Here is a 207899-nt window from a genome sequence, read left to right as displayed (position 1 = left end):
ACCAGAGCGATTACAGAGCTCTAGCCAATGGGAGGCTTTGGAGCTTTAATGACATCACACTCCTGCTACAAACCCAGTGGTGGTCGGGCGTGTGTCTTAAATGAAGTGTGTAGGGATGGAACGTGCATGTGTGTGTACGTGTAATTATGCATGTATATGTGTGTGTGTGTGTGTGTGTGTGCAGGTGCATGTCATAAGTGTTTGTATGTGTGTGTGGAGGAGGTTGGGTGGGGGTAGATGATGGGTTGATTCTTCAAACAGCTGTAGAATAGTACTACCAGATGGTGCATGATAGCTTGCTTAGAAGAGGCCATCATTAGATTCCTGCTGTAACACACTGACAAGGCGCCATTCTGATGCTGCGCTCACTGAAACCACATATGTTGAAAATGCAAGAATGCCAGCTTTGAAAAATATGCTGCATCCAATTTACCAGAAGTCGTTCTTTGTTTATCCCCACATTTGTGTCTTGAAAGGAGTCAAAACAGGAATGATGATGATGGATGAACACGGACGTGGAAATCAATTGAATTGAAGTCACTTGATGGCTTTACAGTCTGACGGGCAAACCTGAGAGGGGTGAGAGGAGACGTGTCATGCTGCAACATGTCCTTCCACTTTTTCACATCACATTCATTTGTCACTGCAAAATAAAATAAAATAAAATAAAATAAAATAAAATAAAATAAAATAAAATAAAATAAAATAAAATAAAATAAAATAAAATAAAATAAAAATAAAATAAATAGGTATGATGCTTTGTTTGACATTTTATTTGTCTACAGCATTTACTTTTACTTTCAATACTTCATTCCATTTATTATCAAATAAATACTATAGATACTTAAATAACATTGACACAGGATACATGTACACAAATTGGACCTGTTGATTGTTGTTAATTGTGATTTTTTCCATTGAGATTGGTGTCTAAAGAACGTAAATATGGAACTCCCAAATTAGAATTAATCAGTTAAAAAAATTCTGTGCTAATGTATTAGCGAAATATTCAGGTTAGTTATTTGAGAGTCAACCTGCGCTAAAGAGCCCCTAGTGGACAGCTATGTGCATTACATCAACACAGACAAACTGCACATTGTCTATTCCAGATTAAAAAAAAGGAAAAAAAAGTTTATTTCCACTGCTGGTGTGCTGATGTAAGTCGGGGGCAGGAGTGCTGTAAAAACCTGAACTAACTGCAATTATGACTCATCTGCGGTTACGACACAGTTCAGTCAGCTCAATCCAATGAGGCCAAAAAATCCTGAAGGAACCAGCAAGTCTAACAGAAAGAGCTTCTGTCTGCACCAACACAACACATTAGTACCATAATGTTTCCCTTCTATATACTCCTTAGACCCTGCGTCCTCATATGTGGACATTACATGTTTCCATCGTTACACCTTATACATCATTGAACCTAACATAAACCTGTCGTCCTCATATCTGGACATATTTAGCTGCCTCCTAGTTGTATAAATTCCACTTTGGGTCACTAGAAAACATAGCAGACAAGAAGAAATGTGTTATAGTCTTTGTGTTCATATGATCACTCTCTTAAAGTTAAAAATGGATTCAAAATAAATGTCCAGGTCTCAGGAGGATATGTGAACAGCTCAGACCTGAGAGCTTCTTTGAAATCCGAAAATTTCTTTGGCAGCGTGAACTCAACAATTCAAAACGTGAATGTCAAATTTTTTCCTCGCCCACTAGTCAAACTTTGAGAGTTCAGAAGAAAGAGACAGCAAGAAGCAGCCAGCTGGTAAAGTTGTCCATTGTCTGGCAGACTGAGAGGAGGAACGTGACTAGAAGGCTAATCTCGTTAGACACTTAACACCATAATGCCAGAAAGTAATGATATAATGATAATGATGAACCTTTTCGCAAGTAATTATCTGTGTTTATCAACATGCGTTAGGCCGTTTACTATAATTGAGTGAGTGATAGCCACCAATCTCTCCGCTGCCATTTGTAATTTCCTCGGTTTGCTAAGTGTTTAAAAGCTTAAGACGCTGCGGTTGGTGTCATGTGATGAAACATAAGATATCTTGGCGACGCAGTTTGCGCAAACCGATGATGTGTGAGGAGTTCTGTTTAGTCCCGTTTCTTTGGACACAAGAGAAAGTGGTAAAATGAGTAAGACTTGGTTAAAGACGTTAAATCCTGTTGAAGGTGGCTTTGTTTGGTTTCTTCTTAGCGCCTTTGTCGCGCGACTTTTCATTTGGTTGTGAGGACTTAAGCAGGGGAGCTTCGCTAAAGTTGCTGTTTGCTCAAGAGTTTAGTGGGGTTTTATGTGACAAATTGTAAAAGGTCTTAGATGGGAGAGAAGGAGAAGAAGGAGAATGTGAATGTGAACCATATAAATCAGGTTTAGAAGTTTAGAGGTTTCTGTACTATTAATAGGATCATGTGTAGAAAAAGTTAAGAAATGTAATTTGGCCCTAAAAAAATCTGGACTGGAAAATTGTTGAAATTAAAGAAAAATACAAACAAGTGTATTTATTTATTTATTGATCTTTGTGGGGTTTCTTTTTTTATTTATTTTGTAAAATGTGTTGTTTTCCAAATGATAAAAAAACTGAATACAATTTCGTACTTTTATTTTGAAACACATACATTTATATTTTTGACTAATAAATGATTTGATTGATTATTTCCAGTGTTAAGCACCTGTTGTTGTTTTATTGTTATTTTTACAATTAGTGTGATTATTAGTCAAGTGATTTATTATTCTAATTACCTCACTTCTACAATTGGAGAGAGTGTGTGTGTGTGTGTGTGTGTGTGTGTGTACAATAAGCACCAGATGTATTTCATATCATTTACAGTTTTACTCTTTTTGTATTTACATGTCACAATATTTAATGACATCATAAGCTGCCATTGGAGGTAACATGCCACATATGACAGCAGACATGTGGGTTTTATCTGTATCTGCATGTTAAACCCTCTTCTTCCCCATCCTCTTCCCCATGACATACACACCACAGGTTTCCCTATCAGCCGACGCGTTGATGCTCGAGTCTTGCCACTGTCAGTTGCTCGGCTGTTTAAGTGTCCATTTAAAAACCTGCTCTCCGTCCCAGAGGGCTTGTCTTTTACCCGTCAGCCCTGTCGAAAGCTCTAATCACCGCACAAAGCTGAGTGAGCTCGCCATGCGCTTGTTAGCCCTCGTCCCAATCTTCTGCCACGTCCCCCTTTGACATCCACACGGGCACTTAATTCCCCTCTATTATGTTCTTATGTTTCTATAGCCTCCTAATGAGATAAGAAAGGGGAGTATCAGGTTGTGTCCATTGATGCGGAGGGCCCGGCGTGTGTTGAATGCGTGTGAATGCATGTGTGAATGCACTGAGCCATCTGCCCATCACAGGAACATGGCATGTAATAACAGAATCATGACCGTGGAGATCAGGGCCCCAGCAGGGAGCCTTGTATTCATGGGGCTTTAAAGGCAGTCATCCAATACCGAACAGACACTCCCAACTCATCCAGCCCGCCCCCCCAACCTCACCGCTACCTCGCGTGCCCCCCCAAACCCCCAAACACCCCCCCTGTATCCATCCTCCCGGACTCTATGCTGCCATGGGTGATGTGGCCAAAAGGGGGTCAGAGGTGCTTGTTGGAGGTGAGGTTCAGACACTGGGCCCATCTGATAGGACCATCTGGATGAGTGACCTGACATAATTAGTTATTAATTCTTCTCCAGAGGGGGACGGAGGGTGTGGGGGGGTAAAGGAGCGGAGGTGGTCACACATAGCTAACACACTGCTGCTGTTTTTTGCACCAGAACCATGCGTGTAACTTCTGTCGTAACAGGAGAAGGAGAAGGACCGAAAGCGTGAAGAGTAAGAGTGAGAGAATATAAGGAGACGAAAGGAAAACCCATAAACCTGCTCCTAATGCCGCGGTAAACACAAATGTGCCATCTGTCAACATGTTTGTTTACATTAGGGCTTACAGGGGGAAAATCCATCTCAGCCTAGAGGTGATTCCGCTCACATTTGCAGCTCAGTTTGGTTTGTTTGAGAGTGATTTTTACTGCAGAAGATTACTGTGATCGCCACCAAACATCAGGATTTAAAAATTTGACTCGTTGGCATATTTCAGTTGTACCTTGAGAATGTCATAGAGAGAAGAAAAATAGACTTTTATAACACAGAACACATATTAAAATGTCCCTTACAATCCCATAAAGGCAATAAATCAATTAATATTAAAGACACAATAGCTGTAAATCAGTGTAACATGTATCCTAATCTGCCACCTTTCCTCATGGCTATTTAACAAACAACCTGATCCTCTTAACTCCGTCCATTTATACATCTTAATCCACATTTTAGCCTTAATCACTGTACGGAGGACAATTGTAGAACATGTAAATCATCATTACAATGTAATGATCCCACATGGCGGGCCCGTTTGAAGTGTGTGTGTGTGAGCCACTTTGAAATGATCAAGCACATGAATAGAGATAGATAAGAAAAGTGGAAGCGTAGTACTACATAGCAGAATTGAATCCACAGAATTGGCCTTTAATCGGAAGCCATGGCGATGAGAAGCAGCATCACATATTGAGACGTGGGTTGTATAACTGATTCACTGTCTTTCATAATTCCCTCTGTTTTAGATCCAGTATTCATGTTTTTGGTCTTTGTGAGGGCTTGAGTGTGTCACAGGAGTATGAAGGAGTGGTGGCACAGTGTCAGCTCTGCCCCGCACCTCCACTCCCCCCCCCCCCCTCCTCCTCCTCCTCCTCCTCCCGCTGCTCCGCTCCACTACAGCAGGGGAATCTCCTCATTGGCATGCAGGCGGTGACTTAGAGCTGTGGAGCACCAGCACCCTCTCTCCAGGGACTCTGTCCTCGCTCCTTCCTCTCTCTTTCTTTCTCCTTGTCCGTCTCCTGCGTTCTCCCTCTTGTCCCACTCGTGCAGCTGTCGCAATATCTGCTCATGTGAGTGCTGCAGGGATCGCAGGAATAGAAGAGCCTTATAGAAACAGAACCTTTTCCAAACAGAACTCAAAGGCCTCTCTGGAGAGGCGTTGACTCTGAGTCTTAAGATTTGTGAATGATTTTATTGTTGTCGGTGTGTGAGGGGATTCTTTTTACACCTCTTATCACTTCACTTAAACATGATATGCTATGTGACATTTCCTTCTGTGCAGAATCTCCTGAAGAAAACTGACCGGGAAAAAAAATAAATCAAGTGCGATGTGCGGTGATGTCATCGGAAGCTGCCGTGAGCAGATCTTGGCAAATTGATGAGGTGTTTACAGTAAGAGGGGCTGAAACGCAAACAAACACAACTTGGTGGCATGTGTTGGACAGCTTATTGAAGAGATGCTGAAACAAATAATGGCACGGAGGGAAGAGAGAGAGAGAGAGAGAGAGAGAGAGAGAGAGAGAGAGAGAGAGAGAGAGAGACGGGCATCCAGCATGGCTGTGTGGATTTGGCAGGAGTGAAAGCAGCGAGAGGAGCGTAGAAACCAGCCAGACTCATGCTGTGTGCAAATCAGCCATGAAATCAGGAACAAAGGGATTCACAGGATTGGAGGGCATTAGATTCACACTGTCTGAGCCTCGGTTGGCGTGTGTGTGTGTGTGTGTGTGTGTGTGTGTGTGTGCGTTTGTGTCCCTGACAGGGGATCAGGATATTGTTCTTGTAGTCTTTTTTAATAGCCTTGTTGCTGATGGATTATAAATGAAGGTGGTTTTGCTAAATGCTTTTGCTTTGATTAAGTTTAACTGTAAATACTGTATATATACTATAATATATATATATACCCAAAGAAGTGACACCCCAGTTACACCTACAAATAAATACAATCCAAAATCCCTAGAATTCACTCTGTGAAGAATTGTGTATTCAAAATATCATTATATAAACAGTATATTAAATGTGCAGATAGTATAGTATTGTATAGTATAGTATTGATATTATAGTATAGCAGTAATTTGTGATCGAGTATAATACTAATACTACTACTACTACTACTACTAATACATTTACAAATTCATGATAGTAAATGGATTTGATAGAGTCTCAATTTTAATTTGGAAAATAAACTGCATTTATTTTAAATTCTACAACAAAAACACCTTTTAATTTGTCTGTAAGCACAACACTGGATTACACATTACACTTTAAAGTGGCTGTAATGAGCAAAACTTTTTTTTTTTTTTTAAAGTCAATCTTCCCATTTGACTAATAGAAACACTATTTCCCCTCCGGTTTTACAGTCTGACCTCAGGCTCCTAGGCTCAGCCAATCAGATCGACCAGGTGACCTCAATATCCCGGTCCACCCAATCAGAACATCTAAATGTGTTCCGGTACAGTGAGACCTCGAAGAGGTGTCGCTAAAAGTCCCGCTTGAACGATTTTCCCAAGTCCTGTTCCACTTTGCCTCCAGGTGACTCATCAGAAAATATGTTTAGGCTTAATTGCGGCGCTTGTTGAACTTACACACACTTTACTGATGTGTTGCCACAAATTGTGTGCGAAATGCAGAATTGAGAGTACATTTAAACACACAATTAGTTTGATTTGCAATATAAATATTACGCTGAGAAGAACTGCATGAATAGTAGTTTTGTAATAACCTCATAGGTCATAAGGTACACACACCCACAAGTACTAAAACATGTTGAAGCGTTTTCCTCCGTGCTGCTCTGAAGCTGCTTCATGAAGACGTGCTACACACACACACACACACACACACACACACACACACACTACTCTTCAGCAGGCGTCGTGGCTGAACGGTGGAGGCCACTGTGGAGGAAGACTTAAATTGATGTATGAATATGCAATTGTGCCTCAATCCTGCGGCTGAAATCAATCAAGTAGACGTGCGGGCGTTATTCTGAGCCGCACCACCTGCACCCCTCCACTTCTGCTTGTTTGTGAGGTTAGGATCTATTTCATCCTCGCTGCAGTTGGATCGCTTTTCCTGCGGTTCTATAGTTCACTTCCACACGGCCAAGAGGCATGACAGCAAAACATTTATCTCTTTTATGTGTTAAAGGAGTCTGGCGGGTGTGTGTTTCTTGAAATTTACAGCATAATGGTAATTGAAATACGTTATACTTTGTAGCACTGTAATTCATTATGTTGCGATGAAATCACGCATCTGTGTTCACATCATAACATCCTTGCTTTATTCGCTCACCAGGGAGGTTTTTTGTGCACCATTGGCTCTCTGTTTGTTTGTTTGTTTTGCTTTTTTAAAGCAGGATTACTCAAAAAGGTGATGAACAGATTTGTACTCAATTGGTGTAATGGTGAGACACGGCATGGAGAAGTTAACCCTTACATTTTTTGGGGCTGATCCGGATCCAGGGGCGGATGTAAGAATTCGTCAGATGATCTGTTAGCATTGTGAGACGGCGTTTGTTAATTGTGGCATATTATTATAATACACAAACTGTATGTATTCCATGATAGTGCAGTTTGGTCCGGATCTTAATGAACTAAGATATCCGCAGGTAGGCCTCATTAATGGATTATCGGGTAAATTGTAGCTTGACATATGCTGCTTCATTATTAGTTTTGTATTGTCAATAATTACACAGACGGATCCAGAAAAATATTAGGTTACCTTAAATATATCACTATTACTTGAATTACACTAATTTTGTCTGGGCTTGCTCTGCCTTGGTGGATGTATGTGCTCTTCTGAGTGCCCCTCTGGTCTCTTGATTGATTTGATTCTCTTCTATACCCCAGTGGTTGTTGTTGTTGTTAAGGTCTGTCCTGCTTTTCTACATTTGAACACATGAACCGCCTCTTTTTCTTTGGCAACTCAATTATCTGAGAGCAAACTGCCTTCCTCTTGGCACAAACCATCCGGCTTCTCTGACTCAAAAACTATAATCACATGTTTCTCCGTGTAGAGCCGAGGTGGGGCAGAGACGATCTGGGGCTATGATGGAATGGGGGGGTGGGTGGGAGGGTAATTAGGGGTGGGGTAGGTGTGAGTGCATAGGTTTGGGCACAAGGCCCAGTTTTTTGGGCCGCGTCTGTACTCGACTCTACATATGAAAGCTCTTAGGGCACATCGGCCAAAACCTGCATTAAGAAAAAAAACCAATAAGCCTCTTAGTATTGAAGTATCTCAGCTATAAACACTTTTCTCACTTATATTCATCCACACACACTTCCTTCCTAAAAGCTTCGGTGATGTCGACAACAGAACAGTGTACTGGTTGTTCCCCCCTGGAGTGACAGCAGTGTGATATCTGGCAGAGCATCAGTTAAGCGTGTCAGCGGTGACTGATGGGAGCCCTGCGTCCGGGCCCAGACCGGCCCAGACCGGCTCCGAGGTTCCTCCGTCCACATACGAGGACGCCAGGTCTTCAGAGTCCATTTGAATAATTTACATACTGTATATTGATGCACGAGTCCAACTGTCTGAACAGGAGGAACAACTCTCCAAGTCCTGATACTTATTTTGTGTTGTGCATCAGTCAATCAAAGTTATTTCTTGTGTTTTAGTATTTTAACATCATTTTGCTCAATAATTCTATGAATCCACAATAAACAATGCTGTCATTCTGCGTGTTCTAGCTTGTTTTTTTTAATAATTAATATCTTTAATACACCTACATTCACGTTGAATCCTTGTGTACCTGAAATATTTGGAATTTTCTTATAAATAAATAAAATAATTGCCGATTACAGACAAAAAAAAAAATATCCGACACAGCAGTTATTTGTTTGTAAGTGTATTTAGACTTAAAAGACTTAAAACCAATTAATAAATAATCTGTGACATCCCGTCCAAAGGTTCATTTGCATGATGATATCTACATCATAAATTAAATCAACTGAAGACATTCAACATAGTTCTTTAGATATGTCGGCACAATTCATTTTAAAAACCTTTATATCGTCATGTGGAAGAAAAAGAAAACTTGGGGATTTGAAGCAAACTGAGGCCAAAGAGTTTGAATCTTTATCTCTCTTTGACCGATTTGTTTAGTTTGTTGTTGTTGTTGTTGTTGTTGTGAAGTTGGTTGTCAAGACGTCGGTGTAATCCAAGCACCAAAAAACTAATTCATGACACCAGTGAGTAAGTTTCTACACGGACAGAAAAACAAAATGACACGTACAGAAAAAACAGCAAATTTCGACAAAGTAGCCCACTGACAAATAAATATCAGGAAACATTGACATCTCACAATAGTGAACTTTGAGCTCCCCCCCCCCCCCCCCCCGTGTTTCACTCCGTGTGTCAAACATTATGCAGTAAAAGGAACAACACACACACACTTCCCTACTCGCCGCCTCTGGAAAAACTGTGTCCCGGACAGATTAACTCAGAGCGGCCCAATGGTGCGTGAGACGTTTCGGGGGGACAGAAACATTGGCTTGATGTTTAACCAGGCTCAGAAACTTGCTTTACACCCTTTGCAGGGGGGGGGGGGGGAGGAGGAGGAGGAGGAGGAGGAGGAGGAGGGAATTCAAACACACCGGCATCAAAATAACACTATATCCCCTATGGAAAGAAGCGACGTCTCGTAACAGGTTGGCATATCAAACAATCGGGTTTCGCGTTGATCGCTACTACAGAGTCGAGTAAAAATGTCCTCCAAAAGTGAAAGGTGACAACACGAGGCCCGGCAAAGACCCCGTTGTGCTAAAATGACAACGCCGAGCGCGGAGCCGGCGCTTATTCGTCTTCCGTCTCGTCGTCTCTCTCTCTTTATCGAGCGTTTCCCCCGTCAGTGTTTAGTTCTGTGTGTACGTCGTCACCTGGGGTGTTACGGATCCGTGCGGTCAGCTCCCGTTGGTTATGATCACTGAGGTGGCCTTGTGTCCCTGCATCTGGTCGGCCTGCATCCTCACGTGCGCCGCCATGTCGTACTGGACGCCGCCGCAGGCCAGGCCCGAGTAACTCCGCAGGTTCTCCGGGTCGTACAGGTGCTCTAAGGAGTACCCAGTCAAAGCGTAGGCCGCCTGCCGGTCCAACGCCGGCCTCTCCTGGGCCGGGTAGAGCAGCGGGCTGACTTGGGGCTGGGGGGCGTGGGGGGACAGGTCCGTCTGCATGTAGTCTTTGGTGAGGGAGAGGCCAGAGCGGGAGATCCCGTCGGAGCTGGGGCTGCTCAGACGAGAGAGAGACGCCGGGCTGGTGGTGTTCTCGTCGGCGTCGTGCGGGCCCAGCGCTTTGACGGCGTCCCGGTGGTGGAGGCGTTCGGAGGTCAGGTCGATGCTGGGCGCCCCAGGGCCGCGGCAAACCACGCTGGGCATGCTGAGCTGCGAGTGGTGGGGCAGGGAGGCGCTGAAACACGGGCTGTGAGCCTTGGCCAGGCCGGAGACGTCCAGCGGGCCCTTGTGCTGCTGCAGGCGGCTCTCTTCCTCTTTGATCATCTGCTGCGTGGCGCGGATCAGGGTCTCCATCTTACTGGGCTCGCGGGGGCTGGCCCGGTAGTGGTCGCCGTGGTAACGCTCACCTGAATCGCTGGTGGAACCGCCTCCATCAGGTGAGCTCACAACGCTGTCTTCATCCCAGTGGCCTCGCCCTGAGTCAAAACAGTAAAAGACATTGATGAGTCCTCTCTTCTCCTCTCCTCTCCTCTCCTCCCCTCTCCTCTCCTCCTCCTCTCTATGTTCTCATTTATTTCAAATGACAGTTACTCAAAACTATTTCTGTGTTGTATTTGTGTGTGAGCTCGTCTTTGACGTGCATGTGGAGCCCTGGTGAAGTCTGCTTGGCAGCGGCACACAGAGGGGCTGCTTCAGTGTTTGAGGATGTTAAATGTGAAATAACTTGGCTTTAGATTGCAGGCAATTTTTGAACAACAGATGGTAGCAATCGGCATACTGGCAAGAGACGCCGTAAACAACTTAGCGTGTCCCATAATAACATTCGGGAAACAGCTACCAGGAGCAGCGAGTCCAGAGTTATTTCCAGAGACAGATGGTCGCGGTCTCAACCTTAACACCTCACCGTGGATGGCTGCGTGGTAGGATGTGATTTCGTAGCCCTCGCTGTTCTCCGCCGAGGATTTCGGCAGCGAGAGCACCGAGCGCGTGGCGTCCCACCACACCTCTCTCCCCGACTGGGGGGTGCCGAGGAAGTAGCGGCCGCTCTGGCACCGCACGCGATCGCAGCTGGTGGCGTGCGGGTGCGCTTGGGCGTGAGCGAGGTCCTCCTCTGATAAGCCCAGGCTGTAGCAGAGGGAGCCCGAGTCCGGGTACAGGCGGTAGGCGCAGGACGCCTCCGCCGCCTCGCCCGGGTCCAGCAGCTGGGGAGAGGCGGAGTCTGTCAGCGGGCTCCCTCCCCATTGGCTGTCTTGGTCTGACTCGGAGCGTTCGGGATTGAAAGCTGAGAACTGTTGGGGAGAGGAACAAGAGTCTCACAGTTGGAAAGGGTTTACGGCGCCGCTCTAAAAGCTCTCCATTTCTTGTTTTAGCGACGTAAAAATGCAACACGGGGCGTTTAGAGCAGGGGGGGGGGGCGTTTACCTGCGGGTAGGGCGACACTCGGGCTTTGGCCTTAGCCTGGGTCAGACGGGACTTGGAGCTCTTCCTGTCTTCGGCGTGTGTGTCTGCGTAGGGGAAGGCCGGCTTGCTGGGGCTCATTTGGTCCAAAGACAGCTGCATTCCCTTATACTCCGTGTCCCTGTTCACACACACACACACACACACACAAACACGCAGGTAGAAGTTAACTTAGCCTGAGTTGTCCACAGCCTTTTTGCAATTGAGTAGTTAAGCCACTCACTAAGGTTACTCGCACATTAAAAAGCGATAAATCCGGTTCTTCAAAAGTCAAAATCAAAGTTAGCTTAATCTGAGTAGCTGACCTGGATCATGCAATTGTCCTGCGGTTTACTAAGACATGTAAACGCCACCTCCTACTGCCATTACCTCTTCATCCCCCCCGTGTATACGTTTCACTCTACGCCACAGTTTCCAGAGTATCTCATTCCTTTCTTACGGGCCCTTGCTTGCTCAGTCTGGTCGCAGTAATGAGATTAATCTGCAGCAGACGTCTTGGCTAATATTGAGTATAGATATCGGGACAGGCATTTTCTTTGACGTACACACTTTTGTACGGTGACTGATGTGAGGACTATGAGAAGTCAAAACGATATTGGAGCGATAAGGTGAAGAAATGGACAAACCCTCCCACTTCTTGGCTTCGAGTGCAAAGAGTACACGGAGAGGAATAACACACACACACGCTGGAGAAAGTTAATCATTCTTTACAGCGGCGCAACTTTTTGCAGGGAACACAATGTGTGCGACTGTGTACACACACACACACACACCAACCAACTGCCTCTGAACTCCTGAACCTCTGCTCGCTTCCAGCCGACGCAGGAACGGGACTTTCTTTTTTTCAGGCGTTAAGATCGCCGTGACTTGTAAAATTTTGGGTCGCTGCATTACGGACTCATCTTTGACGACTTAACCTCCTGTCCCGTGACTGACCTCGATGAGGGGGGGGGGGGCGAGCGTCGCCGCGGAGAGGGAGTGAAAAGGCTCCTGTGTCAAGTGTTCAGCAAACACGAGGCCTATTCTTAACTTATCGCCTCGACACAGTGTGTAATAGCAGCTGCCGGCGTTTTCAAAACCGCCGGTGGCCCGTCGCTGACCCCCGGCAACAGACAGCCCTCTTTAATATTACTCCAAATATGACCCGTTCTTTATGTACGACGCCTTCGGGGGGCCGTGTTTGGACAGCGCCCGACGCAGTGCGAGAGCCTTATTTGCTCTTGCTAGGTATCGTTACGGCCGGCTGAGGGTTTTTTCTTTCTTTTTTTTTTTGTGCATCCTATCTGTGCCCTGGCTGACTTCTGTCTGAGCCAATAATGTTGGGCCTTTGTGCAAACTCAGCTGTGTTAGCGGAGTTCCACCTCGGGGGGTCAAAGTCAGAGCACCTTCGCTGGCTGAAATATGCCACCGCCAGCCTCCAAACATGATTTATTAAGGGTTACTTGTTGGTTTTAAAATGCCGCGGAGGCGCCGGGGACGGAGGACTTTGCCGGGGTCTGATTTTTTTGAGCTCTTGCACTCTGTGACATTTTGGATCCGCGGTATGTTTTGACTTAATGGCGCGTTTGGAAAATTCGCCGCCGCTTTAATTTAGTTACTTTGTTTTTGTCCTTAGCGAATTGGCGAAATCAATACTGGAGTGCGGCCCCGTATGCGCACACACACACCCCGCGTACGTGCGCGGAAGGCCGCGCACGTACGCGGGGGAAGAGAGGCGTGGATCAACCAAACCTAACAAGTCAAATCCAACATGTGCCACAGCTATGAGATAGCTATTGATTCTCAGTTCACCATTTCATCGATTTTTTTCCTTTCCCTCGCCTGCAGATCGATGGTGACAGTAGAGGTTTTTTTGATGGGGTTGAACCCTGATGTTTGTCTTACTGTCTCAAAGGGCCTTAGTGTGCTTTGTGCTCTCATAACACACAACTGCCTCGAGCTGGAGCCACAGTATTTGGTGGATTTGTACAGAGAGGCTGCGGAGGGATGAAGGAAAAAAAGGGATTTCTCCGAGAGATAAAGACCGGTCGCATCGTGGAGCCGGCTAAAGCGCGGGATCAAAACTCTACGGTACCAATTTATAACATCTGGATCGATCTTTGCCGCGCTTCCTTTGGCAACATCATCTGGATCTGGATCTGTTAGACCTGCATGGTGTAACTACGATCACATTCGTAACAATTAACCAATTCCACCAGCTGCCCTTCACAAAACACACTTTCCATCCAAAACTCACACAAACGTCTTCAGAAATCATTTGTCTTGGCGGCGCGAGACTCACGTGAGGACGTAGTTGACGCTGACTATGCAGTGGGGCCGGGAGGATCGGCTGTTGTGGACGATGGTGGCGTAGCTCTGGACCCAGACCCAGCCGCCGTGCTTGGCCAGGAAACGGTAATACTTAGTGGTGACTTGGCCCTTTACCAGCACTGGGGGGTGGAGGGAGATAAAAAAAGAATTAGACAAGAGGGAGAGATGCTGCTTAGGGAAGAAGTGGATAATGCATGAAGGAGCGCGTGTGTTTGTGTTTGTGTGTAACTGCGTGATTGTCTGCAGGTTTTTCCTGAGCGGGCGGGAGGGGGACGGGAGGGGGCTGGGGTCAGGCAGCCGACTCCAAATGCACAACAGAGGCGGCTTGTTGTAAACTCACAGAGGTGGTGCGCACAGCGGAGGTGGAAGATGTCACAGCTGTGGACGTGGTGGTACAGCGTCTTCTCTATCAGGTCCTGGGGCTCATAACCGGTCAGCTCTGCTACTCTGGTGGGAAAATATGTGAGACATATTCAAAATATGCAGCAGCAGCGAAGATTCTTTAAATTCCTTTGTATTGCAAAGAGGAGGAGGCGTCACGTCGAGGGAGGACCTTGCGCCCCCTTCCTTGGATGGAGATAAGGAACGATTGTTTCTCTAACGGCTCGTCACGTGGTCGGCTCACCTGGAGTCGAGGAAGATGAGCTTCATGTCCAGACTGGCTCGGAACATGAACATGTTGCTGTGCAGTTTGATCTCGGTGACGGCGCTGGGGGGCAGAGAGTGACCCACAGCCACCAGACCCACGTTCTGGTAGCAGCCCTCAAAAGGTGACATGTCCAAGCTGTACTGACGGATCTTCAGGTAGCCGCTGCAGTGGATCACCTGAAGGCGGAGCAGAGAGGATGAAGAGGCGAGGGAAAAACTGAAAGAGGAAAAACTAAACACGGTCTCGCCTGCTTTAATAAATGTGTGATTATTTTTATGTAAACACAATTAAAGATTTAATGTTCAAAGGGGTTAGCACTCTAATTCTTTGTTGTAACATTCTGGCAATTTTATATCAGACTCTGACCAGCAGCACAGGCCTCTGCTTTCAAATTTCACCTGAGCATTAAATGTGTTAAATTGGCTTCACCGAAACAAAATTACTAAGTCCGATAAAAAAAAGTTTGAGAATTCTAGACTTCTTAAATTACCTTGTATCCTCCACTGGTGAGGCCGGCGTTTCTTTTTGCAAGCACACACTTCATTCTCAGAAAGAAAGAGCGCTCCATTTCATATTCTGAAAGAGGACAAAATACAGAAATCAAGGGTTGATCACTAGAAACAAAAAAAACCATGAATGAATGAATAATAATTATAAAATTAGATCCCAACCATAATAATAATAATAATAATAATAATAATAATAAATAAATAAAAACATGTTTACATTTGTTTTATCTTTTTTTATATAATAATAAACTTTTTTTCCCGTATTGTTGTAATTATCACTGTTGTTATCATTACATAAAAACACAAAAAAATGTAACCAAAAAAATGCTCATTAATTATGAATTTATCAATTTATTTCCAAACGTCTGGAAACCAAATATGTATCAATAAATAAATAAATAAATAAATAACATGTTTTACTTGTTTGACCTGCTGAATAACACACCTACACACGCACACACACACACACACACATATATATATATATTTATATATATAGCGGACACAGTTAGCAGTCCTTTATGAGCCACATCAGGGCTACATGCATCAGAGTTCCATGCGAGTCCCACTGTGGCACATTCGCTGGATAAATGCGTTTTTCCATTCACAGTCAAGCTTCCATTAAAATGCAAAATAGCTCCGGCCTCGCGCGCGTGCGTCTGCGCGTGAGCAAAGGCGAGAGCTTTTTTTTTTGTGCCAGCGCGTGTGTTTATATCGTTACCTTGGACGAAGTGTGAGTGATAGGGCTGATGAGGCGTCAGCACGGCCGTCATCTCGTCATGGTCTGCGGGGTGGACGTACTCGTAAATACTGTTCCCGGTCAACTCTACCTGTTGAGAATAACGCAGGTAAGTAACAAGTTGCAGCTGAAAGTAAGCTTTAAAGATAGAAAAATAAATAAATAAACAATTGTTAAAGTCAATAAAGCGGACCTGAGACAGTCCTAAGTGGACCGATGCCGTCTCTGATATGTACATTATCTTCCCATCTGGGGCCACGACGAAGATAAATCCATCCAACGTCTGCAAGGGAGGAGGGAAAATGTCGCTGTCAGTGTGCACGGTGGTGCGGCTCATTACCAGTCAAAGGCGCTGATTATAATAAAGACATAATATATATATATATATATATATATATAAATATATATAAATACCTGCAGTAAATGAGCACCCAGCTCGCGCCCGATGTTGTCCAATGATCTGGTTCGACTCGCGTGACCCCACGCCTCTCCCAGACCTGCGGCACGAGCGGTGCAGAAAAAGAGGGACATTAATATTATGATGATGATTATGACTATTATTGTTCTTGTTTTTCCTCTTCATCTTATTATTAATATCTCACAGAGGCACACACACACACATACTGGTAATGTTCTTGATCAAATGACCGTCTACTGCATATTTAGCAGGGTGTTTATAATATAATAAAGCGCCAAATAAGCACAGAGGCGGCTGTGCTGTCTTCTTTATAATTTCTATAATTTTATTTTTTATTTAATTATCCTCACACAATAAGCAAGATGTGTCAAAAGTATTAATAAATTTGTTCCTCAAAGTATTCTAGCGTTAACTTTTCTTTTTGCCGTTTTATTTTCTTTTATTTTGAAAACCTTTCGACAAAATTGTACATGTGTGTTAATTGCTGTACCTTTGTATTCTAATATCGACAATTATTATTGTTATTATAGTAATATTATTGCCTTAGTGGAGATAATTTGTAGAAAATATTTAAATTTGTCTCACTAAAATTATGAAGAGTTCGTTAACTAAATAACACTAAAAATAGCTCATTTATTTTTTAAGTTTCAAGTGAACCATAAATGTGTATTTTATTTTATTTTTTGTCGCGTGCTGCTGTGTGTGTCCCGCTGTATGCAGCCGGTGTTTGGAGTGTAAACGGAACAAAGAAAATAGCTGTGCTGCTCATTGAAATTCATTCAGTTTCATCAGAAATCTGGCGGAGCTCGGGTACCATCAATAAATTAGTTTTCGTCTCCCCTGCTGGAAATGAAAATGAAAAAGGGCTCACCGCTGCTGGACATGCGCTCTAATATCAGAGAGAGCAGGGAGAGATGGATACACACACACACACACTACATGGAGTGTTTGCAAAAGCAGAAATTACAAAGGATCCATCTCTTGTTATATGTCAGATTTCTTCTTTTTCTGTGCTTTTTGCTTCATGTTGTTCCAAAATAAAAGCCCGTATAACGCAGTTTCTATGTATCCTGGCAGTAAAGGCTGAGCTGCTTTGATTTCATTGGAGATCCATTTGGAGCATTTTTCAGCGGCGCCTCCTGCTTTATGTGCTCGGAGCTCATTAGGAGCCTTTTTTGGGGGGGGCAGGAGGGGGGTCCTAATTGCTGCGTCTTGTTCCGAGTCACGCAGACAAAAGCAGCATGCAGAGACACATAAGCACATTAAAAAGAACCGAAATCGATTAATTAAGAGTCCCCTGTGGCTCAATGACAAAGAAATAAGTCTAATATTCCTGTTTATTCCTGAGTTAAAGTGTGTGTGAATGTGTGTGTCCTCGTTTTTATTAGAATTATTCTAACTGTATTATGTAGAAGTCCATCTATATAATAAAAGGGCAAGAATAAAGCCTTTAGTGTGACAGCCTGAGCTAGTTTATGATCAGATAATGAGTGTGTAGCCTATTGACACGTTGCTATAATTGTACTTTACTGCACTTTAATCTCAAAGCACGTCATCATTATTCTGCAGGTTAAACCTCACACACACTGCTCGGGTCAAATTTGAGCCGTTTTGTACAATTTAAACGAGGGAGAAAAACACACTGAATAAATGACTCAGTATATATGTCTCATTTTAGACATAATTTCTACCAAATGTAACAGTAATAAACAAAAATATACATTTAAAAATTCGATAATTTGAGCTAAACAATGTAAAATTGCTGAAAATGCACTCTTTTACACTGAAATTGCATTTAGTGATTATAATGAATATTGTCTTGACTTCCGGTAAACTTAGTTGAAAGCTTAATGGAGGTAAACACACTCTCACTCATAATTCATGACAAAATTCATCCATGACTGCTGGGATGTTTTCAATAAAAAAATACGTAATGGTTCTGTGTAAGTGTCTAAACTGAACAAGCAAAGTGTGTGGAGTTTTTTAAACGGACGTAACGCTGCAGATGAAGAGTATAATGTCTCACCCTGAGGGAAAACTATCCTCATCTTCAGGTAACTGGTGGTCAGTCTTATGATGGAGGCCTTGTCCAGCTGAGACGTGATGGCGGACGGCAGCGGCAACATTTTAGCTAGTTCATAAAATTCACTGTTCTCCTTTTCCCGTCTAGTCCTTGCGGCCGTTTTGGATTTCTCCTTCATCTTGCTGCCTTTCTCTTCCTCACTGTAGTCTTCCTCCCCTTCCTGCCTTCCTCTATCTGCGGAGTTATGGCGCTTCCACTGACTTCTCCCCGCTTTGCCTCCTTTTCATGGCAGGATTCTCACTCGAATATATTAAAGTTGGAGGTTTAACGTCCAAACATATACACGGATTCCTGAAAATGTGTGGATATTCCTGTCTCCTGGTGCGGTTTTGTGATGGTGTTTAACTCGTTATAACTCCACGGTGCAGCGGTTTGCCTTCACCCATGACCTGCAAAAACAAACGCAGGGACAAAATGACCCATTATTCACAAATCAAACAGGTGAAGGAAGCATAGGTGAAATTAGCAACGGCGCGAGGGCCTGCTGGTGTTTAGGCTCCACCGGATATGATGTCACTGTGCCGTATGTTATTTGGATGTATGGATGAAACAACCTTATTGATTAATTCACTCATCAGTCAAAACAACAAGTGTGAATCATATCCGAGTGGCTCAAGCAATAATAAACAAAAAAATAAAAGCACAACAACAAGCATGTCCGGTAACAAATAAAAGCACATTTTCCTGCACTCAGTTGGTATAATTTGTAGGAGGATTTGACAATATTAGAAACAGAAACATGCACGTTCTAACATATTGTTTTACTTAGAAAATTCTGGTCGACAACATGAAAATAACACCATAAAAAAATGCCTAAAAATACACAATAAAAGCTTTATTTTCGACAAAAACAAGTGAATTCCGTCATTGAGGTGAGACGATTGCGTCAGAAGGCGCTTCGCTCCAGCTCGGTGGAGGAAATGACACTTGAATCCCAACACCATTCCTCAAAACGTGTGCAAATGCGCGGAGGAAAAACAAACCGTGACATGATCTCACCTCGCGCCGGCGTTAATTCCACTCGTTTTAATGAATTAAAACGTTAAACTCCAGCATTAGCGAACGATTTTTTAAACGACAAGAGGTGTGATGGTGGCGGAGCGGACGTACGCTATATTTCCCTGCATCCGCGGATCGATCCCGTGGCCTCGCAACAAGCAGCCCGCTGGGAATTTCACCTGTCCTGAACCAGGTTCACCAGTCGTCCCAGTTAAGTTTGGATTCAGCTCCTCCTGGATTTCCACCTGGAAAGGCGAGCGGGGCCGTGCGGTGCATACACCTCTCCAAATTATAAGGACGCGCAACGAGTGGCATTCGTGCCCAACAAGCCTCTTCTCCTCAACCATCTCACGTCTCTCTCCGGAGCTGCACGGGACCCGCCCACTTTCTTTACACCTTGCGCCGATTGGACGAAAGCGACCGACTTCGCGCTCTGATTGGTTACTGGCAGTGGGCGTTAATTTGGTAAGGCGAGGAATGCCTGGCACTTGATGCCTTACGGCCGGAGTCAGCCGAGATTTGATCCTGTCGTGTCTTTGTCATTAGCGACCAGTGAGAGTGGAGATCATAGATAAAGCTGTAATAAATACACACATACGTGCGAAAGTACACACTAACACACACAATCACATCCGGATATCACAAGATTAATAACGGCCAAATTAACAACTATTGAGAGGAAATACATTAAGGAAAAGCACAAAAACACATGCAATTAAACCAATCAAACAGTATAATAATTTAAGGTGACACTTGATATCTGATTTCCGCGTATTAAGGTGGAATTGACGTTTCTACTCCTCAAACTCTCTTAATTTCGCCTCATTTCTCACACTGACAAACGCATTTTTAATTCCTCATCACTCTGTGTAAGTTTCTACCTTACGTGTAACGCGTTTAAATGGATTGAATAAAGTTTTCCAGGAATGTTAATAGCAAATACCGAGTTGTTGACATGTGCAGGAACACACACACAGACACAGACACACACAAACAAGAAGAAAAAAAACCCCCACACAATTCTGGCATGCAGAAAAAAAGGGTAAAATGAATGAAAGAGTGTTGTGTTGCGTTTTTTTGTTTTTTATCTGTTAGGATAAAAATATGGTGACGCGAAACTGATGCTGCTGAATAATAAATAGGCCTTAAAATCACGCGCCTCGCTCTCCATCCACCTTGCAATCATTTTAGCCAGCTAAAGTAATTAATTCGACATTTGTTTGGAAAATGGCACCGGCGGGACCAACATCTTCCCGTAATCACATCACAACATATCTGCTGCCTGTTCATATGCTCACACTTGTTTCCCTGATTGGTTCTGCACCTTTGTCGACGCAGCCGGGTTGGCCTTGAACACTATACGCCTCCATGCATGTTGTGTTTACATCTATTTCATGCACGATTTTGCGCTTTAGATGCATAAAACAAGAAAATATGGTGCTAAATTCTAATTTATCCTCATTAAGTTGAGCCCGTTTTGTGTTTCTGCGATTTCCAAGTGCTGCATGGGGTTTGTAATGCAGACGAACAGAAGCTGGATGTAGCAGAGCAGAGCAGAGCAGGAGCGGCTGTCCGGCCTCATGCAAGAGTTTGGGATCCGTCAAACACGTTTATCTGAGGATTAATTTCCATGGTGTGAATCAGACGAGAGCGCCGCGGTGCATGTAGTTTTTTAATTAGAAAACCGGGCGCCTTAGATGGAGAGCTGGGGGGTGGTGGTGGTGAGGGTGGTGGAGGGCAGAGCAGCGGGCGCGGTGACGGGGGCGCGGACGCATGACGGTGAGCTCATTACGCACATAATTAGGCCTTAAATTGGTGCTGCATCCTGCCATAATTGGAGATTCTCCTGCTGTCCGCAAAGCAGTTTTCGCTGTCCCCCCCCCCCTCCCCTGTTTGTGTGTGTGTGTGTGTGTATGAGAGAGAGAGAGACAGAATAGGCTGACAGAGGAGTAATAAACAATCCTTCTAGCTGCCTGTTATGAGATGTATACTGAATAATATATGGAATTGTGCTTTCAAATCGAAATGGATGTTTAAACAGCAGGCAATAGGAAACAGGTATGCTAATCAGGATTTTGACAGATATTTAGTGTCATTTAGCCACTGTTTTCCTTCTCTGTGTTTTGACAACATCAATGTAATGACAGGCTACATACAAATAAAGAATGTTGTTGTTGAAGACAGATGGAAATGGAGACATAAAGAGTGTGTAAAGGTTTGGACTAGACTCACAGATGAGTAGGACGTAGTTATGGAGACACTCACACTCGCTGCCGATGCTCACTACACTGATAAAAGTGATCGTGTTTATCACACACAGAATTTGACGAATAAGTCCAGCAGATCGATCCAAACATATAAAAGTTGCACCTTCATATTCAATCATAAACAATGTCAGATGCACCTTTTGCTTCCACTTTCCGGTCTAACTGAAGTACCTCCTGTCTGCGAGTGAAATCACTTATACATACTGAAATGACCTGTATGAATATGTATACGTACAGGATACATGCATATAACTCAAACACTAATATATACAGGAGGGCTTCTATAGTGAATGTAGGAGGGTTTCAGTGGTGAGAGTGAGAGTGTCTGGATATTGAAGTCCTACACGGCCCCTCATACTATTCAGCAATCATGGTAGTTTGTAACAGATAAAAAGACGAAATTGGCAATTAGAGTACAACAGCGATATTGGACATATTGGACATATGCTGTTAAGATCTGTCTGAAGTATCTGATCTTTCTGAAAGGACCACAGGCTCTCACAATGCAGATCCATCCGCAGGGTCAAAGGTTTCCATGGTGACCTCACTCTCCACCTACATGACTTCAGTTACATGGATGTTTTTGCTGCGTTTCCTTATCCCAATTTTATTTTGCCGTACACAACAAAAGAGCAGAGCAGAGCAAAAAATCTTCAGTAGAGATGGAATAAATGATGATGTGGACCTGCAGGTTTAACACACAGCTCCCACATCAGCCAGGACTGCCCCACACACACACACACACACTCCCCCACTGTGCTGACTGACAGCCTGTCAGCAATGGGAAGTTCTCCAAGGGTGTGAGCCCAGTGTGGCTGGTGGAAGATTTAGCCTGCCCGGACATCCTGTTAATGCCCCACCACAGGCTGTCACAGCAGGGGGGCTCGCTTTACTGTCTCCCCCCCAGCCCTCCAGCCCCCCAGCCCTCCCTCAGCCCCACCACCTTCACCCGTCTTTCCATTTTTATACTGCTTTTTTACAAATCACGCTTCTCCATGGGAAGGCAGGTCTCAAATCCTCCCCAGCGTGGAAAAAGCTAAGAGAGGGGGCGTGGGGGTGAAAGGTAGAAGGGAGGTGATGGTCTGTACTGTCCATAATGTACACTGCATCTTAAAAACATTTTGTTATAGTCACCTGTTTGTGGGTCAGTGGTGGAGTACAGTATGATTGTCACTTAACCATAACATACTCAAGGTGCCATTGAGCAAGGCATTCAAAGTTGTCTGAACTGGGAACTGACTGGTACATTTACATTCAAATTTAAATTTTACTCTGATTTGCTTAAATAAATTGAGAGATATTTACTGGTAAAACAACTACATTATATAAGGGTATATACAAAACACTGTCTTGCTTATTATATGGTTACATTTGCTACGTAATTTTACATAGTTTATGAATTTTAAACAAATTTATTACTAATTACAAGCTTTCACTCCCAAAAATAGCCCCATTAGCGCTACATTGTGCTAGCATAGCAATGAAAGTGCTACATAAACAATGGCAGCAGTATCAAAGCTACTAGCTAGCCTGTTTAAGGTTAACATTAAATTGCACATTTCCAGTAATTTCAAAATACAAAAGAGTAAATGGGATGTATTTTTTGTAAGTGGACGTTGGCGTCTTGCTTTTCGTTTTGAAAGCCTGGAAAATCTTCTTGTCCGGTATAAAGACAAGGAGGCAGTTTGTAGCTGGGAGCGCTTTGCTATGTGAAACAGCAGTAAACACTCTCTGTTGATTGGTCCATGATGAAATTCAGCTGTCTGTATTAATAAAGTAATTATGCTGCAATTGACATTAGATTTATTAAAGATTAATAAGGGATTGACATTAGATTTCTTGAGGTATGTACACATTATAATCAGACTCAGCCTCCTCCTCATGCACGTCCTCACCTGGCTGACTCCCACCATTCTCCAGTTACACAATGTAGAAGGGCAGCACACTATCAATTCTGACTGATTTGTTTCTTCATCACAGCACAGACAAATGACAATTTGTTAGTGTAGTTACTGACCACTGCATCACTGCATTTAGCTTCTCCATATTGGAATTGTTTGCTGTCTCTGTTTGTATTACGATGTGTTCTGGTCTGTGTGGTTCCAGACTCTCAAACTAACCGTCACAGCAATGGAACATGATATGCATCAATTGTTTGTAGTTAGCCTGAACCAACATGCAATAAACCATAAACCATAAAGTTGAACTTGTGTTGAGTAGTGACCCAAGAACTGAACGAACCATTATATGTTCCTTGATCTTCTGCCATGTTTAATTTATCTGCAGGCTGCTGCTGCCATGGAAATGAACCTTTCCAATCCCTCTTCCTGCCTTATTTCCTCTTCTGCACACTCTCTGATATCTTCATCAAGGAATAATACACAGAGAGGATGGATCCAAATTATTTGATTAGAGGTAACATCTGATAAATTGGGAGTGAGAATGATGGGAGGATTACAGTTTTCACGTGCAGGTGAAGAAACAGGGATAACTGCATCTGAAGGTTCAGGGGAAAACCGCAGGCCCAGGAAGGAAAAGAGAAGGAAAGATGGAAAAAAAAAAAACCCAACCAATTGTAAATCGTTAGTTAAAGATTGTACAGGAGGAGTGAAGGCAATGAGACTCAGGCACCATGTTGGGATGCACTCCATGCTCCAAGATTGAAACAGTTGGGCTCGTCTAAACATGCTGCATGTTTGACTAAGATTTGCCAGTCGTGTTTTCTGTAAGCTATTACGGACTCTTTGTGTTCTGTTTTCCCTAAAAGACTGAAATATTATTAAGTACTCCCTACCATCTTTTCAGAAAGCCATTTTATTTGGAAAAGGGATGGTTGGAAATGTTATATTGTGTGCTTTTTGCCAGCAACAGTGACTCTTTCCCATCATTTTTTGCTCTCTTCGTCTCTTTCTGCCAGGCCCTTCACTGAGCCCATCTGCTTCGTTCGAGCCTTAATTAACCACCCTGCCATTTCCTCTGTGTAGGCTGCGTTTGAAGGTGCTTAGAGTGCACCAGTCAGCCCCGCAAGTTCATCAAAATGCTAATTCAACCCAAATTAAAGTTGTGATTAACATTACACAGTTTCCTGTGCAGACAAATTGATCCTACAACTGGCCTCGGCAGCTCTCTCTCTCTGTCTTTCTGTCTCTCTCTCTTGTGCGGTGATGAGTGTTCTGGGAGAGTAAGTGTTCTCTCTCGGGTGTTCTTGTCATCACCACCAAAGTGGAAGAAAAACAGAAATAGACCAAAGACAAGGCTCAAGGTGTGGGAGTAAGCAGCATGTCTACATGCAAACAGTTTTTCCGATAAACAGATATTCCGTACCACTGAGAAATGTGTATTCCCATGATTTCTTAGTACTGCTCTTTAATACTTTATATGCATATCAATCCACAGTTGTTTATATTTGTGAGGTATCGTTTGCAGCCTCTGCATTGTCTAAGTGTGTAGACAAATGTGAGGAAGCAATAAGCTGCACTGCTGATGCTGTGACACAGTTCTGATTGTATTTACCCTGCTCTCCAGCTGCCTCTGTGCCTCCCATCTACTGACAACACCTTCTGATTTCCAGCTACATTTACAGCACCAGATACAAATGACCCAATTCAGATATTTTTTGCTCACATATGGCACATATTGGGAACATGCCAACTGTAAAAAAGGAAAAAATATATAAAATCACATCTTCTGAGATGCATTTTGCGTGACATCCACATGGATATAAATCTGATTACCTCCTTAGCAGGAGGTAATGAATAGTAATCCCTCATATAACAATGGGGGGTAAAAGCCGCAGTACGTTTAATCGGAAATTCCCTTCCCATAGGTCAAATTAGTGTGTGTGTGTATGTTTGTGGAGGGTTTCAAAGTGAAAGTGTGATCTGTTATTCTCATTTATATCCTAATTTATAATTGCATGGAAATTGCAAAAATACATAGAAGACATTCAGCCCCACAATAAACCCTCCCCTCTCCCCAAAGTGAAAGTGTGCACTGTTATCTCCATTTTTACAAAGATATACACACAGTATCACCCCCTTGACTCTTGCAGCACAGGTGCCCAGGAACCTCAGGGGCATTGCCCTCTGAGGGAATAACATCAAGCTCCAGCTGCCCCTGAAGTCCCTGGAGGAGGAGTTTAAGGTGACACTGGCTAGAGAGGTGATGCTTTATAGGGACTCCAGCGACCCCAAAGTGGAAACCGAGAGAAAGTGGCGAGCTGATGAAGCTGTGCTGCAAGCAGAGTCATGACTACACCACAGAGTCAGCAGGTGGGAGCAGCGACGAGGGGGAGAGCTGGTCTCAGAGCCTTCCTAACTCCCCTCTATAAGAAGGCCCAGGGGAAGGTGAGCCACAGGCTGGTCCAGGAGACAGCAAGGGCAGTGGTGGAGGAGCAGCTCACATTCTGAGCTGCTGCCCAAAGGGTCTCAGGCAGGGCTGGTACACCAAACACCACAACCAGGTTCTGAAACCCATTGCAGCAGCCATCAACATGGGTATCAGCAGCTGCAAGCCCGCCCCACCACCCAGAGGATCACCTTTGTGAAGGCTGGAGAGCAGCTGCCAAGGACCACTGGAGCCAGGAACTTGCCAGGAATCCCGGCAAGACTGGCAGCTCTCTGTGGAATTGGTAAAACAGCTGAAGTTCCCACAGCACATCATCACGACCTCCCTGAGGCCAGGCATCTTTCTGGTCTCAGAGGCTACAAATAACATCGTCCTCACAGTGCTGTGGGAGGACCGTCTTGAGGAGGCCCACGAAAGGTCTGTTGGAAGCAGGGCTGGAAGGGCGTGTATGCCCATCCAGGTTGATTGTAGAGATTTTGTGGTGCAATGACTCTACAAAGCCTTGAATGCACTGGGCATCAGCAGAAGGAGAAGGAGAAGAGCATCACAGGTGCAGCGGGAAAAGGTCTCCACGTGGCTCCAGATCAGGAGAGGAGATCCATGGCAATGCAATCTGAACACAAGTCTGGTCTGATCAACCATGGCTAGGTGTCTGATGTTGCGAGACCTGAAACGCCCTACATCACTGATGATGTGTTCAGGAGCATCCAAGAGATGTAGTGTACCAATCTATCTGACATTTTAGTTGAAAAGGAGGTAAGCAGAATCTTTAGGAAGCTTTAGGTTGTTTGTGTGGATATTTGAGTGTTTATTTATGGGTTTTATATTTCAAATGTCAGTCTAGATCACGTAACTTTAACTTTCAGGCCCTCTGTTTCAAAACAGGTCTTTGGCAGACAGACCATAATACTAGGAAGGTCACAACTTTTCATGCTAAATATGGTAGATAATTCTTTTCACACAGCAGACACACCAGTTGAGGGGAAATCCTTCACTCATTTTTCTCTGCGTCCGTCTGCCACCGGGGCACCAACACTGACATGTTGGAAACAGCATGTGATTGCACATCCACACGTCATTCATGAATTTACTATCCGGTTGCAGCTGGTCTTTACTGAGATGAACAAACATAGGCAGAGCTCATTTGCCTTCTGGCTTGGAAGCACTTGATGTAACGTCCAGGCTGAGGCAAATCCAACAGAACACAAAAAAAAGCTGCACACAAGGACAATGAAGACTGCAGATACTATGTCTTATTATTATTGATAATGAATAGAGCCAATACTCAAATCCTAAAATCAGCAGTGGGGATGAGCCCTAACAGTCTGTGTTATCAGTAACAATGATACACACTGCTAATGGGTTTGCAGGTTTAGCTGTTTTTTTTGGAGGAGAAATCAGCCAGGCCATATGCTCCTGATACAACAGAAGCTTTACCATATGTATTTTTGTTAAAACGACAGCTTGACATTCCCGATGGGTAAATGACAGCCGTATTTAGGGATGTACTGTAGTTATACACACACACGCACACACGCGCGCGCGGATAAACTTCTTGTGGTAATGAAAGCCCCTGGCGTTCATCACTCTGTCTTAAGCAGTGGTTATTGAGGCATTAAATATGTCTACACAGGGCTCAGTGAAAGGCTGCCAGATCAGTGTTCTCCTCTGAGGGGGCTCTGTTTGCATACAGACAGGTTGGGGGATTGGGAACGTGCGCTGAATGGAGCCTGGGAGTCGTAACTGGGTGCCCACCACTCTGGTGTTAGTGCCATTATGGGATGTCACTGTGGGAGAACCGCGGCTCTTCAGCGGGATTACTGAGATTCTTGCTGAAATTGAGCGGAATTGCAAATGTGGGCGCCAGATTCTCTCCTGAGTGAGGCGTGTACGACGCTGGCACAGACACACACACACACACAAAAGCACACACACGCACACACACGCACACACGCACACACGCAGGCACGCACACACACGCACACACGCACACACGCACACACACACTTAGATGTGTGTTCAAGCTGATGCAAATGCACAATTAGGACATTTTCTCACAACAGGAACATGGTGATGCTTGCTTAAAAATATGATATCTACAGACTAACGCAGAGCGACTCACAGCAGTGCAGAGTATCTCATCATGCTGCAACACGCTCACTGCTGGTTTGCATAGTATTAATGTAGTGGTTTGTTTTGTTATTTTAAACCCTGCTCACAATCCAAATTTCTTATTTTGGAACAGTATAAATTTGAATAGTATGAAAATGAAGTGAAATGAATCTTTATACTGGTAAACGATTTTACATCCACATCACATTTAAACCTAAGAGCCTATGTGAGGATGATGATGATGTAATGTTTGAAAACAATCCTACACACTGGATTTCTTGACTGGGATTGAATATGTTGTTAATGTCTCAGGTTTTGTTATTGAAAAGGAAGGGTTGCTCCTGTTTAAGGTTGTTATCTATTCTCTCCACTCTTTTAACTATATTTCCTTGTACACTCTCTCCCTTCACGTCCCAAAATTTGGACGTGGCCAAAACAGCAATGTGTTCCATATCTACGTCCTGGATTTGAGTGTTTCCAGTCTCCAGTTTCTATGGACTCAAATTGTTGTAATAGATTATCACCATGCTATCCATTCTCTGCTCTTTTTTTAAATCCACCTGTCACTTGTTATGATGATTGTTTTAGCCAATCAGTGTGCAGGTACACAAAGTGGGCCGGGCTTCACACACACTTGAACACATTTCAGCTTTGACTTCACGGCTGTGATTTAGGGAGGGAACGGACAGTTGGCTCTCTATGGCTTGATGATAACAATAACCTACGTCATATAACGATTTAGGAATGAACGACAGGAAACACAACCAGTCATAAAAGCAAATAGCTGACGTTGTAAAACAATAAAGCATATGGAGAGCATTTGAAATCAATTGCGAATGCGTTGAAAACACTTCAAAGTTCCATCAAGACTCAAGACTATTTATGAGTGAATTATTTTTGTTTTTTTCCTCCTGCTACACTACAGCACCATAGAGAAAAAATATAAAATGACTATAAATAAGCACCTCTCTGTATGTTGTATGCATTATGAACTTGTACGACTCGTAACAGAGGCCTTTACAACTCAGTAGCCTCGTTTCTAATGGGTGTGGGGGGGTCAATTTGCTGAGGCCGCACTCCCATCTGAGGTCCCTTCTCTTATGTCGTAAAGTAAACATGCTGAGTGTGACCCTGGTGAGGGTGAACATTAACACCCCAGTTGCTGGCCCAGGGGTCACCCAGGGGTCAGCAGCCTGCGGTGGAGGGATGGATGGAGAGCAATCTGGCACAGTGACAGGCACACCAATGTGGCCCCCGACTCCTCACATCACGTCGGATGTGGAAGGCAGTTACCCCCCCATTCTCTTGTCATGTGAAATCTGTCTTTAAAACAAATGCATCCATGACTCTTGGTTCAAATCCTAAAGTTGTTTACTTGTGTACTTAGACCAGGCAGTGCATTTAAGATTTACTTTATAAAAAAGCTGTGGACCCTGGTGGTTAAGTGAAGTATTTGGAGAAGTTTCTTGTCAAAAGATAAAATAAGCAAACTCCCACAAACAAACAGAACACTCACTACAGCACATCTAACTAAAACAAATATTTATATACTATTTTCGGGATCTTTCCCCCATAAGAAGGCAATGGTTCTTCCATATTAGTTACAGTAGTTCCATTCCTGTGCTCCCTGTCCAAGTATATACTACAGCATATTTTGTTTTGCCAGGAGTGTTTCACAAGTGAATTTATGGCATTTCTAAACATTTTCACCGTGATTGCGGCATAATATGTCCAAAATTCAGTAACCAGAAGAGGCAGAGCAGAATGGCGAGTATTTCCCCCAACGGTGACACCCTGGTGCATTATTCAGCTTGGCGTTCACCCTGACTGTGGGGAGCCACAGATGTCAGACACGGCTAAGCAGCTATTGTTGAGAGCAGACACGGCCAACACAGCACACAAGACTGGTCAGTCATGATAGGGTAACTACATATTCTGTATAAAGAGAGGATGAAAGTGACGCACAGACTGTGAATGATAGACTGGGGTGAAGAATATGCAAATCATTTTCGCAAAAAGATATTAAAAGGCTCTATTTTACTGTGTGGCAAACCCCACCTGTCTGAAAAAACAGGTAGAAAAACATTATTGGCAACAATTATCTGCGTTACAGTTTAGGAAAGCAAGAACAAAGTAAAGGATTTATAAGCAAATTAAGACACTAAGGTTTGTTATTTGTTATTTTAGCAGTGCTTATAAAACCTCCCCGTGCAACAATTAGGTGGGCATAGATCACAATCTTGTCTTTGCAGACATTAGATAACACCAGGAGGCTTTGGGACATCTCATTCGCATTGGGAACGGTCTGGAAGACGCTTTACTAGATGGATTTATATGTGGCCTGCACTGCTTTCCAGTGATTGAATGTCCGTGTGCATGTGTTGAGCCGACTCTGTGAGGATCCGTCAGGGGACTCATAAGGCAGGTTTGAATTAGGCGTGAGATAGGGAGAGGATGTTTGTGTGCGTGGGTGTGTGTGTGTGAGAGCGAGAGTATCCGTGTGTGCATGTGTGACTTTGAGTACTTTATGGGGGAAAAGCGTGTAAATAATGACCGGAGACAGATGTGGTCTCATCTCTGAAAGGATAAAAAGAAAAAATTGCTTAGCATCATTATGGAGACTTCAGGAAGAGGGTAAAGCTGGAAAAATGTTCAGGATCCCCCATAAAAAAAGGATAATCCATTAATAAAAACAAAGGAGGTATCCAATGTGGATGGGGCTTAAACACACACATGTACGCGCACACACACACACACACACACATACACACACACAGAGTCTTCATGTTGTGTTTGATGGCACCACTGTTTGGCCATATCCAGTTGCACAAAGTGAAATTGAATCTGTAATATGTTCCCAACATCCCACAACCTGTTTCATGTGTGCGGGCTGTGGCTTTACCTAAAAGGTTACCTAAAGCTCTAAACACCACAAGGACAATAAAACATGAGCTGGAGAGTTGTGAGAGACATAAAGCCGGCGCCTTTTAATGTTATATTGATTTACAAACAGAATGTTAAAACACCTCTCTGTCATGGGTCATTAATGTCAAACCCTAACGAATTGCAAAAGGGTCCTGAACTGGAGCCAGTGCACATGAGGCAAATGGAAGTTTTTTAGATCCACATGCACAGGTTTTAGGTGTCCTGGTGTCTAGACAGTAGCGGCCGGACAGCGTGAGCCCCCCATCTAAAGAAAGAGCTAGATTACAGCCCGATGAATACAGGAATGATGTCATAAGATAAGAGCCGAGGAAAAGGGGGGAAACTAGCTCATTTGTTAGCTCGCTAACGCTTATACTGCTGATGATATAGGCAAGTGTTTATATAAAAGGAGATGTTTGGGATTACACTCATCGTCAGCTGTAATTATTCAGTGTATCCACCTATGGCACCGAAGCTGTTTCACTCACTCATATTGATTAGTACAGGTAGAATGTTAACTTAATTACCGTCTGTTTTGTGACCTTTGCAACAACAAGGAAGACAATTATACTAATGAATGTATATCAGAGTCAGTCGACATGCAAAAGCATATGAGCAACACCGTTACGTGCTATGTGATAAGTGGTGATACTGACTGACTGACTACAAGTATACAAACTCTCTAAATATATTTATATAGTTATAACTCTTACTTGTGACATACGTCAAAGAATATGACGTGTTTTCTTCTTTGGGCGCGTATGAATGATGCTGAGGCGATTGTTGTCACATACGCACAAGATATCTAATTAGATTGTTGTCACCCTTTAAAGAAAGCAAAAGTGTGTTTATTTCTGTCTGTATTTGTGTCAATTGCTGCAGTGTGTGTGTGTGTGGGTCTCGAGAACTAAACGTCGCACACAATTGTTTCAGGTCTAACAGTTATGGGCCAAAGATGAAAAGAAAAAGAAACGAATGCAGCCACCAAGTGCAGTTGATTAGATTTTTCATAAATTATATTGCAATTTGTATGAAAATAAATAAACGCCAGGTAAGCCAGATCTGTTTCAAGAATTCCAGTTTCTGAGTTTCATGCATGTTGTTTTATTTTGTCCATACTTTTGTTATTTTTAGATTAGTACTATTGTTAATTCAACATGCATCCTTAAATCCATTTGAATTTTTCTAATCCATTCAGAATATGAAAAACAATATTACAGCATATGTTCACCTCTTAATTTCCAGTTGATCAATGAAATCACATTTAATTCTAGGAAATGTTGAGTTTTTTCCCCGCCTCTGAATTCTGGGTAATTCTTAAAATGTTTCAAAATGTATCACACAATGAATGAAAATAGTATTATATGTTTTGTAAACGCGTTTTATATGAACAAATTAGATTTATACAAATGTAGTGATCTAAAATGAAGAAATTACCTGAATCCAGATCGTGATTCTAGAAAAAGCTCTAAAAAGTAAAAAAAAAAAATTAACAGTTTTTTTGTTTTAGTTCTTAGTTCCTGAAGATTCTTCAACGATGACAAAGTTCTGATGATCCGTTTCGACTGGTTGTGAAAACCTTGCCCTGTCTAGTAAAGTTGTTTTGTTTTTCCTGTGCAGCTTTTTTGGAGGTCCAACTGAGGCAAATTCAGTCAAGTTTCACTACAAGAACCATTTAAGTCTCCAGAGAGTTAACATATAAAGACTCACAGATCGGTGTGTGTCTCCAGGCTCGCTGTGCGTCCAGCCTGTGCTTAACCATGCAACATGCAGCAGCAAATATGGCTTCCATTTACATCTTAATTAACCTTAGTGTAAACGTTTCCACATGAGAGCACAACTGGGTAAAGTTGTGACTTCAGAATCAACTGTGATCATTTGTTTAGAGGCTTACACAGTACATACACAGACAAACATGTTTGTCTTTCTTTTATTATTTATACACACTTGGCAGACAACAGCAATGGCAACTCTTACAGCCTTTCCCATATTTCATGCAAATGTTTGGCGTAATCCCTCTTCACGCTTTGTTTTCCTGCGGTATCATGGCATTTACATTTCATGAGCTCGCTAACCTTTTCTCTGTCCCCTAGCAGTGACTTGTCACAGCGCTGATTTACTGGTCTGGTCATTACCATGCAGACCAGCGGCTGAATGCTCTCCCTGCTGCAGATGAATATTTACATGGCAGTTAACAGGTGGCGAGTAGTTTAATGGTGGTAATTGCTCCATGGCACGTGCAGCAGGAGAGGAGGTGTAAAAACTTGCTGCTTCTTGGGACGGCCTCACTCCAGCGATGATGCCTCCCCCGGGGATATTGTGTTGTTATGTTTAAGGGTGACAAAGAAGATGTGAGATTTGGATTTGTCGCATAGATTCCATGTAAAGAGCAGCCTTGTACATGATGACACGAGCAGCTGAATTTATATATATCCAGATAAACATACCATACTGAAGCTTTATGAAAAAAGGGGAGATTTGTACAGTGTTAAGCCAACCATCAAATTCAGGTTTTGACAGAAATTGACCTGCTAGAATGCTGCAAGGAGGCAGGAAGCAAAACCTTCCATATTTAGAACATCAAAGGAAGCAGAGCATGTTCAACAGAAAGCATATACGGATGTATAGCACACAGAGAACGAGACACAACAACTGCTACAATGCAGATGTTATTTTTACCCTTGCTTGGGCAGATTTCTTTGAGCCGTATAAGCTGTTATGATCTATGATTGGGCGAACAAACGCATGTCTGTAATTTTCGATCAGCTCTCTTGCAGTTTGAAGTCTCATGAGCCAATTTCATGAAATCACCAAATATCTCCATCTTACTCGTGGATCTGCTGTCAAGAGGCCCTTCATCACTCTATCACGCTCTATTTGATGTTAGTTGATAAACAAATGTACCCGTTGTTGTTCAGTGTGAGCAGCATGGACGTGACACGCAGAGACATGCGGTGTGTGTAAAGCATTGCTATTGAAATCGCAGGCTTTGTTTGCTCAGAAAGGCCAATCCAACAATGTTACTTTTACTTTATAGTGCCTGAGTTTTCTCAAGACACTTTTGTAAGAGCTCTCTATCTAAGAGAGGATTGTACTTCATAGTTACCACATACATGTATATACATGCGCATGATGGGTACCAGGTGTATTCTGCATTCAAGTGCTTCATGTTCCTGCAAAATTCAGTACCAACTAAATTCACGTTGACAGTAAAGAGAGTATCTGCATACATATGGATCAGCACTCAATTACACCGATACATTTATCTGGAAGAGTAATTGCGTGGAATCGTATTTGAGTGTTACAGCAGGAGGAGGAAGTAGTTTTAAGGCTCTCCAGTGGCTACGAGAAGTGAGAAGAAGAAGAAGAAGCCCTCACTGTTCCCCCCTTGTGGACACAATCTTTAATCCTTTGCAGATTGCAGTACAGTTCCAGTATGTAGCAATAACATTTTTATGACATAATAACATTTCACAACCTTCTTATTCAAAATTTCCGATCCACCTTAAAAGCATGAAAGCTGAGGATACTTTTATTTCTTTGTATTTCCAGAAGTGCTACCACTAAAAACCCAGAATATGACAGTATGACAGATCATTTACTACAATTACATTTGGAAATGAAAATAAATTTTAATGTAACTCATATTTTAATCTGTCACCATTTTTGTATTATTGCTATGGTCCCTCCTATAAAATACTGTCAAATTCTGACACCTGCGTAGGATGATTATTATAAGAATCCCTATTAGATCAAAATCACTATTTTGAATTAAGAAGAAGTAAAATGTGCAGTTGCAAAACTTTCATTCCTTCTGTGGCTCTTGTATCTGAATTGGAGGACTATTTAAACTATTTCAGCTTGAAATCAGCCAAAGAATTACATGATGTCGTTATATTGATGTGTCTACAACTTGAAAATAAACCCATAAGACACATAAACAAAGACACACTTTAAGAGAATAGAGAGGTTTCTTTTCATGATTTGTTATTTAGCTTCAACTTCATTTTTTTCTGCTCAGAGGAGAGAAATTAGGCTTAAATATCCGTCTGACAGCCATGCAAATGTTAAAGCACTGGAATGTTCCACAAACCGGAGCAGATGGTCACCACAAGCACCTCCCCTTCCCTCTTAAGGAACATGACATCACCACATATGGTCGCTGTGATTGATCTGTTGTTAGAGAGTGATGGCTATAGCGAGGGGAGAGACTGGGAGGGATATGCACAGGGGCAGAGGCAAAGGATGGCTGTAATCTTTTCCATGGCAAAAAAAAACAAAAAACCCCATCGAGTCAAAAGGATGAATGCTTCCATGGAACAGGCTGTTTCTCAATTGATTGCCTGTTTGTGTGTTTGTCTGCACGTCTGGAGGGAAGGAGGAGAGACCAACATAGCCGGCCTACTTCTTTCTTCTTTTCTATTTGTCTTTCCCCCAGCATGCTTGTTTAGATTCTGCTTCCCCGGAATTTTTCAGATGCGGCACAAACCTTGCTGCTTTGGTGAAAGATAAAGGAAGACAACATAATGTTTTCTAACATAAAAGCAACCGTGAAGAGGAAAGTATTCAATTAAAGGGGCATGCAGGAACTCTAAGGTTATGCTCCTTCCTGTTTGTCTTGTAAGTATATCTGATGTGAACAGGCACAAACTTTAAACAGAGTAAAAAAAAAAAGGGTGGATAAAAGATAAGATTAAGAAAATAAATAAACCCATAAAGAACATTCTATTCACACAAAAGCCAGAAAATAAATATTACAAATACGTACTCAAATTGAAAAATACCAAATATAAAAAAATTATAAAATAAAGAAAATGAATAAAAAGGAAGGAAGGATAAAAAATGATTAAATTGAGTCATAAACTTAAATTAAAGAAATTAAATCAATGATTATTTAAAACAAATAAATAGAGAAAGAATGGAACAAGACAGAGAATAAAATGATAAATGAGGCCTAACACGTACCTGAGGTGAGCTTTTCCATAGAGAGAGAGAGAGAGAGAGAGAGAGAGAGAGAGAAAGAGAGAGAATAAGATGCATATCCTGTTGTCGACAGAAAGGACAAAATGTGGGAGCTTGTCTTGTCCTGCTGTGTAGCTGGTAGATTGCTATGGAAGCTGTCATTGCAGCCAGCAGGGTGTCCAGCCACTACACGGCGTGCAGCAGGGTGCTGAATAAATCACTGGAACACACACGGTACATCTTACAATTCCCCTACTATAGCCAAGACTGCCCTCTAGTCACACATTCAGCTGCACAACCAGGGCCGCAGCCAGGGTTTAGAAAACACCAAGGGGGTTAGATATTTTTTAAAAGCTACATTTTTTATTAAATTAAAGGTTATTTACGGCATGATTTAAAGATTATGTAAAGCCATTTGAAGAACACTGAAAATGACCTTAAATTAAACCAAAATTCCACCTCCAAACCCAACCGATGTACGTTTCTCTGAACAAATGTTTTATTCTACAACATAAATCTACAATATACAACTTTACAGTGCAGACAATAAATTCCACAACCCATTACCTATTATTGATTACACCCCATTATTCTGTATATGTGTGTGGACACATGAACCACGATCGATCGAATACTGAAATGACATAAAATAAGACAGATACAGACACACACAAGTTGTGATCATCACTTCATTCAAAAGCATCTGGTAGATCTTTTCTTTTTTACTAATTGCTAATCTTCCAAACATGCCTGACCTTTGCTTGGAGGGCTACCTGGGTCCTCCTGTGGTCAGACGCATCCCACCACCTGAGAACTCCTCTCCTTCCAGTGCACATGCATTAGCACCAATGCACCTGTGAACTTGTTTAAACTAATCTGATCCACTATTCACACAATTCATATACAAATGTTAAGATTTTTGTATTGTATAAGAACCACTGATCAACTATTTTTACTTGATTTTGTTTCAGTTTGATTGAAACTGTAACAATAACAACATTCTATAGCTTCATGTGAGGTGTTAAGATAAAATTCCACCCAAAATCTATTTGGTGTTGCATAACAACCAAATCTAACCTCATTACCTAACAGTAATGTGAACATTGTTGAGAAAAAACAAAAAACAAAGTGTTCAAGCATCACTTTAAAAGCTCTATGGAGCATTTCATGAGTGCATCCCAGCCACTGGCCTGTGAAACTGTTTGGTTCCAGCTCATAAAGAATAAACAGACCCACTGATCGAGTTTCCTTAACTTCTTTCAGGGTTAATGTATAGCTGATGTCATCACCACCAGGAGGGATGGACCACACAAAGATGTAATGATAAGAAATAACATTGAATGAAAGTGTCACTGACTTGAGTTTGCATGAAGCTGCCCAAGGTCACCAAACTCCAGTATGCAGTATAAAGAGAAATGAAAGGTCCACCTTCTTCTGCTTTAACAGTCGCAGGAAACAGTTTAGGGTAATGTCATGCACATTCAGTGCACACCCACACAGCTCTGAAAAGATGTCTAATCTGCCAGTATCAGTGGGCTGAAGACTGTGATTGTGTAGTTAAATTTTAACTTGATCTAATAAAAGTTATGCCAACGTTTCACAAGAACAGTTTGAAAAGAGAAATAGTTTTTATCATTCATAACAATTGTATTCATCAGTTTTATTTGTATTATTGCATTTGCCTCTGTGGACAATGTGCTGAAATCTTGCTCAGTCCTATGTTATTCTGGCTGTAGGAGCCCAAAGGTTGCTCCACAACCGGGCATGAGGAGCCAATGCATACCAAACAAGAAGTGACTCACACACCATTTCCACCATCCATTAACATTCAATCTGTATCCAGTCGTGTTTGCACAATGCATTGTGATCGGAATGAGATCTGATCAGCCTGGTCTGGCTCTCCCGTGTGATTGGACCTCTGTCACAGCCAGGTGTGAATGAAATGGGGACACATTCATGAGATGAAAGTCTCATACGAGTTGGTGAGTCACCCCCACCTTATTTTCATGGTTTCCAGAATCAGCAGTGACACAGCAGTGCAGCTTCTGTGCTGCATATGCAGGCAGAGTGATACAAGATGGATTCCTGCTCAGGATTTAAGTTTAAAGGTTGAAGTTAAAGGTTTAAATATGCACGCATCTATGTGTGATGGCTGCCATGTGTATTTTGTATTTGTTTGTTGGTTGAGCACATCTGCAAGAAACAACACTACATGTTTGTAAGACACAATGGGAGAGCAGACCCAGGGAATTGAACCAAGTAGGATTCATGTCCTCCCGCATGATCTTTGCATGTGCTGATGCTGCTGTCCATTGAAAATTGTTATACTCAACTACTTTTTCTTTAAACAACAGCAAAATTGTAAGGTTTGTCTAGATTTTCACAACATTTTTATTGTGTTTTTTTGTCGTGCAGCTTTTTGTGTGACAGCTATCATCATTTTAGCCTGCATCTCACACACAATACAAATGTACATCTGCAATAATAGCACGGTACATTTTGGGGGAAAGATCATCTTAAGCGTAGGGGGCTTGGGGTAACGTTGTTGCCTCAACTTTCCTTCGAGGGGAACAAGGAAAAGCACAAAAGCACAATTTTTCAGTCAGAAAATAATAGCCTGTGTTCCAGGAGAGAGCCGTTTGTCGGTTTGGATGGAGAAGAGGCTGTGATTAGGAAGGAGACAAGCACATATTTACATCAAACACCCACACAGTCCTCCATCATCAATCTTTCAATCTCTCAGGGTGCAGTCAGCCAAGAATCAGTATGAGTGGGATGGAAGTCATGGTAAACAACAGGAATCTTTGCCCAGAGTCTATTATAGACCTTTATTTATCCAAAGAAGCTTTTTTTTCCTTCTGAGAATGCATACTGTCTCCCAGCATACTGAACATCACAACATGCTAGACATTGAGAATGATGCTTGTGCGGCATCTTACTCACAGTCAGATGATGAGATCTCATCCTAATGTTTTTGAGACAGAGGCTTTTCTCAAACAGCCCCAAGAATGAACCCTATGAATCTCTCTGCTAACAACCTACAGCTCCCAATACATCAAAGTGGCAGCGTGGTTTGTTATCAACAGACCAAAGGCAGAAAGAACACGGCTTCTGTTAGAATGCTGAGTCACTGCACTCAGGTGTTGTTGGTCAGGAAAATGGCTCAAATGCAAAACTGCAAAACCACAATGCTCATTTTCCATTTCTGCTTGTGTTAAATACATGGAGATAAAAATGTGTGGAGTATTTGGCAGGCACCCTTGATGGAACTAGCTCACCATTTCCCCTGCTTCCACTCTTTATCCTGAACATGTCCCTGAAGTCAACATGTAGAGAGTAGGGCTCCTCATCTAAAATCCAAATTATACTCCCAGTGTCTCTGGAGCCCCGAGCATCCAGGGTGAGTGTGATGTAAGTGTTATTGGCTTGTGCTCAGCCTGTCAAACACTTTGTGAAATGTGAGATCATGATCATCTATCCTAACAGGTGTTATTCTATAAAATGTAAAATTGTATTTAATCCCTATTTGACTATGACTTTTTTCTCTCCTGCTATCATCACATCTGGTGCTAGGTTGTTTTCTTTGGTCACATTGAGTTGGAAGCATGATTGTTTCAGTCTAGCTGTCGTGTAGCACAGTGACTGAGTGAGCCTCCTGTGTATGTGCATAGATCACCGTGTCATCAGCATTCAATAAAATGTCACAGCAGAGCACACAGAAGGCAAATCATTTATGTACAAACTGAACAAAAGTGGCCCCACTATAGACCCTTGAGGTACACCAGTATGGCATTTGAGAGCACTAGATATACACACATACTATATAGTTGATTATTTAGATATGATCTATCCACTTGAAAGGGAAAAGTTTAATGTGGACTGTTAGGAAAAAGAACCTTGTGATGAAACTGTACGGAATGAGGAATACAGCGTCAGCAACACCTTCCTCCTCCATTAGTGAATTGATCTTCTCTACGAAGCAGTAGTTGGCAGTCAGTGTAGTGCAGTCAGCCAGATTGCATAAAATGCAGTGAAAAGCGTCCATTCTTTAAAAATGCATTTCTCAGCGTCCTTAAATAATACAAGCAGAGTACTAATCCTTATAGATTGCCTGAGGATCATCTGATTTAAAAATGACACAATGAGCTGATCGTGGGTGTTGGAGCCAATTACATTGTTGGAGTTACCGGAGTTTGTAATTCACTTTAAGAACACTGGACATTGCTGTATTGGTATCTACGGGTGACGTAGATATAGGTAGGAAATGTCATTGGTGTCGTTAGATGTTTAAACCCCAGAAAGCCAAAAAGGATTTTTCTCTTTTTGGCGCTGGCCGTTTGTTTGGCATGCTGTAAGTTTGTGTTTGGTATTTTGATGGAACAGGAAATGGACATTATTCACATTCATGCAGAACTAAGAGAATAAATCAGTGTTATTGTGCAACCACAGTAAAGCCTGCAGCTTCTTCAGCTACCAAACGTAACACACAGCAACGGTGTATAAACATAAGCGTGTCAGTCAGGTCACTCTTGGGTTTGACATCTCAGTTTTCCATATGTAAGGGATATACCTAATAAAGGTCAAGTCCCTGTTACCTGAGAGTGAAGACATGGAGGAGGGTGCAGACATGGGACACAGCGCACTGTCCCTGTCTAACATTGAGGCGAGGGAAGAAAGAGACCACAAAATGTTCAAAATGTTGGTTTCCATCTGTTCTCTGTATCACTTATTCTGTGTGGTATCTCCAGGGGCTGGAGTCCATCACAGAATTCATTGGGCAAGAGGCAGCACACCCAGACCCTCACAAGATTAACTAAAATACAAGACAGTTTAGTTAAATGCCTCAGCTCTGGCATTAGTCATGAAACATAAACACAGAGCCTCTCCTTCTGTTAAAATGTGCTATCAGTGCTAATTAAGAGTTAATGTGTACAAATATACACTTTTAAATGTAATAAAGCTCAGAGGGATCGCGTCTACACCTGTAATGGCAGCATTGATGATGCATTTTTTAAATTTTTGACACATTCAAGAATTCATGAAAGTCCAGGTCTTAATTCCACTGCGGGTTTTGCATGCCTTTGGAATCTCACAGATTGTGTTTCACATTGCAAGGGCCCCCGATAGTCCGGCTCCATATTCATGCTATGCACAACAGTTGGTGAAAGGGCATCAGAGAGAAGCTGCTGGTTTAGCACATGTTCTGCAGAACAATGGGTCAACCACGTAGGAGCTACTGACCACTATGGAGTCACGACTGGCAAAAAGCTAAAGTGCAAATCCAGGTTTTCCCCCTTTAATCACCTGCATCAACATTGTAAATATTTAAGTGCAGTGCAAATACTATAAATCTCTGCAGGCTCACAGACATTTTACCAATAGCTGGGTGCAGGATTTGCACAGCTTAATGCAGACAAGCTGCCACAACACTGTTGAAACAGCAAATGTAAGATGCTCAACCTGTCTATCTACATATAGCTACCTACTGTATCTGTCTGACGGTCCAACATTTGAGTGTGTCTGATGGTGTAGTCATTAAAATCCTGCCATGTAAACAGAAAGTATCTTAATGAAAGTGCCTGAAGCAAGTGTGCATAAACAAACGGAGCTTGTCCACTGCTGTACACTGATACAGGACCTAATATTTTGCGAAATGATCCTTTGTCAGTTGCTGGGTTTAGTCTTTGTGTCTCTTGATTCGGCTCCAGTTACCAAAATACAAAAACTGCTGACGAGTTTTGTTAAAGAACTGCAAATCAAAGCTGCAATCAATGAAGCGGTTGAGGGCTGTAAAATACAAACCTTCACCTCCATCTTTTCATCTTTAGAAAATGTTGAGCGACGGTATTGACATATTCTGTCATTTGATTTAACCCTCTGTGAATTGCCTGCATGAAAACATTATCCCACCCCATCTTGCAATCATCCAAGTACACAATGAGAGATATCTAAGAAAAGGTATTCCGTCTCATCTCTCTTCTCTATTTCTGTGACAGATGTGATGTAAACGCCTCTATAGATATCCCCTCCATTTGAAGGATGGGTTGACATGCTATTGTTATGAAAACCTTCATTAGTGAACTTATCAGAAAGAGGAGGCCTGAGACAGAGGGAGGATTAAAGGATGCAGCGAGTGTATGGACAAGTAGAGGCCAGTGGTCATTTAACATGACCAGTCATGAACACTTGAGGGTGAATGAGTTCTTTAGTGTAATTATCAGCGTGACTGTGAGCTTAGAGAGACCGGAACATGACGGGAAACACGAGCATCTGTGTGTAAAAAGACCAAGTGTTCCTCATGAGTGCCTGTTGCTCTGCCTTCTTCACATTATGTTGTTTTCTGTCATCGCCCTTCCTCATTTCCCTCCATCCTCCCTGGCTGTGTAGGGTTTTGCGCAAACAGCAATGCATCTGCTGGTGGATGCCAAGCAGATTTATGGCACATTGGCACAATTAGCAGAGCAGAGCTGTCAGTCTTGTACCTGTTGGCTAAATCCTTTCCTTCCCTCTCACAATACCAATAAATTAGAATATCCTGGAAAAGTTTATTTATCGCAGTAATTCAATTCAAAAAGTGAAATTCGTTTATATTATAGATTGAATACAAACAAAGGGAAATATTTCAAGCCTTTGTTTGTTTTAATTCTGATGATTATGGCTTCCAAGCTCAGGAAAACCTCAAATTCAGTATCTCAGAAAATAAGAATTCTGTGGAAAAAGTTCAATACTGTAGCCTCACGGTGTCTCACTCTAATCAGCTCATTAAATCAAATCACCTGCTGAGGTTTCCTGAGCCTTCAAATTGCCTCTCAGTTTGGTTCAGTCGGCGACACAATCATGGGGAAGACTATGATACTATAATTTAATGAGCTGCACCTGTATTAAGCCTACTGAATGTGTCTGCATCAACATGTCTAAAGTTACCATGTGGTTGCATGTACTCAATATTCTATTCTTCCTGACATTCTCCTGTTCAGCCAGTTGGAGGAAGAACGTCTTTACATAATGTGAGGAAATATGCAATTTTTAAATGGCTGAAGGTCATTCAATTTCAGCATTTATTGATTTGGTAAATAGCGCAAATGAAAAATGTATTTTGTCATTGCTGCATGTTACAGGCGTTTCTGCTCAATGAAGAGAGCTCATCTGCCTATTGTTGATAGTTTGGTTTATGTAAAACAGAACTGAACCAAGAGTCACGCCTCTGTTCCTGGATAATGAAAGATGAAAGACAAAACACAGAAAAACATACAACATAACCTTTGGTTGATATTACTTGGAATACAACATAAAAATATGGCGAAAAAATCATTTAGGTAGGAAAAAAAATTTTTTCTTTCCAATGAAGTTTTCATTTTCACTCTGCGGTTTTGCAGTTTTATGAACTTTGTACCCATGTCTCATTTACCTTGTGTACACAAGGAAATTATTAGTAATGCATTGCTTAAAACTCAACCTTTCTAGTGATTATATATCTATTATTTTATTCTTTATGTTTTTGTGGAACGGTTCACTGTGTTTACTTTGCTTTTACAGCTTTCATTTATCCTCCACATAAAAGGAAAATGTACACCAACCACCTTGGTCCTGGTACACAAGTACAGTGTGTTTAAGTGTGTTGTTGTTGTGTGACATATCCATGAAATTGTGAGAAATTCAAATGAAAACCAGACTTCAGTCAGTTCACCAAACACTTACTACGCACGTCTATTTCATGTTATTGCCACAAACATCAGCCCTCCTGTTCTGATTCCAGATGGAGCTCTGCCAGAAGAGGAAGGTGTTCGCTACATCCCCAGCTGTGTAAATTGTTAATTTTGAATCAGTAAACAAAAACCTGAGTCGTCCGCCGAGGCAAATATGATAATTGTTTGCGGATTATGGAGATCTGGCAGGCAACTTGGCAAAGGCTGAGTAAACGAGAAGAAAGCTCAGCTCAAACAAAAAGCAGTTACTCAGGCAATGGAGCAGTAAGGCTGATGGTACACTGGTGTGATCCAGGGGGAATATCCAGCCTGTGGGCCCCTGAGCGTCTCTGCTGGAGAGCCTGGTGCCATCACTAAAGATACATACGGACATCTATAAAAATGGATTATGCATCAGCCTTTGTAAGATAAGAACTCTTAAAAAGGAAAGATGTGGTAATAGAGCAAATATCCATCATAGTCCAGGATAGGCAATCTTTCCACAGATATTGATAGGAGCAATTCACCCTCTACCTGACCTTGCCCACTTACCCATGATTCATTGCGGAAGCTCAGTTTTGGTCTTCCGGTGTGATTGTTGACATTCATGTCATGATAATGTGGGTTACTGTCTAAAACCGGACTCGACTGTATTAACCTTACGAGCTCCATTGTCCTCCATTGTCCATTGGTCACTGCTGGACATTGTTACCCGGGTCTCAGCTGCAAAGAAAGCATATGTCCCTTGTTCATTGGAGTATACAGCCTCACCCTAACATATATGTTAGGGTGAGTATGTGGGCTTTTGATCTGTGAAATAGAACAAGCAAACGTATACTCTCTCTGGAGGATAAAGCTAAAACCCGTCCAATCAAGGCGGTCACGTGTTTCAGCAGCGGCCTTTGGCTTTTGAGGAAACCCGTAGTTAAAAGGTGGGCAGACACCGTGTCGGTTGGCGAAAGCTGCGATTGCCAAAATCATTTTCAACTGAACGACCAGGTGACAGCATGGACGTGTCAGAAAGTTTGGTCGGCTCTCTTGTAATTTGAGTCTTTTCTCAAGCCTATATGGAGGTTCGGTTGACTTTGAGCACCCGTGTCATGGTTCAAAATCACAGGCTTTGGCCATTCAGAAGGAACTATTTCAATGTCAAAACGTTTTAGTTAAAATGAAGATTTTTACAAGCATGTTTTGGAGATAATGACCCAAATCCTACATTCTGCATTTGAAGAAAACTATTATACATTTTATATGAAGTGGTAGAAAAAACAAAATTATGCATTTCAAGTATAAATCAAGTTGAGTTAAACCATTTTCCAAAAAAAAAGTAATAATAAGTAAGGTTTGACTGATATGACCCAGAACACAAAAATAAGACTTAATGGCATTTTGGCATTTACTTTAATAAGATGAGGTTTAGTTGATGATAGCAATGATAGTAACTATCTATGATGTCATCGTAAAAATGTTTGACCCCTGAGAAATGTGAATGACAGGGAGAAATCATCCAAACCCTGTGACTGCCAACAAAATGTAAAGTTCGCATCGGAATAGAACATCCCGGCCTTCTGCTAAACAAAGTGGTTCTCACGAGTAATCGTTATTTAAAGATGGAGTGGTTATCTGATCCTCGCCATCTTAAGAATGGCAATACATCTGGTCAGTGGTGAGACAATCGCTAATCCAGTAAACCACAAGATCAAAGCCTGCCAGGGACACGGCTGCACTGATCGCCTCTTCTATCACAAAAACAACATTTCCAAAGAGTGCGTGGACTTGGGAAAATTGAATGGAGAGCTCACTTTAATGTCTGGAACACTGTCATGTAGAGTCGGTTGACACTCTAGCCATTGATACACAGCCAGTGCTGTGTGTGAGGCAGTGGTCTTCAAGGATGGGTGGTCTGTCTCAGACTGAAATAGGACGTGTGTGCAGGGGTGTGTGAGCCGCCTTTGTGTTAGGGGAGAGGGGCCTTTGTTCTCTTAACCAGGGAGGTGGGAACAACAGATTAAGCCTTTAGAAGTGCAACCGACCACCAAGAGGGCATGCCACAAGGAAGAATGTATATGCGTGTAGAACAAGTGTGTTTATAAATCTGTGTGTGCGTGTATACACACTGGATATCGGGAGACGCGTATGGATTATGAGAAGTGAGAAAGTGGAGAAAAGGGGAGAAAATTAGCAGAAGACCTTGACAAAAAGAGATGAGTGAGAAAGTGAGAGGGTGCATTTGTAACAATTTGTATGCACATTAGCATGAGTTAGTGAGAATCTGATACAGGTCAGCAGGTCAATAGTTCTTATCCATCTGTCCTTCTGATGGCATGCCTCCCAGGTCAATTTGATTCCACTGTGAGGGAGCTAATCCCCCCCAGTGCTCAGTGAGCCCCTACAGCATCCTCTGATCTGCTCCTTAAACACCCCCCCTACTCCCACACACAACGCAATGAGCTCAGACACACATGGCACACACACACACACACGCACACACACACACACACACACACACACACACACACACACACACACGCACACGCACACGCACACGCACACGCACGCACACACACACACACACACACACACACACACACACACACACACACACACACACACACACACACACACACTGGCATATAGGTGCAAAGACATAAGCAGATGAACAAGAATGAGTCGTGTTCTCAAATGTTAGCAGGAGAAATCAGGGAAGCGAAACGTTTGCTTCAAGCCCAAATGAGAAAAATTACATCTTCAGTTTGGCACGTGGATTATTCCAACCAAAACTTCAAAATTATTCTTAATCTTTTCATACTTGGAGTGCCGAGAGGGCGAGTCTCGACACATAAGGACCATTTACAGTAGAAAAGGTTGCAAAAGTTGCGATTGAATCACTCTGAACCCACTTCTGAACAGTCTGCTGTCATTGTCTAGATTTTCGGGTGCACTTGTTTTCCTGCTTAATGTGCCTCGGCTGCTTGATTCACCAATATATGCAAATAATTATTTTTAAATACTGTTTGACCCACGTCTACAGAGAGAAAAGCTTCTGGGAATAGAACAAGCACACCATCTGTGATGTAGCCTTCCACCAAACACCCCAACCTCCTCCTGCTCACCAATTCTTGTTCTCGCTTTCTTTCCCCAGTTTTTCTCCGTCCCTATTTTCCTCCGTCTGTCATGGCGGCTGTCTGAACAAACAAACACACAAGGGTCTGTTAGCGAGCCAGACGGCGTGATGTGGAATTGTTTGCTTTGGTTGCTCCCGTGCGGGAGAAAGTTTTCTTAAGAGGCACACAGAGGTCTGGGGCTCAACGGAGAGACCACAAAACAAATATTTACCCTCCTGCCTCCAGCGCCTGGGCCCTTTCCTCTTTTTAGTGGATCAGGAGCGAGAGGATGGGCCCTTGGTTCTGTGGAGGAGAGATGGTGGTCGGCAGATAAAGGGAGGCTTTACTCTCTACTCACAGGACAGATGATGCGTGTGATTGATGTAATTGGGCTTCCATTTAATTTATTGATGCAGTGAATCCACGACAGTAGAATAATAAAGTACTTCTGAGCCAGGCACTGGATTAGTTGAGAGACTTGAACATTTTTGGACAATTTATGCTGATGTGAATGTGAAGAATTTTGAAAATACAAAGTCACTAGAGGTCAATCAAGCTTCTTCTTCTTCTTCAAGTGTTCAGGAGAAGACCGTATGTTCCACTCATCGGTGTACAATCCAAGATCGTCTGGCCTCTCTCATTGTTTTGCGTGCATATCAAGATTATAGTCAGATTGAGGCAATAAATCTTTACACTTCTTAAATCTCAAGTAAACAACATACAAACAATGTTCTCAAAAAGGAGTCTTATTTTACAGGGAAAGTTTTTACAACAATGTATATAAAGTTATACATTGTTGGACAATAAATCAATTCACAGAAATCCCCCCAAAATGGCCTAAGATTGTGAAACAACAATGTTTGCAGTAAATAAAACAATGTTTCTCACATGTTCCTTCTTTATTTTGTTCTATATTCTCACTTTGATACTGGTTTGTATGTAAACCGATGCAAAGTTTGAAGTAAAGGAAGGAGTTAATAAGTTACACTTTACCACAGTCTTTTTTCAGACATTGTTTAATTTTTGATTACTTACAAATTGAAGTATGTGCTTTATTTTGGATTTGTTTTCTTCTGAATATGTTCTTGAGCATTTTATTTTGAAATTGACTCATTACTTGACCAGTAACAGTTGCATCCTCACCTTCATCTATGTTGATAAAGCAACAAGTCACATGTGTTTGGCAAGTGATAGAACTTTATTAATTCCATCCATGTATATGTAATATTTATATTGTTTGTCTTAGTTGCAGCACAGTCAAAAATCTGAGTATAGAGTGTAAAATGTAATGACCATGAAGGAAAACTGGGCAAGCGTAAGGATCTGTGTGACTTTGACAAGAGCCAAATTACCACAATGCTAGATGATGCCAGATCTTGTGAGGTGTTCCCAGTCTTGTCAGTATCTAGACAAAGTGAACCAAGGAAGGATAAGCAGGTATACTGGTGACAGAGGAGTCATGGGTGCTCAAGGCTCCTTAATGTGTGTGGGCAGTGAAGGAAAAGACCGCCTGGCTGTGTCAGAGTGCCCATGTTGACCTTATGTCCAGCAATGGGCAGTGAGATGATCTGGACAAAGTTCTGCTCGGAAACCTTGAGTCCTGGCATTCATGAGGATGTTTCTTTGACACACACCATCAACCTAAACATTGTTGTAGACCAAGTTCTTCATGGCAGCGGTATTCCCTGATGGTAGCGGCCTCTTTCAGTCCTGCCACACAGCAACAAATGTTCAGGAATGATTTGAGGAAGATGACAAAGAGTTCAAGGTGTTTACACGGACCCAAAATCCCCCAGTTCTCAATCCAATCGAGCATCTATGGGATGTGCTGGAAAAACAAAGGCGATCCACGGAGGCGCCACCTCGCAACTTACAGGATGGAGAGGACCTGCTGCTCACGTCTTGGTGCCATATACCACAGGACCCCCTCAGAGGTCTTGTTGAGTCCATTATGGGTCAGAGCTGTTTTGGCGACACGAGGAGAGACAATATTACACATTACATGATTTTAATGCTGTGGCTGGCTGATCAATATTGCTGTATTGCATAACGCTTTTGTACTGAATATCTACTGCATGGATAACAAATATTCTGAACATTTGCAAATAAGACGTGCTGGCCTCCAGTTTTTCCGCCTAAGCAAGCTTATCAACACAACACAAAATGTGTGAAAAAGGCTTGAGTCTGTCAAGGACCATCCAGCACCTTGATGTGTTCTATGGTGATATTGCGGCAGGGCTTTCAGCAGCTATATGTGTGTGTTCTGAGTGCCCCGCTGAGCCGTCCTCACACAGCAGCCATTACATACATGACGTCTCCAATCTGAAGGCCAAATGTAGGTTTTCTGCATTATTTTATATCATTGTATACAAAATCCTCACCCGCTGTTCCTCCGGCAACCTTGCATGTCTTGCCATGCTCTTATTCTCCATATAATCTCAGCTCTCTCTTTGCCTTCCTAATACGATCAAACACAAATCAGCAGACATCTCTGTCCCTCCAATGCAGCCATTAGGCTCAGCTTCTATCTGAATTTAAAGTGTCTCTCCTTTCCCTCTCCTGCCTATAAATATGCACATGTTTGACTGTGAGGTCGCGGGTGAAGACAGGAACTGGGTAGAAATTCCTACTTCCTGGAGGAGACGGCGCAGTGGGGAGGCTCTACCAATCATGCGTCAGCACAGAGACATTCTTGGATGCACGCTGTCACACATCAGAGATGAACAATAAAACAGAGGTGAGTGAAAGGGCGATCGCAGGAAGTGGGTGAACTGGCAAGTGACGGACAGATATGCAGGTCTTCAGTATCCTACAGAAAGTATTTTCTTTGCAGAGCAGGACATTCCTCATACCGGACATAAGCTCCTTATGGTCTTTTACATTCTTTTTAAAGCACACCCTGAAGTGTTTCCTACAGAAATAGAGTACAGGTTTTTAATCACCAAAACACTTTTGTTTACATTCAACACCATAGACTATTTCAGGCTCAGGAAGAAAAATGGCCAGAGCACATCAATAGTAGAACAGCAGTGCCCTCTGGTGTTGCACAAATCACATTATTCTTCCCCAGTATTTCACCAATAGAGGAAGCTTGAGCACACTATGGCTTCCGTTTAATTACATACAGTGAAGCTAGAGAGAGAGATTTAAGACAGCACGTTGTTGCTTTTGTTGTAATTTGTCTTTTATTAGTTTGTAAAGCAGTCATTCATCTGTTCCACACGCTTCTTCCTACTCAAGCTCACAGGGGCTACAACCTGCAAAGCGCGAAAACTCTCTGAGCGCACTCATATCCACACCTAGGGGGCATTTCTTGCATTTAAGAGTTCCCAGAGGAAAACCCACATAAGTTATTCTCAGCCTGAGGCATGATGCTGCTGTCTTTTATATTCTAGAGATGTTTTTTTGTTCAGGGCTTTATTTGATTTCGCTCCTTTCAGTGGGAGGTCATACGTCAAAGGACAGGGTAACTACACAGCAGCCACCCTGGAGCTAGAGTGCATCTACATTTCCAATATGAAATATAACAGAGTACAGCTTGAATATACAGCAGTTGCGAACAACATTTGCCAGTAGGGGTTCCAATATAAGAGAGATATAGTATTGTGGCTTTGTGGTTCGAACTATCACCGTCCAACAAAAAGGTCCTGGGTTCTAATCCAAAAAGGGCCTTTCTGTGAAACGTGGGTCTGCTTGCAAGTGTCCAGGCTGAACCCCTTCGTCTGGGAAGGTCCAATCACCCCCGCAACTCTGACCAGGATAGGCCCCTGCCGAGGTGCCCCTGAGCAAGGCACCGAACCCTAAAATTGCTCCACCCTCTGCGAAGGGTGGTAATGTAATGTAAGTCGCTTTGGATAAAAGCGTCTGCCAAATGATCGTAATGTAATGTAATGTAATGATAAGTGGGAATCAAGATGAAGTATGAATAAGAATGAATCAAGATGAAGTGAGAAATGGTTTTAACTTCATATCTTCAAACCACATTGTTTCTTGACCTTATATTCGTCGGAACGCCGTTGAATTCTCTATTAAAATATTGTGCTATCTCTCTGTCACATCTGAGCTGTGATGACATTATCCTTTGATACAGTATAGGCCAATTAATATTCAGCTCAGCTTCCTATAGGAAGACTAGGCAAAGATTTTTCACATTTTGTCCGATACTATATTCAGCGTTTGTAAAGGTTGGTGAGTAATGATCCACAGTGGAGGGAAAGAACGAGGGTTCAAGCCCTCCTGTCAGTCAGCACTAACCCTGCTGGTGTGTGCTCTTACAAAAGTCTGAATCCCTACCAGCTCCAGGGAAGGAGGTCTGTAACTAATCCTGACCTTTGACCTGCCTGGAGGGGGGCAAAGAAAAAGAGAAAAGTGCAGGGATCAATAAAGCACCTGGAGCTACTGTAGATTCTGTACCTCTACCTAACTACCTGCTGTGCTGTGAGAATAGAACAGTAGGTAGCGCCCACTTCTACCACTAGGTGTCAGCTCAGTTTTAGGGTAAAATTACACGAGCATAAGCAAGAGAGCATGGAAACACTAAGGAATCAGACAAATCAACAAGGAAATGCCCAAATATAAAGAACGATATCAATTATTCAAGAATAGAACATTGTCTGGCTAAAGATCCATCATGATCTTACATCCTGTAACACAGCTATCTATGTTTCAATACCTTAAAACAGTCAAACATGCCTGTATATTATTTAAGGCAGCACAAACTATATGGAGAGCACATTTTTTTGTATTTACTTTCCAAACCCAGTAATTAAATATGACTGTACATGAGAAATATTCACAAATAATGCATGTATCGATCATAAGCAGGACATTTTCCCTCTCTTCTCATCAGTAATCATTTCCTTTTATGGGAAAAGTATTAAACACAGACATTGATCAGCAGCCACTAAGCTGTATCATAGTCTACTCATGGCATTTGCAGTATAATAGACGTGAAAAAAAGACAAATGGTTGCATTAGAATGTTCCAGAATCAATAGTATGTGGTCCGATTAGAGCAAGATAGAGAGATGAGAGTGACAGAGATGTAAAAAAAGATGATGTCCAAAAATAGACCACAGGTTTTATGAGAGCTCTCTCAGATGCTGTTTGTCATCACATCCCCTCAAAATCTGATGCAAGATTTTAAATATTGTGGTTCTCCAACTGTAGTGCTTATAGCTGACCGTCAAACTGACAGCTCTGGGAATTCTACTGCAAATGATTCACATGTGAAATTAGTGACATTTTTTGTCACTTTTGTCAAAACATAGTTTTTTAATCTATAGGCAATGTTAGCAGGTCCAGGTAGAGTCATGTGGAATCCTTGAAACAGGCCTTGTGTGTGTGTGTGTGTGTGTGTGTGTGTGTGTGTGTGTGTGTGTGTGTGTGTGTGTGTGTGTGTGTGTGTGTGTGTGTGTGTATGTGTGTGTGTGTGTGTGTGTGTGTGTGTGTCACACCTCAGTGGATCCCATAGCAGCTGCCTTATGTTTCTAAGGGCCCACTTTGAACTACAGTCATATTCAAAATAATATGTTACATGGATAATCAAAAGCAAGCGAGCAATCGAGCAATCAGAAGCAGAATATGGTGAGTTTAATTATTCGAACAGGCCCAAAGGTGTAGCCACATCTGTAGCTGATCTGGCAGATCCGATAGCATTCCGCTCATAACTCATTCAGGTATGTAATCTATCCTATGTAAACAAGTGCAGATGCTGTGATTTTTCTATGATGTGATGTTGTTAAGCTGTTATGTACATTTGCTGTACCTTTGCTTGCGGCTCCTCTTGCACACCTGGCTGTTGGTGCAGAGGGAATCTCTCTTTGTTTTGCCCCTCTAAAGGTTTCTGCCTTTTCCTTACACATTAAGGTTTTTGGGAGTTCTTCCTTGTCTTCTTAGAGAGCTCTGGGCTAAGTCGGGAACTGGGTGCTGTTGTGGGCCTGTAAAGCCCTTTGAGACATGTGATAGTTGGCTATAAAAATACATTTGATGTGATCCAAGAAGAGCCACTTATGTTGGCTGTGCTGAGCCAAAACATCTTACAGTTAATTGAAAGCACTCTAACTGACTATTTGCTACATCAGTACTTATTCAGTGCAAGCAAGTGTGGAGATACACATTAGTATATTTTTCTTTTGAATACAAACTAGAATGTGTGAAACCAGCATAACCATATTTTCCATTGATTTGGAAACATTTCAAATGAGGTCTTACTGAACAGAGATGATATTTATATGCAATTATATGTACTGTATCAGTTTGAAATGATAAAAAAAAGCACAAACATACCCTCATTAAGTCTAAGTTTGCTGTTGACTTCACCCGCCGGGTCCCTTCTGACTTCTTTTGGACAAAGAGGCCACAAAGGAAAAGCTGTCAATGGATATGGATGCTTCCAGAGCTCATTAAAGGGCTGTCTGCAGCATGCCAGGCTCTGGGAGACAGAGCCGGAGATAGAAAGCAACATCATAAAGGAATTCCATCCATCATGCTCCTCCACGACATTAATATCTGTCACACACCTCTGACAAAGCAATACTGCCCCAGGAGTGAGAAGTTGCAATTTTAACAAAAAAATTGGTATTGTTTGCATTTATCCCTGTGTAAATAAATAGGTTTAAAGGAATAAGAGGGGGATTTATTAATACCTCTGCCTTGTTTGCAGTTATAAAACAGTGACAAAGGCATTGCTGCAACTGCATGGGTGTTTCTCTCACAAGCAATCGTTCTAGTCGTAAACAGCACAAAGCCTCAGCTCTCAACAAAGCCAACATCTCAGGCTGTGAAGCCACATCTGGAATTTGAGGCAATAACATGGAAAGTACCATAATGAGTCATATTAGGATGGAGCGTTGACATATGGTGAATATTTGCACTCTGCACATGACAAGTTGTTGATGTTCTGGGACACACACTGTATGTCAAACTCAAGACTCACAGAGCATATTTGGGTCCAAAATTGCACACATATTATGCGACAAATCACCACAATATGCTCATCCTATGTTCGCCTACATTGCCAGTGCAGGGGTTGATGTCAATTTCCTATATATATATATTCAGTTATTTCAGACATCTTGTTTATGTCATCTTTTTTAAGTCATGCATATCAGAAACCTGCAATGAGACATGAGGCAACCCTCACCTTGGATGTGCGAGCGTTTCCGAGACGGGGGTAAACAAAATTGTGCAATGGATGGAAAAGAGACGGAAATAATTATACAAGCTATTGCCTTCTAAAGCTTCTTTAAAGGTCTGCAATGACTTAATTATATTCTAAGATGGAAAGGAAGCAGCACAGATGTCTGCGGTAATGATCGCTGCTATGTCATTGTTAGGCAGACAAGAGTAGAAGAGTCACATTTTATGAAGCGTGAGAGGAACGGCACAGAAATTTCAACGTGTTTGATTTATTGCCACAAAACAGATGTGAGAAAATCTGACTCCCAGTTCTTTTTTTTAACGATTTCTTGTTCACAATGCTTCTTCAGAATTTGCCACATGAGGGCAAAACAAATCTAAAATTAGGTCATTTGTACCCAGTGGTGTAATTGCAGCAATAATGAACTGGCAGCAAAGGAGAGATGTCAAGTGACTGGCTCAGGAAATTGGCCCGAAAAACCCACTGGACATGAGAAGAGACTGAACAAGTGGACAGTTTGGGCTTTTGAAACAAATTTCCGAGCAATTTTTTGGTGTTCCTCATTTTCAAGTACTTTGAAGCAAATTGCCCTTGAAAATATTCTTTTATCTACCTTTGTTGAACACACTTATTGTAAGTCGCTTTGGATAAAAGCGTCTGCTAAATGATCGTAATGTAATGTAATGTAATGTAATGTAATATACATCAAGTGTCATTTGTAGTTAGGTTTTAGAGTAAAACCCTGTCTGGCTGTCTGTAGGTTTCTGAGTAACACATGATTTGTTTATCTGGTTATGTTTGATTTCCTGTGACAGACTTGGTTTCACTGCAGTCTTCCAGATACCAAATATGTATGAAAAAATAGCGGAGGAGTGATGCAATGGACTCGTTTCATCATTCTGCAGTCGATTCAGGGTTGTTTTTGGCTTACCTCGGTTTGCGTTATAGAAAGACCTTGGAGAGAAATGTTTCATGAAGCTGAAGGTCAAGTTTGTGTATGATTCAGCCTGTATGCGTTTACACTCAGAAAAAATTCAAGAAAAAATTATGTTTTTTCAGCCTTGCAAGCAGCTAAATTAGATTGAACTGACTAAAAGACCTCGATTATGTGATTGTAAATAGATCTAAATGTGTTATTTACTGATTAAGAGGCATCCCCCTCACACTCCATTTAATTAAATCATGTTTATTCAGCAAGCCTATCCTATGAATTCCCTCCATTTCCATGTCTTACAATTGTCTCTACCGTCATTTGTCCTCAACACTAGCATTAACACTAGCTAGATAGCGGTATGGCTAATGTTAGCTATTTCCACTGATTCGCAGGATGTGAGCCTGGTTTGGTGGCCACATTTTTATCATTATCACAATAAGGCATTCATGTGATGTGCACATTGTGGAGGCCAGCAATAAAAGGTGATAAATTAACGTAATGAATTAATGAAGCATGTAGCATTAGCAGATGGATGGCGACATGCAGCCAAAAGGGCAAATGCGAGCAGGGATACTGAAGTTTTGTTTCCTAAATGAGCCTGCATGTCTGTCCTGTGTCGGCCTTCGGCTTTGAAACCAGAAGACCCAGGCCCGAGTATTGCACAAAATGAGTTATGAATAATGCTGCAAAAAAGGCACAGAAATGTCCATGTCCAATCTCAAAGTCAAGCAGGACACCGGAGTCCAAGTCTGACAATTCCAGCAGTACTGTACTTACAAAACATGGCAGCAAAAAGAGACATGGAGAGAAATATGGAATTTCACAATGTTTTTCACAATGTTACAAATTCAGCTCGGAGGCTTCTGCTAGTCAAAATCAGCCTGTCACAGCATGGAAATGTTGGAACTATATTTTGCTGCTCAGCTTCTTTTGACTGCAACCGGAGAACCTAATAATTGGTCAGTACAAAGATTAGTATTAGGCTTCACACTTTCTGTTCGTTCAAATAAATAATTCAGGTAACCCTTGGACTGCGTTAAGAGGCAGAATTCACAATGAGCCAACATTTTGTCTGCCATCTCCTAAAGGCCCCATTCCCAAAAACCCTGCTCTGATTTCCTCTTCCGGTAGTACTCAACCTGATTTATATGAACCAATGAGCAATCTTCTCCCATTTGTTTTCAGCGGTTAGATAATTTATTCAGCAAGCATTCAAATCTCTATCAACCTTTGGCCCCATCTCCCAGCCCTCCGCTCTCCTCTCACTCTTCCTTTCTCTCCCCCTGGATCATAACTGGACTCAGCAGTTTTGTCCTGATTAATTGGTCAATAAAACAGTAAATCAGCGGGAATCAGCGTGAAAATAAATCTCCTCTCTTTAGCACATGCGCAAACATTGCCACTACCATCGCTGGTTTCATGAGGTATATCTACAGCTGCAGGGAGCAATCAGGTTCAAGCGATCACAAAAGAGCACAAATCTATGTTGCAGTCATCCATAGCCTCCCCTGAGACCTGTTACTGTGTAAAGTCACTGCCTATGTACCCTTTTAAAATATAGTCGCCAGCACTATACACACACAATGACTTTGTTACAGGATTGCAACTTCTTCTTTGTGATCTCACATAATGGGTTTTGTTGCTAGATAAGCCTAAACATTTTTCTTAATCTGACATCCAAACAACTATGTTGTCAGCTTCACAGACCCTATACTTATTGCTTCTCTGCTTCCTTAGTTGAATGATTTTGTGCAGCGCATGGTGGGAAATCTTCTCTTTATATGAATCAGCCATAGTCACTGAAATGTTGTACTTCATTCTTGCTTTTGTAAGAATATTACTGAATAGTCAATTCACGCTGAATAACCGTAACTCTGACAATTAGCTAACAAATGTAAAAAGGTTTTGGGATTGGATGTTTTTGGGATCTCTCACCACTACTCCCTTGAAAATATCCCAGCATGCATTGCTGTTTCTGCCCTGCTTAGCCTAATGGCATATTCATTCATCACAATGCTCCATCGTTTTTATTACTAAATTGCTCCCTTATTGATTTGTTGGAACTTAACACAGACATAGAATTCACAGGGTATTTTTTAAATCATACTTTGTTATGGAATACAATGCATAAACAAATCCTTTTATACTTTAAACACTTTCTGGTTATTTGCTTTGAGAGTGAAACAGCACCTTACTATATCCCTTTGAAGTAGCTTCACTTCTCAGGAGCATAACTACTATATTAACATGGTAACATAGTTTAAATTCTTTAATTCATGAGCTTGTAGCCAGAAAAGCGCCCATTTCAAAGTAGCAAACATTGCTTGTGTTCCCACATCCCAGAGAAATGAGACAGAAAATCATACCCAGACAGTCTAAGCAGGATACATTAATCTGTCCTCTGACGATCCAGCAGTAATCTGCCACATCAAACACAGGACTGGGATATTTAAACAAATCTTACTTGTGCTCAACTTACTCTCTCCCTCCCTGTCATTCTGCTCAGTGTGTCCGTCTGCCTGTCCCTGAGTGTCTCATCAGATGGCTGCTGCAGCACTGCAGACTCCCTCTGACAGAACTCTCCTTGGACCTCCCCTCCTGGCCATTTGTCAGCAGGTAGACCCTGCACAGCACAGCACATATCGGCAGTTGGCTGTAACAACGTTCAGCGTGAACAAGCTCAGATACCGAAGGGGCTACGAATGAAAAATAATAGAGAACCGAGTCGGGTAAACACACTCCTGCGGCATAATGAATCGGTTCACAGCACTTCCTTGACAACGGAAGCCTGCTGGGTATACAAGTAAACCTATACACAAATATTCTGCCTTGTTAATGTGTTAGTTGCTGCAGAACATGTAAATCAGTTCCACCCACCTTGTACCCAAGTGGAACACCGTAACGTGATGAACCAGCATCCTCCTTAACCTTGAACATATGTTGGCCCACATTTGTTGTTAACTCGTAGTGAGTCTCAGCTTCATTCCCACAATAAGGCTCTTCTTTAAGGCAATTAATCATAATTTCAGACATAATGCTGAAGTGAATAAACATGTCGAGTCTCCTGAGCGTTATTCTGGTTGCTGTTCGGTAACAAACTCCTGCAGCAAAGGGTTTCATTAAATGGCCATTGTGCGGCAGGACGCTTAAATTACAGTGGGTGTAAAAGCAGAAGAGACCAGTGTTTTTATACAGGAGAATGGAGATATGTGGTTCTAATTAGACCACTGGCTATCTCAGTGGACTCTCTGTCACTGCCTGAGCCCAAACCCTCTCTTTAATTACTCGCAGAGAAAAGAGGTTGTCAAGAGAAAAGGAGAAAGTCAGGCCCACAGACATGCTGGATGATTTCTGCTCTGGAGTAGGAGAGCATTAGGGCTGAAATGGGAAGATACTTTCAACGTGGAATCCACCGTGCCAGTCATCCAAACATACATATTCAGGTCATAATATTAATCGCACAGTAATAAAAGCAATTCAAGAGAGTCCAAAGATCTCCTTGAAAGTATATGCCTCTCCGATTTAAGGAAATTATCTTATCTGCACAAGATTAATAGAATTTTTCAGACATAATTGGATAACTATTTCAACTAATTCAATTTGTGCTCATGATTTATTTCATTTGGTTTTCCACCCCAGCTGCCTTGAAACATGAAAAGGTGGATTGGATGATTGAATCATTAATACATTGACCATCTGTTGTGATTAGAGACATTTCTTGTTTGTTTCTAAAATCAGACCATAAGGAAATCTGATCCTTATCTCTGAGTGTTTTTTTGAATCTACTGAATTAACTCATTATTTTTCACAATATCTTCCCAGTAAACTCAATTAAACCACAAAGTTTGACTGCAGCATAAAAATATAACTTCTTACTGATATTAAATAAGGTCTTTTGAGTTCACAGCTAAATTATGCTTTCGTGACAATCCCAACTAACTAACTAACTAACTAACTAACTAACTAACTAACTAACTAACTAACACATTGCTTGTAGCAACAATGCGAGTTTGTAGCAACAATGCTGGTAGCTAGCTAGGAAGGCTGGCAAGCTACTGGCTGCTTGGTGTAGTGACAAAAAGTAGCTAAATTAAGTGAAAGTGCACAGTCACTGCCTGTATGAGAGGTCGGCTATCAAGGTCAGCTTCATTAAGGGAGTATGAAAGGAAGAATGGCACATTACAGAGAGCTGTGTAGTAAATGATGATAAACACATTTATAATTAATCATTAAGATCTAGTTTAAATGTCAGAACGTGTTTTGTTTTGTTTTCCTTCTAATCCTAAAGAGTAGTTTTTTTTAACACAGAGAGATTTTAGATTTGATCTTGAAAAATTGCACTCAGCTACAGAATCACTAGCTTTTTAAAGAGTATTTTAAAGCATTTTATTAGTAAAGTATTATGCTAAGAAGGCTGCATTTGTTCCCGCGTAAACACATTTTTATTAATACAAAGCCGAACTCGCCTACAAAAATGGTAATTGTTTACCTGCAGACAAACGTCATCACCGGCAGCTCTGCACATATGGACAAGATGCTGCAGTCTGTATTGCGAAACTCATGTGGAGAATTTCCTCTCTGCAAACTGCAAGGAGAAGGTTTGTATTCTGACACACCTGTGGTGCAGCACAAGCCCCAGATTTGTGTGTAAGTGTGAGCAGTGCATCTATTCCCACGCAGAGAAAATCCGTGACAAAGACAGAAGAAACATAGATGAACTAGCAGAAAGTTAATGTTTTCAGTGGTAAAAACGAGACAATATTGCATTCTCCAGTTTGTCGTTGGTCGCACATAGCCACAGTTACCATGGTAACAGCCATCCCCACAGAGAAGGGTTCCAGCTCAATACTGGAGGCCAGTGTTTGATTGAACGGTTGTCAACCTGTGAGATGAATGATGACGTGTAAGAGCCTTAGTGACAGACACATTTCACACAGAGGCATGGTTAAGAGAAATAAAAGGTTGTACCTCCATGTGCTGGTGTGTGTGAACAGCATGTATTGAGGAGCGAGTCAGCAGGGGGTCTAGAGAGATTTCGCTGGCCTGACAAAAGTATTAGTGAGGCCTCACACAGAAATACACACATGTTTACTGAATGGTGTGAATCCATGTAATCCAGTAATACTACACAGTTGGACGACAACATTGAACAATCATGAACAAGACTCAACATCATTTCCAAACTGGAAATGGATAACTGTAATTATCCAGTCATTCTCCTCTTGCTTGCCAACTCGCTGGCGTACCTTTCCGGGATCAAAAACAGCCATTGTGTAACACATGAATGCACACGGATACGCTACCAGATTTCCAAATACTTATTTTCATGTTGGGATCAATTTGCAAAATTTATAATGCTTTAATGTTTCCAATAACAAGTTCCCTCACTCACTGCAATACCACTGTCCTCCTGGTGTGAAAACTGTTTCAGGTGCTGTCTCTTTGTGGTACCGACACGTCCGTCAGTCTGTCTCTGTTCTGATTGACCAACTGTGTTAGGTCTTAGCTGGCAGCACACACAGACTGTGAAACACAGATTCTGGCCAAACACTCATTTGTTTGTTCTGTTGTGGCAGCTAAATTCAATGATGACATCAATATGCGACTTCAGTGAGAACAAATCTAAAATGAAGGTTTCTGGGCAGCTTAGAATCTGAGTGAGTTTATTGTGCTTATTGATGTGAATCTCAGGTTTGGGCACTTAAACAACTATAAACCACACTATAAAATGAGCAAAATAAACAAATGATTTACAATAGAAATAAATATAAACAATAGAAATATATATAAATAATTTTGCCCATCTAAATTAGCTGAACAGCAGCCTTAAGTTTCCCCTTCTGTTGGATTAAACCTTAAAAAAGAAAAAGAAAAAGGACACAGTGAGACTAAGGTTGCATTCAAAGCTGGAGAGAAAGTAGAGAAAGCAGACAAACAGCCAGGATCACTGACATCTCTGACCATCTGCTTCCATAATGACACTTTGGCCATTCGGTCCAAATTCAATTTGTGCTATAGATGAAAAAGTGTTAACTCTCAAGCCAACGCTAAATTATGAAAACAACACACAGCTGTTGAGACAAGTCTTTTTTTTTGGTAATAGGTTTGCACCGATCCTCTTAGACAGGAACACTATCATCAACAATGATACAAAACAAAAGTGGGAGAACAAAGCACTTCAGCATTTGTGTTCCAAACTGAAAATTAAGATTTGTTGTCTTAAGGAGTAAAGAAATCCACCTTCAATGTTTTCAGTTTTTGTACGGAAATGTTACCTACTTGTTGCAGAAAGAATCATTTTGATGTTGTATTTATTTGCAGTTTCTATAGAATACATAATATATAAAATAGCACGACTGAACAAGCCATGCTGAAAGTCACCTTAATGTGATATTCCAATTTGTGGTGTAAAGCACCAACCCTAACCCTAACTCTACCATATACCAGTAGTTACAGCTTCAGAGGTTTAGTCCCCAACCCCTATATAATTTTATTTTTAAGTACAGGATTTTGCTTCCTTGCAGTTTGTGTGGTATTCAGTTACATTGACTTTGTCTTGTCTTTACGTATCGTATGAGCTTGGAGCTATTATAAGTGACCTTGTTGGGTATCGTGACCATGATGTGCAAGATGCATCATGTAACCGCAGGATCTTTGCTTTGATAATAATGGCGACAGGAACCACTGCCCTCTACCTCCTTGTGTTTCCTTTTAATTATAAGCAGACATCTAAAAAAGGAAAAATCACTGCATGTTGTCCTGCTGACTTAAGCGCTGAATAAGCAGAGATACTCAATTATAATTATAATAAAATGATGTGTGCTTGTACTATTCTAACAGAAACCTGCTTCAGTTGTACATTGGATTGAAGAGTTTGAAAAGATGGATGTGTGTTTTCATTTCAGGAATTGCTGATGACAACAATGTTGAATTCATTAAGAGTTACAGATTAGAGTTACAGATTAGTAATATAAGTAATATTAGTAACTATTTTTTTAACATATCCACATGCCTGCTGTATTTAGAATAGCTTTTTATTGTAGTGGCATGATTGCTGTCTCAGCAGACAGGAACCACAAAGGGGACGACATTGAAGTGAAAGTCAGTATGTATAAGGTGAGGTTGTGTTCTTCCTGTGGGTGTCAGGTGACTGAGAGAGGGAAATCAGAGTGCAGAACATAATACAGGGAATGACAGGAACACATAACAATGAAATAACAAGACAAAATCACTCATCCCTCCACTCTAAATACCTGCTTATCCTTAGTCGCCAGGGATGGGGGGCTATCGCAGCAGCCCCGTGGTTACATCACAGGGCTGGCACACACAGATCTTCCTGCTCACCAAACTTCTCTGGAGTGGAAAGTAAAACCCACACAGAATGACCCCAGTCAGACTGGAAAACCAGAGCTTCTTCTGTGAGATGACAGTGTGAACTAGATCAAACCATCGCACGGTTCATTTCCTATTTTCAGCGCAGATTTTTGTAAGTAAGGAATTTCAATGTTAAATCACATCGATTTAAATCTATTTTACCATTTAACATCCTTGCTCTACCTGTCATTATAAGTTTGACTTAGAATCAAGCGAAGCAGTAAGTGACCTCCGAAATAAGAGTGTGAAATATGTTTCATTATGTTCAGAATTTTGTAAATATCGGCATTATGTTCATCAATGAGTCACAAAGATTCCTTCAAAAGAGCAAAACAACAGGACATTTCTTCCCTAAAAAAAATCTGCATGCATGTATAAAGCATAAAGCATAAAAATATTAGTAAGCACAAGGGTGTAAAACACTTTAGATAAGCAAAAGTTGTGTTTGTTAAATTTTCATTGGCCCAAGTCATTATTGTAACAGCTGTTTAGTATCAAAATACATTTCTTAAAAATAAACAGGTCACATTTTGTGCTGATTCCTTGTGTCACAGTTACCTGGTATCAAGAGACAGCAGATTTTGTAGCTGGTGTCATAAAAATACGTCCATGTGTCAATTCCAGATTTTCTGTGCAGGTTAATGAGTGATTTGTTACAGTAGGACATGATTTGGACCTTGTTAAGTCGTGCATACGAGCCGGGTGACAATGTTTTATGCACCATACCAACCTCCACATCCTTACATTTCACTGTGTTATATGACCGTCCCACTTTACTGCATTGGTAATTTGTACACTTATGCAGATTAGCTGCATATGCACATGCATAACTGTCATGGTGAGCATTAGGTTTACCCTGCTTCAATTTATGGAATTAATGTAGCCAGTGGGTCAGCAGGAGGTTCTCACAAGGATAGACATAGAATAATGCGTGTGTGTGTGTGTGTGTCTGTGATGCCACCCAAAAATTGTATTTTCTCAGAGATTTGTCTGTGTAAATGGGGGCTGATGGTCAACAGAAAGGCTGCAGTCACTCAGCTCCTTCACCATACTGGGATGGAGACACCGACGATTTCCATAGAGACAGGGGGTGGGTGGGCTGTGTGTGTGTGTGTGTGTGTGTCGGGGGGGGTGCTTTTGAAAAAAGAGGGAGGTGTATGTATGTTGTAGGGTGGGGGATGATAAATGAGTCTACACCATGCTGTCATTTGTACTTTGGCATCCAGTCCAAAGCACAATTTAGTGTAAAATATTGCGCTGGCCCCTTCGGATGACAAAGTTTAATGCTGATGTATGAATAGCCAGAGAGCATCCCCAGCTGCTATTGAACAGAGGGAGGTAGCTATTCTTCTCAAAGGGCAATTAATTAGCGTACATACAGCCACTGCAGAGGGTGGGCACATAAAAGGACAGACACACTATGGTCTTCATGAGTAAAAATAAAAAACAGAGTTAATGTAGTGATTGGTGTTAAATGATTAGAGGAACCAGGTGGGAGCGCTGTGTGTGTGTGTGTGTGTGTGTGTGTGTGTGTGTGTGTGTGTGTGTGTGTGTGTGTGTGTGTGTGTGTGTGTGTGTGTGTGTGTGTGTGTGTGTGTGTGTGTGTGTGTGTGACTCGAGCTATTAGAGGTTGCGTTCTAACAATGTGTGTTTCCCAGCAGCTCACACACAATGTTGAAATTCCTGGAACACTGTAATGTGATGCACCAGTATCCGGAAATGAGGAGGGCTAAATCTTAAATATTGCCAGCCAATTATTCAGAGACCAGAGGCAAAGTAAACGCATGAACCCTTTTTTTAATTAAAAAGTTACAAAAAGTCAAAGTAAAATGCTACACATTGCACATTTTATCCTTAACTTTTCGAGGTGTAGCAAATATACATTAAGTTTGTCTTTTGCTCAAAGGTTCAACGCTTAAAGAATCTTTCTACATACATAATTCATAAAAAACTTTGTAGAAATTGAAGGTTATTTACTGCATTTCTGGAAGATTTACAGATTATGTTAAGCTATTTGAAGACACAACCCATTAGCTTCCTTTTGTTTGTTGCATAAATGTACAAAATACAACTGTACACTCCAAACAATAAACAATAAAATAAACAATAAAGTCCACAACCCATTAACTATAGACTACACATGCACCCATTACCTGTTATTGTTATTATAATTCCTCCTGTGTGCATTGCCAGTGCCGTCACACCTAAGAGGTCCTCACAGTAATCCTTCCTCTCTGCGCAAACACCAGAGGCTGCATCATCACTTAAATCAGTTCACTGTTAACCCTATTCATGGAATTCTTAATGGCAGCATCAAGCTGTGTCTGCACGTCTTGTGCTAATACTTCAGATCCTCTTCAAGCTGCTGTAGCTGACAGAGGGATCTGCCTCATTTTCACTTCATCTCTTTGTTTGTCATCGAGTAAAGCCTCTGCAGCAGCATACATGCACTCCTTCACTCCAGACCCATGAGTAAATGACTATTTATGATGTCTGAGTGTCAGCTGAATCCTCCCTGGTTTGCATGTTGTTGAGCAGTGAGGGACTGTGAGGCGTTTCATCGAGCCCTTTTAAAGCATCTGTCTACGTTGCTTCTCATCTGACATATAGTGATCATTGTTTTCCTACTTAACTGCCTAATACAACTGAATATTGTATAAAATAAAAACAAGGATTTTTATGTCCTTGTCCTAAAATGCAAACACTACTGACATTACATCAAAACTTATGCGGTTCTATTCTAATATAATGGCTTTAGTCTGCCACAAAATCAGTTATTCTTCAGGCGTTCTTGACAGTTATAGGACATGCTATTCATCTTAGTTTGTCCTGTCCATATGACGAACATGCTCAACAAAATGTATTCACTGCTTCAATGTCGCCCAGCCAAGACAACATACAATTACATTTCAATCAATCCTTCAATCAAGGGCCATGTTGTTGTTGTTGTGTGTGTGTGTGTGAGAGAGAGTGTGAGAGAGAAAGAGAGAGAGAGAGAGAAAGGGAACACACCACTGCAAATAAAAGAACATTTCTGCCTCAGTCACTGTATAAAATAAACAGCATCTGGCCCTTAGAATCTGAGATCTGAACCCTCCTTGTCCCTGTTGCATCAAATTCCCTGAGCACCGCTCTTTGTGGAGTTCAAAGTCATTGTGCGTTATTGCCAATTCTGTCAATCACATCTTTATCATTCTGTTATGTGTCGTCTGAAAGACCTGAATGAGCGCCCGGTGGTGTGAACATTTTGGGTCCAGGTGGTCAGTGTCCCTCAGTACTGTAGTCTATAGAAATCTCATTTAACTTATCTTGACTCACAGTGGGCAACTCTAAACCTTTCCCCCCCATGGCAGTTCCTGGCCAGAACCCCCTACGCAGCATTCTGCTGCTACGACTGGTGCTCGTGCAAAGCAATGCCAGAGTACGGATGGGCGTTCTGGCCAATCGAAGCGTTTGAAGGGCAGTGTCTTGCCGAGAACTACCATGGGTACAGTCTTAACTCATCCGTCTCACTTCTAAGTCAAGTCTCAAGTCATGAATACCAAGTCAAAGTCAAGTCTTATCAATGTCAGTCAAACAAGTCTCGAGATGCGACTCGAACTCTGACTCGAGTCCCTCCTCTGCTCTCTGGCTTTATCAACAGCATCATTGCCTTTTGCCATTAGGGTCTTAAACTCTTCGTATACTCTTCACTGACGCAACAACATATTCCAAACTGTGGCACAGAGAGCCGCTGCAGCACCTTCTCCTTTATGTGAGACAGACTCTAATTGACCAAGCCTGTGTCAACTTAACGCCTTGATTGTCAGTGTCGTTGTACCGCTTAATACTAATCACAGCAGTCAGGATTAGTTAAGACGGCTTTATCAAATTAACCCTGTGTTGGCAAAGCTGGAAGAATTCCTTGGGCAATGCTTTTCTCATTTACTTATATTCACACATATAAAATAACAACTAGTCACGACCAAATATGAATTACTGGCTCCGTCTTTAAAAATCTTGATCTACTTTTATCATATTTCAAGGTAGATGTACACAAAGATTGAACTTTCTATGTGCCATGTTTTGTTACTGTTATTATTTTCAGTACACTTCTACCGCAAAATAGCCAATAAAACGATGTATAAGTACAACAAACCCCTTCTTTCACCACCAGAATTGGCAAATTTATCACTGCAACAACAAAAACATCACTTTAGCACCAACACAAGCCAAAACAGCATTTAAAGACTTTGCTCAGTCATACAGAGGCAGAGATTCTTTATCCTTTGTTATCACTCAGATACAAAGCTTCCTCATCAAAATAGAAAATACATACTCTCTCTCTCTTTGTCTCCCTGTTTGTTTTCCGTGTCCCCAAAAACTCTCCTTTTTCTGACCTAAACTCTCACCTTTATCACATTTGTCCTACAGTGAAACACTTTGGGTAAAAGCTTTCTACCGCTCAAGCTCTTACGACGTTAGCCACACACCCAAATCCACAGTATACACACACACACACACACACACTGAGGGCAGCAGGGAGATACAAGATGATTTCTACCTCAGCGTCGTAAACATTTCCTCAGAAGATGAAGGCTAGTGATAGGAGCTGAAAAGAAACTCTGCAGTGCAAGGTGCAAAAAGAAAAAAAAATCAAACAGAAATGCTATTATGTCAAAAGAAATGATGTTATGGTGTTTAACACATTGAACTCAATTTGAAACTCTTTGAATTCGTCAGATGTAGTGAGAAGAAATTTTTGAAGTGTCAATGTTTTGGACCTAACATTGCCCCTCACTGGTTACGCTTTTGATTCACCAGATTTTTACCTGCAGTATGCAAGCACCCAAGTATGTGAGCAACACTCCTGTGTGCAAGGTAAGCATCCAGAATAATCCAGATGTAGTAAATTCACGTTCTCCACCTGTGTGAATTTTTTTATGCATTGTTTACAGGAAGTATTTTGCAATAAAGATACACCATGTCATTGTTTCATTGAGGACTGTTGTATCTTGCATGTATGCAGACCTGAACACGGAAATCAGCCACACCATGATCTTTTTATGGGAGTGATCTTACTGTGCTCGCCTCTTATCTTACAAATATATCGTTGTGACAGCGGAAAACATGAGCTCATTTAGAATGTTTATGTAACATTGTAAGAGAGACAAGATTACCAATGTGTGCTTTCCTAGATAAGACCCCAGCTATTAACACTGAGGGGAGGTTTTTTTATGTGAGTTGCTTTCTTGTCACCATACTCCTCCCAAGCTTTTGTAAGATTGACACTAAGATGACTTCGGTTTCTTGCAGTCTCACTTCAGAGGGACGGCTCTTCACACAAGCTCGCTAATTATATTTGCTTCTGACTGATCTTTGTTTTTCGCTAGAGGAGTGTGTTTTGTCTTTCTTATGACACGGCTGTGATTATGAAGTGATATTTGGACATCCACGCAAACATTAAACCCAATTGAGGCTGTTGCCGGATGTTTTCCATATCATATTTATACCATTAATGTACCTCTATTACAGGTTCAAATTTCTATCTCTAGCCATGCTCAATATTGAAATGTACAATATTTTGCAGTTCCTTTTGCACAAATAAAATTAGCCAAGTTGTTCATGAACACTGTACGTTTCTTACCTTTTCCTACCTTTTCCAATACCAGGCTTTTTGTTCTTGAACAGGTACATTTTCTCCTATCAGCATGGACCATCTTTATGCCTGGTGCTTTACATAAAAATGTTCTTATCGTCAATTGTCTTCAAGTGTTTCCAATAAAGCCAGGTTGAAGACCTCAGTACAACTTTTGAAATTGAATGATCTCTAGACTTTCAGCTCGATTAATCTAAAATGGTCTCACATCTCTTGTTATTTTTACTTTTATTTGAAGGTTTGGCAAACTGCTATTGCTCCTTCCTGTTCCTCTGTCTCCTGTTATGACCTGTCCAGACTGCTGGACAGAGATGACCCCCTCCCCTGGAGACTGGGAAACCCTTGACAGTCTTCGCAAAGGGCAACCAAGGTAAAATCTGCTCCGGCCCGTTACATAACAAAGCCCAAACTCTCTCTGGACTGGACTGTAATTGCATTAGATGTGATATATAAGTGAGTATAAATATAAATGATTTAAATGTCTGTTTTCCCTCCCCGTTGATTCATTTTGTAAGTTCCTGATAACACCAAACCAACTGTCAGCATAATATATCAGCAAAGTCTTTGCGGGTTGCACACCCACACACATCTTACATCTCTAAGCTGAAGAAACGTACACATTAGCACATCTTAATGCTTGCATCAGTGTGATTCTTGACTGATCATCACTGGGTGCTCCCGATTTCAGACAAGACACAACCTTCATCTGTGGAAAGCTTAACCAGCAGGCGAAAAAATTTAATAATTACCGCATTCATTCCAGCTCAGCTGCCACCAGCAATTCTGAGGAAGAAATAATTATGGCTACATACACTACATCATTCTTATATCATACTTACATATACATATAATATAGTAGTATAACAAGTTTACAATGCCAAAGCAGTTGTACAAAGCAACATCTTGGATGGTGCATTTACTCAACTGTTTTCTCTATCATCACCCCTCATCAGTGTGCTGGACCAAATGGTTTGATCGGGACAATTTCAGATGCAATTTGCAGCCACCCACTGTACACAGAGGCTGTTACCGCTGACACACACTGGCCCCAGCCTTCTCTACAGGGGAGACCTTCTACGTGTGACTTACCTTGTAAATACACATTATCATCACCAACGTATCAATCAGTCCTTTTCAACATGAACTGACACCCAAGAGCTCTAATGTGTGATGAATTGCCTGTACACTGAATGAGAAACTGGCTTTGCAGTTGTGTATTAACATAAGATCCTGTGACATTTGCATCAGTCCACATAGGGAAACTGGGTAATACACACATTATGTCTGAAACCCTTACACATTACTTTATTTATTGACTCATTTGAATAAGAACATATATAACTAAAACACCAACTTAGAGCACTTTTTACACACTTATTATTTCTTCTTATTGATTTATTATTATTACCAATTTAGAGTGTTTTAATATGTTTTAGTTCTTCTCTATGCTTCTTCTGATGCCCATCAACTATCAGAGAGGATGCATGGCTGAGCCTTGGTGCAAAGCCCAAGAAGAAGAATGCTGAAGAGAGCCTCTAGGCATGCTGAGCCTCAGTGGACGAAGACCAAGCTGCCAATCCATCTCAAAATCTGAAAGTTTAAACACAGAAATTAAACATTTCAGACAATCTAACATCTCTAAGATAATATATGATAACCAAAACAATGTTCAGTTTCTATTCTCAACTATTGACGAACTGCTAAACCCCAAAAGACCAAACCCTGCCAAGCTTCTTTCACCAATCAAATATCATGAATGACTCATGAATTCTTCCTTGGAAAAGTCACTGACATTAGAAAAATGTAAAATGTAAAATTCAAACTACTAGATCTGACCTATCTCTGTCTTTACATCATTACACTGCCACTGTGAGCACAATGCATAATCTTTCACCTACCACCTCTAATGTTCTATACACGATTATACCGTAACTTAACTCCGCCTCTTACTCCCTTGATCCAGTTCCCACAAAATGTTTTAAATGTGTATTTCACTGTCTGTCACACAATGTTTTGAATATTGTAGACGATTCTCTACGATCAGGAGTCTTCCCTTCTTCCCTTCTTCCCTCTATCATTCTATTATTACGCCATCATTGAAAAAGAGCAATTTAGACCCATCTATGATAAGCAACCACAGATCAATCTCCAAAATCCTTTTTCTTAGTAAAATCCTTGAAAAGGTAGTCTACAGACATCTGCATAGCTATTCATCACTACAAAGATCAAAGAAGTCAATTATCTGAAGATCAACTATCCATGTAAGTGCTACCTGTCCATGGCCTTTGTCACCATCTACCATAACATTGATCTAAAGAGACTAGAAAATTCAGCTGGCCTGTCTGGCTGTGTCATAAATTGGCCCTCTTCCTATGTAACAGGCAGTACATTCTCTGTGTCCCTTGACAACGTCACATCCGGTAACTTGAGCATTTGTTGTAGGGTCCCACAAGGCTCATTTCTTGGCCCCTTACTGTTCAATCTATATATGCTGCCACTTGGTTCTGTCACACAGAAGCACAATGTCTCTTTCCATTCATATGCTGATAATACACAATTGTAATGTATATTTCCATCTGACATAACCTTAGCCCTATAAATGACCTCATCACCTGTATAAATGACATTAGACACTGGATGTCCCAAGACTTTACAGTTAAACAACAACAACAACAACAACAACAACAACAACAGGACTGGAGATCCACTCAAAAGTGTCTCTGAAACCCAGTGAGGAGGTTAGAAACTCAACTTCACAAGCCACATTACAGATATAACCAGGACAGCATTTTACTACTGCAATGCAAAGAATGGATTTGGATGGCTTCAGCTTGACAATGCAGCAGCCAGAAAACTCACTGGCACAAGAAAAACAGAGCATATTACTGCCATACATAGATCTCTCTGGCTTCCAATAAAATACAAAATCGATTTCAAAATATTGCCCGCTGTTTACAAATCACTCATCTCTGGCCTGCTCACTGCATACACACCCTCTCAGCTCATCAGACGCAGGTCTCCTAACAGTACCAATGACCAGCAGTAAATCTGGTGAAGCTACATTTAGCTAATATGGGCCCACTCTTTGGAACAAACTGCCTGATGATATAAGATGTACCCCAGCTGTGCCGTCTTTTAAAAGCAAGTTTAAGACCTACCTGTTCTCTCAGGCCTGTCTGTCTTCCTCTCTCTCTCACTCACACTCTTATGGGTATGTGTGGGTGGGTATGTTTATGTTGGTGGGTGGGCAACAACAGATTTCTTTAAAAAATTTATTCTCTTCTTTGCTCCTTTGTTGTTCATATATATTGAGCAGATATTGTGTGAAATGTGCTATATCAGGGGTGTCAAACATATGGCCCGCGGGCCAAAACCGGCCCGCCAGATGGTCCAATCTGGCCCGTGGGATGACTTTGCAAAGTGTGAAAATTATTTATTTTATTTAATTGCACTCTTGATAGTACAACCTTTCCTTTTGATTTAGGAAATAATGTAGCAATTTGCAAATACAACTATTGGCCATTCTGATTCATAACAATGAGAGCTGCACCATGCTGACATGCCATGGTTTGTGAATCATGCCAGGGTGTGTGGACACCTTCATACTTGCTATGCAGGTTTAATTCAATTTAGCGGTTATCACTTGTTGTGTTTGTACTTACAGTCTTTAGCTTCTGCTGACAAAAATAGTCTCATATATTGGGCTCATCACATGGGCTCATCCCTCCCCTTACTGCAGGCACTGAAATGTCCGCTTACTCCACTGCCAAACATAATTGTGCAAAAGTGGGGCATCCAACACACTGAAGAGAGTCTCACGGCGTAGTGCCAGTATGCTCCAGTATTCCACAGCCTTAGTAAATGAGCCAATGCTGGATGTCAGAAAAGTGGACAAAATCGACAAAAACAAACCATTATATTCACCAGATAGTTGTTGAGAGGCTTGTGCAACACTGTTCAGTCGTTGTTGTAGTGTTGCTGCTCCACAGATTTACATGAAGACGCCCCAAGATGGCAGCAGGTGACTTCCTGGCTGCCAGGCGCAAAATTATAGATGGCAGCAGTTCACTGTTTTTCTGAATTGCTGAAGGACTAAACTGCATTCTTTGATCCGACATATCAGTAAGCTGAGGTTGCTCAGCGATTGTTGGCCAATGTTACAGAAATATCTTTCATACAGAATTTCATTTTATTATTTTATCTTTCTCTGACTAATCATATCCAATTTTTGAAACTTGAAACTGCAGACCTGAGAGACGACCAGGCCAGGGTGGAAGACACCAGCTGTTCACACCAGCACAGGAGACCCCTATTGTGAACATGGTAGAGGCAAACGGTGGCAAAGCCATTAGACTATGAGAAATCTGGAAGAGCCATAAGACTACGGACCAAATCCAGATGAAACAGGTCTACAAGGTGCCATTTAAGTGAAACCTATCAATATGTGCAATAAGTCCTATACATACAGTGTATCGGCACCATAGACACATTACAGTACTGTTATCCGGTATATCGTGCTTCACCATATTCACCACTCTAGGTTAGTTTCTCATGTTGTCGAGGATGCCAATTTTTTCGGCTTTATTCTAGCCTAGAGAAGGAAAAGGGGACAGAACATTAGTGGCCACCATGCCATTGTGTATGTCCCTGGACAGCATGGAGGACTATCACCATGTGCACAGCCATTATCCAGCAAGACGTCCTCCATTACCATGCCAACCCAACAACATGGCCAAAAGACGCTTTGATGTGGAGCGAGCGAACCAATCACAAGACTCTGCTGATGACGTATTTGAGTCGCTGATGGGTTGCCTCGCTTTGGCAGAAAATGTGGAGTTGTTGTGTAGAGTTAGCTTTTATTATAGGAATGGCTACAAATGATGCAAATTGGACCGATGCGGAAATAAGGGAGCTCCTCTCTGGAAGATCGCCATCTGTCTACAAAAGTACGAGATGCTGTTGTGTACGAGCTCCACCGCTCTTTTAATCTCCTTTTTAATGTTTTGAATGTGGTTTCTCATTCAATTTGTGTTTCAAGTCGTGTTTCTTCATCTGCTGATTTTTTAAGGGGGGCAGTTGGCATCCATACGATTGCATTACTGCCAACTGCTGGACTGTCTCTTGCCCTGTCTAACCCGGCATGGCTGTGGCATGTTTGATTAAGCACAAAAGGCGCGAAATGGCATTATCCCAGCATCTCTAGTTCCATGTGTGAATACTGAAAAATCGCCAGCAGTGTCTGGAAGGTTAACCTAGCATTATGCCATGATCTACTGTATGTGTGAAAGGGGCTTTAGTGTGTATGTCTGCTATCCACACACATGCATGTCTCTTCTCCAGGCAGTGGAGGAAGCTTGTGGGGAAGTTTATGTGGGGGCTTTGGGCTGCTGGATCCATTATTCCAGAGGATTCTTTCCCTGCTTTTTATCCAGTAGAACGTTGTTTGTAATGTAGATGAGGTGCTGTGGTCAGACCAAATTAGTGAACAGGATGCAGAATCATTTCTTTCTTTTTTTTTTTTTTACATTATGCATACGTTTGTGTGTTTTTGTTAAAAGAATGAGCCACTTTTTCTCTTTTTTTATTACTTACTGAAGGTTTTTCCTCATTTTCTCCTGTTGGGTATGTTAAGTGGAACACAAATGTTCCAAAATACTGTGACTGTATTGCATGTCCTTTACTGTAACAATCTTTACAACAATCTTCATAAACATACTGATTCTACATTCATAATGTTTTGTGTTGAGCACATTGGTGTGTTGCTTGGTAGAAAATGTATTCATATGCTGGCGTGTGTGTGTCGTTTTGATGCAAATGAATACTTTGGCAAGAGATAAAACAGTTGGTTGAATGCAATATTTGTGTTGTGAGAGATTTATAGAGTTTTGCATTTTGTGGTTTTGTCCAAGCAAAGTAAGTCTTGGTAGAGTCTTGAAGACGTTTCACCTCTCAACCGAAATGCTTCTTCTGTTCTGGCAGAACTGAAGAAGCCTTAGATACCATGAACTGGATGACTGAATACCTTCACAGACATCTTTGTGATTTTGTGTTTTGAGAAAATGATCCCAAGAGTCAGAAAACGCGTCAATATTTGTGTAAAACTTTCTTTAATGCAAACTTTCTTTACAATATACTGCATACTGTAATGCAATCGTGAAAACTACAAGTGCCTGGATCTGCTTTTTGCGGTGTGATATCAGAAAATGATTGACTGGCCTAATGCTGTGATTGATGACTGAGAACTCATTATCATAATTAGAATATGATTTATGGTCTTAAAGCCGCACAAACAAACCTGACAAACTTTTGTTGTTGAACTGCATGCTGAGTGACTGACCGCCTGAATCATTTTTCAGCTACGATCCAACAAAACATTTGTTTTTGCCGCAACCAAGACCAGGAGGATGAATCCTGCTGTGATTACAAAGGAGAGGTTTGGACGTTCATGACGAAGTGAAGAGTCCTGAACAACCCCAGGAACAATAAGGAGAGAAGTAAACAATGACGCCCTGGTCGTTTTAATAGCTGGTTTCCTTTAAGATTTTGTCGTAATTGTGCCTAATGAAGGATGCACTTAGTGACTGCAACGGCTCCATCATCGCTGTTCTGTGATTTCCATGATCTTGTATAACTAATGTATGAAATCAATCAACAGCAATAAATGTTCTTATAAACTGCAAATTGTTTTTTTTATTAATTTCTTCTGTCCTCACGACATCACAGCATGCACTCTCGCTCTCTCTCTCTCTCTCCCTCTCTCTCCCTCTCTGTCCCTTTCTCTTAAAGTTGGCTTTTGTGCCCTTCCCTCCCAACTTCTCCTCTCTCCGACCTAAATTCACACCCTTGTCGTTTCCATCTCAAAGTGAAACACTCGGGGTATAGGCTCACACCCACACGAGCTCCTCCAACAATGCCTACACGTCCGCACACACATCTGTACAGTATACACACACTGAGGGGAGCAGGGAGATACAAGGTGATTTCTACCTCAGCGCCGTAAACATTTCCTCAGGAGATGAACTCCTGCGATAGGTGTCGGGAAGAAACTCTGCAGCGCGCGGTGCAGAATGTAAAACAAGGCGAGGAAACTTTTTCCACCGTTGGCAGTGGAAAAATGTTCTTGGGCCATGTTGCTCATGCTTGCACTGAGTCAATAATTCTGTCCTGGCAAATTCCAATTAGGTCGCGAAATGACTGAGAAGGGGGAGAGACGGAGAGAGGGAGTAAACGGAACGCAAATTGGACGAACTTTGCTTCCTTTTTCTCTGTAAAAACGTGGAATAGGGGACGTTCTGTCAATGATAGTGAAGTGAAATCTTCACCGTATGTTGAAATGCTGAAGCCGCGCTCCATTCTCTTCCATTAATCTCCCCCCAATATTCTATAGCTGTAAAGGCCTATTTATAGAGCAGCGGATGATTAAGTGGTGAGGCACAAAGGGAACCAAGCTCATTTTCCTTCTCCCTTCCTCTCTCTTCCTTACTCATTGTCTATCTATCTACTTTGCTCTCTCCTTCTCTCCCCCGGTGTCTCTCTCTCTTTATCTCTTTTCTCACATCTGATTCTGTCTCCTGCTTTCTCATCCTGCTCTGACGCTTTTTGTAATCATGTATTATACAGGGGCTTCAGTAAAGCCATGTTCAAGACTCCAGGGGCCATGAGTCCTTCAAACCCTTCCGTTCCTATTACGCAGTTGACAATAGAGTTTATGGAGATATTAATTGTTACGAGCCTACTTGAGGAAGAGTGTTGATGGGCGTACAGTGAAAAGGAAACCGTGGCAGATCAAGTCCTATTTCCATCCGGTGTGTTTACATCACTATATCACGCTGGACCAAGATTGAAGAGTGGCCATTAGTTGGAAATGGAGGAGCAGAATATGTCCCTGACATCACAAGGTGTCCTTGAGTGGAAGTGGAGCACCGCACAAGAAAAATGGTTAAGCTCATTTTCATGTGATTAATGGGAATGAGGAAAGGAGAGAAGAGGGGAGGAGAAGAGAAGATAAGGAAAGAGGAGAGAAGAGAAGAGAAGATAACAGAGCTATTATTTACTGTATTGCGTTGAAATTCAAAATGAAAAATTTAAAATTAACTGATAAAGCGGCAGGCACACAGACAGTGCAGCAGGATCGACCCCTGTATTTTGAGATCCTTTTCATAAATTCATTACCTGACAATTTGATAATCAAGCTCATGTGTCACCAGCCATTTTGTCGAGACACAAACCTCACGTTACAGAGAACAAGCTGTGTTAATGAATAGCTGACCTCCTCTCTTTCGGCAGTCAAACGCCAACTCTGAATTCCTTTTACCGTGGAATGTGAGCCAGAAAAGCTATTAGAGCATGAATCCTGAGAGATGAAACAAGACAAAAGCATTGTGTCTGTACTGTCTCCAGAAGGTGAGAACAATACCGGGCTATTTTCACTCTGACAAGCCGTATTAGTCGTACCAGCTTGTGCCCGCAGGCAACTTCTGTATGATCGCTGTCTGGGACATTTTGTTTGCAGTCACAGTGGCTGATCCCTTGATTGAAAATGCTGAATGCAGAGAAGGGTGTTTTGGAGTTTGTGATCCTGGGTTGTCTGAGCCTGGCACAGGGCTCGTCTCCTCCCCAGCTGTTGCAGCTGATCCCCGGATCTCTGTGGAGAGACGGTGGATTGCATTAGTGCGGCGGTCGCCTAAAGGGTCAGAGATGCGGTGCTGCTGGATACAGAGTAAACCCCCCTCGCTGCCTCTGTACATACACCTCACCTTGCAATTACTGCAGAATGTCAAAATGCATCAGCTGTGCTTTCCCAACCTTTGTTGACCAAAGAACGACGAACGCCTGAGTGGTGATAGCGCTCAGCAGAGCCTGAGGGATTACCCCCCTGAATCACTGCATCACTTATTGTGTATCTACTGAGGTCTTGTTACCTCTGCCAAGGAGTTTATCTTTTGTTTGTTTGTCTGCGGGATTTGGCTTGAAAGTAACAGATGGATGAAATTTAATAGAGAGGTGGGACTTTTATTGAACACCGCAAGATTGAATACTGGTCGAAACTTTTGTTTATCTCTCCAAAACAGGGACAGCATTCTTAATAAACAAAAATTCGTGGAAGGTGTACGCCATGATGGATGATCAACAGGTGCAATTTAGCCCACATCCAGATATCGATCCAGATCTGTCAAATGATCAATATGTAGCTAAGATGGATCAGCTGCATAAAATGTTTTGGACTTCTTTTCAACAGTTATTCGTTTACTGTAACTCCAAAGGGGCAAATATGTACGATGTCATCGGAAAATGGCTTTGCAAGATACATCTTTGCTGTTACATTGGATTTTTAATTAACCTTGATGCATTCAGTCCACCGACTGAGACAGCCATTTGTGTTGTGTTCATGAAATGTTTAGACAGGACTTTGTTCAGGAAACGCAGAAGCACATTTCATTCATCACAACACCACCATACACAAAATGTACACAACATGTAATGTATGTTCTGCCGTAACGTAAAGGAAACAAATTGCGCCTTTGGTATTTCATCGTATGAGTTAGATACTTCCTTTCCTTTTTTTTGTACATGTGCCAAAGTCCCGTATAAACAGTTCTGTGGCTGAAAATCCAAAAAGCTCTTCGTCTTTTCATGGACAAAAATGAATCAGGCTGTCACTTGATTCTGTCATGAAAATAGGCACAAAACTCATTTCATCTACAAAAACCACTTAGACTTGGTGCCCCATAGTTAGAGCCAAACGTGCCTGCCTGAAAGGTTCCTCATACTCCTGACAGAATGATTGTCTGTAATCACTGTCGCCGATGACCCTGCTCTCACACCGATTGCAAACACCAAGGATGGAGACAACTTTAAAGGAAGTGTGTTGGAGGATTTCCTAGAACAGTGTGAACGGCCTTGTGACTCCTTCTCTTCTCCCCTGTCTCTATGTCTCTACAGGCGAGTCCTTGGCATCAACTGCAGTCCAATGGAAAAGTCATTTTAGCAAGAACTGCCAAGATTTGACGGCCAAAATATATAGGCAGACGGATGACACATCCCCTTCTCGCTCTCTCTCCCTCTCTCCCTCCTTCTCCCTCCCTCTCTCTCTCTCTCTCCCTCTCTCTCTCTCGCTCTCACACAGACGGGGGGCAGTTTCCTCATCGCTCACACAGAGAAATGTACCATGAGGACGTCCTTATCCTGCAAACCAGACTCTGCTGGATGCGCTGTAATAACAACTCCAACCGTCTACCATCCAATCAGCCCGGCTCTCCACTCTCTACACTGTGTTTGTCCGAGTGTGTGTGTGTGTTTGTGTGTATGTATGCTTGAGTGAATATATTACTTGTGATAAGATCGTAAACCTGAAAGTGAAGAAAGCGTTCCTTTTTTCTAAAGATTAAAGATCCCAATACACCATTAATCACTAAATAAAGAGAATGAAAAAATAAAGGATACAATAAACAAACTAATTATGTTACTCCTGGATATGATGCATCCAAGAAAAGTTTCTTTCCAAAGGTTAATTAATTTGGGAACGCATGAAAACAATACAAATTATTCAGAATAATTACTTAAATCCTAATAAATGAGTCTCTCTATATTTTAGTTTCACTCTCTGAGCCATTGCATGAAACCTTTTTGATAAATAGTATCGACGCATCTCAGACTTCTGTTTGCTCTCAAGTTCCCAAAGTATTAGAGGAATACTGAAGTGATATATTTAGCGATCGAATCGCCTGCCAAGGCCTTCGGAAGCTCAGAGCTCGCTGCATCACGGGACTGCCACAGACGTACAATCCTGATGGCAAAATTACAGGACAGCTCAGTAAGAAATAAACCCCTGCTGCAGAAGTTTCTGATTGCAGTTACATTATAAAGTCAGGGAACAGCTACAGAAGTAACTCTGCCTGCAGCTGCAAGTGCTGCAGGGTGTGTGTGTGGGGTGGGTTGGGCTTCGTCACCACTAACTTATAGTGACAGTGTGCAGAGAGGTCCTAATTACTGTCTCAGCTGACTAATTGTCGTCTCTGAAGAATGCATTCCCACTGAGGTTTAAGGGATATTATCGACAGCGTTGCTCAAGACATTTGGGTCAGTTCTGACTCCAGAACTCTGTTACTTTCAAAGGCGGCGACCGACGCAGAGCCACAAGTGGGAATTGGAAATAAAAATTGCTAAGAACAGGCATGAGTTACAGGCTGAGCTGGTAGATGGGTTACCAAGGATACATATGTGTGTGTGAATATAAAGTGTGTGTGTGTGTGTAGGGTGGGGAGGTGTGAGTTGATTTCTTACATAGAACACCTTGGATACAGTGTTCAAATAAACCTGTAGCATAGAGAATAATGCGGTAGCGATGAGCCTTTAGCACAGGGCAAGTGAAGTGAATGAGCGTTCTCTTTCAGGGTCTTACCATTCAAAGTGCATCAGCTTCTCGTTTCCATGGTTTCCTTGCCTGTGCCAGTGCTATCTTTCTACCATTCTGTGTGCGTGTGTGTGTGTGTGCGCTAGAGAGAGAGACAGAGAGAGAGAGAGAGAGAAAGGGGGAGAGAGTGAAAGAGAGAGTGAGCTTTTAGCCGTAGTTATCTCTCTTTTGCATAAAGTCCCCTTTGCATTATTACTTAGTGCATGAATGGTGTTTGAATAAATACACCAGTTGGCTCATATAGAAGCCTCCACGGGTTACAAGTGAGTGGGTGTGTATAAACTCAGCTAATTTGTGGTCTCCTTCAAACATAACATAGTTTGCGTATGAATGAAAAAAAAGCAGTATTGCTCCCAAATGGCTCAGGGGTATTTAAGTATCCCATCGCATCGCATCTTACCGTACAGTATCGTATCCTACCTTATCTTATCATATAGCATCTTGTGGTTTTGTATTGTTTCATGTCGTGTCGTGTCAAGTCGTGTCATGTCGTGTCATGTCGTGTCGTGTCGTGTCGTGTCGTGTCGCACCGCACCGCACCGCACCGCAGCACACCGTATCAAATTGTATGGTATTGTATCCTTTGTATTTGTATCGTAGCGCATCGTATCGTACAATATCCTACCCTATCATATCGATCTTATCTTATATATATAATTGGAGAACATGTGTGTGTACGTTTTCACTGAGTTTGATTTGCAAAGGGGTCTGACATTTGCAAAGGGTGCATAGATTATAGATTATAGATTTATTTGTATTTGCCTTACCAAATTAAACTAGTTGGAGACATAAATGGAACCAGCCATTATCACATCATGCCTCATAATGACAAACGAAAAAATACATTAAAATTCCAGAAATCATTTGCACCATGCCGAAGAAGAAGAAGAAGAAGTGACTGCAAAATACAAGAGATTGACTCAAGCTAATGAATATCCAGTAAAGTCTGTTAGGAATTTAAGAAGGTTAATGCAACTTCTTTCAAACATGGCCTAACATGGCTCGCATGGAGGGTGGGGTAGGAAGGGCAAAATCGGGCAGAAGTGTCCCCGCGTTGGGTTAAGGTAGAGGTTAGGGGTGATGAGTTGGAAGAAGTTATGGGAGGAATCGGCAAGCGTCTCAGTGAGCTGAAGGAACAGAAGCCAGTTTCCAAAATGAGAGAGTCCTCCTTTTAGTCTACAATCCATCCAGTTCTATCTTGCTTGCACAATTATCCCAGCCGTGCCCAAAATAAAACCTCCACTTGCTATGCTGACTCAAGGCGCACCTGAGGGGTTATTGTCATGCACTATGCAATACTTCAGCACTGGGCCAGGGGGCGCTGTGACTTTAAAAGGAAAAAAAGACGGTGCCTGTCAGACGGCTCAGTATGCATTCCATTCATGCTGTGTGTAGCTGTGCTGACTTGTACGGAAACCCTGAATTTCTCCATAATTATGCTAATGGTCCAGATGGTAGCATGATGAGTGCCATTCTCTTTGATATTCTCACTCTGCACTGTGCTGGTGTGCAGACCCACGCAAGCCGACACACGTTCAAAGTCAATGTTCACACCACCTACTTGATCCCATGTAATTACTTCACATTTCCTTCGGCTTGATACTACCTCTTCCCTATTAAATGCTTTTGCTCACTTGTATGAAATGGATTTGGCAGATCTGTTAATGTAGAATGGAGTAGCACTACTAAAAGCACTACAAATAGCCTCTGTAGGTGTTGGGTATCCTTCACTTGTACGCGTTTAGAGACAAACCCCTGCAATAATGACTGTATCTAATAGAGTACATGGTCTAAAGAGCAATTTAACAGCTCGGTACCATAATGACACTCCAGTTTTCAAACTTTTTCAACCAAGTACTCTAAAACACCAAAATACTGAAGTACCACCTCACTAACGAGCACAAAACTCTATTGTACTGGAATCAAGAGGTTTACAGTACAAGTAAGAAAAGTTACAGGCAAACTATAGAATAGAAACGCACGATTGGCTATTCCTAACCTAAATCCAAATCCAATTATTAATTAAAACAGAATCATATATGAATTTAAATATATGAATTTTACCTATTTCCATAATGACCACTAGGGCGCGCTTCATGTGCCACTGGTGGCCCACGTACCGCAGTTTGAGCAAAGCCTCCACTGCAGTATAAAAATATGACAAATATGGCAAAAATCAACAAACATGAGTCTGTGTGTAGTGATTTGCTTTGAGGGCAGTTTTACGCCAAGCACACACACACACACACACGCGCGCACACACACAGACCAGCCATTCACACATAAGTCCCACAATGACCGTGTTCATCGAGACTTTGGTTGCGGATCAAAGAGCTTCTTTCACATCTCCATTGGGATTAAATGACCCTCCACCCTCGTGGAAGGGGAGGGGCGCTGCTGTACCTACAGCTCCAGTAGAGCTCTGGCTCATGAGGAGCTACTCAGAGGGGGCAGCCACAGATAACGTCCATGTAGGGTTAAATCAATAGGATCCAGGCCCACGCAAGAGCTGCAGATCTGTCATCCTATTCTACATAGGATACACCCTCGTTTGAACTCTCTAATCAGATCTAAATGGGAAATCTCGCCAGAAGTCGAGTACATAGACACTTTTGCGTTGAAGGATGTCTCACACTATATGGCCTGTTGCTGGCTCTCAAATATAGAGGAGTTATTTGCATAGGTTAAATATTCCTGCCTTTCACCAGCTTCTGTCGATATCACAGATTTGCTGTTCTGCCATCGTTTTCATCCCACTCCTCCCACATCCTTGTATTGAAGGTGGATAACTGTGAAAGGTTGCTGCTTGAAATTCTTTTCAAAGCGATGTCAAAAAGGAAGTTGTGAATGGTACGAAATCAAAGTAGGAAAAACGCTACCACAATCTTGTCAGCATATACGACGATAACAGAGCTTGTGTGTTTGAGTTGACGATGTGGAGTGTGTGTGGAGGGAAGTCTGTGACACATTCTCTCACATTGAACAACTGAAGAGCCACCTGGACCACCCTTTGATCATAGAAAAACAAAAACCATGAATCAAACGATACAAAACATTTAGCTGCTGTAAAACGTATTTAAATTTCGTTTCGATTCTTGTCCGTCCCTTCAAGGTTACCCGATGGTGCAGGTACCACAGTTTGACACCCACTGGTCTAAAACTGTAAAATGTAACCTATGACAGACAGAGAAGCGTTGCATTCAACTCAGCTGTAATTGTTGAGGCCACAGATAGTTGTGCTGTTATAAAAGACTGCATTGTACTGAACAGGAGCTGAACACATTACACCTTCTATTACATTGTAGTCTTACACTATGGGACTATACCTATATGGCCCCGGCAATCACTGTATTGAATCCACATCACTCTGATACAATGACACACACACACACACACACAAACCTGAACCTTATCAGCTTCACAAAGGGATGTGTAAAAAAGGCTCTCTAATAAAGTGGATGCTTCATATACAAAGAGAGAGATACAGCGGTTTGCTTTGTGAGACTATAACACTAGTTTGCTGCGGCGCTGTCCGTGGTGCTGGACAGCGAATCCGCTCTCACTCCCTTCTCAATCCCCTCTCCCTTTAACATTGTCACTCGGTTAGTGACAACAACATCAACAAAAGGTCCGATCCCAAACTTCATTTTGACACCAGAGTTGATGGGGACTTAACCCGTTCATTTTATGTGTATTTAGTAATTATTGTCAATTAAATTTTGCTTTATGAGTGGAATTAAACGTCCCAAAACTTGAATTGAAGTGATGAGAACAGAAGGATATTACATTTCTCACCGCCATCCTGTCGCTACCTCTCCCTCTCTCACTCTCTCCCTCTCTCTCCCTCTCTCTGCCTCGCTCTCCCTCTCTCTGGTGCGCGTTCACAAACACTAACCTTGGCTCGACGTCAGAGCCTGTGCAGCAGTGCAGTATAATGGGAGCGCAGGCAACCTAGAGCGCCTCATAGGGGGGCTGCATATCGCTGCTGTATCCTCTTTCTCGGCGCTCTCCGGGTTCTCTTGTCCAACCCATCTCCCGCGCCTCGCTCACCGTGTTAGCCCATGCACGGGCTCCCCCCTCCTCGCCGGATCAGTATACCCCTCGACATGGATGTCCCGCTGTCCCTCGCACCGGAGTGTTGTCGTGTCTTATTGGCGCAGTGAGGGAGAAGAAGGAGAAGGGAAAGGAGAAGCAATCATGCCGGGACTGCTAATGGATTTAGGGAAAGCGCAAGTGACCATGCCGTGATCTTGCATATCCAGGGCCACCGTCACCCTGCCTTGCCCAACGACCGTAGAAGAAATACGGGGGAATCGAACCCACGCACCAGGGGATTAAATCACTGTGCTTTTTTTTCAAAACAACATGAAGATTACCTCCCATCATCTGATGATAACCGGTCTTGTTTTCAGGTTCAACCTCAGGCTGATCCCGCTTCTGCTGCTGTTTCTTGGATACTCTCGCGGGATGCCACACGTTTTAAGATTTGGTAAGATACTACTTGTTGTTTATGACATGATAGGATATAGAAGTGTCAACACACGGGGAGACAAATCGCGAAATTCACGAATCACAGCCTGTAGTCGGTGTGTCTAAGACCATTTTCCTTGTCCCGCATTCGCTTTGTTTTAATGAGGAGTTGCTTGTTGGGAATTAGTCTTTACTCTAAGAAACGATGATTTAAGGAATGATAGTGTCCGGGTTGTGTCTTTATAGTGTCCCGATGTCCCATTGGGGTTGATATGGAGCTTTTACCCTGCGACTCTGCTCGTCAGATCTCACTTCCAGGGATCTTGAAAGTGTTGGTGTAACTTTGAAGAGGAATCAACTGACCATTGATTTCGGAATAATCCCTAAATCAGATGATACACCGTAGATTTATGTACAATACCGGGGAATACTTGATCTAGTATCTCTTCCCTTTAACAAAAAAAAAAAAATCTTGGATGGGATCTGTGTTTGCTGAAGCTTTGGGAGTCTTTTGGGATGCAGGGTCGCCTCTTCATCACACCCATGGTCTCCTCTCTCTCTCTCTCATCTCCATCTCCATCTCCATCTCCATCTCCCAACACCTCCACGGCGTTTCCAAACTGCTGACATCCCAACATGTCCTCCGCAGTAAATGTTTACATGTAAACACTACTCTCTGAGTGCGGATCAATCACTTGGATCTGTCACAGGGACCAAATCAATACGCGCCTGCCAGTATTTCTCAACCTCCATTTCGCTAAACCGCTATCGATCGGGAATTCCCGTGGTTTTGCTGATTTATTCTGTTATTGGGGCGGCGATAAAACAGACGGTTCCGGTCTTCAGCTGAGTCACGTTGGGAAGACACATTCCACTCCAACACAGCTGTTAAGTTAAGTGAAATCGACGCATCCATAATAAACCCTCAAACTGGTGTGTGGTCTTAAGTCTTAAGAGTCTTTAGTGATCATCATTCTCTATAGAACTATAGATCTCCGGGCGGATGAAAACATCTCTTTCACATCTCTGCCTCTATATGGGGCGGCGTAACGTAAACGTTTAAAAACCTTCAAACTTTATGTCACTGTGGTGTGTTTTTGTGTTTCGAACGTCACTAAATCGTGGCCTGTCTCGGTTCTTGCCCGGTTGCTTGATTATCTCCGTCTCCTGGCTGCCACTTTGTCGCTCTCAGAGAGGATCCGAGTGACTGGGGAGCCCCTGCTGACAGCGGATGTCATCAATTGTTGACACTACATCCTTACAATCCCCAGTCCTCCCCGCCCGAGGGTCCTGTTTAAGAGTCAGGCTGCGTCCGCATGCACGAGCCGCCGCTATGGCAACGGGGATGAGCTTGTCTTCCTCTTGCATCCTCATTCTCCCCCTCCAACCCGCTCTGATCAGCGATTTTCCCGCGTCTCACACGTTGGGTGACAGACTACCGGGGCGTCGACTCGGTAAATCCCTTTAGTACGGCGAAATTCCCGCTCTGATCATTCGACACAAAAGTTTCCAAGTCCGACCAGTGTGTCTGACTACGTTCCTGGAGGACAAACGGAGAGTAAAGATGGACAGGGTGTGTGTCAGCTGCGTCTCAGAGTCCGCGGATGCTCTCTTCTCTCTTTGATTCCCGATTAAAAGCGAATTTCATCAGTTTCCCATTGATCCGTGAAATTGATCATTATCACAGCCTGCACCTCCACTCGCTCACGCTGACAAACCGGAACAGCGGGGGGGAAGGGGGGGTGTTTCCGGTTGCTCGTCAGGCACGTCCACGTGAGATGAAAGGTGATCCATGTCATCTGGAGATTGAGGTTCTGCGTTTAGGAGCTCAAACACTCTCAGCAGCGCAAGGAACAGCGAGGTGCGTTCACGTGCCTGTTGCTGTTAAAAAAAAGGGTAGGAAAGATGAAAAGACAATGGATTTGTGTTTTAATACAGGTTGATATGCGTCAGTGTAAAGCTTTATAGTCTCTGGTGTGATGCAGTAGGACTCCTGCCAGTGAAGTAGTGTCTGCTTCACAAGTTTCAGGTTGTAAAATGGCTGCATTTCCTGTAGCCAAGAAAAAAAATGGAAATATGCATATTATTCTGCTCACAGCTCCGTTTCTCAGTTTTTCAGCTGCTAAAAGAGAATGATAGATGATATGTGTGTGGGTGTTCTAAAAAAAAAGGTGTGTGTATGTGTGTATGTGTGTGTGTGTGTGTGTGTGTGAGATGACAGCTACAAAAAGGCTTAAGAGACACAATGGGATCCATTGGTCCGTATTCAGTGCATTTCCTGTTCTGTGGGATGTGCTCGCTCAGCACACGGTCCCAGCTGAGCTCAGACTCAATGAAGAGGTCAGCTCCCCGTGGGTCTGTCTGCATCCCTTCACGGACCAAACCGCAGTCTTGTCCAGACAGGGAACTTGCTCTGTACAACCGAAGTTCCCCTGTCAGGCGGTAGACCTTTACACACACACACACACAGCGTGAGAGAGAGACATTCTCACCGTGTCGAGCGACAAGTGTCAGGGAACAAAAACAATGTTCCTGGCCACCAGCAGCTGCATGGAAATAGGCTCAGCTAATTAGCAGGGAGCTGTGACAAATTTGTACATTTTACCTGTAATTGATTTAGTTGGATAATGGAAGAGGATCAGTGTTAAATCAGAGCTGATTCTAATTTAACATTCATTCCACATTCACCTGTTTTGACACTGCTGAATTCCACTTTTCTACACTTTACACGTTACTGTTATCTGCAGAACAGGCCAAATCCATTATCACACACAGGCTTTGCTGATGCTTCCTTCCTTCCTTCCTTCCACCTTCCTTGTTCTTGCTCACCTCCTCTACATATTCATGCTGTGTACTGTGTTTGTTAGATATGAGACATCAGTAAAAGATCAGAGTTGCAGCAGTTATACAAGCTTAGGCTCCTGTGAGATTCTTCCTGAGACTGCAGGAAGATCTTAACCTTTTATAGAAACGGTCGGTCCAAAGGTTCGACTGTTACTTCCCGTTTCCATCCGATTGGAACTTAACGTGGTACAGACGTGTGAAGGCAGCTCACTAGTGACAAGAACCCAAACTTTGGCGAGTGACACTCCAAATATGTATACGATCTCATTTAGGGATGAGTCATCACATCTGCCACTCCAGTGTTGATTGGATTTCCGCATGCCTAGAGGAAGGAATCCCAAACAGAGATAGAGTTTTTTGTCCTGATGACTATAGATGGCCTGCCAGGTTAAGCGATAACGATATCACCGCCATCTTCAGACAAACATTGGCAGCCGTCGCACGTCCCTCGGCTGTCAACTGCTGCTCAGAGCGCTGTTGACTCAAAGACGCTCATTTGTTTGTTTATTTCCCACGTATGTTATTTTTACAGCCTGGGAATATTTATGGGTAAAGCAGAACATTGTTTTTCATTTTGGAAAGTCATTTTTTAGTCTCTCTGGTGAAAGCGCGCGTTATCTAACGACTCGCACAATGCCGTCGCAGGATAAGGTCCTTTATTGCCTTTCTAATATTTAAAACTCTTTTCATCCCCTCGGCTCTGTTATGTTGGTGAAATTACAAGGTTGTTGAGAACAAGCAAGGGTAGAGGGAACAAATTCAAGGGGAGCTCGTAGTTAATTGACTTTATTTGCTTTTTGCTTTCCGCCAGGCGCAATTATCAGCACGGCCGAGTTTAGTTTGGGATTGCGGGAATTATGGATAACACCCTGTGACCTGGCCCGCTGCCAGAGTATTCACAGCAAACACATTTAAACAGGCACAAAGCTGCTTAAAATATTCATGTGTCACTCTGCACCCGCTGTAGCTTATAGAAATACAAAATTATCTCCCCCTGCAAATGATTTCCACGGTTTAAAAATACCCACCGTGGGTATCAAGAACAAAGAGGAGATCTGTCTCACATTAGCATGCAGCGCCACACATGGGCTTGAAGCAGGGAAATATATAGATGGATTTCCAAGACGTGTTTACAATCCGAGTCTTTGAGCGTCTTGCTGTCATGGCTCAGTTGGAAAAGCTCGTTTGATGGTGATTAATTCACGTCTGTGCTACGCTCACCATTTGGAAATGTATTTATATATATATGTGTGTGTGAGAGGTATGGAACTGTAATAGAATCTCTATCTGTGATTCAGTATGTTAAATAAGAAGGACATGTTTGTTGGATACCACTTCATCATCATACGTTGGACATGTGTGACCTGCTTCTTCCTGGCCTTTTTGGTAAACCGATCCGTCTGCATCCCAGCCATGCTTCCCACCCGCATGTCTCCCGTATTGACTGTCATTATTCACAGCCCGTAACGCTGTCGTCGGCACCAGGGGATATCCCGCGGTATCAGCGGGGTCAGGGGTTATATGTGCAATTGTCCCGTGAATCTGTCCCCCGAGAAGAGGGGTGCTGCAAGATGTCTGGCTTTGAGTTGACTGAAGGTCAGCGCTGCAAACACACACGTGGAATAATTGCCGGCGTCCTTAAACACATGTGGACCTGCGTGCTTCTTTACACTCCTATCGAGGGAGACTAGGGGGGATGTTTGAGTCACTGGGAAAGCGTAAGAAATACAGAGTGTGTGAAAAGACAGGGAGAGAACGCGGGCGCGAGCGCGAGCGAGAGAGGAAGTGTGTGTATAAATCGTATAGGAGAAGAATAACTGTGAGTTTGGAGGCCTGCAGATACAGAGTAAAGATAGATTAGTTTGCCTCAGAGCAGTTCACTCTCAGACACCTTAGTTGTGGTCTTTTATTACTGTTTTGTGATTGTTCCTGTGAAGCCAGACTGAGAGGACACACAGTGTGCTGAGGTAATAAAGAAGAAGGGTAAGGAGTTGAAGCCCTACAGCCTGAAACTATACATGTAAATATAGGATTAATAAACAGAAAATTGGGGGGGGAAAAGTGATGATATGCACATAAATTCCATTCCATTTAAATATATGCATCATGTGTTTTTATTAACCTGTCTGTGTTGACTCATTACAATTTGGCTGTCGCACTTCCAGGAGACTGCAAGATGGTGGGAAATAATAAAAAATCAATTTCCTCGCATAGTAATTGTTAAAAAGTAAAAAAAAAAAGAAAAAAAGAGTTGGATGAGCCCTGTGTGGCTCCGTTACAGGTTGGAACTCAAACAGCATGATGTATATGAGGATGAATTAATGTGGAATATTGCGGTGAATTAATGATGACTTCAAACAGCTGCAGGCGGCACTGACATGGAGAAATTAAATCTTTTCAGCTCACATGATTTAAAGATAATATTTACGAGCTTGCATCTTGCGTCGAAACAGTTTCCCAGCGTTTATGTCGTCGTGGAAGCGGCGAAGCAAAGCAAAGCAAAGCAAAGCAAAGCAAAGAAGCCCAGATGTCTCTTCTCCCCCTGTAGCTGCATGTCCAGCTCCTCATGTGGGATCCTGATTGTTCTTGACCAGATGGGAGATGAAACCCCATTATATCTCCCCCCCTCCCCTCTTCCCCCTTCCCCCCTCTCTCTGCCGATGAATGCTGATGTAGCAATTGTTACGCTGAGACCCTCTACAGTCTGAAGTCATTTATAGACATTTTTTAATGAACTCTTTATTGATTTTGTCTTTATTTTCCACCTAGAAATCTAAAGACAGTATGATGACATTTGGCTTTTGGTTTTTTTGGGGGGATTTTTGGCCTTTAGACAGAAAGAAATAAAAGCATAGACATTTAGAAAGATGTTAAAAACATTATCTGGGAAAAAATAGAAAGACATTCCTCATTCTTATGTCTGACAAACCATTTTGTCCTTGAAATGCAGTTGGTGCTTCGCCCTTTCCTGGGGCTGGTGTGTGTGTGTGTGTGTGTTGTTTGTTTACGGCTTTTCAGGAGCTAAATCTGCGAAATGTTCAGTGAAAAGTAAAATTCTGCAGATAACTTTGGAGCGTTAAATGCTGTGGAATGTATTATATGGCCACCGTGCTTTGAAACCTTTAACTTCACACCAGCTTAACTATGGTAATTAAATATTGGAAGTCATTGCCTAGTGGAGAGAATCAAACGAGGCTTGTCTGTGGTTTATTATAGGAGCTGGTGGTCGTACTAATTGGGAGCCAGAGTCAATGTTTGTTATGTTTCTTTCCTTGATGAATACCTGCAGAAGGATTGCACTGATGGCCTTTTAACCTACAGATGCGGTTCTGTTGTAAAATAAGGCTTTTGCCACATCTCGAGAACTGTGTGTGTGTAAACATGCTGTAAAGACACAATCCCAAACCCGCAGAGTCAGGAAACACATTCAAAGGCACACACACACAAACACACACCCCGTAAATGAAAACATTGATGTCCGAACTACATGAGACCCACACATCAGTCGATTACAGAGAGTCACCCCCTCCCGCCGCCCCCCGTCCCTTCCATCACCGCCCGGCCGTTAGCTGTTGTGTGAGGCACCGACCTGGTTAGGAATCAGTGATTCACCTTCATCTCCATCCAGCTGAATAAAACAGGAGGAGGAGGAGGAGGAGGAGGAGGAGGTCGGCTGGCTGAAAGAGAGAAAGGAGAATTCAAGCTCGTATTGACATTCCAACTAGTGGGATGTCTGAATGTTTCTCTGTGTGAACCAAGGACACAGGGGGAAATGGACTCTGTGGGAGGATGAATTGAAGAAAGCTTTCTTAAAAGCGTGTTCTTTGAATCAGCATGACACTCCTTTGTCTCTAAAGCACCAGGGTCTATGCAAAATCTCCCTATCGACACGGCTGAATTCCATTTCTCCGCCCGGTGCTTCCTCTGCTCATAGACTTTCTCTGATAATCTTCAAGCTGCTCTCTAATTCTTCTTTATTGAATTTGTTGACGTGAGAACAGAGGCTAAATATGCACATTAGTGAACCTGGTGTGTGCTTTTGGTAATGTAAACAGGTGAGCGAAGAGAGTCGGTGTCTCGTTGTCATTAGAGGAAAATTATTCATTAGGGGAGAATTTGGCAAAGCTTTAATTTGAAAAACAACATGTTTGGGCTGTAATAGCTTTTGTCAGGGCTCTTTTAAATGCTGCCCACGTCAACGCGCCACAGTTATGTCTTTTGTTTGATGTGACCTAACACACAGTTTGAATTTGAAGATTATGGAGGAATGACTCAAACTAGAACAAGAGTTACAGTCTTGAATAATCTGAATTTAAAGGCAACAAAATGTGACTTTTACTGTAATGAATGGGGTAATATAGTTTGAGATATGTAAGAAAGAGGCTTTAAAGATACCTAAAAGGACATGTTTCCATTCGGTTTGCACAGCAGTTCTCCAATAATGTGTTGAAGCATTGCAATCCCTCTTAAATCTGCCAGTTCCAGCTCAGTGTGCACAGCAGCGCAACAGCAACGGCTAGCAGAAGTGGATCAATATGTCTTTATTTCGTACATTAAAAGCTTCACAGAGGCTGACGTCCCCTTTAGCTGACACAATGAAGGCAATAGTCTCTGTTTCCCCTCAACAGCTACTATTAAAAACAGACCCACGCTCAGCAGCCGCCTCGCCCAGAATGACAAAAGACACTGAATTTCCTGCCCAGCAGGGTGTGAATGAATGTGAGAAATGCCGAAGCGAAGACTAGACGGCAGAACGTTCAGAACATTGCTCGGGATTTTTCCACCGATTCCACTTCTATTGTCTTTTCACATCTATTCTCAATAGATCTTTCCTTATTAGCTGTGAAAGACTGTGCATGCACATTTCAGGAACTCCATTATTCAGTAAATATTTTGCAGTGGTAAGCCTCTGGTTATTTTCCATTCTGAAGTCAGTGTGAAGGTCTCGTCTACTCTCGTCTCTGCCTCTCGCCTACTGAAAGCCTGTGTGTGTTGGTGGAAATTGGCACATTCCTGGAGCAAAGTGTACCGTATCGACGTGAACTCAAAGCGCTGATTATCAAGTAGCTTGTGTACAGGAGTAGCTGATGAACTCAGAGTGGGACCTGACATTTTCCTGCCCGGTAGCTGTGGGAGAGAGCGGAGGATGCAGGTGTCCGTTCAGGTCTAATGGCCCATCCATTCAGTCGTTTAATTGAGTGTCTTTTATCTGCCTCCGGTGACCTCTTTTATTCTCCATTTCTCCGTCTTCATTTCCCTCCCTTTTCTTTCTCCGAGAGCCCCGCCATCGAGCGCTTCCAACCACTTACTCCGGGTACAGACAACGTCGCCATCGCCCGTTGTGTTCTTAACACGTCTGATGGGCAGCGAGGCAACGCTTTCAACATCCAATCAATACTCAACAATACAAACATGGATGTACCTCTCGATTTTATTCTCTTCTCTTCTTTCCCTCCATTTTAATTCTCATTTATCTTTTGCCCTCCGTTGTCCTTCGTCTCTCTTTGCACAGTTTGTCAGCTTGTCTCCTGGTCCTTCGTTTTTTTTCCCTTCGCTTCCCCCTCATCCTCCAGCCGGTGTGTCCTTGCATACAAAGACACGAGTCCTCGTTTGACGCGTGAACTAAACCTCTGTTTCCTGTTGTACTCAAATCAAAGCACATCCTTTCAACCCCCGATTTCATTGACCTTCCCTGAAGTGGAAGATTGTATATTTGAGCACCATGACTTATTTGTGAAACGTTTAACATCTCTGGGAAATGTTCGCTGCAGAAACACAAAAGGCATTTGTCTCAAAGCTTTAAAAGCTGCTGTCTCATCTTCATTACAGCAGAAACGGTCTTTGATGAAGGAGCGTTGATACAATGTGGATGTACAACTATTTTTACTACTTCTGTTGAGGAGGTTATGTATTCACTCACGTCTGCTGGTTGGCTGACAGGTCCTTTGGTTAGTTCCTTAGTTAGTGACATTCAACCTTATTGACATTCCAAAAAGGTGCCGTAACCACTTGGGATGGCGATGATTGACAGGCAAACAAACAGCGATTTCACAAGATGACGTGATGTTCAGGTTATTTTCATGCAAATTAGATCACTGACATGTTTATTTTCTAACTTGACGCATGCCAGAGATAAAGATCAATCCTAATGGAGCCCTGTGCTAAACACACTGAAAAGCCACTAAAAGCTTTTTTAAACCCTCTGTTTAATAAGATACAAATTTGCTCTCTGTTGCCTCAGAAACTGTTTATTTCCTGTGACCTCATAACCTGAAACCCCCGTATTCTTAATTTGAAATATCCTTCTTATCATCATTCCTTTCTCTTTTTCTTCAGTATATTTCTTAGCGCGAGACACAGTTCGTTTACAAACTGGCTAATGTATGCACTCTAATGTGAGCTCTTCAAGTTATTATCATCATCATTATCTTAGCACAGGGAGAGCAGATTCTTTTGGGGAAGTACGCCTGTGTGGTGTGTTTAAGTGCGACAGGGAATTTGTGACATTGCCCCGATCACAATTACTTTAATGGAATGAGGAAACAACCGTGTTTGCTTATTGTTTGTTACTCAGGAATGCTTTTCTGACAGGGAGTGATTAATTTGAGATTTATACGCATACGTTGATGACAACTATGTGAGGCTACATAAATAACCTTGGAATACTGTAGATATTACCATGGAAACAAGGGGCATTTTTGTTATTGAAGTCCAGTACAAACAGAACACACACGAACACACATGAAACACACTGGAAATATTTGTTTACTGACTTTGAACGCATGTCAGATAAAACTCAAATTCAATCAAACTGACCTTCGGAAAATATGCATAAGGGAGAATGCCGGCTTCACGTTTGTCATATTAAATATCTGTCATGCGCTTGATGATTTGTTGTATATTGCTGCTGTCACATTAAAGCAATCTAAGACATTACAACTTTCAAATGTGATGGATGGATTCGTCGATAAGACAATGACTTTGGCACAGCTTTTATGAGCTTTTATTCCATAACTCCAACAATCCCCCTTTTTCATTCCAGGATAAATATGAACATTTGCCAGAATTGCAGCGACAGGGTGATAAAGTTCAAGTTAATATTAGGAACTCCGACAAAAACTTCCTTTAGGGAGGTTTTTACACCAACAAAGGAAATAAGTCAGTTTGTGTTGCTGTGGGGGGCCTGGGGGAGCGAGGACATACCGGCTCTGGACCGGAACGCTTTCTCATGCCGCATGCTTCTCTCATCTTCATCATTTCTCTCCTTCTTTCCCCCATATTTTCATTCCCCTCTGCCTTTCTGTGGCAGAGACACACACACCGGCATACACACACACACACACACACACACCGCCGCTCGCACTCCCTCTGACTCGACGACGTCTCCTGGTGGCCTCGGCAGGTGACAGATGGCGACCTCACAGCGCTAGTCACTGTAAACTGAGTTTTAATCAAGCCTAAGCACGTGTGAGAGATGCTAATTATCCACTGCAGCGTAGGAGAGGCGTGAGTCCAGACTTAAAAAGAACAAGACTGTGCAAGTATGTGTGTGTGCGTGTGTGTGTGTGTGTGAGTGACTGTGTGTGTGTAAGTGTGTGATTCTGGTTTACAATCATTTTCCCAAGTGTGATAGAACCATCATTATTTTCAGTTTTATATCTACATACGTATGGTGCTGCAGCTGTGAAGCATGAGGCGAGATGGATTGGGTGTCTCCAGCGTCCACGTACGCTGCAGCCCTCAAGCATTTCTACTCATTAAAATAAATAAATACAGTTGAGGACTCGTCTAACAGTAACTTTGTTGCCTTAAATCAAACTGCAAACGGAATTTTGTGTGAAAGTAGAAGAAGAGTATAGACTGTTACCCGCTCATACCTCAGCCAAGGCCTTTGCGTTTTCACTGCCGTTGCGGTTGTTTGTCCCTTTGTCGGCGGTACATCTTAAAAGGAACACAGTGTTGATGAGGTTTTTAGGGCTTTTAGCTTTTTTTTCCCCGTTTAGATCAAATGCAACCATGCATGTGCTAAATCGATTCCCCTTAATGACATCCAGAGCCAGGACTTGCATTTATACCTCGCAATTTAAAAGCGTTCTCGTTATCTGGATTCTGCCTCCAGGCGCGTCATTACTTTATTAAAACCTGTGTTTCGTCCTTTCACTCTGGATGACTTTCATCTATTTTTTAAAGAAATAAGAAATAGCTTTTTTGTTTGGGCTCTTATATGAATGTAGCAGGATTTATATTTTTCGTGATGAAAACAGGAAACACCTTGATGCATTTAAGTCTAGAATATGGTAAGACGGGACTTTCTTACAGTTCATTCTACAACAGCAGATTTCAGGCAAACTATCATGTTTATTCGAGGATGACAAAAATCGTTATTTTGTGAAAGGAAATGAAATCAAATGTGCTGTTGTAATTTCATTGTTGCTGGAGACAAAATACAAATGTCCCATTGTCATTTCATGGAGGAAATAAAGCAAAATGCAATTTATCATCAAGGCCATCTGTCCAAAGTCTCTCGTCCACAGATACATTTAGCCAGGATGCGGAATGAAAAGGACTAATTCATTTTCTACACCAAAATAACAACAACAACTCTTGTCTAGTTGTATGTGAGACTACATTCAAATGCGTCCTGTAGGTCCAATAGCATTCGGATGAAAAATACATTCAAAGCATATTTACACCTTATATGAACTTGTGCGTTTTATTATCTGGATAATGAATCTGGATAGAGGTCACATTTTAATGTATGATTAAAAAAAAGGTTATCTTTCTCTTAAGCCTGCGAGGCATTTATGATATTAATGGGGCGATACTGCTTATGGATCGTATGATGGACGATCAACAGTACAGGCACAGTTTAGATCATTAAACTATACGACTGAACAGGTATCTCCTAAACTAAATGACAAAACTACAATTTAAAAACGTTTCATTTATTTATTTATTGTTAAATGACCTCTGGCGGCCCTCCTGCAGTACCCTCGCGGACCACCAGGGGGTCGCGACCCACACTTTAGGAAACACTGATTTATAGTATTGTCACTAGTTATGGACAAAGAATATGACACGTAATCGATTAGCTCTGGATCTGGCGTAGTGATATACTGGACATGCTTGGACAACAGTCACACTCGGAGCATTTCTGTACATTAACATATTAGGTTGGAAAAATAAATTGATAGTAAAATTCTACCTTTACATTGCTGGGAAGAGAAGAATTAGAGAACAGGACTGATTTCCATTTCTTATCTTCAACATTCATTTATTATACAGACATTATGTTCTACATAATGTGCTGCTGACCTCAAAACGAAGTTCATTTTATGTTGTAATTAGGTAAATGAGTCTCTGACTTCATCTTTGCTCCCTTCGCTCTCATTCGAATTCTCTGTCCTCACTGCTCATCAAAATTGATCCCTTCTGAACCCCTCTGCCCATTGTCATTTTAAACAAAATGGTCGTGAAATTGGACATTTCTTCTTGCAGAAGGGCAGATGTTACGTCCCATCAGAGCCAAAGGTCATGAATTAATTCAGGAGGAGGCTCTTTAATGCTCACAGCTGGGGTTGTGAGTGAAGGGCAGAGCTGTGATGGGAAAGACCACATGTTGCTGAATTTCTGGAAAATAAAACCATAAAGTACAAATGTATTCTTCACTGCAGACTCTAGTAATGATTTTTGGGAGATTCTTTTTAATTATAATTATATCTGATAGTGTGAAAAGGCGCTTCAGTTCATTGTTGAAATGGAATGTGTGTCTGCTTCTTGAATTGAGATGAATTTATGATAAATGCTTTCAGATGATTATAGATACTGTCTTTTCAGTGAAGCAAATTAGTGATAAGTTGGTCAAACTTGGTGCAAAAATGTATGATGTAACAAGAGGGGCATTGGTTAGAGCTCATACCCCCACCAAGTCAAACAAGCCTCGACAAAAGTGGTCTTGTTCTGATAGTGTACTGATCCAAAGAAAGAAAGGATAATAATTACAATATCATTATAATAATAGCTCTAAATTCTTATATTTAGCAGTAAGCAGTAGTTTTATATCGTTATATGTCTGTATTGCTTTTGAAGGAATTGCAAGAAACTACATAAAAGCTCCCTCTCTCCCAATGTTAACGATTCATTTAAATATAAATATATATTAAATGGGATATAGATAAGCAGCTTACTTTTAATGAGCTCACCCCCGGACCTCCTGACATTCCGAGTAATCCTGCTGAAACAAACAAAAACATAACCTGCAACTTGTAACGTTCTGTAATTACCTTCTCAACCTCGTACTTCCCCACCGAAATGTTTTGTGAAAATTGAGGCACCGAGGCAAACAAAGTGAAAAAAATAAAACAGCTTATAATAAACAAGTGGAAACGCTGCATTGGCGACGATTCAACGTATTGAGCTCATAGAATTATTAATAAAAAACACGTTTGTTGATTTGTCAGACATATCAATTCTATATTTTATGATTGTTTTCTTGAAGGTTGCCTCATAATTATTACAATATATTTGTACTAAATGGGATAACACGAGTAAAAGGATTCCTCTAATGTCGAATCTCTCTCTCTCTCTCTCTCTCTCTCTCTCTCTCTCTCTCTCTCTCTCTCTCTGCTCCCTTTGTCTCTGTGTACAACACTAATACTACAAAGGCATCTACCGGTCTCGCGCTGTGTTTCTATGTTTACGTAAGCATGTATTTTTCACCCCAGGAACAGGAAGCCTGTCTTCTGTGTTCCTTTTTTGTATTCGTGCATTTGCCTTTGAATATTTATGCCACGGCTGTAACTGCGGAATTCACCGTGAAATACGTCTTTCTACAAAATAGTTCTTTCTTACTCTCTTACACCATCATAGATCACAGCAGAGTCTAGCTGTGCCCTTATGTTTCTTTAAGTAGCTTTTTTCATCTCTGGAGCAGACCGTTATTGCTGTATCCCGTGTGTGTGTGTGTGTGTGTGTGTGTGTGTGTGTGTGTGTGTGTGTGTGTGTGTGTGTGTTGCTCTTTCCATGAAGAGTCGGTAGCTGTTTCGGTGAAGAGTTTCTCTATCTCAAGAGCAGGTCCATATTTCTGCGAAAATGAATGTGCACGGGTGTATCTACGTGTCATAGTGTGTGTGCGTCTCCTTTTTTCCGTGTGTGTGTGTGTGTGTGTGTGTGTGCTCAGTGCTTATACATCTCATTTTCACGGTGGTTGGTGTTTCTTTTCAGTCGCGTTCTCAATTTGCAAGCGGTGGAGAGGCAGGAAAAACTGCGAGCAGACACAAGTCATTTGGGACTTCCACGGTTCCAGGCCTGTGGAAGTGTACTCACAGTTTGCCACAATTAGTACCAAAAGGGGCCCCTGCTTGACAAATTAGCACAGAAAATGTCAGGCGGTAGTTTAGCACATCCACAATGAGTCCTTGCAAATTAGCACATATTCTGAGGAGGGTGCTGGCACGTTATTATGAATAGAGAGTGCCTGGCAAATTTGCACATCTGTTGCCAGCGCTCAGAATTAATACATGTTATATGATCACCGGCTTCCCACTCGGAGCTAGGTCAGGGAAGAGATTGGTGGCACACATTTCTAAATCAGGAACTCGCGTGTGTGTGTGCGTGTATGTGTGTGTGCCTACGCTTATTATAGGAGATTGATGAGATTGATCTTTTGGCACTGGCGGAGCTAATTATTACCCTGAGTGTAAGTGAAGTCAGATTTGGGCTTTAAATTCTCACATCAGTCACACTTTCCTTGGAGTCACGTTGCGTCTTACCTGACAGGCATCTGTGTTTGTGTGTGTGTGTGTGTGCGAGAGTGTGTGCGAGAGTGTGGGTATACAAGTGTTTTGTGTGTACGTAAGTGTGGGTGACTCAGCCTGAGGATTAGCGTCCAGGACTGGCAGGTGACACTCCAGTCAGGCAACAAGAGGCTTTGGAGTGATGGGAGCAACCAGCGAACCTGCTCAGATGAATGTTTCAATGATTAGAACATACACAGCAAATGTGATATTTTGGGCTATTTATGGCTCATATTATTATTATTATTATACTTGTCAAAGTGTAGAATCATTTCATATATGATTTGTCCATTTTAATATTTTTTCAATTTAATGTTAAAAAATGACTCTAATTTGAAACTAAACTTAAATCTTGATGTCGCTTTTGCAGGCTTTGTGTTGTATGGTTGTATGGTTATTTTTTAGTCCGTGTGGGGAATTTTCAAATCAATTCAATTCAATCATGAACTTGATGTAAATTATTACATTTGTCAAAAAAATAAAAAATTGTAACTTGACCTTTGCCCCCATCACCAAAGCTGCCAACTCATTTTCAGGGGAGTTGTTACAGACAGGTACATTTGTTGCTAAAAGTTGCCAAATGACGCTGTTACGTCATTACACAACAATGTAAAGCTGCATTAATGACATTGATTTGAAAATAGTTTCTTTAGATTTCTTTAAATTCTTTAGAGAGGTGTGCATTTCAGCGCTGTAGTCACTTTTAAAAAGTTGCTTAAAGTTACCAAATACATTTTAAAGGTAGTAGTTATTTGTTGCTAGGTGCTTTTTGAAAAACAAGTTGCCTGGGTAGATATAGTTGCTCAATATAGCAACAAAATTGCAAGGTTGCCAACAGTGTCTATCACACAGAGACAGACAGCCGAGTGGAGCAGAGGAGAGATATGGAGATAATGATGTAACCCTGTTGCCTATACATGATGTCGTCAGATTTCTACATCATACAGGCATTAAAAGAGATGAAAGTGTGTGTTCTGGGATGCACAAAGCGATGAAGAGTCGGGTGGCAGTACTGGCAAGAACCTCAATCTACTGTCATCAGGGTTTAACGCTGGTATGGTGTAGAAATTAGAAACCTTTGACATCGTGTAGAGCAAATGATGTCTTTAAACGGTGTAGCACCACAGAATACTTTGTTAATGTTGACAATTGTATTAGGGAGCTTTTATTGCTGAATCTTTCATTACCCTTCAGAGAATTGCTCCATACATATTGCATGTTGTTTGTGAATGTGAGCATTATATAGCCTAGTGCAGCTTTTGTGTTTATGGTTGTGTACGGATGCAGAGAGTACCGTATGGACACATCTATACTTCCCTAATGTTTATTCAATGTTTGTGTGACATCACCATTGCCGTATCCCATGACTGGGTCACATTTGTGGGGCTCTTCAGGGTGGAAAGCGAGCACAAAGCGAGCACTGGCCCTTGTTCAGTGTAGGAAGGTCAGTCCACCGCTGCGGGAGCTTCAGATTAATGGCCGGGGGCGGTGACTCTCCACAGGTCTTCATGCATCATGCACCATTCACCGCCAAACATGTCAAGGAGCGTTCCCATTGGGAATTTTCGGCGATATTTACAGAGCATTTCCATCACTGTTGGACCAATTCTCCTGCCTCCTGTTTGTTTGGGCCGATCCTCAGCAGGTTCAAAGAGAGAGGGATAGAGAAAGAGGGCAGAAGGTCAGGGTGAGCAAGGTGGAGGCCTTCTACAGTAAGTATAGCGACTGAATGTGCATACCTGGGCAACTTGTCCTAGCTACAGGGGTACTGAGCTGTTACCATGGCACCCACCTTACAAACCACTACAATCCTGCTGCAGCACCACTGGTCATTAGTCACAGAGACAGACTGTCCGTACTATCACAAGGCCCGCTCTCCACCAATTAGCTGCTCAGATTCCAAAACAGTCGATGCCCCTCCACCATAGCATAGATGCACGAGTCTCCATGGCAACACATCCAACTCCCATCGCTCTATCTAGTGCTGAGCATCCTTGAGTAGATAGAGCTAATTGTATTTTCATTTATAGTCTGGTAATTAACCCTGAAGTACTTTGGGCTCCCTGCTGTTACATAAACTGATAGAAAAAAGAACATTGTGATAGAAGAAATACTTAGAAATAGACAGTTGTCACAGCAATTTAAAATTTGTTAAGCACAACATATTTGCTTTTTTTTTTTTTAATGATTTTTCCTTGCGCTTACATGTACATGTTTTAAGTACAGGGCATTATGTGTACTATAATGTTCTTCCACAGTGATAGTTATTATTGTGTAAGACCCATAATTGTAAATAGCAGTAACAGAACATAGTTTAATGTCCAAATCATAAAAAAGCAGATAATTAGAGTCATAAAGTGAGATTGTCAGTGACATAAAATTGTCAGTGACAGAGAAAATGGAGGACATATATAATGGGCAACAATTTTGATGATCAGCTATTGAATTTATTTAATTCCCCTTCATTTCTGTTGGTAATAAGGATAATTAGGTTACTATTACGTTTAATCCGAATTTCAAATGATTTATTGTGGAAAAACATGTAAATGGTTGAGAGGTACCATGCAGGAGCCAGACTACATTAACTCTCTCTCTCTCTCTCTCTCTCTCTCTCTCTCTCTCTCTCTCTCTCTCTCTCTCGCTCGCGTTCACATCACCCGACCTGTTTTCTTGTCATAGTGATTATCCAGCTCGTAAGTCACTCACAGCTTTCATTTACTCCATAATTCACATCAGCCCCAATGACGGAGGTTCCATAATTCACATGCTCACTGATTATCTGAGCTGTAACTCATGCACCTGCAATCATTCGGACCCCCGAAACCAGGATGTGAGGGGAGGGCGGAGAGGAACCTACACACATTACCACCTTAACATCTGAATAATGTATTTTCAAAATTCAGAACATCCGGTAGAGAAGCAATTTTACCTCAGATTTATAACACAGCAAAAGCCATTTTTATTTCATTTATTTATTTATATTCATTAGGAACCCTTTAAGCATTCATTTGAACGTTTCTGCTCCTCTGATCTCTGAAAAGATTCTGATGCCTTTCCAGCCATACTTGTCTAAATGAACAGTGTTAGGGCATAAATTAATCTCATTATGCTCATATTCAAACTCAACTAAACAGGCCAGCGGAGCTCAGCCTGCTCCCTGTGGGAACTCGTTAAATTATCATCCATGAGGTCAGACCGCCATGATTCCTATCATCTTTAATGGTGATTCTCAGGTGTCTTATTTTCGAGATTAATGCGCCTTTTCAGTGGAATGACAAGCAAGTGAACAAGCAGCAGATAAATCATGTTCCCTCTATAAAAAATTCAGTGTCAGGCAATACAATACTCCTGTGTTTGTGATTAGGACCGCAATTTGATGTAACATCGACAAATAAACAGGATTCTACGACGTGTAGTGTGATCACAGTTTGAGCTGAGTCCTCAGACTGAGGAAATGCAAGAGGAAGAAGCATCCTCCAGTTAAGACCTTTTTCATGGCTGATTAAATCAATTTATAATTGCATAATTTAGGTCTGTTACTTCAAGTAGGCATCCTTCAATTTGTGCCTATTTCAGTCGCAGCAAGGTGTATGCTAAAATCAATTTGTTGCCTTAATTGTTGAGTAATTGAAGTTTTGAAGTGCATGCAAACATATTGAGTAAAACATAAATCCTGTATCATACATCATACTGATTTGCAGGTTCTTATTTTCATTTAGGGTCTGAATTAGAAGGCTGCTTTAGAAGCAAGGCTTAAATGTGCAAAACCCTTACCCCAAATATGGATGGATGCATGCATGGAACGTATGGATCCACTTCCATTCAACCTTATTGCAACAGCATTGTGCATACTGAGTCAAAACAGGCAGTTTTAATCACCATCCCTTTAAAGCCACTCGCTCAAAACCCTCCTGATGTTATGCATCATGGGGGATTGTGGCCAAAGTCCCCCTCACTGGCCTCATGCTTAGTTTGTGCGTCTGGCCGTGTGTACGAGCAGTAAACTCAAACACGTTACGTGTTGATGTAGACATGTTACAGAACAGACACAGAGGCAATTCAGGACCTGTAGCCTTTTCAGGATTCTATAATCACAGAATTTACCGCAAATTCAACAAAACTGCTGCATTTTGCTGCATTATTGAGTGGGAAATAACAGATATTAACGTTTCTCTTTGTTTCTTTATTTTCATACACACATTTACATACTGGCAGAGTGAAGTGGAGAGCAGCAGTGACATTACTAGGTGAGGGCTCTTCTGGAGGAGCACTATTAAAGCAACAGGGGCGCACAAAGTAGTTCAGAGGGTTTCTTTCCCTCTTCTATAAGCGGATTATCATGCTGAAATATTGAAATTTGTATGGCTTTTGTAAACATTTTTTTACAGATAAGATCTAAAATTTACTTTGTTCATCTAAACTACCTAATGTTAGGTGATGATTGATGACAATGTCAGAAATTGTAATCCTCGTGACACAGGAAAATAAGGTTGTTCTATGCACATTGTTTGTGTTGCCATGTAGACCAATTTGAACTTCGTGGATGCACAGAAAAATCAGTGATTTTGATTGCAAATATCATAAAATGTCACCACAACCTGGCCAGCTTTTGTTTTAGTAGGCCTACTTCCTGTCCCAAAAGGAAATATCTTATTTTGAAATGGATTTAAGGCCGTAGTTACTAGTGTGAGTTTGATTGCCAAAACAAAAACGCTGTAGTTTGCTAAATTTACGTTTGTAGATTATGACACAGCAAAGACGTCACAATGTGGGTTTATCCTGAAAGCATGGTTGCAATTATTGTGAGTAATACTTTGTTCTCAAAATGTGGTTGCTTATGGTTGCAGAAAGGAAAATTAACAAAGTGACTGTCGACTGGAAATGCCACTATCCACACTTACAACGCTGTGCTACGCCATGAATACCTGCGCGTTGAGATGTGAACGTGAACGCCACATGAATCACACACCACCGCTTTCTTGTTACTAAACATTTAATGGCGACAGTTTGTGTAGGTGGCTTGGGGTGAACTGAACTGCTGAATGTAGCCGTGAACGCACCAGTCAGCTCAGTGAGGAATGAGTTTCTCTGCTTCTCCACACACAATTTTGATTATCTTCGCACTTTTGTGAAATTTATGCTGTGAAATGGAAAATAATGCAGTAAATATGCTGTTGTTTGTGATATTGGTCAGACAATACAACGTTTGAGCTCTTTTGAAGCAGGCTGAAGTCTTTTATCCGGCTTTCTTTTTGGCAACTCTTTTCACTCTGTCATTCCCTGCTGCTGGACTATTGTAAAGAAACTACTACAGCATAAAGTATGAAACCACAATATGTTTCTGTGCGACATGACAGTGACAAATCTGAGCTCCCTAAGCTGATGACATCTTTACCTACTGCAGCCTCTTTCCTCCCTCTCCCTATATGACTACCTGCTACAGCCACACACGCTATTTATAGCCGCCATGTTGACTACTGACTGCATTGCTCTCTAGCCGTTTCTCGACTCTTTTAAAAACACATCACTCTCTGTCTTCTTCAGTCTTTTTCACTTTACTTTTCTCTCAGTAATTGAATCACTAAACAGGCTTTAAACTTCTTCAGCTTGGATTTTGTCAAACTGCCTCGGTCCTTTGAGAGGACGGGGAGCCGTGGTTTGACTCCTGAACTCGGCTCTTGTAGCCTAGTGTGTTTCTCAGAGCTGCTCTCAGGCCTCTTTCATCTTTCTCCCCTCATCTTTTCTCTTTTAACTTTGAATTCTGCAAAGCTTCCTCAGGATTTAGTCCGCTCTCGGAGGTGTACTCGCTTTTGGATCAAGCGCTTGCATTTTTTATTATGTTTATTTGGAAAGTTTTGAAGTATTTGTTTGAAATATTCTCACACTCCAGCATATTTACAGGAGCTACACAACCAGGCAAATAATTAATGTGGAACTATAATGTCATCATTCTCACTGACCCCATTTAGAGCTAAATATACAGAGTTACCAGTTATACACCTGCGCCTGTAGTCTAAAGATATTTTTAAAATTCTGCCTCTTTAAATTTGGCTTATTTGTCACCCAGAAAGCTGCGCAGGCAATCAGGTTCACTACTAGTGGATGGACAAGGAGGTCAATTCATGTTATCTACATTGAAAACGTATTCTGTTTCTCAATGTTTCCTATAAACAAAAGAAAGGCAGAGTTTTTGTTCTGTTTAGTTGAATACATACAGAACTCTAACCACTTTTGTTAACCTTTAAATAATGAACAATCTGAAGGGGTTTGTTAGTTTTGCGGTAGATTGATAATAAGTATTGTGGAGTAATTATCATTTAACCAACAGGTAACAATATTTCTCATGCGGGCACAGCGTGGTACTGGTGGTTGTCCATTAAAGCATAAAAACAGTAAGAGTGCAATAAAAAATCAGTAACAACAGAGGATAATTTGAATCTCTGAGCATTTGTGCTTGATGAGTGTGACTAATGATTTAATCGTGTTTCACTCAGTAATGCTGCTACAATATAGTCTTGTCTACTCATGCACAAAAATGAAAACATTCACTAGTTGTCACACCTGTCCCCTTCAGTGCATTACTGCTATTTCTTTTCATTCTTTGATGTTTTGCACTCACGTCTGTTGCCCCAAACCTTGTTTTTCTTTGCCCTCATCTCTTTTGAGGATTCCAGAAATCAATGGGACAAATAGAGGAGTGAACTTTTCTGTCAAGGCTGAGCGAGGGAGCCAAGGAAGGGCAGCCACCCCTGAACTTACCTCCCTACCTGACTAATTGCCTTTAATTACACCAGCCACCATCGCGGAATGCAAATAAGCCTAAAACCGCACTGTAAATCTATTTCATCCCAGTGTGTAGCTGAGCGATGTAAAGCAGAGAACACCCAGGGCATGAGCCAAATGTAGAGTCTAAATCCTGCAGTGTTTAAACTGATTGCACTGCTTTGATTGTGATTGCATTTTATCGATCATTATCCTTCTCCGTAAACGTTTGAATGTCACACGTGTTAAAGAATCCATTTCAATTACAGAAGTGGGAAGTGGTAAATTAAAGGTCTCATTCCTTCTCAATGTTTTTCTTGACCCTAAGGTGGAATATTTGAATCCATTGAGAGCGGCCCCTCCGGAGCAGAGGAACTAGCCTTCAAATTCGCCTTGAATACAATCAACAGGAACCGCACCCTGCTCCCCAACACCACTCTGACCTATGACATCCAGAGAATAAACATCTTTGACAGCTTTGAGGCCTCCAGGAAAGGTGAGTGTGCACGGGGCTTTCAGTAGTGCCGCATCATGGTTAAGATGGGAGTCACAGCACCTTGACACAAAATGACACTTGCCACCACAAATGTCTTTCAAAATTCATTTTAGATTTCACTTTAGAACATTCACAAATACTACACAATCTAAGAGAAATACATATGTCTATATATATATATATACTGTATATATTACAAATCCAAAACTTAGAACTTTCTCGAAATAACTATGCTTAAACATTTGTGTATTTGAGTGTTTTAAGTTGTTTCATTGATGGCAAAATTGTCTAAATATACACAATTAGACTTTATACTTTACACAAACCAAAGATTTACATTAAAAAGATTACGCAGTTATATCTATTTTTAATTTGAAGGACTTGTAACTAACTATATGACATCTCTGTTCAGGCAAAATAGACTTACCTTTCATGATTTAGGACTTGAGTGCCAAAACATAAGACAATGACTTGATAACATCTCTATTTTGGTGCCAAATAGAAGCTGAATTTGCAATGGAGGAAGAAAACAGGAATAAAACAATATGCTATTGAGTTGAAACATGCAACACGATGACATCTACACAAGTCAAGCTCACGCAAGCAGCACACACACTTACGTCTGACAAAGTGCATCTCATTGTAATGAAACCGCAGAGAATTAACTGCAGAGATTTCAGCGGCTTTTAGCTCATTGTTTTGTTTTACCGATGCACATTTAACTCAATCTTAGTTGCTCTCATCAACCGGGCGTCAGACGACAGCAGGCAGCTCTTTCCATTGTAAAGCTGTAATAACTCACACTGTGTCTAGCACCAAACAACAGACAAAGTCAATGATTACCTGGGACAGAAAATGAAACATAGCAAGATACAGACTCTGACATGTTTCGCAGCACTAAGTGGATACCAACAGGACAAGAGTGACAATTACATTTATCAGGTGGACACAGATCCGACTCCGATGTATTACTAATGCTGCTCTGTGTCGGCAATTGTTTCCTAATGTGTCAGCTTTAACATCATTATGTGGTGAATGTGAGTCTGGTCCTGCTTGTTTTGGTTCTGCTGCAACCTAATGGATCCAAAATAGAAAAATGAATAAAGCAGCTTAACATCAACATTAGAGGTTTTGAATTTTTTTTTTCATGTTACTAGTTGAACACTTGCTTTAATTGAATGATACTAGACTGAGTTGAAGAGTATCCAGATTGTCATTTTCATTCAGAGCACTATTTCAAAACGTTTACAACGATTTTTCGCTCCCAAAAAAAACACAGATTCACTTCTACACTGCTGCATCACCGCTGTGCAAACTGAGCGTGGTGAAGTAGGCCAGCCACTTACATACTTCCTATTATATTACATCATAAAAAAATGAGGGAAAATGACAAAAAAAAGCACATGTGCCCTTCAAATGACAAGTGCTTCACATTGTTTATGTCACAGCCTTCCATCCATATCAATTCTGAGTATCTTTTGAGAATCAAGCAGCAGTGTTCATATATGGTGACACTATATACGTGGGCGGATACAGAACTGTCAAAAAATGTTCTTTGGAAACATCACGCTGACTTACTGCCTCTTGCGCTCTCTTGTCTTATCAGCATGTGACCAGCTCTCCCTCGGGGTGGCGGCCATTTTTGGCCCCTCGCACAGCTCGTCAGCTAATGCGGTCCAGTCCATCTGCAATGCTCTGGGGGTGCCTCACATTCAGACCAAGTGGAAGCATCAGGTGTCAGACAACAGGGACTCGTACTATGTCAGCCTGTACCCTGACTTCTCGTCCCTCAGTAGAGCCATCCTGGACCTGGTGCATTTCTTCAAGTGGAGAACAGTCACCGTGGTCTATGACGACAGCACAGGTACAGGTACAGTCGATGTTTGTCTTCGTCTTATAGTGGTTTTTGGTTCTGGGTTGAAGTGGTTTTTGGTGGGTGAGTATGGTAATGACGGCGATGATGACCATGCATCAACCCCCTGCAACCCCTTAGACCCTGAAGTGTGCAGTAAGAAGTACCAGGTCAGCTAGAATGCTGCTCAGGGTGCAGTGTGTGCTTTGTAACCTGTCAAGTTAATTCAGAAATCAATAGCTTGCTGTTCCGCCTCGGTCCTCCAGGTGCTGCCCACGTCAGTCATCATGAGAGTGAGCAGCAGCTGGAAAAAAAAGAGAGAACCACATTACCCAGAATGACCCACTGTCTCTTCATATTAATGCGATTGAGAACTGTAGTGTGTGGGGGTTGACAACAGCCATTAATAACACACAGAGGCTCTTGATCTCTGAGGGTGGCTATCAAATGTGTCCGTGAGCCATTTTGTGTGTGTGTGTGTGTGTGTGTGTGTGTGTGTGTGTGTGTGTGCGTGCGTGCGTGCATGCGTGCGTGCGTGCGTGTGTCTGTCTCTGTGTGTGTGCGCGCGTGCGTGTGTGTGTGTGTGTGTATATCTTGTGACTTGGTAAAGTGGCTCATTTTAAGAGCGGAGTCATATTTCAGGCTGAGTGCTGGGATATTTTTATGAAGTAAAGTGGAACTGCTGGAGAGAAGATAACAATATTCAAAACCTCATCCAGAATTTATGAGCTATTTGGCATGATGTGTTTGGCAACTTAATGTAGCTAAATTAGCTAGAGTGACTGAGAGGAGGCTTACATTTGAGACAGGTTGTATAATGAATTCATGCTCCTCTCTGAACAAACGAGTTCCGTTAGGGAGTTGACATTCTAAATAGCGTCTGAAACGTGTGATCTAGACCTTTGTGTTCTTTTGATGGGATGGGTTATTAGCACCGAAACACTTTTGTTTCTTATCCAGCAGGAATAGTTCAAGGCAGCTGAATTTGTTGTTTTGAACACGTCTTGTCTCTCATCCACGTTCTGAGTCATTGGTGTCTGTGTCTAAACCGGCGCATATTCTCTCTTCGAGTCGTGTTCCAAATATTTCATCTGCTTTTTTCGCAAAATAGTATTATATCAGGATGTTTGCTTGGCTCCTCAGATAATCCGATGGCTTCCTTAATCCCTCTTTCATAGTCTTCTCTATTCAAAGTATACACATTGGTGTCTTGAGAAGTGTTCCTTGACCTTTTGGTGTAAGTAAACGGCTCTTTTGTTTGGGTAGAAACAATGCAAACAGACTCCCAACGACCCCATATGACCACTATGTGAACCAACAAGTCACCTGTCCCCTAAGGTATGAATGACTCTCAGAGAGTCTCTGCTCACCACTGACTCAGAACTGCCGAAGCTACTTGGATGAGTGGCTAAATGTCTTTAAGACTAAACAGGAAGTGCAGTTGCTTTGAAACTACTGCTGCGAGACGTAATGCCGGCTTTTGTTTCTTCAGCATCATATACTTCATTATGCCTCCTTCACTACAGCGCTCTAGTGACCGGACTTTAACCTTGGATGATATCCCAATGATTCGTCCCACTTGCCACATTATTCTGATTCATCGACCTGACTGCTTTTTCCACTTTCCACCTTGGAGCGCAACACCTTACCGTTCTCATTTTCCAACAGCAACGTTCATAAGATGCCAGAGGTCTTTTTTAAAGGTGACCCCTCACCTCTCTCTGTCAGATATGGTTGGATCGGGTCGCCTCTCGGGAGCATTCTGCAGTAACACACCTGACGGCCTGAAAAGCGTGACAGCCAGTGTGAGGAGTGTAGCTGCGTAGCCTCCCCCACCGCGCCCGCTCGGTCCCTGGCTGTAATCACACAGCTTCATGCTCCAGGGCACCAAGCTGCTGATTGGAGCCTATCTGACGGCTGGCAGGAAAAACTATCGGAGGGGATAAAATATTCACACACACAGCCGTTAGACGATCCAGGGGGAAAGTCTGAAAGCATTAGCTAAAGCCCACAAACATCTACACTGACAGTGTTTCCCAAACGCTGAGCTCCCCAGACAGATATTTTTTTCTTTTGCTTAACACCTCCCAAAGTGTCAGTATGAACAAAAACAGAGGGAGGGAGACGTGCCCTAGAGGAAGGATCTATTGAGATTATGAAAGAGAAGGTTTAAGAAATTTAGTATTCCTCTCTTTTCACAACAAGACCTGCATGTTCCTATTTCACACCAATCTTTCCATAGGCCTGGGGAGACTCGGCCCCACTCACAGAGAGACCATTAAACTGCTCACACAGCACTTCATTTAAAAAAAAAAAATAGGCTGATCCATCTCAAAGTGGTGGCACAAAAAAATCCTATCTCTCTCGCTCTCCAACTACGCTCACTCCATCCATTTTTATATCCATGACAAGTAATCATCTCTCCCATCAATCCGGCCTCTTTCATCCCTGGACTCTGAAGTTCTGTGGTGAGGGGGAAAGTCATTGTAATCTCATCACAGTATCTGCCGGAGAGCCTTCTACCTGAGCATGTGGACGAGAAATGAAAGGTGGAGATTGTAGCTCAATATGTGACGGCGGCTCCGGGCTCCCTGGGGGCAGGTACACACTTGGAAAACAGAGGCTTTCTCATCAGAACACCTCTCAAGTGTGTGTCGAGGGAGAAAGGAGAGACAGCATTGACCACAGCTTTCCATCATGATATAACCGAACCCATTCCGTTCCACTGTATGGTATTAGCAGGCACGGGTGAATCATCATTTGGAAGGAATTCTGTAGGAGGCTCTTTCTATTTTGTGTCTTTGGTAGAAAAGAATTCCATGTGCTGGATTTGTGCTAAATTCTCTTGATAGGTTCTATTGCAGTTTATTTGCTTGCCAAACATGAGTAGGAGGATCAGTCGACAGCAGATTAGCAAAAAAAAAGCATCCATAGGAGCCCTCTTCTGCAGAGTAAACCTGAATCCAGTTGGTTTTAATGGCATCTTAATCAAATATGCAACACATCAAATACTATATCGCAGCAGCTTCGAAATTCCTTTTCAGTGTGTGTATCATCTTGGTCTGCAGGTCTCATACGTCTGCAGGAGCTGATCAAGGCACCGTCACGATACAACATTCGTTTGAAGATTCGACAGTTGCCCACAGAGACCAAGGATGCCAAGCCACTTCTGAAGGAGATGAAGAAGGCGAAGGAGTTCCATGTCATTTTCGATTGTGGACACGAGATGGCTGCGTGGATACTCAAACAGGTTTGAACCTACCTGTCTAATTACCGATGACAGTTAATTACTTTATTTACATATAACAAACCTGGGGGGCTATTCAAATTTTAATTAATATATTCACTATGTAAACAGCCCCGGTAGTAAAGGTGAGAACGATGGAGCAGTCGTCTTTATTATTTGCCGGTAAGATGAGTAACGTTATCGTATAGTTACTGAAATTAATTAAAATTGATCTGACGGCAGTGCTGGAATTTACATAATTTCTCCACATCAAACTGTAGACTCAATACTCAGTTCATACATAATGTATATGTGCGGAAGCAATAATCCTGTATATGTTCCCTTTATTACGTACTCAGTAAGTAGTGATGGAAATGACTCGGATACTTGGAACACAGTGCATTTTTTAATCTCTGTGTAGAATATTAGATCTCCATTACTGACTCGCCATAATGGTTGCACTTCATTGCACAATATAGGCTTTTTTTAATTAGAAAGTCTAATTCTGCTCACAGGCATTTTAAATTCATTTAACAAAGGCAGGTTATTTAGAGCAGAGGAAGATCCTGCTGAAGTCTTATCACAACTCTATTTTTTTAGGTTTTGTTTCTTCTTATGTATGTGCTAAATAACAAAGCAGATCATTATAATTCAAATTATAATACAAATCTTTATTCATATAGCATCTTTCGTACAGGAAATGCAATTCGAATTACGTCACATTAGATGGAAAAATGCAAAGATTAAAATGTAGCAAATAAATAGAATATATTCAATTCATTAGGAGTGAGAATTTGGAAATAAAAATTCATATATGCCAAGAAAGGTCCTGATTAAAATTGAAGTTGAAGAGGGAGCTTTTTAAGCTTTCATTTAAAACTATTTAACAAAATGGCTTCCCCGATATCTTGGGAGTTGTGCGTTCCATAGTTTAGGGGTATAATTGATAAAGGCTGCATCCTCCGTTTTGCTGTTGCTGGCAACCTGCAATAGTGAGGATGAGCTGAGGATGCAGCCTTCATCACTTATGCCGCAGCTCCTCCTCACACTGGCTGTCACGCTTTTCCGTCCGTCAGGTGAGTTACTGCAGAATACTGTGTATATGTATATAAGGAGCTCCGAATGCTTTTTCCAGCACATTCCTGAAGGTCTTACTCGCTACATTTTGGGATTTAGATTTGTGTTACTTTCCTTCAAAATATATAAATGTATAGAAAGCCACATCTATAAGTCTTGAACTGCCCTGAGAGCTCCATTCTTCATTGTTCCTTTACTTCTGTTGTTAGCATCATCATGTAGTACATTTCAATCGTCCCTCCTTCACGCCTGACGCATGAGGCGAGTGGACGAGTGGCCAGATTCCCTCTTTCACAGCTTCAGGGGCTTGGATTTACATAAACTACAACCGCAACCCTCACCACATGCAAACATATCTCCTCATACCATTCATGGGCTACTGTTGGAGGTCGGAGATCTTGCCTGAGGGTCTGACACGGAATTCTGACTTACACTATACTACATTATGTTGTACTTTCGACAAGTAGGAGGTTGAATTTTGCCTCGGTCCTTCCGTTCATCAGAAGTTCCCGTCGGATAGTCAGAAACTGGCAGAAACATCCTTTTCTGTCGGTGAAGCCGATGGGTGGGCTGCATCTGACAAAACCTCCCAACTTTCCCAATCTGCCAATTCAACAGGCACATCCACTTCATGCAGCGATTGGCAAAAAGTGAAAGCCCATGCCACTGTCCTCATTTATCTGATCGGGTGTTCCAAAAAGTTAAAAACACAGCGGCTCTCCAACCGAATCGGACAGGCTAGGAAGGATGACGCATGCTGGCTTTTTATCACGTTTTCACTCAGTGTGCACAGTTTCGCTTCAAGGGAAGGATATTAGAAAGTGGAGAAATATATGTTTTCTACTTTAAAGCATTGGTTAGACTGCTAAATGCAAATAAAGCTATGATTATCTGTAAAATACGTCTCCTTTCAAATGAATTACACACAATGCTCCTTAAATCTGTAAAGACCCTTAACAGCATGCTTACTGAAAATAGCAAGGCGTTTGGACATTTTTTTTTCTGTTTATTGCATATTCACATAAAGAGGAAGCTGTGAAATAAACACAACCATACCAACACAAACAACACGTTTTGTGTGAAAAATATCTAATTAAAAATCCCTTTCACAACGGTCCAACGGTCCAAAACGGGTCTCTATCTCTTATTTGAGCTCTTAAGTAAGAATTTGCTTCATTACTTATTCTGTTATCTATCAGCTATCACTTCTTCTGTTATGTATGTATTTATTTGACATTGCAGTCTTTTTGGCATGGAGAGGAAATGGCAATGTTACGGTTTTGATCGCTCAGGTTCAGTCAATTATAAATGCATGAGCCATGACCAACAAGTGACAAACACATTTCTTTCTTTATCTGTATGTATCTCTCTCATATGCATGTAACTACTCGCTCTTCTCTTCTTGCAGGCGCTGGCCATGGGTATGATGACGGAGTACTACCATTACATTTTTACTACCCTGGTGAGTGCACTGCCACTGCCATTTGTATGTTATTTTGTTCCACAGCAGTGTCCAGTCAGCTGATAACTCGTGTGTGTGGGTTCGGAGTGAGGCAATCATGGTTTATATGCATTCGAATCAACAAAGTAATCTGTCGGAGCAGCTCTCTATCTGAAAATGAAATTGAATAAAATCTGATGTGAAATTGCTGTCATTATGAAAGAATCGGTTTTTTTTTGGGAGACAGGATTGTCTTTACTCCTGATAGAAATGGCTGACCTTGAAAAGCTGACTCAGTGCTTTGAATTTGCATATGAAAACTTGAAAACCGATGTTCTCCGACAAGCTGTTCGCCTCAATTATCTATGGGGGAATCTAGGAGGTGTAGAAAACAAAAGCAGTTGGATACATTTTCCACCGACTCCGGCAGAGACTGAAGTTTTCCCGAATACTTTGATGTAGCCACTACAAAGATTACTCGCTACTATCGGGATGAAAAGCGGCATAGAGGAGGGAAGAGTGAGAGCTCAGATAATAGCCTTGAGCAGATGAGGCTGTCACCCATTTGGAGCATTATAGCCCTAACAAACAAATGGCACACTGTGTTGTTTGGAGAGGCTGAGCGAAAAGGCTGGAGAGAGCCGAAACCAAAGACATTTATGAGGACACAGGAAATGTACTGCGACTGTCCCTTTGCATCTGTATAAGAAGCTGGCTCGAGGAAAGGAGAGTGGGTGACAGCAGGTATGTCATTGGGAAAGGAAGTGAAATGGTGATTACAGGCCTGTTTTGATGGCATGCTGCTGCTTGTCACTGTGGAAACATGCCTACTTTAACATCAGCCAGTGTTTTGGCAGGTTCCAGGCCACAATGTTGGCCAAAGCTTCTGTATATACTGGTACCAAGCCATCCGTGCTGCTTTCAGATTGAGGCAGCAAACATTCAACCACGGCGTCCCCATTCAGCGTCCATCACCTGCTGTTGCTCTGTCGACTGTGTTGTTGCGTCCCTGAGACATCTGCCTGGTGAGATGCCAGACGTGCTGCACGCAGGACAATCGGGTTGTCCTTTCACTTCCAGATGATAGATGGCATTCCACCAAAAGCCTGCCCATAACCTTGAAAGCCTTGGCTTAATCAAGGTGCTGCTTCCGTCCGCCATGAAATGAATCCTGAAGTACCTTCAATTGCACCGTCCTGCTCTTGCTACATCTGACTTTCAAATGACAACCGTTTAATTTACGAGGAGCAGAGTACTAGTACACTGCAAAATAGGCAATGTGGTTGACAACAGGGTGGTACACATGTTGACATCATGAGTCCTATTTGACCATTAGTGAAATTGCGGTATTACTTCACATAACGTTCAAAATTTGGTAATAAAGATGTCAAGAATAAAAATTGGATGGATTCAGGAAATTTTTATGTCTTACGTATTTTCGTCACATATTTTTGCATTTCTTAATTTGGTCCCAATTTTGGTCAGCTTTCAAAAAATAATCTTAAATCCACAGTGACAAAAAACACAAAGGACATGACTCTTGTATGCCCTGTACAAACCTAGTATGTACTTGCAGATCTTTGTGATAACGACACATTGAGAGTCATTCCCAAGGTTTAGTTGCATCAATCGGTGTGTCCTATTACTGTTGTTGTAAGTTAGTTGTTAGTTGGGAGCTTCATTTCTTTCTTAAAGCTCTTTTTTCTTTTTCTTAACCCTAACAAACACTAAATAAATAAACTCTGTCTTTGTGCTTCCAGGACCTTTTTGCCCTGGATATGGAACCATATCGTTACAGTGGTGTCAACATGACCGGGTTCCGCATCCTCAACACAGAAAACTCTCAGGTGTCGTCCATCATTGAGAAGTGGTCAATGGAGCGGCTACAAGCTCCGCCCAAACCCGACTCAGGCCTGCTGGATGGATTCATGACGGTAAACACGAACATATTTAGCTGCTTACATCATGCACATGTTATGCTGTGCACGCAAAAATACACGTGATTCATTCCTGTATGTTCAAATGACCTAATCGATCGGAAGGCTATACATTATGTGACAGAACCTTTGCGAGCACTTTTTGTAAGTGCCCTTCATAATGCCAGGTGATTGAACGACAGTTGACAGTGGATGACGTATTATGGGTCAGATGAACGTCTGCCTTTTGACCTTACGGGCCTGGATTCAAGTCCTTGCTACACCAGAATCTTTTCCCCCACATTTCCTAAGGTGAAGTTTATTTCTAAGCTCAAAATTTAAAAGCAGTTTACGCGCTTAAGCCGTATTTGATGGAGCGGAGACGTATTAGATTGCCGCTGTTCTTTTGAATGTGATGGGCAAGAAGTATGTGTTTTTTTATGGGAGTCACACGTATTGATTAACTATAACAATGTTAATAGTGCGTTACTGCCATCAAATTGTAGCTGTAGGAGATATTGTACAATCTGTAGTGTCATAGGTTTTGTTGTTTCCTCAAAAGCATTCAGTCTAGTTTGCGAAAAATACCAGAAAATGGTAATTGCTTGTTATATTTGCATAGCTAGAATGTCATTGAAGAAAAGAAGACAAGAGATAATGTGACACGTAGCAGAAACAGCTGACATTTATACAGAAATATGTTCCGCGACCTTCCCGGATGTGTGCGGATCTTCTTTAATATGATTTGTCTGCTGCTGCAGCTGCAAAGGCATCAATGCCCAACAGCGCCTCTGAGAGGCCAAACCAGCTGGAAAAAAAACTCACATCGCCATATTCTCTTTCTTTGACAATGCTAAGGCAGTGGGGCTCCTGGTGGCTGGGGGAGCGTTGCAAACACGCTGCGTGCGGAGGTTTGGGGGGTGTTGCTCCCGGGTCTAAATGATCAGTAATGAGCCGGCGTGAATGGTAATAGCCGTTTATCTGCCCTCCTGTCTCTCCCCGCTCTCCTCTGGGAACCTGGCCAAAATATGACAATCTGTCAGTACACATGCAGAGAGAGGGGCCAACTTGGATGGAAATTATGGCCTTGTCCTTTTTTTTTTTTTTTGTTCGGATGCCATCCAAATAAACACGATGTAAGGTTATTTGAAAGTGAAAAGGGGAATGGAGCTCGGCACGGACATCCAAGGTCCTTCTTTAGACGAGCTGTTGTAAACAGCCATTTCACTCCACCTCCCCCACAGCATTTTCCCTTGCAGCCGCACACCTTTGCTTCCCTTGTTCTTCTTCCTCTCGCCAGATTTAAGAGCTTCAGAAAGCCGAGATCCGTGCAATCTGAGAGGTGTGTTCACCTCAAAGACGTCAAGGGTTTAAATCTGATTCTCGTCCCGATTCCTGTCAATCAGTCGCATCATTACACTTTCCTCTAAATATACACCCAATAAATTCACAATTTTACACCCTTCAAACAATAGTGTGTGTAGCATTTTCCCATGTGGCCTTGGTGCACAAAAACAAGGAAACTGTTTACCTTCGAAAGATCACTATCGCTTAGGGTTTTATTTCCTGCGCAGGAAGCAGCGCGGTGGAAGTTGAATTGATTAATTAGCCCAGCACGAATCACTTTGTAAGATCATATAGATCCTATATTGCATATATACATATCTCACTGGACTAGAACCTCCATTAAATAATAAATTATATGTCCAAAGCCTCATGCAATCTTAATAAACTGCTTCATTAGAGTGCTATTTATAAATCCTGGCACTGATTTATTTCCTACTATAGATTATTCCACCCTAAGAGGATTCCAATGACTGGAATGAAACCATTGCAGTGTGAATATAAAAACACTGTCATTATAGTGGCATAATGAAGGCTTAAATACACAGTGGAGGAATAATTCTGCCAAAGATTAAAAAAAAAAATGAAAGTGTACTTATATCTGTATGATTCAAAATATAATGGGCTTCTTTTTGACTCAAATCCGCCAAGCAGTACTTCATTTCTAGATTTGCTCTGCGTGTGTACGACACCGCTGTGTGCCGCAAGCCTGTTTGAAGGGTATGATTAAATTAAACTGAGGGAGGTCTGCAGCAGCCACTGTGACCTTCCACCCCCGACCCTCCACTCCCCTCTCTCTCTCTCTCTCCCTCCCTCCCGCCCTCCCTCCCACACCTTGTTCTTATTCTCCACAAGCACAGAAGCCTCGCTGGGCTCCCGGGCTTGTTTGTGCTCGGTGGCCAGGCAACAGTTGTGCGGCGATGGTTACCAGGACAACGTCATCTGTGTCACCTTGTGATTTCATGAAGGATGGATTGACTGAGATGGCAGGAGGGTGGGGGGGAGGAGGAGGAGGAGGTGAGAGGGGCGGCGGCGGAGGCTAGGATAGGAGCTGATGAGGCGGATGGGAATGGAAGGGGAGGTTATGGACATTCAGAGCAAACGTGGCATGTTTCCTCACACCACCAGGCTCACATTAATGCAGGGCAGTGTATAATCGCAGTGACACACAGTGCCCTGGGTGAGGCTGGAGTGTTGTCTGAAGGAACACAGCATAATGAGAAAACCCTCATCCACTGAAACCATGCTTCATCCCTGCCTCTTAGCTCTGTGTGTCAGTGTCACGTCTAGAAGGATGCATAATAATCAGACCGGAGACGCTGATTTGTTTGCTCTGTTTTTCACGTAAATGCGCACAACACAGCAATCTCCCCTCGGCGTACGTTTGTTTTCGTTTGCCCACTCAAACACCGTGCTTAGAATGATATGAAGATCACATGGCAGTTGACTCTTCAACTGTCAAGTGATTCGTAGCTTTTTAACACAGCGTGTTAGGTTTGTATTATTTAATCGTCCCTGACAGCAGGTAGAAATAAGAAATCTGGACGAAACCTGAGCTCCATTATTACCTCTCATGACTGAACTCCTCATCCTGGTCCTTCATCTTCTGGCTTATGTAACACAGACACAGGAAAGAAGAATATCTATGCCTGTGCAAGCCTGCCATACATTTGAGGAAATCCAACAATTATGAGAATTTGTAAAATTGTTCAGCCTGTTAGTGATGGAAAATGACTGCAAAGATCTCTTCATCTCTTCAAATCGTCTTATGGAGTCCCTGACCCGCTCTGGAGTCCTGAAAGTGTGCTTTTCTCCTGCGGCCGTAAAAGCATTTCAACCTGTTTCAAATACAAATTCTTGGAAACGCCTTCAATAATTGAATGTTGTGCGATCCATTATTGACTCCTACCTTCAGGCGCTTTCCTCACCACCTTGAATGCAAACTTTCACCCTGCCGGCTCTCATCCCCCCTGGAGGAGTCTGTGTAGAGCAACCACAGGCTGAGGAAGGTAGACGCCAACTCGCTCTTTCTCTTGACCCCTGACCTTTGTTAATGGTTACGGCGAAAGCCAGTCTGACAAGGATCTGCCCCCGGGACAAAGGTGAAGAGAAGCCCATCATTTCTGTCACGGTGACGGTCAGTGGAGGCGATTGTTGGACCGGCCGTCGTCGCAACTCCACACATACAAACTGGAAACAGAACACACGCCCTCCAATTTGTTTTTGCCGACCCTCGCATAACTACGGATCTTCCACCTGATATTTCAGCCCCCCCCCCACCCCCCCCCCCCCCCCCCCCCCCCCCCCCCCCCCCCCCACACACACACACACACACCCTCCTTCCTGCCCCCCCCCCCCCACTTCCCTTTCCTGCCTGCTCTCCAATTAAAGTGAGATGAGAGATGAGATTCCTTCTCACCTGCTCTATAAACAGCACTGGGCAGAATTAATATTTTCACAAGCCAAAAAAAATTTCTCCTCTGCTCTGAAAATGTCTTAAAGTAACTTAAATGCTTAAACTCTTAAGATGGCAAATTAAAGACAAAATCAATTAAAAGGTATAATTGCAACAAAACAAAACAAAATACTTGAAACTGCAAATGTTTACACATTAAGCACAAACAGACCTAATGGCAGGGAAAATCATTCAACAAGCGAAATCTTTGAATAATAATCTCCTCCGCTTATTCCCATGTACATGTTTATCACACGTATTTATACTATGCAGAGCTTTGGTTCCCTCGACGCAGATGAAAGACGAGACGGAGAGAGAGGGAGGGAGGGAGAGAGAGAGGGGGGGAGAGAGGTGGGACTGAGAGAGCAATAGACATTTAGTTCCTAATCTCAGCATTATTTTGTCCCATCTGTATGTAATTGTTTCCTGCAGCTAATGAGATATTTTGTTTTAATGCTTTGTTGTAATTCTTTTAAATCCCCCATTCACCAAGCTAAGTGTATACTTGGACTTAATTGAAAAAAAAAACAGTTTCCCAGTTGAACGCCTCACTAACACTTTAAACCCAAGAATTTCTTACATCTATCTATATAAATTCATTTATGTCATTAATTACAATCACCACAACAAAGAGCTCAATGGCCTTCAATTATACCGACTCAACTAATAGGTGAATCCAAAGCCGTCAGGATAATAAGAATGACATGATGGGGAAACACTCCTTTAGCTCTCGCCAGGCACTTTGCAAGCATGCAAACATAAACATAAAAACATATTAAAGAAAAATCTGTAACAAGTATAGTTTGTCAGCAAATGTAAGTAATACCCTCCTCTCCATCACCAGCTATTGCCCTTGAGCAACACTTAACTTCAAATCAGCTATGGAACATGCATGCTCAGCAGACTTTCCCAGGATAAAGAACTGCTAATGACAATGGTTAAAAAACAACAACGCAGCATTTGTCCATAACGCAGCACGGCAAACTGCCTTCAGTCGACCTCTGAAAAAAAGAGTCACAGCGGTGAAAATGGTGTTCAGCTGCAGGAGCAGCGGCGGGGGGAGGAGGAGACATAAAGATAGACAGGGATGAAACTAAGGGATATACAGAGCTGGGAGCGGGGGCCTCCCACACAGCGAGGGACGGGATGGTGGAAACGGTGAAGTGGCAGCTACGCTCTTGATACGAGGCGTGCGAATCAGTTCTGGTTTGATACGGCTCAGAAAGTGAAGATCCGGTGCTTAATTAGCCACCTATTAAAGGGATATGCCGGTTAAATTTAGAAAATTAAATGGTTTTTGAGGAAATTAAGTCCAATCTAGGTCAATGGCATTTTGGAGATATTTGACTGATGGAATTCTGTCTAGGGAACGTGTTGAAATGCTCCAAATGTCTCTACATCAAGTTAAAAGATTAGTTAGATAGGAATATGTTCACTGTTGCCTCAGGACATGTTTTCTTATCACGTTTTACCCTGAAACCTTGTATGTTTTCATGGATTTCCTTCTCAGATCAGCTCGCTGCTCCCACAGTGTCATAATTCCCAATAGCATGAAGTAGCAGAGAGAACGTGTTAGAGATGTACATGCAGGGCGCCGTAAAGGAAACGAGTACCCCAAGAAAATAGATTTTCCGAGACGTTACTCTCATTACAGCATAACAGTGTTCAATTTGGGAACATTTTCCAGGAGATACGTTGAGCTTTTAAATGTTTAATGCAGAACTTCTGTCTTTGCTCTGCTGAGGAAATCCGTAAAAGGTTCCATTGTTCAGATTACAGAGCCGGTAAGAGGCTGCCATGTATCTCTAAAATGATCCAGCGGGATTATAACACTAAATCATTGCCGCTCTCTGTCATGAGGACACCTTGCTTCTTCTTCACAATCGCTCTTATTGCAGCCAGGAAGGGGGATGGTAGGATAAGATTAGAAGATGAATCATAAGTAAAAAAAAAAGAGACTATATCAGTCACCTTGTTCGGACATAATTTTCCTGAAAATCATTAAATTTTGTGAAAGCGTGTGCTTATCACATTAAGGGTTTCGCCTGCCTGGAATAAAGAATAAATCATAAAGAAAAGCCCTCTGTGACTTTCATGCATCATTTTGTCCAAACAATGTTTTTTAGTGAGTTAAATACTATAAACCTTTGAAATTCCACTTGGAATCTAGATATAGCTTTGCCTTTAAATGCTGAATGGCTTTTCACTGTGCAAGTTAGATCTACAATGACAGTGGTTACGCAATTGTTCTATGCCTGGAATCCCCATTTGTTCAAGTAAATAAAAGGGAATGCACTTGATTTTAGCTGAAAGGGGACGTTTCTGATATTTTCCTTCTTTTAAATGTTGAATATGGTCAGGGGCGTAAGTTGAACATCAAGATATGAAAGAGGCCACACCAATAAGAAAGAAGATAGAATGAATGACAAAAGATAAACGAAGATAAGAACACTGGACTGGAAAATGTGTTTAAATTGTCCCCTTTAAATGTCATCTGGCTCTCCCTCTGATCTGACAACAGCACAGAAATCTGGCCCAGCTCAGATATTTGGGAGAAGAGCGTGAGCCTCTCCATTTCACAGGTTGCCTGCATTTACTATGGCAGTGTGATCTCCCTCCCTCTGATCCCAGTTGGCAGCAGAGAGCCTTTTAAAGGCAGCAACTGTGGAGAGCAGACACTCGATGCCCTGTGCAGGCCACCACCAGCTGGGCTTGGCACAGCACCAACATTATTAGCACCAATGCGCCCTTGATGCAGAGAAGCTTTTGTGAGCGAGAACAGGCAGACGGAAAGAGGGATTGAGAAAAGGGGATTTAAAAAGATGATTGGATGCGTACCCTGATTCTTTTCACACACAAGCATGTTGATATGTTCACACACACAAAAACTGGGAGAGAACATAAGAACGGCCAGAGCAAACATTACACCTAAACTAGTATAGAAAGGCAGAGCGCTATCAAACAATCCCTAATGATAGCCGCTGTCCCACAGTCACACAGCCCCCCCCCCTCTCCCCCCCCCCCACACACACACGCACTACGCATTCCTCGACAGTAATGTAGGCAGGCGCCTGCTGATGTTATATGGGACTATAAAAGGCTGTGCAATCAGGGACTACAACCATCATCAGATCACTATCGTACAATCAGCCCCCGGAGGCCACTGCAGCCAGCAGGAGCCACGTGTGTCATGGTCATACTTATAGCCTTGGGATCCGTTGTTGTTCAGCTACTGCCTGACCCTCACTTCCACACACAAATACAAACTGTATATGCACTCATAGTATGTGTGTGTGTGTGTGTGTGTGGGTGGGTTGTGAATCATTACATAAATGTAAAAGTCAAAACAAATACAGATATATATGTAATGTAAACACAGTATAAAAAGATCATATTATCTGAATTGCAGCTATTAAAGTTCATTTTTTATTCTACAAATATTTATTCCAATTTTAAATCATATACGCAGGGATAGCAGCCAATATGTCTTGTGTTATGTCATGACCACATCTGATTTTCATTCAAATACAGCCAAGAAAACATGTAGAATACACCGCAGTCACATAGCAACGCACGCACCAGCTAACATGAAAGCGTGTGCACTTGTATACACACACGGGAAACAAGGAGCTCATATTAACACACAAAATCCCCACTGTGTTCCACAACCCAGACGCAATTATCGCCGCTTGTGCTGTTACAATATCAAGCGTGAACTCCCATCCTGCTCCCTCTCTTTGGCCGCAGAGACCACCAGATGGTTGGGGAATGGTAAAGACTATTTAGCGTTCCAAAAAAAAAGCCTCCTCATCCTCATGTGCTCACGGGGGCCAGCTCAGAGTTGTGGCTGACGCTAAAGTGACTCACACTTTAATCATCAACTACTGAAGGACCGCTCTGTTTTACAAAAGGTGAGGGAAGTGGAAGTTTGAGAAAGTGCGATGACACAAAGTGTGAAGTGAGCACCTACTCGCATCTTCAGTTAATACTGGCTGGAGGCTGATTAAATATGAGGAAAGGCCATCATGTTAAATGAGCACTTAATCAGATGGAGGCCTGGCAGCGTGATGCTAATTACAGTGGAATCATAAGTGGACAGTGCTGCCAACAACATGCTGTTGCCTGAAGGCTCTGGTGGGACGCCACTGCTCTGAGGTTTAGACGACCTCCTCTTGGATTCATTAGCTGTTTGGTAGAAGCATGTTTCTTATGTTTGCATGTTCAATCAACCACTATAACAAGCTGTGGGATGTTTAAATCGATCGGGTGTTTGGTGTTTTGCTCCAACCTGTACTGCTGTCAATACTTTACCACCGCAGTCCTAATTAGCTGTTTGAAGTTCCTTTTCATAGATTTTGGCTTGAATTTACCTCCACTGTAAAAAAAAAAAAAAAAACTACCGACATCTTAACACAAATGCATCTAAGAGGTTTCTTTTATGTAACAATACAATAAACTAATTATACATCAAAGACAGTACCAGTTTACAAACCGGGGAACGGAGAAATGAATACAAATTCTCCCATAAAGTAATCAAAAATAATTAAAACAATGGATTGAGGAAGTTGAAAAACCAGATTCCCTTGAGTTGAGAACATTTTTCCATACATAGTAGAAAAAATTACACAAATGGCTGACAAATGACTTCAGTCGTGTTTAGGTTCCAATGTCTTCTCTCTGTGTTGTTGACTGGGGGTGACTTCTTAAAAAAAAAATGTCTCTCACTCTTGTTAGAGGAAGTGTCACCATGTTCTAAGTCAAACCCAGTTCATTCTAAGCCCCAGCAGAATGTGTGCGATAAAGGCTCAGTACAGCACATTAGGACTAAAGCAGAGCTACACCAAGCTGGAGGTGAAGCACAGCATGTTCCCAGAATTATACAGCAGCGATTTGCAAACTTTTTTCAACCAAGCACCGGCTCTGAACTAAACAAAACATCTCTCCACCACAACAACAAGTACCAACTGTTAAGAACAAACACAGACAAACCTTCGAGTGCTGACTGACACCCATCTGGAATGGAGATGTAAGGAGTGAAGCTATTTTCAATGGCAAAACAATTTAATTGAAAGAGAATTATAATTATGCGTATACCAAGTCTCAAGTCTTCTTGTTTTGATTCCCTGCAAGAATTTCTAAAGGTCTCTTAAAGTGATCCAGTGTGAGAGCCTCTGCTATATCATATTGCAGGTGTTTGACTCAGAAACCGAAAAATGTTGATAATTAAAAGAAAGATGACAATTTGACATATATGAAATTCCCGAGTAAGATACAGAGTGTTTGTTGTTAACATCTGTGCATCTTTCAGTGTACAGAAATATCAAGATGCATTCCTTTATCTCTCCCTGTTCCACTCCCACAAGCTTATCTCTCTCCTAACACTCTTCAGCAGTGCTTTATCCCCTTTAAAATGTAAATCTACAAGAAAACTATAGATGCGCTTTCACATAAATCAAACACGATCGAGAGTTTGAATACACAGGGGTTCTCGTCGGAGGGAAAACAGGGTTCCCTATGACAAAAACACCGGGGAGAATAAAAACACACAACAACAACAGCAGGCTTCTCTTTTTGCTTCAGCGTGTGGAAATGCAATGTGAGAAAGGGATTAAACCTCCAACGCACAAAGAGGAAAAACAGAAAAATGACAGCCACGGCGGTGCCAAAGCCGCCATTTACCCACGGTCAGAGCGGCGCTCAGCCACAGCTCAGTGAAATACTGCAGAAGGAGAAAAGGAGGCACTAGAAGAAAGACAAAGAGGATAAAGGGATATAAGTGAAAGGAGGAGTGACTGAGGCTGAACGTATAAGAGAGAGGGAGAGAGAGAGAGAGCGGGAGAAAGCCGAGCAAAGAAGACAAAGAAGAAAAACGTTGGGAAAGATGGAGGGAGCGCTGTCACCCCGGGGCTCTTTTCCCTCCAAAATGATGTGACATAGCCGGCTCTCCTTTATCTGCCTGGATGGCTGAAACAACCATGACGTGCCCCATAAATCACACATGTCACTTTTTTCAGCATTTTTCCAACACTTATCTATCTATCTTTTTTTTTTATTCTGCTAAAATAGAAAGTTTACGCAGTTTCTGAATGCATTGACTGAGTTGCAGAAGTGCTGATGTCGTGAAAACCTCGAAACTACGATACCAGAAACGCAAGGTTGCATCAGACGCTCATTACTGAGGGTGGAATAGGCAAAATACATGAATGGCAGAGTGACAAATGGAATGGGAATGGAATAATGGAGGCAAAGATAGGAGGAATCAACAGGACAATGTAGAATGGAATGAGTTCTTTGGGATTTCTGCATCAATTCTTAGAAATTAGATGAATTGACTAGACATTGATCCAAACGACACAGTTTCAATGAAGAACAGGGATGAAGAGGGGATTGTTTTGTAATGGTGGAGTGAGAGTCCAGAGTCTAAGCGGATAGAGATGTTGCAGCAGATCCCAGAAGAGGCCGATTCATGTACAAAATTCCAAAAATAACAGATGAGCTTGAGTTTATTAAAGAGGAGTGGACTGAAATTCCTCTTCCCAGGAAAACGTTGCATTGAAGTTATTGCTGTGAAAGAAGATTCCGTTTTTTAGTTCACATACTTTACCAGCCTGGTTTGTTGATTACTCAATGTTATAATAATATATTTTGTGATTGTACCTTTGGAGATCAGATTCAAGATGACTAGTAATGATCTGAAATCCAAAATTTTGAATTTGTAGGTTTTCTCGCCACTATAAGTCAATCGATACATCTAAAAGTAGCGAAACATCATCGTCTTGATGCGATTCTGAGGCTTCAGAACATAAGAGAGAGCTGCTTCTTCTATATTCCATAATTTAGTTAGCCTGGTATGACTGGAGGTGATGAAGACAGTGTTTTTCTGAAAAGTCTAATTTCATCACTCGCCGTGTGTGGACATATCCCAGCAGTGTCCGCACTCCGCATGAGAATTCCATCTTGGCAGAAAAATCCACAGCATCTCGTTCAGACGGGATGGGTTATTTTTTTCCCCATCTCTTAATAAGTTTGACTGCCAAATCATGGTGTGTTTGTACAGCAATCGCTTTATTCTGGAAAGACGACATTACAAGTGCAATGTAATTCATCTGACAGCAGCATTTGTAACCCAAATGAACTAATACAAATGCATAGAAAGTTTGGAACGAAATGAATAATTACCCCGTTCTCCTACCAGCTCATCAAACCCCATGGGTCTGTCTATGATCTGAGGGCAGAGAGGCTCCAGCTCCAAGAAAACAATGAGCTTCTCTCTCTCCCGCTGACACTGTGATTGTGGTGCTGATGGCAATGCGTGTGTGTATGTGTGTGAGTCCGTGTGCGTGTGTGTCGACACTATGCCTTGCAGCTCCCGCCTAGAGTTGCGCAGTGAATAACAGGTCAGTTCTAATCTCATTAGACTTAATCAGATGTATATAATATGTATTAACAGCGGAGCACAACTGTACACAGCCCACTGGAATATTCTACAATGTCCTGCCTCGGTGGTGTGTGTGTGTGTGTGTGTGTGTGTGTGTGTGTGTGTGTGTGTGTGTGTGTGTGTGTGTGTGTGTGTGTGTGTGTGTGTGTGTGTGTACACGATAGGGGTGTAGAGGAATGCTGAGAAGGGGAAGCCTGACTGAGAAGAGGTCAGAAGAGAGAAAGGTGCTGTGTCGTTTTTCATGGCGCTACATTATCAGAGAATTATGGAATTATGCGCAGGTGGAGTGCCGGTGTGAATACTGATGCAGTGGAAGTGAATACATTTGTATAAATACACACACACACACACACACACACATTCACTCACTCTCACACACATACACAAAGACGTACACATACATACATACAAAATAAATCAACTAGCGCAGTATTTGCAGTTCACCTGTTCTAAATGAGGAAACTGCATGCAACTACAACAAATGAGGCATACATCTAGGAATCGAGGTTAGTTTGCAAGATGAGGTTTGGCATTGTGTGTGTGTGTGTGTGTATGTGTCTATCTGTGTTTGCGGCACACGCATTTTCATCGCTTTTTCAGGCAAATAACAACATTGTTACACTTCAGTTCTCCTTTGCTGGAGCACTGCTGTGCACACTTAATGAAAACAGAGCCCCATTTAAAAAGTAAGACGTTGTTCTGATTGGCCAGCTTTGTCCGACATGAGCCGGATGCATCAACCTCAGGTTATGACGCAAAATTCCAATTCTTTATCCTCCTAACATATCTTCTTGTAGAATTGAATATGTTGGCAAATATTTGGATTCTGTTGATGTCATATTAGTATGTATGAGACTGTTAAGTGTGTGGGAGAGACAGACAGGAGGAGTGAGGAGAGGAGAGGTTTGAGGCAGACCTGATAGGGAAGACAGGTTGAGGGCATCTTCTTTGAAAGCCTCTCCTATGTCTGTATGTGAGTCCCAGAGGTTTGAGATTGGTTTCATTTAAAGCACTTAAAACGCCTCACAGGACCCATGCTTGGCTCTGAAATAAATATCAGGATCACTCTTGGATTGTTTTTAAATTGAATGCAATCTGCCAGAGCTGTGAGCCATCATTTTCGCATTTTTTTCCTTCTCTGCCTTGATCTCCTCTCCCTTCTCTCACTCCATGCCAGCCACTTTTTGTTTCAATCACAGAGGGATTTTAGGAATCCTTCTGCTCCAAAACAAGGAGGACAAGATCAGTGCCATATAAATCATTTGACCTGGGCGATATTTGATGTATCATAGCAATCAAAAGAAGGGAACTATTTCCAGGAATGGCTGTCGAGTCAGAGGAGACACTAATAGAAGGATATCAATCATTTTCCTCTTCCTCTCCGCCTGTACACATAAGCAGTATGCACACCTGTTTCAAGCATCTCATTCTCTGAAACTTACACTCAAATAATGGGATATCTGTTGCAGATTGTTATTTTAATGACGCCTGCATAAAACATTATGCATGCTCCAGCAAATGAAGCATTTAAATACTCTATTATCAACTCTGTGACGCTGTTATGTCATTTTAGTACCTCTGAGCTCCAGCTGGAATAAATACCCATAATGCATAGTTTTTAGGTCTGTTGATGGGGATTTTACTGTACAGAGAAAACACACAATTGATTTAGATTCAAAGATACAGTTTCCTCTCCATTGGTTCTGTTGATTTGGGCACTAAGCACCAAAACAACCACACAACACACTCTGTTTGAGGATTGGGTTCAGAGTGCTTCTCTTGGATGAACATGATTCTTTGGTACGTTCAAAGTCCTGACCAATCAAAGGTCATGACTTTTGTGATATTGGATGAGGAACCAACGCTCTGTTGCATTAAACGCCTCCCAGGGGAGATATTCCCGGTATAGATATTCCCGGTATAGATCACATTTTGCCCGGGAAACCTTCAGATGCCCGAGGAAAAGCAGGATATCTGGGCTACAAACAGGTTTTTGAGTATCCGCCTTAAATTGCAGCGCACGTTTATGCTAATATACGTATACTTGACCTGTATATTACTATTTTCAGGTATAAAAGGTCAAATAATAATGAACTAAACCAGAACATTAGCAACATCATCCCTTTTTGCAAGTGTCCCCACGTTTACCTCAAACCTGTCTCCAGACATTTATTCATTTAGTGGATGTGTGTGTGTGTGTGGGGATGTTGTATTGATTGGATCGGATGGATTTGCCAGATTGTGGGAGGAGAGGTGAGAGGTTAAACTGACGGGCCAAGGTGATGGAATGGATTATATCTTATATCTAAATTACATGACTAATCTTGCCGCATTCAAGATAAAAACCCACAACAAAATGCCGAATGTAATCTTGACAGGGACGTTGTGAGACTGGAGCGCTCCATTAAAATCCTGGGGAGGGCGTCAATGCGCATAGATTCAACCCAACTCGATCAGTACAGTGTGTGTGTGCAGTGAAATACCCAGAGCGGTGATCAACCTCCCCTCTGGTGGAGAAACTGTTTTTTTTATAGAGCTCCTCATCACTATTCATAAATACATTGGTGGAATGAGACCCTCTTCTAATAAGCATTTAGCATGAACACACACACGTACACACACACGCACACACACACACTGCCTGCACAAGAGCCGATATGACACTAGCTGTTCCCTTTCCCAGGCGAGCAGAGGGGATGAAAGCCTGCACAGATGGGTCCTCCATCCTCTGATCTGCTGCTGCCTTTGACACCAGCAGACACCGACTCCATAAGCATGAGAGAGCTGGCAAACCTGCTAAAAACACTGCCACCTCTGCCTCCTCCACCTTTTTTAAAATTTGCCTTTTGCCGACCAAAAATAAAGATCCTCCGCTTAATTGATCCGTCCTGATGAATAAACAAACGGCTTAAGAGTGTTTCTCTTGGCTTGCAGCAGCACCTCTTAATGCGTTCCTGCTTCCCACCCTGATTCCTCCTCCCAGGCAAAACACGGATGCTCTGTTGTGTCTATGGAGACAACAAAGGCAACCGATAGGAGCGGAGCAGCGGCTCGGCAGTTTCCCGCTGTGCGCTTCGTACTGAAGCCCGGCTCATTCTCTCTGACAGGCAGCGCGTTCAAAGACCCTATAGCTGCAGATGCTTTGTGATCTCATCTTCATTTTTCATACCCCTTCACAAATTGGTCATCCGGGTGCTGTCAAATAGGATCAGGGCGGCGTATTTCAGCCTCTGGAACCATGGAAAGAGGATCTGAGTTTGAACTTTAGTACGTTGACCCGAGTAAATAGTAGAGTTTCTCAAAGTGAGGGGAGAGACGGCACAGAAAGCATTCTTGTGTTCCAGCCAGAGCAGGGAAGATAAATCTCAGCCAGTCAGCATGAAAAATTGCAACTTCAGTTTACTGCCGGGATTATACGGATGGTTATCGTGAGCTTTTTTTTAGTGCCGTTTCTAAACCATAAGAATTAAGAAACTGCAGTTTGGGAACAGTAAATAAAACGTCACTGGATTCACATTGTCCTTCGAAAGGTTTCCCTGTTTGTGTTTCACATTATTTTCAAACATTGGCTGTTTTGTTGTTTGAACCTGCAACTTCAAACGTTTCTTTAGTCCGGTTCTGCCTTTGGTCTCGGCAAAACAAAAAGTTGTCTGCAGAGCTAGTGAAGCAAACATCGCTCCCTCTGTACCTGCTTGGGAACTCAATTCTGGGTGACTGCACTTCTGCAATTGTCTTTTGTTGAAAGCACAGAGCTGCATTTTGTTGAAAGGAAAACCACGTGATATTATGTAGGAATGCTTTGCTAGGTTGAACTCCTGTCTTCTCTTGCGACTGCTCGATTGTTGTCATTGTCCAGTATGGTGGTTGACCAGAAATCATTGACTCCTCAAGAGATCCCCGCAGTGTGAAGTAGCCATTGTCATGAAAGCGACACCGATATGAGAGGGAAAAGTGTGTGGCAGTGACTCCATTACAAAAATATGTTTGTGACTTGAAGATAAGATTGTTGTTGTTCAAGAGACACACATTCTCCTGACTGGTGTGATTTGAAGAAGTACCAAGCGATGACTATGACTTAGTGTGTATTACAAGCCTTCCATTGTTCCATGTAGAAAATACACTACAATACATTTCTGACCAAACAATTGCCTTGTTTGTGTGTTTATAGACCGCAGTTGTCACTTGTGTTTTATTCGCAGGGACCAAAATACATCAAATGCTTTGATCAGTAAGATGCTTCCATTGTGCTGCCTACTAAATTCTCCTGAAAACCGAGACTGTTTCTAAAAACCCCAATCTTCCAGCCTCACTGTTCCCGCTGTGACCTTACCAGCCGGAGTTGCTATTTTCTCATCTGTGCCGGTGCCTATTGTGCTTTCCTCTTCCTCCTCTTTCTCTCTGGGGCAAAGTCACACCCATCAGGACACATTACTCTTTACAATGACAGTACAGTCATCTGCTGAGACTCTTACCTGGCTGAGTGGTGGAGCCTGCTCATTGCCTCAGACAGTGCAGTGGTATTTTTACTGACAGCCTGAGCCGCCGTGCCATTTAGGCCCGGGCATTTACGGGCTGGAATTATACCTAATTTATGTTTCCAGCCTGACTCTTGCCCAGACAGAAAAGTAAGCCAAGCACCCCCGGAACCTCACAGGTTGTTCCTACATGGATGAACAAATGGATGGATGACAGATGGACAGATGTATGGACTGACAGGTGTTGTAAAAATTCTAATCATAATGTCTTCACCCCGACCTTTTCCTCCCCCCTCTCTGCTCCTTCATGCAGACGGACGCGGCGCTGATGTACGATGCTGTGCACGTGGTGGCGGTGGCGGTGCAGCAGTCGCAGCAGATCACTGTCAGCTCTCTGCAGTGTAATCGGCACAAGCCGTGGCGCTTCGGCGGGCGTTTCATCGGCCTCATCAAAGAGGTACAAACTACAGCTATGATGAATGCAGCCCCATCCTAACCTACAGGAATCTATACGGAACACCATCGTTTTGTAGCATATAGATGTATGCAATCGCTCATATTTGCCAGCTTTTTTTCCTGCATTTCTTTTACTTTAACTCTACTCTTTCACTCTACTCTAACTCTCCATTTTGTCCTTTTTCACACTGCTTTAAGGGCTGTTATCTATAGAAGCGTTGCCGTATCCGCAGTGGCTACATGCTTTTTTGATGTTTCATCCCTTTCACATCTCCTACCTCCTTTCTGCGCATATCTCTAGCTGTGTTTATATCAAAGCTCCAGTGTGCCTCCTAAACTCCAGTCAGGGTCAGCCATTTGCTTTGTTCTACATAGCCTCTTTATTCTGTGGATGGTATCATTGCAGGTAATTTGCAGAATGAGCCATTGTAGTACCTGGTGATTTCTCCCCCTCCTCCCGTCTCCTATCTCTCGCCATGCCCGTCTGTTCCTTCAATGGCTTTGAAGTAAAACTTCAAGCAAAATGAACCACATGCATAATGAACTCTTACCTGTCAGAAAGGCTTCTCTCCTTCTGTGCTTTCTAGTTTCATATTCTGTTGTTGCAATAGACAGTAAGGTAGGAGCCAAATGCAATTCATAATTGGTAAAGGAAAAAGTTTTGTGACTTGTAGGTGGATTGATACGGTGGAGGAAGAGGATACTTTAAGGTTAATGGAATGGCATGCTGAGAGCTGAGAATCTGATGTATTTTGGAGTATTATTACAACAAAGTGCTGTGGATTTCACTATTTTCTCTATAGGCCCACTGGGATGGTTTGACCGGACGTGTTCTTTTCAATAAAACCAATGGACTGAGGACAGATTTTGACCTGGACGTCATCAGTCTGAAGGAGGAAGGACTGGAAAAGGTGCGTCAGTCCACTGATGCTGTGTGCCAGAGGCCTTTATGGGTCCTGAACAGACCTGTGGGGAATCTGCATCAACCAGACAAGCAGAAATACATTTTGACAGGGGAAAAAAAGAGAACCAACCCAAACTAGACCAGAAGATAATTAAGATAAGATAAAATAAGACTGAATTGATCACCAGAGTGTTACAGCAGCACACACAAAGAGGTGTAGAGGGGAATACAATCAGTTGAAGTTTAAACATAGATAGTGTTGTTTTCGTAATACAGTTCCATAGCGATCATACTAGATTGGCACTGCGCATCCGATTCCAAAATGTTGTCGACCAAAATAGAGCACCTTGAAAGAGAGGGAACACAAACACTAGGAGCTGCACTCTACCAATTAAAAAGCAGATTTTTCTTTCATCTCATTTTGGAAAAGAATACTTCCCGTTTTTTCCTGGACTACCATCCTACCTGAACGGAACAATTTCTCGGCTGATATCAGATTTAACTTGATACTAAGGCCAAATTGTGTCACTCTAACCTAATTAATAATTAATAAAACTGACATTTCAGCTCCTTCAGTTAATTAATCAATTTATTTATAGGAAAACTTTTGATCTGATCTTGCGCTCGCTCCAGTAGAGCTGCACCTCTTCCTCAAACAGAAGGATCTCTCACACACACACACACACACACACAGGCAGAGACACAGGCCGCCTCTCCCAAAGCAAAAACATTCCATTTTTCCTTGCTGATTATGACATGTTGGTTTTTGCTTTGACACCAGGGGAAGCATATAAAATATAAACTGTGCGTCTTACTTATGCAGCAGCTCATTAATGCAGTTATTTATTATTTTCATTGCCTTGTACCTGGTACACTCTTTACAACAACGTGTCGTCGTGGGAGCCCAGTGCGATCATTAATGCAACGGAAGCCTTGTGAATGAGCAAAAATCATTGCAACACTTATTCAGTAAGTGATTCAATTAGAATGAGTCATTTGGGCTCAGGTCAGGTCTCAGTTGTGAAGAATAGTTAGGATCTGAGCTGCTAGGAACTGAGTAGCACCACTAAGACCTCTACTGTGTGACCTTGTGAAGGGTGTGTGTACGTCTGTGTGTTATCCTATGTGTGTGTCGAGATGCTTCAAGGCATTCTGTCTCAACAACCAAGATAAGGAGATCCAATCTTGACTTTTCTCAACAGATCGGAACATGGGACCCTCCCAGCGGACTGAATATGTCAGAGACTCACAAAAGCAAGACGTCCAACATCACTGACTCACTGGCTAACAAGTCCCTGCGCGTGTCCACCATACTGGTGAACGTGAAGCACATACAACACACACAAATACTGTACAAAATGCAATATAATCATGTTGAGTATTTATAGAATTCAGGCTCAAACCTACACACACTCTCTCCCTACGCAGGAGGAGCCATATGTGATGTTTAAGAAGTCGGACAAGCCTCTGTACGGGAACGACCGTTTCGAGGGCTACTGCATCGACCTGCTGAGGGAGCTCTCTGGCATCCTGGGCTTCCGCTACGAGGTGCGCCTGGTGGAAGACGGCAAATACGGAGCGCTGGATGACGGCACAGGCCAATGGAACGGAATGGTGCGGGAGCTCATGGATCACGTGAGTCGCCGGGTCAGATATTGTGACCAATATTGTTTCTTTATGGCTTTGTTCAGTCAGAATTTTCTTCCATTTTGTAATTGAAATGTGATCCTTGATGTAAATGTAAATTATTTAGATTAGAGCAGAGGAGTTTTGTCAGTTTTAATTCGTACAACAGTGAAGTAGGTCTGTGCAGTGCTATCAGGGCTGTGACATGTACTGGCTTCTCAACACTGGCGGGTCGGTGATGCACCCACACGCTGTTCTCATCTTCACTGAGGCCTCTTCTCCTCAGGACTGAGTGGGTGTTAACAACCATTCCATATCTGCTATATGATTACACAGTAAGCAGCAGGCGGCGCGGGCGGGCGGCCAGCCGGACACACACACACCGACCCAGCCACGCTCACAATTAATCTAATCAATTAAGATCTGAAACTTCAAGGATGTACAAGGATAGTCTGATCTGTGTGTTTATCTGATAGTCACATTGGTAATTGTAAGATATGTATCTAATGTCTTTCCACATTATCCAATTCATTTTGAACGGTTTGTGTATCGTACTGTATATATGCTCACAATGCAGATCTGATATGTGCCACATGTGGGCAAAACATTGGTATTTTGTTAGATAACAAGTAGTAGTGAATAGAACGACACCTTCATAAACTCAATCAGCAGAAAATCACATCGTATTACTGGCAAAACTGTTTTTTAATACAAAAATACATCAGTAACAAGCGCTGTGCACCGAACTAGGCTGATTTTGGTGTTGTTAATACTTCACAGATTAATTGAATCTTCAAATTGCTGCGTTAGTGGTTCACCTTTGCCACCAAACAATAAGGTAGAGAAATATAACCTGAAAAGCTCCAACTGCTCCTCTAAGCTGAACTATTGACAACAGTTATTTTCTCTCCTCTCTGGCCGGACTCTTTCTTCTGTACGTATTGACTACACTCGCTGTTGACAGAAATCAGATCTTAATTCAATTGGTTGTAGTTGCGGCACCTCTGCTTTTTTTTTATTGGTGGACTCTCAACCCTTCCTCACCCCCTATCTCTCCCTATTATCTCCTTGCAGAAAGCCGACTTGGCAGTAGCCCCTTTGGCCATCACCTACGTCAGAGAGAAGGTCATCGACTTCTCCAAACCCTTCATGACATTGGGGATAAGTATCCTGTACCGCAAGCCCAACGGGACCAACCCCGGGGTCTTCTCCTTCCTCAACCCCCTCTCACCTGATATCTGGATGTATATTCTGCTGGCTTGCTTGGGTGTCAGTTGTGTGCTGTTTGTCATAGCCAGGTAACATGTCAACCCTCCCTGTCCCTCCCTCCTAACCTCCCTCTTCCGCTTTCTTCAACCGGCTTTCACTAACACGCAGCTGTTGCTCCCTACGGGCCTGAATATGGGAATTAGTGCAGAGGAAAAGCTGTAATTAGTAGGAAAGCATCCAGCAAGAGGCTGCTCGGGCCTCTGATCGACTTTTTTCATGTAGATGTGGTCTCAATGGCAAACCTTAAAGGACCGTACTGTTTTAACTATGACCTTCAAATTACTGGTCTCAGTTTATGTCAGTACAATATAACAAGTAACTAACAGAGACTGTTCTTTAAATGGGACATATTATCATTTTTGTCATTGCAATATAGTAGGAAGTAAGTGTTTAAGTATCAAAACCGTAGGGCGACACCTATACCAATGACGTTTGAAATAATTCGAACCAACAAAAACCCTTTGCTGTCTACTTTTTAGGTAGAAATGTTTCTTTTTGCTTGCATGTGCTGACTACAAGGATACCTACAGAACAATTCTAGACCTCTATAGTGCATGATAAGATGACATTTGCAAAGTTTTCACCTAGTGGGCACAGTGGTGATGCAGCAAGAGTGAGTATAAGTGGATCAGTGGGGGTTTTTCCCTCCCCCCTTACGCACGTTAAAGCATCGCAAAAAGGTTTCAACAGAGACCCGGAGCTGAAAGTAAGAGCGTGGAAATCAGTGTATTATGTCCCATTTAAAGCAGCTTGAGATAAGTAAGCCATCACAGTTAAACGGACCTGCTACTGAACTCAGCCAGACGAGATTTTACAAATGCTAATCCACACTTTTAAGCTTCTTTATCAGGAGATTCTAGACTAGGTTTGACAAAAAAGGAACAGAAAACATTCAAACTCATTAATGACAAGTATTGAGTTTAAAGGTACGACAGCCCGATTCCTCATGCTGTTCATTCCGGAGATATTTCAGCATTCATTGTAGCAACATGTGTGTGTGAAGCCCGGCGGCTTTCGTTCTGCACTTTTCATCAAATGTTACCAGCTAAATGATTGCAAAAGAGAAAAGCAAGCAACTGTCGCCTAAGTTAGTTCAGAATATGCACGTTATACCTAAAGCCCCCTTTGTTTCCACAGTTGCGTAGATGGGTAAGTGATTAGCATGCAGTTATGTTGATATTTTCCTTTTTGTACTTAAAATAGTCTCAGAATTGATACAAAATGAAGAAATGTTTGTCCGTGTGCGTGCATTGTGCCCTTTTTCTGCACACTGGGCAATAAACAGTGTGTGTTCTTACTCTGAAATCCAAAACATTCAGCAAAACTTAATTCTTTCCAGTTTGCTGAGCTGGTTTCTTTCATACAGTAATTGTATTATTGATTTCCTGGCTACTGATAGATTTGTCAATCCCCTAAATGCAGTCTGTATTATTTTCTTTAATCCTCTGCAAATGGAGTGGGGTGTGTGTTTATGAAGTCCTAGTTTCACACAATAAAGCGCTAAACACATTGATCACACCAGGGATTCACAACTTGTATAAACCACTTCCCACCCACGTGCATTTTTTTTTTTTTTGCGACTTGATTAGCGATCTCATCGGAAATCTCAGCACAAATACTGCAAATTGATTTCCGCACGCCTCTCGTTATTAACTAAACAAACGATAATGCCTCCGCTTTGAAACCTTTCAGTGACAAGAAAGAAACAAAAAGCTTCCTGCCAAGATTAAATTTCACTCTAACATGTTTACGTGTATTTCCAGGCCACTGTGGTTTTGCACTCTACATGCTGGATGCCTCTGATTTCCCGATGCAGTCTCTTCACTGGGCTGGAGAGAAGAAAGGCAACAGATCTATAAAGCCAGCAAGAACAATTTAATCCAACAGACAGTTAATGGTGGGAGAGTGTTGTGTTATTGTGACCGGGGACAGACAAACAGGATGAGGAACAGGAGGGGGAGAGGGGAGAAATCCTTTTATCATTCTGAGTGCTATTCCAAATGTCCCTGATGCTCGGTATGAGGAGGTGACCTTATGTCTGCATGTTCCACATCCCCTTTTTTCCTGGTGATCGGTGTGCAGAACACGGCCCACACCAGTACAGGGCGGCTGCAGGCAAAGGTCATTCAGAGGAGCCACTAGAGCCGACGGGTACAGAATACACATGTAGACACACAGAGAGACAAACACCATCCGCGCACAAGCTGCACGCCGTATGGATTTACACCTACAACCATTCCTACCATTCCACATGCATACACAATCACTCACAATGCGCGCACACACAAACATAACCTCTGGCTGCAGCTCACTATTGTGTCTAAAAAGCAACATTCATAAACACAATCACAGGAAATGTTTGACTGTGATGGATGTGAGTGAGCTGCTTTAAATGCGTACTCGCTGCCATAAAAGCACAACTACACAATACAAACCCACATACACAGGTTTAAAGGCACATGTGAAAGCATTTATACAAACACACAGGCATTCAGACATCAGTCACACACACGTGAACACACACGCACACACACACACACACACCCACGCGCAGCATTTCACACAGCATCACAAGGCCATTACACATTGCACAGTTTCTGTTGCCCGTGGTTCCAAGGAGACGGAGCTCATTGACATTCCAGAAAAATCAGGCATCCTGATGGGGTTGATAGGAAGAATTATAGTGTGTCATCAGCCGTGTCTACGTCGATGATTCTCAAGGGGACAGAAGAGAAAATAGCTGGATCTTAAGAGCAATTTGACAAAAAAATCCTGCCAGATTTACAATCCTTATAAAATAAGACCCTTAATTTGAATGCAGAAGCAGTAACCAAACCCTCAAATGATGCATATATGTGTGTGTGACATCCATCATACAGTCACCCCGTTACCATAAAACACCCATCATATTGCATTTGGCTTTGGAATATTTAAATCCTGCTCTGTGTCTTGTAAACACTTTATATATGTGTTAATGTTTGTCTCTAAAGGCTGTGGCTGATAAATGGCCTCACACAGCTTTGCACTCATAAGAAACCAACCCCACAGGCTTCATTAGCATGCAGAACGTTGTGGCAAAACTTCCAAACAGCCTCACCTGATGGGCCCCCTCTACTCTGCATAAGCAATTCTCCCTCCATCACCCACTTCAGCACAAACTCAATCAGTTCCTGATGCTTAACGCTAACCCAATCCCCCTGTGCTAATGCCGTGCCACTTTCGCTTAAGATAATAAATGAGAAATGTCCACGACTGACCTGAAGATGCTGACAATCAGTCAAGGCGGACTGCAGGAGACTGATGGGGAGAGGGGGAGGTTCATAGGTGAGGCGAGGTAATAAAAAAGAAATGAGGTGTAGGATGTTGGTTGGAAACACAGGCAGCGGGAGAGAGAGAGAGAGAGAGAAGAGGAGGTGTGTGAGGAGAGGAAACACAGCTGGGGAGGTGATGCCTGAAGCCCAGAAGGGGGGAAAAAAGAAGCATACAAGTCCCATGGTTGTGTGTGTGTGTGTGTGTGTGTGGAGGTAGTGGCATCTGCACCAGTAGTTGGTGGGAAAAACACATAAGGCTGGCGAGCTGATGAATGGCAATGAGCTGTAAAGATCACAGTGCGCCGGGACATTATCACCAGTGACAGTGTTATTCCAGACTATTGATCTGTCCACACAATAAACTGACGGCATTTGAATATGCCAATACCTTGGATCTGCGTGAAAGGCTGAATGATTTACTCTGGTCTTTTCAGATGTTCCAACCCTGAGGCCACCACGCAAGATCATACACATTTATATCCTCTTTGTTCTCAATCTCCCTCCCATGATGCCGTTAAATGTATGCTTTATGTGCCTTTTAATCCACTCCAGGGAACTGCGCTGCACTTTTGTGCTCTGTGCTGACGTGTGTGTCTTTGTGCTCTCTCCTTTTATAGGTTCAGCCCGTATGAGTGGTACAACCCGCACCCATGCAACCCCGACTCGGATGTAGTGGAAAACAATTTTACGCTGCTCAATAGTTTCTGGTTTGGAGTTGGGGCTCTCATGCAGCAAGGTAGTTGCCTCAGCCTGGGGAGCAGGAGCTCTCCATATCCCACTGTCTCTGAGGGTTGGGTTGGTTTAGCCAAGCCAATGGCAACAGAGAGAGAGAGAGAGAGAGACCTCTGGGGGTCCAATGCTAGCAAGACAGAACTCTGAGTTCATTTCTTGTCATGATTTTTTAATCATTGTAAAAAAGAAAATTATAATAACTTAGCTCACAGTAAAATAGAAATAGAGCCATTCTAATGGAACCAGAGCTGTAAGAAAGAATGTAATGAGCAATATGTGTCCAACAAATCTCTATGTCCTGAACTGCCCTGAATGATTCGGTCTTAACTTCTCTAACATGCTCACATCAACACACCGCACGTCTGAATTTACCTACCTACACACCTGGTTAGACACACCCACCAAAAACAAGGCCATCGTCTAACGTTTCACAATAGAGATTGTGAAAATCACACCCAGCGGAGGGGCGAAACGGCCGAGGCAAATCATCGAGACGAAATGAATCAACAAAACTAAACGCCTATAGAAAGAGTCAAAAGAGTATTTTTTTGCAGTCTGTGCTTCCCGTAAAGAAACAAATTGCAGGAGAAGCTCCAGTATTGTTAAACTCTCTCCGTGGCTTTCTCCTTTCCTTCCACATCTTGGAGTAATGATCCCACTGAAGTGCTGGAAGTGAATACTGTCAAAATGCTTACAGCCACACAATTATCCTTAAACTGACAATTGGGAAACTTCTTTGATTCAACTGTAACAAAATGCCTTCTGCACAGGTGTGTGGTATTCCCCCACACTTTTCCCTCCAACTTGACAAGTAATTGCTCAGATCCACTTTCCTCTGCCTGTGGGCTGGGTTTGGGATTTAATGATAACTCAGAATGTCGTAGTAGGAGAGGATTTTGTTGTTTTGTGCCCATTAAAGCACACGTTTTAAAATGAAAATAACATTAAAGTCAGTATAGTTCTTTGTTATTTTAAACCCCTGAATGAGAAATGCATCTTTACTTTACTTGCATACTACACCCAGTGACCTCTCCTCTTGCACTTGGCCTATCAGCACCCAGGGATCAGTGGGGTGTGGAGTCAGGATATGAGGTTACCTTGGGTACATGACTCTCTGGCCCAAACAGCCTGTTCCTTTCTCCACTTTATCCTCTAATGAACAAATACAGAACGTGTTTGATTTGATTGTATTGATTCCTGCTGACGTCTCATTGTTTGTTTGACATTTTCCGTGTCTCCTTCCTCTTTCTAAAGCAGTCAGTTTATTGAGACGAGAGAACATTGCATGCTTCAAAAATCCAATAGATTAATTTAAAGTCAGATTTGATAACTGAATGCGCTTGAAGGTGTTAACATTCACCCCTGCCACCTCCCTCATCCCAGGCTCAGAGCTCATGCCCAAGGCTCTGTCAACAAGAATAGTGGGAGGCATCTGGTGGTTCTTCACCCTGATCATCATTTCCTCCTATACGGCCAACCTGGCCGCCTTCCTCACAGTGGAGAGGATGGAGTCGCCTATAGACTCGGCCGACGACCTGGCCAAGCAAACTAAAATCCTCTATGGTGTAGTGGAGGACGGTGCCACTATGAACTTCTTCAAGGTAGATTCATTTATCCAAGATCTCATTTACAGAACAATGCACTCTTCTTTCGTTCGTTCGTTCGTTCTTTCTCTCTTTCTCTTTCTTTCTTTTTTCTTTCTTTCTTTCTCTCTTTCTTTCTTCCTCTCTTTCTTTCTCTCTTTCTTTCTTTCTTTCTCTCTGTCTTTCTCTCTTTCTCTTTCTTTCTTTTTTCTTTCTTTCTTTCTCTCTTTCTTTCTTCCTCTCTTTCTTTCTCTCTCTCTTTCTTTCTTTCTCTCTGTCTTTCTCTCTTTCTCTTTCTTTCTATTTTTCTTTCTCTCACTCTTTCTCTCACTCTTTCTTTTTTTTCCTCTGTCTTTCTTTCTTTCTCTCACTCTTTCTTTCTGTCTCTCTTTCTGTCTTTCTCTCTTTCTTTCTCTGTTTTTTCAATTTTTCTCTCTCTTTCTTTCTTTCTTTGTTTCATTTCTTTCTTTCTCGCTCTCTCTTTCTTTCAACGAACACTCCTTTCCCATTGCCGACTTGTGGCCAATTTACAACAAATGATGTATACTCAAAATAGAGACAATTCTCCAGATGGTAGCACTTAAGTAACTAATTGAATTTGGACACTTTCCTTAAAATCCGCCATATGCGCTGTAGCTTTCACTTCGTCAAAGCTTTTCCTCAGCTTTCAGCAAAATATCTCCACACTGCCATTAGTCATTGTCAAGAAATGGGGTTGACATGTGTGTAATGTGAGCTCATAACACACAAATATGTAGCCTCACAATCTGTCTTTCATATTTCCTCAGTATCTAACTGAACACTTTGTGAATCTGGGTGAAATGTATTTATAATAAGCTCAGTTTGCTTGGAATCGGACTGTGGTATCTTTTAGAATATTGTTGTGATTTCAAGTGTTAATTTTGTCCTGGTTTGTTTCTGCAGTGCTGGTTTTCTGATCGATGGTCTTGTCCTGAATGTTTCAGTTTAAACTATTTTAGCTCGGTGCTTTAGCAACCATCTGAATTTTACAACATTCATTGGTGGAGAAAACAAACTTGTGAGGGTGAATAGTTTCAGGTCTCAAATAATGAATTCTGGGGAGCTTCTGCAAAACTTTTGAATTACTTATATCCTCTTCATGATTAAATTGCGAGAAAGGAGCCTGGCTGTAGTATTGCTGCTTTCAGCTATAATAAAGTTCCTGGCTGTTTCTCTGATTAACTTCTTGTCTTTTTCATAGATAACAATGTGCAAGCATTTATTTGCTCCCTTTCTCAAATACGTTTGTTACTCTGCAGTTAGTTATGAGACTATTTTTCAATCAGCCAAATAGCCTGTTTACTTTAAAATGCTGAAACACAATCATCATAATAGCCTTTGGCTTTACACCATCATCTCATTCTGTGGTTCCTTGCAGAAGACAAAGATCTCCACCTATGACAAGATGTGGGAGTTCATGAACAGCAGGAGGCAGTCTGTGATGGTCAAGAACGTGGACGAAGGAATCCAGCGTGTCTTGACATCAGACTATGCATTCCTCATGGAATCCACCACCATCGAGTTTGTCACTCAGCGCAACTGCAACCTCACGCAGATCGGAGCCCTCATCGACTCCAAAGCCTACGGAGTGGGAACGCCTATGGGTAAAACATATCTACCTTCTATATGCCTAGACTATTTTAGGTTTTGCCGTTCATCTGAAAAGACCCAAAGCTCTTATTTGATCTTTGATTGCTCTTTGTGTGACCCATAAATCAATTTGGTCTACCATCTTTTAGAGATCCTAAAGCCCTCATTTCTACTCTAAGAATCAAAGTATTTGAACAGACTGACATGTCCCACAACTGTCAGATCTGCTATCAGTACTACTCCAATTATCTAGGTTTTAATTTCACAACATCATCTGATTAAAATGTCTGATATGTGTCGATCTGAATGATGAAAGAACCATAAAACAAAATGAACTCTTCTTGTATCCCTGTAACTCACAGTATTTCTCTGTGTGAGAGATCATTTCTAGTGGAACAGTGGAATGGCTGCAGGTCATGATAAACATTATAGTCTAGTATAGTTATATTACAGGTGAAATACACTTTATCTATAGCTATTGAATGCTGGTGACCTGATCTGTAGAATTTACAGTCAGACTGTAGACATTTGTCTGGAGCTAAATGTAGATTAGATCTGAACTGACATAGGAACAGTAGGAGAAGTTTGATAATCAGTACACCTCAGGCTTCAACAGCTGCAGCAGGACACAAACTCCAGAGTAAGATATGCTGCTGGGCCCAAGTCTGCCGGACATCAACAACCCTGTCCAAGCAGAGGAAGTGTGAGGCACAGGAGAGAAACCTGAGCCCAGCCCATGGGGACCTGCAGTGGGAAAGAAGATCTGGGGGCGAAAACCATTGATCAAGTGACCAAAAGCCGAAGTCAGAAGTTACTGTGGGTGGAAGTCAACACTGACCTCTGCAACATCTCCAAGAAGCTCAGGGGCTCCACCATCAAAATGCTGGAGAGAGATGGCTACTGAAAAAGCAATGGAGGAAGGCCACAGAGGAGGAGACGGAGGCCATCAACCTGCTGCAGTGAAAACACCTGGAGACATCATCTGCTCCACTGTCCAATGGAGTTCCGTATAAGCTCTATAAAATGCAGCAGGTGTCCTGTGTGTCTTCAGGAGTCTTGGCAGAGAGCAGGAGGCATTCTGATCCCAAAGGAGAAAGACTCATCTTAAATTGGCCAATTCTGACACATCAGCCTCCTACATGTTGAGGCAAAAATCTTTTTTAGTGTGAAAGGCCCACAGGTTGCCAGAATACCTGGGAAGAAACACATCAATCGAAAAAGCAGGGATCCTACATCCTTCCACCGCATGTCTCAGGCACGCTCATTCCATCTGGCATCAGATCCAGGTGGCCGAAAGGAGGAGGCAACAGCATGTGCAAAGGCCGTGGCTCGGGCAAGACAAGGACAATCGATAAGATGGGAGGTAGAAGAGAAGAAAAAGATCTTTGGGAAAGAGCTCTGGGAAATAGAAACATCCAGAGCGAGCTTCACCATCAAGGCTGCCTATGATGTTCTGTCATTTCCCAATAATCTCAACCAGTGGGACAGCGAATAACCCACATGCTCCCCGAGGTGAAGGTCAAGCCAGGTCAGATCAAGCCCATATACTGGGCAGGTGGGCGGGGCACGCCACTGGAAGATGGAGGAAGACTTTGGCCAGTGATTGTGATCGTGTCAGCCAACCTCAGAGCAGACGTTGTGCTTTGGTCTGCCTCACTCCACCTCAAGCTCGAAGCAGCCTCATACTATATGCCATCATATATCCAATTTGGCATAGGCCTTCACTTATAAGCTTTTCCACTCAGATAAAATAGATAAACCTGTTGCTTTATGAAGTACAGTGGTGAAGCAAAGGCACCCGCCCCCTCTGGGTTACCTGCTGTGTAATGGAGTGTAAGAACGGAGAGGGAGAGAGATACAGTAAATATTGTCTGACAGATAAAGGTATAAAGTGTGGATGATGGATAAGCTGTGAGAACAGAAGGGTTGACCTTTATTGATGGGGTCATGGTCATAATAATTCAGCAGAGTGAGGTTTAAAGGGTTTAGCTTAATGAAAAGAGAATGGGCAAGAGGTTAAATTTATGGATAAGGTTAAAACTTGCCTGAGGCTCGGAGAACAGGCACCAGTCGAGCTCTGCCACAGAGAGAGTGGGTGACCTATTTCCTCTTTCTGGCCGTAATGATTTCCTCATAGGTTTACTTAAACAGCAGAGTAGCAAACTGAGGTTAAACAGCAGGACGGAATGTTAATGTGGAGGTTGAATGTTTCTCGCTGAAGGCAGGAGACAAAGCAATAATCACAAAGTCCGTCCGTTGGAATTCTCCGTACCTTATTGGACGCCGTTGACCAGTGGTTCTCAAACTGGTGACCCCACCATGTCACCCACATGTTACCCAGACTCGGTGGCTTTGTGGTTGGGGCGGTGCAGAGGTAGAGCCTCGGTGAGCTCGGAGCTTGACGGACCGCTGTAATATTCCAAATCCAGATCTGCCTCTCAAAATCGAATCAACTCTTCTTTGACCCGAGCCTCACCCAATTTTACAGAATTTCATCAAACCTTGTTTTGTGCCAATATCCTGCCGAAACAATCAGGCACACAAACATCACTACATCTGCCTCCTCATCAGATGTAATTACCGTAACTGTTTTGGTTGAATATAAAACAGTCTAGCTAATAAATCCCCCCGGCACGCCGAAGGGACCGCCCCGGTTTGAAAAGCTGTCAATGGTTCCAATCCCAGTGTCACTGAGGGTTAGGGTGGTCATGATGAGGCCATGGAGAGCACTGCAAGCAACTGTAATGGCCACATCTATCATCAGCGATATGAAGGTCATCAAAATATGGAGGAGTAATTCCAGCCAGCCACATCTGGAGCCGTCTATCGCTGATGAGTATGGGGCAGTTATGGATCTGCAGGGGACGGCCGTGATTGCCGAGGCCGTAACAAAGCTGAGGTGATGCCGTGATATATGGCCCCGCTGTGGGTTCATAAGTGCTGAAGTACTTAATATGATGCCCTTGAAATGGACACAAAGAAGGTGGATGAGTTTCTTTTTCATTCCTACGATGACAGGTTGTATCAAATATTTCCCAGTGCAAAGAATATCAGAAATAAACTGTCATAAGTGTCAAAGTCCCATTGGAAATAATTGAATAATAATGAGGGGAAAATGTTCTTCCTGCCTCCAGTCATTTTAATTTCAAAGTCCCGATGTTGGCTGCTCAATATTTCAGAGATAGCGATCATTACACCCTCTAAAACTTTACTTCTTTAATAGAAAAGGTCTTAAGACAGAGAATTGCTTCGCTATTTCACACAGACTTTCTGTTTTCATGCCAACAGTGGTCTTTGAAGAATACGACGAATAGGATTTTTCTTCTTCTGCAGCTTCCAGATTGAATGTGTCAGTATGGGTAAATAGCAATATGCAACCGTGTTCCCTCATTCATGATGAACGGCTCCTTTAGTGTTTACCTTGAGAGAGGCGCTCGTATGGGATTTTCTTCCCCCGTTTTTCCATTTTCATTATTATTATTTCAGTTTATTTTAGATACAGTATATTTAATATTCATTGTATTCGCTGGAAACATTTAAATGAGACAACTCAGGTATGTTACTTTGCATATTAGGAATATTTCCAGCACTTTCTCTGGTGGGAACATGAAATTATATTATTCTCCAGAATAATTCCAACACTCTCTCTCTCTCTCTCTCTCTCTCTCTCTCTCTCTCCTTAACGCAATGCGCATTAGTGACGTGTGTGTGTGTCTGTGTCTGTGTGTGTGTGTGTGTGTCAATGAGCACTTCCCACCTGATTAAAAGCACACAGACCAATCCCGACAATCTCAGTGCGGTGGAAGGGATGAGGGCCGGATTTGAACAATCATGCATGTGCCGCCCAGAAAGGCTTGAGGTTCTGAAACCCCCGTGCAAATTTCCCCTGTGGATCTTTTGACTCAAGAGGTCAAACAGATACTGACCCGCTTTAATTGGCGACTCTGAAGCCGTTCGCCTTCAACGAGGCGTTTACTACAGAATCGTCTCATTTGCATGTCGTGTAAAAACACCCGCGCGGGAAAAATTAAGACTTGTTTCGGCAGTAATTTCCATCTGTGTGAAATCCGGGCGATATTTTAAACTGTATATGACTTGTGTCTCAGGGATCATTTAACATGTTCATTTACCTTTGACACCCTGAAGACGCTGGGCTCTTAAATATGCAGGAGCTCATAAACACGCTGCTTTTATTGCACTAAAGAGCGAATAAGGAATGCTTTATGAACGAGCTTCAGTTATTTGTGTAGTTAGCGGGATCTTTTTCATGATTTACCCCCCCTTGTCTTTTTTTATGTCGGACTCCAAAATGTCTCCACACGCCCTTGTCCCAAACACTATGGAGACTTGAACCTATGCATCCACCTTTAGCCTGTAACATTGGGCACTGTTAAGCACAGTTTAGCGGATCATTCCCTGCAGGGCAATCACAGCAATAAAAGCAGAGCAGGCTGTATAATAAGTCTTAACCTTTTAGTGCCTGTCAGTTTTTACATGCTCTGTTCCCAAAACACAAATGCGTCATCCATACAGCTATCGACTTAAACTGTGATCACATTAATACTTGAGGCCAGACAGTGTAGGAATGATGGATGTCCTCTGGTGTTGAACATCTGTCAGGTAGTTGTGTATGCAGAGTGTGTCAAGCGTAGTGCTTTTCCATTCGCCTGGGTCCCGCTCTCCATATCCTCCTCTCTAAGGACCCATCCTATTAGCATTTATCCAAGGCCTGCTTTGTTAGGCCATCATTAATCATTTGAAATATGAGGGGAGCCAGAATCAGGGGACTGGGATAGTTGATAGATCCCTCATCTTCAAATGAAGTATGCATATGTGCGGCCCATGCACAAGCGCATACACAGCTCTATTCAGAGCTATAGTGTGTTTTAACAAAGAGGGGAAATGTAGACTGTACACAAACCAGAGGGCCTCTCTATAATTTTCACTTCTTGGATTGTCTCCTTTGTCAGGATAAATACATCAAGACTCGAAGATGAAAGGATGATGGATGGCAATTGATAAATGATAGATGGGACAGAGAGAATCGACTAAAGGGGATGACAGGGGAGACTTTATGAGAACAACGGGCCTAGCGATTTTCCCCCCGCCACCTGGAGAGAGATCCATTTGTCTTGCTCTCTTCTGGAGAGTTCAAGAGCAAAATGCTCATAAAGTGCTTTCCATTAGGTTCACAATATAAAGATTAAACATCTTACTTATGTTTCATGTAGTTTAGGTTACTCTGAATAAATATGTGACCCAAAAGCCTGAAATGGAATTGTAAATGCAGAACCAAGCCGCACTACTTATGTGTTATGTAATCGCAAAAACACACTAACAAGCTTTTAAAGGAGTCTATAAATGAAACATGAATGTTCACAGTGAGCATTAATCCTTCTTGGCTTGGTTAAAGCAGTGTGTGTGTGTGTGTGTGTGTGCATGTTGGTGCTGCTGCTCGGTCCTGTGTTGTCACACTGCGATTGTGGGAGAGGAACACGACCCCACTCGGGTACTCGGCAGCGATTAGTCCTCCTTTGATCACACCAGCACCCGCTGTGCCTTAATGCTCTGTTGCTAATTCAAGCGTCCTCCCACTGTCGATGGATTTGGGTTCTTTAACTCATCGTAGCATTAACATGCATTGACACTCGCTGATAGAGGAACCATATCACAGATATAATCCCCAACACATATGCACCCATGTGATGTGCACCCAACTGGGCTTCTCTGTTTTCCCTATTTATACACACCATTTATGGCGTATTTAAGGATGTACACTTAGCAGCTTACTTGTCAGAATCAGCTCTACCACTGCCTAACGGTGGACCAAGCCAAGTCTTTGTTGCCAACTCGTTGTGTATTAGAATTCATACTGCAGAGAGGAGTGCAAATTTGGGGATTACTGGAATCTGAAGAAGAATTCACAAAAACTCCCCTCCAAGCAGCTGACAATAGGATGACAGGTTATGATCAATTCAGAGCCAGAACACGTTTCATACGCCCACCAGCACTCACTGTGCATGACATAATTCATCCGTGTCTGGCTACCATCCATATTCACTTGTCTCGTGTTGTGTATGTGTCTCTGCAGGCTCTCCGTACAGGGACAAGATCACCATAGCCATTCTGCAGCTGCAGGAGGAAGGGAAGCTGCATATGATGAAGGAGAAGTGGTGGAGGGGGAACGGCTGTCCCGAAGAGGAGAGCAAGGAGGCCAGCGCTCTGGGGGTCCAGAACATTGGTGGGATCTTCATCGTGCTGGCAGCAGGACTGGTGCTGTCTGTGTTTGTGGCTGTTGGCGAGGTTCTTTACAAGTCTAAACAGAACGCCCAGCTGGAGAAGGTACAAGAGAGAGTTTTTGTCGGTCTGATGCAGTTGAAGAATGAGATACTGAGAATAAATGCTGTATTTTAATGGTTTCAGGCCGAACACAGATGGCCAATCAGAACAGAAACACATTCATGTCACAGCTTATTTCATTGCCACAGCATGTGAAATTGAAATAAAATTGAACATCAAAATAGTAATTCTAAAACTAGAAGGACACTCACTGAAGCTCATACCGCCACCAATGACAGAATTGAGTTCAGCGTTGGTTTGTGGAAACCATCAATAATACAGTAGAGAACGAAAAAGCTTTATAGAAAAAGGCACACGTTTGGGGCCCCTTTTTTTCCTATTTTGTAATAATAATGGTACTCAAAGGTAAAATCTGCAATCTAAAGGTAAACAAAAGGCTTCATCACAAATACATGAACAAAAACAAACCCATTAACAGGAGAAAACTCTGAATCTAAATTATTCATGTTTTTCCGAAACTGTTAAAGCTTCGTATTCATCGCGGCAGGAAATGAGGAAAACGAAGAAAAATGAGGAAAATGTTGCTGTAATTAGTTGGTTAAGGTTTGAATAAAAGCAGAGGTTTACATCTATTTTATCTGCATCTATAATTTATGTGCAGTTATACAGTTATTGGTTGCTTTTATGGTTCTTAAGTGTGAATAGTTGTTGAACTGTGTCACATGATCTCATAGAACATCAATCCATTCCCACCTCTCTCTCTCTCTCTCTCTCTCTCTCTCTCTCTCTCTCTCTCTCTCTCTCTCTCTCTCTCTCTCTCTCTCTCTCTGTCTCTTTCACTGTCTCTCTCTCTCTCTCACAGACACACACACACACACACACATCATTGTATAAGCTATAAAATAGAGGTTATCAGTTAGAAGATGTCTGGGGATGGTTTTTTTTTACTTTTTTTTTATTATATAAGAGCAACCACAACAAAATAAATCAAGTCACATAATAGAAAATTGATATAACAATTACAGCAAAACAAAGGGCAAAGTAGTGAAACAAGCTCCAAACAAGCAGCCCAGTATATAATATACTGTCTCAGCCTCCTCCGCAAGACCTTTCTTTGCCTTTTGGAACGAGTGTTTCACAAACGCACCCAGTCTCAGACTCTGCTTAACAATAAAGACTGCTACTGTGTGAGGCTGCAGCACTAACCACTGCACCCAGAGCTGCCATAAAGATACGCAACAAATATTGTAATAACAATGTAATACCACTGTAATAATCAGACGTATTCGCTTTGTCATCAGAAAATATAAAACAATATCAAAATGTATCCAGAACCGGACCAGAATTCACCAATTATTTTTAGTCTTATCATGGGATAAATATGCTTCTATTAATTTACGTTTTCACTCATGCCACACCCTTCAAAACATTAGCGCTACTACATTGAAATGAAATAAATACAAACCACAGACACCTTAGTTCCAGTTGGTTAATTTTTGCAGATGCGAGAAATTAATTCTGTATTATCTCATTTGAAAAAGGAAAACACTGCAGTACGTTTGCAGCATTTTCAGTTTGTTGCGTTCCCGAAGGTGACTCTGTTTTACTCTCGTTCTCTCTCTCTCTCTGTGCTCTTATTCCAACATGATTCATCACACACACACACACACACACACACACACTGCAGTAATGTCTGCAGTGCTGTTTCCACATAATTACCAAGGCACTTTTAATAATGCTTTTTAATTATTAACATCTACACAATTATCACATGGTTGTAGTGTATTACTTTATTGCAATGGTAATTAATTTCTTGTCGTTTTTTATGAGCCGCATATGTTTCCCGGCACATCTTAGGTATCATTAATCAAAAGCTGCTAGACTAGGTCACAATATTCCAACAATTTCCAAATGCCACAGTCTCTGAGCTGCCAAGGTGTAAGTAATTTACATGCTGACAACAGCTCTCCTCCATTTTCTCTCCCTGCCGGCTTTTTCCTTCCGATCATCGCCCATCTCCCTCCACCCCTCCCCCCACCCACCTGCGCCCCACCCCCACCCCCCTCCTCCTATCACTCCAGTACTTATTCCTCCCCTCGCCTTTCCCCCATTCTCCGTTTCTCACCCTTCCGTGGCCCCTGCGTCATTTTCTTCCGCAAAGTCTAATCACTGGAGTTCACAGTGTGCAAAATGTCTCATTCACGTGTCAAACTGATACATATGAAAACAGGAGAAGAACACAAATACGCCGGCCACCTACGCATATTCTACAGCAAATCGTACACACAAACACACGCACACACACACACACACACACGTACTGTAAATGCGTTGATATACTTTCTCCTCCCACTCCCTGCCGGAATTTGAATCAGATTTAGCATAATCAGCAAATGAATGTGGGGGAATTAGTCACACAAACATATTGACAGTTTAGAGGATTTCACACTTCCTACATTATGCGCTGACATACGCCGTCTTTACTATGGAATAGTAGAGACGGCGTGAGACGCTAATGTTGCTCTGCTGAGGGCAGACAAGGAAGGGATTTCAAGGAAGGAAGAAATATTTGTCAGGAATGAAGTTGCTGAGGGAGGCTACAGTGTGTCGTCCAATATTCAATATCGTTCTATTTTCCACTTGCAAAACGCACAAGTGTTGAATGTTACCCATGGGTATTTGTTCTTGGCAGGATGAAGAAGCACCTGAAACAGCATTCAAACTTCTGTGTGGTACTAAAACTCCCTGCTGAATCCCAGACTAATGGAATCCTCTGAGTGTGCAGTTCCTCAATATCTGGGACACGTTTGGCCCAAAAATATTATTTAGCCATCAAATGCATATATTTCACTTTATAGATGGACTCTACTACTGTGTTTATATTTAACCCTATCTTCAGTTTTCCTCCTTATTTCAACAATTAGTTACATTTTAAAATGAAATATCAATGTTATTATTGATCTTATCAACATTTCTGTCCAATATTATAATATTTGATCACCTAATTAATGCTAATACAGGCTTAGATGATGATGTCATCAAACATCTTAAAATGGACACAAGGTTTTTTCGAGGTATGAGGTTTATAGAAATGTATCTAGTAAGACAAGCTCATAGATTCTAAACTCGCCTGAAGCTTTGTTTTTCATTGGTCCATTACCTCTGTAACATGTTTATGTCAACGTGTAACATGAATCTACGTGCCTTAACACGTAGTTAGACACGGCCGTAAAGCACGAGGCGACTAAGCCGGCGTTTGGCCAGCAGCCCTGTTTCACAGTCTATCAGTGTTTCCAGCTCCAGCCTTAACACAGGTGGCCAATCAGGTGTGTGTGTGTGTGTGTGTGTGTGTGTGTGTGTGTGTGTGTGTGTGTGAGAATGAGTGAGTGAGTGAGTGAGTGAGTGTGTGTGTGTGTGTGTCTGTGTGTGTGTATGTGTGTGTGTGTGTGTGTGTGTGAGTGAGTGAGTGAGTGAGTGAGTGAGTGAGTGAGTGAGTGAGTGAGTGAGTGTGTGTGTGTGTGTGTGTGTGTGTGTGAGTGAGTTGTTAGTCTATTACTATAATATCTTCAGCAAACAGACAGAAATTGGATGTTGGATTGTATGTTAACATTCACATTTTAATAATATTTTCCTAATATTCCAACATGTATTTCTGTACTCCATCACAGTGGTTTGGGTTTGAGCAGTGTGTCTTACATCACGTGACCTTTCCCTTTGTCCTCTTGCAGCGCTCCTTCTGTAGTGCCATGATGGACGAGCTGCGAGTGTCTCTGAAGTGCCAGCGGCGTCTCAAACAGAAGCCTCAGCCACCCGTCATTGTTAAAACAGAGGAGGTCATTAACATGCACACATTCAATGACAGGAGACTCCCAGGAAAGGAAACCATGGCATGAACGCTGAAAGCAGCCTTGAACATGCCCCTCAGTAACACCAGAGAGGGAAGACAGGGGGCCGAAATGTTGACTAAAGATTCATTTTGCCGCCCCTCCCCCCCACCCCACCAACTTGCATAACTAGACAGATGTTTCCTGTGGAAATATAGATACCCGAGCAGCGTCACCTCACTGTGACGTTCACTTTCTGAAGGGAGTCTCATGGTGGTCTGGAACTGGAAGGACTTGTTGAGTTGGTCTGTATGTAAACTGGCGGAGGATCGGAGCAGGTTTGAAAGAGGAAAAAAAACAAACATATTCATAACGGAAAAGAAGTGGATTTATGCGCACACTCACATACACACACACACACACACACGTATACACACACACACACACACACCTACACACACAGGCACACTCACAACACTCTTATCTGACACGCCTGTGCAGAACGGGAAACACTATTGTGACAGTAACATCAGATGTAGTTTTTCTGTTGATGTCAATCCCCCCCAACCCCTCCCCCCCTTCTCTCTTACCTCCATTTATGTGACCCCCATAAGCCCCTCCCCCCCCCCGATAGTTTCTTTACAATCAATCGATCGAACACTAATTTTACAATAAAAAGGGAAACGGTAGTCAGTGCCAAATGATTTACTATGAACTGATGTAATAAATTGATATTTAGTTTGGAATCGTCTATGCTGATCTTGTTGAATAATCATTTTCTTTTGTAATGCCTTTATCGTGCCAAAGTTCTGCCATTGTAAGGAACTTTTATCTCATGCCTATTATGTTCAATGCCTCTACAAGCAATGTAAACTGTCAAAGTTCTCATCCATGTCTGTCCTTTACCCTCAGTCTGCAGTTTTCAGTCTGTATCAATTGCTGTTTAAATGCAGGATTTCTACAAAAATGTTTGTTTTTTTGTACAAGAACAAGTTTTGTAGTACTTTGTATCATGGTAGCGCCTCCTGTGGACATGACATGTAGCAGACACGCCTCAGCCCCGGGGGGAAAAAAAGGAGAGCTGGCGGCTGTGGGGCTTCATACTCTGCTTTGTAGGTTCATCTCTCTCATGTTTCAGAGGTTCCATCCCTTCTCTGTTAAGGCCTCAGTATTCTTCATTCCAAGTGCCTGTTGGACGGCGTTAGACCACTGACCTGCTGACGGTCGCATTACCACGGGCTTTCGTGTGTTAAAGCGAGGAAGCGGGGTTTGATTTGTACTCTCACTCTCTCTTTCCGTCACCGTTTCCATTCTTACGACCCGTGAAAGAGAGGAGAGATGTGATTCCCCCGTTATTCCAGTATTTCTTAACTCGCTCGTTCACACACACACACACTGTTAACACGCCCTCCGCTCCACACAGGCGTGAACATGAAGCATACTGAGGCCTTCAGTCTCACAGGGCCTGCCGTACTGTCCCAGGACCAACCATAGTGGCTTTTGTCTTAAATGTGGGTGGACATACTGTAATAAAAACTGTAAGTTAAAGATTTTCAAAAACCAATCCAACACGTAATGGAGGCGTTCAAAGTAGAAGACGGTGGCTCAAACAAGAAATTGCATTGGTGCTTTTGTTAACTAAATCCTACTGACAATACGCCTGGTTGACTACTTTTTATCATGAGAGAGAGAGAAGAAAAAAAAATCACAAAAAATGTAACAATCTTCAAGAGGAAAATGTTCATGAACCTGAAGTTCTAGTGAACACATGTAGAGCGGTGGTAAAACATGAATGATGGGCTCTTTGAAGCTCTATATGTCCTCTGCCTCACAGTTACTACGATATCAACCAAATTAAGTCTGATTTGGAAAGAACTCTGCTTTGAAGCACTTATGTTACCTTATTAAATGTCTCAGTTTCACTCACAAGCAATGAGTTTGCTCCATTTTTGTCGCAAATCCGAGCATCTTGTTGACGGCCTTGTACTGTATACTCTTCATTGAATCAAAGGATGAGTGTACAGGCACCCCCCCCCCCCCCCCTGTGTACCCACCTCTGGAAATCCCTTTATTATAAGAAATTGAGTTACATCTGATGATTTGTACTCACGAAGAGACCGTCTACTTTGTGCCTGTGTGAATTGTCGTTGGCCCGAGGGAACTAGGACGCTTAAACACTGTTGCGTGCATTGTGTTTGACTCATTGAGTAACTGTTCCGACTTACATACAAATTTGACTTAAAGACAGACTTCAAATCAGAACTCGTTCATAACCTGGGGACTGCCTGTAATAAGATACAATAGATGTAAAGGATCTAAAGCCCAAGTGACAGACCCCCAATTAATGTTTATAGTATTGGTATTGTCTCATTATGTTTCTATGCTTTAGTCTATAATGCATAAGTCTTTGCCAAATTGACTGTGACCAATCCATACACAACATCAGCCAACACTTTGATTCAGCTGCATCAACCTGACTGTTTCTAAAAGAGGTCTAGCAATCGTGCTTGTGTCTTTAAAAGGCTGGACTAGAAGACCCGTAACTGTCCTTCCGTGCTGCTGGCAGAAATGACTTGGCAGAAGAAGAAAGTGCTTCTCCTGGGCATCTCATCATTCCCCACTGAGAGCTCTGACCCTGTGTTGTGCTTAGAACGTAGTACATAGAATTTTTTTGTCGGTTCTTGCAAGTTCGATCAAAAGAAGAGTTCCTGGGCTTTCGCCAATCCCTCTCTACAGACGTTCGGCCCCTCTGGAAATGCATCACCTTTCGTCCACTGCCACAAGACACATTAGTGACGCATTAGCAACATCGGAATTGCAATAGAAATCTAAACTACACCATTGTTACAACACCTAGAACTTGAAGTCTTATCAACTGATGCAAAAGTTGTGCCGGCGTGTCGATGTGAGGTAAGAATCAATCGGGCAGCAGGTGTGTTGTTGTTGAGTTCCCAACAGCAAATTTCCGATTTGAAGGTTGTATTTTTCCGAGTTGCAAGCTCACTGGATTGCAGGGTGAAATGTAAAATGCATGGTAGGACTTCTGAATTGGGTCGTAACAGCTTAATAGGAGCGATTGAAGGCAGCACACCCCACTTGTAAATGATAATAACTTGTAGGAAAAAACACAAAACAGAACGATTTTTGAAAGCTTTTATGTAAATGCGTCGCGGTTTGGCAGCGGCCGCATGTGTATGGCTGAACGAAAACGGGTTTTCAACAGGTTTCCTACTCAGAACTGAACAGATTCTGCTCTAATCACTGGTTTGAGACACGTTTGATGCTCCTGGGGCTCCAAACGGAACAACAGAGATTGAGGGGGAAAAAAAGGCTTCTGGACACATGCAGACAGGTGAGTGTTTCAGATAATTAATGCCCAAACGTCCCACAGCCAAATAGTCCACAAACGCTCCATTGGATTACGAAGCACACACAGGATTATCTGTAATAATTATATCACCTTATATTGTTAACATAATGGGGCTGTAATATCAGATGCTTGTTAACTTTGTCCTTACTGCTTTAGGTTTTGGAGTCGTCATGGGAAACATATTTATCCTCTAACCAACCAATTTATCTTGGTTATGAAAGAAAACGGTCATTACATAAAAACTTTAATAAAGGTGACCTCAGCATTTTGGTTTAGAAGAGTTAAATCCTTATAAACGTAAATCAGTGAAGGATACTTCATGTTCTTGTGGCGTTCTTTACATGTTTTATTTATCTATTGAATATTTCTACATGACAGATTAGGCCAGAGCAGCGCCTCAGACAGGTCTGGATGATAGAACCTTAAACTACTAAAGTCATGAAATGTTAAATTCTCCAGATGCTTCTCGTAAATCAACAATGTTAAACGTTTCTTCATCGTTCTTCCGTCTTTTGCTTCACTGCACAGATGTTATAAATGTTAACTCTTTCTTTCGCGTCTTTCTCAAGTGATAACAACTAAAATATAGACGTGTTTATGAACATTACTCCAGTAAACAGTTTTCCAAAGCATTCCAAAACACCATAATAATTAGTAACAGCGGTTATGATGGTAAGATGGTTCTGTAAAGTCTGAAGGGTTTGAAATTTAAAACATCATCGTTATTTATTTGCTTTATATTATTGAGGAAGCGAAGTGTCCATCATTGTCAAAGTGTCAACATTTGTGATTGATGATAGAAAGGTCTCAAAACAAACCCCAAAGGAAAATAAGAACATCCATATCTGCATTTTGTGTATCATTAAGTCATTTTGGAGCTTATCAACTGCTGTCATCAAGCATTATGAGGAGCTTTATACGTTGACATATTCAGAAATGTCAGGCGCTTCAAACTGATTAAATACCCAGAGATTCGATTTGTATCATCTCAAGTAATGCATATGAGATAGTTGTTAAATTGCTAATGAAATGCAGAAATCAAGCTGTTTCTCTGATTGACTGGCTGAGTCTTTGTGCCCAGCATCTTAGATCACAGCGTCATTAAAACGTCCCTTTGAACGCATCCACATCCAGATGAGTGTAAATATATATAATTCACCGAGGCTTAGTGCAACAGCAGCAGAAGGGCCAGAGAACGTTCACACCCCCTTTGACTCACTGATTTCTCATTGTTGATGGTTGTTTTTGCTCCTGGCTCTCTGCGGTCAGACAGCTCCGGATGTCTGACGAGGCTCTCTGCAAGTAAAGATGAGACGTGTTTTCCGCAGCAGACGCTTGGCTACCAAAACCGTAAAACGGCCACACTGTCTGCCCTCCAGAGTGACAGAGAAGGTCAGAACATGCGTGGGGACGTTCAGAAAGGGACCGTTTAGTCTGTCACACTTATTTCCATCATATTAAGTCATCCTTCTTCCTTTTTCTAAGTGCTCATTGGAAAGGTATCCTTGGATAACATCTTGTTCATTAGGCAATTAATGGATGAAATTGTGTTGTGGACAGAAAATTACTTTCTGAATGTGACTTTGGTTTGTCATACAGATATTATAGGCTAATGGCGCCTGCCAGGGAAGGTTTTATGAAGGAGGAAATATATCCCTGTGCTCATTTCCCTGTCACTTTAATAATTCAAGATCCCAGATTTAGAACCTTAAAAGACCACTTTTAATTTTTTAAACAAGCAGGGGATATAAATAAAGTCAGAGGAGCCGCAGAGTGAAAGCTACTTATGAACGTACGCTTGCACCTTTATGCCAAAAATGGTTTCAAATAAGCAAATAATGTCAGGTGTGAAGTCAATATGCAATGTGATGCAATTTCAGAATATTTTACGCAACAGATTAGTGTTTTTTTTCCCCAAATAGAACTCTTGTCTGGACGTTCACTCAGATAAGGAAAAGAGGAGGAATGTTTCAGTGAATTATGCAAGAGTGGTCGTTCCTTATAAACGTTTAACACCCTTTCTTGACCTTTCACCTCCAACTCTTTTTATAGACCTGCTCCACCCTCCTGTCCTGGTCAATGCACTTATTGTACTTATTGATCTGTTGGTTTGTGGCTCGTGTCAATGCTTGGTGCCAAATCCAGTCTGGGGTAGATGACTTGTTTTGTATTTCTCAGACATTTTCCTCAAGTCTAGAAATGAGCGTTGACTCGTCTCTGTGGAGCCCCAGCAAGTTTAAAATGAAATCCCAGAGAAATGCAATAAAGGGGAGATTGCAGTTTGGCTGCTTGGCTGAGGCAGGAAGGCGTTTGTTTGTTGAAATGTGATGATTTGGTACGCGTTAGGATTATTCCCAGCAACTGACATGTGCCTGCCCGGAGATAGGAAGGAGGGGTGTGGGGACCATTGACCCCACATAAAGAAATCTTATGGACTTACTGGAACTAAGTGCATTTTGTGTGCAAGTGTGTGTGCGCGCATTTGCATCTACTTTGCATCTAGTTTGTGCCAGTGAGTGTGCTCTCCCATAATCCACCATTTGCCACCTGTGTGTGGGTTTACACTGTTAAATGTGCACTCAGGGGATCAACCCCATTTCGATCGCAAATGAATTTCAATTTGAAGAAGTGATCTTTGTGTCATGAAGCAATTCGTTTGGATGCGGCTTTCCGTCTGAGTGTTTTTCCCAGTGGCAGATGTGTTGTGGTGGGTGGCAGCTGCAGAATGGAAGAGCACAGCTCACTAAGTGATTCACCCTGCTCCTGGCGTCTCCGTTACCCCATGAGTCTTTCACTGACAATGTTTTCATTTCAATTTGCTCCATGTGTAACTGGAATGCTGGTGGAGATGTGTTGATGGCTCTGTCAGAACCTGTGACAGTGGTAGTTTGGCTCACATCAGAGGGTAGAGGTGAGAGAAATGAATGGAGGAGTGTGTGGTCCCCTTGATTTTACTTTTAAGATCAAAGGATTTCAATTTTTAGTTATTTTATTGGTGCAGGTGCTCTTATCAGTGTGTGTGAAAAATGGTGGAAATATCTGTAAACACAAATAACTGTGAAATATTCTTTGATATTGAAATATTGCATAAGAATCAATATTTCAGTTTTTGGTTACACACATAGTAAATACACATACAGGACACACACGTCTCGGTCATCGGAAACAGGATGTCTTACAGCAGGCAAGAGAAAAATTGCGCAACCGTCCTGATAGAGTTCATTTAGACCAAATGGCAGAATATTATTGGCTTAGAAGACGTTTGATGATGAAACTTCAGTCAAGCAGAATTCCTGCTTGGGCTTTGGCATGAAGGGAGGAATATATTGTGACCCCCCCCAGAGAGAGGCACCTTGCCTCAGCCTGAAGCAACACTGCTGACTGACTGATGGACTCCATCCTGCCCGCACGCAGAGAGCAGAGAGCGGCCAAGCTTTCAGGGGTGTTGTTTTGATTAAATTGACCGCTTAAATGACACGAGTCAAAACCTTGTGCGGCTCAGGACGGATCCACCCTGATGTCATTGTGCAGCGATCGCTCATTTGGTGGGATCCTCATGTTCAAAATGACTGTCGTTGGATCAGATCATGGTGCTGAGACAGCGGTGTCCCAGCACCATGACAGTCCTTTTTTCTGTCCTTTTTGTATAAATACACTTAATCCTGCGAGTCCCCTCATTTTGTTATGAACGTATATTGTATGTACACTGGTTATATCCATTTTGAGCCACACACATCCCCTCATAAAGGATTCTCTGTGTGTTGTTCACTGTTGTCAAATAGCTCTCTGCCTCCTCCCCAGAACCCTCTCCAGGCTTTCTGTGGGAAAGCCTCTCTCTCTCCTCTTCAGTCATTCATAGTGTTGATTCCACCTCTGGAGGAATACATCATGCTTATGCCTTTCTTTCATCAAGCCAGCAGCTTTAAAGTAATTTTCCTCCTCTCATAGGGAGCCAAATGGAGACGAGAAGATGTCGATTCTCTCATCTCTTTGTCTGCCCCCTTTGATCTCTTTCAATGAGAACTCTCAATGCACGGAAAGTAAATGGGATTTTTTTCTCTCTCTCTCTCCCTCTGGCGCATGGTTGATCATACAAAATTGACCAAAAATGACTCCTAATGACTCCTATGTTTTACTCAAAAAGAATACATAAACCCAAACACATACTCCTGGGTGCCATTACTCATAGTGCATTTTAATGATGGCTAAATAATTCAGGGTACATTTGTGTGAAACAGACTGATGCACTGGTGCTTTGAAACTGATGCTTTCAGTGACACGTCACCGTCTGCGTGTGTGTACATGTAACATAGAAGGACGTGAAGGATTTGTGAGGAAGGACAGCGCTCACATGCCTGCGTCTGTTGTTGTCTGTCGCAGTAACAGACAGCAGTTGTGATTTATCTTGTATTCCCTGTGCAGGGGCCCCCTCTATCTCACTGGAAAGGTTAAAGCATACAGCCTGCAGGCAGTACTACAAAGGTCAACACGCAGTTTAAGGATGAGGAATAGGACAAAAGAGAGAAAAGACACTGAAGAAATATACTCCTCTCCTCTCTTCAGAGCGAACAGGCTGCATATTGCCTCTGACATCCTGATAGCACGAGCTCGACTGTTGCAACAAAGGCCCAGCAGTATTTATCCTCTACTTTCTTTCTATCTCCTCTCCGCCGTCTTCTCCTTCTTATCGCTGCCTCCCTGTACCTCCAGTATCACACGCCATAAAAATAGCTGACCTTGACGAAACGATCTCCAGAGATGGTTTATGAAAAAGAGAGCTGTATAGGAAAATGATGGCCGGTAACAAAGGGAAACTGTAAACAAAGAGCGTTGGTTTAATGTACCCCTCAAGCCTCCGAGTGCTGAGAGGGAAGTGAGACAGCTGGGTATAAAAAAAAGAAGCAAAGGCGCCGGGTTGTTAAAGAGCAGCAGAGAAACGTAGGAGAGTAGAGGGCTATGAAGAAACACCAGTGTCTTTGGTGAGTCAGATGTGTTGAGGTGATTAATCTGCTTCAGCTGTGTCCTTCACAGGCCTGAGGGGGGAACTGGAGCCGAGCAAGGTGGCGCCAGGTTGCCCCCTAGTGGACAAAATAAAGACTTCTGCATAGATCTCTGAATCCTCTGGGGTCCTTTTTGCAGGTTTCCTCTTTTCATTGAATCTGCCAAGCTGCATTAAATTTATCATGACATTTCCCTGTGCGAGGTCAATCGATTATCTGATCAAGCATGACTCAATGTTTCATGAGTTATTTATGGATCAATCAATTTTTTGAGACTTTTATCAAAATGCCTAAATCTAAAAGTGTGCTGAATTCTTTTTATTTACTTGTTAGAATTCAATAGAAAATTCGGAACTTTCTACTCTGGCCTTTAATTTGGACTTGTATTTTTCTTTATATGCATATACAGTATTTAAAGTTGTCTCTATTTATGAGATTTTACACATTTTTTTCCAAAGACATTTATTTTTATATTTATTTTCTCAAAACCATCAGAAATAGCTTATTCAGCATAATGTTTACATTACACTAGGCTTCATCCTGTCATGTAGTTTTATTTAAATACATATACAGTGTGTGTATATACATTATATATTCACACACACATAGGAATCTTATCATAGAATATTATCATAAGGATCTCGACATGAAAACCAATTTAATTCGCTAGGAGTCACAGTGTTTCACTTACTAACACTTTTTTTAACCTTGTCTCAATAGTTTTCCTAAAATCAAGAATTTGCCGGTAACAAGTAGAAAATCCTGCAGAAGCACAAAGCAAATGATGACATCCTGTATAGTTAAAAGGTTGTTTTCTTCTTAGTTAAGTATTTAGGGCAACAAAGCAGAGACAAGTGAATGTAATAAATATATTATGTTGGGGAAATCAGATTTTTATTCTCTAAAAAGGAACATTTAACTGTGTGTGTGCATGTAAAGGAATATCCAAGAACACATCAGTATCTAGTAGGAAATTATACATACTTTAATGCCGATATAATAGGTTTATTTTCCAATCAAGTAAAACATTTAAGACATCTTTAAAAATCCATGCCAAGATTCACAGAAAAAAAAAATGCAGTACACTTATATTGGGGCTAAAATAAAGAGTGATATGCACATCGAAGAACATATTTCCCATTCAAAAGCAGTCAGTGCTCGGCTCTCGACTCCTCCAGAGACATCGACCACAGAAGTATCCCTCTGCTCAGGATGTACACAATGAAATCAACGCAAAAAAATACACCAGAAATGTGAGGTTTGGAGTCAAAACAAGGAGGTATCTGCACGTCACTGCCTTGGGTTGTGTATTTAGGTCCTCAAGAGATCCGAATGTTCCCGCCTGATTTCATGTACATAAACACAACACGATACAGTTCTGTTAAAAAAATAGACATCGAAAATGAAAAAACTGAAAAAAATACATAGTTTCTCGAGTCAAGGCAAAGCACAGAGCAGCCAAACGCGGCGGCTATTGAGGTAATGTGAACGCCAGTCCATCTGCGGTCATCTCCTAGGTAACCACATGAGGGCGCAGAAAGACTGACTGGTGAGGTTTTTCCCTGTGTGGGATCATGGCATAATACATCCTGACTGTCTCCAAAGGCATTGAAGATGAATCACATTGTTATGGGAGGGGGGGTTCTATCGGGTTCTTCAGCCTGGGTGTCGGCTTTGAGAGCAGCTGACCAAGCAAGCACGGTTGGATTTTAGATTCTGTGTAGGCCGGTAGTTCTCAACCTGGGTCCTCATGTATCAGAAACAACACTTCCTGTTTCCCCAACTCTCCATACTCACACATCTCAACTCTTCTTCAAGTAAACAGCACACCTGATTCAACCAATTGAAGGAGTCGAGCGCTCTCATCCGCCTTTACTTTTGGATTTAATCTTGAATTTTACAGATTTATTGAGGTTCCAGTCATTCTCCTTCTTCCCCTACATCTGTGACAACCACCGAGATCAGATCAGGATACGTCTCGGGGACTGTTCAGACGAAACTCTGACTGGAACATCGGAGCCAAAACCGTCTAGTCTGGAGTTTAGCTTTAGTGAATCAGGTGTGGATGAGAGAGAAGTGAAACATGAGGTGTTGTCGGCCGTGAGGATTAAGTTGTTAACACCACTGATGTACAGGCATTGACGAACCATTTTACCATTCCCAATTGCCCAATTTTGCCCTATGATTGTATGAAACTGCACATTCCAGTTTGAAATTGTTTTGATGAAGCAGAAGAACCATGAAACCACGTATGAAACACCCAACCCTACACACACCCTCAGTTAGTGAAGAAAAGAGTTCAACAAATCTATCAAACTCTTCAGATGTGTCCCAATTTCTCTAGAAACGTCACAGGAACATTGGTTTTTTAAAGAGTTATACAATCATTTCTATAATGCCTTTGATGCCTGACGCCACACAGCAGGTCGGCCGGAATTGTTTCAACTTTCAAACGGACGTGGGTCTGACTCATCCACAGCATGACATTAATATAACATCCGACCACATAACTGACCGCACCTTTAGGTTTTAGGTCCTTATTTTCTTTGTCAGATTCTGTGGCAGCTAATTGCATCCGAGTTTCACCACTTTTCCCTTTTTTGGGCCTCAAACTTCAAACTGCAGAGTGTTTCCGTCTCTGCTGCCATAAAGCTGATAGAAACGTTTGCTTCACCAATCTGAGTCGTCGTGTTAACATGTCATCTTCCTCCGCTGTGTGGTGATTGCCATCTTTAAAAGGAGATTCTTTGTTCTTGTACAATCATTTCTGCTGGATGAGAGGTGATCTTGGCTTGAGTCAAATACTGAACAAGGACAATATACAAGAGATCAATCAGTAGTTACATTGATTGGAAGAAAATATAAAGCTACTTACAACAATATCACTATCTTTGACTGTGGTGGTGTATTTTGTTCACAGACGTTCCAATGCCATGGCGACAGAAGCATTCTCTCGGGGGACAGTGTGTGAACTGTAATACTGCCGTCAGATGCAAAGTCAATCTTTTTAATCTCACGTGTTAGTTTTAGTCGTTTAACAAATGTAGTGATAACAATATTCATCTTTATAAACATTTTTTTTTTTTTCAAATTAGCTATGCAATGACATGATTAGTAAAACATCGGATGATTCCCAAGTTAAGTGTTAACAAATGCCACTCCAAACTACAAAATGTAGTTCCGCACTTCTGATTATCTGAGGCTGTAATAACAGCTGACACAGGGCGTTACCATGGAGCCCAAAGAGAGGAAAATATCTATTTGGTAAAACGGTCCGACAAAGAAAAAACATAGATAGGCACTCCTTGTGCGAATGTGTAGTACAATCCTTTCCTTTACACCTTTTGCCCGTCAACATCAAGTGGTTACAAAAAAAAAATTAGCATAAAAGACTTTTACAAACTAAAAACAACAGTCCACGTCTTCTTTAAATGTGTTCGTACGGAAAATCTAAAACTTTCGTATTGAACGTGTACAGCGAGCCAAACAAACTGAGGTAAACTCACTGGTGATGAGTGTGTGTGTGTATATCGCTGGTAGATCAACTTCACCCTTGGGTGTGTGACAGACAAACCACGCCCGTTCTCAAAAACCTGGATAAAACCTTTGAAGTAAGGATTTGATTGGGTGATAGATTTGGAGTCACAGATGATGAGCTACTTCAGGGCTGTGATTGGTTAGAAAACATGCCATGTGACTCTAGTGCGACCAGTGGCGACGAAACGTTAACACACACACAAAAAAGGACTGCATGGAGGAGGTAGCGGGTGTGGGTGGAGGGAGGGGAGGGTGTGGTGTGTGTGTGTGTGTGTGTGTGTGAGAGAGGCGCAAGGGGGGGTACAGCACGTATGAGGTAGGCTTTTTGCTGTAAACAAAAACAAAAGAAAAAGACTTCTGCAGTGAAGGAGGAAGGAGAAAGAAGGAGTCTGTGGCAACACCAGGGAACTTCACACACACACGACACCTCGGTACAATAGCGACCTACAGTTAATCATCAAAAAAAAATCAAATACAAAAACACAAAGGAATGCACAACTATGTATAACTCAAGAGGTAGTTGCTAATATCAGTACATGAATGAGTTCCATATGTCCTTTCACCATTGCTTTACAGAGTTTTGAGTTCAGTCAGTGGATGATTCCCAAAAGAATAAAATACACTTTTTTTTTTTGGTTAATTCCCTGAGAACAGTTCATCATCCTGAGAGGAATTGTGTGTAAAAATGTAAAAATACATCGTTTAAAAAAAGGATGTCGTCCGTCTCCATAGCGATTTCAGTCTGGGGCTGTGCTCCTTGTGTGGTTTTTTTCCAGATCTTTCAATTTTGTTTTTCTTCTTCTTCTTCTTCTTCTTCTCTTTTGTACTCTTGTCATGCTGCATTGTTGAGATTGGTTTCAAACGCATGCACACATTCAAAACGCTGTACATAAAAAATGAAATAAAACGACGACAACAAAACAATCGCAGCACCGCACTTTCAGCGATAAGTCCCTCTTATTCTGAAAGAGCGGCGAGAACAAGCACTTCAAGCAAATCGTACTTTTAAATGCCTTCAAAAAAATAAAGCCAAACTCTTTGGTATAGGAATATACCCAAAGAAAGGTTGGTTGTCTTACTTTTAAAAAAAAACAAACACACACAAGCTAGTCTCAGATCATCATCATACAAAGTTATTTTGATTTGTCAGAACATTAAGAAACGACTCCAAAGTGACCCGACGTGAACTTTGTGAGGGGTCGACTCCGGATAAGCTCTTTTCACATTCAATACGGTCAGAGAAGAGTTGTTAAGGTCACAAATAAGTGCCACTAAAGCCATGCTTGGGATTCAAGTTAAACCAAAAGCAGCACGCGTTCTTTCTCTCTCTATCGCTCTCTCTCTCTCATAAATCAGGGTGGCAGTGATGGCATCCCTCCCCCTTCCGTCCCTCAAGAGGTTTCGGCCTTCCTTCGCCGGCGCTAATTGCGCAGTATAGGCACAGATGGAGGAACAGGTGGTCGGATCTTAACGCAGCTGGATACGGGAGAGAGCATGTAGGCTGACGTTCTGTGACGCTCTATTCCTAACAAGAAGTGAGGTATTAGGTAGAGCAGCTGTACTGACACTGTATGATACTACACCCGTGATACAAAGATGGGGTGCTCAGGCTGGACCCCTACTGTTTACAATACTTGATCATACATCTCCTTGTTCTGTTCTTCTTCTGTTATGTCTAGTATTGTTTTTTCATTGAGGAAAAATTCCCTACAATGGATTTAGAAGTAATAAATATTGTGTTGACTTCGCCTCAATTCACGCACGAGCACATCCACATTGTGTACATTCGGTGCACAGTGCATGAGAGGTGGGAGTCCAGTGGGTACTAAAGCAGGAAGTGGACGTGGACATGGACAAGAAATCAGTGTTGAGGCAGGACTTTGCTCTGACAGGCGCGTCGTTTTGAGGGGGCGTGGCTATAATCCAACCTGCTGTGACACGGACTTCCTGTTCATTTGTTCCAAGTGTTTTGATTCGAGTTTATACCAAGAAGTTGGGTTTGTGCGAGAAATATGTGGTTCGGCGTTAATTCGTGAAATCCACACACAACACATGTAGGTCATTTGTGCCATAGGTGTGTTTGAGACCCACACGATTCATTCTACATGATTAAACTGCTGCCACGCCTAAGAATGGAATCGTTTGAGTGGACGAACGTTTGCCGATGGTAGAGGGGAGGGGCCAGCTGTAGTTTTTGTGCTGTTTCCCAGGTGATGGCTGAATGAGTAAACAGAGGAGGAAGTCCAAATAAGGAAGACCAGCAAAGTGGTCCGAGTGTTAAACGGAGAGAGAGCAATCATTTGTTTTAGTTTTTTCTGCCCGACAACAAAGTATCCCAATGCCATATACTGGGCTGTTCATCATACATCAAGAGCTAATTCCTTATATTTCCACGACTTAAAGTTAATATACTTTCAATTATATCTCGTAGCTTCACATATATATTAATGACTTGTACTAGGATTTATACACGTAATGTTATTTTCAACTAATTAGGGAACAACCGAGATGGAAGTCTAGATGCTAATAGTCCACTGAAATACTGATTGATGTATTAACTTGATCTAGCTGAATAATATGTTTTCTTGTCTAATCTATTATAATAGAAAACAGAAAAGGTTAATAGTGTTGACTAGCATCCAGGGAGAAGAGGCGCGCTATTCGTTTGCCACCGTTTTGCTGTCTATCAAAGTCTCTCACGCAAACACACACACACGCGCTCGACGATCCGGCGATCCCGTCTAGTTCTCGTGTAAGATGGAGGTAAGTAAGCGGTGTTTGAGGATTTCTGTGGCCTTCGGTATTGTAGAGTAAAGTCTTTAGCAGCTCGTCGTCTTTGAAAAATTCCCTCTGGAATCCATGCATCTTCACTAAACGTCTACAGGCCCACGGAAAAAACAATCTGTCCGTCTAGATCGTTATCGTGTAGCGACTCTTCCGCTCTTGGAAGTCTTTTCTTTTCTAGCTGTGTGCGCTGCAATGGATGCATCGTGATTTTTGGAATGCTTGGGCCTGCTGGATAGAAATGTGTGGCTTCAAAATTCCCACCCGCCCTGTAACTAAGGACACAACTAGAGCGAAAAGAGCATTCAAAATGGCCGACACTTAGGTCCAGGGGGAGGATGGGCGAAAGAAAAACATCCAGAGTTCATTCCACATTATTTCACTCTTGAGCTGCACTGGTTGAAACAAGAAACAGAGTGGTTCCCTGCAGTCACTATGACAGCGGTTGGTTGCCATAGCTGCACCAGACGACTGCAAGTCAGTCAGTCACACACATTCATGCACGTCCGTACCCCGTTGATCGTTGCCATAGCTGCGCTGGTTTGAAAAACAAAATAAAATCAAACTATAAAGAAAATAAGACCTCCCATGTTGTTTCACAGGTGTGAGGTAGATGTGGGGGTGGGGGTGGGGGGCTTCAGGTAGCCATGATTGAGGGGAGACAGTAGGGTCAAGGGTTAGGGGTGAAAGGTTCACCTCTACAGACAAGAGTTTCAGGATTTCCTCCACCTTTGGGTCCGGGGGACACGGTGTGTGTGAGGCTCTTCGGGGGAGGAGGAGGAGCCTTCCAGAGGAGACGAGCCCGAGCGCTCCTCCTCCTCGGGGGGACAGAGGTAGGGCCCCGTCCCTGGGCTGGAGGCCGAGGTAGACGCATATTGGTCCTGAGAGCCTGAGGCAGGCGCCAGCGCCTTGTGGGGACACTGAGCCACCATGTGCGTGATGCTCTGGCAGTAGTGGCATTTCTTTGGCTGGGGGGGCAGGCCACACTCCTTGGCGTGGTGATCCAAACCTCCACAGTTATAACAGCTGCACAGGAGAGAAAAGGTAGAAAGAACCATAGAATCATACGCAGCAGAAACAAGAAGCAGAAAACTCACAGACTCATTTAAAGACACCATCTTCTAGCTCTATATCCATAAATGTGACTCCTGTCCGACTACATATCTCAAAATAAGCACCACATAAGGGGGAAACAGCTGGATCTGGGCTAAATTGCAACTGGTGGTCAAGATTTGTATGTTAGTGTTTGAGAAATAGGCAAAATGTTAACAAATGCCTTATTTAAGCTTTATGCCAGATCTGCCTCAACCCCTGCGACGCAAAGACCCTCATCAATCACCACTAGAGGGCAGTATGACACACACTATAGCTCTGGCCCCAGCGTGAGCTGCAGTCTGTGGCTTTGTGATACACTGATTGTGCTTTAATATGACATAATGGCTGCTCATATGACTGTAAGAAAGAGAACGCAAAGGCAGGCGATGGAATAATTGAAGCTTGTGATGTTTCTCTTTGTGGCTTCTGGCCCCATAGGTGCTATTCTGCAATAAGTGTGTGTGTTCGCTTACAAAACAAGATTACTGAGTTTGCTGAGGTAACTGTTTATTAAAACCCACAACATGGCTTGCTGGGTTTGTTCAGCATAGCCAGGCCAGTAATAAGGCAGCATGTAGTCGGACCCCCAGGCCAGAGTCTAGACCGCGAGAACAACCGTCACCGTTTCGGAATGTCACATGGATCAGTTCGACATATTTAGGAGCCTCAAAAAAAACCCTTGACAATACGGCTTGTTTTTCTCCTGAAGAACCTGAAAGCGGCGGTGAGTCAACGGCTCGTCGTCGCTGCTATTTGCATTTGAGAGCAAGTTTACCGTCACAGAACAAAACAAGTGCGCCCGTAATAGATGAACAATCGATTCGTACACAGCAGAAGATGACAAATAATGAGGTTTAGCTGAGGTGAGAGAGACATTCAGCTCCATCTCCACTGAGCTGAGAGTGTTTTTTTTTTAAAGTTCACCATCCAATTAAAAGCAACTGGCAGAGCTGGGACTGACCTGGGGTGACTTTTTGTTTTCACGTATCAAAAAGATTTGCATTTTCAAATAAACATCCACGCAGACGTTTCTCAGTAATTACACATGCAGGTGAGACAGCTGCCCCCAGAAAGTGAGGAAGACTCTTCAGATGTGATTAGCAAGTGTGCATCCTCACAACCAACAATGAGGTGACAGAGGCTCGTAGAGAAAAAGACATTTTTAGGGGAAAAAGGGTAGAAAGATCATTTCTATAAGGTGATTCTATTCTATGTGATCGATTCATTTGTCGGTTCTTGAAAACAACAAAATCCTGGACACAAGCCTGAAATCATATCTGTACCAAAATCTAATGGGTCATGACACACCATTGCACTACGTATCCTTTAACCTGGTTGAAGGTGTATTGAGTAATCCTACGAACAAACAAAAACGGACATAAGCAGAAACCGAACCTGAGTGCAAAGGTGAACATTTTAGAGAGGATTAAATAACATGGATGGATTTTAAATCAGTAATCAATGAAGCACAGGAGCTTTGATACACACATCCATCAAGTACCACAACACGGTGGTGACTATTACACAACCACAGGGACGTTTACAACCAAACTCTCAATAGACGGAATTAGAAAAGGTATCAACAAAAAAATCCTCGATCTCACAGGAACGTTCAGACAATCTCTCGACGTCTGAACGTTCTGTTCATGACCGACATCAATCACTACTTCACCTCTCAAATAATGAATCCCTTATTTAATAGAATTACAAGACCCTTCGACATAGAAGTCGTTGTTTCTTTCTTGAGGTATGAGCGCCTGAAGAGAGAGCGTTCTACTCGTTCGCACTGGTCGGTTGCGTAGTCCTGTGACCAGCAGGGGTCAGGACATTGTAACGGCTCACTAAATCAGATGACATCACAAAGATATCTGCGTTCGTGCATCCAACACTGCCTCGCTGCCACCTTTAATAGAAGGTAGGAGACGGTTGACCTAACACGGATCAATTATCCCAAATAGGCTGAATAATTCAACTGTGTAAGCCAATCAGGGAGCCTCGTCTCCCAGATACTGTTTCCTAAAGCGCTTCTTTTCACACCGCCGAATGTGAAAGGCACCGAGCAGCTGTGACGCCACAACACACAGACGCAGCAGGTTGTATGTAGTCACAGGATGCCTGCTCACAGACGTGGATACAGTATGTAGTGCAGTCTGTCTGGCAGGGTTTCCTATACATCACACCAAGGCGCCTGTCAGTGGAACACAACCACCTCTTCTCAAACCATCAGGCGGGTTTCAAGACGCTCCATATGGTTCCCTCGGGCAGATTTTGAGCAAAGCACCCTCCAGGATTTTTACAGAGGACAAAGCGAATGATTGAGCTACTGCAGCATTGAAATGCATATAAGCCCGATCCATCCCTGTGCAAAAGCCTCCTCTAATGTAAAAGCTGGCAAATTGATTTAAAATAGTGGCAAGGGCAGGGAAAGTGCCCTATTCAGTTCCTTATTGTGGTGCACAATAACCATAGCAACAGGCATGTACTTGGGTAGGATGAATAGATTGAATCTATAATCTGAGCCCACTCACTCTGGTACATATAAAGTACATATATCTTCTATACGTTCCACTCGTGCAATATTGCTACCTGGAAAAAAAACAAACACCGACACTGGTGAGGCATGAAAGCCTTCGTTTGAACGTGACAATGTGCTGGAAACACAGGGAAGAGAGTCGCAGCACACAGATATCATAGCAAAGATCATTCCCACGTGAACGTAAACTCACCGGTCTCCCTTTGGTTTGCGTTTCTGGAGCGGGACCTTGCCTTTGGGTCTCCTCTCGCTACCTGCACAGGGTCCCCCGCCAGGTCCCGTCACCCGCAGGGACTCCAGGCCCTTGGAGGACTTCTTGTAGGTGAACTCCACCTGCTCCACCTCCTTTAAACTGCGGAAGCCCTCCATCACCAGTTTGCTCTGCGGAAGGATGAAAAAAAAGCGAGAACCTGAAATTTCCGTTTCATTGCAAAAATACAAAATGTCTGTATGGTTTTGTTCAAATTGGTTCCGACAATTTCAGTAATCCTGCTACCAAACACACACACCGTCGGGGAACTACAGCTTGATTTTGCTGAGCCGAATAATAAATACACATCAGGATGACAAATTAATCATTTCATATCTGACTTACAACATCCTAATTTCCTCGTATATGGGTCGAAACATTGGTCTGGATCCCTTTGTGTTGAGCGCTGTAGGCTTAAAGTCGTATTCTTCAGCTATATTTCACCTTCGCTGGCTTTAGGGGATATTTTTATCCCTTCAATAATACTGAAAGCTGACAAAGACTCCATGGTTTCTCACAAAGGGAGCTTCAGCGGTGGTCATGGTGGTTTTTTTCACTTTCTCACACACTTCCACGTCCAGCACCGTTTTTGCTTCTCTTCATCTTGCACGGCGTAAAGGTCCACATTATTCTTCATGTTTATATAAGCCCGCACCCTTTTTACCCAAGTTAGTATAACTGTAGAAATGAATGGCGGCGGACTATTCATCGCTCCGAACGCTCGATACAATACTCATTATTGAGACATCCGCTCTAATTCGCGTCACGTGGGTATGAGAAACATCGTGTGTAACGTAAAGGAACCGACTCTACGTAATCTGCACCAACTGCCATGATGGTCACAGCAGAGAGATTATCTCAGCGAGTCCTTGCTACACTCCCTCTATCTGCTTTTTCGCAGAGGCACCACTTCCTATTCTTTCTGTGGGAGGGGAGGGGGGGGAGGAGACGAGCGTGTCACACCCATGCAATCATTTCCTTGTGCACAACCACCATTCATCTTATCTACATGATCGGAATTATTGATTTAGTTACTACATAACCTCAGGGCAATGATTTATGTCTCGTTGATCGCGCGGAGCCAACAGCCGACGGGCGCTCTGTCCATGACCTTCACGAATCGCACCGAGCCCTGCAGATCCCAGCATAGGTAAACATACACCCACATGAGCATGCGGCATACAGAGCAAACCCACCTCCTATAACGCCTATAAATAACACACGCACACACACACACACGCGCGCACACACGCAGGGAATCTGTGAATGCAGCAGCGACTGTAAAGACAGATATGTAGGAGACGGCAGGAGGGAGAGAGAGAGAGAGAGAGAGAGAGAGAGAAGAAAAGTCTTATAGTGTCCTCTAATGTCTCCTAACCGTGGCAATGACAGAAAGCATGATATGTTTGCTTTGTCTATAAATGCAAGCGAGAAAAAAGAAGAAGGTGAGAATAACAGAGTTAAACATCAGGAGTGTGTCTGACACACAGCGTGAGCCGCAGGCAGGTTAGAGGTTTTGATTTGATGAGGTTAATTCATCTCAAGTGTTTGTGTCCATGCCTGTGTAATTAGAAAGAGAATGGTCGAATTTGAAAGAGGAATATTTTCACAATAAAGTCAATCTATATATTTATATATTTATACTCCTTTCACAGGTTAAGCCAGCCTGACAATGCTTCAATTCTGTCAGAGGAAGATTCTTTTCCAGATGGATTCAAAGTCATTTATTTGCACTTATTTCACCTGTGTAGTCAAAGTAATGAAGAAGAACAGCCAGGATTTTAAAGCACAAAGCTTCTAGGTGTTCAAATCATTTATCTGTCCACCTCAAATTCAATCAGTTTTAGGCTCATTTAAATGAAAAAATACATGCAATAGAGCTGCATGTGTTAAATGTAAGAGTAGCTACTTAAAGACTTTATGTAACTATTTATAACACATTTAAATTTAAGCAAAAATAATAATCTTGTGCTCTAACGATAATATTTGAGTCTTCCTCATTAATGAATGCAGATCTTTCTTATTTAGTTTTTTTGCAGTCATAATTGATTTCATTTAATGTCATAATTGTTATGTTGTATTTGCAAGTGGATATTTGTAATTAGTGTAATTAATTTGTAATCATTAAGGATGAAACGTTATCCAAAAAGCCATAACTAAACAATACAATAGCAGCTGATGCTTCAATGTCACTGCGCTTTACTCAAGTCAGCATTTGCTATTTTTATGCTGCCAACGTTTAGATATTAGGCACATTTCTACATTAAAGAAAGAAGGAAAATCTGGCAGAAACTATAAACATGAAACTGAGAGAGTATCCTCCATTTCTGAAGGTTTTGGTGCCGGTTTGGCTGGATAAGGATCAGAGAATGGACGCGAAAGAAAGAAAGCTTCTACACAGCAGATGTGAGAGAGAGAAGGAATGAAACAGGAAGGACAGCGAGGTGACTCACAAACGTGTGACTGCGTAGCCAATAAACATCGATCTCCAGCGGCTCTGCAGCAAAAACATTACAACAGAACGCAAAGACTCAACGCTCAGTAGCAGCGTTTGTTTGTTTGTATACAGCGTGCGTCCCCATTATCCAGTAAACAAAACCAAACCTGGATTTCTGTTTTTGGAATAAACTAAAGGGAACCTGAAGCAAACTGAAGCCGACACGTTCAAATTAAAATGCTGATTGATTTTATGTTAAACATTACTGTGCTAATCAAATGACTGAGAGGCATTCCTGCGGCGGAGATCAGTCGAAATACAAATAAAAGCGAAACAAAAGCCTCCTGAATAATGATGAAGACTGATGGGCTGCTCTCTGGATCTGGGGGGATATGTGCTCGCACGATGCCTTTTCCTGTTCCTCTCCTGTCTTCAGTCTACAGGCAGCCCTGTCTCTCCAGGTCAAAGTTGACTGGTTTGTCTCAGTACCCTACCCCCCAATGCACTGGTGAGGAAATCACACAACCCCCCTTTGTTCTGCCGAAATACAGGAAAACACTCACGTTTCCCATAAATAGGATGTGTGCTATCATTTGTGCTTATTGCCACTTGCCTTTGGATATCAAATTTCACATTAGTATAATTCTTCCTTTTTTTTTTGAAAGTACGGGCATCCAAGCAGCATGGTCCGCCACAAAATTACGTAATAAACACAGCATGTGGATTTAAGTGTGTGTGTGTGTGTGTGTGTGTGTGTGTGTGTGTGTGTGTGGCTCCGTACTAGTGTGTGCATGTGAAAAGAAAAAAAAATCAGAACCTGTAACCCGAGTTCCCTCCTCAAGTGACCTGGTGGGTGTCCTGACCGGTTTCAGTTTACGCACAGAGGTCAGGAAAGGGCAGCAGGGAGGGGCGGGGGGGCGAGAGAGAGAGAGAGTGAGATAGAGAGAGAGTACACAAAATGGAGGAGTGGCCCAGAGCAGGGGTGGGAGGTATGGGATGGAGGGAGGGAGGGGGTTTGGTTCGTGGGGTGGGGTTGGGGGGGATCCATGGAAATGCCTCCAGCGCATTCTGTTCAGCTCCAATGGAGGAGCAACTCCTGATCAGTGGCTGGACTCGGGGGAGCCCAGGAACAAAACCCCCATTTGATCAGGAGCCCCACAGGTCAGCGGCAGAAATCCGGAGGTCAGTGGTCTAACCATCCCAGCACCACCCCCTGCCCCACTGGAGGACCACACCAGCACCCTGCCCCCGCCGCTACCGTCTTACCCCACCTCCCAGACCTGGAAGAGGGCCACCGAATCCTCAAGAAACTGAGCCCAACCCAACGGACGCGGCCGACGTATTCCAATAATACAAAAGACGACTTGGCTTACGCTAACAAGCTTGTTGAATGTAATAAATATCTTTGTTGCGCCGGGTATTTATTTCTAACGGTGCGTGTGTGTGTGTGTGTGTGTGCGCGCATCTGACTGTATGTATAGGAAGGAGCCGGCGATCAATAGACTCCCAACATCCTGGATAGAAATAGCCCTCCTTTTCATCAGCCAGGCCTTTGTCATCACCAGACCCGGCAATCAATACAGGAAGTCAGGGAGATGGGAATGCGGAGAGGATACCCAGCATCCTCCAGCCCTCCGTGGTGACCGCCGGCTCTGGAATGGCTAATTATGCGACGCTTCACATCCGAGGTGGCCCGAGTGTGTGTGTGTGTGTTGAGCTGCAGAACGTGCGGGCCGAGCGCTGGCAGCGAGGAGGTGAAGGCGAAGGAGATGGCAGCCACCATGTGGCGTGGTGCCATTAAGTAGCTTTTTACACACAGGAAATGCTAAGTGGACAAAGCTGGCCCAGATCAGCTCAGATGGACGTAACCCAACAGGACGTATATAAACCAAAGAAGAAAGGGGAGAGAGAGAGAGAGAAAGGGAGAGAGAGAGAGAGAGAGGGAGAAACACATGTGCACACACACACACGCACGCCTGCGCGAACCACCAACAGAGCAGGCCTTATGACGCTAACACCCCGGCCCTCCTCAACACATTGTCATTAGTGGCCCTGACCTTTGACCCGTGCCCAACCCCCATCAAACACTTAAGAGCCTTCATGTTTCCCCTGCCTCAAATTAACAACATCCAATGCCCCCGATTATGACTGGGGCAAATATTTGATCTAGGGGAAGGAAGCACTAGATCATCTCGCTACTTCTATCAGCATGAAGGAGGAAATGAACCTTAGTGAGGTGACGGGTGATAAAACGCACAACTCAACCCAAACACACAACCACGTTTCAGAAAGTGCTCTGCTGTCATTCCCACGAGTCAATATCCACCAAGGGACAAAGTCACATCCAAATCTGGGGAATAAATACCAAGCTAAAGGTACCAGAGCTAGCTAGAGGGGCGCTTAATTAGAGCTCATACCTCCACCAAGACCCAACAAAGCCAAATGAGAGAAAGAGAAAAACCTACTATAATAACAAGGAGAAGAAAATGAATCTGAACCCAGCTGCACATTGATTGATAAATATGGCTAATTTTTGTCACTGCAAGTAGTTAACTAATTTCTAAAAATTAATACAAATATCGGAAAATGGCGATATTCTTGCTATACAAATATTGTTCTGCATCCATTTCTGTCACTATTGAGAGATACGTCATAGGAAAGACGTTTGCACACTATTGAATCAGCATCATCTCAGCTCCACGTTAGAGGGTGCGGGTGTCCCTCCTTCCATCTATCTATCTATCTATCTATCTATCCATCTCTCTACACCTCTGTCTGTCTCTGTGCCTTTCACTCTGGAATTTGAATAGCTGAGCTGAATGTCAAACCCATTACTGGCTGATTCAGTTTGTGTTAAAGAACTCAGTTATCAGCCAAAGTAAACTCTAAAGATATTCACGTGGGCTTCATAAGATTTACAATTCAAATTCAGATTTTCTCGATGTATGTATCCCCATTTGTCAGGGTTTGCTGTGGTCCTTCTGGGGGCCGGGGCCTGGCACGGACCCCCCCTCATTTTAAGCCAATTTAACTGAAATCTATACATTTTGGACCATCGACTATACTTTGATTAAATGCATACAGGTGCAGGTGGATTGGTCAAAGCCATCTTACAGTGAATCCATTACACCATGTAACAAAAAGGAATCTTACATTGCATTGACACCAACAAAAAAAACATATATTAGATAATTTAACAACAGAATTCATAGAAATATGTGTCACTTGCACATCTCTAAGCCATCTTGTGAGCCTTGTGTTACCTTCTTGTTCTTGTTGCCGTTAGAAAACCTTTCACAAATGTAGGTCTATTATACCGGCAGTATATCGGAAGACCATGAACTGCCGATCCTACTCCACTCTAATGTACGCTTCAGAAAGTCGACAACCATTTGAAAGGAACTTGTCATTCACATATGATGTTCTTAGTAAGACTTTAACGGCGTAGGATAGCTTTAATATGGGAGCACTAAGCCAGGCGTGGGGAAAATACTTGAGGGTGTAAAAAACAGGAATAGGGGCGTTTAAAGCCCCGGCGTGCCCCTGCAGTGGGCACTGAGGACACCTAACTGTCTTTTTCCGGCTCTGCTTTCTTCTCCGTTTTGTTTTATTTTCGTTTCCTTTCAAGGCTTGGGGGCTGCGGGAAAATCGCTAAGCCGTATAAAAGAAGACCAAACCCTGTGAGAGTAAAATGTAACATGCTGTATTTCTCGATTTTCTTTTAGAAATGGAAAAAAATGCAAAGAAAAATGCAAAGAAATCATTTTGGTTCAATTAAAAAAAACCTGGTTATCAAAAACAAATCCAGCCTGTTTGAAGTTGATAAAAACACATAAAAATAAATGTCAGAGCACAAACATTACCAAACAGTCCACTTCCACCCGGATGAATAGCCGAGCCGGACTGTGCAGCCGCTCCCTTTGTGTTTCAGGTGAAGTGCGACTTGTTTTCAGCTCCGCTCTTGCATTCTAGTACACCACCTTTCCAATTACCAATCATCGCCGCCGTATGTGGCCGAGCTCCTCAAAAGGAAGTCACATGACTAGTCCTCCTTCTTCCTTTGCATTTTTTTTTTTTTTTGATGTGCAGAAGAGAAAAGGGGGTGGTAGCGGGATAGTGTGGCTGCAGGAGAGACAAAGCCTGATACTGGCTATCTGGAGGCAGGGATGGGTGGGGCCTGCATGCCAAACGGTGACACGGACCAGAGGTTAATCTCACTAGGGGCCCACTTTAACCTCGCTACACAAAACACACACACGCTCACGCGCGCGCACACAAACCATGGAACATCTTGCAGAGGTTTGCATGAAGGCATTATGAACCTGGTGGCGGGAGCAGAAAGTAAAAACCTCACTACCCCACACACACACACACAAACACACACACACACACACACACACACTCACTCGCGAACAGGGGCTCCGTAAATTGAACACACACTCCGAAGGGTTCGGAAGAATAGCGGCAGCAGCAAACTGTTCAACATTTCAAACTGATTACCGACAAAGGGCAAGCAGCCCCCCCCCATACACACACACACACCCCTCACCCCTCACTCACAACCCTCCTGCCTTTTTGTCTTTAAAGAAATTCCTCTTTTTAAAGAATGCCCCAGGAGAGAGAAAGAGAGAGAGAGAGGGAGACAGAGAGAGAGAAAGAGAGAGAGAGAGAGAGAGTGCACACCCCCACCACCACCCCATGTCCCAGCAGGAACTCATACACACACACACACGCACGCATGCATGCATGCTTTACACACACAAAAACAGAGTTCAGGTAGGAAACGTTTCCCAAACAGATACAGTGTAAGTGTGTATTGGTGTGTGTGTGTGATCATTAAGGGTATAGCGGATGGAGAAGCTTCATTACACTCTCTCCCTACATTCCTCACAGGCACTCTCACTCACACACACACACCTTCCAAAAGGAAGTGATCAGATAGGCACTCTGATGAAGAGGCCTCCCAGGAAGAGCTTGTGGTCGGGCGTGGACCCTCTCGCTGACTCACACACACAGACGCGCGCATACACACACACGCACGCTCGGCTCTCTCCAATTCGCCCTCCCTCTCTTACCTCCTGCTCTTCCACTCACTCGTCTTTTTCCGACCTCTCTCATGTTTTCCTGCTTGACTATTACTACAGCCCCCCCCCCCCCGACCGCCCACATCCCCCCTACTTATTTTTCCCACATCCCTCCTCTTTCCCTCTCCTAGGGAAAACTCCTCCTCTCCCTTCTCCAGGTTCCTCCTGTCCTCATGCTCACTCTGTCCTTTCCCAACGCTCTACTAACCCCCCCCCCCCCCCACCACCACCCTACCCCGTTCCCTCAGCGCTGTGCAGAAAATAAATGACATAATATCATAAACATCTGGAAAAATATTAATAACATTGACTTCCTGAAGCAGGTCTGTTTGTTAGCAGGAATCACATTTGATTTCGGATCGTCTGTCTTGCATACCAGATGACTCATTAGGCTTATTTGGTCAATGTTTCTGAGGCTAAACATTTACCAAAATACACCAGCGTCAATCGATGGTCCTTAGACTGTCAAGAGAGTGACGGAGAGGAAGGAAGCGGCGAATGACCGACTCAATAAATGTGATAAACGCGCGTGTGTGCATGCATGTATAGTTGTAATAGAACAGCTTGCGTTGCGTTCAATGTAACAGTTGCGTACATGTGTGCATGAGTGTATACCGTACTGGCCTCTGCCCTCCAATCTGCAAACCCGCTGAGGCAGACGCTGTTTATTTGACCCGTGCTCGGCTCTTGAAGCCATTTTTTTTCCCCTTGATCCACTTCTAAAGAGACGTCGTCCACCCGGGGTGTGTGTACGTACGCAGAGCGTGCGAAACCAGCAGAGCCACTATGCGAACGCCTGGACGCAGAACGGGCCGGGGCGAGCCGCTTTCTCATTTTACGACAACCGCATCAAAAACTGGCTGGAGAATCAGGTTCAGTGTATCGTATGATGCCACGGTGAAACGAGTGAAGGTCCATCAATATAGTTCAGTCAAAAAGGGCATTTTTAGTACACTATGAAATCATTCTACAAGGGCAAAATTGAGATTTGACGGACCTGGATTTCTTAAACGTATTGCTTGAAATGTGAAGAGGACGCAAACAGAATCAGACGGTGAGAACAGAAAGCAGGGAGTCGAGCCTGTGACCTCACATGGAAGAATCACCTGAACTTCCACACCAATGCCACACAATGAACGCTCACAGTGGACCCATCATCCTTTATGCCACTGAGCCTACATCCAGAGTGACATCTGACCCCCTGCCCCCCCACCGCCATCACACCAGTTTAGCATAATATCCACCTCTAGTAGGGGAGGGTGTGTCAAATGAAATGGTGAAAATTACTCTCCTCATCCCGTCGTTCCTCTCCGAGTCTCTTAAAGCCGCTTTATTGGACTGTAAAAAGGACGATTTAACAGGAGAGAGAGGAGCTGAAAGAGGGAAAGACTCAACTGCTCTTTGTTTGCTACGGCGTGAAAAAAAAAGGAAAATAAGGCCTCGGAAATAAACTCAACGCACAATAAATCAAGTAGAAAACAGGCCGGTTCTTGTGTTTCACCTCAGCAGCGAGTGCGAATGTGAAAGTGTGTCCACATCACCCAGGCACAGGCACACACACACATACACGCACACACACACACAATGGGAGGGGAGCCACATTCTCTGCATATAACCTTGTGCACATGAGTGTGAGCACGCTTTCCGACATGTTGGCTGCCTGGAAGAACGCGCGAGATCTGATGTGCATCAAAGGGCCGGATGTGAAAAAATAAGGCAACAACTGTGTCAGAAAGGAGTGTGTGTGTGTGTGAGAAAGGAGGAGGGATGGGGGGTGAGGGAGAGGGGGGGGGGGCAAACTGGTGTGTGGTTTACAGAGGAAACTTGACATGTTTTTTTCAATCCTAAAGACAAACGTGGGATTACACAGTAACACGTTGTGTGTAATGCAAAACATCCGGGATGATACCAATGTAACAACCCAGAAGAACCTTCACAGACAAAACCAGAACCAGAAGAGGATCAGGGACCAAGACTGGAAAGTAAAGTGACAGAGAGATGGTGGGTGGGTGGGGGGTTCAGGGGGGGGAGGATATTTGTAACCTTTAGGGTGTCTTTTCCAGGTTTTTTGGGGGGGTAAACGGGTGAGGCCAGGGAGGCGCAAACGCATCACTACCGAGCAGATGTTACTTACTTGGTGGACGAAAACATCCAGAGGGGGGTCGACGGGGCTCCCTTCGCTGTGGGTCATTGAGATAAATCCAAAGCCCATTCGGACGTTGAACCATTTGCAGAAGCCCGAGCCCGACAGGAACTGGGGTCGAGTCCGGTCCTCTTGCTCGGTGGACTTGGCGAGGTCGTCTCCGCCACCTTTACCCGGCCCTCCTAAAAACACAAGGGCCACATGGGAAGAAGACAGGACATGTTATAAGGTTCGGTGATGGCCACTTTTTCTCTCTCTCTCTCCCCCCCCCTGCGCGCTCACAGGTTTACATAAGTTTAATGGACTCTTCTTGGAGACGCGTGGGGGGAATCCCCTCCACTTGCTAATATAGGCTGTGCGAAGTTCATGGTCAGTAGAAATTTCCTAAACTACTATTTTCCAGAGGCGCGTGGCGGTGTGATCCGTTGTGCATCAACGCAAACATTCCCACCAAAAAAAGTACTTTGTGACAGATGATCTTCCTCTTATTCCTGCACAGACACGCTCACTCCGTGGAACTTGTGGATGTTTTTTTTCTTCTCGTGTGTTTTTTGGTGTGTGTCGTGCATCAATTGCCCGCCGCTAAAGTGGACTTGTGTGTGTGTGTATCAGATCTTAAAGGCAGGTGTACACATGGTTTCTCTAGCGGGCTTACAGAGGGCAGAATCGCCTCTTAACAATGCGTTCACAACCCGTGTTCACGCTGCGAAACGCGTTCGGGCTGTAGTGATCGAACACTGACGGTTTGACTCTTTTCTCTCCTTTTTTTGCCTCCAACATTAAACAAAAAAAGGTTTCTAACAACAATCGCGTTTGCACCTTGCTCACCCCCTACCTTCCACCACCAACCCGTCTCTCAGCCCCCCATCTTCGAGACAATCTAACAGCATTTAAATAGAAAATAATAGCAGAATAACCTTCGGCCATGTTTCCCCGCGGACCCTCTTCTGCGCCCAAGTTGCAATAGAGAAGCTTCCTCTGCGAAAACGGGCTGCTGTAGTCACCATTAATCCGACATCCTGGATCCCATCGCTCACCAATTTAGCTCGCATGGTACGGCGTGCTTTCTACCTTTCGATATTTGTGTCATCTCTCTCTCTCTTCCCTCCTCTACCTTCCTCACTCACACACACACTGCCTCTGTACAGCTCTCGCTCCCTCTCCCTCTCTCTGCCTCTCTCTCTCGCTCCTTCGCTCTCATTCGCTCTCGAGCTGGCTGTGCCCGTTCCCGTAGTGAGAACACGTGACTTTGTCAATTACATGCTTTCTTGCTACTAATTTCTACCTCCCCCCGAGATTTCAGGGGGAGGTTCACGGGGGTAGTGGTAGTGGCGGAATTGCACTCGCAACCCCCCGGCAGAATTGGGTCCAGCCCGGTTCCGTCACGCCAACGAACGGGTTTTTACATTTTCTGCAACGTCTCCACAGTCTGAAATTGGGGTCTACATTTTTGGAGGGAAAGGTCATTTGAGGATGAAATTCCCTCGTTAAAGTTCACAACAAACACTGACTACCCACAATATCTTAGCTAGTATTTTTGTAAAATATAAAATATTAAGTGATGTTTTTCTTTGTTTTTCCCTTTTTATTATTAAACAAACACTTATATATAAAGTCCTGTACAAAGTCATAACATTGCTATTTGTAATTTAATTTAGTTTATTTTAGCTTAGCTTTAGCATATTTTAGCTAAACTAAGAATTGACCCTGACAACAGTGCATTTGTGTTAAGGTTACTGTACTTTCTTCTACTTTAAAGTTTAAGGGGGGGAAAAGGGGAGTCAGGCTTACAAACAGTAGCAACAGTCAGCCAGCAGACTGTTCTGTTCTGTGTGTGCTGTGGTTGTTTTCTCTTATAACCGGCGCTAAGGGGAGGTCACCATTTTATTCACCCTAATGCTAAGAGCTTTAGAAAACTGCTTAAACTCCTGCAAAGAGAAAAGTCCATCTTAACAAAGCTACAAACCTGCTTTCTATCAACAAAATACACACTGAACATGACATTTGTTTGTTTAATATCATGTGTTTGAAGAACGTGTAACTAATTGAAATACAGATAAAGGTATTTTGGTTAAGTGGTTTTGGTTGTGCATATGTTAAGTTACAATTTCTGCCCTGCAACACCACCAGTCAACCTGCAGCTACAGCATACTGAAATTAAGGGAATGTTAAGATTGTTTAGTTTGGGACATTTAAGGGGAGAATTCCAAAAGAAGGACGGGGAAAGTTGTTGTATTTGTACAATAACCAACACTAATACCATCACATTACATTGTAAAGACATTAATACTAAACAAGAGAACATTTACAAACACTTTTTATGTATAACACATAGACTTAATTAAGAATTAAAGACATTTAAAGGTCTATGTTAGTTAAATAATAAATAACAGACAATCCTTTGCAAGATGTTGTGTAATGCTTTGTGTAATGTTTTGTTCACAAAACTACAAATTTGCATTTGCAAGAGTTTATGAGCATAAATATATTAAATTAGATTAAATACAATTAGTGCTCACTTTTAGGCAGGAGTTATTTTGGCTTCATCTACACTGAGGTTTTGTTATTGATTTCTGTGAATCGTACTTGCAACCGTTAGCATCAAAGACATCGATCTGACTTCATTTTGTGTCTGTGAAGTATAAAAATCTCACGAACAATAATTTTGCTTCTTTTCGTCTTTGCCTAGACAAATACTTCTTTGCTAGGTTGTGTTTGTTTTCTTCCCTGCGACTCATTTCTTGCAACCAGCACTACCATTCAGGAGTAATATCATCCATCTGTTTTTCAAAGATTCCTCAAATCCCTCATATCAAGAGATATCACAGAAGCACAAAAGGAGTGAATCCAACATGGCGGATAGTGCACGTGACAAAACAGGCTACAACTGATTACTTGTGATTTTGACTTATTTTCAACACAGCTTAAATGCTTGTAGCTGATGCATAGCATATTAATGAGCCTTATTACCAAAGCAGCATATAGCAGGATAAAGATCAATAGATATTTAGGATGCAACTTGATATATTTTACCTGTCAAACACCTGTTCAAACAACCACTGTTCAAAAACACAAGTTTTTACCCTCATCTTTTGTTTTTCTTTGTGTAGCACATCAACACCCTATAAAACCCTTAACATTAAATCTTTATCCCTGAATGAGTGACTGTACCAGGCAACAGTTTAACTTAGATCGAAGAAGAATATAGTTGTATGCCAACTTTCTTGTGCCGCTGTTTTTAAAAGAAACAATCAAGTCATACATAATACATATCAGCTCTTTTAGAATAAAAAATAATAAGGGAGATTACTCAAAAAATTCAGAGATGATTTAAGAATATCTTGTAGGACGAACTGTTGGGAAGTTTTGGTGCTGAACCAGATTCAGGATATTTAGTAAATTGTTTGCAAAACATTACAAAATATGTCTTTGCACCATCTTGTAATGCACCAAAATCAATGGAAGGCATTTTTGTCACCTGACATACAGATCTGGAGGACTACTGGTTAATGTTTAACTGTTATTTGCTATAGTTTTTATAGTTGTTTCCTGTCTTTGGGCTGGTGTAGAAGAACAAGAGCAAATGTGTCTTGGCCTGTTGGGCCTTAATAGAGGTTTGATCTCTTTCAAGAGCTGGAAAGTGCTTTGGGATCAATTAAATCACACACCAACGGTTAACAATATAGGGTGAATTATATTAAACACTTTTTTGTTCTCCACCATCTTTAATGTTGTTTTAGAGTTCCTGACATATGACCAGTTACCTCCCCGCATTACCATTGTGGGCACCAGCAGAGAGCTGAACTCACAGCTTTGGAATGTGACTGGAAAACCCAGAAAAACAAACTGAGAAACTGATGTGTTGAGTCGTGTGATTCTCCCTTGTCATTTTCAAATCAATTCTGTACCAACAAGGTACTTTGCTCATCCAACACATACATGCAGAGGAATGAAGTCAAAATCTAAACTGTGTGAATAGATAAGAAATAACTGTGGTTTCATAGAAGCGTAACATTCTTCTTCTATCTTATTTTCCTGCATTTTCTGTCATGAAAACATGCAAAGTCAATGCCACAGCTTTCACTTTCAAAACTTCACTTCACTGCATCTCCCACTGCTCTATCCAATTCTACATTCACCAACAAGGGCCAAACACTGCAGAGAGGAAACATGGCCACCAGCGGTCTAACCCTCAGCCCTGCAGCTGCTCAAGGGCACCGAGTCGATCAATAGCCAGCCTGCGAAATACTATTCTCATTGAGAAACCTCTGCGTCTTATCTCCCATCTACTCCGCAGGGACGTTTCTCAAGAGGTTACTCCAGGGTACGAGCAAAGAGGAAAAACACGTTGGAGGAATGAAGCAACAACAACCCCATCCCCACCCACCAGGGCCGAGAGCCCACCCTCCGGAATTCACAAGCTTACCCCTGCCCCCAATCCATCCCAGCCCCCGCACAAGTGCTGTTTTTGAAGATGCTTGTAGAGGAGGCCTCCACAGCCGCCACAGAATTACTGTTTGGGTCACAGGGTTGGATACCAGTGTCAGATGTTATTCACTCACTCACATCCTGACAGGAGCTTTCTGATGCAGTGCTGCAGCTCCCCTCACATGTGCACCAGATAATGACACGAAATGATTTGGTTGTTGGGTGTGCCGTTTAGTCATAGGAAGCAATTATAAGGCATGAGCTGGATGAGGATGGGGTCATCTAAGGGGAAAATTCCTCACCAAAAAAGTCAAGTTTTCTGGGGGGTTTTATGATTAGTCACTGGCTGGAAGTCACATCCTCACTACAGATGCTTCTGACATCAAATTCATCTGAAAAAAAGGGGAAATCTTCCTGTTTTGATTGATTTTATGAGGTATAATTAAACACCAAAAAGGTTCAAGATTCAAGTTCAACTTTCCAGTCCCATCGGCAGGTTTTCAGATTAAAAACATAAACATTTTAATGTATATGCAAATAAGAAAAATAGCATTAAGTAGAAATAATCATTAAAGTCAAATTAAATTGCCTCCTGCTCAAACTTTCACACAAACTTGACTTGTGTAGCATGAATCACAGTTTAGTTTTTTGGTAATTCAACACAACTTTAAATATATATTCTCCCTCAATGACCCTTAAACATGAACACTTAATGGTAACAATGGTGATTGCGCAACATTGTCATATGCAAACAGCATATAACAGCAAACCAAAAAGTTTATAAAGGAGAACAAAAAGTACAACTTTTTCACTTGTAAATTGTTTAAAAGTCAAATGTAAATGTCACATCCTGCAAAATCGTACACACTTTCATATTTATGACCTCATCAGTGAGTTTGCCTTTTTGTTGTTGAAGTGTGAGTTTGACAGGAAACTATTTATTTAAGTTACTGTGTTTTTTTTGGAAATGGTACATAATTATTATTAAGGTTGTTTCTAAATGAATTTTGGTCACGTTTGCACTCAAGTTTGTTTAGTTTAATGTCAATTGTATGTGTTTTTGTTGTATTGTTATATTAGAAGTTGTTTGATACATTTTGAGGACAGATTTCTTTAATGGAGGATTCTGGGTAACATCAATTAAACTGCATGTTACTCCTGTTTTTATCACAACATTAGTTTGATATATGTTAGAAAAAGCACAATAAAACCGGTTTTCAGCATTTTATAAAAGCAGATTATTGGTTTTGTCATATACGTTTTTATATACATCCAGAAATTGAGCCCTCAGGACCTCAAATTCAGCTCCCAGGACTATAATCACCTTTTTAAAAACAGATCATTATGTGCATTTAAGCTCATGTGCAGAGATTCCGGAGCTCTTTGAATACCAACTTTGAGAGCAGACTTTAGACTCCCTCACCCCAGCTAACCTCACCCAACCCCCACCCTCAAACATGCAGGGCTCCCAGAGGAAACTCTCCTTGCTGTCAATGCAGTTCAAAGGGTTCACTGGGTTCGTCTCTCTCTTTTCTCCTTTCTTTTTGGGGAGGTGGGGTGTTTTTTGTCGTTTACTTCATGCATTCCAGCCACCCATCCTTCACTTTTTTATATCCTTTACCGGGGCCAATGTAAACAGTGTTGGGTAAGCAGGCAATCTGCCCTCAGAGCTGTTTTTTCCCTCCCCCCTCTTCTTTTGATTGTCTTTCATCTCTGGGACGTTTTACAAGCAAAATGTGATTATTTTCTTTAGATTTTAATCGCACAGAAAGGTGAAACTGTGAGCTTCAGTCCTAAATTACACTACTTTCACTTTGATTCTCATTCTTTCCTATTTCTTCTTCTGCCTCCACCCCCCAAAAAACATCAAATAAGTGTTTCTGATATTTTATAACAACTCCTCATTTACGCTCTCAACTGATTTCGTTAAGAGATATTTGCAATAAACGAAAAAGTCGCACAGATGTGATAAAAACATGCTTGGGCCATGTGCTTCATCAAGTCAACCTCAAAGAAGGAGGAGCAGATATGGTTCTTTTTGCTTCTTTAGATGAAATTCACGAAGTCCGATTACTCGAATAAACTCAGATTTGATCGTTGTATTTTGATTACAAACGAGTTCTACTTCGCGGACTCTCAATCCGACACGTTTTCCTGATCAAATGATCGATTCCTGCCTCTGTTTTGTCTCTCAACTGAGCCGAGTTTCCAACAGGTTCTCAATCAGAGAGAAGGACAAACGACGCAGAATGAAACTTGCTTTCAAAAGCGTCGAATCGTCCTTATTTTCACTCCCCATTAAACTCCCCAGTAAACAGGCTGGAATTATGTGAATGAAATGAATAAGTGACGTCACAGGGCGAGGGTGGGGGGTGCTGCCGGAGGAGCGCCTGAGTCCCCGGTGCGCCCAAATGTGCGCACAATGCGACCTAAAGTACGCTTTTATTGGACCAATACGTCATGTTTTATATTTAAAAGTTCTTCTTCATCGGGATTCGACAGGTCAGTGTTGCTTCATCTTCATCTTCCTCACAGTTTCATTCAGATTTTTAGTTTTTAAGCCGAATAATCGATCTGAGGCGGAACACTCAACCATAATCGATGGATGTTGCGAAATAATAACGTCAATAGTCCTGTAATGGTTTAAAGCAGGAAAAGATGCGTTTACGACGATGGGAAATTTTCATTCTTGTTAAGTTTCACTTTCTTTATCTCCATTTTAGAACTTATTGAGTTAGTTTCCATGAAGGTGCGTTTGTTCTTTATCTATGTGCGTGTTAATTGTGATATTATTATAAATACGCAGATTGTTAAGGTATATTGTCCAGTTTTTGGGTTAAATATGAAAGAAAACGTGCTTAAAATGAAAGATTTCAGGTCGGGACTCACCTGCGGGAGAGGGGGCGGACATCCTCACGCTTTCCCCGTGGGTGGATGAGATGGCACAGGCAAAGGAGGAGGTAAAAACCACGCAGGGAAAGTGGAGTTGAACCGGTTGACTTCAGGTGCGCCGCAGCTCTCGTCGGATCCGCATGTTTAGACACACTTTAACCTGCGGGACCGAGCCGATGACCGAGTGAAATCAAAGAGATTTTCCGTGGATGAATATTTTATAGTGACACTGTAACAGAAGCCGAGTGGCGTGTGAGCAAGGCAGATTTGAATTTAGCCACAGTGGAGATTACTGGAAACACATATGTAAGGATTCATCTCCAAAACTGCGCCAAAGAGAGAGATTTCTGCGCCAAAAAAAAGCATTTAAATGAACACCCAGAAGGCCATTAAAGGCAAATCCAGTGTGACTCAGGTCTAAACATGTCTGCATTTACCAGAAAGTCCTCTTAAATCCTCTCATTCCCAGCAGACAGGTCAGTTTTTCCACCCTTCAGATGCGTCAAAGCGCAAATCTGCCCACTCCCGCATATCTTATGGCTCTCCAAACCATGTGGCCTCCTCCATCCTGCTCCTAGCCTCCCCCCACCTCCTCCCTGTCGTGCAGATACAGATCCATATACTTCACATCCCCCACCCCGGCTCCTGCTCCTGCTCACACACTGACTGAAGCATCATTCATGTGGATTTCCCCTGAAAATCAACAAGCAGTTTGGTCAGGTTGAGCATTTACAGATCACATATAGGCACGAATACACTTCATTCTGTTGTCCTTCATCAACACAAACCTTTGTCTGTTACTTATCATACAGCTGCTGGCTTGATCACACTGGGCTGGATCCTTATTCAGTTGGGTATGTAGAGTGGTAGGCGAGGATAGCGCCACCCATCGGCGCAGGAGAGACGTTTACCTGCAGGAGAATGGTGGCCAAAGTGAGGGAAAAGACATTTCATGCCTTTATAGTTGTTTCATATAGTCCTTAAAACACAAACAACACTGAAATAGGGGGAATGCTTGTTTTGGACAAAGTGCAGATAAAGTGTGAACAGTGTTTGAAGAGGAGTAACTAATCTAGATGGAGATTAGATTGTGAAAACAAATCTTTAATGCAATATAGAGGAGAAATCATGTTGAAGTCTTTATAGGCTGCCTACACTTCAATTTGGTCTCTTTTCTATTAGATTTGTCCTTCTTTTATTCCAAAATAACATGAAAAACGTTGCAAAACAGCCACAAAATCCCCAAATAACTCAACTTAATCAAATCAATTATAGAGTAGTTTGGTAAAGTGCATGATGTAAGGATGAAACAATCTAATACACGTCAAACTCTATTGTGAAAACATGTAACTCGTATTTAACAGAACTTTAGGGTACATTAAGAATAAAGATCGTAAACGTCCATGTATGATTCCCACTGTGGTTTCATTATTGGAGCAGTATTCATAACATAACATTCCTAACATGTGACTTTCTATGTTGCTATAAGAGGTAAACATAAAGAAATAAGAATGTTGCACAGATAAGGACAACAAGTAGTTTATTATGGGATGGATACTGCATTTTTAATTGAGATTGGTGTATTAGTGTGAAGGAAATCAACAGAAAAATAGTGGAAAACAAATCTCAAATTCTTGAATAAATGCCTGGATTGGATTTAGAAAAAAATATTTAAAATGTCACTTTAGAGTTTTGAGTAATGATGGATAAACGGGGCTTCCTGGGTGGAGCTTAAAAGGCTTAATTAAACTTAATAATTTACAATTTTCACAACATAACATCATTTTAGTGTCTTTAATTTTCAATTTGTCTTATTGTCCTTTAAATATTAAGGTATTTACATGTTGCCTTTAAATTAAGATTTAGAAAAACAGTGTACTTTCCTTGAAATTAGGTGAAAGGTGAACGAACCTTTGGTGTTATTGAATACTCCCTTATTTTATAGTGTAGGGGGAGACACATTACATTCAACACAACGGGGAATTTCAAGAATAAACCCCCTTAAAAAACCCTTAAATATGCATAAAGTTGATTAACTGCAGACAACAACATCGCTAGAAAACTACTTAAATTTTACAACAATAATAAATGCATGATTATTGCCGATAAATAGTGGAACATTAACGTTCCGCCCAGTTAAATAGTTCTTTAACCGGAAAGAGCATTGTTTTCCGGAAATGGCATTAATATTCAAATTAACAAATGCGGTCAGAGGTGTGTGCTCATTGGATGTTTCACGAAAGCTTTCAACGTGACAGCCAATCAGGAACCAGTACATTGAGCCCCGTTTTCACGTGATACTTTGAATCCTTGTAGTTTTAGTTTGCCGAAACTATCCGCCCAACTTGACAAAAATATATTTATTTTAAAATTTGAATGAGCTTCACCCAGAGGAAAAACCAACTTATCGAACTGCATCGATCTTCCGCCTGCGGTTTGATTCTGATTGCATAGACTGTCTGCTGCCGCGAGCGCCCACATGCGCCCCCTGGTGGTTGCTTTGTTAGTTGTTTTTACATTCCCCCCCATTCTCTCTCTCTCTCTCTCTCTCTCTCTCTCTCTCTCTCTCTCTCTCTCTCTCTCTCTCTCTCTCTCTCTCTCTCGCTCTCTCTCTCGCTCTCGCTCTCGCTCTCTCTCTCTCTCTGTCTCTCTCTCTCTCTCGTATTGGTTTCATAATGATTAATTTAGCATTCTAAAGGATGTTTTAGGGTTTTATAATTTTTACTTATTCAAATACCATTTTGGAATTATCACATTTTACAGTCTTGCCTTTGTTCAGTCATCTTCAGTTAAAATAAAAAATGTAGAATGATAAATGACTTCATGAAGTTTTGAAAGACAGCTTTCTTCTTCTTTCTAACGTATCAAATCTATTTATTACTGTAATCCATTTATTTTGACTTATTATTTATTGTGAATGCCATTTCACCGAGTCTGATAATTGTCAATGTTGGATGTGAAAAGTTGATGACATTTGAAGATAATTTCAAGTGTGATGTTGTCCAAAGCTTCAGGTTTGTTTTAATTGGTTAGCGATTTGATAAGATTTAATTTAGTTTTCTGAACTTTATTTTAGTTTAATCACAGAAGCTGAGAAACAACCTGAAAGGAGCTTTTTATTGCTTTAGTTTTCTATAAAATACAAAATGTTCATATCACTAAGTTCAGTTTAATTTCAAACTTAAATGAATACTGTTTAATTCTCATTTCCATAAAAAGGAGTTTTGTTTCAGTTGAGTGGATCCAGAAACTTTCACTAATCATTAACCAATTATGTTAAATTAATCCAGTTTAAATAAAAATGAACAAAACAAAAGTGTCTTTATACATGTAAGAGCTTATTTTGCTATTTTAGAAACTATAAATTGGCTGGTTAAGGTAAAACAGTTTTTTTTAACCAACAAACAACAATTTTATTCTAAACGTTACATTTCAAAGTCCTGATTGTGTTTGAGTATCTATCAAACTTTTGCCTGCTGCTTTGCTTCTCTTATCAGAAGAAAATAGAGGAAAGAAATAAAGACGACCATTTGTGAAGATACTAACAGGGTGTTAAGTTTTCAATCACATGTATTTACTGTATGTATAATATGTTGTACAATTTGTAATAAAGCAGAGTTGAATTCAAATAAATATCTAATGAAAACGAGTGAGTTTTGTTTCTTGTTCGATGAAGGAACATGGATGCAATGCAGTGGAGTGAAATACCACTTATGTTTAAGTTAAGGGGAAAAATCAGGAGTTTAAGATGTTTAAACTGTGTCTGTTTGAAAATCATCCAAATTAACATTAACATTCTGAAAACACTTATGTTTAAGGCATTTTTGCTGATTCCTCTATTAATTTTCAATCTGAAATGATTTTGGCAAAGAAAAAAAAATTGTCTTCCTCTTAAATGGAGTCTTTCAAAAATGACTATATTGTGCAAAACATGACTACAGAAAGGCCAAAGCAGATGTCAACAAAGTCCTTTAGAATAAAGATTGAGTAATTTGAGGCCCTGGCTGAGACCACCCTCATGGTGCACGTGTTCAGAGTGACTGCCCCCTGCTGGACGACCAGGCACACGCTATTGTTTCCTGTTCTTGCAAATTCCAATTTTTGGGGGGCAAAAAAAACCCCTAAGACAACAGAAGGCAAAGAAAGAAAGTAAAAAAAATATACTAAGTAATTCCCAGCTATAATACTAAAACAAATACAAACGGATTTTACAGAGAAAATGTGTTGTACCTGTTGTGTCAATGACATCATTCGTTGTCCTCCTATTGTGGCTTTTCCTAAAGACGTTACAACCAATCACGGCTTAAAAAGTTGTTTTATTGAACTTGTTTTTCTCAATTTTTTGTCTTCCCTTTCAAAGGAAACCAGCAAGTCAAGAGGTAGAAATCATCAGTCTAAAAGAAAAGTGGGGACTGACATGTTAAACAAAACACACACACACGCACACAAACACACACACATACATGCAAACACTATGCAATTTAGTTTTTGCATTTTCTCCAAACACTTATCCGTATCCGCAACAATACTGTCAATTTACCGCATAATCATTTGCACAGTACGTCGTCTGCTTAGTCATGCTATAATCGCTCGATACCAAACGGCCTCTGTTCTCGCACAAATGATAAATAAATAGCACGCACAGTATGTCGGAGCACACAGACAGAACTAATGATCTTTCGATTAACTTTTTCCCACATTAACCTCATGACTAATGGCTGATTTATGGGCTGGTGTGACCGTGACGACAGCCCTTCCCCTTTACACGGCGACTTGATGGATACTGAAATCATCTTTATTTCATTAGGACTTGCGGGAGAGCGTGGTTAAGCTGTAAAGTGGTGCGCGTTGGCTTGTAGTGTGTGTGTGTGTGTAGTAAGCGCAGCTGCAGAGACCCTGATGTGTGTGTGTGTGTGAGAGAGTGTGGGAGGGGCAGAGAGAAGGAAAAAAAACACGGATTGCAGTGATGGCTGAGTAAATGTGACGTGTATTTATGAAAAACTGATAAAAGCCCCCGAAGTGCTCCAAAAGATGATAAGATGAGTTATGCAAACGAGTGACAAATTAATTCAAAATTGGTGGAGGATAAGGAAGGCGGTGAGGGGGGATAAGCTCGGTTATTGGACCCAGGAGATGTTGAGGCAGCGGGCGATGAAAGCGTAGGTGTCCGCCACCTCCTGGATGACTTTGCTGGTGGGCTTTCCGGCGCCGTGGCCCGACTTTGTGTCCACGAGGATGAACAGGGGATTAGTCTGTTTGGGGCTGCGGCCCACGATGTGCTGCAGGGTGGCCATGTACTTGAGCGAGTGCAGCGGGACCACTCGGTCGTCGTGGTCGCCCGTCAGCAGGAGCACGGCGGGATACTGGACGCCGTTGTCCTCTGGGATGCAGATGTTATGGAGCGGAGAGTATCTGTCAGAGAGAGAGAGAGAGAGAGAGAGAAAGAGGAGGCAGCGTTAGATGTTAGTGGAGGAAATAGAAGTTATGGTTGCATGAATCAACCAGAGTGCAAATGAAAGAAGTGATGCCCGTCTAGTATTAATCTACCTTCAAACTATTCAAGTAAAACTGAAGTTGCAGAAGAAAAAAACAGAGACAATTGGGAAAATACAGAAATGTATAAAGCTAAATTGGAACACTACTCCTTCTACCACACACACACACACACACACACACACACACACACACACACACACACACACACACACACACACACACACACACACACACACACACACACACACACACACACACACACACACACACACACACACACACACACACACACACACACACACACACACACACACCCCCACAGTGAGCACCTACTTCATGAGACAGTCAAACTGCTCTTTGTCTTCTGAGCAGCCGAAGTCGGTGGTCCAGGCGTGGCCAATGGTGAACTTGTGGAACTTCAGCATGTCCATAACTCCGACCTGAGCTACGGCACAGCCAAACAGCTCTGGCCGCTGATTCACACACGCAGCTGAGAGGGAAAACACACACACGTCTTTCAAATGTCCTTTGAAAATGGCCTTTTAATTCATTCTATTGAACCCAGATTGTCTGTCGCTGTACACACCCACGAGCAGGCCACCGTTGGAGCCTCCGTTGATGGTCAGCTTGGAGGGGGAAGTGTATCCCTCCTTGACGAGATATTCAGCCGCACACTGGAAGTCTGTGAAGCAGTTCTGTTTGTTGGCCAACATGCCAGCTGATGGAAAAACACAAAACAGAGAAAGCGTGTAAACGGAGGAGTTTAAACTGCTTTTATTTCACTACAATGAAGCTTTGACAGTTTGGTACACACTGCTTGAATGTGTGTGTGTGTGTGTGTGTGTGTGTGTGTGTGTGTGTGTGTGTGTGTGTGTGTGTGTGTGTGTGTGTGTGTGTGTTCAACGCGTCTCACCTTTGTGCCAGGTCTCGCCGTACTCCCCGCCGCCCCGGATGTTAGCGACGGCCAGCACTCCGCCCAGATGTCCGACGAAGATGAGGCGGGAGACGCTGTAGCTAGGGGTGATGGAGATGTTGAAGCCACCGTAGCCGTACAGGAAACCCGGGTGGGAGCCGTCCAGCTTGATGCCCTTCTTGTGCACGATGAACATGGGGATTTGAGTGCCGTCCTTGGTGGGGTAGAAGATCTGAGGAGTGGAGGGGAGAGAGAGCTGTGTGGTCAGAACCGACAAGACTGAAAGAGCAGGAAACGCTCGTCCTCCATCAGTAAGTAAACAGCATCCGAGCACACGAATCAACAATGCCAGTGTTCTTCCCTATTCTCATGAGGCTCTCTACCTTGTATCCGGGACTTTTAGGAAGACAAAGTCCATTTTGGAACGTCCTTGTCCCTCAGTTATATAAACCCTGTCCTCGTTGCCTCACCTATTTTTGCTTGGACTGTGTTATTTTTGCTCTCAGTGTGATTGCGGGGGAAATGGAACAATCATCTGGACCGCGAGACGCCAGCAAACATTACCGTTTACTTTCAAATGGGAAATTAATTACTTTTGAAACACCTCGGGTCGCACACTACAACCGAGAGGGATTTGATCTCGCGTATCACAGGTCTGAGCCGGTTTTCCACCCGACAACCTGATTAATTCCTGTTAAATACACAAGCGTCGGGACTTAAATTGGGTCAAGGTTTGGTACTCGTGCACAAACAGACGCATGTGCACGTTCCTCCTTCAAAAACTTATGGGAGCGGACTTGGAAACAGCGATACTTATGAGTTAATAAACTGAAAGGGTCATATGAATACGACCCCTGATATTAGAGGTTCTGCTTACCTGAGTAGTCTGATAGTCGGAGGGGTTGAAGCCTTTGACGGTGACCTCCCTGAAGATGTGAGGCTGGAGTGGCTCCTTTGTCAGGTCGCAGTGGTAAATAATGGCTGGGCGAAGGAAGAAAAGTGTGTGATTTAGTTGCCATCTTTAACTGGGAGAGCCTTAATATAAGAATTGTGTGATACAGAGTGAGAGATGCAGAGTGTAGTTCATTTCAGAGAGCAGGTGCGTTGGACGCTGGAGTACCTGGGGAGAGGAAAGACGTGAAATAGTAGAAGATCTCCGAGTCTCTCTTCCGCCCGGTGAAGCCCACCACGGAGCCAACGTCCAGGGGGAAGGTCCTGAGCTCCTCCCCCGAGCTCAGCCGGTACATCTTCAACACATTCTTCACGTCGTGGAGGAAACACACAAACAGGAAGCTGGAGTATGTGCAAGTGGCGAACACTATAGGCGAGACCAAGGAGAGGCAACAGGTTTGAGAGTGGAAAATATAAAAGGGTAAAGTGAGACTGACATGAAATTTTAAAAAGGAGGGTGAGAGTAAATAATAGAGTGAAATTAATGAGGCAATCCATAAGCATCAGCAGAGTAACTTTGGATATAGTTCACTCTTTAAATATTTATATCACAACTGTAATAAAGAAGTACTTAGGAGTGGCTGGACTTGCTTGACAAATAACCTGACTTAAGAAGACTTTTCTAAAACAATGACTTGAGCCCACCACTGCTATTTAATAGTATTCTCTTCCCATGCAGCCTATTTTATTAAAGTTTCTACGAGTGTTGCAGCAACTCACCGATGACGTCCTTGTCGTGCTGGGGGATGAGCTCCTTCCAGTTGCCCTCATCCGGGGAGGCAAAGTCTATGTTGATGAGGCGATACCGCGGCGCGTCCAGGTTGGTCTTAAACGTAAACACCGTGTCCTCGTTGGTCACGTACTCGTACTCCGCGTCGAAATTGTCAATCAGCTTCACCCAAGGCAGAAGTCCTAGAGGAGAGGAGAAATTGGAACCAAAATTACAAAGCGAGTTCAGCGTCTCAGCTTTGGTTCCAGGACTCAGACTTCAAAATAAATATCCACCATCACAACACTGCCCCAAATAATGAGGATTTGACATTTCATTCATACATCAATAAGTCTACCTGTAATACCCCGAGGGGTCGTCTGGAGGTCACAATACCACAGTCGGTTCACTGGATCACAGCCTTCCCTGATGGACAGCAGCACGTAGCGGCCATCATCCGACACCTGCAACCCACAGCCAACATTTACTCACGACTGTCAAATCTATTTAAGGAACTATTTAGACATGATCCTTCTGACTGATATCTATAATTTTTTATTGGGAACAAGAAGCTGTCTGTCAAACACACCTCAGCCCCACTCATCCATTTGGGGTGTTCAGGGAACTCGGCACACAGGACGTCCTTGGACTGGGGAGTCCCCAATACATGGAAGTACAGCTTCTGGTGCAGGTTGGTGGAGGTCTCAGTGCCTGACAGGGGACACAATATTTGAGTCTATCTCCTGCCCTCTAGTGGTGACTAAAAATAAGGCCATCAGCATTGAAGAGAATGATACAGATTCGAAAGTAACTGTTGTGAATGTGGGGATCTTACCATCGCTCTTCCCCTCCTGTTCAGGGTACGAGTTGTAGAAAAGACCCTTCCCGTCATGCGTCCATGACATGCAGCTAAACTTGACCCGCTCCAGGCAGTCCTCCATAGGCACGGCCCCCTCAACCCGCAGAAAACGCATCTCCACCCAGTCTGAACCACTGGCACTGGTGCCGTACGCCAGGTACTCCCCATCCTCAGAGAAGGCGTAACCTTAGAAGAAACAGAAGAGAAGGGGAACATTCATACAAGAAGGCACATAAACTAAGCACCAGTTCATTCTAAGTCCGTTTCGTTGATACCTCTCAGGGCAACTGTCCCATCATCAGAAAACGTGTTCGGGTCCAAGAAGGCTGTGGGTTCTGCGTCCAGCCTCTCCTGCACATACATCACACTCTGGTTCTGCAGACCTGTGTTATAGAAGTGAAAGTACCTGCAAAGTGGGGACAGTTTGTTAAAATTGATTTATACATTCCTTAAAAATACATTTGGGATAATGTTAGAGCTAGATCAATAAAAGGCTCACTCACTGTAACTGCCAGAATTCATGTCAGGGTATTAATATGTGAAAGTCCAGCATTTTACAATGGCATTATGCATTTATTAAATGATATTGAATGATGAATTGTATGTGATGATGTCTCAAATGGATGCTGTTGCTTCAGCGGTCTTACCTGCTCCCTCGCTTGAAGGGGCAGCTGTACTTTGGGTAGTCGTACAGCTCAGTCATACGGTCCTTGAACAGGTCTCGTACCTCACATTGCTCCAGAAATGGCACTGTCAGCTGATTCTGGGCGCTGACAAAGGCCTGGGGGAAAAAAAATTATACCGTTAGCTCAGATGTTCACATTTAGCTGAAAAGAAACCTCTGAGCACAGCCACAAGGGACATTTCCCCCTGACTTTGCATCGTCTGGGAGGGTAGCAACTTATGTCATCACATGCTTTACTTCATGTAGATTGAAAACACAAGGCCTCAGTATACCTATAAGACATAGAATTTTCTATCCTGGCAGTCAACTCTAAACTGAATGCAGCAATAAAAGCCACAACTTCAAAAGGTTGAATTCACTCGAAACATTGTGCAGCAAATTTGCTTCTCAAACTCATTTCATTAATCATTAACACAAACAGAAAGGAATCCCTGTGATGTCATAGGGAACAGTGCTCCCTGTGATTACCATTAAACGTAAGGTTTATGTGCTTCATTATTAAAGCGCAGCTGTATAACCACAACAACCTTGTAAACAAGATCTTTAAAGGGCAATTATGATGAGTCAATACAAATTCAGTCTTAAACAATGCAAGCTGACAGTAAAGCTAAAATACGAATCCATCTTTATCCGATGTTGATTTACCTGTGTCTTTTCACTGTCAGGGTCCTCCAGCCAGCTGTATGGATCAGCAACTTTGCATCCATGATAACCATCCTGCTGAAAATAGCAAAACAACACAGAAAAGCAAATGTAATCGGTTAAAGTGTGGCTGGCGAGCGAGCTGCTACAAATCCGGGCTAGTAAGCTACGTTAGCAATACCAACAACCATGACAGAAATACTTTATTATTTGGATGAAAGCGTCATTTATGTTTATTTGTTTATTTGATCTGGGAAAGACTCGTTCTGCATTTAACGCGCTTAGTTAACTGGCGCGCTTAGCAGACGCTCCTTTGAATGAATGACACTGGGTAATGATTAAGCATCCTGGTTTGTTAGCATGCTAGGCTAATCCGCTAGCTACCGGTACTTACAACTGCCTCGTCACGGTACGCTTGCGGATACTGGAAAGACATTTTGCCGCTCAGGGTTCGGGGTTTATGTAAGACCAACGCTTCGCCAAAACCCTGCTTCAAAACCCGAAATAAAGGCTTTAAAATGACCCCGTGGCCTCTACAAAACATAAACTTCGCAAGCCGAAGCGTTTAGCAGAACAAAGACACACACACAGTCAACAAATGCATTCAAGAGAACACAGAGAACTGCTGTTCAGATAATATGGCGCCTTCTGCTGACTAAGAAGGAGAATAGAACCTTCTAGTCGACGAGGTTCAAGTTTCAGTAACGTCTCCTTCATTGTGTAACTTAGGAAAAATAAGAAGAACTAAACTAAAAACTAAACTAAACGTTCAATAAATCACAGCGGTATTATTTAAAGACTATTTCTCTCAAATGATTCCTATTGTTTGGACGTTTTGACAACCTGTCTGGGTGTGACATATCTAACCTTTTTACAGGAGACGTTTTGTTTTCTAAGGCTAAAAATAAAACAGTAATTTAGTTATTTATGGCTCAAACACCAATATAGATTCTGAAATGCTACAAAGCGAGGCTGTGAGTAATTAGGCCATAGCCTTAGTTAAAGGTACGGCATAATTATCTCTGCGTCTCATAATTGTCCCGTGCATCCGGCAGCCTCTGTCAGGACTGTTATCTGTGTGACGGAGCAGCAGAGAGGTCAAACCTTCACTCTTCTTCCTCTTCCCCTTGCTTCCTCTCTCAACCTAATCAATCAGACACGATTTGACCATCGGTACGTACGTGAAACCTGCACTTAACACTCAGACAGCACATAATTAAAACAATAAGGTCCTAGAAGAGAGTGCAGATTCTTGAAAAAAAAAGAGAAAGATGATGTAATGGTGATGCCTTTCTTTTAATGTTTAATTTTGGAATTGAACTCCACAGAAATGCAGACATTTGTCCCTGCAGCTAAAAGGCATATATGTGTTTCCCCCTGTTTATTGCATACTGCTGTATTGTGTTATTCCTCCGTGACGCCAGTTTGTCACTGTTCGTCACTGTGCAGCTATGCAGATAGGAGAAATGAGACAGGTTTAATTACACATCCTCTCTTCTGCCAAAGAGTAAACACATTGTTTGGATGCCACCACCAGACAAAGTGTTTTTGGATTCTGCTTGAAGCGTGTCATAGCTGTCACACACTCATCCACGTACAATCCACAGCGACGTTCAGAGAGAGAGAGAGAGAGTGAGAGAGAGACGGTTCTTGACTTGTGGCATCCTCTCATGGGTGAATGCTCAGTGAAAGTGGAAGAGCAAGAGGATGAGTGCAGGTGGAGAAAACAGGAGTCTTTTCACCTGTGTTGTTTTTCTCTCCGGCTATAACTACAGTTTGTATCAGGTTGTAAGATTCCTTCTCTGCTTCTAGAGAGGACTGGAAAGGGTGGACAAATGACAAATGTTTGTGGTTGGATGTTTTGGGTCAAAGGACTCTCTGACTCCCCTTCCTCCAACACCCCCACTTCCATTTGTCTCTTTCTGAGCTGTGGGCTGGAATATCCCTGTATGCAAAGGGGATCTCTTTCCTGTTTGCTTATGTCAGGTTTGGATATGGGTCACGGAGCAATTGTCCTCTGACGTGTTGGCTTCCTGGACAAAATGGCCACAAATACTGACAATTTGAATGAGCACGTTAGTGTTGACGTGACGGTGTTGAAACAGGAAGTTTGTCCCTCCAACAGTGAGCATGAGTGCTTGCCTTTGTGAGTTTAATGCAGAGTGGGGCTGGGTTGGAAATACGCCTGTATCAATTAGACATCATTGTTCCATCATTTATTCCCTTTGTCCAAAGCCTTCAGTCAACTGTGACCTAACCCCCACAGCGGGAAGCACCTGTCCCTGCTGCTGCTGCGGACAAAGAAAGATGACCACCTGTACTGCAAGGGGTTACTACAAGGTCAACTCATAAACTTCATAAATCTCTACAGCTTGTTTGCTTGTTTTCTCTCAGATTAAACAATAAAGCAGACAGGATGTTGTTTCTTGGTCTATCAATGAAGCAAGATAGACAAAACATGAACGTTGATTAAATGACATGATAAGAAAAAACATTGCTAGATTGGAGATTAGCTGTACATCAAGTTGAACCTGTGTGCATTTCTTTTGATGCGCCACTCGTCTAGAATACATGCACAGGAATCTTCTTTGTTGTACGGCGACGTGTGTTGCCCTTTTGAGATCATCCTCAGATTGGGAGAAATCTAATCTAATGTGGAAACTTGGTCCTCATTGTCGGCCTTACTTGAAGGCCAACAAAACACATGAACGTAAGCAACATTTATGATGATTTTGAATAGTGAATAAAGTGAAAACGGAAAACTTGGTGCATATTTTTCTCTCACATCCGGCACTTGTTAGATATGAATCGTGAACATGTAAAGAGTAAAAGAAACCAATGGAATGTGATGTTCTCAAATCGGTTTCAGGCATCATGTTAACAACTTCATTAGACTGAAACTAATGTATTAATAGGAAAGATAAATATATTATTATAGCTTGAACCAGAGTAAGCCACCTCTGCATTCACGTCCTGGTTTACTGCCCTCATTCTCTAGGTAAGTACAGTGAGTAAGTCAATTATGCCTCATGTATATTGAACAAACCACAAAATCCTATTAATTCCATGTAAACTTTGTAAACCATGGGCCAATTATAATAGAAGGACTAAAGAGGTTACCAAAAAATAGATTTGAAAAATTAGTATTAATATTGACCTGCCAAACAAGAAAATACATTTTATTCAGGTTGATTTCTTGAGATCATGTTTTAAATGACATTTCAAAAACATCAGAAACCTTAACATGGCAAACACGAATTCTGTTGCAATATTGACATTTCTTTGTGGTGTTTCATCCTCTGATATCACACCCTAAGTCGCAGTCAGCTTAATAATAGTAGTCTAAAGGATCCCATTGCATCAAAACAATACGCAAGCAATAATAAGGATGCTTTTAAATACAGAGAGATCACAGAGGCCAGCTTCCTGTCTGTTTCGACTGTCATTAGCCAGGCCCACGATAACAGTCCCTGCTCCGTCCTGCCCTGTGTGTGTGTGTGTGTGTGTGTGTGTGTGTGTGTGTGTGTGTGTGTGTGTGATGTGGTGCGGGGGTCAGTGCAACCTGCCCCCTCAGATCCCCTCAGACAACAGGATGTTATTGAGGATCCTCTCACGGAAATTACAGCATGCGAGGAAGAGCGACGTGATTGGTGCACAAATTAGAGGAAATGTGTTTGTCATCGTGCACTTTTGTCAGAGGTACAGTAGGTTCACTCGCAGGCTGTGCCAGTTTTATTGATGCCCATGCAGGTAGAAGCACACTGACTAATGTGTTGATCACCGACAATATAACAACCCTTAATCCTTATTTGAGCTGTGCAAACAGGCCCGGTGCTGTCCTCCGGTGACTTCATTTCCTTTCTGTGTCTGGATGACAGCAGTGCCACATCTTTGAGGATCTGTCAGTATCTTTTCAAACATACTGTCCTGGGTACTTTCAGCAGAATAAACGCATAAGAAAAGCCACAATAAGACCTAAGTCAGCCAGCCCGAAGAGAAGAAATTTTTTGTCATTGTTTGTACTGATCCTGATGAAAAGGGGAAGAAAGCTCTCAGGTTACCAACTGCAGACTTGGTGAGAGAGCTGTGGATAAAAGGACAGACAAGAGTGTCCTGAAAAGCCTGTGTGTGTGCATGAAAGTGCGTTTTTATGATGTGATTCTACAGGCTGAAGTAAGAAAGGCTGATCTCACCGTCTGAAAATAGTGCTTTATCTGTAAATCAAATATGATACATATCTACGGTATGTTACGGTAACGTGTTTCCATCCTTGTCAAACAAGTCAGTGCACTCTTTCTAAAAGTCAACAGTCACAGTTCCAGATTCGTCACAGGCACCAAGAACTTTTCTTGGCCTTATTAGCGACTCAGAGCCGTCGAGGCCAGAGAACAAAGCTGTATTGTAATGACACATTGACTCTGGTTTTCAGAAGTCTGACTGGTTTGTAATCACGGAGGTAATGTCAGCACAAACGGGGCCAGAGACACAACAACAAGAGTTCCCCTTGTCATTACACACTCACACCCTCGCTGTCTACCATCCACGCTGTGTCCATCATCTCTCCACATCTCATCTCTTCATCTCTGTCTCTCTCTGTTTTGTCTTTGAAGTTCACCTGCTTTGTTTTCTGGGTTTGTCAAAAAGAAAAAGAGGAGGAGGAAGCAGAGGCAGTCAGGGAAAATGAATGTATCAGCTTGCGTGCAGACAGATATTACCCTTTTAAAAGCAAAACAAATATGTGTGTTTGTGTGTGTGCCCTGTAATTTCACTGTTGACATATGCACTTACAGCGGGACCCTAGTAATGATTGGGGCAGGTAACACTGGAGACAGGTGGAGTACAGTGCTGTCTGGCTGGTCCTGGGACAGAGAGAGAGGGAGAGAGAGAGAGAGATTGTGTGTGTTTTTGTGTGTGAGACATAGACAAAGATGTGTAGACAGACACAGTGGCACCTGGTGATGTCATTGATGTTGTCACTGAGTGGTCGTAAAGTTCCCCTTTATAATAGACGTCATTCCTGGGCAGTTCACGCAAACAATTTAAAGAGCTTCACCAGACTGAACTCCTATTGTATTCATCTCTTGTGCAACCCGGAAATTGCAATATTGCCATGACTCTCTCAGCCAACAAGTAGTCTATGAATGCAACAAGTATGAACTCGGCTTTTTAAGTGTGATTTTCAGCGTTACACACAGCATCTTTGTGTTTCTGACAGTAGGAGCTCTCAGGACAATTTTATGTGTTCGCTACAAGCTTTGTTATGATCAATGTTGTTATCAATGAAGTTATAATCTGCAAAGTAATTTCTGCTGTAAAAAAAGTAGTCAGATGAATGAAATGGTTAATATGTACAATATTCCCTGTTTAAATGTAATGAAGTTGAAGGAGAAAATGGCACAAAATGTAAATAGGCAGAGAAGTGGAAATATGTCAACATTTGTCTTTAATATTATACTTTTGATGTAATTAGTTTCTTTATTACTTTGATTGATACTGATACTGCTTTGCTGAACAATTTTTGTTACATAATGACTTAATAAATGAAAAAAGATTGGCTCTTTAATAATTAATCAACTATCAAGGTGAGATCCTTGTCAGTATCACTTACTGCAATGCAAGGGACTGGTAACACACACGCACGCACACACACACACGCACACACCCACACCACACACACGCTAAGGAATGGGCTCGACCATGCACATACATATTGCATCAGTTCCACAAGGGTCACAGTACGTAAGTACATCAGTACATCTTTATAAGGGATGGGTATCGATGTATGTGTGCGTGTGTGTGTGTGTGTGTGTGTGTGTGTGAGAGAGAGAGAAAGAGAGAGAGAGAGAGAGAGAGAGAGAGAGAGAGAGAGAGAGAGAGAGAGAGAGAGAGAGAGAGAGAGAGAGAGAGCGAGAGAGAGAGAGAGAGTGCCTGGGGAAACTCTAGCCTTGTGCCAGAGTGTGACTGCATGGATCAGGTTCACTTTTGTTTGTTCAGATGCAATTCAGAAATATGGCAGCAATCTGAGAACAACAAGCTACCAAAGAATGAATGAGCTGAAGCAAGCACTTCCTGAGTCAGATAGACCAACACACACACACACACACACACAACCACACACAAGTACACAGACAAAGATTATGAAAGGTTCAGTGTATCACGTCATCATTACTGGCAATGTCACCATTACTTCAATTTATCATTTGATTATTTCTTCAGGGGTGGAGACACCGTTAAGTACAGGGGGGATGTGGACGAAAAGCTGTGAGTGTGTGTGCTCATGAGTACCAGTGTGTGTGTGCATCCTTCCCGGATAATGCGTCTCACTGTTGGTCATTATTACAGTCTGCCCTAGTAATCAAGAGGAGGACAAAACAATGCAAGAGTCTTTTAATGCAGCCAGGTGTGGCTTCAGGGGGGCTCCCACTTCCTGTGCTGCTCAACCATTCACACCAGTGAGTGTGTGTTCATTCAGTTTGAGTTCATTTGTAAGAAGTAACACAGCATCTTCGCCCATTTTGATTCAGGAACTTTTCTTGTTCTTAACTACTCCTGTGTCTGACTGTCTGTCTGTCTAACTCTCTTTGTCTATGTTTGTGCCCCTAAAAGCACAACAAATAAGTTAACAGATAATTAAAGTTTAGTTGGACACAAGGGACCTGCTTAATTTATAATATTCCTACTTTTCAGATCAATTAGTTATTATTCTAAATATTTATGTTCATTTATGCATTTCACAAAGTGCCCCAAGTGTGTTTACTTTCCAATCAGTGATCATGGTTGTTTTGGAACGGCATTGAACAGCAACAGTGTGGATTCCAGAAATTTCAAAGAAGAAGATGTAGAAAACTAGATAAAATATAGTTTGGTGATGTGCATACCTTCTCCTCTTAGCTAAAAGAGGAGGTCCAGGCTGATGTTGGCCAAATTATTCTAGGTGCGAATGGACATGGAAACACATAAGTCGCTCCATTAATCACGTCAGCATTTCCACACTATGTTTTGTGTCATTTTCTGAAACCTTTTATTCATTGACCATCTCCTTCTCCAGCACAAACACTAATCTCCATTGTTGTGCGGTTACCCGGTTTAGTTCTAGCTTTAGCTCGCTAGTGAGGTAGCTAGAGTTAGCTAGCAGTGAACTCTACCATGAAATAGCGCTTCAAAAACATTTTGGGGAAGATAAGAGCGTTTCATGGCCTTGGTCAAATGGAATGGATGCACTTGAGTAGCTTAACAGGATTATAAATGGTCAACATATGAATACAGCTCATGTAAACATTGTATTTTTGTCTCGTGTCTCAGACAGAGGATAGATCCTGGCCAGGCTACTGCATGCATGTAACTGTAGAGAGACAGACACAATGTGATCAGGTTAGCTGGCTCTCCTGATGTGTAAAGAACTGTGCAGACACACTGACGCATAACTTGAGTCGCTCTATTCTGAGAACTAAAGCCACTGTGGTTGACCGATGATTTCATCACACAGTGAAAACATCCTTCCTGCGTATTTGGTCTTGAGTGAAGTGTTTCCTTTTTCCCACACTACGTCGAGCTTTCAGCCTGTTTCAACGCTCTTAAAGGAGCACAAACCAAAAATAACTCTTACTACCCTTTGTTTTTAATTCACTGCAGCATCTGTGTACTAATAATAAAACCGACTGTCCACATGCTACAAACTTTACCATCATATGACAGCAATTGGATTGTTCTGCTTTGTGGTTGTTTGAATGTCTTGATGTCACAACCGGAAATGGAAGGTGAAGTGAAAGTCAAATTCCAATAAATTACTTTAGGTTTCATTTATGTGTTCTGGATTTTGGTGCGCATGTCGGCCCTTCCTGTCCCAAAGTTGCTTTGACATTATTTTTGCATGTTGTCTATTACTTTGAGGTGTGAAGCGTACATAGTGAGTTAGCCGTTCGCTCCTTGTCTTAGTGGGTGGCTTTCTGGATTTGCAAAGACATCTGTTGAGAAGTGCAAGCGGCATTCCTCTTAGTCTCGAAATCATCATAATAACCCTGCAGCCTGTCAACGGGAGATCATCCGGCAGTTGTAGAGAAATGGATGGTAGCCGAGGTGGGTGGTGGCTGACATTCATCATGTGATGAAATGGAAAAGAAGAAGGAAAACGAGACCAGGATGAGTAATGATTTCTGAGCAATAACATGAATATAGCACGGGGTAAAACAATCACTTGACACATTATAGTATTATTAGATTTGTCAATACGGCAATTAAATAAAACATATTAACATATTGATTTTCAATTCACATAATTGTGGTCTCTTACTCCAAGTAAGCCAAAGTAAATACAGTATATGCCAATTTCAATGTAAGTTTGTTGGATAAGTGAAGCGTGTGACAGTGGTAGTAGTAAAAGTGAGGGTGAAGGGTGAGAGTAGGGGGCTGTGACGACAAGATAGTTGTGACAGAATGTGAAATATTTCCCTGTGAGTCGACCATAAACCTTTAAGGGAGACAGAGGTGGATGTCATGTCAAACATTTCAGCAGTAGTGGGTTGTAAAATGGGCTCAGTCGTGACCGTCCCTGTCTAAAATCATTGTTCTCGTCCTTGGGGGAGGTGATCAGGAGGGAGGGGTCGCCTTCAGTCCCACTGCGAGAAATGACCCTAGGCAGGTACAGACGCAACCACGGAAATTACAGGCCCACAGCTTCCAAGACCATTTACAAAGGCCCCAAAGCCGCCCTCAGTCTGTATACCAACCGGTCTCTGTGATGTAGCTACATGGTCTAGGTATGCCACTGTAAAAAGTCTTTGGGTGCTACATTGCCTCAGTGACCTTTCACACTTCCAAAGACGGGAATGCAGAGAAAGCTGTATGCATGGATGGAATTTGATAGGATTTCAGCGACAGAATATTCCGAAATTGTTGCTCGATCAGACAGGATGTATGCAAGATGGATGAACGCAAGCACAGACTGCTTACTCTGATTGTAAACTGGAGTAAATTATTGTACAAACACATAATGTATGTTGTTGGCAGTAGATTAAATCTCAAGGTTTAGGCCCCATTTTCACCTTACATGCGATCTGTATCCAGATACTTTGTTCAGATGATGGTGCACGCCAATAAATGTTTATGTAATCAGGTTATTGTTTTTCTACAAAACTAACTAATTAAATTCCACTTCCACTTCCTTTTGGGCAAATATTTTCATGTCCCTGCCATTGTTCTGCCAACTTAAGAATGTCATGTTGTATACAAATATGAGGGAAAACAAGCTCACACACACACACCCACTCAGTCGAAACCAATACACAGGAGTATGCTCACAGGCATAAACATCACCCACACTTACCCAGAAGCTGTTATACCAATCATACGACATAAAGCCTTCTGTCATTAAGTGATTTACTTGTGGAGTGTATATGAGTAATAGATGTCATATCATGAAGGGTGGACTCAGATAGAAGGGCATGCTGGAGGAAGAGGAGGAGGTGGAGGAGAAAGAGCTGAATAGTAGGTGTTGAATGAGATGACTGAAGGCAAAGAGAGAGAGAGAGAAAGAGTGAGAGACTTTAAATTACATGGCGGCTCATGTCAGCGGCTGTAATTAGTAGCTTGGTCAGGTGTGGTGAGTAAAACAGGATACAGGACAAAATAACACAGATGGCATCCGAATGACACACGGCAATGAAATATGAAGTTAAGGCAAGATAGTCAATGAGTGTAGCTTTTACAGTATGCATAACCAGAGCACCTACACAAAGGGAAAGTAGCTCCTGGACAAGCAGACAGTACTCACT

At 42.4% G+C, this 207899-nt stretch overlaps 4 protein-coding genes and 1 long non-coding RNA gene across 6 annotated transcripts; 2 read left to right on the top strand and 3 right to left on the bottom strand.

Annotated features, from left to right (window-relative positions):
• Nucleotides 1–9346: 9346 nt before the first annotated feature.
• On the bottom strand, nt 9347–18332 carry LOC143012232 (single-minded homolog 1-like). Its single transcript, XM_076165270.1, has 11 exons — nt 18158–18332; nt 16128–16210; nt 15907–15996; nt 15696–15804; nt 14956–15041; nt 14442–14641; nt 14157–14263; nt 13788–13935; nt 11471–11627; nt 10953–11337; nt 9347–10524 (listed from the first exon to the last, which is right to left on the bottom strand). Exons 1-11 carry the CDS (start codon nt 18330–18332, stop codon nt 9782–9784), a joined length of 2283 nt encoding a protein of 760 aa, XP_076021385.1. The 3' UTR covers nt 9347–9781.
• On the top strand, nt 12477–14772 carry LOC143012233 (uncharacterized). The gene is made up of 2 exons (XR_012965029.1): nt 12477–13900; nt 14063–14772. It is a non-coding gene; the product is annotated as an uncharacterized LOC143012233 (long non-coding RNA).
• Nucleotides 18333–20910: 2578 nt separating the features above from the next.
• Nucleotides 20911–154238, top strand: LOC143012247 (glutamate receptor ionotropic, kainate 2-like). The gene is made up of 19 exons (XM_076165290.1): nt 20911–20992; nt 25812–25920; nt 26029–26244; nt 26328–26455; nt 105314–105481; nt 107088–107351; nt 110402–110583; nt 113045–113098; nt 114838–115011; nt 131019–131162; nt 131965–132072; nt 133268–133381; nt 133494–133700; nt 134766–134989; nt 138889–139007; nt 140387–140604; nt 141986–142211; nt 148289–148539; nt 152226–154238. The coding sequence occupies exons 1-19, from the start codon at nt 20911–20913 to the stop codon at nt 152388–152390; spliced, it is 3153 nt and encodes a 1050-aa protein (XP_076021405.1). The 3' UTR covers nt 152391–154238.
• Nucleotides 154239–167725: 13487 nt separating this feature from the next.
• On the bottom strand, nt 167726–181481 carry lin28b (lin-28 homolog B (C. elegans)). Its single transcript, XM_076165385.1, has 4 exons — nt 181472–181481; nt 180546–180736; nt 170834–171021; nt 167726–168038 (listed from the first exon to the last, which is right to left on the bottom strand). Exons 1-4 carry the CDS (start codon nt 181479–181481, stop codon nt 167726–167728), a joined length of 702 nt encoding a protein of 233 aa, XP_076021500.1.
• A 10745-nt stretch (nt 181482–192226) lies between these two features.
• On the bottom strand, nt 192227–198775 carry prep (prolyl endopeptidase). 2 transcript variants are annotated; one of them, XM_076165375.1, is made up of 14 exons: nt 198524–198775; nt 198133–198207; nt 197450–197583; nt 197078–197208; nt 196779–196988; nt 196533–196654; nt 196302–196407; nt 195955–196146; nt 195404–195601; nt 195161–195264; nt 194284–194515; nt 193957–194088; nt 193704–193860; nt 192227–193286 (listed from the first exon to the last, which is right to left on the bottom strand). In XM_076165375.1, the coding sequence occupies exons 1-14, from the start codon at nt 198671–198673 to the stop codon at nt 192992–192994; spliced, it is 2238 nt and encodes a 745-aa protein (XP_076021490.1). In that variant the 5' UTR covers nt 198674–198775; the 3' UTR covers nt 192227–192991. The 2 variants fall into 2 exon arrangements, with proteins under 2 accessions (XP_076021490.1, XP_076021491.1); XM_076165376.1 differs by having other exon boundaries at nt 198133–198204.
• Between the last annotated feature and the right edge of the window lie 9124 nt (nt 198776–207899).

This window comes from Genypterus blacodes, unplaced genomic scaffold (genome assembly GCF_046128005.1).
Source record: "Genypterus blacodes isolate CSIRO-AG114 ecotype Tasmania unplaced genomic scaffold, CSIRO-AGI_Gbla_v1 ptg000143l_1, whole genome shotgun sequence".
NCBI classification, from domain to species: Eukaryota; Metazoa; Chordata; class Actinopteri; order Ophidiiformes; family Ophidiidae; genus Genypterus; species Genypterus blacodes.
The sequence above is the reverse complement of the archived record's forward strand: the minus strand, read 5'-3'. Positions and strand labels throughout refer to the sequence as shown.

Excerpts from the sequence above, each read along its gene's own strand:
- LOC143012232 (XM_076165270.1), bottom strand. The coding sequence starts at position 18,332 with ATGAAGGAGAAATCCAAAACGGCCGCAAGGACTAGACGGGAAAAGGAG. Across the intron at positions 15,805-15,906 it reads TCCACTTAGGACTGTCTCAG|GTAGAGTTGACCGGGAACAG; the intron begins GTCCGCTTTATT and ends TATTCTCAACAG. Across the intron at positions 15,042-15,695 it reads TCACTCACACTTCGTCCAAG|AATATGAAATGGAGCGCTCT; the intron begins GTAACGATATAA and ends GTCCTCTTTCAG.
- LOC143012247 (XM_076165290.1), top strand. The coding sequence starts at position 20,911 with ATGGAGAGCTGGGGGGTGGTGGTGGTGAGGGTGGTGGAGGGCAGAGCA. Across the intron at positions 25,921-26,028 it reads AAGGGTCTCAGGCAGGGCTG|GCTGGAGAGCAGCTGCCAAG; the intron begins GTACACCAAACA and ends ACCTTTGTGAAG. Across the intron at positions 131,163-131,964 it reads TCATCGGCCTCATCAAAGAG|GCCCACTGGGATGGTTTGAC; the intron begins GTACAAACTACA and ends TTTTCTCTATAG.
- lin28b (XM_076165385.1), bottom strand. Across the intron at positions 171,022-180,545 it reads TGGATGTTTTCGTCCACCAA|AGCAAACTGGTGATGGAGGG; the intron begins GTAAGTAACATC and ends ATCCTTCCGCAG. Across the intron at positions 168,039-170,833 it reads CGCAAACCAAAGGGAGACCG|CTGTTATAACTGTGGAGGTT; the intron begins GTGAGTTTACGT and ends TCTCCTGTGCAG.
- prep (XM_076165375.1), bottom strand. The coding sequence starts at position 198,673 with ATGTTTTGTAGAGGCCACGGGGTCATTTTAAAGCCTTTATTTCGGGTT. Across the intron at positions 198,208-198,523 it reads CGTACCGTGACGAGGCAGTT|CAGGATGGTTATCATGGATG; the intron begins GTAAGTACCGGT and ends TGCTATTTTCAG. Across the intron at positions 196,408-196,532 it reads AATGGATGAGTGGGGCTGAG|GTGTCGGATGATGGCCGCTA; the intron begins GTGTGTTTGACA and ends TGTGGGTTGCAG.